Source organism: Salvelinus alpinus, chromosome 27, assembly GCF_045679555.1.
Source record: "Salvelinus alpinus chromosome 27, SLU_Salpinus.1, whole genome shotgun sequence".
NCBI lineage: Eukaryota > Metazoa > Chordata > Actinopteri > Salmoniformes > Salmonidae > Salvelinus > Salvelinus alpinus.
Genome location: NC_092112.1, coordinates 39,002,991 through 39,279,692, shown reverse-complemented (window position 1 = coordinate 39,279,692; position 276,702 = coordinate 39,002,991). Strand labels below are relative to the sequence as shown.

Here is a 276,702-nt window from a genome sequence, read left to right as displayed (position 1 = left end):
CCTCTCTGCTTCCAATTACTACCACACCATACTTTTATTTTCCGGCATAAGTAAAAGCAGGAAATGCATCACCTATGCCTCTACTGCCATTCATTCTAATTAGACTGGTTCTGGAATTCTCCCTGACCAAGATGGCTGACATTTTGGCTCCATTATGGAACTTTGAAAGTTTATGACATAACCCCTTTAGTAGGGTTGGGCAGTATCCAGATTTTCATATCATCATACCGCCCTTCTTTCATCCCGGGAGTTTTATGGTATTACAGTTTTAGTACACAAGGGGGCGCCAAAAAATTAAATAAAAAGCCAATTGCGCATCTATTACCAGAATGCTAATAAGATTTGCACAAGTAATAGCGAATTTCCATGGAGGCTGCTAGCTAAATATGCTAACGAGCGCAAACGAAAATGAACGAATTGCAAAGACAGGCAATCCAGCTCATAAAGTTATACATATAGTAGGAGCTACCGAATGTCATTTTTGGTGAGTTTGGACATTTACAAGCGAATGTGAACGAGAGAATGTATTGAAGAACAGTACTGACTCTGGAGCAGCATGTGTACTTTCGTTCACTTTCCTAGATCACTAAAGTTATGTTTAGGGGTTGCTGCATTAACGAAAAAAACAAACGCATAAGAAATATCTTGCTGCGTTTTGTAAACGCAGATCTAAAATGCTTGTTATTGTAATGTCTGCTCTGCATCAGATTCATTTTGTGCTTCAGTTCACAAGCGGGTATTCTATCAGTGTTCTGACTGATGTGTAGATACTTTTCGCTGGTACTTTTCTCCGTGAAGCCAGCCTAATTTTCTCCAGTAAAATGCAAGATTAACTAAGTAAAACATAAGGAAATGTAGCTGGCTACATTATTTCTATGATTAACATTAGAAATATGATGGCCATGCATCGTTTTTGCAAAAAGATACCTTGCATTTTCATTGTAAGCTCATTTACTTGTGTGGCTGCCAGCCAAATAGCGTTGCACTTCTGTTGTCATCTGATGAAAATGAAGCTATTTTCTGCCGAATGTGTTGCACTAATGTATTTTCTGTGAAGGAAAACTATAGTTGCACGTCCCTGATACTCTATTGAAGCAAAAAAACAAACACTGTTGGTTTATAATTTAAAACGCAACCGCTGTCAATACACATCGGGATTTACCTGCTCCCGCTTTCTCTCTTTGTGCTATTTACAAACGCACACTTGACTGGCTCAACTGTTCTGGGGAACTACCGTAAGCTTCATAATGTAAAATAATGTGACAGGTGAAATGAAGAACGTGATCTGCGTCATCTTCTATGTATTGAACAAGTTGACAGCAGGTATTTACTTAAAGTAGCTACAAATATATAACAATTTATTGAAAGACGTAAAATAAATAGTTTCAAAGGTATTGACGATATTGAAAACCCATCCTGCGGCTATTTCTAAATACGGTAAATGGTATAGGCTAGGGTATACCGCCCGAGCCTATACCCTAACGTAACATATCATACTTATTTGAGTGTCTCGGGTTTACATTTACTAAGTTAAAAATCCACGAGACCAGGCTACAGGCATCCATGGACTGCATTGTCATTCTCAACCTAAATTGCATCACAATTCATGATATCCTCCTCTCTCAACCACCCTAAACTTGGACATATTTATAAACACATTTCCAGTTAAATAAATGAGCCTGAGCTCTGGGATACAACTTTTCGCAGAAGGACAGTAGGCTACCTTGCACGGAGCAGCTTAGTCCAGCCCTTTTCTTTTCTCCGTTTGCCGCATTAGAATCGAGTTCCTAGCAAGACCCAACATTATCTTGGGCCACTCTGTAGTGTGGCTGGCTCTCCCCTGCACTCGCGTTTCAACAACAGCAGCAGCAAACAGCCTCAAGCCTGTCTCTGACTATTGAAGCAACAGAAATAGAGAGACAACTGGAGTATTTTATCGGGCGGTACGTGGGGATATCAAGGTGGGTGGTTGATTGCATTGCAATAGCCTACGGTGTTTTCCTGATTCCAGCAGCCCGCACGGTGATATTGTTTTATGCAGGGATAGACGCTAATAGTATGTGCATGTCTGTGTCTTGTCATTGCATATCCCCCTCTTATAGCCTAGCCTTGTACAGATCCGAGTTCTGTATATCATATCAGGGTTTCGTTCATTCAGAATCTGCTCTCTGTGTCTACACATGTTCAGAGTTTTACTGTAGCCTTATTGCCATGCCTAACAATTAGACACTTGTATTCAGCAGGCTTTTCTTCTGCAAGACCACACACACACACACCAGTGGATAAACCTAAGCAGCTGCCTTTCCATTGATCAGGAAACCTATTAATTCCACATGAAACTAAGGGGGGACTGTCAGGTTCTCTTTCCATCACCTACTTGTATGATTGATCTAATGCTACACTGGACATGATGATGGTGAACATCCTGCAGGGTTATGCACATCCCAGCAGTCATCCCTGTGCTCAATTAGCTTGCACCATTTTAAGTATGGGTCATTGCTCTGGATCACTTGTCAACAAACATGGTTTGCCACTGTAGTCCGAGGGTACCTGCTCTATTAAAGGAGAATTTAGAATTGAGCAGTGTTAGCCATACTTGTGTTAAAAGATTTATGGACTGAGCATTCGCTGTACTTCTAGGTGTATTACTCCCTGTCCACTCTGAGGCGGACCCAAGAGAGAGCACCGGAGGGGAGAGCGAGGGGCGCTGGGACACATAGTCACGTTGCTTCCACTCTGCACCTGCTGCATCATGGGTAACGTCGCTGGCAAGGACGACCATGGCCCTACAGGTTCCCTACATGAACATACACACACACACTCTCTCTCATTGTCACATGTCATTATATTAAACTCTGACAGTAACTCTGATTAGAACCTTCTCTTCCTGTTTCCCATGTTTCTACAATATTTCCTTTCAAGCTGTTTGTACTACACAATTTGTTCATTATCTTTATGCCTCCCGTTCTCGATCTGTCTACCTGTGATTCTCTATTGTAGCATTGGTGACTTATTTTTCTGACACACACACACACACACACACACACACACACACACACACACACACACACTTCCTCCCCTAAACACCTGTTTAAAACCCTGGCCGTTCCTATCCTTTCTATCTGTTTTCAGTAGGCTGGAAACCGACTCAGACTGGGGTGGGAATAGCTCCCTGGATACTGTGTGCCCATCGCCAGGCACATGCAATACATCAGGCCGTGCTAGCTGAATGATGAGTCTGCAGAATTCTGCTGCCCAACACAACGACAGGGAGGGGGAACATGAGACACTAGAGGCTTAGGGACCTGTGTGTGTGTGTGGGGATATGCAGTAGAGTATGAAATAGTGGATGTGTTTCGAATGTAAATCAATTGACTAAAAGCAGCAAGAGATGCGGCGTCTAAATTCAGTGAGGGAGTAAGTCTCTAGATATGGCCACTTGGGAAATGAGTGTATGTTAATGTAAGAACGCGTTAGACACTGCAGAGCCTGTCATGCCATCAGCCTACCAAGGACTGTGTGAGAGAGAGGAAGGGCATTGACTGTTTATATATGCATATTCTGCATCAAAGTGCAGGCATCCTGCTATAGCCACACCCAACTCTGGTCTCCTTCTGTGTAGTTTTTATAGACTAGAAAATAGCTTAGGACAGCAGTTCTGTCTCTCTCGCTCTCTCTTTTCTGCTCTTCCCTACTCTCCTTTCCCCTTTCTCATATCTTTAATCTCCCCCTCTCCACTCTCCACCCTCTCTCTCTTTCCAGGGTCTCATTTAGATCTGTTCCACACTCCTCCCTCCTCCCCCTCTGATTCTGACCTGGCTGCAGCTCTGGCCTTGGGTCCAGCCGCGGCTCAGCTGCTGCAGCAGGGGACACCGTCCTCTGGCGCCACCGGAGGCATCGTCTGCCAGGGCGGAGCTTCCCCCTCCACCAACTCCAATTGGAGCCACACGCTGTCCGTTCCGCCAGAATGGGCTGTGATTAGCCTAGAGAGTGGTGCATCGACACAGGGAACGGGGGTGGAAATGGACGGTGAAAGGCGAACGGTGAGGAGCTCCAGCAGCCACAACAACCACAGCAGCAGCCCTGTGTCCCCAGGCCAGGGGCCTCCGTCGAATCGTAGCCCTTTGGAGCAGAGCTGGCAGGACCGGGACAGTGGGCTGGAGCCCCAGGCAGGGCCGGATCGGGCTAGGGAGGATATGGCCCTGGCTCTGCTAAACCTGCTGGAACATCACAGGTCCACACTGGGGCTCAGTCCCGGCCTGGACGCGCCAGCAGGAGCAGCCGGTAAGGTCTCCACATCTGCATGGCCGTAGTAACCAAATCGTTGTAACCCAATTGTTTGTCTTGACAGAGTGTGCATACATGTTCTTATAGTACATGTGTCTTGATCTGAGTGTTTCGTGTGTCTGTCAGAACTGCTGAGGCGGTTGATGGTGGAGAGAGAGGTGCTGGTCGAGGAGGTGCGCAGCCTGAAGGACACACTGAGGGTGAGTCAGACGCTCCTCCCTTCTCTTCCCCACTGCATTCCCTCCGTCTCTCCCTCAGCACTGCAGACACAAAATCGTTTCAAAGACCACACACACACACACACACACACACACACAGACACAAATATATCCATATTACTTTGAAGTGGATTGTGTTTTCCCTTCTCTACCCAGTGTTGTGCTCTGTTAGCTGTTTTAGGGCTCGACTCAATCAGTACCGCGAAAGATCCGTGGTATAGAGTGATTTAAATTTGAAGGTGGATTTCCGATTGAGCTGACATATGCAGCGTTTACCGTGAATGCTGTCTCCACGAAAGCGGAAACGTTGCCTTTAAGGGTCGATCGACTCACCCGTGCGTCAATCTAAGTAGCACAATAAAGAAATCCCCATCAACATCTGGCAGTTTAAGCTAGCGATATCTTCTTTTTTTTCCTGCATGGACTGCATCTCAATCCACCACATCCGCCAATGTCGGCCTTGCGCATCTGCGGTGGAAGGTGGCCGAGCTACAGTGGTGTTTGTCAGACCACGAGACATCCTGAAAATCTTTCTTCTCACGGCCTACAAACTGCTATAACCTGTCTATGGAAAGGGGAGACTCTCACGAACACGATGTTCTCCGTTTTGCTCTACGACCGCCACAAAGGACTCGTCTGAAGGTAACGCATACAAATGAATGGAAGCATGGAGGTAGTTTTGGGCCAACGGCTTAGACTTTTAGAGGTTAAAGTTCAATCACCCTATACATATCTTCCGCAATACGATTTAATCAAGCGGTAAGTAATTCCAGCGGTAAGTAAGGCAAATGTTCAGGCGAGTCACAGTGTTTGTGGAAGGCAGGGTTTCTCAATGTGTGTGGTAACTTAAGCAACCTTTATCAGTGGTTCAAAAATGTGACCTGGCTTTGACTTTTTCTAGAAGGGTTCTGTTTGAGAATATCAGTCCATGGTGCAGTCCACCATCTGCAAACACGGTGCAACAACTACTGTAAATGAGCCAGTGATAAGCAGTGGGATGGTCCTGACATACAGTATGGGAGGTTGTCCCTCTCTCTACATTGCAAGGATTCCTGGCATACTTTGTTGAAATTTCACCTGAATTAATTATTATTTTGACCAATGCAAAATCCCTGTTTTCGACATGTTTACTGTAGACTGTATCAACAGCACTATTGATTGTCTGCTACATGTGGCAGCATGCATGTCTGTCTGCTGGCCTAGATGTGAAATGATACCACCTCTACTTCTCACCTTCTTGAGTTCCCCTGCCTCTTCTATATGACCCACCCATGATATTCAAGATGATATTAAATATAAACGGAGTGTACAAAACATTAGAAACACCTGCTCTTTCCGTGACAGACAATCCAGGTGAAAGCTATGATCCCTTATTGATGTCACTTGTTAAATCCACGTCAATCAGTGTAGATGAAGGGGAGGAGACGGGTTAAAGATTTTTTTTTTTTTGCCTCGACAATTGAGACATGGATTGTGTATGTGTGCCATTCAGAGGGTGAATGGGCAAGACAAATGATTTAAGTGCCTTTGAACGGGGTGTGGAAGTAGGTGCCAGGCGCACCGGTTTGAGTGTGAACTGCAGGTCTGCTTGGTTTTTCACACTCAACAGTTTCCTGTGTGTATCAAGAATGGTCCACCACCCAAATGACATCCAGCCAGCTTGACACAACTGTGGGAAGCATTGAGGTCAACATGGGCCAGCATCCCTGTGGAACTCTTTGTAGAGTCCATGCCTTGACGAATTTGGGCTGTTCTGAGGGCAAAAGGGGGTGCAACTCAATATATTAGGAAGGTATTTGTAATGTTTTGTACACTGTATTTCCTGATACAATGAGTCAACTCACTCTTATGTTCTCCGCACAAATGTATGGCTCTAGTTTGAGTGTACAGAATATTTAAGTCTCTCTCTCTCAATCTGTCTGGTTGTCTCACTCTCAGATGGAGATGGATGGACATTGAATTGTGTCTTTATGTCAATTATTATTTCTTTCTCTCGCTCTCTGGCAGACTGAGCGAGCTGAGTGGCACCAGTTCCAGTGCGATCTGCAGGTGGCGGTGTCTGTGGCCGACCGGCTGCGCATGGAGGCGGAGGAGACTCTGGGCACGCTCAGAGAGAGCCACGGGGAACTGGAGGGCCAGCTGGCCCAGGCCCACTGCAGACAGCAGGACACAGACAGGGAACTGGAGAGCCTGAGTGCTGAACACAGAGAGGCCTGTCACAGACTGTCTGCTCTCACCCTGGAGCACCAACGTACCATGGCTGAGCTGGACACACTGAGACGCATGCAGACAGAGAGAGGGAAGGACTCACACAGTCACAGAGAGATGGAGGGAAGAGACACGGAAGAGAGGCCGGCTGGTGAAGAAACTGGTGAAGACATAAATGCGGTGGAGGCGCTGGATGGGAAGAAAAGAGAGGATTCAGAAAGGGAAGTGGAAGGAGAGAAAATAATAAATAGTGAGGGAGTGGATGTTAAGATGGGAGGGCAGTCTCCTGAGGAGCTTGTTAGTGGAGGGGAGAACCTGCTCAAAGGGAAGGGGGTGGCGGAGACGTACCTACGGAATTTGGTAGCAGCTGGAGAGAAGGGGTGCGGCTTAAGAGATCCACGGAGGATCGTGATGATGTCAGAGCGTTCCAGGTGAGAGCCTCATCATGCCTGTATGATGCACTAGCACAGTGGTCACCAACCGGTCGATCGCCAAAGCCTTCCCAGTTGATCACCAAACACTTCTGTAAAAAAAAGCCTTGCATTCCTATGTTTATTTTAAAATTCGTTTTGCACTGTTGGTAGTAGATGCACTTGATTGAGGAGCCATAGGCCCGAGAATGCAAAGTGTTCCCATTTTGAACCATTTCATGTGTCTGAAGGTAGAACACCGCCTACCTGGCAGGCCCAGAGAGCAAAAAAAGTGCACCTATAGTCCTACTGCTGGCCAGTCAGCTCAGATCAGTGTCTGCACAGTTTCTTTGCGCCATAGACTGTAAAGAAGCACCGAACGCACACCAAAGTTCATATTGTGAAATTTCTAAACTTTTCTAACCATGACTAGAGAGAGACTCAAAAACAGCAGCTCTTTGCTGTATTCGTTATGAGTAAGTTCATGTTTTAAGTTGTTATTCAGCTCTGTCAACACTTTGTTTAGAGGAAGAGAGGAGGGATGGTGAGTCGGACTGACCATGAGATGCAGGCCATCAGTCCAGTAAATGAAATGAAAAAGCTAATTGGTCACTCAGCTGTGCCTCACAAGTAATACAACAAATGATCTATTACCACTACCAATGTGATCATATACCTAACATTTTTTTAATTCTAATTTCAAAATGGTCTGAGAAGAATGACATTGGCAGGGCATTTCAAGCCTAGCCAGTATGCAGTGATAATGAATTGGGCCATTATCTTACTGCACACATGTCATTGCTACAGAACTGATTTTAATTGGTTAATGTTGCATAGGCTTACATTTTAAGTCATGTTATTTATTTATTTTATCTGAGTGGTAGATCTCAACTTTTTTGACTCAGAAAATGATCTTGACTAAGAAAAGGTTGGTGACCACTGCACCAGCAATTTGGGGGTTGCGAATCTGTTGTTATCTGGAGCCTGTCACTTTGACACAACTTATTTTTGAAAGCAGTCTAATATTTGATGAAAGCTAGCCTGTGTCTGTAGGCGCAAGGGTTGACCTCTGCGCAAGCCATGCTATATAGACACAAGTGTCCTACATTTATCTGTTTCAACTAAGTCCTATCTTATCTGTTCCAGGAGCCTCTCTCGACTTCCCCTGCCCACGGACACTCTCCCTGCACAGAAGGGTAGCTCCCAGACCGCCACTAGTACAACACTGCCTCTATGCAAGGTAATGCTTGTTTTCAACCAACACGTTTGTTTTTGGGAGTATCTAATCTCTTTGCAATGGTTTCAAATCTCATGTTATTTGTCACATGCCCCGAATACAACGGGTGTAGACTTTACCGTGAAATGTTTCCTTTGCGAGCTCTTTCCAATGATGCAGCGTAATATATAATAAATAAATTGGTTTTTAAAATTTCTCACGTTTATTACAAATAAAAAAAACATAGACCTTATTTACAGACCCTTTGCTATGAGACTCAGGTGCGTCCCGTTTCTATTGATAATCCTTGATGTTTCAACAACTTGATTGGAGTCTGTGGTAAATTTAATTGATTGGACATTATTTGGAAAGGCACACACCTGTCTATATAAGGTCCCACAGTTGAGCAAAAACCAAGCTATGAGGTCAAAGGAATTGTCCATAGAGCTCCAAGACAGGATTGTGTCAAGGCACAGATCTGGGGAAGGGTACCAAAACATTTCTGCAGCATTGAAGGCCTGCAAGAACACAGTGGCCTCCATCATTCCTAAATGGAAGAAGTTTGGAACCACCAAAACTCCTCCTAGAGCTGGCCGGCCGGCCAAACTGAGCAATCGGGCGAGAAGTGCCTTGGTCAGGGAGGTGACCAAGAACCCGATGGTCACTCTGACAGAGCTTCAGAGTTCCTCTGTGGAGATGGGAGAACCTTCCAGAAGGATAACCATCTCTGTAGCACTCCACCAATCAGGCCTTTATGGTAGAGTGGCCAGATGGAAACCACTCGTCAGTAAAAGGCACATGACAGCCTGCTTGGAGTTTGCCAAAAGGCACGTAAAGGACTCTCAGACCATGAGAAACAAGATTCTCTGGTCTGATGCAATCAAGATAACTCTTTGGCCTTAATGTCATGTCTGGAGGAAACCTGGCACCATCCCTACGGTGAGGCATAATAGTGGCAGCATCATGCTGTGGCGATGTTTTTCAGCGGCAGGGACTGGGAGACTAGTAAGGATAGAGGGAAAGATGAACGGAGCAAAGTACAGAGAGATCCTTGATGAAAACCTGCGCCAGACCGCTCAGGACCTCAGACTGGGATGAAGGTTCGCCTTCCAACAGGACAACTACCTTAAGCACACAGACAGGACAACGCAGGAGTGGCTTCGGGACAAGTCTCTGAATGTCCTTGAGTGGCCCAGCCAGAGCTCGGACTTGAACCCGATCGAACATCTCTGGAGTAACCTGAAAATAGCTGTGCAGCAATGCTCCCCATCCAACCTGACAGAGCCTGAGAGGATCTGCAGAGAGAATGGGAGAAACTCTGCAAATACAGGTGTACCAAGCTTGTAGTGTCATACCCAAGAAGACTCAAGGCTGTAATCGCTGCCAAAGGTGCTTCAACAAAGTACTGAGTAAAGGGCCTGAATACTCATGTAGATGTCATATTTCAGTTTATTTTTAATACATCTGCAAAAAAAATGTTTAAAAAAAAACTTTTGCATTGTCATTATGGAATATTGTGGTTAGATTGATGAGAAGAAAACAATAAGGTGGGAACGTAACAAAATGTGAAAGTTAAGGGGTCTGAATACTTTCCGAATGCACTGTATACAAATGTATTAAAACTGATGACATTTACGTAAGCACTGTATACAGTGTTCAGACCCCTTGACTTTTTCAACATTTTGTTACGTTATAGCCTTATTCTAAAATGGATTAAATACTTTCTTTTATAAAGTCCATATAAGGAAATCAATCAATTTAAATAAATTAATTGGACCCTAATCTATGGATTTCACATGACTGGGAATACAAATATCTGTTGGTCACAGACACCTTAATTTTTATTTTATTTTTTTAAAGTAGGCATAGATCAGACAACTAGTCAGTGTCTGGTGTGACCACCATTTTGCCTCATGCAGCACAACACATATTCTTCGAATAGAGTTGATTTGGCTTTTGATTGTGGTCTGTGGAATGTTATTCCACTTTTCAATAGCTGTGCGAAGTTTTTGGATATTGACGGGAACTGGAACACGCTGTCGTACATGTCGATCCAGAGCATCCCAAACATGCTCAATGTGTGACATATTCTGGTGCGTATGCAGGCCATGGAAGAATTTGGACATTTTCAGCTTCTAGGAATTGTGTACAGATCCTTGAGACGTGGGGCCGTGCATTATCATGCTGAAACATAAGGTGATGGTAGCGGATGAATGGCACGACAATGGGACTCAGGATCTCGTCACGGTATCTCTGTGCATTCAAATTGCATTAAAATGCAATTGTGTTCGTTGTCTGTAGCTTATGCCTGCCCATACCATAACCACACCGCCACCATGGGTCACTGTTCACAACGTTGACATCAGCAAACAGCTCGCCCACATGCTGCCATACATGCCGTCTGTCATCTGCCCGGTACAGTTGAAATCAGGATTCATTTGTGAAGAGCACACCTCCAGCGTTCCAATAGCCAGCGAAAGTGAACATTTGCCCACTTAAGTCGGTTATGATGCCGAACTGCAGTCAGGTGAGGACGACGAGCACACAGATGAGCTTGCCTGAGATGGTTTATGACAGTTTGTGCAAACCCAGAGTTTCATCAGCTGTCTGGGTGGCTGGTCTCCGATGATCCCACAGGTGAAGAAGTCAGATGTGGAGGTCCTGGGCTGGCATGGTTACACGTGGTTTGCCGTTGTGAGGCCAGTTGGACGTATTGTCAAATTCTCTAAAACGTAGTTAGAGGCTGCTTATGGTAGAGAACATTAAATTCTCTGGCAACAGCTTTGGTGGACATTCCTGCAGTCAGTGTGCCAATTGCACGCTCCCTCAACTTGAGACATCTGTGGCATTTTGTTGTGTGACACAACTGCACATTTTAAAGTGGCCTTTTATTTTCCCCAGCACAAGGTGCACATGTGTAATACTGTTTAATCAGCTTCTTGATATGCCCCACCTGTCAGGTAGATGAATTGTTTTGGCAAAGGAGAAATGCACATTTGTGCACAACATTTGAGAGAAATAAGCTTTTTGTGCGTATGGAAAATTTCTGGGATTTTTTTATTTCAGCTCATGAATCATGGGACCAACACTTGTTGCATTCATATTTTTTGTTCATTGTATATATGAGTGTGTTTTATATAGTGCATATATAGTCTTAGTCTGGACTTAGTCTGGTCATTTTCTGACCAATTTGGAAACAGTCATGCATACTATAGCCACTACTCCTCTCTATCACTTACCAGAAAGAAGAGCCAGCCAAAGGGAGAAGGATGGACCGCATACTGCAAACACAGGACACCTGGTCCAGCTTCTATACAAGTGTGTTCATTTCATCAACACATACATTATACTTTGAGTTCAAACATAACTGTTTGCTTTTGAATGTGTATAGTGCATTTTGCTATATTTGTAAAGTTACTATGCTCTTAACTAATTGCTAACGTCTAGCAGAAAAACAGGAGGAGGACCAGAACGCAGACCCACCGTCCTCGTTCAGGTGAATGGACAGGCCCTCTAAAGATACTTAAGAAATATGCGCAAATAAAGCCTTCTACCCAGCTATAACTTTTGTCTGTTATCCACCTTCCAGACCTCAGGATGGTTTCAGCATGCTGCTGCGACGTCATGGAGGCTCCAGGCGGAACTCACTCCTGCGCTGGTGTCAAAGCCGCACCCAGGGCTACAAGGTAAGAAATAGCAAAGAAAAGTACCATTCACATTTACCAAACCATTGGTCACCTTATCTGACCAATACAAGACAACCCTCTATTTTGGATATTTTTTTTTTTATATAGAATATTGAGATTACCAACTTCAGCAGCAGCTGGGAGGATGGTCTGGCTTTTTGTGCTGTGTACCACACCTATCTACCCACACACATCCCATATAGCAGTCTCAGCCCAGGAGACAAGGTAAGGGAAATGCATTCACATATACGACTCCATAGTTCACACAATATACAAGCTGTTTTAATAACCCTATTCACACCTACATTTTTTTGTTCTGTGCAGAGTGAGAACCTGGGCCTTGCCTTCCAGACAGGGGGAAGTGTAGGAATCACATCCATACTGGTGAGACCCACATTTTAACATGCCATGGAAGTTGTTGGGAAAGAAACTGTATTTTTTTTAAATGTTTTAAAAGAGCTAGAAAGAGTAGAATGGTAGATGTCCTGTCACCGATGTCCCAACTGTTCTTCTGAGTCTGGTCATGGTAATGCTTCTCAGTTGCCACTTTTTTTTATGTGAGTAGTGGTTGTCCTTGTAGCGCCGAGGGTACAGCTGGGTGTAAGCTTGTCTTTAACAGAGTGTTTTATTTGCTTGATAGACTGTGGAAGAGATGCTGAGACCAGGTGGGCCTGACTGGCAGAGGGTCCTGGGGTACGTTGAAAGCATGTTTCGTCACTTTGAGATGTGAGGTCATTTTCCTTCTGTCTTCCCTCCCAAACTCGACATCTAACTGGTCCGCCACCACCAGTCTGGTTCGTTTTCTTGCATCATGAACTGAACTGAGACAGCTGATTGGCTGAATTGACTGACGCACCATTAGGGATTGTAGGACAACTGTTGGAAATGATTTCTACTTCAGCTTCACTCTCCGTGCGGACTCCTGCTGCCGGCCATTGGTTGTAGGTGCACTGTGGATGGAAGTGAGGGTTTTAGGCTGAGCGCTGTTCTTTTGTTAAATTTCATGGTGATTGCACTGAATATGAGAAGACATTTGGAAATGAGAACACAAGGAGCACCATAAATGAGGAAATTGTGGATGTGACTACCTGAGGACTACAGTATATTCTAGACAAATTGCACCAGGAAAATGGATCAGACTTCAAAAGTTTCACTTTGGCTGCCACTTGTTCTGTGTTGCACTTATTCTGATGCCTTTTTATTTAAGCACTTTATCAACAATAGGAAATCAGTTTTTAACTGGAAGATTTTTATTTTATGGACACACTCTCTGCCATGTTTCACATTCTTTATCAGACTTTATTTGCTTAGAAATGTTGGGATATTTATGTAGCCATAAGTAGTATTCTAATGTCTATGAACCTCAACTCAAAGCACAAAGAGGAGCCAGATGACTTGAATGAGTTAATTTAGTGGTGCTGCATCACAACCGGGATCAACCAAGAGTGACTGCCTTTTGAGAAAATGTATATACAGAACTGTCTAATTAAGCAATAAGGCCTGAGGGCTGTGGTATGGCCAATATACCATGGCTAAGGGATGTTCTTAGGCAAGACGCAACGCGGAGTGCTAGGACACAGCCCTTAGCCGTGGTATATTGGCCATATATAACAAACCCCTGAGGGGCCTTATAGCTATTATAAACTGGTTACAAATGTAATTAGAGCAGTAAAAATAAATGTTTTGTCATACCTGTGGTATACTGTCTGATATACCACGGCTTTCAGCCAATCAGCATTCAGGGCTTGAACCACCCAGTTTATAATTAGTTATATTTTGAATCTACTATTGGTTTGAAAATATTTTTAAGTCAATGTTTTAAATGTAGAATGAAAACAAGTGCCATAGGGTGGACTAATGAACAGAGGGGCATGTCTCCTGTTATGGGAATGGATTGTCTGTTGCTTCTATAAATCAGACAAAACCTCAATGTGGCCATATAAGGACTGAAACCTACATTGTTTGTCTTTGTGTGAAGGAGAGATGTACAGTATGTGCAAAGTATAAATTGAGGCATGTGCCACTCCCCGAAGAGTTTTACTGTGAATGATAACAGAAACAGTTGCCAAAGCCTTACTGCAATAATAAAGTTTGTGTTAATCTGCTTGGTGTGTTGCTGTTTTCACTTTAAAAAAAATAACATTTCAACCCAAAAAATCTGAGTAGCATTTTCTTTTTTTTAATTACATGTATTAATAACTCTTATCCAGCAGTGACAACAGATTGAAAAGGTCAAACAGTAAATCATGGTATAAATGACTTAAGGCAAAATGTAAAAAAATAAATACGGAAAACAAATATTCATAAACAAAGGATTTAAGTTAGCTGTCAGGTGTATTGCATTTAAATCCAGGAATGCAATAACTGAACTTTGAAGAATGAAATTTGTCCATCCTGGTTGGAGGTTGCAATTCTGACATTTTGTGTTTTAATTTGAACCAATACAGGTCTGATTTGTGTGCATTATCCCAGGGTGATATACCAAGGTAACCAATTCACTTTTTCCTATGATTGATTGATTGAAAATAAAAAAGATGAGATGAGTTCCAAGCGTGCACGTACTTGATGAAATTGACCATGCACACACATTTTCAAGTCCAGTAACATTTTTAGATGTCCCTTCTCAGAGACCAAGGTGAGTTTCCTAGGAAGCTGTGATGGCACCACCTATGGGTGGAGTGGACAGGGGAGGCAGAAGAAGAGACTTCAGTTTGATGGACATGGCTGCTATCTCTGGGTCCTGAGTTTCATACATCTTCACCAGACGGGCAAATTTAAGGACACCTGAAAAATTGATAAAATAAGCAATGACTACCATGATTTCACAAAGAGCTCGAACTGAACATGAAGCTAAAAGTGTAAAGTCAAAACACAAATCAATGCCACTGAAAAGTGACAATAGATTGTCTCTCTCTATCCTATATCAAAGTGGCTTCTTACCCTCTCCCTCGTTGTTGAAGCCATACGCCTTGATGACCTCCTGTTGGATCTGGGTGGCAACAGGGAGCACCAGCTGCAGCATCTTGCCCATGTCGTTGCAGGCGCTCTCCCGTGCCTCCTCCATCCGTGCTGCATTCTCTGGCACAGAGAAGGCCTGGATGACCTCACTCAGCACTACTGCAACACACAAGAGCATTGTGAATAGATCTGTGCCACAACTGGGCATTAGTAATAGTGTGGGGTGGCAGGTAGCCTAGCAGTTAAGAGCATTGGGCCAGTAACCAAAAGACGTATGTTCAAATCCCTGAGCTGGCAAGGTGGAAAAAATCTTCCGGTCAGCCGTTGAGCAAGGCAGTTAAACCCCAACAACTGCTCACAGGACAGTGGATATTGATTAAGGCAGCCCACCACACCTCTCTGATTCAGAGGAGTTGGGTTAAACGCAGAAGACATATTTCGGTTGAATGCATTAAGTTGTGCAACTGACTAGGTATTCCCTTTCCCTTCCCTAGATAAGGCAAAATTATGTGACTGTTCATACCTCTGGCCTGCTCAACAGTGAGGGTGGGCTGCTGGGCTGGAGCTGAGGCCATTATGTGTCTGGGAAAAAAGGTGTGAAATAAGAGCAGATATTTCAATGAATAATGTGTATTTCAGAAAACGTTACTTAGCTAACTTCTGCATGTGTATGTACAGTGAGTAATACTTTCCTGTGTCCATTACTTACACAAACATAGGAAAACTGCATAAATGGACATATCTATCTAGCTATATATTTAGCTTTATCAAATGAATCCAGAACTATGGATGGAGATATTTGACATGAGTACAGTATCCTTCTAGCAAGCTAGTTAGCTGTTGTGGCTAGGTAGGCTAGCTAGGTGACAGCATCTAGTTGAGCTAGATAGCTATTCCATCTTTAACGTTACTCTGGAATGCGCAATTAAATACCTACATAAAAAATGTAATGCAGTATTGGTTACTTACAATATATCAGTTGATAAATACAAACAGCCGAGCAAAAAATGTTTAGCTTGTCAGCTGGGTGGTGGGGAGTGACGCTTTACGACTCGCCATTACGTCATTACGTACGCCTGGCTGAACAGGAAAGTAAACAAACTAAAGTGAAACAGATTTACAATATTTCATTCTTCCTGTAACAGTGAAACATTGAATTCGAGCATTACCATGAAACCACATTTTAGACAATATTTCCGCGGTTGAGAAGACGGTATTTCACAGGAAAAATCATGTTGGGACTGCTCAAAATCTAGCTAGCCAAGACAGTAGCCAGTAAATTTCTTTCCTATCTGTCGTGTACATGTTGCCACGCAGTCTTTCATTGCCGCATGACTCAAGAGTTGATTACAATATGGAGCAAAAGCTTGCAGAGTTCAGAGCTCGAAGAAGGGCTGATGTGGCTCCTAAAATAAGCGAAAAGCAGCCCATAACATCATCTGACAGTGGCAGCACTCTGATCTCGGCCAGTTGCCAGTCATCAACAGCTGATGCAGACACACAGGAGTTTACAGAATATCCAATCTCTGCTGTCTCTCAGGCTACAAGGACTAAACATTGGGGGGTAGGCTAAAACTCAATACTCAAAATACTATGGTCCGGTTACCCGTACACAGTTTAAACCAAGTCCTGGACTAATAAAAACTTTAATTGGAGATTCAATGAACATACTGTCTGGGAAACCAGCCCTATTTGTCAAGTAGATGTCCGTTAGTAATACACGTCGATTCCATCTTGTCAATGTTCGCTAACTTAATTGAATCTTTCCCCACCGTTTTAGGATGGCTGGTTGCTGGAGAGTAATCTGGGTCAATGGCTTGTTTCGAATCGACTGGCTTTCACAAATCTGATTTTGCTGAAGGTGTTGCTTTGGCTGGTTCTACTTGGGCTGTTTGCCGAACTGGAATTTGGGTTGCCTTTCTTCCTTATCTCTCTCTTCTACTGGCTGTATGAGGGGCTGCGGAGCCCAACTGCACGTCAACCAGGAGAACTGAGCGCTTACTCAGTGTTCAACCCAGACTGTCAGCCTCTCCTGGGGGCACTTACTGCAGAGCAGCTAGAGGGAGAGATGGGCTACAGACCACTCACTGGTCAACAGATGAGACCCTCAAACAACTGACTTTAATCTGACATTTAATAGCTACTGTACTTTAAGCTTTCCACTGTAATAAAAATTAACTGGAAATGTATTTATTTGAATGTGCACATTGCTGATGTTGATTTTTAAGTCAAATGTAGCCTATTCCAAACTACAAGATCATTCAACACTGCCACACATTGATGATGCTGTGATAGCACCAACATCTGCTTGTTAATTCCATTAAAATGTGTGTACTTGAAACTTAGAACATGATATTACTGTACTTTGAACACACAGAGAGAAGGTTGACAGTGTCTGAAATATTTTAGAAAAATATACTTTTGAATATATCTGACAGTGCTCGGTTTCCTTGCGCTTTATGACACGACAGATGTTATTGGCCCTTCGTTTGGGGCTTCCAAACGGTACAAGTTGACATCGACAAGCGGGCAGAGTAGCCCACGTTTTGCGAGCATGGAGAGGCCAGAGATTGCCAGACTAGTAAATTGGGCTAAGGAACAGAAGGTGGGTATTGGAGAAAGGCCAGCAGTGCATGTTCTACAAGCAGTATAGCGGATGAAAGCACGGCATGAGCGTGGTGAACGAATAGACGTGGTTATGGACAGCGATGAAGAAGGAGAAGAGCGGAGTGCAGTGGGAAGATGTGTGTTGAGGAAGCGTATTCTGATGGCTCAGAAATTGAACCTGATGAGAGTGAAGAGGAATTACCTGTGGTGGCAGGCATGGTGAAGACCTCAGAGTCCAAGCCTCGCCCCAATGGTCACGCAACGGGATGATTCGGGCCCAGTGGGAGTCACATTTTTGGAGAAAGTTGATCTCAAGGTAGCTCGGAGTGATAATTTTCTGTTTCTTCTGTCCAGAGGTAGCAGGTGTTTCGTGTCGTGTTTAGGGACAAGACCTGTGACTTGCTTTACTCTCTGGAGCAGGGCACCTTTGAAAGGAGTGATTACTGGGGTGGCATTGTGTTGAGGTGGAGCAACTAAAATGAAGGATCCCCTGTGTCAGTGACACCGCCGTTTGGTGGTGAAACTGAGAAGACAATGTCTGTCAGTTTGAGTTTTGAAACAGAATCTTTAACGAAGTTAAGTTAGGATATGTCAGTTATCCAGTGAGAGCTTTTGTGTCGCACCCACTAAGGTGTTTCAGATGCCATGCTTTTGGTCATGTTGCAGCTCTGTATAGGAGGGAGATTCCGAGATGTGAGAAGTGTGCAAGAGGGCATGGGAAAAAGGAATGTGTAGTATCCGTGGGAAAAAATGATGTCAATTGTAGGGGTGCCCATGTTGCTGGGGATCAGAAGTGCACGGTGTGAGAGAGACAGGTTGAGGTTACCAGGGTCAAAGGTTGCCAGGCTCAGAGTAGAACAGAAGGTGTCATATGCTGAGGCAGTGAAGAGAGTAGAGGATGATGGGTCAAGGGTGAGTAGTAGGCCTAGGCCAATACAGAGTCATACGAATTTGTGCTTCAGTAAGGTGGGCTTCTTAGCAGTCATTGCCATGGTTATCAACTGTACCGCAGAAATGGAACGTAAATCAAAAAAAATAGATGTTGTGCTGGCAGTTGCAGAGAAGTACTTGGGGGTGTACAAGGTTTTACTGCAGAAGAGTTAAGGTGTGTTGAGCGAAAGAGTCCGATCCTCCCAGGCGTCGGCCGGTGTAGGAACAGTTTGGGTCAAAGTAGTGGAATGGGGTAATGATGAATTATTTTTATGAAAGTGGTATATAGCTGTAGGGTTAGTTGGTGGTGCAATTTTTTCCTTTTCCCCCTTCCTTGTAATTTTTGTATCACAAAATGTGACGTGATCTGCCACACACTACTGTACAGTAGGTGGCGGCATGCGCAAACAACATGTGCAAACGCCATGATACCAAAGTAGAAGAAGACTAACGTCATCACGTACGCCCGAACAGGAACAGGAAGTAAACATACCAAAGTAGAACAGATTTTAAGATATATCATCTGCGAATGTGTCATACCACTCTTTGTGGCAGTGAATCGTTGAATCACCTCAGTGCCTTGAAAGCATCTTATATAACATTTCCGCTATTCAGAAGGCGGGATTTCGCACGATCGCGAGGCAATCTGCTAGGTAGACCTATCAACAATCCATCAAGCTAGATGGCTAGCTAGTGTTTTTACCAGGGATTGATACGCGCCGTTCACAGCGCGCACATTGCATAGATTGCCACGCACTCTATAATTTCTGCATGAGCATGAGTAAGAAGTTGTTAACATTCGCAAAAGCTTGTAGAGTTCAGAGCCCCGTACAAGGGCTAGTGAAATGCAGCCCATAACGTCACCTGGCAACGGCAACACTTTGAAGTCAGCCAGTTGGGAGTCAACAGCTGATACAGACGCACTGGAGTTGACAAAACATCCGATGTCTGCTGTCCCTCAGGCTACAGGGACTTTACAATGGGGGGTAGGCTAAAACTAAATTACTCAAATGACTAAAACGTCAGTTACTGGGGTAGCTTCATGGCATAGTCATAGATAGCTAACTTCAATTCCACCCTTCAATGTTCGCTAGCTGACTTGATTCTCTCCTCATTTTTTTTAGGATGACTGTCTGCTGGACTGCATTCTTGGTCGAAGGCTTGGTTCAAGACGACTTGGTTTTGCAAACCGGACTTTGCTGAAGGTGTTGCTTTGGCTGGTTTTGCTTGGGGTGTTTGCTGAGCTTGGCTTTGGGTTGCCTTTCTTCCTAATCTCCCTCTTCTACTGGCTCTACCAGGGCCTGCGGAGCCCAACTAAACTTCAACCTGGAGAACTGAGCGCTTACTCAGTATTCAACCCAGACTGTCAGCCTCTCATTGGCACTCTCACAACAGAGCAGTTGGACTGTGAAATGGGAATACTACAGCTAACCATGTAAAGCAGTGTTTCCCAACTCCATTCCTCCAGTACCCCCAACAGCACACATTTGTTGTAGCCCTGTACAAGCACACGTAATTCAACTTGTCAACTAATCATCAGGCCCTCAATGAGTTGGATCAGGTGAGTTTGTCTGTGGTTACAACAAAAATGTGTGCTGTTGGGGGTACTGGAAACACTGACGTAAATGAACTGTTTTTAAATGTGTGCGAGTTACGCCTTTTGTGTTAAAATGATGTTATGTTTTTTGGTTGCACCTAGACTCAATGAACAATGCACACTGCTGTTGGTTGTAATGTAAAACTGCTTGTTAATTCCATTAAAATTTCTACATCTCACTAGTTTATTTGTCTTACTTGAATGAAACAACACAGAAATACCAAAGAAAGACAGTAGTTGTCCATTACTTGATGTCACAGAACAGGGCAAAACCACTTTAAGATCGGGTGACTGCACTGCGCATCACCACCCCTGTGATGTAGGTGAGGTCTTTGTGCCTGGGCTTGTAGATGGAGAAGATGAAGAACTTGGGGGCGGTGGAGTGGATGGTGAACGTGAATCACAGGCGGGGGTGAACATGAGACGGCAGTTTCTTCGGTCCCAGCCAGCCCCATCCAGGAACAAGACGTAGGCCCCCTCCTGAGAGACAGCGATAAGATTATGAGGGATGGCATTGAGAGTTCCAATGAGGAAGATGTATCTAGCACATGTGTTGTTAATGACACTATTTTGCATGAGGTTACTTAGTCGGAGAGGCAGTAATCTTGCTCTGCTTCAGCACTTCGTTATGCAGGGTGCCTTTGTCCAGAGCCCAGCCCTGGTTACGTCCTGCCTCATGGCTGTCAGGAAACCTGCAAACATAAAGGGATAAAAGTGGAGGCTCCTCAGAGGAGGAAGGGGAGGACCATCAGTGAATTTCATATTTTTTTAAATTGTAAACCATTTAAAAAGTTATCCTTTTTTAGATAAAACTATACTAAATATAATCATGTCACCAAACAATTGATCTCAGTGAACTGTGGTAGTTTGCTGAGTTCCAAGTTGAGCCAGGTCAGATCCAGGATCCAACGAACAGCTTGGAAGGGCACGCCTTCAGGTCTAAAGCAGCACCCTCTATAACATGTTACATATTTACTATTATTATATTACTACAACAAATACTATATTACTACAATAAATACAAATAGTTTATGGGAATATATTACTATTAACCTACACTACTACCTATACAGAGATCTGTTAACTAGGATCAGTGGTGTGGATCTTATACCTTTGATGAGGATCTGGAATTTGTTATGATTAACGTTGTTCTTCACCAGCACATTGTCCAGGGCGGAATCCAGCTCCTCTAATTACAGAAGTTCTGGTTGAAGGGTCTGCAGTACGACAGGAAGCCAGTGAGCTGGTCTGTCTAAAGAGAAGAGGACAACAGATCGTAAATGGTCACATTGAAAAGCCTCTTGGGGAAAGAACTGAGCATTGATATTGTCTGTAGTGCATTGTTTTGTATTGCATTGCATTACATTACATCTATATAGATAATGCCTTTAGTCAGAATACTGAACGTAAAGGAACTTTCTGCTATCCTTCTGTTATCTGTAACCTGCCTGTTGATCTGAGGTCTAAACTGTTTTCTCTGCTCTGTCCAGTGCACTTTCTCTCCACTAAGCCCATCAATGAGTGCTGACGCTGCCACCATTTTATTCCTGCATTTTCTTATTTTTCATCCAGCAAGTCCACAAACTCATCTACTGAGTGAACTATATTCTATTGAACTATTCTATCTATACATTTTTATTTATTTTGCATTATTTCTAATTCAAGAAAATGTTTTTTTTTAAGGATTGGACCTTACCTGTTCCTCTTTCATGGCAGCATCAAACTTGACTTGTACTTTGTCCAACTCGGCTTGTTTCTCATCCAGCTGAGCCTGAGCCTTGGCCAGCTCAGCATTGGCTATAGTCAGTCTGTCTTCTTGCATAACCAAGTTAGCCTGTGCACACTCTAACCAGGCTAACCAGGCTGGAGAGAGGAAATGCTGTTCACAATGGTTATCTAATATCAGTTCACACACACATGCACATGTACACATAGACAAATAGTGTTACGATACTACTTTATGGAGGCTAACATCGTTCAGCGCCTGTTCCCCGTACCTTGAATGGCAGCACTTCCTTGTTGATGCCAAAGAAGGTAGTCATATCGGCGGTCCAGGAGAGCGGGCCGGCCACGATGTTTACGCACTACACGCTTCAGCACTCGGCGGTGAGCTTGTGTGGCCTACCACTTTCCAGCTGAGTCGTTGTTGCTCCTAGCCTTTCCACTTTACAATAACAGCACTTACAGTTGACCGGGCAGCTCTACCAGGGCAGAAATTTGACAAAATGACTTGTTGGAAAGGTTGCATCCTATGACGGTGCCATGTTGAAAGTCACTGAGCTCTTCAGTAAGGCCATTCTACTGCCAATGTTTGTATATGGAGATTGCATGGCTGTGTCAGCAATGAGTGTGGCTGAAATAGCCAAATCCACTAATTTGAAGGGGTGTCTACTTTCGACTTTCCCACGATTTACCTGTGGATTCCAGAGAAACCCCCCAGCACAGAGTTGTTGTTCCAGCGCCCCGCCACCAGATGAGGCAGGCATGTGGGGAGGGGGGAAGAGGGACTCCATGATGCCATTGCCAATGGAGAAGGTCACGACCTAGATTGTGGTGAGAGTGGAGGATGAGCTGAGAGAGGAGAGGAGAGGAAAGAATGAGAGGAAAGCTGAATGAGCAGTGTTGTATTCCTGGGTGATATTATTTTGGGAGTGGGACAGAGCTTGGACAGTGTTTTTACTCATGCTTTTAAAAAATGTATTGTCTGCTTTTTTCATCTGTGGATTTCTGTACATGTTGTTTTTTTAATCGTCAATATCCTTCCCCCTTGACAACATATAGCAGATTGATGCACTGATGTTACCTGCATGGTTAGACGACAGGCAGACTAGATTAGACAGGTAAAATGTGTATGTGGTATATTGTGGAATCATTTCTGTACAGCAGATATTGTAGCTAATACCTCACGAGAGATGGACTTACATGCGGAGCCATTCCTCGAAAAACTAAGAATAGGTCTCAGTTAACCCACAGTTGTATTCCTTGATGTTTAACTTCTCTAGGATAGGGGGCAGCATTTTCACGTTTGGATGAAAAGCATACCCAAATTCAACTGCGAGCTACTCATCCCCAGAAGATAAGATATGCATATTATTAGTATATTTGGATAGAAAACACTCTGAAGTTTCTAAAACTGTTTGAATCATGTCTGTGAGTATAACATAACTTATTTAGCAGGTGAAACCCCGAGGACAAACCATTCAGATTCTTATTTGTTGAGGTCACTCTCTTTTCAATGGATTTTCATTGGGAATACAGATTTCTAATTGACCTTCTTGCAGCTCCTACCGCTTCCACTGGATGTCAAGAGTCTTTAGAAATTGGTTGAGGGTTTTTCCTTTGTGTAATGAAGAAGTACGGCCATCTTGAACGAGGGTCACTCGAAGTGTCCTGTTTGTTAGAAGCGCATGACCAGAAAGCTAGCTACAGTTTGTTTTAATCCTGTATTGAACACAGATCATCCCGTCTTCAATTTTATCGATTATTTACGTAAAAAAATACCTAAATTTGTATTACAAAAGTAGTTTGAAATGTTTTGGCAAAGTTTACAGGTAACTTTTGAGATATTTTGTAGTCACGTTTCACAAGTTGGAACCGGTGTTTTTCTGGATCAAACGCGCCAAATAAATGGAAATTTTGGATATATATTGACGGAATTAATCATATAAAAGGACCATTTGTGATGTTTATGGGACATATTGGAGTGCCAACAACAGAAGCTCGTCAAAGGTAAGGCATGAATTATATTTTTATTTCTGCGTTTTGTGTCGCGCCTGCAGGGATGAAATATGCTTCTCTCTCTTTGTTTACTATGGTGCTAACTCAGATAATAGCATCGTTTGCTTTCGCCGAAAAGCCTATTTGAATTCTGACATGTTGGCTGGATTCACAACCAGTGTAGCTTTAATTTGGTATCTCTCATGTGTGATTTAATGAAAGTTTGATTTTTATAGTAATTTATTTGAATTTGGTGCTCTGCATTTTCTCTGGCTTTTGGCCAAGTGAGACAGTAACGTCCCGCCTAAACTCAGATTTTTGGATATAAATATGAACTTTACCGAACAAAACATACATGTATTGTGTAACATGAAGTCCTATGAGTATCATCTGATGAAGATCATCAAAGGTTAGTGATTAATTTTATCTCTATTTCTGCTTTTTGTTACTCCTCTCTTTGGCTGGAAAAATGGCTGTGTTTTTCTGTGGCTATGTACTGACCTAACATAATCGCAAGGTGTGCTTTCACCGTAAATCCTTTTTGAAATCAGACATGTTGGCTGGATTCACAACAAGTGTAGCTTTAATTTGGTGTCTTTCATGTGTGATTTCATGAAAGTTAGATTTTTATAGTAATTTATTTGAATTTGGCGCTCTGCATTTTTACTGGCTTTTGGCCAAGTGGGAAGTTAGCGTCCCACACATCCCAGAGAAGTTAAACCACATTCCAACCTGAAATGGTTAGAGGAAGGCCCTTAACATTGCCAGACTCCAGCAACCCTAGTCATAGACTGTTCTCTCTGCTACCGCACAGCAAGTGGTACAGGAGCGTCAAGTCTAGGTCCAAAAGGCTTCTTAACAGCTTCTACCCCCAAGCCATAAGACTGCCGAACAGCTAATCAAATGGGTACCCAGACTATTTGTATTGACCCCCCCTTTTTAAAGATGCTGCAACTCGCTGTTTATTATCTATTATTTATGCATAGTCACTTTACCCCTACCTACATGTACATATTACCTCTATTACCTCGACTAACCTGTACCCGCGCACATTGACTCGGTACCCTATATATAGCCTCGTTATTGTTATTTTATTGTTCCTTTTATTTTTTACTTTCGTTTATTTAGTAAATATTTTTCTTAACTCTTATTTTTCTTAAACTGCATTTCACAGTAAGGTCTACACCTGTTGTATTCGGCGCATGTGACAAATAAAATTTGATTTGATTTTATAAAGACCTTTTTGGAGGAGAGTTTCAGACTGGCTTTGAACTGGTCAAAACGTAATTAATTTAAGTTATTTACACCATGGAAGATGTAATTAGCTCAGAGCTCTTCCTTAAGATCGGGGAATGTATGTGTGCGAATACAAAGCCAAATGTGGATATGTTTTTCACCATGTATAAACAAAAAACTAACATTCCCATTTGCATCACCCTTCCATGGATATTTTCTTCACTCATATTGGGGTTGTATTTTCAAGTCATTGTATATGTACAGAGAGAATTTGAATTAAAGAATGTAAATAATAATCCTTTCGTCTCACTTCCTCATTACACCTGTCACTCTCGCTCTCACCATAAGGTCACGTTAAATTGTTGATACTTTTCATAACCTATTGCACATACAAAAGTGGGATTTTATGTTATTCACTCATTTTTTAAATGTTTTTGCACCACCCTATTTTTGCGATTAGTATGTACAAGAAACTGCTTGACCTGGCTCTTCAGTAAGGCCATTCTACTGCCAATGTTTGTCTATGGAGATTCCATGGCTGTGTGCTCGATTTTATACACCTGTCAGCAATGGGTGAGGCTGAAATAGCCAAATCCACTAATTTGAAGGGGTTTTCACATACTTTTGTATATACAGTGCATTCGGAAATTATTCAGACCCCTTGACTTTTTCCCAAAATTTTTACGAAACAGACTTATTCTAAAATAGATTTTTTTAAATTCCCCTCATCGATCTACACACGATACCCCATAATGACAAAGCGAAAACAGGTTTTTAGACATTTTTGCAAATTCAATAAAATTCAAAAACGTAAAAATTACTTTTCCATAAGTATTCAGACCTTTTACTCAGAATTTTGTTGAATCACCTTTGGCAGCGATTACAGCCTTGAGTATTCTTGGGTATGACGCTACAAGCTTGGCACACCTGTATTTGGGGCGTTTCTCCCATTCTTCTCTGCAGATCCTCTCAAACTCTGTCAGGTTGGATGGAGAGCGTCACTTCACAGACATCTTCAGGTCTCTCCAGAGAGGTTTGATTGGGTTCAAGTGCGGGCTCTGGTTGGGCCACTCAAGGACATTCAGAGACTTGTCCCATGCCACTCCTGTGTTGTCTTGGCTGTGTGCTTAAGGTTGTTGTCCTGTTGGATGGTGAACCTTCGTCCCAGTCTGAGGTCCTGAGTGCTCTGAAGCAGGTTTTCATCAAGGATTTCTCTGTACTTTGCTCCATTCATCTTTCCCTCGATCCTGACTAGTGTCCCAGTTCCTGCCACTTAAAAACATCCCCACAGCATGATAATGCCACCACCATGCTTCACCATAGGGATGGTGTCAGGTTTCCTCCAGACATGACGCTTGGCATTCAGTACAAAGAGTTCAATCTTGGTTTCATCAGACCAAAGAATCTTGTTTTTCATGGGGCTGAGAGTCTTTAGGTGCCTTATGGCAAACTCCAAGTGGGCTGTCGTGTACTTTTTACTGAGGAGTGGATTCCATCTAGACGTTCTCCCATCGCCACAGAGGAACTCTGGAGCTCTGTTAGAGTGACCATTGGGTTTTTGGTCACCTCCCTGACTAAGGCCCTTCTCCCCCAGTTAAGTTTGGCCGGGCACCAAACCCACCGCTTTGTCATTATTGGATATGGTGTGTAGATTTATGAGGATAAAAAAAAAAGATTTTAGAATAAGGCTGTAACCTAACAAAATTTGGAAAAAGTAAAGAGGTCTGAATACTTTCCGAATGCACTGTATAGTGTATCTCTGTGCATTCAAATTGCCATCGATAAAATGCATGTGGTCACATCTGGAGGAAACCAGGCACCTCTCATCACCTGGCCAATACCATCTCTACGGCGAAATGTGTATCTAATGATTGTTATTAAAATACCTGCATGCCTCCATGTGGGTTCAATCCCTTTTGTGGGGAAATGAGGCCAAGTGGCATTCACAAGAGGTGAATGGCCATACCTCTCCTCACTCTCCCTACACCATGCAGTTCTCTAGGTAACATACAGTACATGACACCGCTCAGTGAACCACAAGATATCCTGTCCTTTTATCAATGTGGTCTAAATACACTTATAAAGTCACAGATATAGGCTATATTCTATTTGAACATATTCTTACTTAAAGTAAATGATCTGGTAAGCCTTCATTTATTATTTTCTTTACAGATCTATTTTGTCACTATACCTGTCAAATTACAAAATAATATTGTACTTGATATCCTATAGAGAAATTGTAATGTTCATAATGACATTCACCTTTTTTTCAATAGACTGCCAGGGCGACAAATGGAACCTCCGGTAATTCTCGCTCTCATTTCTTGGCCGGAACTAGGGTTTCTTAGAGATAGAGGTAAATATAATTAAGAAACATAATTAAGAATCATCATGAACACAGTCTGAATGGTTCGACAGCCATTACGGCTGTAGAACACGAACAATTATGGAACACTGGAGCTAAGGTTTTGCCACCGATTGGATGCTGGAAGACATCGGCCACAAGCTTGACCCAAGACAGCTTGGATGCAAAAAGGGTCGACGACAGATGTCTTGGTCAGCCTCCGAGACATGATATACAATCCACTGATGCAAGGAAGACCATTATACTGTATATGCACCATAATAACAGCAGATTTTGGCAAATCCGTCAACAAAGTTGACCTTACAATGGTACTAAAGTTCCTGATTCAACTAGGAGTCAGAGTCCCTTATCCCCTGACTCTGTAGCTTTATCTCCAAAAGGAAGCAGAGGATGACGTACTTAGGCACCCTTTCACCATGGCAACATCTGACCTGTGGAGTGACTCAAGGTTAACTTATCTTCCTGGCCCTCTTCGGCAGCGCACTTCAGAAGTTCGATCACAGGTGGAAATGCATTTTTTGCCCATGATCTCCTCCAGTCTAACAGGAACTTCCTACCACAACCAATCATCGCAACCTCTAGAAGAAGAAAAATGCCACTCACACAAACTCAGACCTGTAACAGCAAGAACTGAATGATCTCAAAGATCATCCATCCCCTACATGACTCAATTATTGAACGGCAACTCATAACAACATCCACAACAATAGTAAACGTAAGTTGCATGTATGTTACTTTTGTTGTTTTATTACATTTTTATCATGCAATTCAGAGTTCAATTATATTCTGCCATGTGAATGAATTAAATGAATTTGAACTTGTAATATTGAATGAAAAATAAGTATCTGTTAGTCATGTCTAACAGATATGTCACTGTGTAATTTTTGCCATGAATTTGCCACGAGCCACAGCATCCCGATAAGTTTAGATTGCTTGTCATCCTCACACCGTATGTGGCTGACTGCTATCACAGTATGACAGGGTCAACAACGTTAGGAGAATGGACTTCATCTTCTCTCAATGTATTCACAGCTGTCATACACAGAAGGAAGGGATAGAAGGAAGGAAGGCTCGAGTGGAAACAGTATCAGCCAGTGTGAAGGATACTTTCAGGACATATTGTGCAGTGTGCTTTGAATTTGAAGTGGAGATCTAATTGCATAGTGTGAGATGCTGCCACCATTTCAGATTGGTGGAATTGTGTTTAACCCACATGTTTCTCGCCATGACCCTCCTCTCCATGTGCATCCTATCTCCTTGGCTCCTGAACTAAAGCTAGAGAACATAGAGAGAGAACTAGAGAACACAGAAAGAACAAGAGAACATAGAGAGAACTAGAGAACATAGAGATAACATACATAGAGAGCTAGAGAACAAAGAGAGAGAACTAGAGAATGTTATGTTATTTAACCTTTCTTTAACTAGGCAAGTCAGGAACAAATTCTTATTTACAATGACGGCCTACCAAAAGGCAAAAGGCCTCCAGCGGGGACAGGGGCTGGGATTTAAATTAAAATATAGGACAAAACACACATCACGACAAGAGATACAACACTACATAAAGAGAAAGAGGAGGAAGGGAAATGCTACTAAGTTACACAATAGTACATTTTGGTAGATAGAAGGTGCTCTTTGGTAAAAGGGGTAAATTGGTCATCAAAAAGAAAGGAGGACCAAGGCACTCTTCATATAATTAATTAAAATGCCTTTATTAGTATGGCATGTTCAATAGAAACAAAGTTTTAAAAACAGACGCGTTTCGGCTGCATGGCCTTCGTCAGGGAGTACAAAAAAAAAAGGAATACAATGTCCTCTTTTAAACAGATTTAATACATAAAGAGAGACCTAAGTGTAACGGCTCTTGTTGGTGGTAGGAAGAGTAGACCAAAGCGCAGCGTGGAAAGTGTTCATGATTCTTTTATTCAAAAAACACTCAAACAAAATAACAAAAGCGAAAACGCACAGTTCTGTCAGGCTAAGACACTAAACAGAAAACAAGATCCCACAAACTAATGGTGGGAAAAAGGGCTGCCTAAGTATGATCCCCAATCAGAGACAACAATAGACAGCTGCCTCTGATTGGGAACCACACTCGGCCAAAAAACAAAGAAACAGAAGACATAGAATTTCCCACCCGAGTCACACCCTGACCTAACCAAACAGAGAATAATAAGGATCTCTAAGGTCAGGGCGTGACAGTACCACCCCCCCAAAGGTGCGGACTCCGGCCGCAAACCTGAACCTATAGGGGAGGGTCCGGGTGGGCATCTACTCTCGGTGGAGGCTCCGGTGCGGGACGCAGACCCCGCTCCGCTTGAGGCTCCCCCCACTTCGGTGGCGCCTCTGGTGCAGGGATCGTTGCCGGGGCCTTCGGCTTGTGGACCATCGCTGGCTCCGGCCTGTGGACCGTCGCTGGAGGCTCCGGACTGGGGACCGTCGCTGGAGGCTCCTTCCCCTGGATCATCACTGCAGGCTTCGTGCCATGGATCATCACTGCAGGCTCCGGGCCATGGATCATTACTGCAGGCTTTGTGCCATGGATCGTCACTGGAGGCGTCGGGCCATGGATCGTCACTGGAGGCTCCGGGCCATGGATCATCACTGGAGGCTCCGGGCCATGGATCATCACTGAAGGCTTCGTGCCATGGATCATCACTGGAGGCTTCGTGCCATGGATCATCACTGGAGGCTTCGTGCCATGGATTATCACTGGAGGCGTCGGGCCATGGCTCATCACTGGAGGCTTCGTACGTGGAGCCGGAACAGGTCTCACCGGACTGAGGAGACGTACTAGAAGCCTGGTGCGGGGAGCTGCCACAACGCGTCCTGGCTGGATACCCACTTTAGCTCGGTGAGTGTGGAGAGCTGGCACAGGACGCACTGGGCTATGAAGGCGCACTGGAGGCATAGTGCGTAGAGCCGGCGCAGGATATACTGGGCCGTGGAGGCGCACTGGAGGTCTGGAGCGCAGAGCTGGCACAACGCGTCCTGGCTGAATCCCCCCTGTAGCACGGTAAGTGCGGGGAGCTGGCACAGGCCGCACTGGGTTGTGCTGGCGAACTGGGGATACCGTGCGTAGAGCTGGCGCAGGATATCCTGGACCGAGGAGACGCACTGGAGACCAGGACCGCTGAGCCGGCACAATCCATCCTGGCTGGATGCCCACTCTAGCACGGCAAATGCAAGGAGCTGGCACAGAGCGCACCGGGCTGTGAATGCGCACTGGAGACACAGTGTGCATCTCCGCATAACACGGTGCCTGACCAGTCACACTCTCCCCACGGTAAGCACGGGGAGTTGGCTCAGGTCTAAACCCTGACTCCGCCAATCTCCCGGTGTGCCCGCCCCCCAAAAAAAAACATTTTTGGGGAGCTGTCTCTCGGGCTTCCGTTGTTGACCTAACTCCTCGTATCGTCGCTGTTCCGCTCTCGCTGCCTCCATCTGCTCCCTTGGACGGTGATACTCTCAGACCCGCGTCCAGGGTCCTTCTCCATTCAGGATTTCCTCCCATGTCCACTCCTCCTGGCCACGCTGCTTGGTCCGTTTTTGGTGGGATCTTCTGTAACGGCTCTTGTTGGTGGTAGGAAGAGTAGACCAAAGCGCGGCGTGGAAAGTGTTCATGATTCTTTTATTCAAAAAACACTCAAACAAAATAACAAAAGCGAAAACGAAAGTGCACAGTTCTGTCAGGCTAAGACACTAAACAGAAAACAAGATCCCACTGGCCAAAAAACAAAGAAACAGAAGACATAGAATTTCCCACCCGAGTCACACCCTGATCTAACCAAACATAGAGAATAATCAGGATCTCTAAGGTCAGGGCGTGGCACTAAGACAACAACACAGTGTGGCAGCAACACATGACAAGCCAAGGTAACTTATGATCTGCTCTTGCCAGTGCTAAGTGGTCACCATCCAACCCTGCCTATAATAAGTAGCCCTAGTCTACTTTCCATATCTGCTCTTATACCTGTAGCTATGTTGTAGAGTAATTATATAGCATACCTACCTGCAACAGGACATTAGACACTATTCAACCATGTAGAGCTGTGGGGTAATCAGTGGGATCATAACCAACACTTACAAACCCTCCAGTGTATTAGTCCAAATAGTGTTAGCTGGGACAGAAGCCTGCACACCCTGTAGCTCTCCAGGAAAAGGGTTGATGACCAATGCCCTACATGCAGTGACAGGTCAGGAATGCCTACTAACCCTAATATAGGCAGGTCTACTATACTTAATAGCACAGATAGTGCCAGTGTTGATCTGGGTCTGGAGTCAGAGCCCAGGGTCTTGGTCCATTGGCACTAATCCCTGAAACACAAATAAACCTGTAGCCCTTAGAAACTTGTTGTGTTGATCTGGAAGTATTGTATGCAATATGCTGGTAGCTCCATCTTGACCTCTGAATGACCAGGTTGGATTAAGGAAATGTCCTGTTGTTTGTACTTTAAATTGGTACAGTATTGGTACACACTTTTTAATATATATTTTTTATAGCTAGCTGGGTCTCGAAGTGAGCTTACTGGAGCTCTGATCTTGACTTGCAAGACACTGCTTATCTCTGCAATATAGTTAAAGGCAGGTAGCAAGGTATACGTGCTGGTAAATGTAATATAAAACCACTTCTAACACAATTTGCCCTGTTTACTAACACCCTAAATATTCATCACCCATCTAGCAATCGAGCCATATTGGAATACTTGCGGTGACAGCCGGTTAAATTGTGTCCCTTGTCCCTTGCAAGAACAAAATGTATGTCAGGAGAAATGCAGTATTATCATAAGGAGAGTTATACTTGGAATACTGAGGAGGAATGGAGGGAAAAAGAGAGGCAGAGGAGGTCTAAGAGAGAGAGGGAGGAAACGGGTGAGGTTGAGTCGGTTTTAAATGGCGGGAAAAAAGGAGACGGTTATCTTCAAGAAGAAGTTGAGTTGAAGACGTGAATGAGGGCGAAGTATCGGAGGTGGTAGGTATGGTGAAGTTCTCAGGCTTTACACCGAGGGTCAGGATAAAGATGAGTCTGTGACAGTAGGAGTGAAGTTTTTGGCTGATCCAATTATCACAAGTGGTCTTGTGATAATTATATGTGTTTCTGCTGGTCAGAGGGAGCAAGAGATGTGAATTGTTTCACTCTCAAAAAAAGGCGCCATTGAAAGGAGTGATTACTGGGGTAACGGTAAATGTGAAAGCTGACCAACTGAAGGGAATATTCCCGGTGTTTGTGGTGCTCGTCGTTTGGTGCAACGCAGACAGGGTGGCGTGAGTGGAAAAACAGAAGAGTCATTGTCTGTTCTTTTGAGTTTTGATGTTGAGTCTTTGCCCGACAAAGTGATGTTAGGGTATATAAGTTATCCTGTACAAGTTTTTGTGCCGACTACATTACGTTGTTACAGGTGTCAAGCTTATGGGCATGTGGCAGCAGTGCGTAGGAGGGTTCCTAGGTGTGAGAAGTGTGCAGAAGGGCATAAGACAAAGGAATGTGTAGCATTGGGGAAAGTAGTGGTAAGTGTTAATTGTAGGGTTGCCCATGGAGCTGGGGATCAGAAATGTCCCGTGCGAGAGAGGCAGGTTGAGGTTTCCAGGGTTAGAGTAGTGCAGAAGTTGTCATATGCTGAGGGAGTGAAGAAAGTAGAGGACAATGGGTCAATGGGAGAGATCGTGAGAGGAATGGTGTGAGTAGTAGATATGTACCAGTACAGAGGGATAAACCAACAAGTGATATATGTTTCAGTAAGATTGGATTTTTGGCATTTATAGTAGTGGTTATCAACTGTACTCCAGGGATGGAACTTAAGTCGCAGAACATAGAGGTTGTGGTGGCAGCTGCAGAGAGGTATTTGGGTGTGCGAGACTTAACATCAGAAGAGTTACAGGGTGTGTTAAATGGTGGTGTCCCATCATTTGACTGTTGGCCTGAAGTAGGACTAAATAGATTTAAATAGTGGAGTATGGTATTTAGATGGTAGGGTATTTGTTGAATTTTTTATTTCTTTATTTTAGACATAAAAAATAAGCAAACTACAAGGAAGTTATACTCCAATCTAGTAGGTGGCGGTAATGTCACATTTAATGGATGCCAACCTGCCGTTGAACATCATCAAAGAAGAAGAAGCCATATTGGGTTTTCTATCCGGTGACGTCCCTGCACCCAGAGTCCCGGTATACCTCACATTCATTGCAGTACAAGTCCCGAGCTATTACTTCTGGAGATTAGTAAGAGACATTATATTCTTTCATTAAAAATGTGCTTACTAGCTAGATTAATGGTGTACTATAAATGTGTAGTGAAGATAGTGTCCTCAGTGCTGCTGAGTGAATGTTCATGTTGTCTCAATTTAGATCGCTTTCCTAAATACTGTAGTTAGCTAACCAGCACTAAGTTACTAACGTTCCTGCAGTTGTGGCACTACAGTAGCTAGTAGTCTAATGCCGGGGAACAGTCAGAACTAGCCTAGGCAGCCGATACAGTGCATGGACGCTAGATGTGCACTATCAACTACCTAGGCTAAGTCAGAACAGACTTATTTGCTTAAAAATATCACCAGGTTTCTGGTAGTAGTAAGCATTATAACACGCACACATACACAGCTATTAGTCACCTCGGTTACCTAGAAGTACAATTCTCGCGAATGTTGTCACGAGAGATTATAGTAAACCATAACGTTAGCTAGTAACCTTTGACCGTTGGGTTTAGAAGGGTAGAATCATGCGCATCTAATTCATTCCAATAGTTAAGCCAATTGTCCTCATGGCACATTGTTACTGCAACTACTTCATTTCGTGTGTGTCATTGAGATATGGTGTGTGTAGGACAGGTAGTATATTAGTGCCTAAAAGTGTGTTTTAGGCACAAAGCTATTTATTTTGCCAAAGTAATGGTGACAGCACAAATACTGCACTTTCCTCTACTACATGTCGAGGGTGTGTTGATTACATTGACTTGTTGACTGATGTGAGTGATACAATGAAGTCTTGAGGGTGCATGGTGGAAACTTTCTCCCTCAGCTTTACACTTTTGTGTTTCTCTTTCCATCAGCAATGTCTGGAAATCCAGCTGTGGTGATGCGTCTGGTAGCTTCGGCTTACGCTATGGCAGAGAAGGCTGGAGCCATTGTACGAATGGTTCTTCAGAGCGGAGAGCTGGGCATCGTGGAAAAGGTTTGACTGACTGAACGGAGAGGGGGACGAAATGCTGGAGATTGATGGGCAGTGAAATGGAGCTTGATTGTTGTTTTATAAATGATTTCTCTGTACTCAATGTACACAGACAGGGGCCAACGATCTACAGACACTGGCAGACCGGCTGGTCCAGCAGAGCATCTGTGCCTCTCTGTCTAAAAGCTTCCCCAAAATCACCATAATCGGAGAGGAGGTGGGTATATGAATGTACATTAATAGGATCTGTCCTAATGTTATTGACCAATAAACGTTGATCTGCAGATTAGAATACACAACACGTTTCACAACATCCTAGTCTGAACAGTGAACATCTCTCTCGCACGTCAGGATCTGCCAGAGGAGGCAATCAAAGAGGACCTGATTGAGAGCGGTCAATCTGAAGATATCCTACAGAAGTCCTGTCCAGCAGAGTACAGTGCCCTGAAAGAAGAGGAGGTGAGAGAGACACTAGAGCTGAAACTGAAACCTACTGTCCTGATTTTGATTATTTTCTGGGTACTGACTGCTCATTCCAGCTATGTTTCTGTGTTTGAATGGCAGATATATATATATTTTTTTTTTAGCTGGTTGTGTGGGTCGACCCCCTTGATGGCACCAAAGAATACACTGAAGGTAAATGAACTTACTAGTGTTATTATTTTTGCCAGTCACTGTGATAAGAGTCACTGACTCGAAGCCACAAGAGGGTAGAACATATTTGACAAAAACCTCCCCGTTCTTTCTTTAATTCAGTCTTAACATTACCACATCTCCAACCTAATCATCAGTGCTGATTCCCTGTTTGCTTTCTGTCTCTCTCTCTCTCCTATCTTCATCCCATTTCTCTTCATCCCTGCTTAGCAGCAGCAAAGTGTTTCTACCTGCCAAATCAGATGCGTCACACGGGGTCGGACGCCCAGCTTCTCGGCACGGCTATCCGTATGGTGATAGAGGGAGGGCATTTGGACTGGGAGGGACAAGAGCAGAATAGGTGGAGAGGGAGGGTAAAGGAGAAATGCTTGGGCATCAAATCAAGTTTATTTTCAGCAGATGTCACAAAGTGCTTATACAGAAACCCAGCTTAAAACCCCAAAACAGCAAGGTGGCTAGGAAAAACTAGAAAGGCAGGAGCCCAGGAAGAAACCTAGAGAGGAACCAGGCTCTGAGGGGTGGCCATTCCTCTTCTGGATGCATCGTGTGGAGATTATAAGATTTCATGGCCATTAAGGCTAGATTGTTCTTCAAGATGTTCATATTTGACCGGCAGAGTCAAATAATAATCACAGTGGTTGTAGAGGGTGCAACAGGTCAGTACCTCAGTAGTAAATGTCAGTTGGCTTTTCATAGCCGAGCATGCAGAGGTCGCGACAGCAGGTGCGGTAGAGTCAAAAACACCAGGTCCGGGACAAGGTAGTACGTCCAGTGAACAGGTCAGGGTTCCGTAGCCGCAGGAAGAACAGTTGAAACCACAGCAACAAACTCGCCACAGACACCGTGGATGCCATGGAACCTCATGATGTGATAGCAGGAAATAAGGTGAAATATACAGGGATGGGAAGGTATAGAGTGCATATGTATTAATATACAGTGCCTTCCGAAAGTTCACATCCCTTAACTTTCCACACGTTGTTACAGCCTGAATTTCAAATGGATTAATTTGAGATTTTTCTCACTGGCCTATACACAATACCCCATAATGACAAAGTGAAAACATGTTTTTAGAATTTTTAGCAAATTTGTTGAAAATGAAATGGAGAAAATCTCATATTAGTATTCACACCCGAGTAAATACTTTGTAGAAGCACCTTGTTGATCATTGCTAGACAACCATTTTCAGGTCTTGCTGTAGATTTTCAAGTAAAGTCAAAACTGTAACTCAGCCATTCAGGAACATTCACAGTTTTTTCTTGGTAAGCAACTCCAGTGTAGATTTGGCCATGTGTTTTAGTTTATTGTCCTGCTGAAAGGATAATTCCTGGGATCAGTGTCTGGTGGAAAACAGACAACCAGGCTTTCCTCAGATTTTTTCCCCCTGTGCTTAGCTGAAGTCCGTTTATTTTTTTATCCTGGAAAAACACCCCTGTCCTTAACGATTACACGCATAATAATAAAATAAAAGCAGAGATTGAATATATTTTTGAGCATGGTGAAGTTATTAATTACACTTTAGATGATATCAATCAATACACCCAGTCACTACAAAGATACAGGCGTCCTTACTAACTGTTGCCGTGCGACCAGGCTGTGGACAGCCAGGCGTCATCAGGCCAGGTAGTCCTGAGGAATGGTCCTAGGGCTTCTCTCTATCCCTTTTTTCCTTTGTACCATTATACTACTTTTACCTCACTGATTTGTTTTTCATGCTGGAAAAATACACTGAACCAAAATATAAACGCAACATGTAAAGTGTTGGTCCCATGTTTCATGAGCTGAAATAAAAGCTCCCAGAAATGTTCCATACGCACACTAAAATGTGCAGTTTTGTCACAACACAATGCCACAGATGTCTCAAGTTTTGAGGGAGTGTGCAATTGGCATGCTGACTGCAGGAATGTTCACCAGAGCTGTTGCCAGAAAATGTCATGTTTATCTACCATAAGCCACCTCGAACGTCGTTTTAGAGAATTTGGCAGTACGTTCAACCTGCCTCACAAACACAGACCATGTGTAACCACGCCAGCCCAGGACCTCCACATCTGGCTTCTTCACCTGCGGGATCAGTGCTGAGGAGTAATTTTGTCTGTAATAAAGCCCTTTTGTGGGGAAAAACTCATTCTGATTGGCTGGGCCTGGACCCCAGTGGGTTGACCTGGCTCCCAAGTGGGTGGTCCTATGCCCGCCAAGGCCCACCCATGGCTGCACCCCTGCCCAGTCATGCGAAATTCATAGATTAGGGCCAAATTAATGTATTTTGATTGATTTCCTTATATGAACTGTAACTCAGTAAAATCTTTGAAATTGTTGCATGTTGTTTTTAAAATATTTTTGTTCAGTGTAGTTATACATGACAATACTTGTGTGAAGTCCACTGTTATTTGTTCCCTTCAGCTAAAATGTTGTCATATGATGTCAGGGCTTCTTGATCATGTGACTGTTCTGATCGGCATTGCATATGGCGGGAAGGCCATTGCTGGGGTCATCAACCAGCCCTTCTTCAATTATCAGGTGACAAACAATTTGTTCTACCTTATACCCTCTCACCCTATCAGGGAATGACATATTCAGTAGGGAGGAAATGTTTTGAAATGGGGAGATTTGTCCAAATAAGAACAGATTTTTCATTTTCTATAGTGTTCCCTACTGAACACTACTTTAGTCTGTGTGTATAATGTCCTTTCTTCTGTATCTACAGCTGGGGACGGAGTCAGCAGACATGGGGAGAACTCTGTGGGGAATGCCCGGACTGGGCGCTTTCGGGTTCGAGCTACAAGAGGTCCCGGATGGCCGACGCATTGTCACCACAACCCGTTCCCACAGCAACAAACTCGTCACAGACACTGTGGATGCCATGGAACCTCATGATGTGATAAGAGTCGGCGGAGCAGGAAATAAGGTGAAATATACAGGGATGGGAAGGTTAGGGGTGCATATGTATTCAGAGAATGTATTCACATCCCTTCACCTTCCACATGTTGTTACAGCCTGAATTTCAAATGGATTAAATTGAGATTTTGTGTCACTGGCCTATACACAATACCCCCATAATGACAAAGTGAAAACATGTTTTTAGAATTTTTTTGCAAATTTGTTGAAAATGAAATGCAGAAAATCTTATTAGTATTCACACCCCTGAGTAAATACTTTGTAGAAGCACCTTGTTGATCATTGCTAGACAACAATTTGCAGGTCTTGCCGTAGATTTAAGTAAAGTCAACTAACTCGGCCACTCAGGAACATTGTTTTCTTGGTAAGCAACTTCCAGTGTAGATTTGTCCTGCTGAAAGGAGAATTCTTCTCCCAGTGGCTGGTGGAAAACAGACTGAACCAGGCTTTCCTTTATGATTTTTCCCTGTGCTTAGCTGAATTATGTTTAGTATTTTTATCCTGAAAGACTCCCCAGTCCATAACGACTACACGCATAATGATAAAATAAAAGCAGAGATTGAATATCTTCTTGAGCATGGTGAAGTTATTAATTACACTTTGGATGGTGTATCAATCAATACGCCCAGTCACTTCAAAGATACAGGAGTCCTTCCTAACTCCTTTGCCAGAGGAAAGAAACCGCTCAGGGATTTCACCATGAGGCCAATGGTGACTTTAAAACAGTTGAGTTTAATGGCTGTGATTGGAGAAAACTGAGGATGGATCGACAACATTGTAGTTATTCCACAATACTAACCGAAATGACAGAGTGAAAAGAAGAAAGCCTGTACATATTACAAATATTCATCCTGTTTGCAATTAGGCACTAAAGCAATACTGCAAAAAAAATGTGGCAAAGAAATTAACTTTATCCTGAATACAAAGTGTTATGCTTGGGGCAAATCCAACAACACATCACTGAGTACCACTCTCCATATTTTCAAGCATGGTCGTGGTTGCATCATGTTATGGGTATGCTTGTCTCCCTTGTATGCAAGGGAGTTTAGGGTAAAAATAAACAGAATAGAGCTAAGCACAGGTAAAATCTTAGAGGAAAACCTGGTTCTGTCTGCTTTCCAGCAGATACTTGGAAACATTCACCTTTCAGCAGGACAACCTAAAACACAAACCCAAATGTACACTGGAGTTGCTTACCAAGACATTGAATTTTCCTGAGTGGCCTAGTTAAATTTTCAAGCTGATTTAAGTCAAAACCATGGCAAGACTTGAAAATTGCTATCTAGCAATGATCAACAACCAACTTGACGTTTTAAAAGAATGTGCAAATATTGTACAATCCAGGTGAGCAAAGCTTAGACTTACCCAGAAAGACTCAGATGTAACTGTAGAATCGTGAAAATTCTCTGTCTGAAGATGACAAATAATTATTTTAGGGGTCTATGACCCTACTATGATATTACATCTGACTTCATTATCATGTGAATGCTATAGCCCCATAATCATACCCAGTGGGTATAGCCAAGTTTGCAAGCCTTGAAATAATGTAGTAACCAAAAAAGTGTTAAACAAATCAAAATGAGATTATTCAAAGTAGACAACTTTTGCACACTGCATTCTCTCAACCAGCTTCACCTGGAATGCTTTTCCAACAGTCTTGAAGGAGTTCCCACATGAGCACCTTTTGGCTGCTTTTCCTTCACTCTGCAGTCCAACTCATCCCAAACCATCTCAATTGGGTTGAGGTCAGGTGATTGGAGGCCAGGTCAACTGATGCAGCACTCCATCGCTCTCCTTCTTGGTCAAATAGCCCTTACACAGCCTGGAGGTGTGTTGGGTCATTGTCCTGTTGTAAAACAAATAATAGTCCCACTTAGCACAAACCAGATGGGATGGCGTATTGCTGCAGAATGCTGTGGTAGCCATGCTGGTTAAGTGTGCCTTGAATTCTAAATAAATCAGACTGTCACCAGCAAAGCACCCCCACACCACCTCCTACATGCTTCACGGTGGGAACTACACATGCGGAGATCATCCGTTCACCTACTCTGCGTCTCAAAGACACAGCGGTTGTAGCCAAAAAGCTCAAATTTGGACTAATCAGACCAAAGGACAGATATTTCCACCAGTCTGTCCTTTGCTTGTGTTTCTAGGCCACAGCAAGTCTCTTCTTATTATTGGTGTCCTTTAGTAGTGGTTTCTTTGCAGAAATTCAACCATGAAGGCCTGATTCACAAAGTCTCCTCTGAACAGTTGATGTTGAGAAATGTGTCTGTTACTTGAACTCTGAAGCATTTATTTGGGCTGCAATTTCTGAGGTGCAGTTAACTCTAATGAACTTATCCTCTGCAGCAGAGGTAACCCTGGGTCTTCCTTTCCTGTGGTGGTCCTCATGAGAGACAGTTTCATCATAGCGCTTGATGGTTTTTGCGACTGCACTTGAAGAAACTTTCAAAGTTCTTGAAATGTTCCAGATTGACTGACCTTCATGTCTTTTAAAGTAACGGACTGTCGTTTCTCTTTGCTTATTTGAGCTGTTCTTGTCATAATATGGACTTGAAATGCATTCCACGTGACTACCTCATGAAGCTGGTTGAAAGAATGCCAAGAGCGTGCAAAGCTGTCAAGGCAAAGAAAGAGTGGCTACTTTGAAGAATCTCAAATATAAAATATATTTTGATTTGTTTAACACATGATTCTAGATGTGTTATTTCATAGTTTTGATGTCTTCACTATTATTCTGCAATGTAGAAAAGTCAAATAAAGAAAAACCCTGGAATGAGTAGGTGTGTCAACTTTTGACTGGTACTGTATATTGTGAATAAAATGTACTATTAGACATCATCAAATAATATTTAAAGGAAAATTACTCCAATGTGAGGACTACGGTTCGTATCTATTTAAAAGTGATCAGATTTGGACTTCGAGTGGCGCAGCAGTCTAGGGCACTGCTAGAGGCATCATTTCAAAGCCGGGTTCGATCCCAGGCTGTGTCGGCTTGGCAGGGTCATACCAGAAATCTTCATGATAAAAAGAATGCAAAATATTCTGTTTTAACGGCATAGAAAATTCATCACTATGATATACAAACGTACATCAAGAGATCTACCCTGACCTAAGTTTAAGACAAGCTTTTATTCTTCTAAGAGCGATAAATCCCAGTATCTCCCAGTCTAATTTAACATCAATTTGCAAGGCCCAAAACATAAGTCATAACTTCAGACACGTTCTCTAATCTAATTATCACACCTCAACACTGTATGATAAGAGCACATCGTTGTTGTTCCCCTTTGAACTTTCCGCTGTCCAACGAACAGAATAACAGTTTCTCTAACAAATCTACAGTACAATGAAACATATCAAAATTCATAGCTCTTTATGAACTCTTGAATTCACATAGTAACATTAATTTTGTCAATTCAAATCTTCACCTCTCCTGGCTTCAGTGACCTTAGGACGTCTGTGGGACTGTCTCTTCATCGAGATTACCACAGTAAAGGTGTGTTTGACCACTGTGGCCCACAGATGGTCAGTAATTCAAACAATGCCATACGTCGTGATTGAGTCATCACACTGGGCCTCGGTGCCAACTAGACATCTTCATCACTGGCCTTCATCATTCACTCTCTATTCAACTAGATAATCACTGCCAAAGGTGATTCTAACATGTATTCAGTGGTGTGAATATTTATAAATGACATTTCATTTTCAATACATTTGCAGTGTTGTGTGTAGATGGGTGTTTTTGAATTCTGGCTGTAACACTTTGGAATAAGTCGAGGTATGAATACTTTCTGAATACAGTAATTATACAATGTAGTCTTACTCCTCTGTTGCACCCTATCTTTGTGTAGATTATTCAGCTTGTGGAGGGGAAGGCTTCAGCCTATGTATTTGCCAGTCTAGGAACTAAAAAGTGGGACACATGTGCCCCTGAAGCCATCCTGCATGCAGTAGGAGGTAAGCAACAATCTTCCTCTATCTTACTGAAAGTACCTCCTAATTATGAGTAAGGACAGTAATGTTGCCTGCCATTTTTTCTCTTTTGTCTGTCCCTCTGCAGGTAAGCTGACAGACATGCATGGCAGTGCGTTGTGTTATGATGCTAACGTGAAGCACATGAACTCCGCTGGGGTGCTGGCCACTCTACGCAACCACCAGTATTATGCCAGCAGAGTGCCCCAGTCAGTCCTGCAGGCTCTCAAGCCCTGATTGATAAATTTACTGTACCACGTATTGTCCAAAAACAAATTTGTATAAAATGTTCTTTAAATCATGAGAATCGTATTTGTTTAGTTCTATAATAACTTGTGTAACATATTGCACATCAGTGTTAAAAACAACACTGCACTTTTATACTGTGTATAGATAATTGTTGACTAGGAAAAATCAGGCCATGTTTGACAGTTTTGTTCCCAATTTCTTTTTACTAGACATTTCTACAAAACATTAACAGCCCAGACTGATTCGGCCAGCAGCATACCACCCTGCATTCCACTGCTGGGTTTGTCCCTTGATTGGAGACGTGTGCCGTCTTTTGGGTAGGATGTTAAACAGGTGTCCTGACTCTGTGGTCACTAAAGATCCCATGGCACTTATCGTAAGAGTAGAGGTGTTAAACTTCTTGCGGCTGAGATCCCGTTAACGGGATCGACTTAACAGCCAGTGAAAGTGCAGGGCGCCAAATTCAAACAGAAATCTCATAATTAAAATTACTCAAACATACAAGTATTTGACACCATTTTAAAGCTACACTTGTTGTTAATCCCACCACAGTGTCCGATTTCAAAAAATCTTTACGACGAAAGCACACCATCTGATTATGTTAGGTCAGCACCTAGTCACAGAAAAACACAGCCATTTTTCCAGCCAAAGAGGAGTCACAAAAAGCAGAAAGAGAAAATGAATCACTAACCTTTGATGATCTTCATCAGATGACACTCATATGACTTCATGTTACACAATACATGTATGTTTTGTTTGATAAAGTTCATATTTATATCCAAAAATCTTAGTTTACATTGGCGCGTTATGTTCAGTAATGTTTTGCCTCCAAAACATCCGGTGATTTTGCAGAGAGCCACAGAAATACTCATAATAAACATTGATAAAAGATACAAGTGTTTTACATGGAACTTTAGATAAACTTAATGCAACCGCTGTCAGATTTCCAAAAAACTTTACGGAAAAAGCACACCATGCAATAATCTGAGTACGGCGCTCAGTCACAAAAACAAGCCATACAGGTACCCGCCATGTTGTGGAGTCAGAAGTCAGAAATAGAATTATAAATATTCACTTACCTTTGATCATCAGAATACACTCCCAGGAATCCCAGTTCCACAATAAATGTTTGTTTTGTTCGATAACGTCCATCATTTGTCCAAATACCTCCTTTTTGTTCGCACGTTTAGTTCCGAAGGCCAAAGTCAAAAAAGTCCATTACAGTTCGTAGAAACATGTCAAACGATGTATAGAATCAATCTTTAGGATGTTTTTAACCTAAATCTCCAATAATGATTCAACCCGGAGAATTCCTTTGTCTGTAGAAATGCGATGGAACGTAGCTAACTCTCACGGGGGTGCGTCTGAGTGAGCTCGTGGCACTCTGCCAGAGCCCTGACTCAATCAGCTCTTATTCCCCCCTCCTTCACAGTAGAAGCATCAAACAAGGTTCTAAAGACAATTGACATCTAGTGGAAGCCTAGGAAGTGCAATATGACCCCATGTATATTGGATAGGCAAACCTCAGATTTCCCACTTCCTGGTTGAATTTCAGGTTTTTGCCTGCCATATGAGTTCTGTTATACTCACAGACATTATTCAGAGTCTATTCTATCCAAATCTACTAATAATATGCATATCTTAGCTTCTGGGACTGAGTAGCAGGCAGTTTACTCTGGGCACCTTATTCATCCAAGCTACTCAATACTGCCCCCAGCCATAAGAAGTTTTAACCCCGGTGTCCTGGCTAAATTCCCAATCTGGCCCTCAGACCATCACGGTTACCTAAACATCCCGAGTTTACAATTGGCTCATTCATCTCCCCTGTAACTATTCCCCGTTGCTGTAAATAAGACTGAGTTCTCAGTCAACTTACCTGGTAAAATAAGGGTTAAATTAAATAATTACCAAGGCATAAAAGTAAGCAAGCCTGACACCCATGACAAGTCGGGAGGACTTTGAGAGCTGGTGTCAGACAGGCTTGGCCTTAACCATGTCCAAACGATTTGGTAAAAATCTCTGTTCTAAATTAGTAATTGGCTGACATACATCCGTATTACCTTTCTGGTAGACAGCACAACAACACTAGGCCCTCCGATGCACTGGTTTGAAAGGCACCCTAAAGCATAATGACAGACATGAGGCAGGGTCAACAGCACTGTTCCATTTATTCCATTCAAAGATTCTGAAACAAACTTGTACAAATCTCAAAACTGTTTAAAACAATGACAGTTTCCAAATTGAAGAGAGACCGATAGATGAGAACAAGGCAAAAGGCGAGATGTGCCCTAACTCAAACTAAAATGTTATTTAAAATATTCCTTAGTAAGCTCATTAGTTGGATGAGAATAATAATTCTGAACCAGATATTGGAATCAGCATACAGGAAAGGTCCACCAAGTAGATATACTCACTGGCTCATGCATTCTGATGCCTTGCTTGTTGTTGACGTCTTCAACCTCTTTAGGCGGTCAATCTACCACTAGGGGGCAGCAATGTCTAAGTAACTGACACTGCAGAGTAAAAAGTGCCATCTCTGCGAGCTTGGTAAACATGCGCTGACCTCAGTGTGTAATATTTCATGTTTACAAGAACTGCAGGGGCAATGCTGAAAACAGCTCATAAGTATAAAAAATAAATTAAAAAAAACCTGGTAATAGTCTTGTGGGGCCAACTGGTCGTGTGTGAGAAAAATAATAGGCTACTGAACACCAATTGAAATCAGGTGCCTTTGAATCTTGCCTTTAACTTCCCAAGCCACAACCATCTATGCATTCTCACAGGCATACAGTAAAAGCAATGTCCATAACAAACAGTCTTCAGCAATGGAAGCAGGTTCAGTGGATAAGAAGAGAGGCTGGTGTGGAAGGGCTTGATTCAAAACCAACAGGCATTTGGAACACCCATTTGTGAGCCCTTTGAGTTAGTACACGCAACCTTAACTGTACTAGTACTTCTCTGTATATACCGTCATTTTGTATGGTTCTGATAATATGCATTTGTACGAGTACTTTCAAAGTAATTTTTGTTAATACTTCATTAGTCCGCATAAAGAGAACATTGAGTCCAACAGGGTGAAAATGACATTCTCCAAACTCACTAGGAGGCTAAATCATTCCACTCAGTTACTGTAGCCAAAATGTGGGAGGAAAATGGCATGTTATTAGTAATATTGTGAGAAGGTTACATACGCATTAGCAGGGAAAATGCGAGGGTCTGGAAACGTTATAGGTCTGGAAGAGTCAACGTTGTTGGCTGGGGGGTAAAGAACCCATCTCACTCAAATAAAAAGCTATACTTTTTTTTACTATGTTTGAAGGCAGAAAAGCGTCCGTTCCAAATGTGTTGCCCCTTTCCACAAAAGGTTTGTATCGTATTGCTGCACCTTAACCTGAGCAACACATTTCATAGCATTGAAAAACCACAAGTCACTTACATTATGAATAAAAATACCAACAAACAAGCAAAAAAACGAAATGTTCACAGCGAAGATTTTATGTTTTACACATATATGAAAGAGGTGAGTGGGGGTCAGGGGGGGGCTAGAGCACTTCCTATAGATGGGAGGGGACAGGACGTTGCAGGGGAAAGGGTGCGAGGAGGATGCGTGACGGGGGGGGGGGGGGGGGCCAGACGCTCACCTCTTCTTGGGGGCTTGGGCAGTACGGGGCGGGGTTACGGGGCGTCCCGAGTTCACCCCTCCATACTGGTACTTAGCTTTTTTCTCTGACGGCTTCAAAATCTGAGAGAGAGAAAGTATTAATACTCAGTGTGTTTCCAGCATTGGGAGACTCATCCACAGTAAGTGTGTTTACGTGTGTGTTCTCACCTGAAAGGAACACATGAGGGACTCGTCAACGCTCATCATGCCCCCAGCGTTATCAAACTCCCCGCAGTAGTTGGGAGCCGAGAATAGCGTCACCAGCTGCCGTTTGGCAAAAAATTCATAGCCGTCCTCAACAACCTTCCAGTACAGAACAACACTTGAGTTAATGAACCTTCTTTAGAGATGCATTCTAATGAACATAGCCTTCATACATTAGGCTCTACCTGGTGGGCTCTGCAGATGAGGTCCAGGTCGTGGCGGTTAAGGAACTTGCTGACCACGTCGGCCCCAAAGGTGAAGGAGACGCCCCGGTCGTTTTCCCCCCAGCCCTGCACATCTTTGTCTGGATCCGACCACAGCAGATCACACAGCAGGCCTAGCACAGAGAGAGTGCAGTCAGAGCCACCACAAATACGGCACATGTACCACACACACACGTTTACACACCTGTGTCAGGGACATCGGTTGGCCTCATGATGCGTCGAATTTGCTCCATGGACTGTAGATCAGGAGAGAGACCTGAGGAAGAGGGATGATTGTGAATTAATAATATTCATAGAAAAATAATTGATAGAAAAGAACCCACGCATACCTCCATGGCAGCAGAAGATCTTCTCATCGATTATAGCGGCGATGGGCAGACAGTTGAAGCAATCTGTGAAGGTCTTCCACAGCTTTATGTTGAATCTGCGTTTGCCTGGGGAACACAACATAGAAAGACATGGAATTACACTGAGTAAATAAAACATTAAGAACACCTGCTCTTTCCATGACACCAGGTGAAAGCTATGATCCCTTACTGATGTCACTTGTTAAATCCACTTCAAATCAGTATAGATAAACAGGATGAATGTAGCTTTTTTTTAGCCTAGAGACAATTGAGACGGGATTGTCTGGATTGTGTGCCATTCTGAATTGTGTGCCATTCAAAGGGTGAATGGGCAAGACTGGGGTATGGGGTATGGTAGGTGTCAGGCTCACCGGTTTGAGTGTGTCAAGAACTACAACACTGCTGGGTTTATAACGCTCAACAGTTTCTCGTGTGTATCAAGAATGGTCCACCACCCCAAAGATATCCAGCCAACTTGACAACTGTGGGAAGCATTGGAGTCAACATGCGCCAGCATCCCTGTGGAACACTTTCATCACCTTGTAGAGTCCATGCCCCGATGAATTGAGGCTGTTCTGAGGTGGTGCAACTCAATATTAGGAAGGTGTTCCTAATGTTTGGTATACTCAGTAGAAAACACAAAACCATTGCCATTATGAATTCCATTTGTGTGTTGGCCCTTTCCAGTGCCGCAGACACTGAGAAAGATAACCGATTCAGCGTGTGTGTTTGTGTGTGTGTGTGTGAGAGACACTGCTTCCTGTCTTACACTCATCATAGAAACCGTAGATGCGGTTGATGGAAGCACACTCGTGGTTGCCTCTGAGTAGGAAGAAGTTCTCGGGGTATTTGATCTTGTAGGCCAGCAGTAGACAGATGGTCTCCAGGGACTGCTTGCCTCGGTCCACGTAGTCTCCCAGGAACAGGTAGTTAGCCTCCGGCGGGAAGCCCCCGTACTCAAAGAGCCGCAGCAGGTCTGTGTACTGGCCATGGATATCACCTAGTGGGAGAACGAGAGCAGAGAGGTTATGAGACAACCATTATTTTAAGTTCTCTTTAACCAGGGTAGTCACATTGAGATTGACATAGCCTGGACACTTGGCAGGAGTGGAGAGTGAGCTTGATCCAGATTGTCCTTGCTGGAAGGGAGATGACCCCATCCTGCAGAGCCGCAGACACTTGAGGGAGACACACACCACTTACATCCTACTGCTCTACTTACTGAGCTAGGCCTATGTCTCTCCAATTTGTTATCCTATCCTCTCCAATTTGTTATCCTATCCTCTCCTTTCTCTCTGACATGTTGGTTTAAAGACAACTGTGTGTGGGCGAGGATGCCCTTTTCACGTTCATGTAAATTCACAAACATTAGGCCTGTCTTTATTCAGACAGCTTATATTTTTCTAACCCTGGTATGTCTCATACATTTCTCATATGCTATTTGTCCTCTCAGGGGGAAAGAAAGAGGGCCCAGGAGTAAGGATATATATAGCAGTAGGAAGGAAGAGGAATACTTCATTGTACTGACCGCAGATTTTGAGCGGAGCCTCCAGCTCCAGTAGAATGGGCTGACTGAGGAAGATCTCCCGGGACTTGATGCACAACCCCCGCACCTCCGCCTCCGTCATCTGGACTATCTTCCCTGGACGACATCCTCGCACTTGAGAGAAAGATAGGGCTATCAATCACAACCACGAGTCATGACCCTTCTCTCCATTTTAAATCGTGCTGGCTTTAAAATGTGTAATGTGCTTTTCATCGTCTTCAAACCAGTGCAGAATATGCAACCACTTAAAGTGGCAATCTGCTGTTGAAACAAAGTGTTCGCCCCACCTGTTTCGTTAAACAGCTGAGGGACAGGGCTGGAGAAGTGTAACCAGTCAAATTCATAGACAGTAGGGTTGTCCCGACTAAAAAACCTCTTTGTCGACATGTTTTAAAAAAGAACAGACGACGACACATGTACACCACCGTTCAAAAGTTTGGGGTCACTTAGAAATGTCCTTGTTTTCCATGAAAACATACATGAAATTAGTTGCAAAATGAATAGGAAATATAGTCAAGACGTTGGCAAGGTTATAAATAATGATTTTTAATAGAAATAATTGTGTCCTTCAAACTTTTCTTTTGTCAAAGAATCCTCCATTTGCAGGAATTACAGCCTTGTAGACCTTTGGCATTCTAGTTGTCAATTTGTTGAGGTAATCTGAAGATATTTCACCCTATGCTTCCTCCCACAAATTGGCTTGATGGGCACTTCTTACGTAACATACGGTCAAGCTGCTCCCAAAACAGCTCAATAGGGTTGAGATCCGGTGACTATAATGGAGTGGCCAGCACAGACAGAATACCAGCTGACGGCTTCTTCCCTAAATAGTTCCTGCATAGTTTGGAACTGTGTTATAGGTCATTGTCCTGTTGTAGGAGGAAATTGGCTCCAATTAAGCGCCGCCCACACGGTATGGCATGGCGTTGCAAAATGGAGTGATACCCTTCCTTCAAGATCCCTTTTACCCTGTACAAATCTCCCACTTCACCACCACCAAAGCACCCCCAGACCATGACATTGCCTCCACCATGCTGGACAGATGGTGTCAAGCACTGCTCCAGCAACTTTTCATTTGTTCTGCATCCCACAAATGTACTTCTTTGTGATCCGAACACCTCAAACTTAAATTAGTCTGTCCATAACACTTTTTTCCAATCTTCCTCTGTCCAGAGTCTGTTCTTTTGCCCATCTTAATCTTTTCTTTTTATTGGCCAGTCTGAGATATGGCTTTTTCTTTGCAACCCCCGCGGAGTCGCCTCTTCACTGTTGACGTGGAGACTGGTGTTTTGCGGGTACTATTTAATGAAGCTGCCAGTTGAGGACTTGTGAGGCATCTGTTTCTCAAACTAGACACAAATGTACTTGTCCTCTTGCTCAGTTGAGCACCGGGGCCTCCTGGATTCAAATCAGGGTGTCTGTAGTGACAGCTCTAGCACTGAGATGCAGTGCCTTACACCGCGGCACCACTTGGGAGCCCACAAATAGATTGGCTAATACTTTTCAGGGAGTCACTGGGTGACTTAGGCAAGCGCCCTGCTAGTGGTCTGAATGGAATTGAGTTGGGATTAAGGATGCAAATTTCAGTCAATTTTGCTGCCGAGCAAACAAATTTCCGTGCCGAGTAACTGACCCTCATCGTCAGAATGTTTTTATTTTTTAAAACAGTAAAATGACATGACCAACAGAAAATACTATGCATGCATACAAGGAACTGCCATTTTTCATTAAGAGCTTAATGGAAACATGCACCAACAGCAAGCCTATCGTCAGCTAATAAAATGTTATTTTCAAACATTTGCATGAAAAAAAACATTCTAAACAGCGCACCTAATGCGAAGAGTTCCATATGTGACAGATAGAAATCTCTATTAGAGACTTAGAAAGAGGGTGAATCTAATAGCAACCACTTGGATGGGTTGCTAATATGACTAGGATTGTACATTTGGCTTCTGGAAAAACAAAGAAAGTTGATATAAAAACCAATAGAACAGGAGAGAAATGCTGGTTAATGGCACAATGAAATCCTTATAAAATAATTGCCTCCATGTTTCTATAGTTGGATTTTGGCTAGGCTACTTCGAAGCAAGGTAAGAAATTATGCTAAACTACAGGACTGTTTTGCTAGCACAGACTGGAATATGTTGCGGGATTCCTCCGATGGCATTGAGGAGTATACCACCTCAGTCATCTGCTTCATCAATAAGTGCATCGATGACGTCGTACCCACAGTGACCATACGTACATAGTAGAGGTCGATCGATTATGATTTTTCAACGCCAATACGGATTACTGGAGGACCAAAAACAGGCGATACCGATTAAATCAGCCGATATTCATTTATATATTTGTAAATGACAATTACAACAATACTGAATTAACAATGAACACTTATTTTAACTTAATATAATACATAAAATCAATTTAGTCTCAAATAAATAATGAAACATGTTCAATTTGGTTTAAATAATACAAAAAGTGTTGGAGAAAGTAAAAGTGCAATATGTGCCATGTAAAAAAGCTAATGTTTAAGTTCCTTGCTCAGAACATATTCCCAGTTAAGAAGTTTTAGGTTGTAGTTATTATAGGAATAATGACACGTCGACTATTTCACTCTGTACCATTTGTATTTCATATACCTTTGACGATTGGATGTTCTTATAGGCACTTTAGTATTGCCAGCCTAATCTCGGGAGTTGATATGCTTGAAGTCAGCGCTGTGCTTCAAGCATAGCTAAGAGCTGCTGGCAAACGCAGTAATGTGCTGTTTGAATGAATGCTTACGAGCCTGCTGCTGCCTACCACCGCTCAATCAGACTGCTCTATCAAATCATAAACTTAATTATAATAAACACACCAAAATATGAGCCTTTGGTCATTAATATGGTCAAATCCAGAAAGTATCATTTCGAAAACAAAACACGTATTCTTTCAGTGAAATACAGAACCGTTCCGTATTTTATCGACCAGTTGGCAACCCTAAGTCTAAATATTGCTGTTACACTGCACAACCTTCAATGATATGTCATAATTATGTAAAATTCTGGCAAATTAATTACGGTCTTTGTTAGGAACACATGGCCTTCACACAGTTTGCAACGAGCCGGACGGCCCAAACTGCTGCATATAGCCTGACTCTGCTTGCACTGAACGCAAGAGAAGTGACAATTTCCCTAGTTAATATGGTCTGCTAACATTCATTTATTTTAACTAAATATGCAGGTAAAAAAAATGATCCTTCTGTGTATTGATTTTAAGAAAGGCATTGATGTTTATGGTTAGGTACATTTGTGCAACGATTGTGCTTTTTTTGCGAATGCACTTTTGTTAAATCATCACCCGTTTGGCAAAGTTGAAGTAGGCTGTGAGTCGATGATAAATTAACAGGCACCGCATTGATTATATGCAACACAGGACAAGCTAGTTAACCTAGGAATATCATCAACTATGTGTAGTTAACTAGTGATTATGTGAAGATTAAACTTATCTTATAAAATATAATCAATGCTAGCTAGCAACTTAGCTTGGCTCCTTGCAGCCACAAGGTCCTATTGATGCTGCACTCGCGTAACAGGTGGTCAGCCTGCCACGCAGTCTCCTTGTGGATTGTAATGTAATCGGCGTCCCCCTAATTAAATAGGCCATGCCGATTAATCGGTCGACCTCTAGTACATACCCCAACCAGAAGCCATGGATTACAGGCAACATCCACATTGAGCTAAAGGCTAGAGCTGCCGCTTTCAAGGAGCTGGAGACTTAAAAGAAATCCCGCTATGCCACCTGACGAACCATCAAACAGGCAAAGCATCAATACAGAACTAAGATCGAATCGTACTACACCGGCTCTGACGCTCGTCAGATGTGTCAGGGCTTGCAAACCATTACAGACTACAAAGGGAAGCACAGCCGAGAGCTGCCCAGTGACACGAGCCCACCAGACGAGCTAAACTACTCCTATGCTCGCGTCGAGGCAAATTGCACTGAAACATACACGAGAGCACTAGCTGTTCTGGAAGACTGTGTGATCACACTCTTCGCAGCCGATGTGAGTAAGACCTTTAAACTGGTCAACATTCACAAGGCCGCAGGGCCAGACGGATTACCAGGATGTGTACTGCGAGCATGCGCTGACCAACTGGCAAGTGTCTTCACTGACATTTTAAACCTCTCCACGTCCGAGTCTGTAATACCAACATGTTTTAAGCAGACCACCATAGTGCCTGTGCCCAAGAACACCAAGGTAACCTGCCTAATTGACTACCGACCCATAGCACTCACGTCTGTAGCCATGGAGTGCTTTGAAAGGCTGGTCATGGCTCACATCAACACCATTATCACATAAACCCTAGACCCACTCCAATTTGCATACCACCCCAACAGATCCACAGATGATGCAATCTCTATTGCACTCCACACTGCCCTTTCCCACCTGGACAAAAAGAACACCTATGTGAGAATGCTATTCATTGACTACAGCTCAGCATTCAACACCATACTGCCCTCAAAGCTCATCAATAAGCTAAGGACCCTGGGACTAAACACCTCCCTCTGCAATTGGATCCTGGACTTACTGACGGGCCGCCCCCAGGTGGTAAGGGTAGTTAACAACACATCCGCCACGCTGATCCTCAACACAGGGGCCCCTCAAGGGTGCGTGCTCAGTCCCCTTCTGTACTCCATTTTCACTCATGACTACACGGCCAGGCACAACAGGCTTCTAAACAGCTACTCTGTTATCTATGCATAGTCACTTTAATAACTCTACCTACATGTACATAGTATCTCAACTAACCAGTGCCCCCCTGTATATAGTCTTGCTATTGTTATTTTACTGCTGCTCTTTAATTACTTGTTACTTTTAGTTCTTATTCTTATCTGTATTTTTTAAAACTGCATTGTTGGCTAGGGGCTCGTAAGTAAGCATTTCACTGTAAGGTCTACACCTGTGGTACTCTGCGTCTGTGACTAATAACATTTTATTTTACTTGAAATGCCTCATTATTTGAAGTAAAGTAAAACGATTGGGTTTCAAACAATTATACTGCCTCAAGCTCACATTGCAAAGTGGTGGGTGACTTGTTGATAGCCTGCCTACCGTTGACTATAGCCTATGCACTCGATTGGGGAACGGGAGGTGCGCTTTAATTACTAGTTGAGATTTAGAAATAAAAATAGTAGCTATTTTTAATCGTAGCCATCAAAACAGTTTAAACACATGATTGCTATTTAGAATTTGTTGCGCAATGACTGGTCTTATGAAAGCACTTTCCACTCCAGTACTTGCTTTTTTTAGGAGCTGCTTCCGCACTGTCTGACAGATGATAGGCTATTCCGTTCCTAAAACTAGGCTCTGTATGATTTGCACGTGACAAATAAGATACATGAAGACCAATGTAAAACTACACACACACACCAATTTTATTCCACACAATTATGCAAATTAACCTATAGCAATGTGCTGAACTGAATAGAACAGGTGGTTGTCACTTTTGCTTAGTGTTCCAAGTGGGACAGTGTCACGAAAAGGTGCTTGATGGAAAAATGTACAGTGTGTAATATCAGGTTGACTGTGGTCTTCAACATCTCCTTGAAATTCACCTTGGCTGTTTCGAAATGTATTCAGTATTTATATGAAAAAAAGCAATCCAGACAAAACATGCTTTTCATGTAGGCTAAAGTGTGACATCTTCCATAAGTGAGTTCAGTCCAGAAAATAAAACGCTCGGGTGGGTACATACCAAACCAACATTGAAAGCGGTTTGTAAAATGACTAACCAGCTACAGATGCGAAACTGTGTAGACATCAATAGCAGGTTAAATCAATGTTGTGACTGCTCGAGTTGACGCATAATTGTTAACTCGGGTTTTCTGTGTTATTGCTACCTATAACGTTACATATAGACATATGACTAAGTTAGAGGCATTCTTACTTCACTAACGTAATAGCCCCTATACAGCCCTGCGTTGAAAACCAATGTGAATGTAGTTAGCAAGCTAGCTTTAACTGACTATGTTACCTAGCAACACGGACAGAGAGGGGAGAGGGGTGTGTGTTCCCGTTGGCAAAGCCCCCTCTCATCAAGGTTTAAAAGCTAACACTAGTGCCTAACGAGCAATAAAAATATGTGCATATATATATATATATATATATATATATATATAAATAAATAACATCCCTGTCCTGCGCTAGTGCAGAGTAATTAACTAGCTAATTTCGTAATCTAGAGTAACGTTTGCTTGCTTGATCATATTGCTACTGTAACACGCCGCGTTAGCTAGCATAACACAAATCAAACGTGACAGCATATATTTATATTCAAACAGATGTTGCCTTTTTGGCAAATGAACTAACTAGTTACAGGTAAATGGTAGTTACCTAAACAGGGCATAACACAGTTGTCTAAGGCTAAAGTCACTAGTTTGTTGAACCACTCTCCCAGTCCCACCTTTCTCCTCTGACGCGCTAACGTTAGCTAGCTAGCAAAGTCAACTGGCGTCACCAAATATGATTTTTACATTCGTTCTTCGACACCTGAAAATGACATAAATTTATGTTACATCCTTTTTCTTTGCTGTCCCCACCAAATAACCACAAGGTTAATTGCAATACAAAAATAGCTTACCTTCAAGCAATCGAGAGATGATGCTGTCAACGTTGAGCTCGCTTTCCGCCATTTTCTTTGAAACACTACGCAGAGAGAACTATGTCGTGCTCACCAGCAGAGGGCGTGGTCTACTACTGTACAAACGGTGTAGTTTATTTTGGTTCACTCAGGCTTTCTGTCTTTTGGCAAAGATTTGTAACCAGCAGTACGGTACGAGCTTTTAAAAATTGTATTTGGAGGTACAAAACATTTTGCAGGTAGCTTTCTTTACCTTTCATTGAAGCTGACCTGCCTGCAGACAAAGTACATTCTAAGTTTATTAACATAATTTGGGGATATCCATTACTTTTATTGTGACCCCTCTATCATAGCTCTATCAAATATTAACATGGTGAGACAACTTGTTGTGTACCCTCAATAAAATACCCCCCTTTCTCCCTTTGTTAATCTCCATGGACAATGGCTCCAACTTCTATTGCAATGGGCTTGGGTTACGCTGACCTATTCATCCTGGTAATTCATAGGGGCTCACATGATGCAACTGAATGCCAACATTTCTCTTGAAATACCCAATGACATAGTTACTGACAATTTAACCATTTTGGTTGATACAAAGCTAAGTTATTGTCCATGCCACCTACATGCTTTTGACACTGTATTTCCACATTCAAATTTAGAGAATAAAATCTCTAGAAAAAAGTATTTGTTATCTGTTGCTGAATATCATTAGAAACCAGTTCCTTTCATCTCAACCTCTTTCTCTCCCATTTTCCTCTTATTCCGCCGTTCTCTGCAGGACATGAGCAGCCATGTGATTCCCCAGCCGATCAGTAAGCCAGTGACGCCCAGTAACACGGGCACCCACACAGGTATGGAGGAGTCACACAGGGGCACAGGGCTGGGGGTGGTGGTGTTAGTGACTGGGACAGGGGTGGTGGTGGTGGTAACAGGTGGACTCGGGAGGCTATTGACCTTAGTGAAGATGAAGGGTTGATCCTAAAGGAGAGAGCAAATTTCAGTTCAGAGGAAACTAACCTGAGCATAGATCTTCTTCTGAGACATTGTAAGAAGTAGCTTTCAGTAGGTGATATGACTAAAATGGTCTGCTGCTCAACCAACACACTCGACAACCCACACATACTGTCAAGTAAGCCGAGAACTGACTCACTGATTGCCAATTCAGCCAACACCTGACCAAACAGCATAGACCAGCATGCATTTCAAGATGGTCCTTGCTTGTCTATGCTGATCCATACTGGCCTATGCTGGTCAAGCTGCTCTGACCAGCATGGTCTAGCTCAGGGGTGGGCAACTTTGATTGGGGTGGGGGCCAAAAGAAAATCTGAACTCATCATAAGGGGCTCCACTCTTGACATCAGAGATACGTTTTGGATTTAATTTCCTGCAATTCTACAGTTTGCCATGGGCCATAGGGAAATGTTCCAATTTTAAAGCAAGTTTGCTTCAATTCTGCACATTTTGCCATGGGGTGGAGAGAAGACATTTAAATTTTATAACTAATTTCATGCAATTCTACTCATTTCGTCATGTGGCAGGGAAAAAAATAGCAGTTTAACAGCTAATTTCCTGCAATTCTACACATTTTGCCCTGACACAACCAGATTTTGAAATTGTACTTTGAGTATTTTACTATTCTCACACTTAACACTAAGTTCAAATCAAAGTTTATTTGTCACGTGCACCGAATACAACAGTGAAATGCTTACTTACAGGCTCTAAACAATAGTGCAAAAAAGGTATTAGGTGAACAATAGGTAAGTGAAGAAATGCAAACAACAGTAAAAAGACAGTGAAAATAACAGTAGCGAGGCTATATACAGTAGCGAGGCTATAAAAGTAGCGAGGCTTCAAACAGACACTGGTTAGTCAGGCTGATTGAGGTAGTATGTACATGTAGATATGGTTAAAGTGACTATGCATATATGATGAACAGAGAGTTGTAGTAGCGTAAAAGAGGGGTTGGCGGATGGCGGGACACAATGCAGATAGCCCGGTTAGCCAATGTGCGGGAGCACTGGTTGGTCGGGCCAATTGAGGTAGTATGTACATTAATGTATAGTTAAAGTGACTATGCATATATGATAAAGTTGAGACTGTGAGTAAAATAATTATATATATATATATATATATATATATATATATATATATATATATATACACACATACATACACATACACACACACACAGTACCTGTCAAAAGTTTGGACACCAACTCATTCAAAGGTTTTTCTTTATTTTAATATGTTCTACATTTTAGAATAATAGTGAAGACATCAAACCTATGAAATAACACATATGGAATCATGTAGTAACCAAAAAAGGGTTAAACAAATCAAAATATATTTTAGATTTTAGATTCTTCAAAGTAGCCACCCTGCCTTGATGACAGCTTTGCACACTCTTGGCATTCTCTCAACCAGCTTCACCTGGAATGCTTTTCCAACAGTATTGAAGAAGTTCCCACATATGCTGAGCACTTGTTGGCTGCTTTTCCTTCACTCTGCGGTCCAACTCATCCCAAACCATCTCAATTGGGTTGAGGTCGGGTGATTGGGGAGGCCAGGTCACCTGATCCTTCTTGGTCAAATAGCCCTTACAGAGCCTGGAGGTGTGTTGGGTCATTGTCCTGTTGAAAAACAAATTATTGTCCCACTAAGTGCAAACCAGATGGGATGGCGTATCGCTGCAGAATGCTTGGAACCATAAATCTCAAATTTGCACTCATCAGACCAAATGACAGATTTCCACCGGTCTAATGTCCATTGCTTGTGTTTCTTGGCCCATGCAAGTCTCTTCTTCTTATTGGCGTCCTTAAGGAGAAGTTTATTTGCAGCAATTTTACCATGAAGGCCTGATTCACAAAGTCTCCTCTGAACAGTTGATGTTGAGAAATGTGTCTGTTACTTGAACTCTGTGAAGCATTTATTTGGGCTCCAATCTCTGAGGCTGTTAACTCTAATGAACTTATCCTCTGCAGCAGAGGTAACCCTGGGTCTTCCTTTCCTGTGGTGGTCCTCATGAGAGCCAGTTTCATCATAGTGCTTGAGGGTTTTTGCGACTGCACTTGAAGAAACTTTTAAAATTCTTGTAATTTTCCAGGTTGACTGACCTTCATGTTTTAAAGTAACAATGGACTGTTGTTTCTCTTTGCTTATTTGAGCTGCTCTTGCCATAATATGGACTTGGTCTTTTACCAAATAGGGCTATCTTCTGTATACCACCCCTAACTTGTCACGACACCACTGATTGGCTCAAACGCATTAAGAAGGAAAGACATTCCACAAATAAACTTTTAAGAAGGCACACCTGTTAATTGAAATGCATTCCAGGTGACTACCTCATGAAGCTAGTTGAGAGAATGCCAAGCGTGTGCAAATCTGTCATCAAGGCAAAGCGTGGCTACTTTGAAGAATTCAAATCTCAAATATATTTTGATTTGTTTAACACTTTCTACATGATTCCATATGTGTTATTTCATAGATTTGATGTCCTCACTATTATTCTACAATGTAGAAAATAGTAAAAATGAAGAAACCCCCATGAATAAGTAGGTGTGTCCAAACTTTTGACTGGTACTGTATATATATTTAGATTTTTTTTAATGGAAATTTATCCGTGGCCTACAAAAGTTGCCCATCCCTAGTCTAGCTGGTCAAGCTGGTCTGACCAGCAGGGTCTAGCTGGTTCATAGATTGTATATACAGTGGGGAGAACAAGTATTTGATACACTGACAATTTTGCAGGTTTTCCTACTTACAAAGCATGTAGAGGTCTGTAATTTTTATCATAGGTACACTTCAACTGTGAGAGAAGGAATCTAAAACAAAAATCCAGAAAATCACATTGTATGATTTTTAAGTAATTAATTTGCATTTTATTGCATGACATAAGTATTTGATACATCAGAAAAGCAGAACTGAATATTTGGTACAGAAACCTTAGTTTGCAATTACAGAGATCATACGTTTCCTGTAGTTCTTGACCAGGTTTGCACACACTGCAGCAGGGATTTTGGCCCACTCCTCCATACAGACCTTCTCCAGATCCTTCAGGTTTCGGGGCTGTCGCTGGGCAATACGGACTTTCGGCTCCCTCCAAAGATTTTCTATTGGGTTCAGGTCTGGAGACTGGCTAGGCCACTCCAGGACCTTGAGATGCTTCTTACGGAGCCACTCCTTAGTTGCCCTGGCTGTGTGTTTCGGGTCGTTGTCATGCTGGAAGACCCAGCCACGACCCATCTTCAATGCTCTTACTGAGGGAAGGAGGTTGTTGGTCAAGATCTCGCGATACATGGCCCCATCCATCCTCCCCTCAATACGGTGCAGTCGTCCTGTCCCCTTTGCAGAAAAGCATCCCCAAAGAATGATGTTTCCACCTCCATGCTTCACGGTTGGGATGGTGTTCTTGGGGTTGTACTCATCCTTCTATTCCTCCAAACACGGCGAGTGGAGTTTAGAGCAAAAAGCTCTATTTTTGTCTCATCAGACCACATGACCTTCTCCCATTCCTCCTCTGGATCATCCAGATGGTCATTGGCAAACTTCAGACGGGCCTGGACATGCGCTGGCTTGAGCAGGGGGACCTTGCGTGCGCTGCAGGATTTTAATCCATGACGGCGTAGTGTGTTACTAATGGTTTTCTTTGAGACTGTGGTCCCAGCTCTCTTCAGGTCATTGACCAGGTCCTGCCGTGTAGTTCTGGGCTGATCCCTCACATTCCTCATGATCATTGATGCCCCACGAGGTGAGATCTTGCATGGAGCCCCAGACCGAGGGTGATTGACCGTCATCTTGAACTTCTTCCATTTTCTAATAATTGTGCCAACAGTTGTTGCCTTCTCACCAAGCTGCTTGGCTATTGTCCTGTAGCCCATCCCAGCCTTGTACAGGTCTACAATTTATCCCTGATGTCCTTACACAGCTCTCTGGTCTTGGCCATTGTGGAGAGGTTGGAGTCTGTTTGATTGAGTGTGTGGACAGGTGTCTTTTATACAGGTAACGAGTTCAAACAGGTGCAGTTAATACAGGTAATGAGTGGAGAACAGGAGGGCTTCTTAAAGAAAAACTAACAGGTCTGTGAGAGCCGGAATTCTTACTGGTTGGTAGGTGATCAAATACTTATGTCATGCAATAAAATGCAAATTAATTACTTAAAAATCATACAATGTGATTTTCTGGATTTTTGTTTTAGATTCCGTCTCTCACAGTTGAAGTGTACCTATGATAAAAATGACAGACCTCTACATGCTTTGTAAGTAGGAAAACCTGCAAAATCGGCAGTGTATCAAATACTTGTTCTCCCCACTGTATACTGTAAATGGATAAAGCCATTGATCACGTGACACCATTCATTCCTATGTGAAGACTCAATAGCGCATTTGGAGCCAAGGGGAAGATCTCAATTGCATACTCTTCGCGTCCTCTCTCCCCGTATTGTTCTAAAAACACATTGGAGGAGAAGGTCAGGGGGGAGGGACCTCTGTCTTTCTCATCCAATGTGTTTTGAGTAGGAGACGAGGAGAGAGGAAGCAAGCAGTATGCCCTTGAGATCTTCCCATAGAAGTAGATTTTTAGCTTAATAAAATGGTGTCTCATAGAGACATAAAATGCGCAGATTGAGCTAGTCCAGGAAGTGACGTTGCAGGCTAGGTCAGTGCTGCCCCCTCTCATTGAGGATCTCAAGTTGAAGGCCGACCGGGCCCACCGGGGTAATGCAGGTTGCTGGTAGAATCAAAATTATATTTTTAAAGGTGCAATATGCATAAATCGCTCTGCCATTTCCTGGTTTCTAAAATTCTTATAGTTAATTTTATTTCAGTTATTTGGCAAAACAAGCAGTCATTGTGTAGAGAATTGTACCATCTAAACCGGTGTGAAATATATTTTCCATATCCAAAAATATTTTATTTTCAGCTGTTTGAAGCTGGTGTACAAAACCGAAAGTAAAAGATGCAAAAACGAAACTTAAGAACGGGAAGCATAGAAATAGCGCACATAGAACATATCCACCGCTTCTTAGACTTGCTTTCAATGACAAGGACAGATCTATAACTCACATTTCTATGTGACTTTGGTCGGGTCACCCAAAAAGTTACATATTGTAGCTTTAATGTCTGCAATTTTAAATAATTGGTTCAAGGACATACACTATATATACAAAAGTATCTAGACACTCCTTGAAATTAGTGGATTTGGCTATTTCGGCAAAACCCGTTGCTGAAATGTGTATAAAATCAAGCACACAGCCATGCAATCTCCATAGACAAACATTGGAGGTAGAAGAGCTTACTGAAGAGCTCAGACTTTCAACATGGCACCGTCATAGGATGCCACCTTTCCAACAAGTCAGTTCATGAAATTTCTGCCCTGCTAGAGCTACCCCGGTCAACCGTAAGTGCTGTTATTGTGAAGTAGAAACGTATAGGAGCAACAACGGCTCAGCTACGAAGTGGTAGGCCACACAAGCCCACAGAACAGGACCGGCAAGTGCTGAAGCACATAGCGCTTAAAAATCGTCTGTCCTCGGTTGCAACAGAGTTCCAAACTGCCTCTGGAAGCAACGTCAGCACAATAACTGTTCGTCATGGCAGAGCAGCCACACACAAGCCTAAGATCACCATGTGCAATGCCAAGCATCGGCTGGAGTGGAGTAAAACTTGCCGCCATTGGACTCTGGAGCAGGGGAAACGCGTTCTCTGGAATGAGTAATCACGCTTCACCATCTGGCAGTCCGACGGACAAATATGGGTTTGGCGATGCCAGGAAAACGCTACCTGCCCGAATGCATAGTGCCAACTGTAAAGTTTGGCGGAGGAGGAATAATGGTCTGGGGCTGGTTTTCATGGTTCGGGCTAGGCCCCTTAGTTCCAGTCTAGGAAAATCTTAACGCTTCATCATACAATGACATTCTAGACTATTCTGTGCTCCAACTTTGTGGCAACAGTTTGGGGAAGGCCCTTTCCTGTTTCAGCATGACAATGCCCCCGTGCACAAAGCGAGGTCCATACAGAAATGTTTTGTTGGGATCGGTGTAGAAGAACTTGACTGGCCTGCACAAAGACCTGACCTCAACTACATCGAACACCTTCGGGATGAATTGGAACACCGACCGCGAGCCTAATTGCCCAACCTTACTAATGCGCTTATGGCTGAATGGAAGCAAGTTCCCGCAGCAATGTTCCAACATCTAGTAGAAAGCCTTCCCAGAAGAATGGAGGCTGTTATAGTAGCAAAGGGGGGACCAACTCCATATTAATGCCCGTGATTTTGGAATGAGAAGTTGGACAAGCAGTTATCCACATACTTTTGGTCATGTAGTGCACAGCTGGTCTAATAGAAGCAAGTATTGGCACCATGAATATCTTACAAAGAAAACAACAGCCTGCAGTACCGTGGTCGCCCTTGAACTTCTGGGCTTCTATGAGAGGGGGCAGTCATTCTCCCATGAGCTTGTCACCAAGGCTGGTCACCAGCGAAACCAGTACTAGTCACCAGCATATGGTCTATGGTCTATGCAGTTTTTTTCAGCAGGGAAACTTTTCCCCAATAAATGTTGTGTTCGTGTCATGTGCATTCAGCATACCTCAGAGGGGCAGTTGATCTTGGTGCGGTCGTATGTGAAGTTGTTGTAGACCTGCTTCATGCCTACCGGCTCCAACTGCAAAAACAAAACAATACCGTTGTCAGACCACAAACCTGTATGCCTTAAAATACACTGACCATAGAGCTCATGTGTTTTGAGTTATGCTTCAGAGTGGCAGGTAGCCTAGTGGTTAGAGCGTTGGACTAGTAACTGAAAAGTTGCAAGATCGAATCCCCGAGCTGACAAGGTAAAGATCTGTTGTTCTGCCCCTGAACAAGGCAGTTAACCCACTGTTCCTAGGCCGTCATTGAAAATAAGAATTTGTTCTTAACTGACTTGCCTAGTTAAATAAAGGTAAAATAAAAAAAGAGTGCTCTCTATGTAGCCTGGTCCCAGATCTGTGGGTGCTGTCTTGAAAATGAACATGGGGAGTTGGCAAGACAGCACAAACAGATCTGGGACCACACTACTCTTTATGTGGCTGTCCTTACCATGTTGTTCCAGAGAGCAATGGCCATCTCAGCGTGTGCCCGCTCACTGATGTGGAAACAGTCCACTGAGAAGAAACTCAGGTCAGGCTTCCCAATCTGAGGAGACAAGAGAACGCAGTGTGTGTGTTTGTGCGGGCTTGCGCATACATGCATGCGTGTGTGTGTGTGCAGTTGAACCACACTCACCCCAATGTGAGGGACAAATGCGTGCCGTAAGTAGGGTTGAACGACTACAGTGAAGTCCTCTCGCCCATCATAGCGCCCCCCAGAGACCAGTCTCTCAGTCTCCATCTGGACAGAAGCACGGAGAGGGTAGAGAGATCAAAGAGACACTGTTAAGTATTGTAGAATTGTGTCGGATTGATCTGATCACATCGAATCCCTGTATCTTTATGTGTGGAACTTATGTATCTCTGAGTAACACACTTTACATGACACATTGGAACATTGGCAAAGACTCTCCAAAGCCCAGTTGTTTTAAGACTGGTAGTTCAGACCTTTTTCTGCACTTACCTGGTACTGCTGGTTGATCCGCCTAACCTCTGTAAGCTCAGGAGAATTCTCTTCAGGGTTCAAAAAGCAGGGGCAAGAATTCCTGTGCAAAACAAAGACACGTGAGAGGAAACATTCTGAATATACACATTCTACCGACATACGGTGCAGTGGGTGTAGCTGCCGTCTTCGTGGGGAAATGGGGAGGTCCCATACAAACCTCTGTACGAGGTTGCAGACCAGATCGTTCTTCCTGACACTCCTCAACGGATTCATTTCCAGAACCTCGATAACATTGACCATTACCCTCGGTACCTTAGCGAGAGAGATGGAGGGAGAGAGAAAAGAGGGGTGAAAGATGGCACGATATTTGGCTTTAGATTCTGCAAATGATCCTCGTTGAGTAAGTACAGGCTTTCACCAATAATAGATCTCCATTACCAAGCTGTCCATCACTTACCTCTTTGTACAGCATGTCCAGGCTCAGCATCAGATTCTCACTGTAGTTCTTGGGTGTAAGGTTGTTCTGTGTAAAGAAGAGCATACAGTAAATAACACTATTTTTAACACTACCACAGTTCCCCAATGTGCAACAAAGTTATTAAGATTGTAATACTTTTTTGTGTCTTTTGTTTGACTTTAGGATAAGAATACATACATGGTCCATGCAATAATCACACAGATCCCTGGCACCAACTAATAAGGTCACTAGCTTCCAATCCTGTTCAAAATTCACCTTCTGTGTGGAAGACGAAGGGATACAATGAGAAGAGAGAAAAATAGCTATAGATTATCATACACTTATATAATACAACAATATGTAATTATGATTACTAACTGAGTCCAGTATAACTATTCAACACATTGAAGAGGCTGCGTCCCAAATTGAAACCAATTCTCCATGTGGTGCACTACTTTTGACTAGGGCCCATAGAACTCTGGTCAAAAGTAGAGCACTATGTATGGAATAGGTGCCAATGGGACATAGTCTCACCTTGTCATCTTTCATGGCCTTGATGAGAGCTTGGACTTGGGCTGCGATGTCACTACAAGAGACATTTGTTAAAATGTGGTGTTTATTATTCCTTTGTTCAAATGAGAAGAAAAGACAGGAGACACTGAGGGGTGGGGGGGGGGGGGTGATAGGGGGTGATAGGCTGCTGGAAGTGAAAGGATGACACAAAAAAATAGGATGGGAAATAGATTGACAGGAAAAAGAGGACAGTGAGTGGACGAGGGAACAGAGAGGTCTAAACTTAGCTCTCTACTCACAAGGCCATGGCTCCAGGCACCGCCATGTTAAAGCCCTTATTCTGCAGAAAGCCCTGACCCTTAGAGAATCCCTGGAGGGAAGGGTTGAATTTTTTCAGGATGTCTGAGAGAGAATTGAGAGATGGGAAATACTTATTGGCTTATTCTGGTGAAGCACACAGACATTTCAGTATCAAATGGTCCTTTTTAGCTAAACTACAGAGAGGGTGCTTGATGAAGAATGTTTCCTCTATACAAGGAGGCTGCACTCCAAAGGAATGTCATGATATCATATGCTGAGACCGCCATCTTGTGGATATGTGGAATGCTGCAAAGCCACAAGATCATGGGACGGGTGATGTCATGTCTTGTGCACTGGGTGTTTATTGAAGTCTTTCTCCAAAGATGTGACAGAAATGTGAAATCATCAGTGTGAGGAAGCTACTCTGAAAATATAGCGTACCAAGCTACAAATTACTTCACACCGGAAGAAGTTAAGAAACGTATAGTTTACCTAACTAAATCAAAAGTAGCTCACTACATCCAAACTGCTGAGTAAAAAAATGTCATACCTAAATTTGAAATACCATAGACTACAAATTGCAAGAACAGATCACTCTGGAGTCAGATGTTAACCGAATTTGTAATTTATCCTACTAAACACAAAAAACGATTTTTCCTTTAAAATGATCCAATAGGATCAGTGACAAGAGGAAATAGTGACTCACTTGGTAGTGTGGTGACAGTGTCCAAGGTCTGATCTCCTCCGATACTGCAGAAATGCGCACACATTTAGTCAATTTCACTGTTGACAATTGTTAAAAAACAGTATGGCAGTGTCAATGTGCTCTGCAAGTGGTCCATAATGTGTATGCTGTGTAGTTTGACTATTTTTCTGCATGATTCATTACAGTAGGTACCTCCATGACACTCCTTTATACTGCGTGTTGAGTTGCAACACGTTCTTTGCCTTGGCTCCAACTGCTGCCTGCAAACAGATTACAACAAAGGCACATAAACAACCCATCATGTAACAAATATACTGTATCCTCTCAGCACAAAGGATAATATAAAAGTCAGACACAAGCATGTACTGCTGGTACATTAGTATCCATATGAATACACTTGACTTGCACAAACACTTCGAACATCAATGGGGCATCACTAATGCCAAACGACTCCCTGATAACAAATGATTAGATGGTTCATATCAGGGTTTTTCTGGATCAAAAAGTGGCTTAGGTGGTGGGCATGGCAGGGGGCGTGGCAGAGGGCATGGCGATATTCCAAGATGGCATAGCAGTACGGACGTGTTTGTTGTTGTCCCGTGTACATTTTATGTTTTTTTGTTTTTTGTTGTTGTATATATTTCAATATATTTAAACCTTTTTTTCCATTTCTAAATTAAATATACCTTCCAGCAACACGCCTCACCCAGTGTGATACGGATCTGCTATTTTTAGACCTTATAGCTTGAACCTCCATCAGGGACTAGCCATCAGAAGCTAACCAGCTAATTAGCTATTTAGTCATTGTTAGCCACTGCTAGCGGCTTTTACCTTTAGCTCAGACACCAGCTACTTTTAGCCTGGATAATACCTGCCAGTCTGCACAGCACGATAACAACCCTGAGCATATCGGGCTGCTTTTGTCCACTACATCACTGGATTCCTGCCGTAAGCTCTTGACCATTACACTGGATCATCGCAGCTAGCTAGCTGCTACCGAGTGGCCCAGCCCCGAAGCTAGTCTTGAGCCAGGCCCATCTCCCGGCCTGCTCAGTGGACCCTATGATCACTCGGCTACACAGCTGATGCCTCCCGGACCCTTCACTAACACGACTAGAAGCAACCGACGTAATTCCATCCGATGTGCCCTCAACCGGCCTTTGCCGGACATCGGTGACGCCCTTGTCCCGAAGCTAGCACCAGTTAGCCTCAAGCCACGCACATCTCCTGGCTAGCGTAGTAACGACTACCTAACGGCTTTCCTGTCTCATCTATTGCTGTTCACTGGACCCTATGATCACTTGGCTACATAGCTGATGTCTGCTGGACTGTTCATTAATCATGGTACTCCATTTTGTTTATTTTGTTTATCTGTCGGCCCCAGCCTCGAACTCATGCCCTGTGTGTAATTAACTGACCCTCTCTGCCCATTCATCGCCATTTTACCTGTTGTTGTTGTCTTAGCTGATTACCTATTGTTGTCTTACCCGTTATTGTCTTACCTAGCTCTCCCAATCAACACCTAAGATTGCTTTATGCCTCGCTTTATGTCTCTAATGTCAATATGCCTTGTATACTGTTGGTTAGGGTAGTTATCATTGTTTTATTTTACTGCGGAGCCGCTAGTCCTACTCAGCATGCCTCAGATAGCTCTTTTGTCCCACCTCCCACACATGCGGGGACCTCAACTAGCATAACTAGTGCCTCCAGAGATGCAAGCTCTCTTATCATCACTAAATGCCTAGGTTTACCTCCAATGTACCCGCACCCTTCCATACCCCTGTCTGTACATTATGCCCTGAATCTATCTTACCACGTCCAGAAATCTGTTCCATTCATTCTCTGTTCCCAACGCACTAGACGACCAGTTCTGATAGCCTTTAGCCGTACCCATACCCTACTCCTCCTCTGTTCCTCGGGTGATGTAGAGGTTAACCCAGGCACTGTGTGTCCCCAGGCATTCTCATTTGTTGACTTCTGTAACCGTAAATGCCTTGGTTTCATGCATGTTAGCATCAGAAGCTTCCTTCCTAAGTTTGTTTTACTCACTGCTTTAGCACACTCCGCCAACCCGGATGTCCTTGCCGTGTCGGAATCCTGGCTTAGGAAGGCCACCAAAAACTCTGAAATTTCCATCCCCAACTACAACATTTTCCGTCAAGATAGAACTGCCAAAGGGGGAGAAGTTGCAATCTACTGCAGAGATTGATAGATCTTTTCAGGCTTACTTTCCAGGTCTATGCACAAACAGTTCAAGTTTCTAATTTAAAAAATGAATCTCTCCAGAAGTAAGTTTCTCACTGTTTGCCGCCTGTTATAGACCCCCCTCAGCTCCCAGCTGTACCCTGGACACCATATGTGAATTGATTGCCCCCCATCTATCTTCAGAGTTCGTTCTGTTAGGTGACCTAAACTAGGATATGCTTAACACCCCGGCAGGCCTACAATCTAAGCTAGATGCCCTCAAACTCACACAAATTATCAAGGAACCCACCAGGTACAACCCTAAATCTGTAAACATGGGCACCCTCATAGATATTATCCTGACCAACTTGCCCTCCAAATACACCTCTGCTGTTTTCAATCAGGATCTCAGCGATCACTGCCTCATTGCCTGAATCCGTTATGGGTCCGCGGTCAAACGACCACTCCTCATCACTGTCAAACGCTCCCAAAAACACTTCTGCAAGCAGGCCTTTCTAATCAACCTGGCCTGGGTATCCTGGAAGGATATTGACCTCATCCCGTCAGTAGAGGATGCCTGGTTGCTCTTTAAAAGTAATTTCCTCACCATCTTAAATAAGCATGCCCCTTTCAAAAAATGTAGAACTAAGAACAGATATAGCCCTTGGTTCACTCCAGACCTGACTGCCCTCGACCATCACAAAAACATCCTGTGGCGTACAGCACTAGCATCGAATAGACCCTGCGATATGCAACTTTTCAGGGTAGTCAGGAACCAATACACACAGTCAGTTAGGAAAGCAAAGGCTAGCTTTTTAAAACAGAAATTTGCAACCTGTAGCTCTAACTCCAAAACGTTTTGGGACGAAAGCATGGAGAATAAGAGCACCTCCACCCACTGCACTGAGGCTAGGAAACACTGTCACCACTGATAAATCCACAATAATCGAGAATTTCAATAAGCATTTCTCTTCGGCTGGCCATGCTTTCCTCCTGGCTACTCCAACCCCGGCCAACAGCTCCGCACCCCCTCAGCTACTTGCCCAAGCCTCCCCAGCTTCTACTTCACCCAAATCCAGATAGCTGATGTTCTGAAAGAGCTGCAAAACCTGGACCCGTACAAATCAGCTGGGCTAGACAATCTGGACCCTCTCTTTCTAAAATTATCCGCCGCCATTGTTGCAACCCCTATTACTAGTCTGTTCAACCTCTCCTTCGTATCGTCCAAGATTCCTAAAGATTGGAAAGCTGCCGTGGTCATCCCCCTCTTCAAAGGGGGTGACACTCTAGACCCAAACTGTTACAGACCTATATCCATCCTGCTCTGCCTTTCTAAAGTCTTTGAAAGCCAAGTTAACAAACAGATCACTGACCATTTCGAATCCCACCGTACCTTCTCAGCTGTGCAATCCGGTTTCCGAGCTGGCCACGGGTGCACCTCAGCCACGCTCAAGGTCCTAAACGATATCATAACCGCCATTGATAAAAGACAGTACTGTGCAGCCATCTTCATCGACCTGGCCAAGGCTTTCGACTCTGTCAATCACAGTATTCTTATCGGCAGACTCAACAGCCTTGGTTTCTTTTCTCAAATGACTGCCTCGCCTAGTTCACCAATTTCTTCTCAGAAAGAGTTCAGTGTGTCAAATCGGAGGGCATGTTGTCCGGACCTCTGGTAGTCTCTATGGGGGTACCACAGGGTTAAATTCTCAGGCCGACTCTTTTCTCTGTATATATCAACAATGTCACTCTTGCTGCGGGTGATTCCTTGACCCACCGCACGCGGACGACACCATTCTGTATACATCTGGCCCTTCTTTGGACACTGTGTTAACAAACCTCCAAACGAGCTTCAATGCCATACATCACTCCCTCCGTGGCCTCCAACTGCTCTTTAAATGTTAGTAAAACTAAATGCATGCTCTTCAAACCGATCACTGCCCGCACCCGCCTGCCCGACTAGCATCACTACTCTGGACGGTTCTGACTTAGAATATGTGGACTACAAATACCTAGGTGTCTGGCTAGACTGTTAACTCTCCTTCCAGACTTATATTAGGCATCTCCAATCCAAAATTAAATCTGGAATCAGCTTCCTTTCGCAACAAAGCCTCCTTCACTCACGCTGCCAAACATACCTTTGGAAATCTGACTATCCTACCGATGCTCGACTTCGGGGATGTAATTTACAAAATAGCCTCCAACACTCTACTCAGCAAACTGGATGCAGTCTATCACAGTGCCATCCGTTTTGTCACCAAAGCCCCATATACCACCCACCATTGCGACCTGTATGCTCTCGTCGGCTGGCCCTCGCTACATATTCGGCGCCAAACCCACTGGCTCCAGGTCATCTATAAGTCTTTGCTAGGTAAAGCTCCGCCTTATCTCAGCTCACTGGTCACCATAGCAACACCCACCCGTAGCACACGCCCCAGCAGGTATATCTCACTGGTCATCCCCAAAGCCAACACCTCTTTTGGCCGCCTTTCCTTCCAGTTCTCTGCTGCCAATGACTGGAACGAATTGCAAAAATCGCTGAAGTTGGAGACTTATATCTCCCTCACTAACTTTAAGCATCAGCTATCTGAGCAGCTTACCGATCGCGGCAGCTGTACACAGCCCATCTGTAAATATCCCATCCAACTACTTACCTCATCCCCATATTGTTTTTATTTACTTTTGTGCTCTTTTGCACACCAGTATTTCTACTTGCACATCATCATCTGCACATCTATCACTCCACTGTTAATTTGCTAAATTGTAATTACTTCGCTACTATGGCCTATTTATTGCCTACCTCCTTTCTCCATTAGCACACACTGTATATAGATTTTTCTATTGTGTTATTGACTGTACTTTTGTTTATCCCACGTGTAACTCTTGTGTTGTTGTTTTTTGTTGCACTGCTTTGCTTCATCTTGGCCAGGTCGCAGTTGTAAATGAGAACTTGACCTCAACTGGCCTACCTGGTTAAATAAAGTTGGAAAAAAAGAACAACAAAAAAAGAATGAGCGAGGTCAGACATCAGCGCGGCTACATTTTAGAGAACATTTTAGAGGCCCCCAACTTGGCGCTGTAGAGAAATTTCAGCATTTCTATGTCAATTTCCAGCAATTCTACACATTTTTCTTTTTCTCAAACATAATAACAAAATGAATACTGCTAAATTCATAGTTTTTGGAATCTTTAATTCTCCCTGACTGTCTAGCTTTTATTTAGGTGATTGTTAGTTCCCAAAGAGGATATTATAAAAACATCTACAGTGGGGAGAACAAGTATTTGATACACTGCCGATTTTGCAGGTTTTCCTACTTACAAAGCATGTAGACGTCTGTCATTTTTATCATAGGTACACTTCAACTGTGAGAGACGGAATCTAAAACAAAAATCCAGAAAATCACATTGTATGATTTTTAAGTAATTAATTTGCATTTTGTTGCATGACATAAGTATTTGATCACCTACCAACCAGTAAGAATTCCGTCTCTCACAGACCTGTTAGTTTTTCTTTAAGAAGCCCTCCTGTTCTCCACTCATTACCTGTATTAACTGCACCTGTTTGAACTCGTTACCTGTATAAAAGACACCTGTCCACACACTCAATCAAACAGACTCCAACCTCTCCACAATGCCCAAGACCAGAGAGCTGTGTAAGGACATCAGGGATAAGATTGTAGACCTGCACAAGGCTGGGATGGGCTACAGGACAATAGGCAAGCAGCTTGGTGAGAAGGCAACAACTGTTGGCGCAATTATTAGAAAATGGAAGAAGTTCAAGATGACGGTCAATCACCCTCGGTCTGGGGCTCCATGCAAGATCTCACCTCGTGGGGCATCAATGATCATGAGGAAGGTGAGGGATCAGCCCAGAACTACACGGCAGGACCTGGTCAATGACCTGAAGAGAGCTGGGACCACAGTCTCAAAGAAAACCATTAGTAACACACTACGCCGTCATGGATTAAAATCCTGCAGCGCACGCAAGGTCCCCCTGCTCATGCCAGCGCATGTCCAGGCCCGTCTGAAGTTTGCCAATGACCATCTGGATGATCCAGAGGAGGAATGGGAGAAGGTCATGTGGTCTGATGAGACAAAAATATAGCTTTTTGGTCTAAACTCCACTCACCGTGTTTGGAGGAAGAAGAAGGATGAGTACAACCCCAAGAACACCATCCCAACCGTGAAGCATGGAGGTGGAAACATCATTCTTTGGGGATGCTTTTCTGCAAAGGGGACAGGACGACTGCACCGTATTGAGGGGAGGATGGATGGGGCCATGTATCGCGAGATCTTGGCCAACAACCTCCTTCCCTCAGTAAGAGCATTGAAGATGGGTCGTGGCTGGGTCTTCCAGCATGACAACGACCCGAAACACACAGCCAGGGCAACTAAGGAGTGGCTCCGTAAGAAAAATCTCAATGTCCTGGAGTGACCTAGCCAGTCTCCAGACCTGAACCCAATAGAAAATCTTTGGAGGGAACTGAAAGTCCGTATTGCCCAGCGACAGCCCCGAAACCTGAAGGATCTGGAGAAGGTCTGTATGGAGGAGTGGGCCAAAATCCCTGCTGCAGTGTGTGCAAACCTGGTCAAGAACTACAGGAAACGTATGATCTCTGTAATTGCAAACAAAGGTTTCTGTACCAAATATTAAGTTCTGCTTTTCTGATGTATCAAATACTTATGTCATGCAATAAAATGCAAATTAATTACTTAAAAATCATACAATGTGATTTTATGGATTTTTGTTTTAGATTCCGTCTCCCACAGTTGAAGTGTACCTATGATAAAAATTACAGACCTCTACATGCTTTGTAAGTAGGAAAACCTGCAAAATCAGCAGTGTATCAAATACTTGTTCTCCCCACTGTATATGTCCATTCTCTTTTCTGCATACTTTGTATCTGGTTTTAGTAGTTTAAGTTTACACTTAAAGCATTTTTCATCCCTAAAATGCACCAAGTGTTGTTGTTTTTTTACACTGTTTGGACTTTTAGGGCCAGCCCAAGGATTACAATGGCATAAAAATCCCTGGATATGTCAGCAAATTTGCTATCAGCACATTCAGATTGTTCTATTTTACAAGCACCCATGCATGCACACAGGCGTGCACACACACACACACACACACACACACACACACACACACACACACACACACACACACACACACACACACACACACACACACACACACACACACACACACACACACACACACACACACACACACACACACACACACACACAAACACTCTCTTACAGTGTTTGAGTCTCCCAGTGCTGCCACCACCTTGATATCTCCTGGTCGCAGCTTATGAACTGGGGACAGAGGAACATATTGATACATAAACACAAACACACCAGCATCTCTTTACTTTCCATTGTCCATAATGTTACAACAAATTAATCATACACTGTTGGGTTTCGACACCTATCTCAGACACGTTGTGTGATTGGTGTGGTGAGGGGGTTGGACAAATGTCATGCAACCAGATCATTGGCCTTCCCTCAGTCATGCACTTCCTCTTATGAAACCTTGTCACCTCTTACTACACTTCTCTCACTCTCACCTGATGTAGGCACAGAGGTGGATGGAGCAAAATTCCCACAAGAGAAGTCACTTCCCCAGTTCTGGGAGAGAAGACAGACAACATATTGACAGATGAATGTGAGACAGCATTGTCATATATTGAATACCTAAATTAACGAGTAACACATTGCTGTAATAACAGTTATCATTACTCCTCTATAACTTGAAAGTTTTGACTTGGTCCACCTTATCTACACATGTAACTTTTTTACTGGAGGGCACAGAGATTTAAACCTGGAATGGTGGACTACCGTAATTGGTGGAAGTGTTGGGGTGGGTTCCTCATAGGTGTAGTTGCTGTTGACATAGGTCCACACGAATGGTGAGGTCTTGGGGGAAGACAGAGACACAGTTGTATCAGCTAAACATATAGTACTATCAACACTTTATATTCGTGAATTGACATGTTCTAATTGCACTCTTTTCTGTAAAACTCCAAAAGGGTGACCAAAATATCTCAGTAAATGCAATGAAATAAAGTGAAGACGTCACAGTAGTTCTATAGTTCCGACAATTGTAAACATATTGTCTTAATGTTGTACCTTAGAGGGGCATTTCACAGGGATATCATCATTAAAGTCCTGTTGGGCAGTCTTCTTGCCCAGAGGCTCCAGCTAGTGGAACACAAAAGCAACAAGAATGATTCAGCAACATGTCAGAGAATTGAAAAGAACTGGGAGGATTGTATAATAGCTTGCATTTCAACTCAAGGTGTTATTTGTGTCTCAATTTTGTGAATCTTCCTTTATGTCCCTCAGTGCAACACAGTGTTGTGTTTTGGGTAGTGACAGTCAGAGCCATATGCTGTATATGTTATGACATGTCACATTTATTGGCACATGTATATATGAAATGTCAGGCTCTATATAATATATAGATGGATATATGTGAGGTGGCCTACGAGAACCTGTCAGGTGTCGCAGATTACTTATTGTTAGGAAAAAAGCAAAATGCAACAAAAATTTGTTTTTGTGGAAATTGAGATTTTGGTTGTTTTGAAATCTTTAAACCCTTTACTTTATTGTAATGTAAAAATATTGCATCATTATTTAAGGAAAATTGTTGGTTTCCATTTTTTTTTATGTTAGCTTGCATGCTCGATGTGAAAACGCTAGCTCAAACTTCCCCGACCTGAGTGTCGCAGCTGACTTGCCCATTCAAGGCAACATGCTACAGATCAATTACATCAGGCTGGTCGGATTTTCATTTTGTCTAAAAGTAGCCATACGCCGTAGCTAATGAGTAACGTTCCTAAAAGAGGTTCAGACTTTCTTCCGATGCTTGATCAGTGGTCAGGCCTATTAGCTGGCAAAAATGTCATGAAAAGTTATGAAAATATATTAAAAGTATTGCAGTAATTTCAGCCGTTCAGAATTATTTCGATTTTAGGTAGCAAAGCAATCAATATCCTATCAGTGGCGGTTCTAGCTTGTAAGGCTCTCTGGGCTACCCCCCGCTCCCCCCACCAAAAAAAACACCATTCTGCACTAACTGTCATTTAATTCAGACATTTGGAACAACACAAATAAATAATCATAACATTTAAAACTATATAAATATAAAAATATATACAAAAATAATATCAAAAAGATGTAACAAAGACAAATAGAAACAAATTTGTGTCGATTTGGCACTCGAGCATCAATACATTACCCATCCCCCAACACTGTCAACCAAGAGTCAAGACTAAACCAATTCACCTTGGTGGTGTGCAGACTTGTTTTATATTATTCTTAATGATTTTGCTCAAAACAGAAAAAAATGCAAAAATATGTTTGTGAAACTATATATTCACAGTATTATGGATGATATGTGGTTTATTTGGTAGTATTTCATAGTGTGACTGATTTTACTAATTGCATTAGTAATGTACAAAGTTAGAGGTGCGCTATTTGATAGATTCCCCTGCTCCCCCTACCTTCCCAGGCAGTAGCCTGCCTAGCTCACAAACTAGAATGAGGGTGCCCACTCCGACAAGGTTAATTGATCCACAGTCCCACACGGTGACATGATATCATTGACGTGCAAATGAGCGATAGAAAACCGATCGCCCAAATGTCACCATTCCGAATTCTTTTGTGCACCGCCATCTAACCATATATATATATATATATATATATATATATATATATATATATATATATATATATATATATACACAGTTAAAGTCGGAAGTTTACATACACCTTAGCCAAATACATTTCAAAACTCAGTTTTTCACAATTCCTGACATTTAATCCTAATAAGAATTCCCTGTCTTAGGCCAGTTAAGATCACCACTTTATTTTAAGAATGTGAAATGTCCGAATAATATTTGAGATAATTTTTTATTTCATCTTTTATTTCTTTCATCACATTCCCAGTGGGTCAGAAGTTTACATACACTCAATTAGTATTTGGTAGCATTGCCTTTAAATTGTTTAACTTGGGTCAAACGTTTCGGATAGCCTTCCACAAGCTTCCCACAATAAGTTGGGTGCATTTTGGCCCATTCCTCCTGACAGAGTTGGTGTAACTGAGTCAGGTTTGTAGGCCTCCTTGCTCACACACGCTTTTTCAGTTCTGCCCACAAATTTTCTATAGGATTGAGGTCAGGGCTTTGTGATGGCCACTCCAATACCTTGACTTTGTTGTCCTTAAGCCATTTTGCCACAACTTTGGAAGTATGCTTGGGGTCATTGTCCATTTGGAAGACCCATTTGTGACCAAGCTTTAACTTCCTGACTGATGTTGTTTCAATTTATCCACATCATTTTCCTGCCTCATGGTGCCATCTATTTTGTGAAGTACACCAGTCCCTCCTGCAGCAAAGCACCCCCACAACATGATGCTGCCACCCCCTGCTTCACGGCTGGGATGGTGTTCTTCGGCTTGCAAGCGTCCCCCTTTTTCCTCCAAACATAACGATGGTCATTATGGCCAAACAGTTCTATTTTTGTTTCATCAGACCACAGGACATTTCTCCAAAAAGTATGATCTTTGTCCCTATGTGCAGTTGCAAACCGTAGTCTGGCTTTTTTATGGCGGTTTGGAGCAGTGGCTTCTTCCTTGCTGAGCGACCTTTCAGGTTATGTCGATATAGGACTCGTTTTAATGTGGATATAGATACTTTGTACCTGTTTCCTCCAGCATCTTCACAAGATCCTTTGCTGTTGTTCTGGGATTGATTTTCACTTTTCGCACCAAAGTACGTTCATCTCTAGGAGACAGAACGCGTCTCCTTCCTGAGCGGTATGACGGCTGCGTGGTCCCATGGTGTTTATACTTGCACACTATTGTTGGTACAGATGAACGTGGCACCTTCAGGCATTTGGAAATTGCTCCCAAAGATTAACCAGACTTGTGGAGGTCTACAATTTGATTTCTGAGGTCTTGGCTGATTTCTTTTGATTTTCCCATGATGTCAAGCAAAGAGACACTGAGTTTGAAGGTAGGCCTTGAAATACATCCACAGGTACACCTCCAATTGACTCAAATTATGTCAATTAGCCTATCAGAAGCTTCTAAAGCAATGACATAATTGTCTGGAATTTTCCAAGCTGTTTAAAGGCACAGTCAACTTAATGTATGTAAACGTTTGACCTACTGGAATTGTGATACAGTGAATTATACGTGAAATAATCTTGTGTCATGCACTAAGTAGATGTCCTAACCGACTTACCAAAACTATAGTTTTTTAACAAGAAATTTGTGGAGTGGTTGAAAAACGAGTTTTAATGACTCCAACCTAAGTGTATGTAAACTTCCGACTTCAACTGTATATACCCTAGCATGACTATCTGGAAAACACTCTGCATCAAAACTCAGAATGACAGACAGGGTCTCCAAGTCTTGCGCTCGCCACCGGGTCTGAGTCGCCCCAAATGGCATGCATCACAGACACCGGGGATCCCCAACTTCAGTTGATCCACCCTAACACTCAACCCCACCCCAGTTGTCACTCCTGTCAGCGGTGCACTGCTCCGGAGAGCAAAGCAGGACACCACTTTCACCTCATGTCTCAAAACGCGCAGCACCCTCTTCCTCTGAGCAGCAGACACACACAAAATAAACACAAGTCCACCTCTGGATACTTTGACCGAATGAACAGAACCCAACTCCTTCTTCACCCAGCCTGATACCACAAACGGATCGGCCAAAAGTTATGGGTTCACCTTCTTAATGAATCGTACTCCCACTGGGCCAGAGTCATCTCAGGCATTTTCCTGGTCATTGGGGTGAGGCTCAGAAGCCTTCACCTCACCTCATTTTTTCTCCTCACTTTCTGTCGACTGCTCGGGGTCTCAGGTGAGAGAGGATCTTCAACGTGGAGCAAGCAGGTATGTTAAGATAGCTAGCTAGCTAGTTAAGTACACAATGCATTAAGCTAGACTTTATAAACTATCAGGCCTTCACTACCTGCATCTACTTTGCATTTGTTCAAGGTAGACTATAGTTGTTGGAGTAACAGTACTATTGAAGACAAGTTTGAAGACAAGATGGCATAGCTAATTATTACCATTATTTTTGCCATCTTTCCAGTGGCAGTGTTATATATGGTCAAATCAAACAGATCTTTCTTGAATGTTTTTCATTTTAGGAATTTGTTGTTGATGGTTCATAATCGCAGTGAAATGTACGTTATTTTGTATCATTATATTATACTGTATATGTATCTATTATTGTATAGTAGAATCATTAATTCTAGTAATGATTATTGAATGCAAACAATACCAGCAGTTACTGTTTTAAAAAATAATAAATGTAGTGACAATCTCTTTTGAAACAATCAAGTTGTGTTGGTGTTTTTCCTCTCATGCCTCTCAATGGAATTAGAAAAAAACAAGAGTCTTTGAATGCCGTTTTCTCCGTTTTTACTTTTTGGCTGAAGTCAACTTTAAAACCTCCTAACTCAGGTTTTGATAAAGATACCTCAATGATTTGAAAATATCTGGATTTGGGACCGTTTGTAGTTTTCAGAACTTCAAAACAAGTTCAACATTTGACAATGTGAAGGGTTTGCCTAGGCTGCCATACATATTATGTGTTACACTCATAGCACATTTCTTTCTCTCTAGAAGCAAAAACGGTTGTTGTGCTGTCCCCATAGAAGAACTCTTTTAAGAACCCCTTTTGGTTCCAGGTAGGACCCTTTTGGATTTCATGTAAAACCTTTTCCACAGAGGGTTCTACCTGGAACACAAAAGAGTTCTAGCTGGAACCCAAAAGGGTTCTATCTGGGGACAGCCACAGAACCCTTTTCTAAGAGTGTATTGGGTCTCACCATGTTGTTCCAGAGACCACGAGCCATCCGAGTCTGGGCCTTCTGACTGAGATGGAAGCAGTCGGGACTGAAGTAAGTGCGGTCTGGACGTCCATCCTATGTGTCAGACAGAGAGTGTAGTGTCAATATGTGTGTTTGTGTTTGTGTGAAAGACAAAGTGCAGAAAAAAAGTAAAAAGGTGTGCAGGTGAGTTTAGAAACCCAAGAGGATATACAGACCCCTTGACTTTTTCCACATTTTGTTACGCTACAGCCTTATTCTAAAATTAATTAAATAAACAATTTTCCTCAGCAAACTACACACAATACCCCATAATGACAAAGCAAAAGAAAAAAAAATCACATTTTTGCTAATTTATTAAAAATAAAAAACAGAAATATCTTATTTACATAAGTATTCTAACCCTTTGCTATGAGTCTCAAAATTGAGCTCAGGTGCATCCTGTTTCCATTGATCATCCTTGAGATGTTTCTACAACTTGATTGGACATGATTTTGAAAGGCACACACTTCACTATATAAGGTCACACAGTTGACAGTGCACGTCAGAGCAAAAACCAAGCCATGAAGTCGAAGGGATTGTCCGTAGAGCTCCGAGACAGAATTGTGTTGAGGCGCAGATATGGGGAAGGGTACCAAAACATTTCTGCAGCATGAAGCTTGAAGGTCCCCAAGAACACGGTGGCCTACATCATTCTTAAATGGAAGAAGTTTGGAACCACCAAGACTCTTCCTTGAGCTGGTCGCCTGGCCAAACTGAGAAATCAAGGGAGAAGGGCCTTGGTCAGGGAGGTGACCAAGAACCAGATGGTGACTCTGACAGAGCTCTAGAGTTCCTCTGTGGAGATGGGAGAACCAGCCCGTTTGGCACATGACAGCCCGCTTGGAGTTTGTCAAAAGGCACCTAAAGGACTCTCAGACCATGAGAAACAAGATTCTCTGGTCTGATGAAACCAAGATTGAACTCTTTGGCCTGAATGCCAAGCGTCACGTCTGGATAAAATCTGGCACCATCACTACGGTGAAGCATGGTGGTGGCAGCATCATGCTGTGGGGGTGCTGCGCGTGAGGCTCGGAAGCCTTCACCTCACCTCATTCTTTCTCCTCACTTTCCGTCGACTGCTCAGGGTCTCAGGTGAGAGAGGATCGTCAACGTGGAGCAAGCAGGTATGCCAAGCGTCAGATCTGGAGGAAATCTGGCACCATCCCTACGGTGAAGCATGGTGGTGGCAGCATCATGCTGTGGGGATGTTTTTCACCGACAGGAACTGGGAGATAAGTCAGGATTGAGGCAAAGATGAATGGAGCAAAGTACAGAGAGATCTTTGATGAAAACCTGCTCCAGAGCGCTCAGGACCTCAGACTGTGGCGAAGGTTCACCCTCCAACAGGACAACAACCCTAAGCACACAGACAATGAGTGTCTTTGGGACAAGTCTTGAGATGTCCTTGAGTGGCCCAGCCAGAGCCCGGTCGAACATCTTTGGAGAGACCTGGAAATAGCTATGCAGCAATGCTCCCCATCCAACCTGACAGAGATGGGAGAACTCCCCAAATACAGGTGTGCCAAGATTGTAGCGTCATACCCAAGAAGAGTCAAGGCTGTAATCACTGCCAAAGGTGCTTTAACAAGGTACTAAGTAAAGGGTCTGAATAATTATGTAAATGTGATATCTGTTTAAAAAAATATATAAATCAGCAAAATGTCTAAAAACCTGTTTTGCTTTGTCATTATAGGGTATAGTGTGTAGATTGACGATGGAATTTAAAAAATATATATATTTTAGAATAAGGCTATAACCTACTTTCCGAAGGCACTGTATATGTATAAAAACTATTCTTTGCTCTCTCTCTCTCATATATATACTGTATATATACAAAAGATTGTTCACTCAATGAAACAATGCATAGTAATTACAATTGAACATGATCAACTCAGTGTGTGTGTGTGTGTGTGTGTGTGTCTGTACATGCGTGTGTGCGTCTGCCTGTGTATATATAGGTGTGTGTGTGTGTGTGTGTGTGTGTGTGTGTGTGTGTGTGTGTGTGTGTGTGTGTGTGTGTGTGTGTGTGTGTGTGTGTGTACAAGCGTGTGTCCGTCTGCCGGAGTATATGTGTGTGTGCGTGCATTTGTGCGTTGGAGTGTGTGTGTAGCCATGTAACGGCATTGGAATATTCATACACACGGTTCAGTCGTACAATTGTTGTTTTAGAGAACAAGTGAGTGACAACGCAGTGTGCCTAACCTCCATCACTGGAATGATGATGTCTCGCAGGAAAGGCTGCAGGACCACCGTGAAGTTGTTATGGGTGTCGTATCGTCCTGACTCCACTAGCTCATGCAGTCCACGCTGAAAGAGGTAACAGTTCATTTTTGTTATTGGTAATCAATGAGCAACCACCCTCTTATGGTATTTACCATAGCGTCATGTATAATATTGTGGTCTCAATGCACTGCAGAATGAGTCTTTGCCATACCTGATAATCTCTGTTCAGAACGTGGAGTTTCTGAAGTGTTACAGAGCTCTCCTTAGGCGAGATGACACAGGGACACAGAATACTGAGGGAGAGACACACGATCAGGTGTTACTGATCTAGACTTCAGAGATCCGTTGGTATATTACCCTGCGTAATGGCAAATATATGAAAGTGGTGGCTTGATGAGGAGGATTGCGGATAGGGCGCATCCTGACTCAAAGTGTGCACTTGCACCCTCCCTGTCATGGATTTTACAATGGTGAAAACTCCCTCCAGCAACTGCTCTAGTTAGTTTCTCCACTTGCAGGGAGGGACTCTTACTTGGCAAGCCAGGTAGGGCACTTGAGATAGGCATTTTTTTCTGTGTACATCTGTCTCAGGATGGGGATGTAGAGAGGCTCCACCAGGTTGACCAGGGCCCTCGGCACCTGAGAGACAGAGACAGATAGAGAGAGACAGAGAGACAGAAAAAGTGTTTGTGTTAAACAACAAGTAATTGAAAACACAGGAATGCATGTGCTTGCTGATAAGATTTGTAAATGTAAAAATGTGGAAATAACTGTGGCATGTCTACAGCTCTTACCTGTTTATGAAGGTAATCCAGAGACTCACGAATGTGGCGCACGTAGTTTTCAGTGGAGTAAAACAGCTGTGGGACAATGAAAGGTAGTGACAGTCAGAGCAATGGAACATGCACATCCGGTACCATATCACTGCAGACAGAGTTCTTAGAGGAGGTCACGATACAGAATGGTATTGTATTGTATCTGGATGTAGTGTATCTTATCATCAAGTATTGGTACTCACAGAGTTGTAGCAGTATTCACACATGTCATTGCCTCCAATGAACAAAGTGATAACTTTCCAGTCTTCTTGGAAATTAATGCTCTGTGAAAGAGGACAGAGGGGGAGAACATGTTCACATATAAGCTTGCTTATTATATCAATCTATGTGTGGTAGGCAAACAAAAAGTAGATTGAAATATAATTCAGGATTGTCTTTTACCGAGTCATTCTTCATCCTGGCCACCAGTGCTCGCACTTGGTCTGGTATGTCCCTTAAAAACAAACACAGACAATCTAACATCACTATTCAGCAACAGTATAAAAACGACAAAACATATTCAGTAAAACATAGTCAGTCAGAGAGGCAGGTATGTCTGGATAGAAGAGTATCATATGGACTGATGATGAGACTCACTTGGCTCTTTCTCCGGCCACAGCCTGGTTGAGGAAGGCCTGAGTGGTGTCCTCTTTGCCTTTGCCCACTGAGTAGCCAGTCAGGGAGGGGTTAAACTCACGCAGGATATCTGAGCAGCAACACAAAAGACAAAAGACATATCCGTCAAACCTGACTACATTGATAATGATGCACATAAAACAACAGCATTTTTCTTACTCTTCTGAATGTAAATGTGTGAATGTGTATTCCAGTCTTTGGGCAACATTTTGGCTACACAATTAGCCTGATAGCTAAGACAAGACGACAGCAACAAGAAGGGGACTCACTGGGAAGAGTGGTGACGGTGGTGAGGTTCTCGTCTCCACCGACACTGAGAAACACAAAGGCTGATTATAGACTATTTAGAGATGTAAACCATATAGATTAGTGTTCACCTCTACCTCCAGGTAACCCACAGCAAAGGAAGATGAACTGACATTGACACTGCACTTTGTACTGCTGTGTTATTGTAGGAGCGATAAGGACCCTTTATGATAAGGACCCACCTGTATGATAACCCCCTGTACTGCGTCCGGACATCCAGTAGGTTGATTACGCTGGATCCCGATCCGACACCGTTGCCCGCCTGCCAATCGGTCAAAGAGAGTGTTATAAATATAGCAATAGCATGAGTGTAATAATACGGGTAGCAATAAAATATGATGAGCAACAGTCCTACAACTGGGTAATGTAGATTACTTCACTAATGTACTAGCTACTATAGTACAGATAAAAGGTAAACAAGGAACAGGTGACTTACAGTCAGAGAGTCGCCCACTGCAGCTACTACTTTAATATCGCCAGGCCGGAGGGCGTGAACTGTGAACGCATAGAAGAGCAGGTGATGAGAATGAAGTAAGGCAAACTTTATCCAGGTAGCACAATCAGAAACCTGTTGACATCGCACTGTCTGTTTTCTAAAACTTTTTTTTGCCAATTTTCAATTGGGGCTGTAACAGTCTATTACAATTCAGTCGGACAGTACTTTTGAAAGTATTTCAATCTGAAGGAAGTATGGTTTGAAGAGACTGTAATGCATCGGAAAAGTGTTGTGAAATTCAGAAGATATTTTTTTATGATCTTCTGTGTAGAAAAAAACTTTATCATTAATGATGTTATTTTACCCCCAGTCTGATTTAGTGCCTGGTCTTATCCATTCTGTTCTATTGAGTCTAATGGGCAAAGTAGAGGGAAACGGAAGTCTTATCTTTCAGCGACGGGGTCATAATATGGTGTAGCTTAAACAGTTCAAAGGATAGAGCCACACTTGCAAGAAGAAAACAGAAACCGCTTTGTTAATTACAACGCATCTAGCGATCCCTAGTTTGGGAAACTGCAGTAAGTGCAGGGTTATACAAGACCAGGGCATACTGGCTCTGTTTCAACAAACAAGCTGTATATTGTACACTGTATGTTGTATAATTGTGAGGATTCCTCTCACCTGAGGTGGGTGGGGAGTTGGAAGGGCTACGGTCTTCGCAGGGCATATGAGTGCCCATGATCTGATGACAAGGCACACAGAGCACATCCAGAGTAATTACCATGTATAATGTGTATGCAGAGACCACCATGTGCAGAGGTCTAATAGTCATACAGTATCAGGCCTCATACATGACAACAATAACTCACAGGGTCGAGAAGAGGAGAGGGCTCACTGGTACGATCTGATGGAGAGTTACTCTCTGTTCTCAGGAAAGGCCGGTCCTGCGAGAGAGAGAGCGAGAGAGAGAGAGAGAGAGCGAGAGAAATGTAAAGAGGGTGGGGGATGAAGGTTTGAAAACAACAACAGAAATATTTCTCAGTTGTATGAATCATACTATACTGTGTGAGACTTTTATAGGCAGCTCATAGTACAGTATGTGCACAATGTACAGTACATTCTATTAATCCCACACGATACTGTATTTACCAGACTTCAGGCAGGGGTCCAAATAGTATTTGTGTTCTTTTAACTACCTTAGCTGCACTTTATTGAGCTTGTTTGGTGTAATGGAACCAATGAATGGGCCCTAAAGTACAAACCACACTCTGGCACTCCAGGCAGTCTCAATGAAAGTATTTGAAAGAAAACTACTTGAACCCAGGTGTGGTGTGTGTTGGAGGCCACACTCTCTCACCTCACTGGGGCATATCACAGAGATAATCATGCTATTTTCCTCCATGTTCTGCTGGCCTATGGTGGGCTGCAGCTGAAAAACAGAAAACAAGTCTCATTTGTTTGCCTTGACTAGAACTGAGAGCCGAGACAATGCCACAGTGTGTTAGCAGCATGTGTAGTATTTTGTGTGACTCACCAAGTTGGCCCACATCTGTACTGCCAGTTTGTCTGTGTGTTGTTCACCCGCTCTGGGGGCAGCGCTCTGTACATAGATTAACACGTATGCATCAGAAATGCAAGCGTACGCACACACCATAACAACTCCACTCTGCATCACACAATAGGATAGGCACATTAATGTATAAAAATTGTAGGGAAGGTTTAATGGCTTGTCACTCACAATAAAAGAGGCGGGGTCTGATGTGATGAAGGGGGCATCCTGCAGTAGGACGGTGAAGTCATCTCTGCTGCTGTACCACTGCTTCTCCACCAGGTGTCGATCAAGGGACTCCTATTGACCACCATGAATAATGGTTTGTAAAAATAACTATATATAATACACATTTTTAACTGAAATATTGGTCCACTAAATCCCCAGCAAGGAGAGATGAGTGTTCACTTTTATTTGAACTTGTAAAGTACCCTGTACTACAGCCCCTTCCGTCCATATCTCCTATAGCCATTTTATCCACTATACAAATAAGATAAAAAGAGATTAGATTGCATGTTATTGTCTGTTTTCACCCCCAAAAATATTTTGCATCATAAAAAACCCTTACGGGACATAAAATACGGTAAACAACATACAGTAGGTCTGTATGTTCTGTATGTTGTTTACCGTATTTTATGTCCCGTAATGGTTTTTTATGATGCAAAATATTTTTGGGGGTGAAAACAGACAATAACATGCAATCTAATCTCTTTTTATCTTATTTGTATAGTGGATAAAATGTAAACAGCACATAGATGTTGGGGATATAGTGTAGATTACGTAGATGTAAGACATTGAACCTGGAGGACTTGCGTGAGGATGGCCTTCAGTAGTCTGAGCTCCCCTTCATGTTTTTCCTCCATACATTGACACATCCTGTCAATAGACATACAAGCAATCAAATGCCTACCAGAAACTATAGATTGAAATCACTGAAGAGTTTCAAACTCAGGGAATGAGTGCACCGACTGATTGAGGAGTTGTGCAATTGGTTGAGAAAGTCACCTGTTCTGATAACGAAATCCAGTATCATACTCTCCATACCACAGTGCAACATTGACAATGGTCCGCTTCAACTGCAAACACATTAAGAGCAATCTTAACGGTCATCTAAATGAATGTACTGTAGCATTGCTGAGTGTCACACGAGTCACCAAAACCCACCTGTGACTGCAGCACCTGCAGCGCAAGATCCACCTGATGGACAGCTGCTTTGATTGTCTCGCTGACCTGCATACACACAAACACTCACTCAAAGGAACGCAGCTATGAACACTGTAAAGTCATGAAATGAAGACGTGGACTGAAATCCAGACATGTGAGGTGGCTACTGACCTGGTCCTGACATACACAGAGCTCATCCACCTGAACAAATAGCATGACCAGCTTCCAGTCTGTGTCTAGCTCAACGGCCTATCAGAGAGAAGAACAGACAAAGTCAGAGACGACAACCGGGGAAGCTGTTCTGATTCTATAGGACAATGTGTTGGGTGATGTAGAAGGAGAGTCGCTAGAATACCTGGTTACTCCTGAGGGAGAGGGTTAGTTCCTTTGCCTGCTCGACAAGAGCCCTGCAAATGAACAAAACATGGTCTGAAATACTACTTTTCTCACTCTTTCTTTCACGCTCTGTCTCGGTCTCTACTCTCACAGGGAGCAAATGTAGTTGTGGTTTACCTGTGCTGTGAGGATTCAGAATAGAGGTTTGTCTGACCAAGGAGAGTACTGGTCATTGCAGGGTTAAACATGGTCAGCAACTCTAGCGGGGCAGAGAGACAGGGGGGAGGAAGTTGCTTGATTATAAGTGAAATCAACATTGTCATATGCACACGACTTGGCACTTTATGGCGTGAAAACAACATTATAGGAAATGGCCCTGTAGGCTCTATGTATTAAGTACTGTATGTACTGTCTATATAGATATACTGTAGATACACGTGGGCAAATCGGTTTGACCAGACACGTAGGACTCTCTTGGTACTGACATACAGTCAGTGCCACGTGAGTTGAGAGTACAGTGTGTCTATCACTTCATCTTTATTTATGTTCTTTTGTATTGTCTTTATTGCTTCCTTGTGAAATGCTTTCTTGTGAAATTGTTGGTGGCAAAGACTGGTGGTTCTATCGTTAGTATTGTCAGGGTTGGTACTGATACCGGACCGATGAAGATGTCGCACGGTAGTGTGAGGTTAATGAATTGATACTAAAATGATCTATAATAACCTATTAGATGGGAAACTGTTCATTCTTCTATTTGTGTATCGTCTAAAAAAAACGACAATTCTTTTTATGTAATGACACGTGAAACCACGTGAAAGTTGTAAGTTTATGTAATGACACGTGAAAGTTGTAAGTCGCTCTGGATAAGAGCGTCTGCTAAATGACTTAAATGTAAATGTAAACCTTTCAACAGTTACAGTAATTTATATAAGAGCAGGCCTAACACTCCCACTATCTCAAGTACATAATTTCTTCCAAATGTATTCAGTTTTTCAATGCTTTTATCCTTTCCCGCACAAGCCTATCATTGAAAATTGTTCAGAAGACAAATAAATTGTTTAAAAGGTAAAAGCCTAAATTCTGTCTGGTTCTAGATTATCTTGATGAAGTGAGATGAAAATTCTGCGTAAGTATACACGAGGGTCAGATTGCAATGGGAGGACATTTGTCATGGAAGAGGAAGATCTGTCAGCAGGCCAAAATGTCTTATCAACCAATAAGTGTGTTTTATTGAGATATTATTTGATGCAGACTGTAACTTGGTGCTGAAGGTCACATGAAATTAGAATTTTGTATTTGTGTGTACTTGTGTCTGTCTATGTTAATAGCCTGGGTTTGCATACATATTTTCGCAATAATATTAGACTGTGGAGCAAGACCTTTTCTTCTGTTTCAAAGAACTGGTTTGATACATTGAGTAACCCCCAAACCCTCATGAATAGCAGGGGCTTACCATGAAGTCTCGATAACACTCTGGACAGCTCGCTGCTGCAGAGAGTGAGAGAAACAGAAGGTTGAAAGGCTGCGTTCACATTGACACTAGGGATGATTCAATATTGACACCTGGTGGTGTCCCCTTATCCAGTGGTTGTTCCACTGGATATCATAAGGTGAATGCACCAATTTGTAAGTCGCTCTGGATAAGAGCGTCTGCTAAATGACTTAAATGTAAATGTAAATCTATCAAGGTTAGATAAATTTGATGTGCTGCTTACCTGTGTGTGTGGGGAAGTCCAATGGCAGAGAGCACAGCCACATCTGAGGGTCTGACACTGTGAGCTGGAGAGAAAATAGTGAAATTAGGAGCCGACCTGAGGCTGCACTGGTTGATCGTTCAGAACAGCCAACTCAACTCAAAAAGGACTAAAGAGACTGAAGATATGCACTGAGTATACCAAACATTGGGAACACCATACTAATATTGGAGCTGTGCCCTTGGAACAGCCTCAATACGTCGGGGCATGGACTCCAGATGTTGTCGAAAGCGTTCCACAGGGATGCTGGCCCATGTTGACTCCAATGCTTCCCACAGTTGTGTCAAGTTGGCTGGATGTCCTTTGGGTGGTGGACCATTCTTGATACACACATGAAACTGTTGAGTGTGGAAAAACTCAGCAGCGTTGCAGTTCTTGACACAAACCGGAGCGCCTGGCACCTACTACCATACCCCATTAAAAGGCACTTCCATTTTTTGTCTTGCCCATTCACTCTCTGAATTGCACACACAATCCATGTCTCAATTGTCTCAAGGCTTAAAAATCCTTATTTAACCGGTCCCCTCCTCTTTATCTACACTGATTGAAGTGGATTTAACAAGTGATGTCAATAAGGGATCATAACTTTCACCTGCATTCACCTGGTCAGTCTATGTCATGGAAAGAGCATGTGTTCTTAATGTTTTGTACACTGAGTGTATCTCTATATTCTAGGTGGCCAGACATATCATTGAACGAACTCAAAGACATCAAGCAGAGTACAAGGCCAGATCATACTGTTCTTAACCCAGTTAAGATGTACTTTCCCTCCTCGGCTGTCAAGCCATTGATAACAACTACTGTATATCGCTAATGACTGATTAGTGAACAGACTCACCTGAGGAGGGAAGGGTCTTGGAGAGAGAGATCTGAGTGCAAGGCAGTGCAGAGGCTGGGAATAACAAAAGCGACATTACAGGTCACATACTATGGAGATTAATACAGTATATTTTTATACAATCAATGTTGCTTACTGCTATATGGATGTGGAAAGCATACATGAAGTATGCATACATTAAATAACATCTTAGGTTTTCTCAAATACTTTCTCAGAGCAAATTTGCTCAATGAATTTAGCGTTATCATCTTAGAAGAGAGGCGACAAGAACACATTCAACAAGAATGCTGTCATGTCCCCTACAGTATCAATAAGAGAGTTCATTGTCCCATATGATTTATACTGTTTTTGTCTCACTCCTGAAAGCCTGACAAGGTCCCCAAGGTGTTACTTTAACTATGCAGAAATACATTAAAATGGTACAACCAAAGCGGGCAACAGTAGATCAATTATACTGAAATATAAGAGACCTCAGGCATGCCAATAATCACCACAGGAATACAACTTGACTCTACTTGCGATATTTCCCCAATACCATTCCTGCAAACCGAAGACACAAGGCCACTGGTATTCTTCAATTCACCCAGTTTGTAAACTTTTATGTTTAAAACAATCGGAGAGTTTGAGTATAGAAGTGCATAGAAACCTGGTGCTGTGGAGAACCCCAGCAGAGCTATAACCAGTAATGGAAGCATCCTTTGTCTGTCAAAGTTTGTCCTCATAGGCCACCTGTTGTCTTCTGTCTGACTATCTGTCTGTTTGTCTAACAGCTCAGTTGTCTGGGCTTACTGTCCTTTACCGTCCTGCTTCCTCAACCTCGCGGTTTGATGTGATTCAAAGGTACACCTATCCAGGATATATAATACACATCATGCATATGCATATTATGCATAGTAGGGGGGGTTGGGCTCTCGTTCAAGGGCATGGCTGGGACATTGTGACATCACTATGGTGAAAATCCCCATGGAAGAAAGAATGGAAGAAAGTGAAAGCAAAGACAAGAGCGAGAGAGAGAGGGGGCAGCCCCAGCTGAGCCCAGTTCAAGCTATTGTCACGACTTCCGCCGAAGTCGGTCCATCTCCTTGTTCGGGCGGCGTTCGGCGGTCGACGTCACCGGCTTTCTAGCCACCTCCGATCCACTTTTAATTTTCCATTTGTTCTGTCTTTGTCTTACACACCTGGCTTCACTCAACCAATTACTTGTTTATTATTTAACCCTCTGTTCCCCATGTTGTGTTTGTGAGTGATTGTTTATTGTAATTTGGTCCGTCTTTGTGGGCTCGTGATGTTACTTCGTAAATTTGTCTTTTTGAGTAAAATACGTTGATTACTTATATCTGCTGTCCTGTGCCTGACTCTCTACACCAGTTACACATAGGACCATTACAGCTATTCTCTGTGCTGGCACCCCTGAAGCTAGGACAGCATAGTCCCTGCTCATTTTACGAAAACCTCTGATCCTTGATGAAAACCTGCTCCAGAGCGCTCAGGACCTCAGACTGGGGAGAAGGTTCACCTTCCAACAGGACAACGACCCTAAGCACACAGCCAAGACAACGCAGTAGTGGCTTCGGGACAAGTCTCTGAATGTCCTTGAGTGGCCCAGCCAGAGCCCAGACTTGAACCCGATCTAACATCTCTGGAGAGACCTGAAAATAGCTGTGCAGTGACGCTCCCCATCCAACCTGACAGAATGGGAGAAACTTCCCAAATATAGGTGTGCCAAGCTTGTAGCGTCATACCCAAGAAGACTCGAGGCTGTAATCGCTGCCAAAGGTGCTTCAACAAAGTACTGAGTAAAGGATCTGAATACTTATGTAAATTATATTTCTGTTAAAAAAAATGTTTTTTGCTTTGTCATTATGGGGTATTGCCTGTAGATTGATGAGGGGAAAAAACTATTCAATCCATTTTAGAATAAGGCTGTAAGGTAACAAAATGTGGAAAAAGTCAAGGGGTCTGAAATATATAGAAATAAAATAATAAATTGCTTGTGATAATATTTCTATATTTCTTAAATGCATTATCTTACTTTATAGATTTCAAATAAAGTGTTATCGGTCACATACACATGGTTAGCAGATGTTAATGCGAGTGTTGCGAAATGCTTGTGTTTCTATTCCGACAGTGCAGTAATATTTAAGTAATCTAACAATTCCACAACTACCTAAAACACACATATCTTAAGGTATGGAATAAGAATATGTACGCATAAATATATGGATGAGTGATGGCCGAGCGGTATAGGCAAGATGCAATTGATGGCATAAGATACAGTGTATACATATGAGATGAGTAATGTGAGATATGTAAACATTGTTAAAGTGCCAATATTTAAAGTGACTAGTGATCCATTTATTAAAGTGCCCAATGATTTGAGTCTGTATGTATGCAGCAGCCTCTCTGAGTTAATGATTGCTGTTTAAATTTAACAGTCTGATGGCCTTGAGATAGAAGCTGTTTTTCAGTCTCTCGGTCGCAGCTGATCTTTTTGGCCTTCCTGTGACATCGGGTGCTGTAGGTGTCCTGGAGGGCAGGTAGTTTGCCCCCAGTGATGCGTTGTGCAGACTGCACCACCCTCTGGAGAGCCTTGCGATTGAGGGCGGTGCAGTTGTCGTACCAGGCGGTGAGACAGCCCGACAGGACGCTCTCAATTGTGCATCTGTAAAAGTTTGTCAGGTTTTTAGGTGACAAGCCAAATTTCTTCAGCCTCCTGAGGTTGAAGAGGCATTGTTGCGCCTTCTTCACCACACTGTCTGTGTATTGTTATGCATGTATTGTTATATATTACTTCACTGTTGGAGCTAGCATCATAAGCATTTCACAAGACCAGCAATAACATCTGCTAAATACTGTATGTTTAGGCAACCAATAACATTTTACTTTATTTGAGATTGGTGAGAAAAATAATATATTTAATCCTTTTTGAATTTAGGCTGTAACACAACAAAATGTGGAATAAGTCAATGGGTATGAATACTTTCTGAAGGCACTGTAAATAGGCATTTGGCAATTGGTAGGGTAAATTCATTGTACTTCTCTTTAACTGCCGTTTCCCAAAAGTAGGACTCTTCCCACACACCAACAACATTTTCTCAGCTTCAGAAGCGTCTGCATTCAACACATGTTTTGTGGTTGTCCTTAGATAGATTCTCCAGACTTGCAAAGAGAGAATTGTTGATTTGTAGAAATCTAGATTCTCAATAGCATTTTATTTGGAAATATGCACCAACAATTATTTTACAGATAGAAATATGAAAAAAGTATGTATCCACAACCTGCTCTACTTGTTCAACCTAAATATGTAGGCTTGCATATACAGCAAAAAACATTTGCGGTATATGCAAATATGCACATATTTAATGAGACATTGCCTAATTAGCATGTTTTTATAAAACATTTTTAAAAATTTGTAATACAAAAAAAGTATTATATTGGTGTTTTTATTTAACTGATAAAAGTTCCTTGTGATGTGATTAAGAGGAAAAAAATACCCTATTGGAGTGTGACACATAGCCTTAATAAATTATGAATAAACTATTTTCTAATCCCTTATAAATGCTTTATTACAAGGTGTTATTATAAACTTTTACCTTATTATCTGTTCTGCCTCTGGCAATGGTTGTATACCATAGATGCAAATCACAATCCTTTAGTAGGCTATACGTTGTGTAACACTCTAAAATGCAATCTCGTGGGGAAATGTCCTTAAAATGGCTAAGCCTCCTTGGTGATAGATTGACAGTGACATAACAGAGATATTTAAAAAAAACGTATATCCTTGACCTTAAAGACTTCCTGCTACAAGGACAGGCAGCTAATGACTCCCTGTTACAAAACATACTTTATTTCAAACAGTATGAAAATAAATGAGTAAATAAGAATTTTAATTAGTATGAATAAGTATTAATTATGGGTATAGGCATAGGGCAGTTGGTTGATGAAATAGCTATCATGCAATAGCAATTACAAGAGCAGTTGTCTTTCATGGTTTCATCATAAATGAGTAATATGAATGGGTAACCATTTGATGTTGATATGGATGTACACACATTTGATTTCTTTATAGATTGTCCTCAGGGCCAATCTCTTGGTCAGCAACATAGGCACGTGTTTCATAACAATGTGAAGTTAAATTGATTGATCATCACTTATGATTATCAGTCTCTGTTCCTTATCTATCTGTAACGATTACAGAGGAAAGGGACTGCCAGATGGAAAGGCGAGGGAGAAATATAGTTGATTACACGATGTACACTACATTACCAAAAGTATATGGATACCTGCTCGACGAACATCTTATTCCAAAATCATGGGCATTTTTATGGAGTTGGTCCCCCCTTTCCTGCAATAACAACCTCCCCTCTTCTAGGAAGGCTTTCCACTAGATGTTCGAACATTGCTGCGGGGACTTGGTTCAATTCAGCCACAAGAGCATTAGTGAGGTCGGGCACTGATGTTGGGCGATTAGGCCTGGCTCGCAGTCGGTGTTCCAATTCATCCCAAAGGTGTTTGATGCCAGTCAAGTTCTTCCACACCGATCCCAACAAACCATTTTTGTATGTACCTTTGCTTTGTGCAAGGGGGCTTTATCACACTGAAACAGCAAAGGGCCTTCCTCAAACTGTTGCCACAAAGTTGAAAACACAGAATCGTCTAGAATGTCATTGTATGCTGTAGCGTTAAGATTTCCCTTAACTGGAACTAAGGGGCCTAGCCTGAACAATGAAAAACAGTCCCAGAACTTTATTCCTCCTCCAACAAACTTTACATTTGGCACTATGCACTTACAGTTGACCGGGTCAGCTCTAGCAGGGCATAAATTTGACGAACTGACTTGTTATAAAGGTGGCATCCTATGACAGTGAAACATTGAAAGTCACTGTGCTCTTCAGTAAGGCATTCCACTGCCAATGTTTGTCTATGGAGATTGCATGCCGGTGTGCTCGATTTTATACACCTGTCAGCAATGGGTCTAGCTGAAATAGCCGAATCCACTAATTTGAAGGGGTGTCCACATACTTTTGTACATATAGTGTTTATTTAAATTTTATTTAACCTTGATTTAACTAGGCAAGTCAGTTAAGAACAAATTATTATTTACAATGCTGGCCTACCTGGGCCAAACCCTCCCCTAACGACGATGGGCCAATTGTGCGCTGCCCTATGGGGCTCCCGATCACGGCTCGAACCCGGGTCTGTAGTGACGCCTCTAGCACTGCGATGCAGTGCCTTAGACCGCTGTGCCTCTGTTATGTTTGTTTGATCAAAAAGGATTAACAGATTACTGACCTGAAATTGCTTGACTATACTGTACAATCATCCACTGCAACACCTGAGTTCCAGTCAATTATGTTTCTTGATTTGCCGTACTGTAAATGCAATGTACATCTGAAATCATGTTTATGCTAATAGACTTTATGATAATGGTTCGGAGTTGAAGTTAGAGGACAGTGGATTTAACGTTTAGATCTAAATGAATAAGACGACACGGACGGACGGACGGGGGGGGGGGGGGGGACGACGACTGATACTAGATCAGCACTCCTAATCTGATACAATAATCACATGCTCACTTCAATTGTGATGACTGCAGAGATTGGTCTTTACACAAGACTCTGTTATCTGTCTCCCAAGGACACTCTCAAGCATGACAATGCTCCATCTATCTTCAGGAGTGCTGCTTATCTTAAGTCTACAGCTGAACAGTTTGTGCAGCTCAAGATGCCAGGTAAATCTTTTTGTAACCTCGTGCCCAAAGATTTCCTGTACTTGGGTTAACAAATGCCACGTTTGACTTGTTGCTCCACCAGACTTTCCTTGGGCGGAAGTGTCTGGGAATGAGATTAACATTTTTGTGATATTCTTTGTGATCTTCCTGCTGTGTTCTTTCATGTGACTGCATGTCCAGTTATTGCACTGCATTGTTCCAGCACAGGAAGTATTTTGATGCAAACTTTTCTACCTGACTATCAGAAGGCTATGTTCATTATTAGACAGCCTACCTGGATTTTGATCCAGGAGTTTCTCATATCAGCTGCCTGAAATCCACCACACCACAATGTACAATGAAGCCTGAGCTGAGCTTCATAATTTCAGTCTGCTTCCTAAAAAATAATAATTTCTGGTTTCTGGTTTCATTGCATCAGTGTAATTTCAAACACTTTGGCCTTTACTCAATTTGGTCTCTGCTGCCTCCTTGGGGTCTGTCTAACAACTCCCCTACCCAGTAGGGGCGGGACCACCTGTACCGGATGTTGATACAGTCTGCGGAACAGCTGTGAGAGAACAACAAAGCTGACGCCACATCTAGCTACAGAATCGACGAGAAGGACGAAAAGAAGGTGAAAATACAACAAAAAAACTGGATTCGAGGTTGATAAAGACTATAGAAGTGGTCAAGAAAACAGGTTATTAACATTCGTGTCGACAGAACTCTGAAAATTACAGATTCAAGGTAAGAGAAAGTTGGGCACGCGATGTTTCGTCGACATTGGCTTTGTGTACTGACGTTATATGAGCTATTTTAGCTAGCTATCATCATTATCAAACCCTATTTGATTGTACTAGCTAGCCGTGAAATGCTATGCTGTCCATGTGTTTTATAAGAGACAACGATTGATAAACTTCTAGTTTTGTTGTAAATCTGAATGAGGTCATGGTATTGTTGACACAACTTGAATGAATCGCTTCACACATCGATCAAGACTGATTGATTGGCATTTGGCTCCCAAAAAGCTACTATTTCGAAAAGCTACTGTCTTATGACAGCTGTTTACATTTAATATGTGCGCAGGTCTTGTTTAACTTCTCGATTACATGTTGTTCAATCAAACGTCGATTTAGTATGGAATGTTTTCCAATCCAGTGGAAATGGCAAATGGGATGGAAATGGCAACCGCCGCATCTCTCTGACGCAGTCACAATTCAACTGCCCTTGTTTCTATGCAGAAGGTAGATGTAGCAGCATCGTTACTCACCTCCAATGATTTGTCTACGTCAGCCAATGAAGACAACCGTTCACTATGAAACCGAATAGAAGATACACTTGTTAATTCTAGGCATCTTTGCTATGATGTGTTCACCTAAACTAGTTGGTATCCATATTGATCTCAATAGGCTCGCACTATAACACAAACTCACTAACTGGGCAGTATGTGGTCTCAGACCCAGTATGTGTCTTTGTGAGTAGTCTTATGTGCATCTGCTTCACTCTGAGCCTCCCCGCTCTCCTTTGTTTCAGCTGCTGTCTGTGAATGAGTTAGTGTCTTACATGACTTACTTGCCCTTCCTAAAGGTCGGTCTCTGCACAACAGCACTATGGGCCGGATCTTCCTGGACCACATCGGTGGGACCCGCCTCTTCTCCTGCGCCAACTGTGACACCATCCTGACCAACCGCTCTGAGCTCATCTCCACGCGCTTCACTGGCGCCACGGGCCGGGCCTTCCTCTTCAACAAGGTGAGCCTGGTGAGGGTTGACTACTCTTAAAGGCCCAGTGCAGCCAAAAACGTGATTGTCCTGTGTTTTATATATATTTCTCACACTATGAGGTTGGAATAATACTGTGACATTTTGAAAATTACGATGAACCCTTTTAGTGTAAGAGCTGTTTGAAAAGATCACCTGAAATGTATGCCTGTTTTAATTGGATGGAGTTTTGGCCTGCCTGGTGACATCACCAGGCGGTAAATGAGTTAATAGACCAATAAGTTGGTTCCAAACCTCTCAGCCAATAGCTAGTTTTAAATGTTCCCTTCCCCACTCTGGCATTCCTAGCTAAATTCTTGCTTGAAAAATTGCTCTTTGCTAAGAAGCTATTTTTGTTTCTTATTACCATTTTTTTTTAACAGTCACAGTAAGGTACTTGTTACCCAGAAATTATTTGAGATAAAAATGGCTGCATTGGACCTTTTTTAATAGGCTGTAGTTAAGAGTCCTGCGAATAACACCATGTCCTTACAGAAAACACATGACACCATGTCATTATTCTCTAGCCTCGTCCCATACTGTATGTGCTGTTCTAAACTCATTGTTGGGGCATACTTCTATGGGACACGCTGCTAGTCCCTCTTGCAGGTTCAGATACTTTGTTGAATAAATATATGTTTGTCACCCACAGGTGGTGAACCTGCAGTACAGCGAGGTGCAGGACCGCGTGATGCTGACTGGTAGACACATGGTGCGAGACGTCAGCTGCAAGAACTGCAACAGCAAGCTGGGCTGGATCTACGAGTTTGCCACAGAAGACAGTCAGCGCTACAAGGAAGGCCGCGTCATCCTTGAAAGGGCACTAGTAAGGGAGAGCGAGGGCTTCGAGGAGCATGTGCCCTCTGATAACTCCTGAGTCCCCCGTCCCTCCTTTCTGCCTTGTGCACCCGACGTCTGTCCCAATCTCCAGTGTCCCCTACACTCCTCTCCTTATAGGCAACTACCTGTATCAGCTTCCCACCAGCAAGAATTGTGTAGAGCTAGACAAGCCTGTAATTATGTCCGCCCCTCACACATATTGTACACACAACATTTGAGAATGCACTCGCTCACAGGCTATAGTGCTCGCGTATAATGTACATGCATTAGATTCTGCACGATACACGTGTAGACATTGGACTACAGCTGCCTGAAGAGTAGGGGTTGTGGTGGGGGGAGTAACTTAATGACCCAAAGTGGAGCGCAAGGACAGATGCTAATGCCTTTGTCAGTGTTACAGCTGTGTATGATAAAACAACCGCTGTTGCGTGAGAGCGTGGGGTTGGGGGGGGGGTGTTGGTCAAAAATTGGACTAGGGGATGAGTGATGCTTGTCATCAAGTATGCTTGTGTTTAGGATGAAATATTATTTAAGTTTTAGTGAGAATGGGTGTGAAAATTGATTTGAGGAAATCATCTTTCTGAATATTGTCATTAAACCCAGTTTTCATTTGCTTTTATTAACAAATATTAGTTACATTTGATAGTAAACTATTTTAGTTTGGACTGTTTGAGCATTTTAAAACTGATGTCAACCCTCACTTTGATCCCGATGTCAACTGCATGTGTGTACCAAAGCCTCTTCATGTCTGCCGATGGAACGGCAGCACGCCTAGACTATAGAACCTGTGATCAACCTCAAATGCTGACAATTCTGTAACAATTATCAAAAGACAACTTGACCATTGTGTGACCAAAAAAAACATGAACCGGCATTGTTGACAATATTGTGGTTTTAAGTTCTGTATTAGGATTGGTCAGTGCTGTGTTTTCTTTTTGGGTTGCGTAGTCTTGCGATGCCATCCTTCCAATCCCCGTTCATCACTCAGCTATTGGGAAAAAATGAAATCGTGAGAAAGCCTGGAAAACTAAGTAGGGGTTGAGTTAAAGCTACTGTTTTTTTTCTTTGTCAGGCCTCCGGTTGATGGATTATAATAAAGAAATTGATCATATGAAATCAACTTTACCTCTATTGCATCACTTCTCTGATCAATATGGGGGAAGGGTATTTATTGGGCAGGACTACACAATCCTCATAAACAAGAGCTAGATTAGGTAGCCACCTCAAAGCATACGGGCACACAGATGAAATTCATTGTCAAAAGTAGAACTCATGTTAATACGGAAAAAATAATTTGTGGGGTTTAAGGCAGAAAATCACATCCATTCGGCAACTGTTGGCCCCATCTGGAATTTTTTGAAAATCGGAATGTGGCCACGGCCTTCGAATGTTAGCAAATTTGACCTCTGAAGGCTGACAGAAAACACAAAGGGTCATGTTCGTTGTCTATTTTAGAGAGCTTTTTATTTTCCGTTACAGACATTTGCAAAATTTTCCATAGAATCAGGTTCACACTTTCCATTATCACTTGTTTTGATGAACTGCTTCTAAGTTTCTGTAGAAAATAATGCAAAATGTTTACCCTTATATAATGAAATAATTCAAATGTTTTAAAGATCACACAGGCCACCCATTCCTCTAATCCAGTTTATTCATCCTCAGCAAAAAGGGGAAAATAATCAAATAAAAGGAGAACATAAAACAGAATTGTTCTGGTTTTATACATTTAACTAAATATGCAGCTCTATGCTAATGTGTAAGTAAATCAAAACAATATATGGTTAAATAAAATTTCTTTTAAAGATACAGAAAGATAACATTTCTTAAATTTTCCCATCTGCACTCGAGAGATGACGGGTCGCAGAAATACCAAAATAAAACCACCCACTACGCCACTCTACACGTCGCTCCCGCCATCCTTCAGTCATTCCTCGCACCAGAGGAAGGGGGCCAGTAAGAGAAGGAAGCAGAGAGGGAAGTGAGGAAGAAGAATGAGATGAGCATTGGGACCAGCACACTCAAGTAGTGTGACTGGGGTAGGAGGAGAAAAATATGGAACAGACTAGCAAACTACAACAAAAAAATGAAGCAATGTATTATGCATGCTTTTTAAGTGGTCTGCTTGTATGGCCATACGAATAGAGCCATAGTTTGACAGTCCAGTGAGTCAGGGATTGTGTAGTGTGTATGTAAAAAATAAAGGGAGTAAGAGTGCACGGGGTATTACAAAACAGAAAAGAGCATTAACAGCAACAGCATCACTTATTCAAAGAGCAGCAGGCAGAGAAGGGCTTCTGCTTCAGAGAGGTTCTGTGTGTGTGACTCTAGTCCATTTGTTCACTCTAATCCAGCTGAGAGAAGCGGAGGAGTAGGCTGCAGTACAAGGGTTTGTGGTCCGGTTTGTAGTCAAACCAGTCTAGCAGAGTCTCATAAGAACAAACACGGCCACACAACAACTGACCCATGTCCGGGGACGACGACATCCTTAACACACGCTATTTCAATCCAATGCCATGCAGGAGCCATTGGGTGAGGGAGCAGAAAAGGAAGAGGGGGAGGGGGGGTAAAGGTCAACATTCCACCCTACAACCTGAGGAGTGGTCAAGGGACAGACAGGGCTATGTTCAGTTTATCTGTCACCAATGATGTACTGAAAACCTGCTTACCAAGATGACCAAGGAGCCGAGAAAGGTCAGTTTCATTTAGAAAGTACTGGTGCAGACAGCCTAATCTTTTGTGATCAGTGAAACAAAGACTGAGGGGTAAGATTGTTGTTGAGCGATGGCTCTGCTGTGTGATAAAAAAAAAAAAAGAGTTTGCCAGCTAACTTGTGTAAATATTGTGAAATAACTTCATTCTTTAGAAAGATAAGCTTGTAATGGACATGGTCCAATTTACTCAACCAAAAACACATAGCCAAGTTGAGCTTTCTTAAATTAACCTGAAAATCAATAGTTATTTCTGTTTGTTCATCAAAGATAGCTGGCTAACCCATTGATCCTGCTTTGTAGTATACCCCTCTGACAAGTTAAGGCTGTGTGAAAACGAACGTGCGATAGTGACAGTGTGGCTCCAGAGGTTGCCATGGTGACCGTGTCCAAGGCAGTGTCCAAACTGTTCCCCTCTGGAGGGGTAAAGACTAACAGGAGTGGGTCAACAACCCTCAGCTCCAGAATGGTGGGGTAAGTGTGGATCTATTACAACCATGCTCTCTCCTTCTTCCCCTTCCCTCCCTCTCTTCCTTGCTCTCTCTTACGTCCCCCTCTCTATTTAAGTGCCTCTTCTCTGTTGGGTGGATGGGTGGTGACGGGCGGGCAGCGGGGGCAACTCAAGAGCACTCTTCTCCGATGCGTTGGCACGAGCGGCCCACCTTGCGGTCCAGCTTCACCATCTTGAGGACGGCCTCCTCGCGCCCACGTCCCAGGTGGTCGAACAGGCAGTCGTGCTGCTCAGGTAGACGGTGGAGCATGCAGAACACGTAGCCTAGAAGATAAAACAAAATAGGGAGAGAAACAATGAGAGAAAGAGAGAACGAGACAGAAAAAGAGAGAATGTAAAAATCTGTGTGAAGTCAAGGCGAGGAGACACGGAAACCAAGGGCAGACGTGTTCAGATGTGTTTGCTCTGTTCCCATGTAGTACTGACCGCAGCGACAGGAGCCCAGTTCCTGCTGTACCAGCTCCAGTTTTGTTTGGCAGCGATAGCAGCGCCGGCGGTTTTTCTGCTTGGGTCCTCGGCTAGGCTCCTCGCTCGCCGCCTCCCCCTCCAAGTCCCGCCGTGCCCGTTTCTCTGGTGACGCCTCGCTCTCCGACCCTGAAGCTGAAAGAACAGAAGGTTACACGGTTACAGAGTAACCATGGGACGTTCAATTTGCACAGAAATATACACAGAGAGCAGAAGCATGGCTGTACCTGATTCGCAAGGACGTTTTGTGGGTGTACAGAGGGTGCCTTGGGCTGTTTCTGTGCATGACGATACTCCTGTGGAAGAAAAAGAAGAGCAAAACAAGGGAATCATTCTTCATTGATCAAGAGCCCAAATGTGTGTCACCTAGACCAAGATGTTTTGGAGCCAGAAAGACAATTTCAGAACCTTGAAGGATTTAAGACCTCGTGTCCATGCTATGCAACCAGATAAGCTCAAATCCTGACATGCCAAGTCTATTTACGTCAACATATCACTTGACTTACATTCTTAACATGAAGGTTAAAAATACTAGGGATGTGCATCTTTCCCTTTCAAGATGATTCGACATGGATGTAGATACATTGGCTCCGATACGATCCAGGAACGATACGTTTTAGTTTGAAACGAGTCTGTGCAATTCGGTTAGTTAGAGAACAAATTGATTTGATGCACCAACATTTGTTGCATAATTTTTTTAAATTCTAAATTAAAATCTGCTGCTGATGGTGCTCATGAGATGGATCTGTCTGAGCTGATGTGTGCGTGCGTGTTTAAATCAAATAACATTTTATTGGTCACATGCACCGAATACAAGTGTAGACTTTACAGTGAAATTCTTACTTACGAGCCCATTCAACAGTGCAGTGTTAAAAAGTAAGACACATTTTCTAAAAGGCAATAGTAACACAAAAACGAGGCTTTATACAAGAGGTATGTAGGGGGGGTGGCAATGTAGCCTTTTTTTGTTGTCTCCCACTGTGGTTCTGAAATCACCATCACCCACTGATTAACTTGTCATTTTAGCAGATTAAGTGCTTGAGCTAGTAATGTATCAATATTTATCGTATACAAATTAGCTATGACGTAGACAATGAATATAGCACAATTTGGATTTCACCCCCCCACCTCATCTAAAAATCTAATGGTTTTGACCGCTTGGAAGTTCTCCTCTCGCTTTGGCCACGCAGTGCGCCTCGCAAAAGTGATTGCTGTCCACGTTAGTAAATTATCAACTTTACCCTATATATGTTTTTGATATACATACACTGATTGTTTAAAGCAAAAAACTACCCAAACTATTGCTGATGGTGAACCTGAAATCTAAAAATATATTGGAAACCCCAATTCTGCAGGTATAGCCAGATGAGTTGTGTTTCTGATAGATTATTACTACTACTCCAGTAAAACACAATTTTTAACAGCTCATACAGTGCCTTCGGAAAGTATTCAGACCCCTTGACTTTTTCCACATTTTGTTACGTTATACAGCCTTATTCTAAAATGGATGAAATATAATTTCCCCCAAAACTATCCACACACACACACACACACAATACCCCATAATGACGAAGTGAAAACAGGTTTAGATATTTTTGCAAATTTAAAAATAGAAATACCTTATTTACATAAGTATTCAGACCCTTTGCTATGGGACTCGAAATTGAGCTCAGGTGCATCCTGTTTCCATTGATCATCCTTGAGATGTTTCTACAACTTGGAGTCCATCTGTGGTAAATTCAAGTGATTGGACAGGATTTGGAAAGGCTGTCTATATAAAAAGGTCCCACAGTTGACAGTACAAGTCAGAGCAAAAACCAAGCCATGAGGTCGAAGGAATTGTCCGTAGAGCTCCGAGACAGGATTATGTCGAGGCACAGATCTGGGGAAGGGTAGCAAAAAATATGTTGGCAGCATTGAAGGTCCAAGAACAAAGTGGCCTCCATCATTCTTAAATGGAAGAAGTTTGGAACCGCCAAGACTCTTCCTAGAGCTGGCCGCCCAGCCAAACTGAGCAATCGGGGGGAAAGGGCCTTGGTCAGGGAGGTGACCAAGAACCCGATGGTCACTCTAGAGCTCTGTCAGAGTTCCTCTGTGGTGATGGGAGAACCTCCCAGAACCATCTCTGCAGCACTCCACCAATCAGGCCTTAATGGTAGAGTGACCAGATGGAAGCCACTCCTCGGTAAAAGGCACATGACAGCACGCTTGGAGTTTGCCAAAAGGCACCTAAAGACTCTCAGACCATGAGAAACAAGATTCTCTGGTCTGAAGAAACCAAGATTGAACTCTTTGGCCTGAATGCCAAGTGTCAACATCTGAAAGAAACCTGGCACCATCCCTACGGTGAAGCACGGTGGTGGCCACATCCTGCTGCGGGGATGTTTTTCAGCGGCAGAGACTGGGACACTAGTCAGGATCGAGGCAAAGATGATCGTAGCAAAGTACAGAGACATCCTTGATGAAAACCTGCTCCAGAGCATTTGCATGCCGAAAGTGCTGCACAGATGTGCAAGATCAGGAACAGGCCGGGCAGTGTGTGCAGTTGAACCAGTACCGGTATCGCCTGGGGTTGTTCGGCACGCAAAATGACTTGTAGATCAGCGACTGTCAACACAGTTACATGCACTTTGACACTGAAGGAGAGGACTTCAGTTGTTATAACATATGAGTTATTTTCTGAAGGTAGACAGAATGGAATGAGCAAAACATTTTAGCGAACCAGCAATTTGTAATGATTTAAATCGACTTTCTGACCGATGCATGATACACTTGGATCGGTTTTGGGTCCACTGACCGATGCACTTACATCTTAAACATTTGAATCGGGAACCGATGCGTATTGGTGAATGGTTACACCCCTAAAAAAATAACAAACGCAACAAGAAACTGCAATTGATTGAAAACTGGAGATCTTAAGTGAAATTCTGGGAGAACCAAGCAGGTTTTAAAAGATGGTCAACGTGACCATGCTGCCCCACTATGATTCCTATCTGGGCCAGGCTTAGTACATGTATTGCCAACGGAGTGAGACACACACACACACACACACACCACTCCTCCCGAGGCATAAATAGAAGCAGGCTGTCACCATATCAGTCCAACCTGACAGACCTCTGCCAACAGAGACTTCATGAAATGCATACGTATATACACACTTCCCTCTGTATCTTATTTGACAGCGGAGCAAAAATACTTCAAATTGTGTCTGTACTCCAGCATTTTGGATTTGAGATCAAATGTTTCACAAAGCGACAGTACGGAATGTCACCTTTTATTTGAGGGTATTTCCATTAGTGCTGGTCGGTATACTGTATTTTACAACACACAGATGTACGGTTTGGGTATTTTAATGTTTGGTTTGTTAAAATGTGATATGCTGTGTGTAACGTCAATTTGTATAGTGTAGACAGCTACTTGTCATCCCTCTCCGCTCTCCATGCCACTTTCCACACAGACCTAGCCCCGTCACTCAAGGAGTGCATGTTGATGTTGTTTGAACACGAGATACTTCCGTTCAGTCTGCATGGTTAATGCAGCACATGCAACAATGTTGACGACAACACTTTGCTTCTTAATATAAATCCACAAGCATTCTATAAATTGCACCATTAGTTTCGTACATCTGCAAAAAGCTAGTTTGTCTTTTCTTAGCAAGTTTTACTTAAATTGTGTTATACGCTAATGCTAAATCGCTAGTTAGCTAGCTAATAAAATGTAAGAGTCAGAGCAAAGGTAGCTAGCTTCACAGCCTGATAATAGTGATGGTGTAGGCCTAAATCTGCATGTTTGTGCAACAGTATATTCTAAATCAAAGAGGAATAGGCGAAGCATGAATGTTGGCTACATGAAAGAAAAAAAAATCTCTTGTGAAAGATTATAGGGTCCTCTAGGAAACACTGACCAACACTTTGGTTCCTATCCTGCCACTAACTCCTCCCTGGCATTTTCATTCATTGCCATGTCAAACACTATATTTAAAGTGCCCACTATTATATTCTAACTATAGAATTAGAATAATAATTTATTTCCATGATTCCAACAGTTCACTGTGTTTTGATCTAATTCGGAAGTCAAATCACAATTGCAACATTTGGTTAAAAATAAGGCCTCGATATTTCGCCCATATTGTGCAGCCCTACGTGGGAGTGTGGGAATTATCTCAAATGAATGCAGGAAATGCACAAATTTATGAAAATGATTTTCAGTTAAAGTTGAATTGAACAGTATAAAACAATCAGAATGGACAAAGACCCATTGAAATCACTTGTATAGAATGTATAGTAAGTGTTGCCATACTAGGGTAACGCACTACTCAATGCAAATGTAGAACTTTTATAATACACTGTCAAATAAAAAATACTGTGATATATTTTGGCCATAATCGCCCAGCCCTAATTTCCATACAAATCTTTCTTACCGTTTAGAAGTCAAATAACTATTTCCTTAACACTTAAATGTGGATGCTACCATGTTAGAGGCACAATGATCATAACACCCCCCCCCCCCCCCCCCCCTCCAATTGATTTAATTTTCTTAGAATATCCAGAATGACTTACAGCAGCAATTAGGGTTAAGTGCCTTGCTCAAGGTCACATCGACAGAGCCTTATCGGCTTGGGGATTCAAACCAGTAACCTTTCAGTTACTGGCCCAACGCTCTAATTGCTAGGCTACCTGCCACCCTTAAGGGTGATTCACAATATATATAATTTCTTAGGCTCACTAAATAAGCTTTGCTTAAAAAAGTCAATCTAATTCAGGGATAAATATACCTATTCCACAACCATAAGACCCACTAATCATTTAATTTTATCAAAATAGTTTAACCTGCTTTTTTGCAAATATATATTTTTTTAAATCACTGATCTCTGGCTTTCATGTCTATGAAAATTGCCTTTTCGTTACAAATTTAACCAGAACCATTATCATTCACTAATAATGACACGTCTTGTAGCAGGCATAATAGAAAATGAACACAGGTCTCGAACAATCCCACAAGCACAAGCCCACGTGCAAGTGAGTATTCAGCTAATCTTTATATTTCAAGTTTAGCCAACTTGGAACTACTTGCTAGCTAACAAGGCAGAACAGTTAAATTATGAACACACCCTTATGTTCATCTCCAACTGTTTGAACAGCATGCTAGCCTGTCCACTTCGTTTAGATGTTGAAATCAAGTGGCCCATCTTAATTCTCAGAATGAGAACCAGTTGCCAACTCCTTACATAATTGTGTTTTATGCTTATTGCACATTTATAAAAACAGACTAGACAGCTTGTATAAGTCTATGGACAAAATGCTGCTAGCGGTACAATACTGGGCGCGACAAACTTGAGCATACATTTTCTAGAATGTTAATTGATACTCCTGTTTTAGTAGTGCCTGCTCTGCGCACAATCTGAGGAGTTGAGACATAAAAAGGGTATCGCTAGAAAGGTTAACTACTCTATTACAGTAAAATAATGTCTAAATGTCTTTGTAAAAATATGACTGAGTCGGTTGGACTAAACCTCAAAAGTAAATAGCGAGTTAAAACCGCTTGTGAGAGATGTGATCGCTCATCTTTGATGTTGTGAGTGACAGGGGGAAGGGCTTGGTGTGTGTGTGAGTAAATGGGGAAAGGCTATATGGACACGCTTGACGACACGCTTGATGACGCATGTCGTGCAGCGGAGAGTCGAGTGTAGAGAGGAATGGACTCAGTTCAGCCAGTAATCCTGACGAGTCCTTCCCAGCGAACTAGTTCAAACTGGAATCAGCAGCATGACGAGGTAAAACATGTTAAAGAAAGTTGTTTATTTCGATGGGCGAGGGATAAATAACTTGTAGTATAAGTTTCTAGCTACAAGCACAAACTAGCTAGCTGGGAAGGGCAACTGACTGAACAAAATCCATTAGCCTTCACTCGACTCTCACTGCACGACATACGTCATCAATATGGGCACCGGGCGTGTCCGTATAGCCTCCCAGAGTATATGAGAAGGTGCACAGCACAGAATGGAGCTAGTCAACATGAGAACGAGCGGACAAAAACCTTGATTCTTGTGATAAAGGCATTTGGAATATTGTGCTAAAAAACACATTTAAATTAATTCGATATCACTCAGCCCTAGGTGAGAGGTTAGAATTTGAGGGGGTATGATCATCATTATTCACGATTCATTCATGATTATCCGTAATCATGTTAGCATCCACATTTATGTAGAAGTGTTCAGAAACATATTATTCTTATTTACAATCAATCAAATTGGCTAATAATGCATTACAATCAAATTGGCAATTCATGCATTACTTACTATTCAGTTCCTATTGGCCAAAACATAATCCGAAACACAACAGTCCCACCTTTTTCATTGTCAGTAATTCAATTTTGCCCATATTCTTGATGAAGAATGTTAAGCTCACTGGTGTCACAACAAAATCCACCAAATCCGTTAAATAGGACTGCTGATAACTATACTGAACATACTGTGATCGAAGAAAAATAGCACAGAGCTTACATTTCTTAAAAAGGTTAATACCTGGTTTTAGTCATTTAAGTTCAGACTGGAGCATTTGTCATTTAAATATACACTCACAACCAATTCAAAACCAACTGGTGGGTTGCTGGAGGTTTAGAAAGGGATGCGAGAGTGAGTAAAAATAATAAAATGTCAACCAACCAGCTGAAAATCCCTGCATTGCGTGCTAGTAATATGGGACCAAATACTAAATTTGTACTACTTTAATACACCACCAGTGAATTTGTTCAAATACCTATGCATTCTCCAAATAGGGGGACTAGTTACATAGTTTTTTCAATTTAAAAAACGGTTAAACAGACCCCCCCCCCCCCCAAAACATCCCCCCAGACAATCTATACCGTCGCCTCATATTTAACATTTGATCTCAAATCCAAAATGCTGGAGTACAGAGGCAAATTTTAACATTTTAGCTTCACTGTCCAATGAAATACAGAGGGGAGTGTGTGGACTAAAGCGTGCACTCGTCTTCCTCATTGACATCTAATACTAAGAGATGTCGTGTTTGTCCAGATTGAAGATGTAGATACAGTGCATTTGGAAAGTATTCCGATCCCTTGACTTTTTCCACATTGTTACGTTACAACCTTATTCTAAAATGGATTAAATTGTTTCCTCCCCCCTCAACAATCTACACACAATACCCCATAAAAAAAAAACAACGCAAAAACAGGTTTAGAGATTTTTTAAAATGTATTACAAAAAACTGAAATATCACATTTACATAAGTATTCAGACCCTTTACTCAGAACTTTGTTGAAGCACCTTAGGCAGCAATTACAGCCTTGAGTATGATGCTAAAAGCTTGGCACACCTGTATTTAGGGATTTTCTCCCATTCTTCTCTGCAGATCCTCGCAAGCTCTGTCAGGTTGGATGGGCAGCGTCGCTGCACAGCTATTGTAAGGTCTCTCAGGATGTTTGATCGGGTTCAAGTCCGGGGTCTGGCTGGGCCACTCAGACTTGTCCTGAAACCACTCCTACACGGTCTTGGCTGTGTGCGCTTAGGGTCGTCGTCCTGTTGGAAGGTGAACCTTCGCCCCAGTCTGAGGTCCTGAGCGCTCTGGAGCAAGTTTTCATCAAGGATCTCTTAGTACTTTGCTCCGTTTATCGTTCCCTAGATCCTGACTAGTCTCCCAGTCCCTGCCGCTGAAAAACATCCCCACAGCATGATTCTGCCACCAACATGATTCACCGTAGGGATGCCAGGTTTCTTCCAGATGTGACACTTGGCATTCAGGCCAAAGAGTTCAATCTTGCTTTTGTCAGACCAGAGAATCTTGTTTCTCATGGTCTGATAGTCCTTTAGGTCCCCTTTGGCAAACTCTGGCCACTACCATAAAGACTTGATTGGTGGAGTGCTGCAGAGATGGTTGTCCTTCTGGAAGGTTCTCCCACCTCCATAGAGGGACTCTAGAGCTCTGTCAGTGTGACCATTGGTTTCTTGGTCACCTCCCTGACCAAGGCCCTTCTCCCCCGATTGCTCAGTTTTGCCGAGCGACCAGCTCAAGGAAAAGTCTTGGTGGTTCCAAACTTTTTCCATTTAAGAATGATGGAGGCCACTGTGTTCTTGAGATGTCTCTAGGATGATCTCCAAGGATGATCAATGGAAACAGGATGCACCGGAGCCCAATTTCGAGTCTCATAGCAAAGGGTCTGAATACTGAAGTAAATAAGGTATCTGTTTCTTTTCTTCTAAAAACCTATTATCGCTTTCTCATTTTTATTTAACTAGGCAAGTCAGTTAAGAACAAATTCTGATTTACAATGACGGCCTACCAAAAAGCAAAAGGCCTCCTGCGGGGATACATTTTCTTTTTTAAATGACAAAACACACATCACGACAGGAGACAACACTACATAGAGAGACTTTAGACAACATAGCATGGAAGCAACACATGACAACACAGTATGGTAGCAAGTTAGCAACACAACATGGCAGCAGCACAACATGGTAGAAGCACAAAACATGGTACAAATATTATTGGGCACAGACAACAGCGAAAAAAGGGCAAGAAAAGTAGAGACAACAATACATCACGCAAAGCAGCCACAACTGTCAGTAAGAGCGTCCATGATTGAGTCTTTGAATGAAGAAAAAACTGTCCAGTTTGAGTGTTTGTTGCAGCTCGTTCCAGTCGCTAGCTGCAGCGAACTGAAAATAGGAGCGACCCAGGGATGCGTGTGCTTTGGGGAGCTTTAACAGAATGTCACCGGCAGAACGGGTGTTGTATGTGGAGAATGAGGGCTGCAGTGGAGATCTCAGATAGGGGGGAGTGAGGCCTAAGAGGGTTTTGTAAATAAGCATCAACCAGTGGGTCTTGCGACGGGTATACAGAGATGACCAGTTTACAGAGGAGTATAGAGTGCAGTGACGTGTCCTATAAGGAGCATTGGTGGCAAACCTGATGGCCGAATGGTAAAGAACATCTAGCCGCTTGAGAGCACCCTTACCTGACGATCTATAAAATTACGTTTCCGTAATCAAGCATGGGTAGGATGGTCATCTGAATCAGGGTTAGTTTGGCAGCTGGGGTGAAAGAGGAACGATTACGATAGAGGAAACCAAGTCTAGATTTAACTTTAGCCTGCAGCTTTGATATGTGCCGAGAGAAGGACAGTGTACTCCCAAGTACACTACCTCAAGCTCTAAACACTCAGAGGTAGTAATCACACCTTTGGGGAGAGGGGCATTCTTCTTACCAAACCACATGACCTTTGTTTTGGAGATGTTCAGAAGAAGTTTAAGGGCAGAGAAAGCTTGTTGGACACTAAGAAAGCTTTGTTGTAGAGCATTTAACATAAAATCCAGGGAGGGGCCAGCTGAGTACAAGACTATCATCCGCATATAAATGGATGAGAGCTTCCTACTGCCTGAGCTATGTTGTTGATGTATATTGAGAAGAGTGTGGGGCCTAGGATCGAGCCTTGGTGACAGGCAGTGTCTGAGACAGCAGATGTTCTGACTTTATACACTGCACTCTTTGAGGTAATTAGCAAACCAGGCCAAAGATCCCTCAGAGACACCAATACTACCTAGCCGGCCCACAAGAATGGAATGGTCAACCGTATCAAAAGCTTTGGCCAAGTCAATAAAAATAGCAGCACAACATAGCTTAGAAACAAGGGCAATGGTGACATCATTGAGGACCTTTAAGGTTGCAGTGACAAATCCATAACCTGAGCGGAAACAAGATCACATACCAGAGAGAATACTACTGACATCAAGAAAGCCAGTCAGTTGATTATTGACACATTTTTCCAACACTTGATAAACAGGACAACATAGAAATGGGCCTGTAACAGCTAGGATCAGCTTGATCTCCCCACTTAAATAAAGGGTGCATCGTGGCTGCCTTCCAAGCAATAGGAACCTCCCCAGAGAGGAGACACAGGTTTTAAAAGGTCAGAGATAGGCTTGGCGATGATAATCTCATTGCAACTCCCCTCCAAGTCTCCGACCACTACCTTGTATCCTTTTCCCTCTCGCTCTCATCCAACACTTCCCACACTGCCCCTACTCGGATGGTATCGCGCCGTCCCAACCTTCGCTCTCTCTCCCCCGCTACTCTTTCCTCTTCCATCCTATCATCTCTTCCCTCTGCTCAAACCTTCTCCAACCTATCTCCTGATTCTGCCTCCTCAACCCTCCTCTCCTCCCTCTCTGCATCCTTTGACTCTCTATGTCCCCTATCCTCCAGGCCGGCTCGGTCCTCCCCTCCTGCTCCGTGGCTCGACGACTCACTGCGAGCTCACAGAACAGGGCTCCGGGCAGCCGAGCGGAAATGGAGGAAAACTCGCCTCCCTGCGGACCTGGCATCCTTTCACTCCCTCCTCTCTACATTCTCCTCTTCTGTCTCTGCTGCTAAAGCCACTTTCTACCACTCTAAATTCCAAGCATCTGCCTCTAACCCTAGGAAGCTCTTTGCCACCTTCTCCTCCCTCCTGAATCCTCCTCCCCCTCCTCCCTCTCTGCGGATGACTTCGTCAACCATTTTGAAAAGAAGGTCGACGACATCCGATCCTCGTTTGCTAAGTCAAACGACACCGCTGGTTCTGCTCACACTGCCCTACCCTGTGCTTTGACCTCTTTCTCCCCTCTCTCTCCAGATGAAATCTCGCGTCTTGTGACGGCCGGCCGCCCAACAACCTGCCCGCTTGACCCTATCCCCTCCTCTCTTCTCCAGACCATTTCCGGAGACCTTCTCCCTTACCTCACCTCGCTCATCAACTCATCCTTGACCGCTGGCTACGTCCCTTCCGTCTTCAAGAGAGCGAGAGTTGCACCCCTTCTGAAAACCTACACTCGATCCCTCCGATGTCAACAACTACAGACCAGTATCCCTTCTTTCTTTTCTCTCCAAAACTCTTGAACGTGCCGTCCTTGGCCAGCTCTCCTGCTATCTCTCTCAGAATGACCTTCTTGATCCAAATCAGTCAGGTTTCAAGACTAGTCATTCAACTGAGACTGCTCTTCTCTGTGTCACGGAGGCGCTCCGCACTGCTAAAGCTAACTCTCTCTCCTCTGCTCTCATCCTTCTAGACCTATCGGCTGCCTTTGATACTGTGAACCATCAGATCCTCCTCTCCACCCTCTCCGAGCTGGGCATCTCCGGCGCGGCCCACGCTTGGATTGCGTCCTACCTGACAGGTCGCTCCTACCAGGTGGCGTGGCGAGAATCTGTCTCCGCACCACGTGCTCTCACCACTGGTGTCCCCCAGGGCTCTGTTCTAGGCCCTCTCCTATTCTCGCTATACACCAAGTCACTTGGCTCTGTCATATCCTCACATGGTCTCTCCTATCATTGCTATGCAGACGACACACAATTAATCTTCTCCTTTCCCCCCTCTGATAACCAGGTGGCGAATCGCATCTCTGCATGTCTGGCAGACATATCAGTGTGGATGACGGATCACCACCTCAAGCTGAACCTCGGCAAGACGGAGCTGCTCTTCCTCCCGGGGAAGGACTGCCCGTTCCATGATCTCGCCATCACGGTTGACAACTCCATTGTGTCCTCCTCCCAGAGTGCTAAGAACCTTGGCGTGATCCTGGACAACACCCTGTCGTTCTCAACTCACATCAAGGCGGTGACCCGTTCCTGTAGGTTCATGCTCTACAACATTCGCAGAGTACGACCCTGCCTCACACAGGAAGCAGCGCAGGTCCTAATCCAGGCACTTGTCATCTCCCGTCTGGACTACTGCAACTCGCTGTTGGCTGGGCTCCCTGCCTGTGCTATTAAACCCCTACAACTCATCCAGAACGCCGCAGCCCGTCTGGTGTTCAACCTTCCCAAGTTCTCTCACGTCACCCCGCTCTCTCCACTGGCTTCCAGTTGAAGCTCGCATCCGCTACAAGACCATGGTGCTTGCCTACGGAGCTGTGAGGGGAACGGCACCTCCGTACCTTCAGGCTCTGATCAGGCCCTACACCCAAACAAGGGCACTGCGTTCATCCACCTCTGGCCTGCTCGCCTCCCTACCTCTGAGGAAGTACAGTTCCCGCTCAGCCCAGTCAAAACTGTTCGCTGCTCTGGCACCCCAATGGTGGAACAAACTCCCTCACGACGCCAGGTCAGCGGAGTCAATCACCACCTTCCGGAGACACCTGAAACCCCACCTCTTTAAGGAATACCTAGGATAGGATAAAGTAATCCTTCTAACCCCCCCCCTCCCCCTTAAAAGAGTTAGATGCACTATTGTAAAGTGGCTGTTCCACTGGATATCATAAGGTGAAGGCACCAATTTGTAAGTCGCTCTGGATAAGAGCGTCTGCTAAATGACTTAAATGTAAATGTAAATAAGGGCAGCAACCTTAAAGAAGAAAAGGTCTAAACCATCTGACCCAGATGTTTTTTTTTGGGTCAAGTTTAAGGAGCTCCTTTAGCACCTCGGACTCAGTAACAACCATATCATCACCATTAAGGGACATGGGCAGCTGTGAGGAGGAGGGTTAATTCTCCAGGTCTTTAACCGTTTTCCAGAACTTCTGTGGGTTAGACCCACAGAGAGAGAACTGCTCCTTAACTTCTTGCAACTATAGGGGGTGCTGTTCCGCATTAGCATATTTTGGTCTCCAAATTAAACGGCCTATTGCTCAATTCTTGATCGTACAATATGCATATCCTTACTAATATTGGATAGAAAACACTGTCTAGTTTCTAAAACCGTTTGAATTATGTCTGTGGGTGACCCAGAACTCCCTCTACAGCAAAAATCCTGACATGACTTGCGAAGGTCTGAGAATTATCCTCTGATCTGGGTTCAGTTTTAAAGCCTGTGTATATCCTATGGCTGGAATTGAACTGCACCCGCCTTCCCCTGGATGTCAGTAACCAATGAGAAGTGGAATGGTCTGTCTGCGTAGCTGTCCGAGGTTATAAAGCCGGATGGAACGAGAGTACCTTTCTTTGTCTCGTTCGTCATGGCGCCTGGCAAGAAGTCAGGATGAAATTTTGGAACGCTCAGTTATCGACCAGAGATGTATCCGTCTGTAATTTAATTAAATATAGGTGTTAGAAACATCATAACGATGTTATTTGAAACCGATTTATTTCAGTTTATGCGAGTATAGTGCTATTTTTCTGAATTTCCTTTGTATCTAGTTTGAGGATTTGGACATGTGTGTGCGACATAGCTAATGGTAGCAGCTAGTTCCAAAGGTGAAGAGGACGTTTTACAACAAAGCAACTATTCTTTTGAAGAAAAGACACATTGCCCAAGATACTGATGGAAGCTCGTCCAAAAGTAGGAACTATTTATGATGTTATTATGTATTTATGTGGAAAAATGTCATAGTGTTTGCGCGCCACTTTTGCAGGCACTGGTCTGGCTGCAACGCACACTATATGTCTAGTAACGTTAATTTTAAAAATCTAACATAGCGATTGCATTAAGAACTAATTTATCTTTCGATTGTTGTCCAACTTATATTTTTTAGTCAAGTTTATGAATAGTATTTTTATAAGAATAGGCGCTAATCCAAAATGGCGCCGGCCAGAATACATGCAATGTTTGTAGTGATTACATAGTATAACCACGATTTGTGCTGCTAAATATGCACATTTTCGAACAAAAGCTATATGCATTGTGTAATATGATGTTACAGGTCTGTCATCTGATGAAGTATATCAAGGTTAGTCAAATTATATATCTTTTGTTGGGTTGTTACGATCGCTAACATTTACAGCTGGTAAATGCGGTTGTGATTCTGGCTATTGTGGTACGCTCATATAATGCTATATTGTGTTTTCGCTGTAAAACACTTAGAAAATCTGAAATATTCTCTGGATTCACAAGATCTGTGTCTTTCGATTGCTGTAGGCTGTCTATTTTTCTGAAGTGTTTTAGGATGATTCTTTTGGTAATTGACGTCGGTCTCAGTAATTATTCCGGCTGCTTCCAACGCTATTTCAGATTGCAGCTGCAATGTAGAACTGTGATTTCTACCTGAAATATGCACTTTTTTCTAACAAAAACTATCCTATACCATGAATATGTTATCAGACTGTCATCTGAAGAGGTTTTTTCTTGGTTAGTGGCTATCAATATCTTAGTTTAGCCGAATTGGTGATAGCACCTGAAGTAGTAAGAAACTGATGGAGTTAGAAAAGTGGTGTATTTTGCTAACGTGTTTAGCTAATAGATTTACATATTTTGTCTTCCCTGTAAAACATTTTAAAAATCTGAAATGGTGGCTTTATTCACAAGATCTGTATCTTTCATCTGGTGTCTTGTGATTTAATGATATTTAGATGCTACTATCTACTTGTGAAGCTATGCTAATCAGTGTGTGGGGGGGTGGGGGGTGATCCCGGACCCGGGGTAGAGGCTCGTTAGAGGTTAAAGTAACTAACTTTGGTCTTCCGGATAGCCTGAGCGCACTTATTTCTCATTTGCCTGACCGAGGGCTAGTCAGCGTGAGTATGCGTGTGCCGAGGGTTTCTCCAAATACAATTCTTGAGGTGGAGTAACTCTGCAAGATCACGGTCGAACCAGGGGCTGAACCTGTTATTAATTCAAATTTTCTTTATGGGGGCGGGTTTGTTAACAATACCACTGAAAATCTCAAAAAAAGGTCCAAGCATCTTCAACAGAGAGGATCAAGCTGATTCTATACCATTTTACAGAGGCCAGGTCATGAAGGAAGGCTTGCTCATTAAAGTTTAGCAACATAATGAGTTCCTCACTATGAGGTCCCGTGTGGCTCAGTTGGTAGAGCATGGCGCTTGCAACGCCAGGGTTGTGGGTTCATTCCCCACGGGGGGACCAGGATGAATATGTATGAACTTTCCAATTTGTAAGTCGCTCTGGATAAGAGCGTCTGCTAAATGACTTAAATGTAAATGAGGTATTGTGTGTAGATTGATGAGGATTTTTTTTTTTATAGATGTAATACATTTTAGAATAATGCTGTAACGTCAAACTGTGAAAAAAGGGAAGGGGTCGGAATACTTTCCGACTGCACTGTATAAACCATATAGATTGAAAATGCTGAAGAGTGAGGGTCCAGTCTGATATGAGATTTAGTTAGAACTTGGTGTGATTGGATGACTGACAATGATCTCAGCTATGGTAATTCATTCAAAGCTTTCAGAATGTGCGCCATCTCAAAATTCAAAAGTTGTGGACCCTCCATCTTACCCTCCTGTGTAGTTGTTAATGTGGGGACAGGGTCTTCGGTTGACACCGATGGCTGCTCGGAGCTAGTGGGTGGTGACGACGATAGGGATTGGCTACTGTTGCTGCTCGTCTCGCCACTGAAGACTGACAATTGGCTACTGCCAGTGCTTGGGCTGGGCTTTGAGGTACAGTCCTCGTCTGTCTGCTTCTGCTCGATATCTGAAAAGACAGACAAAATAATGCCATTTAGTGACCCCAGCACCACATAATGTACATGGGCTTTTAATGGACCAGCAGCTTCAGAGCATTAGTACACACACACGTGGGGGCATGCGTCACCATTCCCTCTCCCCAAAACATCATTCAGAATCGCAGATGGTCTGGCCTGAGAGGATGTCAACACTTCAGAATGACCCTTTAGCATGATTAGGGCTGTGGCGGTCACAAAATTGTCTCAGCCGGTGATTGTCAAGCAAATAACTGTCGGTCTCACAGTAATTGCAAGTTAATTAATCTAAAACACATTTAGCATCTCCTGGCTTCCACAAGCCATCTACATTTTAAAAAGTATAATAAATCCATGTAATATAGCCTACACCTTCACAATAAATCCATTATTTATTTTAGACAGGTCTAAAGAAGCATGATATGAAGAAAATGTAGTCCAATTCAGAATAGCATACTCTGGGTTGTCCTTATGTTAGGTCCTGATGTGGCTATGCCAAATGGCTGTGAGCTACACTTGTTCATTTAGCAGACAAGATTTGCTTAGAATTCAATGGCATTATTTTATATTATGAAGAAAACTGAACAAAGCTGAATAAACTATAAAAAAAGTATCCAAACGATTTGCGGGAGTGTGCACACTAAGCAAATCTAATCTGTGTTGAGCAGTTAACTTCTTGCAACTATAGGGGGTGCTGTTCCGCATTAGCATATTTGTGTCTCCAAATTAAACTGCCTCGTGCTAAATTCTTGATCGTACAATATGCATATTATTGTTATTATTGGATAGAAAACAGTCTATAGTTTCTATAGGAGTTGAAATTTTGTCTCTGAGTGGTACAGAACAATTTTTACAGCACTTTTCATGACAGGGTTCAGATTTCAGAAATTTTTACCTCTGATCTGGGGTCTGTTTATAAGGCCACAGTGAATGCTATGAAGAAACCGACACTGCCTACGTCTTCCTCTGGGTGTCTGTACGTCATCACGTTTTCAATGAAATCGATGGGACGTTCACAGCCATTATAAATGACCAAAATGTACAGAGACCGCCCTTTCTCAACGTGCGCCTCAAGCGTGAAGGCCATCGGACCTGCCTCGTTCCAAATCGTTTTCTAACCAGCTATATTTCTCCGGTCATGTTTTCAGTCGTTATAGTTGTTAAAAACATCAGAATGTAGTTAATTTTAACCGTTTTATAGCAATTTATATCCGTTTAGTGCGATTCTGAGGAATTTATTTGTCGTGCACTTTCTAGCTTTGGGAACGTTTCGCGGTCTCGGTCGTTGTTAGTGGACATTTCGAAGGACAGAGGACATCTATCGACCAAAAGACGTTTATAACATAGAAAGGATACATTGCCCAAGAATATGATGGAAGATCAGCTCAAAGTAAGCAATATTTAATATGATAAACCGTGTTTCTGTCGAAATATTTTAAACGCATACATCGCCATTTTGTTTGGTATAGCTTCACTTGGCCAACCCTGTATTGAAAAGTAAGGATAATTTTAAAAATGTAAATCAGCGGTTGCATTAAGAACTAATTTGTCTTTCGATTCCTGTCAACCCTGTATTTTTTAGTCAAGTATATGATTAGCTTTTAATTAAACTAGATCACTCTGATAGATGACGTCAGACATATTGAGGCTTGATTTCCTAGTATTTTTATTGTGTAACCACGGTTTTGTATGGCTAAATATGCACCTTTTCGAACAAACTGTATATGTATGTTGTAAAATGATGTTACAGGAGTGTCATCGGAAGAATTCTGAGAAGGTTAGTGAAAAAATTAATATCTTTTGGCGGTGATTACGTTATAGCGCTCTTTGGCTGGAATCGATGCTCTGGTAACGTTTTCACATGTAGTATGCTAACTTATCGATTTATTGTGTTTTCGCTGTAAAACGCTTAGAAAATCTGAAATATTGTCTGGAATCACAAGATCTGGGTCTTTCCATTGCTATGCTTTGTCTATTCTTATGAAATGTTTTATGATGAGTAAATTGGTCATACACGTTGCTCTATCTAGTAATTCTAGTCGATTTGCGATGGTCGGTGCAATTGTAAACTGTGATTTCTACCTGAAATATGCACTTTTTTCTAACAAAAACTATCCTATACCATGAATATGTTATCAGACTGTCATCTGAAGAGGTTTTTTCTTGGTTAGTGGATATCAATATCTTAGTTGAGCCGAATTGGTGATAGCACCTGAAGGAGTAAGAAACTGATGGAGTTAGAATAGTGGTGTATTTTGCTAACGTGTTTAGCTAATAGATTTACATATTTTGTCTTCCCTGTAAAACATTTTAAAAATCTGAAATGGTGGCTTTATTCACAAGATCTGTATCTTTCATCTGGTGTCTTGGACTTGTGATTTAATGATATTTAGATGCTACTATCTACTTCTGAAGCTATGCTATCTATGCTAATCAGTGTGTGGGGGGTGGGGGGTGATCCCGGATCCGGGGTTGAGGTTCTAGAAAGGTTAAAAAAGCAATAGGTACTCCTATATGCTTCACTTTAATAACTAACTCCAGTTGTACTACAAACTTTGGGCTGTGTTTTGATTTTTAATACATTTTAAGGCTGCATGATGCGACTAATGATGATTTTAAAAAGTTGCTTGAAAAGGCATGAGCCCTGCTTTGTTTTTTTGCACAGGCTGTACACACTTCATTAGTCTCTCATTCACCATTTGACAAGCATGGCAGCATCCCCTTTGTGGCTTTAATACACCCTAAAAGAAATACATGCCTTTGTTGTGCCCTTCTCCCCGAGTGCCTGTTCCGAAGCACTCACTGAGTGCTGTGCGCTCTCCATCACGTGATCGGGTCTTTCTCACAGGCTACAAGTGAAGACAGACACATCGGGACGCAACTGCGCGCATCCTTATCCAATTCCGAGGTGCATATTGAAGATATTGGAAGAACTGTCCACATTTACTTTCCGTCAGCCAACAAGATGAGTAGGCCTAACAGATAGTAGATTGACATAGTACAAAAGTCGACCTATTCTATTCTGTGCGAGAAATAACTATTCCAAACAGTCTGGGACGCAACAGACCCTAAATTAATACAACCAAAAGCATTAAAAAAAAAACATTTAAGCAATGTAGCTGACAACAGATCAGAACGTTTATCTTTAAATATTGATAAACTATTAAGCTATTTCTTCACATTATAAGCGCAGCAACGCGCACACGGCAGTGGGCTATTAGCGGGAATGTTTCATTAGCGGGAAAAAAACATTATCAAAAGTGACCGCAAATGTGATTATTCATGTAATGCTTTTATTGTAAAATATGCATTTTTTATGGTGAAAATTATCTTCCCCAAACTTGAAACTCACGCGCTGCTTATGTATGCTCTAAACCCCTTGTAAAGTGGATTAATGTGCTTCATTTTAAATAAGTTATTTGGCCACTTTAGTTGTGATACAAACCTTATCAAAACATATAGGCCTATGGGCTAGCCTACCATGAGGTGTTCGACTATGATTCGAAAAAGTTAAAAAGGAAAAAAAAGAAGGCTTTGTTTCTTGCCTTAAGCTGGGCATCATTCACAAGTGATAATATATAATTCACAAGCGATAGGCTAATATATTCACCCATCAGACTATTCTTGATTTAATCTTGTCTTTACATATACTAAATAATCTGTGTGACATTTGTTTTGAGTTAGAACGGACCATTATCATGCACCCGTCTTGAAACAGGAGCAGCAGAAAAAATACATGTCATCTATGCATTTAAATAGCGGACGGGGGACGCTTTTCCCGTGATTCATTTTCATGCCATCCAGGAAGGCTATACTCCTAACGTAAAGAACAGCGATGTGCTTAATATTAGGAAAGTTGACAAATAAATATAGAAAGCTGATGGGATCCTCTATTTAGTAAAAGCCATCCCTCTGTTTTATCACGCCATTGCATAGCCTATAGAAAAGTTGTGCAACATGAGCTCATGGGCCCTCATGAAGCGTTTGATTCGATTTTCGATTACATTTGTATTGATGCCAGACTGATTAGAGGGACAATAGAGTGCCGAGTACCAGGCAGTTATCAAGTTTGGTAGGCCACTAATGACCATGAGCCGCATCAGAGCTTGGAGAAGCCTAATTACCGTGACTAAACGGTCACGTGATATTTGACTGCCTTCATGACTCGTGGCCGCCGGTGTGGCGGTAATACGGTCACCGCAACAGCCCTAAGCATGACCCCATTTTAGGCTACCAAGGAGTCTATCCATCAACTCCCAAAACCCAGAGGGCTGCACAAGGTCAAAAAGCAGCTGGGCCTTATCTTAATCCTCTATAGAACCCATTTCTTGCTGTCGTGGTGCTCGTGTTTATTGAATCTATTCTAGGCAATGTTGCTGCTGAAAAGGCCCACAGAAGCCCATCTCAAAACTTCAGTCACAAGCTCCATTTTAGAGCTGCAATCTTTAAACACAGGAGTACTGAGAGCCAACACCCCAACATACAGCAAAGCATGATATCAGACCCGAGAACATATTCTTCCTGACACCAGTTATATTCTTGAGATAGCTATTATGTCAATGAGAAGTCCATCTGGAAATTGACTTTTTGGATTCTGAAAATACCCTTGTATTGTTACTGCATGCCTTTGGAATATTTCACAGGGATTTTTTTATACCAAAAGGTACATACATTACTTCTACAAAACATCTAACAAACCTAACCGAGGTGTAAAAAAAAAAAACTGCCATTTCCATACAGCAGACACATAACATGACAGGCAGTAATCTGCACCAGGCTGCACACCCCCTTCTGATGTCTCAGGTACACACAGGGCTCTACCACATAACAGAAACCTATTGTCTTCCACACATATGGGAATTTAATTGGCTTGCGCAAGGAACAGCAAGACTTACCAGCAAAACATTTTGAGCAGAGGTTCATGGTTTTACTGGACCTGGGGAGAGAAAATAAAAATAAAAGTCAGTCCCAGAAAGGAATGGTACAAAGGTGGATGGCCAAATAGGATAAAGACCGACACACGTTGGTCAATGCAACATGCCCCTCTTATTTGCAACAAAAATCACACTTAAAAAAAAAGAATGCATTTCAATGGCTCTTGAGACACTCAAACCTGACCCATTTTTTTTGTACCCAGACAGTCAGACGGCTCTGAGGTTGCCATAGCTACGGAGAGTGAGTGAAAACAAACGGATGGCAGGGGTGACAGATGACAGAAAGTCATGGCAGGGAAGAGAAGGGGGAAACAAACAAAGGCGGGGGTGGGGTAGAGGTTGTTGCAAACAGTTGAAAAGGGAAGGCAGCAATAAAGTCAATATTTTTACAGCAACAAATGACAGGTAGGCCTACACCATTGCATTCATTTGATACCATCTCTCACCGGTTAACAAGCTAATCAGTCCAGGCTAATCAATTGTGCCAAGAAGCCTAACCTGACAGGGGCTTTTGACCGCCATTGACATTGGCCTGAGGGTTCAAGGGTTCATTACTGACTGAAGTAGGGTAGTCAACTCAACATGGATAACAACTAGTACATAAGCTCTATGTGTATCAATCACATTTGTTGCATTACCCTATGTATACATTACACTAAATGTTGTGGTCAGAAATAGCCTAGAAAAAATATAGGCGTAAATATTATTTTTTCTAAAATCAGGTTTACTTCCCTCACAATCCTAATGTGTAATAGGCTAACTCATGACAGCAGACTCAACTCCATGAACACAACCCAAACCCTTCCACATAGCCTCAAAAATCTGTTCAACTGAAATCTCCCACCAAACATGCACCATTTTCTCAGGCTGACCTTTGAATCCTTTCCTCGATGACATTACATTTCCAGTGGTAGGCTAATGGTTGTTCTCACTCTGGACCTCTGACACTCACTTTAATAGGAGGGCACAACGCTGGGATGTTTCTGTTCAGGGCTGTGTCAGCTCTGTCAATACAGGAAAAGGTTGGAACTACATACAGTATTCAGCCCATTGTGCCCTCAGGAGGGAATGTGACCAATGGAGTGTTCCAATTGACCTGGGATACATTTAGGACTCATCCTACCATGACCTTAACTGCAATTGGACTTTTCCTCCCAACGTCACGTGTGTCATTCAGCGGTAGAGTAACTAGACCTCAACCGAGAAGAGGATTTGCAGTATACCTAGAAAGACCTCAATCATAGATGAGAGTTCTGACAAGCCCCATGCTAGCCTAATCCTTGCACTACATTGAAGATGTGTTTGCCTACCAACTTTCAGCTAACGCACTATAACCTAATGCCCTCCTTCACTCCCCATCTCGATAAGGGCTTCAACTGAGCTAACATGTTCATCAAAACAGAGTATCAGTCTAGAATGGTTTGTCACTATCAAAAGAATGTCCTTTGAATAGTCAAATTGATATGCACAGGCTCCATTTTACCAGAGAAGAACCAAATGACCTAAAAACAGGAAAGCTGGAAATTCAGCCCAGATTTTTTAACTTAGCCCACTTCTAAAGGCGAAGCCTATATCCTGCAGTCTCGCGATACAGACTCCCCTCCCAATGTTTAATGAGATATCTCGAACTGAAGAGGATGTTTGTTCCTGGCTCTAGCTGTAATCAGGCATACTCAGAAAGAGAGATAGTTTGAACACAGCAGGGAAGGGCTACAAAGAAAGCCGGAGGGCTTCAGAGGGGAAAACGGTGACAAGCGTCAGACGCCTCGAACCAGGTGTTGACCGCAAGAGGCGTAAACATGCTTCCGATTGTGTCACCTGACATTGAGAGGTGTGAGTAATTCTCAGTTTGCTCACATATAACACACCCTAAAGATCAGCGTGACTATTTAGAGAGCATGGCACAAGAAAGGGCAGGGTTTTAGTACATAAAATCATCCAGGGAGTAATATCCCAGAGTCCTCCTTTCGTTGCTACATATGGTGCTTTCAAGACAACTGGGGAAAAAACGATGTCAATTCATGACGTCAGTGATCTTGAGGTCTGAGCTCTAGAAAGATGCCAGTTTCCGACTTGGAATTTCAAGTCGTAAACGATTTCCTCCCAGTCAGAGCTCGTTTTTTTCCCCGAGTTCCCAGTTGACTTGAACGCACTAAAGTCGGATATTTCCGAGTTCCCCGTTGTTTTGAACGTGGCAATAGTTGACCATACAGGAAGAACTGTCCTGCTCAAACAAAGGCCCCAATTTTATTATTAGTATGCTATACCCTTTGGTTGGTCGCTCTATTTCACTAAAGATGGTTTGATGTACTGCCTAAATGGGCTCGATTAAATGACATAAATAAAAATTTCCGGTATGTAATCACAACTTGACTGGAATGTGAGGGATGAACGTGCTGTAACTTGATAACTAATGTGGTTACACGGCAATGACAGTCTGGAGAATATTGGATACAAAGTGTCAACGTTTCATCTTTAGTTAGGGTATCATTTCTTTAGACTGGATACATTTCCATTTAAGGACACAGAGCCTAACTAGAGCGAATGATCAGATTATAACCAAAAATTGTAACATAACTCGTTCAGAACCACAGAACATGATTCGACGCTTTGATAGATCTACACTCATGGATAGAGAATGAAAACAAGCCCAAACGTTCAGCAAACCTAAAAACATTCAGATAGGAATCAGTTTTGTAACTCAAACATTTGCCCCAACCCCCACCCGGTATGCCCAACATAACAATGGCTTTAATCTAGGCTACATTAATATCCATTGTCATTATCACTACAATAAACCATCTCCACAATACATAATGTGCGACATCTTACCCCCAAAATCCACATGGACACCGAGGTGGTAAGGGTTTGCTGCGCTCACTACCAGTATCCCCCATGACTTCAACAAAATGATCAAGGGTACGCAAGGCTGGGGATGAGACAGGGGCCTTGTCGTTGTAAAGGATCTTCAGCCAACTCAAGTAGCAAATATCCGCTTCTATAAATAGTCCTCGGTGGTCAAATTGGACAACGAAGGTGGATGGCTTTGCCGACACGAGCGGCCACAGGGATCCGAATAGTCCTAAACAGCTCAGTTTGGATTAATTGATCATCCAAGTGTCCTCACTGGACTCAAAGCAATCAGCTGGAGCTCGGCTACTACTAACAGCCACAGAGGGGGTGTTAACGCTTTGTCCAACCTGTAACATGAAAGATACAACACAAAACATAAACACCACAACAACAAATATTTCCAACAATCTCAATATTAATCACGAGTATTCGACACAGAGTAAGCAGCAGTCACATCGAATATCATTCCACTTACACCATGTGCAGCGTCCCCCAATCTTCAGTGGGCCGAACTGTACGAAGTAAGCTGTTCAGGAAACTACCGGTACCTAGACCTTCATTTAGAATAAAACGTACTGTGCCGTATCAACAGAATCAAAATGGCGTTCATTGAACGCAATTCCCACTAGCGTTCCTGACTAAGAAATGTAAACTCACACACACAAACAACTATTTGGATTCATATATTTTAAACAGAAGCAATATAAAACCGTTTATTTCCTTATTTCACGGTTTGAATCGTTGAAAATTACTATTACCAAAACGCGATAATGAATACGTCCCAACCCATTGGTCTTTTTGGGACAAACCAAAACATGAATCAGCTGTGAAGCAGGAGGATCACAAAATATATTTCACGTCAGAGTAGCCATTTGCACAACACATATTATTCGAAGTCACTTAGCTATCTAAATATATGGATCAAACATATTGCTCAGCGAAAATGTGCAATTGGAGTGCTTGAAGCATGAACGACAAGCATTCTTGAGATAAAATTGGTTTGCAATCTATCGTCTCGTCCTTCCATATAGAGTTTAAAATCGTTCACAGTATTAATTGGTAAAGTTACAGTGGTGTAAAACATGTCAAATACATACTGACTTACATGGGTCTTCATGACACACAAGTTGAACATGTTTTGTTCCACATCTTTAATACAGTATTGTTTAAAAGCTTGATTGCCAGCTGGTAGGGTATCATGAGGATGGATGAACAAGGGTGCATTTAAAACCTGTATTAATCAGCAATGTAAAAAAAACAAACATTTGGTCTTTCAAGTTTGATGAGGGTGCTAACAATAAGTACTGCAAAATGAGTCAGACAACATTTAATGCCGTTTCCTGCAGCCACTGCCTGCAATAAAATGTACATTTATTGGCCCACTAACATTTGCCATAAGCAGAGATCACCAGTCTGAAGAAGCCTTTGGCACTCACTAATGCAAAACCTACTTGACTTTACAAATCAATCAATATTTTTTGAACACTAAGAGGTTGAGAGACTTTTCTGCTGAATCTCTATAAACATCTACAAAAGAGACCTCTCTGAAAATAAATCCCAACGTATGTTAAATGGCAGTGATATAGAAAAACGGATAAAAGTATAGTACAGTAATGATATTGTACTAAGATGGTACAAGAAACAAATTGCAATCAAAACTATTCAGGAAAGAGAATGGAAAATATATAGATATGAGAAGGGTAATCTGCTTTCTACTTAATTTACTTTAAGTCAATGTTCAGCCCTCATGCAATAGCAGCAATGTGAAAGTATCTAAAGGATTGCTCAAATCTACTTGAAAGCTTGTAAAATAACAAAGGAGATCAAAGGAAATATGAAAAAGAAGAGAGCAATATTAAGAGCCAAAAAACAAAGAGGGAAGAGGTGAGGGATAATAGGATGCACAGCACTGAGAAATAAACAGTAGAGCCAACACAAAACTTAACAAATCAAACCACACAAACAAAATCATTGACAATATATGTTGTATATTCCCGTGTGGCTCAGTTGGTAGAGCATGGCGCTTGCAACGCCAGGGTTGTGGGTTCATTCCCCACGGGGGGACCAGGATGAATATGTATGAACTTTCCAATTTGTAAGTCGCTCTGGATAAGAGCGTCTGCTAAATGACTTAAATGTAAATGTAAATGTATATACATATCATATCTACATTTAGCAGTAAGCACAAGCAGCAATTAAAGTTGTCCTCAAAAAGGTGAGGACAACAATAAAATGACAAAACAAATCCATAGACAGAAATAGCTATTACCAGCACTGCACATTTCCCCAGTGCTTAGTAGACCTAGGTAACATCTTTCTTACAGTAAATATGGGGAACAATAAAGTGCCAAATATCAGCTGTTCATAGATTCTCCCAGCCTCCGATTTCCACAAAGTGCTGATGAATTTAACAAACATTGAAGTGCTGCTCAGCCAAGACCGCAATATTAGTCTTTAAGTCCAAATGTTCACTGGGGGGGGGGGGGGGTGGGGTGAATCAAATTCATTTTCCAGATATAAACCTTCAGCATAGGTGAATATGACCATGTTCACCTATGATTTTTCATTTTCAACATGAGTAGAAAATCCTTGATAGCGGTATTGCATTGGTTAATCTTTGGATGAGCAGTACTGATTGCACCTCCACTGGCTGGATAGCACCTGGCCCGACTAGGCTTTGAAGCGTGCCAACTGAGTACCCTGAAACCGGCAGCAAATGTGGGCTAATACCTCTACAGGAAATGTATGGACCAATTTACTCCATAGCCTTTTTTCCACCATTGTCTATCATTTCAGACAGGGAGGACTGTATGAGCACCCTAAAAACCTGAAATTGATGTAAGATTCTGTTAACGTTAGAGGCTTATTTTTGTTATCAAAATGGATTGTATGGTGAGCAGCATTTTAGCAGTGCATCTTGTGTGATAGATAAAGGTTGTGCAAAATTGTTTTCTTGGGGGTTTTCCTTTTCTCTCAGAGGTGGGGTTGTGAGGAAGTGGAGGATGAGGATGAGGAGGGCTGGGAGGGGAGAAGGCTGTGGGTGCGGGATGGCTGCATGGGTCTAGGGTTCTGGGATGTGGAACTGGACTCAAACGGTGATGCCTGCCCAAGACTGCCGTCTTTCACCTCCGTGTCCAACTGGGTCGGACACTCAAAGTGGACACAATGGAACACCTGAAAGAGAGAAACAGGGAATGAGGAACGAATATACAACATTTCCCCCATGATTTGGTTGCATCATGTGTTCCCCTGCACCGTCACGCAATAGAAAAACATATGTAATTAACAAAGAATTAAAGTGCTTTATTAAGAAGTGAGATGGTATTCAGAAATATTTTATTTCCTCTAACTGTTTGTGATTAAAAATATGCACAACCAAATCCAGTGATAGTCATGAATATTGGGTTGACAATTAGACTATTGTCATTATATTTTACTGTTAAAATAGGGCTCCAGAGATCTTCAGATGTTTAGAGATCTTTATGTGCACTAATATAATAGGCACATTTATTTAGGGCTAATTTCCCACCCGAGTAAGTGGTGATCTAGTTTGCTAGATCACTAACTCTAATTATAAACTGGGTGGTTTGAGCCATGAATGCTGATTGGCTGAAAGCCGTCGTATATCAGACCGTATACCACGGGTATGACAAAATATTTATTTTTACTGCTCTAATTACATTGGTAACCAGTTTATAATATTAGCAAATAGCCGTGGTATATTGGCCATACACCAAACGCCCTCAGGCCTTATTGCTTAAATATAATACCCACTGCTAGTAGCCATGTATTAATCTAACAGTAAATGAAATGTCCTTCAAAACTTTACAGGCGTAGCCTACCAATGAGGCCTATGCAATCGCAATGGCCAATGCGCATTTCACGCACACTATCTCAAAGCCATATCAAATATCTTGGTTGTAAAATAGTTGCTATTAAGCTCAATATGGAGAGTTGAGAATGTTTTTATTATACCAACAGAAAGCTGAGAACCACCTGTCCCTTTAAAATCGGTGATATTAGTATTACACAGGACAGCTGTGTTTTCCCCACAATTGGATTTTGAAATGCTTCAAGATGTCCACCCTTGCTCCTGTACTCAAGAAAGTGAAGGTAACTGAAATAAATGACTATCGCCCCGTAGCACTCACTTCTGTCATCATGAAGTGCTTTGAGAGTGCTTTGAGAGTTAACCATCATATCACCTCCACCTTACCAGACATCCTAGACCCACTACAATTTGCACACACCCCAACAGATCCATGGGTGAACCAATCACCATCACACTGCCCTATCCCATCTGGACAAGAAGAATACCTATGTAAGAATGCAGTTCATCGACGATAGCGCAGTCTTCAACACCACAGTACCCTCCAAGCTCATCACTAAGCTCAGGGCACTAGGTCTGAACCCCACCCTGTGCAACTGGGTCCTGGACTTCCTGACTGGCTCACCCCTGTTGGTGAAGGTAGGCAACAACACCTCCACTACGCTGATCCTCAACAAGGGGGCCCCACAAAGGTGCGTGCTCATCCCCCTCTTGTACTCCCTGTTCAGCCATGAGAACGTGACCAAGCATGTCTCCAACTCAATTTTCAAGTTTGCAGACGACAACAGTGGTAGGCCTGATTACCAACAACGACGAGACAGCTTACAGGGAAGAGGTGAGGGCCCTGGCAGATTGGTGCCAGGCAAATAACCTCTCCCTCAACATCAACAAAATGAAAGAGCTGATCGTTCACTTCCGGAGACAGCAGAGAGAGCACACCCCCATCCACATCAAAGTGGCAGCAGTAGAGGGTGAAAAGCTTTGTTCCTCCGAGTGCACATCACTGACAACCTAAAATGTTCCAACATACAGTGTGGTGAAGAAGGCGTAACAGCACCTCTTCAACCTCAGGAGGTTGAATAAATTTGGTTTGGGAGCATTCTGTTGGGTTGTATCACCGACTGGCATGGCAATTGCACCGTCCGCAACTGCAGGGCTCTCCAGAGGGTGGTGAGGTCAACCTAACACAACACATTGTTAATCCAAAATGCGTAGCAGTCAAACTTGTGTTTGTCTTGTCCCGTCCCGTGTTAACTAGTCTGTAAATAGTCTGGTTTTCCTTTTTTTCATATATATTTTAATCTCAATTTCCATCTACTAAACATACTTTCCTGCAACCAGCCTCACCCAATGTGGTACGGATCTGCTATTTTTTATACCTTATAACTGGAACCTCAATCAGAAACTAACCAGCAAACTAGCTACTAGTCATTGTTTGCCACTGCTAGCGACTAGCCAGCTTTAGCTCGGACAATTACCTGCCAATCTGCACAGCACGATATCAACCGAGAGCATAACGGACTGGTTTTCTCCACTACATCACCGGATTCCTGCTGCAAGCTCTGGACCATTACACCGGATCATCGCAGCTAACTAGCTGCAACCGAGTGGCTACTGTTGGCTAACGCCTCTGTCCCAAAGCAAGCACCAGTTAGCCCTAAGCTAGCCTCGAGCAAGGCCCATCTCCCGGCAAGTCGACAGAGTTTACAAGCTAATTCTTGGTCTACAAATACCTCTTTTGCCAATTGGCCTGGACCCTTTATTGTTGACACGGAGCCCCGCCGATCCATCATGACTGGTCTGCCGACGTAATCGTCCGAGATGGTTTCAACAGGCTTCTCTGTTGCGATGTCGCCGAAGACCCATCTGCTAGCCCCAGCCCGCTAGCTTTCTGAACGCCGTGTCTCCCGCTCGCCTAGCGTAGTAGCGAATACCGAACGGCTCCCTGACTCACCTATTGCTGCTCATTGGACCCTATGATCACTCGGCTACACAGCTGATGCCTGCTGGTCTGTTCATTAACACTGTACCTCATTTTGTTTATCCGTCAGCCCCAGCCTCGAACTCAGGTCCGGTGTGTACCCATCCGACCCTCTCTGCCCATTCATCGCCATTTACCCGTTGATGTCTTAGCGCTCCCGACTAACACCTGTGATTGCTTTATGCCCATCTCCAATGTCAATATACCTTGTCTACTGCTGTTTCAGTTAGTTTCAGTTTTAGTTCATTGTAGAGCCCCCAGTCCATGCCTGAAAAGCTCTTTTGTCCAACCCCCCCATGCATGCGGAGACCTTACCTGGTTTAACTGGTGCCTCCAGACATACAACCTCTCTCATCGCCACTCAACGCCTAGGTTTACCTCCACTGTACTTGCATCCTACCATACCCTTGTCTGTACATTATGCCCTGAATCTATTCTACCACGCCCAGAAATCTGCTCCTTTTATTCTCTGTTCCCAACGCACTAGACGACCAGTTCTTATAGCCTTTAGCTGTACCCTCATCCTACTCCTCCTCTGTTACTTTGATGTAGAGGTTAACCCAGGCCCTGTAGCCCTCAGTTCTACACCTATTACCCAGGCGCTCTCACTTGTTGACTTCTGTAACTGTAAAAATGTCTTGGTTTCATGCATGTTAACATCAGAAGCCTCCTCCCTAAGTTTGTTTTGTTCACTGCTTTAGCACACTCTACCAACCCTGATGTCCTAGCCTTGTCTGAATCCTGGCTTAGGAAGACCACCAAAAATTCTGAAATCTCCATCCCCATTAAGATAGAACTGCCAAAGGGGGCGGAGTTGCAATATACTGCAGAGATAGCCTGCAGAGTCCTGGCTTACTATCCAGGTCTGTGCCTAAACAGTTCGAGCTTATACTTTTAAAAATCCACCTTTCCAGAAATAAGTCTCTCAACATTGCCACTTGTTATAGACCCCCCCCAGCTGTGCCCTGGACACCATATGTGAATTGATTTCCCCCCATCTATCTTCAGAGCCACTGCAGTCTATCACAGTGCCATCCGTTTTGTCACCAAAGCCCCATATACCAACCACCACCGCGACCTGTATGCTCTCGTCAGCTGGCCCTCGCTACATATTCGTCGCCAGACCCACTGGCTCCAGGTCATCTATATATCTCACTGGTCATCCCCAAAGCCAACACCTCCTTTGGCCGCCTTACCGATCTCTGCAGCTGTACACAGCCCATCTGTAAATAGCCCATCCAATCTACCTACCTCACCCCCATATTGTATTTATTTGCACACCAGTATTTCTACTTGCACATCATTTTCACATCTATCATTCCAGGGTTAACTTGCTAAATTGTAATTACTTTGCTACTATGGCCTATTTATTGCCTTACCTCCTCACGCCATTTAGATACACTTTACATAGACTTTTTCTATTGTTATTGACTGTACGTTTGTTTATTCCATGTGTAACTCTGTTGTTGTTTGTGTCGCACTGCTTTGCTTTATCTTGGCCAGGTCGCATATGTAAATGAGAACTTGTTCTCAACTGGCCTACCTAGTTTAATAAAGGTTAATTTTATTTTTAAATAGAAATGGTGAAAATGTGTGGGCAGAACTGGAAAAAAAACATGTGCGAGCACAGAGGCCTACAAACCTGACTCAGTTACACCAGCTCTGTCAGGAGGAATGGGCCAAAATTCACCCAACTTATTGTGGGAAGCTTGTGGAAGGCTACCCGAAACGTTTGACCCAAGTTAAACAATTTAAAAGCATTGCTACAAAATATTAATTGAGTGTATGTAAACTTCTGACCCACTGGGAATGTGATGAAAGAAATAAAAGCTGAAATAAATCATTCTCTCTACTGTTATTCTGACATTTCACATTCTTAAAATAAAGTGGTGATCCTAACTGACCTAAGACAGGGAATTTTTACTAGGATTAAATGTCAGGAATTGTGAAAAACTGAGCTTAAATGTATTTGGCTATGGTGTATGTAAACTTCCGACTTCAACTATACATATGAATTGAGTAAAACCATATGTAAATATAATTTCAATGACCAGTGTTCAATGACTATGTACATAGGGCAGCAGTCTCTTTGGTACAGGGTAGAGTAACAGGTGGTAGTTGGCAAGTAACAGTGACTAAGTTCAGGGCAGGGTACTGGGCGGAGGCTGGCTGGTGGTGGCTTTTTAACAGACTGATGGCGATAGAAGCTGTTTTTCAGTCTCTCGGTCCCAGCTTTGATGCACCTGTACGGTCTCTACCTTCTAAATATTAGTAGGGTGAACAGGCCGTGGCTGAGGTCCTTGATGATCTTCTTGGCCTTCCTGTGACACCGGGTGCTGTAGATGTCCTGGATGGCAGGCAGTTTTTATTTTGTTTCACCTTTATTTAACCAGGTAGGCCAGTTGAGAACAAGTTCTCATTTACAACTGCGACCTGGCCAAGTTAAAGCAAAGCAGTGCGACAAAACAACACAGAGTTACACATGGGAAAGACAAACGTAGTCAATAACACAATAGAAAAATCAATATACAGTGTGTGTAAATGTAGAAAGATTAGGGCGGTAAGGCAATAAATAGGCCATAGGGGCGAAATAATTACAATTTAGCATTAAAACTGGAGTGAGATGTGCAGATGATAATTACAATTTAGCATTAAAACTGGAGTGAGATGTGCAAGTAGAGATACTGTGGTGCAAAAGAGCAAAAAAAATAAATAAAAAATAATAATAATAATATGGGGATGAGGTAGTTGGGTGGGCTATTTACAAATGGGCTGTGTACAGCTGCAGCGATCGGTAAGCTGCTCAGATAGCGGTTGCTTAAAGTTAGTGAGGGAGATATAAGTCTCCAACTTCAGCGATTTTTGCAATTTATTCCAGTCATTGGCAGCAGATAACTGGAAGGAAAGGCAGCCAAAGCAGGTGTTGGCTTTGGGGATGATCAGTGAAAAATATCTGCTGGTACGGGTGGGTGTTGCATCTCAACCCCCCCCCTCTCACGCTCTTTCCTTGTGTTCATTTTATCTCCTCTGGGTGGATGAATGATAATTTTATCATTTATTTTTCTAAAAGACACAAAGGACATAGTCTTTTTTATTTCTTATCTCAGTGAGCTGAGATAAGGCGGGCCTTTACCTAGCAAAGACTTATAGATGACCTTGAGCCAGTGGGTTTGGCAACGAATATGAAGCGAGGGCCAGCCAACGAAAGCATACAGGTCGCAGTGGTGAGAAGTACATGGGGCTTTAGTGACAAAACGAATGGCACTGTGATAGACTACATCCAATTTGCTGAGTAGAGTGTTGGAGGCTATTTTGTAAATGACATCGCCAAAGTCAAGAATCGGTAGGATAGTCAGTTTTATGAGGGTATGTTTAGCAGCATGAGTGAAGGAGGCTTTGTTGCGAAATAGGACGCCGATTCTAGATTGGAGATGCTTAATGTGAATCTGGAATGAGAGTTTACAGTCTAACCAGACACCTAGGACTTTGTAGTTGTCCACATATTATAAGTCAGAACCGTCCAGAGTAGTGATGCTAGTCAGAGGGGCGGGTGTGGGCAGCGATCGGTTGAAGACATGCATTTAGTTTTACTAGCATTTAAAAGAGCAGTTGGAGGCCACGGAAGGAGTGTTGTATGGCATTGAAGCTTGTTTGGAGGTTTGTTAACACCGTGTCCAAAAGAGGGCCAGATGTATACAGAATGGTGTTATCTGCGTAGAGGTGGATCAGAGAATCACCAGCAGCAAGAGCGACATCATTGATATATACAGAGAAAATAGTCGGCCCGAGAATTGAACCCTGTGGCATAGACTGCCAGAGATCTGGACAACATGCCCTCCGATTTGACACACTGAACTCTTTCTGAGAAGTAGTTGGTGAACCAGGCGAGGCAGTCATTTGAGAAACCAAGGCCAATGAGTCTGCCGATAAGAATGCGGTGATTGACAGAGTCAAAAGCCTTGGCCAGGTCGATGAAGACGGCTGCACAGTATTGTCTTTTATCTATGGCGGTTATGATATCGTTTAGGACCTTGAGCATGGCTGAGGTGCACCCTTGACCAGCTCTGAAACCAGATTGCATAGCGGAGAAGGTACTGTGGGATTCGAAATGGTCGGTGATCTGTTTGTTAACTTGGCTTTCGAAGACTTTAGAAAGGCAGGGCAGAATGTATATAGGTCTGTAACAGTTTGGGTCTAGAGTGTCATCCTCCTTTGAAGAGGGGGATGACCGCAGCAGCTTTCCAATCTTTAGGGATCTCAGACGATACGAAAGACCAGGCTAGTAATGGCAGTTGCAACAATGGCAGCGGATAATTTTTGAGAGAAAGGGTCCATATTGTCTATCCCAGCAGATTTGTAGGGGTCCAGATTTTGCAGCTCTTTCAGAACATCAGCTATCTTGTTTTGGGTGAAGGAGAAGCGGAAGGGGGCTTGGGCAGGTTGCTGCGGGGGGTGCAGAGCTGTTGGCCGGGGTAGGGGTAGCCAGGTGGAAAGCATGGCCGGCCGTAGAAAAATGCTTATTGAAATTCTCAATTATCGTATATTTATCGGTGTTGACAGTGTTTCCTAGTCTCAGTGCACTGGGCAGCTGGGAGGAGGTGCTCTTATTCTCCATGGACTTTACAATGTCCCAAAACTTTTTGGAGTTAGAACTACAGGATGCAAATTTCTGTTTCAAAAAGCTAGCCTTTGCTTTCCTAACTGACTGTGTGTATTGGTTCCTGACTTCCCTGAAAAGTTGCATATCGCTGGGACAATTCGATGCTAGTGCAGTCTGCCACAGGATGTTTTTGTGCTGGTCGAGGGCAGTCAGGAATGGAGTGAACCAAGGGCTATATCTGTTCATATTTCTACATTTTTGAAAGGGGCATGCTTATTTAAGATGGTGAGGAAATTACTTTTAAAGAGCAACCAGGCATCCTCTACTGACGGGATGAGGTCAAAATCCTTCCAGGATACCCGGGCCAGGTTGATTAGAAATTTCGGCTTGCAGAAGTGTTTTTGGGAGCGTTTGACAGTGATGAGGAGTGGTCGTTTGACCGCAGACCCATAACGGATTCAGGCAATGAGGCAGTGATCGCTGAAATCCTGATTGAAAACAGCATAGGTGTATTTGGAGGGCAAGTTGGTTAGGATAATATCTATGAGGGTGCCCATGTTTACAGATTTAGGGTTGTACCTGGTGGGTTCCTTGATAATTTGTGTGAGTTTGAGGGCATCTAGCTTAGATTGTAGACCTGCCGGGGTGTTAAGCATATCCTAGTTTAGGTCACCTAACAGAACGAACTCTGAAGATAGATGGGGGGCAATCAATTCACATATGGTGTCCAGGGCACAGCTGGGAGCTGAGGCGGGTCTATAACAGGCGGCAAGAGTGAGAGACTTATTTCTGGAGAGAATAATTTTAAAATTAGAAGCTCCAACTGTTTGGGCATAGACCTGGAAAGTATGACAGAACTTTGCAGGCTAACTCCTCCCCCTTTGGCAGTTCTATCTTGATGAAAAATGTTGTAGTTGGGGACGGAAATCTCAGAATTTTTGGTGGCCTTCTTAACTTATGAGCAGGTGGGACGGTAGCGTCCAAATCAACCATTAATCTACCATTAATAATATGTATATCCTAGCTTCTGGGCCTGAGTAACAGGCAGTTTACTTTGAGCACGCTTTTCATCCGGAGGTGAAAATACTGCCTCCTACCCAAGAGAGGTTAATTTAGGATTCAGACACAGCAACATCAGGGTTGGCGAAGTGTGCTAAAGCAGTGAGTAAAACAAACTTCTGGAGGAGGCTTCTGATGTTAACATGCATGAAACCAAGGCTTTTGCGGTTACAGAAGTCAAATGAGAGCGCCTGGGGACACGCAGGGCCTGGGTTAACCTCCACATCACCCGAGGAATAGAGGAGGAGTAGGATGAGGGTACGGCTAAAGGCTACCAATTTGTAAGTCGCTCTGGATAAGAGCGTCTGCTAAATGACTTAAATGTAAATGTAAATGTATCAAAACTGGTCGTCTAGTGTGTTGGGGACAGAGAATAAAAGGAGAAGAATTCTGGGCGTGATAGGATAAATTCAGGGCATAACGTACAGACAGGGGCATGGTAGGGTGCGGGTACAGTAGAGGTAAACCTAGGCATCTCTGGACGCACTAGTTATGCTGGGTGAGGTCACCGCTTGTGTGGGAGGTGGGACAAAAGAGGTATCTGAGGCATGCTGAGTAGGACTAGGGGCTCCGCAGTGAACTAAAACAATGATAACTATCCTAAACAACAGTATACAAGGCATATTGACATTAGAGAGAGACATAAAGCAAAGTATAAAACAATCACAGGTGCTGATTGGGAGAGCTAACTAAGACAACGGGTAAGACAACAGGTAAAATAGTGATGAATGGGCAGAGAGGGTCAGTTAACTGTACACAGGGCCTGAGTTTGAGGCTGGGGCCGACAGATAAACAAACAAAATGGAGTACCGTTATTAATGAACTGTCCAGCAGGCATCAGCTATGTAGCCAAGTGATCATAGTGTCCAGTGAACAGCAATAGATGAAACAGGGAAGCCGCTAGGTAGTCGTTACTACGCTAGCAAGCGGGAGACACGGCATTCAAAAAAAGTTAGCTGGCCGGGGAAAGTAGACGCGTCTGCTCCGACGTCCGGCAATGGCCGGTTGAGGGCACAGCGGATGGAATTACGTCGGCAGATCAGTCGTGATGGAACAGCAGGGTTCCGTGTTGACAAAGGGTCCAGACCAGTTGGCAAAATAGGTATTGTATCTGGAGTAATTTCGTTTGCTAGCCGGGAGATGCACCTGGCTCGCGGCTAACTGGTGCTAGCTTTGGAACAATGGCATTAGCCACTATAGCCACTCGGTAGCAGCGATGATCCGATGCAAAGGTCCAGAGCTTACTGAAAGAATCCGGTGGTGTAGAGGATTCTAGTCGTGTTAGTGAAGAGCCCGGGAGGCATCAGCTGTGTAGCCGAGTGATCATAGGGTCCACTGAGCAGGCCGGGAGATGGGCCTTGCTCAAGGCTGGCGTCTTGGGCTGGGCCACTCGGTGGCAGCTAGCTAGCTGCGATGATCTGGAATAAATGGTCCAGGGCTTACGGCGGAATCCGGTGTTGTCGTGGAGAAAAACAGTCCGATATGCTCAGAGTTGATAACGAGCTGTGCAGACTGGCAAGTATTATCCAGGCTAAAAACGGCTGGTGTCTGTGCTAAAAGGTAAAGGCCGCTAGCAGTGGTTGACAATGACTAAATAGCTAGTAGCCACTTAGCTGGTTAGCTGCTGATGGCTAGCTTCTGATGGAGGTTCAGGCTATAAGATCTAAAAATAGCAGATGCGTATCACATTGGGTGAGGCGGGTTGCCGGAAGGTATATTTAATGTAAAATAAATGGAAAAAGAGATTGAAAATATATTGAAATATATACAAAATAGACAAAAAAGAAGACATGTACACGGGAAAATGACAAACAACGTCTGCACTGCTACGCCATCTTGGAACAAATGGATTGGGGTCAGGGATATAGGATTTAGTTCAGGGCTTTGTGACTCCAATACCTTGACTTTGTCGTCCTTAAGCCATTTTGGTCGGAACTTTGGATGTATGCTTGGGGTCATTGTCCATTTGGAAGACCCATTTGCGACAAAGCATTAACTTCCTGACTGATGTCTTGAGATGTTGCTTCAATATATCCACATAATTTTCCTTCCTCACGATGCCATCTATTTTGTGAAGTGCACCAGTCCCTCCTGCAACAAAGCACCCCCACAACATGATGCTGCCACCCCCATGCTTCACAGTCGGGATGGTGTTCTTCGGTTGGCAAGCCTCCCCTTTTTTCCTCCAAATAATGGTCATTATGGCCAAACAGTTCTATTTTTGTTTCATCAGACCAAAGGACATTTCTCCAAAAAGTATGATCCTTGTCCCCATGTGCAGTTGCAAACCGTAGTCTGGCTTTTTTTTAATGGCGGTTTTGGAGCAGTGGCTTCTTCCTTGCTGAGCGGCCTTTCAGGTTATGTCGATATAGGACTTGTTTTACTGTGGATATAGATACTTTTGTACCCGTTTCCTCCAGCATGTTCACAAGGTCCTTTGCTGTTGTTCTGGGATTCCTTTGCACTTTTCGCACCAAAGTACGTTCATCTCTAGGAGACAGAACGCATCTCTGAGTGGTATGACGGCTGTGTGGTCCCATGGTGTTTATACTTGCGTACTATTGTTTGTACAGATGAACGTGGTACCTTCAGGCGTTTGGAAATTGCTCCCAAGGATGAACCAGACTTGTGGTCTACAATTTTATTTTGAGGTCTTGGCTGATTTATTTAGATTTTCCCATGATGTCAAGCAAAGAGGCACTTAGTTTGACGGCAGGCCTTGAAATACATCCACAGGTACACCTCCAATTGACTCAAATGTTGTCAATTAGCCTATCAGAAGCTTCTAAAGCCATGACATGATTTTCTAGAATTTTCCCAGTCAACTTAGTGTATGTAAACTTCTGAGCCACTGGAATTGTGACACAGTGAATTATAAGTGAAATAATCTGTCTGTAAACAATTGTTGGAAAAATTACTTGGGTCATGCAAGTAGATGTCCAAACTGACTTGCCAAAACTATAGTTTGTTAACAAGAAATTTGTGGAGTGGTTGAAAAACGAGTTTTAATGACTCCAACCTAATGTATGTAAACTTCTGACTTCAACTGTATTCTAGTCAAGGCTCATCCTATATAACTACTGCTGTACACACATTTTCTATTCATATACTGTCCATACACACCATCATATACAGTGGCTTCAGAAAGTATTCAGACTCCTTGACTTTTTCAACATTTTGTTACGTTACCGACTTATTCTAAAATGGATTTAAATAAAAATAACTCAATCTACATACAATACCCCATAATGATGAAGCAAAAACAGGTTTTTAGAAATGTTTCCAAATTGAAATATTAAAACCAGAAATACCTTATTTACATAAGAATTCAGACCCTTTGCTATGAGACTTGAAATTGAGCTCAGGTGCATCCTGTTTTCATTGATCATCTATGAGATGTTTCTAGAACTTGATTGGACGTGATTTGGAAAGGCACACACCTGTCTATATAAGGTCCAACAGTTGACAGTGCATGTCAGAGCAAAAACAAAGCCATGAGGTTGAAGGAATTGTCCGAAACAGGATTGTGTCGAGGCATAGATCTGGGGAAGGGTAGCAAAAAATGTTGGCAGCATTGAAGGTCCCCAAGAACAAAGTGGCCTCCATCATTCTTAAATGGAAAAAAGTTTGGAACCTCCGAAACTCTTCCTAAAGTGGCTGCTCGGCCAAACTGAGCAATCGGAGGAAAAGGGCCTTGGTCAGGGAGGTGACCAAGAATCCGATGGTCACTCTGACAGAGCTCTAGAGTTCCTCTGTGGAGATGGGAGAACCTTCCAGAAGGAGAACCATCTCCACGGCACTCCACCAATCAGGCCTTTATGGTAGAGTGACCAGACAGAAGTCACTCCTCAGTAAAAGGCACATGACAGCCCGCTTGGAGTTTGCCAAGAGGAACCTAAAGACTCTCAGACTATGAGAAACAAGATTCTCTGGTCTGATGAAACCAAGACAGAACTCTTTGGCCTGAATGCCAAGCATTCTCTTTGGCCTGAATGCCAAGTCTGAAGGAAACCTGGCATCATCCCTATGGTGAAGCATGGTGGTGGCAGCATCATGCTGTGGGGATGTTTTTCAGCGGCAGGGACTGGGAGACTAGTCACGATCGAGGCAAAGGTGAACGGAGCAAAGTACAGAGAGATCCTTGATGAAAACCTGCTCCAGAGCACTCAAGACCTCAGACTGGGGCAAAGGTTCACCTTCCAACAAGACAATGACCCTAAGCACACAGCCAAAACAATGTAGGAGTGCCTTCGGGACAAGTCTCTGAATGTCCTTGATTGTCCCAGCCAGAGCCCGGACCAGATCGAACATTTCTGGAGAGACCTGAAAATAGCTGTGCAGCAACGCTCCCCATTCAACCTGACAGAGCTTGAGAGTATCTGCAGAGAAAATTGTGAGAAACTCCCCATATACGGGTGTGCCAAGCTTGTAGCGTCATACCCAAGAAGATTCCAAGCTGTAATCGCTGCCAAAGGTGCTTCAACAAAGTACTGAGAAAAGGGTCTGAATTCTTATGTAAAAAATACATTTTAGAATAAGGCTGTAACCTAACAAAATGTGAAAAAATCAAGGGGTCTGAATACTTTCCGAAGGCACTGTACATATCTATATTCCAGATATATTCTGGATGCGACCAATACAACATTTTACTTACACAGCCAAGTCAAAGGGTTGCAAAATGTGACTAAATGGTTGCAGTATGGAGCCCTGTAAATGCAAAAATCCAGACAAATATTTTTTTAATTACGGTGTATGCGCAATCCTCTCACCTCATTTGCAGTGTTGTTAGTTCCCACGATGCGAATAAAAGAGGCAGGCTGCTTGTCGAATTTGAGTGTCTGCCATGATCTGTTGAAGAAAAACAAAACTTAAAAGATCTCAGATGGACAGTATTATACAAAGATAATCTGAAAAGAGTATGGGAAAGGGAGCCTTGAAGACAGACTGGGAGTCTTACCGACATGGCACCTTGGTGCGGTCCACCACCTTTGTCCACTGCTGCTGATTGGTGGAGACCTCAATGTAGTAACTGTAGGATCGCTCATCACAGTCCCACAGTAGCAGTCTGTCCAGATAGAAATAGAAAATAAATAGAAAATAACTAAATCATTTGCATAAAAAAATGTATCAAATGTGCAGACAGATACAAAACCTACAAGACTCAACATGAGTGAACACACACACCCACCCCTACCTTAAGGAGCCAATAGTGTAGGGTTGAGCCAGTTGAATGACAATGGCCCCAGAGCCCAGCTGGTGACAGGTGTAGCCCGAGTCCCAGTCATAGTTGCGCGTGTCCCCGTTGAGCAGAGCGTTTCTGCTCCGACTAACCCCCTCGATGACACTGGAACAGGCCGCGATGGTAGCCACATTCTCATTAGGGACTGCATATATGAAGGATGAAAAAAAGCAGAGGCAAAAAAGCAGTAGAAGAGAGAGGATTGGGAATAAAGAAGAGGATTGGAGAGAGTAGTAAGATGTTTATGTTGATCCGACCTGGCATCTTAAGAATCAAATGTAACACTAGTATAACGATTGATATTCCTGCCTTACCGAGAATACCTTTTTCCAGAGTGAAGGAGCGGTGTGTGAACATGCACTCGAAAGCCACCAGGTGGAAGACCTTGTTGACCGTGTTGTGCGTCCCCACAATGCGCACATACCTGGGACACAAGGGAACAAATAAAAATCACACCCACTGTTGTAGAACCAAAAGTCAAAATTGGTGCCAACCATAGGAAACCACAGGCAGAGATGCAATGGGTGAGGTTTTACCTGGCCACACGTGGTGTAAAGAAGAGGTTCTGCCAAGAGCGACACAGGTACTTGGAATGGTCCACAACACGCACCCAATCCAGCTCATCCATGGATACTTCAATATAGTAGGAGTAAGACCTACACAAAAGCAGATATGGATCATACAAAACCCAGTTACCAAAGCATAGCTGATGAGTATCTCTATTATCAGCATGATAGTAACATTACTGCAATGTATACAGTACCAGTCAAAAGTTCAGACACACCTACTCATTCAAGGTTTTTCTTTATTTTTACTATTTTCTACATTGTACGATAATAGTGAAGAGATCAAAACTATGAAATAACACATATGGAATCATGTAGTAACCAAAAAAGGGTTAAACAAATCACATTTTTTTAACCGGAATTCTCCGGTTGGAACATTATTGATGATTTATGTTAAAAACATCCTAAAGATTGATTCTATACATCGTTTGACATGTTTCTGCGGACTGTAACGGAACTTTTTGACTTTTCGTCCGCACCTAGTGATCGCGCGTCATGAATTTTGATTACTGGGCTAAACGCGCTAACAAAAAGGAGGTATTTGGACATAAATTATGGACTTCATCGAACAAAACAAACATTTATTGTGGAACTGGGACTCCTGGGAGTGGTAAGTGAATATTTATAATGCTATTTCTGGCTTCTGTTGACTACACACCATGGCGGATATCTGTTTGGGTTGTGTTGGTCTCTGAGCGCTGTACTCAGATTATTGCATGGTGTGCTTTTTCCGTAAAGCCTTTTCACGTTTGGATGAAAAGCGTGCCCAGAGTAAACTGCCTGCTACTCAGGCCCAGATGCTAGGATATGCATATTATTAGTAGATTTGGATAGAAAACACCCTGAATAATGTCTGTGAGTATAACAGAACTCATATGGCAGGCAAAAACCTGAGAAAAAATCCAACCAGGAAGTGGGAAATCTGAGGTTGGTCGTTTTTCAACTCATTCCCTATTGAAGATACAGTGGGATATTGGTCATGTTGCAATTCCTAAGGCTTCCACTAGATGTCAGTCTTTACGTGACGCTCGTTCACGTTGCTTTTCTGAAGACAAAGGAATTCTCAGGTTGGAACATTATTGATGATTTATGTTAAAAACATCCTAAAGATTGATTCTATACTTCGTTTGACATGTTTCTACGGACTGTAATATGACTTTGTCTGAACTTTTGCCTGGACCTGCCCGCGCGGCGTGAGTGTAGATTGTGTACTGAACGCGCGAACAAGGAGGAATTTGGACATAAATGATGGACTTTATGGAACAAATCAAACATTTATTGTGGAACTGGGATTCCTGGGAGTGCATTCTGATGAAGATCATCAAAGGTAAGTGAATATTTATAATGCTATTTCTGACTTATGTTGACTCCAACATGGCGGATATCTCTTTGGGTTGATTTGTCATCTGAGCGCCGTACTCAGATTATTGCATGGTTTGCTTTTTCCGTAAAGTTTAGAAATCTGACACAGCAGTTGCATTAAGGAGAAGTATATCTTTAAATCTGTGAATAACACTTGTATCTTTTATCAATGTTTATTATGAGTATTTCTGTGATTTGATGTGGCTCATGGGATGTTTTGGGGGCAAAGCCAAATGTAAACTGAGGTTGATGGAACAAAACATACATGTATTGTGTAACATGTTGTCCCGGGAGTGTCATCTGATGAAGAATATCAAAGGTTAGTGATTAATTTTATCAATATTTCTGCTTTTTGTGACTCCTCTCTTTGGTTGGAAAATCGCTGTATGCTTTCTGTGACTAGTTGCTGACCTAACATAATGATATGTTCTGCTTTCGCCGAAAAGCTTTTTTTGAAATCGTACACTGTTGTTGGATTAACGAGAATTGTATATTTAAATTGGTGTCTAATACTTGTATGTTTAAGAAAATTGAATTATGAGATTTCTGTTGATTGAATTTGGTGCCCTGCAATTTCATTGGCTGTTGGCGAGCAGTCCTAGACAGGTTAAAGTAATGATGGACTCATTTCTCTTTGATTATTTGAGCTGTTCTTGCCATAATATGGACTTGGTCTTTCACCAAATGGTGCACAATTGAAAACACATTGAGGAAAGAAATTCCACAAATTAACTTAACAAGGCACACATGTTAATTGAAATGCATTCCAGGTGACTACCTCATGAAGCTGGTTGAGAGAATGCCAAGAGTGTGCAAAGCTGTCAAGGCAAAGGGTGGCTACTTCGAAGAAACTCAAATATAAAATATATTTTGATTTGTTTAACACTTTTTTGGCTACTACATGATTCCATATGCGTTATTTCATAGGTTTGATGATTATTCTACAATGTAGAAAATAGCAAAAATAAAGAAAAACCGTTGAATGAGTAGGTGTGTCCAAACTTCACTGGTACTGTATATAAAAACATTGCTCATCAGTTGAGCAAAACCTTCAGAGAGGAATGAATGTGTGTTTGATAGCCTACAATGCAGTTAGACTTAGCAGAATCACTGATTGGCATATCACCTTGCATCCCAAAAAATTACTCATTATGTGATCAAGATTAGCGATCGTGCCTTGCTTAAACTGATACCTTAAAACATGCTGGATGTCACACTCACCGGCTGTCCCGGTCCCAGAGCAGGATGCGGATGTGGTTGATGATAGAGGCCTGGCCCAGTTTGATCTGAAGGCCAGCGCGGCCGTCCTCCTCTATGGGGTGTCTGGAGAAGCCGTGGTCCAGGTCGTAGTTCTGGGTGTCTCCGTCCAGCAGCGCTGACTTCAGCTCTCCCTTCACCACCTGGGCCCCGTACTTCATGGTGGCAATGTTCTCCTCTGGGACTGTAAGACACAAAGGCATCACATTGAATACATAATATTAAATACATATCTCACACACACACGGAATACAAAGAGACACATACAGAATTCAAACGCAAACAGAATACACAGACTCCCATTGACAATTTAAGCTATTAGTTGCCGACTACTAGAACAGCACCGGAAGCCATAGACTCACTGAGCATGCCGCGGTAGTTGAGGTCCATGTCGCGACTCTCTGAGCGGGTCTTGATGGCGTCCAGCAGGTCGTCTGGGTTGAGCAGTCCCGAGGGACGCACCACGTTTAGCATCTCCGTCAGGCTCATGAGCGGCAGCCGCACAGCTGCCATTACTTCCTGCGTGGCGCTTCCCTCGCCGTTCTGCCGGCTCCAATGACACAGCGCCTGGAAGATCTCCTTCTCGCTCGCTGCAAATGAGTCCCTCCGTAATACGGTCAGCAGAGCAGTCTGCACAGAGAGAGACAGGATAAAAAGATATTCAGTTAATACTACTTCTATCAAAATGGATTCAGTCATATTTACTGGATCTGGGTCTTGTTCATTAGGGCACACAATGAAAATCTTTTGAAAACATTTAGCAAAAAAAATAAAAAATGAATTTCTTATTAGTCCAGGTAGTTCCCTTCCTGTTTTGGTCCATCTTCTTCCATGTTTGTTGCCTAATGAACAAGACCCCGCCTACTCTCACTCACCTTGGACAATGTGAGGAAGCCGTCTGAGGCCAGGACCTCTGGGGCGCGACGGTCCATGTAGGCGCAGCACGCTGCACTGAGTGCACTCAGACAGTACATGCTGGCCACGTCAAACACCAAACACACATTGTGCGTATGCAGGATGGTGCGCAGGAACTCTGAGGTGGAGTCCTCTAGTGGCTGGAGGCCATAGCGGTGGGCCAGACCCAGGAAGTCCAGCAGCACCTCCTCGCGGGCTGAGCTGAGGCTAGCCCGGCCCGTGTAAAGGTAGTTGAGGAGCATGGAGAAGGCCTCGGCTCGCGTCTCCTCCAGGGTCACCTCCGACTGCGGCTGGGACTCCTTCATCCCGCCATATAGCAGAGCTCTGGGGAAAAGGATTACACATCTCATAGACTGTTACCTAGTCCTAGCTACTCCTTTTAGTGTGCTCATATGAAGTATGTTAAGATTCTGAAATACAAATGTTCACAATTTATTCAAGATTAAAAATATGAATATCTAAAATGTCTAAAAATAAGCTAACTCAAAAATGGTAGTTGAGATATTTATAATGTTGAATAAATTAGTGTCAACATTTGTATTTTAGAATCTAGACTAGAGGTTGACAGATTATGATTTTTCAACGCCGATACCGATTATTGGAGGACCAAAAAAAGCAGATACTGATTAATCGGACGATTTTTATTTATTTGTAATAATTACAACAATATTGCATGAACACTTATTTTTACTTAATATAATACATAAATAAAAATCTATTTAGTCTCAAATAAATAATGAAACATGTTCAATTTGGTTTAAATAATGCAAAAACAGTGTTGGAGAAGAAAGTAAAAGTGCAATATGTGCCATGTAAAAAAGCTAACGATTAAGTTCTTTGCTCAGAACATGAGAACATATGAAAGCTGGTGGTTCCTTTTAACATGAGTCTTCAATATTCCCAGTTAAGAAGTTTTAGGTTGTAGTTATTATAGGACTATTTCTCTCTATACCACACGTATTTCATATACCTTTGACTATTGGATGTTCTTATAGGCACTACAGTATTGCCAGCCTAATCTCTGGAGTTGATAGGCTTGAAGTCATAAACAGCGCTGTGCTTCAAGCATTGCGAAGAAATGCTGGCAAACACAGGAAAGTGCTATTTGAATGAATACTTACGAGCCTGCTGCTGCCTACCACCACTCAGTCAGACTGCTCTATTAAATATCAAATCATAGACTTAATTATAATACACACAGAAATACGAGCCTTAGGTCATTAATATGTTCAAATCGGGAAACAAAACGTTTATTCTTATAGTGAAATACGGAACCGTTCCGTATTTTATTGAACGGGTGGCATCCATAAGTCTAAATATTGCTGTTACATTGCACAACCTTCAAAGTTATGTCATAATTATGTAAAATTCTGGCAAATTAATTACGGTCTTTGTTAGGAAGAAATGGTCTTCACACAGTTCGCAACGAGCCAGGCGGCCCAAACTGCTGCATATTGTTTGCATATGCCGTATCAGGGAGAGACAGTTCCCTTTTGGAGTGAGGGGGCCAGCCACTGGTCTTTACAATGAAAACTGTTGACACAGCAGTAACTGTCTGCTATATTTTATAGATATCTTTCATACAAATCTTAACCTTTGTGAACTGTTCCCTAAGATCTGTGATTTGTCATGCAAGTTGAGAGGGGTGTATCTTGGCTATAAAATATCTTTCTACTTTTCTGTAGTCACTTTTTAATGGTTCATTAGAGATAGCGCATCATTGAAAGTCAAAAAAGGCTATTGCAAAGCTTATTATTATTAAAGATGTAGTTTAAGTATAACTCTGACTGGTGTGTAGTTTGTAACTCTCCTCATTTGGTAAAGCAGAAATATGACACCACAATATACCCTGACTGCTTGCACAGAACGCAAGAGAAGTACCACAATTTCCCTAGATAATATTGCCTGCTAACATGAATTTCTTTTAATTAACTAAATATGCAGGTTTAAAAATATATACTTGTGTATTGATTTTAAGAAAGGCATTGATGTTTATGGGTAGGTATATTTGTGCAACGACAGTGCTTTTTCGCGAATGTGCTTGTGAAATCGTCACCCATTTGGCGAAGTAGGCTGTGATTCGATGATAAATTAACAGGCACCACATTGATTACTTGCAACGCAGGACAAGCTAGTTAAACTAGTAATATCATCAATCATGTGTAGTTAACTAGTGGTTATGTTAAGATAGTTTTTTATAAGATAAGTTTAATGCTAGCTAGCAACTTACCTTGGTTCCTTGCTGCACTCGCGTAACAGGTGGTCAGCCTGCCACGCAGTCTCCTCGTGGAGTGCAATGTAATCAGCGTCCAAAAATGCTGATTACCGATTGTTATGAAAACTTGAAATCGGCCCTAATAAATCGGCCGACCTCTAATCTAGACATACTCTATATGTTAGAGCACCCGATAAAGAGTAGATTGACATCAAGATGTTGTCTGTATCATATATGGTTCACCGATCATAAGGTCTTACAGGAGGCATGTATAGGTCTAAAATGGGTGTAAAATGGCCACTTGCATCATGATTTTCTAAAAAATGGTTTGTGATACAAATGTAAAAAGCATGTCAAACAATCCTTCCTCCCAGTCCCTATGTGAAAATTGCCAGAACAATCTGAGATCTGAGATACCCAAAATATTTTACAACCACCCAAAACAGGTGTACCTGAAGTAGTGACAGCGTGCTGCCAAGATGACCCTATGGGCCGGAAAGCGTTTCTCCTCCACAATGAAGGTGACATCACTGTACTCTTCACCTGGAACCAAAGCACCCAGCTGCTCGGAGAGTAGATGGATGTGGTCAATCTCTGACACTGAGGCCAGTGGACGCAAAGGATGGCTGTTGTTACTCATTGTGGTTAGACTTGGGGCGTCTCAATAACATCTGACAGAAGAGAAGACAAGCTGGTTAATTGGTGTCATTGAAACTGGCAACGCACACACTGTCTCAAGTATCTAGCTACAGTAGCTAACTTTTGATAACTGTAGACCTTGAACAGCCCTGTTCAATGAAGGTCCTGGAGGGCGGAAACACTTCTGGTTTTCATACTCTACTTCTAATAATGTACTAGTTCAGACCTGGGACACCAGGTGAGTGCAATAAACTAAAAGGAAGGTAGAAACAAAAACCAGAAGTGTTTCGGCCCTGGCTCCAGGACTGGAATTGAACAGCCCCGCTGTAGACGGAGCTAGCGGATAACAGTTAGATAGCGTGGGTAACAATGACATTATGTATTTGTTATAATAGGTAGACAACTTGAAATACAGGAATCATCTAACTAGCTAATAAATCAAAAATGTGAAACTATTCAGCGTAGCTAGCAATATCAGCCACTGAGGCAAAGATTTGTATAACTAAACCAAGCCATACCACAGCCTGTCGTTTCAAATGGGAACAAATTAGTAATAGTGGACAGAACAAGTAAGGTGGGCAGAGCCATGCACGAGCTAGCGAGATCTTATTGGCGCGTTCGAGATACTATTTGCATATTTCCGTTAGGGAGCGCCTACTCTGCGAAGGGCGTGTGTGCAATAACTTAATTCGCCTTTGCAATCTTGTTTAACGACGCAATTATTTTTTACTTTGGCAAATGGTCAAGTCTACAAAACGTAGTCCACTCTGTTCGTAACAAATTCTAGTTTTGGGAACAGAAAAATGTATTGAGATCAAATGTTTCATCGATTAGTAATTAGCAGAATGTCGGGCAAAATCCATCTTGTTCCATCTTCTTCCACTGTGCTTCCCCTCACTACCATAACGCTAAGCGGTTGCTTCACATGTATACATCCGGTGAAATATCTGTCTCATTGTTATATCTGTCCTACTGATCTGTGATGCGGTCAACTGATACAGCAGCTTGGGTTTCACCCGTGTGACATACCTGCACAATAAGCATATCCACTTGGTTCTCCCTTCCACGAAGCCTCTTCCTTGACGTTATTTTCCCCTTTATTCAATCAAATGACAGTATTGAAAATTTCGTCATGAATAATTGCTATCAGTACTAAAAAAACGCTACCATCGCAAACACAACTAAGTAGAGTAACAACCCGGATGTTGTTAGGGTGGGGAAAACGACACTGTTCCATGAAACAATAGCGCCCCTTGTGTATGGACAAATAGTGTAAATGCAGGTGGTAGATGTGATTCACGAGAAAATGATCACTTAATTAACAACAATGTAAATTCCTGTAAATCTGAACAGTTTGTGATTGCGGCCCGCAATTCGGGTTGTTTCTGCATATGGACGTTCTTGAATCTACAAGAACTCCCCCCTCGAGCATTCCATTGGTTCCTGCATGAACGCCTCCTCTTCGAGCATACCATTGGTTCCTGCATGAATGCCCCCCTCAAGTATGCCATCTCAATTTTTTACAGTATATTATGCGCCATCTTCATGCATGTGTGAAACCAGTTACCAAAGGTTTTTTATAACTAACCCAGCTCATCTCTGAAGTTACTGTCTTGGTGATACTTTTGATATTCTCGATTTCCTCTCATTGTCTAAGGGGTGGCACTAGTTATCAAAGCCAAACAGTCAAAATTGGCAATATGGTAAAAATTCATTAACACAAGCATTTGCTTTTTGGACTTAATTTAAGGTTAGGCGTAATGTTAGCAGTGCAGTTATGGTTCAATTTAAAATCAGACTCTAAGAAGATACGTTGTAGAAATAGGCAGGGTTTAGCCATTGTTATGACTGGCTGTGGTAAAGTCTACTTTGTTATGTGATTACCGTGTGGACAAAATGTAAATAAAAGTATTATTTTCATAGCTAGCTACCGGTGCCCCACCTCCCATCTGCTGTGTACTGGAATCCTAGCTAGCTAGCTACCTATCCCGCCTGCTGTGTACCGGAGTCCTAACAATGGCCGTGTTCGAGAGGATCAAAACTGTGATGTATCATGGGTAAATTGTGACTGACTGATCTACAAATAATCATTAGAAGTTATTTATGATTTAAGTCACCTGCACTGTCGGCTGTAATGTCGAACAAGCCCAGTGTCTTTCATTCCCACCTGCCGAACATCTGCCCTCGCCATCTTTAACAGAACTGTGGGAAAGCAGTGCCCAACAGGCAGGGGCGAAGGACACTGTCTACACTGTCTACCGGTGTCCTAGCTAGCTAGCTAGATACCGTTGTCGCAGTTGTGACTAGATGGAGTTCAGCTATGACTGGAAGTTACTTTTCGTAACAGGTTAGGGGAACATTTTAGTTAACCCTACCTAACCTTAACCTAATTCTCCTAAACTGCTCTGTTAATTATCCTAACCTGCTGCATAAGTTGTCCTAACCTGCTACGAAAAAGTCACTTCCAGTCATTGTATACCACCTAGTCAAAACCGTTGTTGCCCCGTCTCTTCTTCTTCTGTGGGGTTTATCAGCGGTTGGCATTCAACGTTATGGTGCATTACCGCCACGGACTAAACTGGAGTACCCCCGCCGCCCGCCTGTGTACCAAGCTTTAAAATGGACCAATAGAAGTATACAGAGATGTTCCTGCAGATGCAGTAATGCCCATTTGCAGGAATGTCCGGAATTGCAGGCCGCAATTACACACTCCTTGTAAATCTACCTAAGGAAACTACTGATGCTATGGTTACCAAATAAATAGGTTGAGTGGTCCAGTTGGCTAAATCTTTACAATTTGAATAAAAACACAGATGTCGAAAATACGTGAAGATGATCCACATCTATGTTTATTGCAGACACAGGCTGGGATCAGATCAACCTCAGTCAAATAACATTAGGAGCAGCTAATCACCCTGGCATTAGTAAGTCATCTTCATTGTCAGTTTGTCTCATCCAAACATATCCAATAATTTCTCTGTATGTTACGGGTATCCCATCCCATCCTTTTCTTTTAGTCAGTTTTTTTAGGTGTCCATAGTATACCCAAGCAGATTAAAGAATATATATACAGTACCAGTCAAAAGTTTGGACACTCCTACTCATTCAAGGGTTTTTCTGAATCTTTACTATTTTATACATTGTAGAATAATAGTGAAGACATCAAAACTATGAAATAACACATATAGAATCATGGAGTAACCAAAAACGTGTTCAAAATATATTTTAAATTTTAAATTCTTCAAAGTAGCCATCCTTTGCCTTGATGACAGCTTTCCACAATCTTTGCATTCTCTCAACCAGCTTCACCTGTAATGCTTTTCCAACAGTCTTGGAGGAGTTCTCACATATGCTGAGCACTTGTTGGATGCTTTTCCTTCACTCTGTGGTCCAACTCATCCCAAACCATCTCAGTTGGGTTGAGGTCGGGTGATTGTGGAGGCCAGGTCATCTGATGCAGCACTCCATCACTGTCCTTCTTGGTCAAATAGCCCTTACACAGCCTGGAGGTGTCATTGTCCTGTTGAAAACAAAGGATAGTCCTTCTAAACGCCCCGTAGCACTCACTTCTGTCATCATGCTGTTCATTAACTATAGCTCAGCATTCAACACCATAGTAGGTCTGAATCTCTCATATAAAATTCAACTGCACATACATTTGGAAAATATACTGTACTTAAATATATTTTGTGAAAATGTAGGTTAAAAATACTTTAATTGAAAGCTAAACCTTGTTAAAAATATCTCTGTTTTTATAACAAGCATTGCAGAGCTGGTTAAAATTTACATTTCATCCCCCAGAAAAAATAACAAATATTATAACAAATATTATGGTTTTGCTGGTTGATAAAATACTTTTATTTATGAAAAATATGTTTGAAAAGGGTATTTTGTTTTTAAATTATATAGTTATTTGGAATGGTAAAGTTATGTTAAGGAGTTGCTAGAGTGCGATGGGACAAGGACATCCCGGCCGGCCAAACCTTCCACTAACCTGGACGATGCTGGGCCAATTGTGCGCCGCCTCATGGGACTCCCGGTTGCGGCCGGCTGTGACACAGTCGGGGATTGAATCTGAGTCTGTGGTGACGCCTCAAGCACTGCGATGCAGTGCCTTAGACCGCTTTGCCACTCCGGAGGCCCCGGGAATAGATTTTTGATGTACCGATTTCATGGCACAGTGTGTATTAGTGGATATATAAAACAACGCAAGATTCAATACGTTGTGCTTTTCAGCAGAAATTATTGCACAGAATTCTTGCCACCAACAGAATGTTGAATATTTGGGGATTACAATCATCGCAGTTCTGCAGTTTTTGTTTTGAGGATACAGAATCAATAGAACATTTGTTCTGGTATTTCCCTCAGGTAGCCTGTTTCTGTTCTCAGGTTCAGGTTTAGGAATGGCTGAAAAAGTGTGGGGTGGGGGGTCTCAGATGTTTGAGGGGCAGCTCTCGGGGGATCTTGGATGGTTGGTGGCCTGTCGGTTGGGATCTCGGGCTGGTGGCCGACAGGTCTGTATGTGATCCCAATCTTGACGTGCCTTTGGGCAGGGCGCTTGACCCTGGTTGCTCCTGTGGATTGCTCTGGATGGGTCTGCTAGATGACTGAACGTAATGTAAATTGTATGATTTAATATTCCAAAAAATAAATGATATAATAATATTGACTGCCCTTCTTTATAAGCATGCTGAAAGTCTGTCATTAATTTGTTTACTGAGAAACAGCATAGCGCCAGAGAAGAAGGCAGACGTTTTACGTGTCCCCAACCGATTGTGTTTTTTTTGTTAATTTATTTGCGTTGTTTGTAACTTCTTTTTTGTCTTATTTTGTACATAATGTTGCCGCTACCATCTCTGCTTTCTCGAAGAAACAAGCCCAGATCCCCGTGATTTGTGTGAAGAGGATGCGGAAAAAAGGGGTCCAGAGGGCGGTCTGCTTACTGAGAATTCGTAGGTGATCGAATAAACCCCCACTTCCTTCCATTCTGCTAGCAAACGTGCAATCATTGGAGAATAAAATCGATGACCTATGCGCAAGATTAAACTACCAACAGGACATTCAAAACTGTAATATCTTATGCTTCACGGAGTCGTGGCTGAACAACGACACTATCAACATACAGCTGGCTGGTTATACGCTGTACCGGCAGGATAGAACAGCAGTGTCTGGTAAGACAAGGGGCGGCGGACTATGTATTTTGTAAATAACAGCTGGTGCACGATATCTCAGGAAGTTTCGAGCTATTGCTAACCTGAGGTAGAGTATCTCATGATAAGCTGTAGACCACACTATCTACCTAGAGAGTTTTCATCTGTATTTTTCGTAGCTGTTTGCATACCACCACAGTCAGAGGCTGGCACTAAGACAGCATTGAATGAGCTGTATTCCGCCGTAAGCAAACAAGAAAACGCTCACCCAGAAGAGGCGCGCCTAGTAGCTGAGGACTCTAATGCAGGCAAACTTAAATCCGTTTTACCAAATTTCTATCAGCATGTTAAATGTGCAACCAGAGAAAAAAATCTCTGGACCACCTTTACGCCACACACAGAGACGCATACAAAGCTCTCCCTCGCCCTCCATTTGGCAAATCTGACCATAATTCTATCTTCCTGATTCCTGCTTACAAGCCAAAATTAAAGCAGGAAGCACCAGTGACTAGATCGATAAAAAAGTGGTCAGATGAAGCAGATGCTAAGCTACAGCACTGTTTTTCTAGCACAGACTGGAGTATGTTCCGCGATTCCTCCGATGGCTTTGAGGAGTACACCACATCAGTCACTGGCTTCATCAATAAGTGCATCGATGACGTCGTCCCCACAGTGACTGTATGTACATACTTCAACCAGAATCCATGGATTACAGGCAACATCCGCACTGAGCTAAAGGCTAGAGCTGCCACTTTCAAGGAGCGGGACTCTAACTCTATCCCGCTATGCCCTCTGACGAATCATCAAACCGGCAAGGTGTCAATACAGGACTAAGATCGACTCGTACTACACTGGCTCTGACGCTCGTCGGATGTGGCAGGGCTTGCAAACCATTACAGACTACAAAGGGAAGCACAGCCGAGAGCTGCCCAGTGACAAAAGCCTACCAGACGAGCTAAACTACATCTATGCTCACTTCGAGGCAAATAACACTGAAACATGGATGAGAGCACCAGCTGTCCCGGAAGACTGTGTGATCATGCTCTCCTCAGCCGATGTGAGTAAGACCTTTTAAACAAGCCAACATTCACAAAGCCGCAGGGCCAGACGGATTACCAGGACGTGTACTGCGATCATGCACTGACCAAATGGCAAGTGTCTTCACAGACATTTTCAACCTCTCCCTGTCCGAGTCTATAATATCAACATGTTTTAAGCAGACCACCATAGTGCCTGTGCCCAAAGAACACTAAGGTAACCTGCCTAAATGACTACCGAACCGTAACACTTACGTCTGTTGCCATGAAGTGCTTTGAAAGGCTGGTCATGGCTCACATCAACACCATTATCCCATTATCCCAGAAACCCTAGACCCACTCCAATTTGCATACCGCCCCAACGGTGTCAGAGGAAGGCACTAAAAATTGTCAAAGACTCCAGCCACCCTAGTCATAGACTGTTCTCTCTGCTACCACATGGCAAGCAGTACCGGAGTGCCAAGTTTTGGTCCAAGAGGTTTCTAAACAGCTTCTACCCCCAAGCCATAAGACTCCTGAACACCTAATCAAATGGCTACCCAGACTATTTGCATTGCCCCCCCCCCTGCTACTCTCTGCTGTTATAATCTATGCATAGTCACTTTACCTACATGTACATATTACATCAACTAACCGGTCCCCCCACACATTGACTCTGTGCCGGTACCCCCCTGTATATAGTTTCGCTATTGTTATTTTACTGCTGCTCTTTAACTACTTGTTACTTTTATTTCTTATTCTTATCTGTATTTTTTTTAACTGCATTGTTGGGGCTCGTAAGTAAGCGTTTCACTGTAAGGTATTGTATTCGGCGCATGTGACTAATACAATTTGATTTGATTTATTTGGTCAAACACAATTTTTTGCAACATGACAGTTTGCTAAGAGCTGGCAGCAAGCTGATAGGTCGGCTGTTAGAACCAGTAAATGGAGCTTACCATTCTTGGGTAGCGTAATTACTTTGGCTTCCCTCCAGGCCTGAGGACAAACACTTTCCTCTAGGCTCAGATTAAAGATATTACATTTAGGAGTGGCTCTAGAGTCAGCCACCATTCTTAGTAGCTTTCCATCTAAGTTGTCAATGCCAGGAGGTTTGTCATTATTAATCCATAACAATAATGTTTCCACCTCTCCCACACTCTCCCACACTAAAAAATTCTAACTTACAATGGTTTTCTTTCATTATTCGTTTTTTTTATGCATGAATACGATGACTCACTGTTCGTTGTTGGCATTTGCTGCCTAAGTTTTCCCACTTTGCCAATTAAGTAATTATTGGCATCATCAAATGGTTCAAGATAAATAAGCCATCTGATTTGATGAAAGATGGAGTTGGATTTGTCTTTCTGCCCATAATTTCATTTAAAGTACTCCAAAGTTTTTTTTCCATCATTCTTTATTTAATTGATTCTTGGCTTCATAATACAGTTTCTTTATTTTTGTTGTTGTAGTTTATTCACATAATTTCTCAATTTGCAGTAAGTCTGCCACTCCTTTTGCCCCATCTATCTCAACTATACAAAATGCATCATACCGGTTCTATTTCTGTATTTTGAAAGTTATATATCTTGAAAACGTGATTGCTGACATGCAAATTATTGTGGGACAATATCAACAATGGACTAATAAAACAAATACCAACAGATCGTTTTTGGGTGGAGTTTTCTTAAAGTATATTTTCTTGAGATATGAAAAAGTATACTCTCAGGAAGCATGCTCCTCAGCTGTGCATGTTTCCTTATGTGGAATAAACAATTATTATCATTGTCAACTTTCTCTTTCTCTGCGCTCTTCTGAACAGGAATTCAGAAAGTGCCTCAAAACTCATTATTGGCACTGAAATTATACTTATAGTGTACTTGATCACTCACAGCAGAGTTTCATTAAACAAATCAATGGTTCAACTTAAAAACAACTCCAAGTGTATTTTGAATGAATATACTAAAGTACAATTAAAGTGTATGAAGTATTTGTAAGTGTGTTTAAGTGTAATGATAATGAACATATAGTATACTAAAACACTGAACACAATTAATTAAAAATAAAATTTTAATAACTGTGTTAAGTGTAATGATAGGTAACATATAGTTTACAGACTGAAAAACAATGCATTTTAAGTACACTTGTAATAAGTGTATTGAAGTGTAATGATGTAATATGTATAGTAAACCTAAGATATACTAGAAAAGTACATCTCGTATTTGCAGTATATTATATGAACTTGTAGTATATTTAAGTATACGTCAGTATATTTGTAATATACTTCCACCCCCCGCTTAAGTAGGCCTTCAGCGGGTATCTGTATGTGATCCCAATCGTAAGCAAATGCTCAATCTTCACTTCTTAATTTCCTCACATTACACCCTTTGGTTCCTCCAATTTCTCTTACTTTTTCATCACATCCCTTTTCTGACCAAGTCAGTTTGTACTATCTCAGTTTGACGCTTATATGACGTTATGGTGAACATGTTGTTTGGACTCAAAATCTCAATCCAGTATCCATCAGGATCCTGTATAAAGGCCAGTCCCTTCATTTTACCTGTGGGGAGAAAGAACTTTGAATGTTGCATCTACAAATTGAGAGAATACAGATGAAGCAGACTGATGCAGATGAAAGTAAATTCTTATGTATCCTACACACAAATGCGTTTTTCAGAGAGACCCTGAACATAACACAAAATAATTGTGTGAGAGGGTTATGTCAGGGAAGAGAAAAAATAAATACCATCATCTGGCTTCTTAACAAATGTTACTCCTTTTTCTTCAAATACTTTACAGGCTGCATAAACATCAGGTACAGCAATTCCGATGTGACCTGTATGATAGAGTGGAGAGGGAACATTTAAATAACGTGTAATTGCCTCATGGTGGAAAAGGAAAATGGCTGATCAGTACCACATTCAAAATGTTGAATTAAAAAGATCATATCGTTTTCTCACCAAAACCTTTTGGTTCAGAATTTCCGTTGTGATGAGATAGATTTTCATCTGATTCAGAGCCCCAGTTGCTTAAAGAGAAGCGAGTAAAGAGAAAAATATGTCATCACATCATGGTATTGTGACAGGGTAGGAACCATAGTTTCTAATGAACATAGTAAAAAAAAATGTTACAGCGATTGTTTTCAGAAGACAGACGGAAGACAGAGGGACAACTAATGAAACAAATACCGAAAGATTGTTTTTGGGTGAAATTTTTTTTTAACGTCTATGAATGGGATACTTAAAGAGTTACTCATTGACAGCCCACGAGCTACTGATAGCTTGCCGATCTGCCTGTTGGACACCCCTGGTTTGATGTTACTGGATCATCTTCTATTATATTCAATTTTTACAGTAAAATAGTTCTACTTACTAGCAGATCTGAAATCTATGTGCTTGTGTGCTGACCCACTGGGCACAGACGTCAATTTATTCCTTCTATTCCACGTTGGTTCAACATCATTTCATTGAAATGACATGGAAACAACGTTGATTGAACCAATGTGTGCCCAGTGAGGTTTTAAGTGGGGTGCCTACTGTGTGAGTTCAATGGTGGCTCGTCGGGAGAAAGTCCATGCTGTCCTGTCCTTTATGTCTGCAGGGATTTCCTTCTTTTCCTCATAACCCAGGAAGTAGAGTGTGAAGCACATTGATGGGAAGTCTATTTTCTGCAGCAACCTAAAGCAAATAGCAATCACAACTGGTTCAACTGGTGGGACAATTGGAGGTGAAGATGGAGAATACAACCCTCAAGGATCAATGAAAAGGTCACTACATCACATGCAAAAGCAGTGGTTCATTTCTCATAACTCTGAAGCATCCAGGAGTTCAATCCGATCACTCTACATAAAACCTGAAGTTAAAATGGATAGGGCCACATTAAACACATGGGAGACGTTTTAGTCATAAACATTTATAAATCACTATTTCTTGTTCAAGAGAATGAGAACTCATCTAGAGGGGTAGGGTACTAAGCCCGAAGCCCCTTCATCTTTGTGTGAGAGAGACGTCTGGGACTCACGTCATGCCCATGATGCGGGTGTAGAAGTCTAAAGACTTGAGCGGGTCTTTCACCCTCAGCATAGTTTGCTGCAACATGTAATCCTGGGGAGGGACAGAGGGAGACAGAGAGAAGAAGGGGGAGTGTCGGACGAGTTGTTGCTTGCAAAATATGTCTTGACCCCCTTACTTCTCAGCTATGTTCTCAGCTTGCAACTCTAGAAGAAAAAGAAGAACTTAAACTAGAGCCAATACATTACTCAGTATAAGTAATTACATTCTAAGGCCTGGGACTAGTTCCCTAAATGTTTTTTTTTCCATTGGTATTTGCTATAGGAGCATAGGGGCTTGGCTATATAGCCTACAACTCACATAGCTGAGGCCGGAGACTCTTCCGCAACAACAGGTTTGCTGAGACAGACTGTGTCAAGCGAGTAAAATAGACCTACTGTGAATAATTGATAAAGAAATGCTAGACATTCTACTGCGTGACACTCACCTGGGTGATAGGGTCCCCTTCTTTGCACGCTGTGGACACAGCCTCATCCGTAAGTCCTTTATCTGTCATTTTGCGGTGAAAGACCAAATTGACAGCAGGCAAATTCACAGGCCGAGTAGCTTGGGATAGGCGCTCCCAAAGCTGACTGTGGCAAGTCGAGACAATTGACAGCGAAGTATGACACTCCCTAAAGTTGGCAGGTAGGAGGGGTTCACCAAAAAATGTAACCGAAACCACTAGGAGAGTATGTTAGTTATAAGTGTATAACCAATGCTGAGGAGGTGTGCATTGCAATGGAGGCTACAACTGTCAGAAAGCCTACTCGGTTTTAAGTGACACAGGGCCCTGGCAGAGTAGAGGAGTAGGTGCAGAAGGATCTATGACAACTTTCCCTGGTAAATAATACTGTTGGAGCTATAAATATGTGAAAAAGCAGGCCCTTACAATCCCCATTGTTTGTACGTTTCAAGAATGGGGAATTGAGTGATAGGTTAGACATGTAAATAACACTGAGGGCCTACACTGTATATATGGTTGAACTGAATGGAATTAATGATTGAGTAGGCATGATGTAATGTAACGTCCTAAAAATATATGTTTTGATAAAAAGCACATTCCTTTACCGCTAGAGGTCAGCGTTGCTTAAGAATCGATAGTTCAATATTAGAATATTATTTTTGATGTTGTATCGTATCGTTTTGACAAAATAGCAATTTTTGCACTAGTTGGCTTTACCCGCACCAAACTCCCGTGTTTTAACTTCATAGCTTGTTCTCCATCTTCTTTTTAAATAGGGAGCCAATTTGTTGTCAACAAATTCCAGTCTTAGCATCTGCTTCATCTGACCACTTTTTTACAGACCAAGTCAGTGGTGCTTCCTGCTTTCATTTTAGCTTGTAAGCTGGAATCAGGAGGATATAATTATGGTCAGATTTGCCAAATGGAGGGCGAGGGAGAGCTTTGTACGGGTCTCTGTGTGTGGAGTAAAGGTGGTCTAGAATTTTTCCCCCTCTGGTTGCACATTTAACATGCTGATAGAAATTAGGTCAAACTGATTTAAGTTTCCCTGCATTAAATTCCCCGGCCACTAGGAGCGCCGCCTCTGGATGAGTGTTTTCCTGTTTGCTTGTGGCGGTGTACAGCTCATTGAGTGCGGTTTTAATGCCAGCATCATTCTGTGGTGGTATGTAGACAGCTACGAAAAATACAAATGAAAATTCTCTAGGTAGATAGTGTGGTCTACAGCTTATCATGAGATACTCTACCTCAGGCGAGCAAAACCTCGAGACTTCCTTAGATATCATGCACCAGCTGTTGTTTACATTAATGCATAGGCCCCCGCCCCGTGTCTTACCAGAGGCTGCTGTTCTGTCCTGCCGATAGAGTGTATAACCCTCCAGCTGTGTGTTCTTAATGTTGTCGTTCAGCCACGACTCAGTGAAACAAGATGTTACAGTTTTTAATGTCCCGTTGGTAGGATAAACGTGCTTTCAGTTCGTCCCATTTATTTTCCAGCGATTGAACGTTAGCTAGCAGGACGGAAGGCAAGGGCAGATTAGCCACTCGTCGCCTGATCCTCACAAGGCACCCTGATCTCTTTCCGCAAAATCTCTGTTTCCTTCTCCAGCGAATAACGGGGATCTGGGCTTGGTCGGGTGTCTGTATTATATATCTCCCGTCCGACTCATTGAAGAAGAACTCTTCGTCCAGTTTGAGGTGACCATCGTGACCAGTTCTGATGTCCAGAAGTTCTTTTCGGTCATAAGAGACGGTAGCAGCAACATTATGCACAAAACAAGTTACGACCAACGCGAAAAAACAGACAAGGCTCCGCTGATAGCCAGGTGTAGCAGTGGTAAGGATTCACTCCATGGTGCTGAAAAGAAAGTTCTGCTGTTGGAACAGCTTTATGTAGGTCCTAACAGTTTGTTTGCACCGTTTGTCACAGTTCTATTGCAATTAAAGGCATTTTTCAGTGTTGTGTTGTGTAGTGGCTTTGCTGGCATGCATCAAAAAAACATTTGGGGAGTTTGCCCCACCGAGATTTACATGCTAAAATCGCCGCTGCTAATAATGAAAGAAAATCATTGTAATTTTTAATTCTGTAAAGTTAGTGTGGTTGAGGTGGAAAAAGATTGTTGTCCATTTAAGTGATAATGCCCGAGAAGCCGGTGTTTGGAGGATTTATTGGCACGGGTGTTGTTTGTCGAGGGCCAATATATCCTCCAAACACAGGCTTCTCGGGCATTATCACTTTTATACAACAGGTTACCTGTCACGCACTGACCTTAGAGATCCTTTATTCTCTATTTTGGTTAAGTCGGGGTGTGACTAGGGTGGGCATTCTAGTTTCTTTACTTCTAGGTTGGCTTGGTATGGTTCCCAATCAGAGGCAGCTGTCTATCTTTGTCTCTGATTGGGGATCATATTTAGGCAGCCTTATCCCACCTGTTTGTTGTGGGATCTTGTTTGTGTATAGTTGCCTTGAGCACTGCATAGCTTCACGTTCGTTTTGTTATAGTTTTTTGCCGGTTTACGTATTAAAGATGATGAACCCAAACCATGCTGCATTTTGGTCCGATTCTTGCAACAACGATCGTGACATTACCAACATAATCAAATAATGATTGGCATATTATAATTAAAAACGGTATTTAGATGAATTTATTCATACTATTTCATCCTTCCACAAGACATAGCCCCGAAACAAATCTAGATTGCTACCCAAGCCGGCTGGTCGTTCGTTCTATTGGTTCGGTTGCCAGAGATGCGACCCAGTCGTTCAGTCTTTTGTTCTGTATTTACGGACGCGACCCAGTCGTTCATTCTAAATGTTCTATTGCCATACCGGCTGGCAACATTCCTATCCCTTGCCTTGCTAGCTAGCCAACTACGGCTAACTTAGAGTCACGTCAAACAGCGCAGACAGAATAACAGCAGCAGCTGCATTTGTTTAAGCTGTTTTTTTAGTGACATTTATTTGGATACATCCATAACAATGAGCTGATGAGGCACTATTTCACCTGCCATAGAAAATGTGCTCTCTTGTTAGGAAACTTTTCAGAGGAATTAGCCAACAACACAGAGCTCTAACACAATAACTTCAAACTGAAACTGGAAAGACTATTTCGTTTAACCTTTTGTCAATTTCCATTTCTTTGTATATATGTAACGGATGTGAAATGGCTAGCTAGTTAGCGGGTACGCGCTAGTAGCGTTTCAATCAGTTACGTCACTTGCTCTGAAACCAATATGTAGGGTTTCCCCTTGCTCTGCAAGGGCCGTGGCCTTTGTGGAGCGATGGGTAACAATGCTTCGTGGGTGACTGTTGTCGATGTGTGCAGAGGGTCCCTGGTTCGCGCCCGTGTCGGGGCGAGGGGACGGTTTAAAGTTATACTGTTACATTGATGCTGTTGACCCGGATCACTGGTTGCTGCGGAAAAGGAGGAGGTTGAAAGGGGGGTGAGTGTAACGGATGTGAAATGGCTAGCTAGTTAGCGGGTACGCGCTAGTAGCGTTTCAATCAGTTACGTCACTTGCTCTGAAACCAATATGTAGGGTTTCCCCTTGCTCTGCAAGGGCCGTGGCTTTTGTGGAGCGATGGGTAACGACGCTTCGTGGGTGTCAGTTGTTGATGTGTGCAGAGGGTCCCTGGTTCGCGCCCGTGTCGGGGCGAGGGGACGGTCTAAAGTTATACTGTTACATATATCCATAAAAAGGATGCCAGCTGATTCATGATTTCGACTGGCTGAGAAACACTGCCTGCCTCTCTTGTCATGACTCCCGACCACTACACGTTTATTACTATGGGACAGTTTGAAATGTAATATTTAAACAATGTTGCAAATGTCGGAGAGACAGACAATTATTGTTATACAACGCGTGGGTCTAATCCTGAATGCTGATTGGTTAAAAGCGCATTCCAGGAGAGGTCTATTCCACAAATTAGCACCGGCTAAATCTATGACGTTAAAATGCCTATTTACTCTGTTCCATCTGACTGCACAATCCACTGTATCATCAGCTCTCCACTATAAAAAGCATCTAGACATTATCTCACATTTCTTTTACACTAACATTTCTTTTTCAACAACAGAGATTTGTATAAACCTTGCTGTCAGATGGAAAGCTACTGAGGATGGTAGCGGACTATATTGCCACTCCTATTTGTCATATTTTTAATCTGACCTGGAGGGAAGCCAAAGTCATTCCGTTACCCAAGAATGGTAAAGCACCCTTTACTGGTTATAACAGCTGACAATTAGCTTGCTGCCGACTCTTTGCAAACGTTGGGGGAAAATGGTGTTTGAAAAAATACAATGCTATTTTTCTGTAAACAAATTAACAACAGACTTTCAGCATGCTTATAGAGAAGGGCACTCAACATCTACTGCACTGACACAAATTACTGATGATTGGTTGAAAGAAATTGATAATAAGAAGATTGTGGGAGCTGTACTGTTAGATTTCAGTGCAGCCTTTGATATTATTTACCGTAACCTGTTGTTGAAAAAACATATGCTGTATGGCTTTTTAATCTCTGCAATATAGTAAAGAGATGATTCAAATTTCGTATCAATGCAAAACGTTTTTGAAAATGAGCAGTTTACTCTATCCTGAGGAAAACATACTCCATTGTCAGGTCAATTAAAAAACAAGTGTGTAAGCCTAACATATTAACACAGAACATAACCTATAATGATTGTCATGCCAGAGGTGTCATGCCCATAGGGGGCACAAGGGCACATGCATCCTCAGATTTGTCCTTTTACATTTTATTTATTTATTAATAACTAACCTTGATTTTTTAGCCCACGTTTTGTCACAATTTTTTATAACGAGATCTGTCAGCTGTATTTTGTGGAGGGAGCACACTGACTGGACCAGACAAAGAATACCCCCCCCATTCTCCCTAGTAAGTGGTTCCTTCCAAGGTGCACCACGGAGCAAAGACATGCTGGGTAGGATGCTAGATACTCTAGTGCGTGCAGATATTATCATCAGTGGAGGAGGAGAGGGAGTGTCGAGTGACACACACATGGGGGTTTGATTTGATTTTAGCTGCAGGTGATGGGCAGGACTCGCAGGAGGTATATTTGTAAATTAATTTGATCAAGCTACTGTATGTACCCTATTGACTCCTTCTTGAATAAATAAAACTAATACATTTAGTTGTTTATCTGTAACACTAGCCACCTAGCTAGCTAGCCAGCTGGATAGGTTCCCAATCTCCCAACATCCTAACTAGCTACCAAGCCAATCAAGTTAATCAAGTTGTCTAAGCATCTTAGCTGGCATGTTTTAACTATTGGATCTTGATACTGTATACCAGTGTGGCAGTAGTACTAAACTCGTAAGGCATAAAAGTACCTAAATAATCCATGTGCATCATTAATTCAATTGAACAGGTAAACATTAAGCATAATGATTATGGCTCTAGATCACAGGAAAAGGCTGTTTCAGGTGTTTGACTACCCCCCTCAATCCTCACATACTTTGTGCCCCCTCTAAAATGATGGGTACATAATGCCACTGGGACTCATGCTCACAGAGAACTGTATGTGAGAGGAATCTGGAAGCTATTTATGGCTGGTTGAGATAATGTGGTGTTTAAGTCACACTGCTCTTCTCATGAAGCACAGACTATTTTTTTTACAACATTTCTTAGGAACAAAGTTAGAAAGAAGTAGAATTAAACAAAATACAAAAAAGGTGACGATGAATAATAATAACAATAATAAAACAACATTTATAAGCCAACACTGTAGTTACTGTATAACAAAAATGGCAACAGTTCAAACACAAAATGCAAATTCAAAAACAGTATGACATGAACAGGAAACAAATAATTTTACCAATATATAATTAGTCATAGTCAATCATACATTTTTATTTTCACAAATGTATTGACAGATTGCAAATATTACTATTATCATATATTATATCATTATTAATCTTCAACAAATCAACAAATCCTAATTAGAATATCATTTTTTAATTTAGTACATTTTATTGTTGTTGGAATAACGTTTTCAGTATTTACTGTAAAACTTAAGATATCAGAGGAAGTTTTAGAACCAACACATGTATTTAATATTTTTCTCCGTTGCAACCTAACACACTTTCTTAGAATAAACCTATTCTCCTCTCATTAGAAGAGACAGAAAAATGGAAAGACTCTAGCTTTCAGAGTCCTAATCCATAATCCCTTTCTATGCTCAATCCTCACCCTCTAATTCGCTCGGTAGATTCTGCCCTGGCAGGCTGCCATGAACTACTGCTCAGGATTCAAGTCAGTAGGAGCAACATCACTTGGATCTGATTGGTTCTCCCCTTCCGTCACAAGACCCTTGACCATCCTATAAAACAACAGGAAAATAATGGGCTTCAGTGCATGGGTGGATTATGAGGGGTAGCGGGCCAGGTAGCTGAGAGATGCAGTGGGGAAGGAGTTCTAATCTGCTCAGGATTATGCCAAAAGGTGGTTTTCAAGTTAAATCTGGAGCAAGTAGGTAGGGTGAGTGGGTGATGGTGATGGAAACGCTGCTAACAGGGTATTGGGTTAAAAAACAGATGCCTCACAAGTCCTCAACTGGCAGATTAATTAAATAGTACCCGCAAAACACCAGTCTCCACGTCAACAGTGAAGAGGCAACTCCGGGATGCTGACCTTCTAGGCAGAGTTCCTCTGTTCAATGTCGGTGTTCTTTTGCCCATCTTAATCTTTTCTTTTTATTGGCCAGTCTGAGATATGGCTTTTTCTTTGCAACTCTGCCTAGAAGGCCAGCATCCCGGGGTCGCCTCTTCGCTGTTGACGTTGAGACTGGTGTTTTGCGGGTACTATTTAATGAAGCTGCCAGTTAAGGACATGTGAGGCGTCTGTTTCTCAAACTAGACACTCTAATGTACTCGTCCTCTTGCTCAGTTGTGCACCGGGGCCTCCCACTCCTCTTTCTATTCTGGTTAGATCTTCAGTTTCTTGGCAATTTCTCACATGGAATAGCCTTCAATTCTCAGAACAAGAATAGACTGGCGAGTTTCAGAAGAAATTTCTTTGTTTCTGGTCATTTTGAGCCTGTAATCGAACCCACAAATGCTGATACTCCAGATATCAACTAGTCTAAAGAAGGCCAGTTTTATTGCTTCTTTAATCAGAACAACAGTTTTCAGCTGTGCTAACATAATTGCAAATCAGTTTTCAAATGATCAATTAGTGTTTTAAAATGACAACCTCAACATGCGCACGATGGTGCACGCGGACGCCTCCCGGAGCCGGTTTGATCATCACGTAAGGTGCACTGAACTTTTAGCTAGACCCAGGGAGTAAAGGGAGACACTCACCTCTCACTGTTATTGGTGATATTTGACTCACTTCCTCCAGTCCTGGCCTGTGATGTGCCTGGGACAAGGGACTCGTCTCGTTGTGTCATCAGGCTGGGTCTCTGGTCAGACTGGCTGCGCCTACTGACAGTCTGGGACCCTCGTGTTGACAGCCTGCCCCGAGAGGGCTCACCATAGGGCCTGGGTAGCGTAGAGCTACAGGAGGGGGTCCAGATCTGGGAGTTCCATTGGCTATTTTGACAGAACACCGATCGGGCATCATTGAAGGACACTGAGGGCGACATGTCTTCTTCACCACTCTTCTCTGTGCTCAATCTCAGGACCCGAGGTGAGGATGGACGTGAAGGTGGATTAGGCTGTGCAAAAGCAGGGGGGATTGGTAGTTCTTGGTGCGTAGAGGGACAAGAGGGTGGTAGGCGAACTCTGGAGACTGTTGGGATGGTTGGTGGCATGCTGGTGGGGTAATACTCCCCCTCATAGTGGTTGCTGCTTCCTTGCCTGAGGCTCACCCCAGCACTAAGGGGTCCTCGGACCCCGTGATCAGGTCTCGTAGGTGGAGATTCAGCTGCATTGCGCAGGTGGATGATCTTGCAGGCCTGACTGTATAGCGATGTGGCCTGATGATCTCCCCTCACCACGGTATCCTGCCTGATTGGTCCGACACTGCCACGGTTGGGCAGAACCGTCATGGTCTGCAACGAGGCCCTCAGGCGCTGACAGGTGGTGCTTGTTTGGCGTGGCACAGGGTGGCCACTCCTGGTGATGTCCTCCTCTTCCCCTTCCTGATCACCCGGGTTCTCCTCGTTGCTCTCATAGGAGTTGTCCATCAGGACCTCAGGGGGAGGTGGGGGCAGGTAGTCCACGTCTAGGTCCTCCCTGCCTTCCACTGGCCAGGGAGGACCTGGAGTTCCACTCCTCCTAGACCCCCTAAGGTGTGCACTAGTGAGCCTTTGGACTTGTCTAACATCCGTCCCACCACTGAATGTGTTTATGAGTCTTTTGACGGAGTTGCGGCCAGGGGGTTGTGGTGCTATCGCTGGTAGAGAAGTTGGTGTTTGGTTTGCCTTCATGGACCCTTTGAGTTCATATCTAGAAACCTTCTTCCTTCCTGAAGAGTGTCTCCTCAGAGTGTCGTCTCCCATCCGCTGGTCCAGATCTTTCTGTTGCAGCTCCTGAATATCGAAAGTTTCTATGGACTGTGAGTGTGGCGGTCTCACTGGCCTGCCCAAGGTGGCAGCGGTCTGGGGTTGTTTGGGTGGCTGCCTCTCACTGCGCTTGGGGGTCTCAATGGGGTCTGACGAGGAAGAGTTGGACCGCATTCTCCCTGACCTCTCTTCCTCTTCATCCTCCTCTTCATCATCATCATCCACTTCCTCATTTTCTTCCTCCTCCTCACCTTTATTAAGGCATACCTTGACAGGTGAATGGCTTAGGGGTGTGGGGCGAGCACTGCTACTGGACCCAGAACTCCCCCGTTGGCGACGGTGACGCTCTGATCCCGTCAGCGACTCGTTCTCTCCCCCAATGCCGCTGTCCTCGCTGTGAAGAGACAAGTCATCAAGGTTGCACTTGGCGGCTGCCTCCACGCGTGCCAGCACCTGGCGCAGACGCTCCTCTACCGCTCGCTTGGCCTGCAGCCTCTTGCCCAGTAGTTTAGATAGAGAGGCAAAGTAGTCTGCCGCATCTTCCAGTGCGGTGTCTCCCAGGGCTTGGACCGAGCTCCCCACCAGCTTAAACTTTTCAGTGGAATGCTGGAGCAGCTGCTGCAGCAGGTCTGGCGGGGGTTCTGATGGGTCAGCACTGGGCTTGGCAGGGATGGGAGCTGGGGCCCTTGTCTTGGAGGGCCAGGCCATGTGGTTGCCATGTTCCTTCAGCATCAGCTCGCCATCATCAGCCATCTCCTCTAGGGCCTGGTTGACCTCCTCGAAGCGCATTACAATGACTGTTATCATGGGCTGCAGGGAGAGGTGGGTCTGGGCGACCTGGTCCAGCATCTCCAGCAGGGTCTCACACTTGGAGATGTTGGGGTTCAGGTATTTGTAGGCGGCCTGGTGAGCTCTCACCATGTGCATGGGGAGGTCCACCTTTCCCTGCATGATGGAGGTATTTATCTCCTTTTCTTTTCGGCGACCCTGTTTGACGCCCTTATTTTTCCTTCGCTTCTCTACCTTTTTCGCCTGCTTTTCCAGTAATTTCTCACTCTGTATGTCTCTCACCTGAGACGTCATTTTGACCACGATTTCAGAGACAGCCCCTGGGTTTGACACAACGGCTGTGTTGGGGGCCATGTCAGCCACTTTGCCCAGAGGGGCCATAGGATTCACCGCTGATAATGAGAATTCCTCTAATTCTTTGTCAATATCCATATCGTCAATATCTTGGTTTTCTCCCTCAACAGGCTTGATGTCACCCAACGTTGGTGGTCCTGGCAGCGGAGCCTTGTGGATCCCATCTGCGACCCCTGGGAAATGCTGACCCTTGGATGGGGAACAGCCCATTTTTACGTCCCGATGTCGAAAAATAATTTGTATTTAAGTTCTCCGTTTACGATGTAATTTCAATAAAGAGATACAGAACCAAATCTTTAGCCTCGTACGTGTGGATTGTCTTGCTCATCCATTGGTGCGTATGTTTGATTGCCTTTGAAAACTTGTGTGTTCAGCAGGGTGCATATCTTACAAAAACTTAATAACAATTCAGCTTCTCAATCAATCTTCTTTACTGGGTTCTTCAGTAGATGGATCATACCGAATATCTGTCATTTTAACTTTCTTCTGGGTTTTGTGGATGTGCAGTCCGGTTGAGGCTTCTGGAAGCTATGCAGTCCTCCCCAACGAAACAGAGCTAGAGAGACTGAGGAGCTAAAAGGATCAAGTAGGATTGGAGGACTCATGCACACAGATGGTCACATTAAGTGAATGATGCACGCACGCACGCACACAAATGCACATAATACTAAGCCCATCAAGGTCATCGGGGCCAAGTTTGTCAGGTGTCTTTTTTAGCCTCTTCCACCACATGTCTAATGAATGTTTACAGGCAACAGTGGAGTTAAGATAAGAGACAGGAAGCTGCCCATGTTCCCTAGTTGAGTTACTTTGTTTTGTTTCCCAACTGTTCTTGTTCACAGACACATACCACACTCTCCTCCTTGTGTCCTGTAAAGTTTCCCTTGTCTTATGTTTCTTAATGTACAGGCACATATTATTTACTGAATTGAAAAACTGATATAAAGTCATCTAAAAGTTCTAAGTTCATTTTGATAATAAATCAAACCAACTGATCAAACCAAGGGTCCATACTGAATTGCAATACATACACGTTTAAATATAGTTGTAATTGATCAGCAGACACCAGAAGTCATAAAATACAGGGTACATTGAGATGTTATGTTTATAGTTTCACTAACACCTCTGTTAATCTTCTTTCTGAGTAAAGTGTGGGAGTGTGCTTTGCGAGAATTGAACCCCCCCCCCCCGCTCCAAAGCTGAACATTTCCCAGTGAGGTATATTTTATAACCTTGAATTCCTCTTCTGGTGCGTGCCTGTCAAGTTTCCCAGAAGAGACACATGATTGAGATTATGAAATTCTACACAGACGGAAATGAATGAACCACAACAGGGATCTTTCTGCTAAATTAGACATATTGTATTTCCTCAGTGCCTAATCTACTCATACCAAAGCATACATATAACCTGTTTGCTCTGCTTGGATCATATACATTTAGACATATTGTATGTCACAGCTTCTGTCATACATTGGACAGGTCATACTTGTGGGTATACATCAGGGCTAAGATAGGAATCCAGGGTAATCATGCCCAGTCTGAGCCCATAGTCAACTGTCTCAACGCAGTAAGTATCCCACTGTAATCCCTGCCACACCTGGTTAGTCAGGTGCACACACCAATGTAGGCTACAAGGACATCACCTCCCACTGGGCACAAACTGCTTTAATCAACATTGTTTCAGCGTCATTTTTTGATGTATTTTGTGATGTGGAATCTAGGTGGAAAACACATTGGATTTGTTGTTTTGAGGCTGGCATTTCAACCACAGGATTACGCCATCATGGTAACCAAATTTCAACATAGACAAACCTTGTATAAAATATGTTGAATTTCTACCTTTAAAACAATGTCAGATCTTCGACATTATATCCACTATCAGAAAACAAACTATAGGCTGAGCAGCTCCTCCTACTGAAGAATGTATCTATCTACAGCTACCCTTTGACCTCCCATCCAGGTTTTTAACTCACTACAACCCTGCTTCGCTATGATATTTGTCACTGACTATTACCAATGTGCTATTGTGAAAATGATTGTTGAGAGGTCTCCACTTAAACGAAATAGATTCACTGTTGCTATCGAAGTCATTCCAAAGGATAGGTTTAACAGAGCAAATTAAATGTAACCATACTTTATCACTCATACTGTTTATATCATCAATGATGCTATTTAGGCCTATAAAGCATTTGTAAAGTCATCAACAGCTATTGTTTCAATTATCCCAGAATTAAACTAAAATGCAATACAACAGGCTTAAGGTTTCAAGATCTGGTTGATTTCAAAATGTATATTTAGTGATACTGAATTGTGTTTGGTTGTCAACGCAACCAAAAATCATCTTCATGATCTTCATCTTCATCTCAACCAAAAATCTAAATTAAAGAATAGGACTAAATCAAATCAAACTTCATTTAAAGTGCATTTAAAGTTTGATTTGATTTAATCCTATTATTTAATTTAGATTTTTGGTTGAGATGAAGATGTGAATCCAATATATCAATTAATACTTAGACAAACTGGAATTAAAGCCAGACTAAGTCAGTGGCAAAGACGGAACTATCCAAGCAAAAGATAAATCTCCTTCAAATGTTGATATTTGGTTGCATTGTAAACCAAATACAATTCAATATCACCTTTGAAATACAATAAATAGCCTACTAGCTTGTTTAGTTAAGAAATGTTATTTTGGATGCATGTCTCCAACTCAACCTATAATACAATCCAAAGAATGGGATTAAGGCAGTGACTGAGATGGAACTATCCAAGCAGTAGATACATCTCCTATAAATGTTGATATTTGGGTTTGTTTTCAACCAAACACAATTCAATATTACTTTTGTAATACAGTAAATAGCCTAAAGTTAAGGTTATTTTACAAACTAATGTGTGTATGTGACCAATACGATTTGATATGATGTAACATTCAACCTTAAAATGAGTAACACATCCATGGCCACATTGAGGTTACTGGAACTATATTTATTCTTATATAAGATAGCATGCATAGGTTGTTGCAGGCCTGTGGAGATCTTCCCAATTGCTGTAATAATCTGCACAGTATCTCGAATGCCATTGATCACTTGCACAATGTAGGCCTACTTTTAATGTCATCTCAACTGCAATCCAGGTTATTTAGTTCTGCTATTAGATGGCTCACAGTGACAACACATGAATCTGTTGTATAAGTAAACAAAATATCTAACATTGTATTCCCATTTTAACTTTGCTGTGCTTTTAAATGGTTGAAACGCAATGATAGACATTTGGGTGACAACTAAACCAAAAATCTGACCTTGTCTTTTCTATTGGAATTTGGTTGTGCTTTTAGATTGTTGAAAACATAGTGACAACACATTGGAAATTCAACAAACCTTTTGCTGTTTTTTTGAGTGGGAAAATATAGGTTGTAATCTCATTTATCAACGTCTCAAACAAATATTACCTAATATCCGTAAACAGCGTGGTGTGCCCAGAGGGCTGTGTCATGACTGTCCTGTGAGGGTCAGAATGGGTCAGATTGGTGGGGGAGAATAGTCAGTAGGGAGATTTTGAAAACGAATGTCATATTGTTTTTCATTTTGTGATGTCAGTAAAAATTGTACGGACAAAATACTGTAATTTGGGAAGGATACCCCCTTTATCTGTGAAGTTTCCATCCAATACGTTGTCTATGTGATATGACTATTTATGGAAGTATTTATGTTAAGATAGGAATGTGATTTTAGGAGTCATAAGGGGATAACTTTTAATCATATCCTTTGCACATTAAGTAACCACTCCCCGAGTGAGGTCAGAAGAGCGTGTCAATGTGATGGAACTGTCCTTTTCAACCAGAGTGCTTAAAAGGACTGGCTAAGAATTAACATATAAGACCAGAACATTGCCAGGTTGCTGCTGTGTGTGTAAAGTGTTCTGGATCCTGAACCTTGAATAATCAACACGAGGTGTAGGCTAGAAACTCAGTCAGATGTTGAGAAAAGCGAATTGAAGTGGGACCAACATACTACGCTGCAAACCATCCCATCCTACTACGAGTCTCAAATCACTGTATGCTCCTAATCTCATCACCGAGGGGAACCGTTGACGCGGCTGGCTAACCATCACCCTAGGAGCATCGTCCAGAGTGAAAAGACGTAAGTATCACGTTTTAGGACAGACCCAGATGCAGACAGTGTCAAAGTAACAAAAGTTTATTACTAGAACAGGGGGCAGGCAAATGACAGGTCAAGGGCAGGCAGAGGTCAGTAATCCAGATCATAGTCTAAAAGGTACAGAACTACAGGCAGTCTCAGGGTCAGGGCAGGCAGAGGTCAATAATCCAGTGTGGTGTGACAAGGTACAGGATGGCAGGCAGGCTCAGGAGCAGGCAGAATGGTCAATACCAGGAAAACTAGAAAACAGGAACTATAGAAAAGACAGGAGCAATGGGGAAAACGCTGGTAGGCTTGACAAACAAAACGAACTGGCAACAGACAAACAGAGAACACAGGTATAAATACACAGGGGATAATGAGGGGAGATGGGAGACACTTGGAGGTAGGTGGAGACAAGCACAAAGATAAGTGAAACAGATCAGGGTGTGACAGTAAGAAGATGGAAAAGGTGGGAACCCCCCTTTTTGACACCCGAGCCTTACTAGCGTGCCGCTGAAAGGCCAAACCAACATTCTTCCGAAGGAGGGCTCATTCCGACAGAGAAACGGCGAACGACATTAACGGCATTAACACGTAAATACATTCATGATTTCTTATTCCAAACGGGCGGCGTTCGTGTTCTAGAATGCATCAATGATAAATGTCCTTTTTCTCTCTCTCTCTCCTCCCCACCCCTCTTAATTTGTTGTGTATAAGCTGCCATATTTTGTCAGTCCACTAGCGACTTTTCTTCTCATGTCTTATGTGTGTATGTTTTCCTGTTTTCTACATTTTAATTAGCTAGTAAATAAATAATCAAACAAATTGGTGTGGTACTGAATCATGAGTAAGGTTGTTTTTTTGCAGATGCATGAGGTTACGAATTAGGATATGATTAGAGGTAATGATTATAGATGAAATAGGTAAAGACCTTATAGAGTTTACTTCGGGAGATGGTAACTCTCTAAACAACTTCTTCTGTGGTGCCCCAAATCCTAATGAGTTAATTGTTACATGATTAATTTAATCGGGTAACAATTAAACATAGTTAGTGGATTAAATAAATAACAGTCATCAGATTAATGAATGTAAAGTCACGACAGCTGTTTGTACTTCTCTGTTAGGGAATCAGATGTAGCTTAGTCTGTGAAAGGTCTGTTGTTGCCACTTGCCTTATATATTTTTATAAACCTCCATCACTTCCTGCTTATGGCAGAATTTATGATTTATGTTGATTAGCCTATTTGTGTTATTCCCTTAGCCTCTTAGCATGGCTCCATCAAAACATAAAAAGTAACTGAAATAGCATTGTTCTTCTACATAGAATGACTTGTATGCTGATATTGTAACTCCACCACTGCTTATGTATTGCCTTTATTTAACTTAGAGGCAGATAGGAGCTGTTGTCTTCTGGGAACTATAGTAGCTATTACTGTATGTGCTCCCGTCAGGACATGCAGTCAATTTGAAGTTGGGGCGACATAAAGAACACCTCCGACCCAGTTGGGGTGACTGGGCCCAATGGCCCTGTCTAGAGTTGAAGTGGAGCTACGAGGGGTGTCAGACCCTTGAGGGAGGTATGGCCTTCTGATCTCAGTGCCGACTCCAGAGTCTGTGGAAGTAGTATCTAACTTCCCTCCCCTCAAACCCAGTGCAGAGTAGGCCTACCACATAGCCTCTGGGGAGGAAGTGGCAGAAGATGATGCCATAGCTGGAGACTAGAATAGAAGTGGCCTGGAGGGTGGCGCTCTGTTCATGCCTGAAGATATAGATGGGGATGAAACACACCCACACAAAGAGGTACATTAGTATGCTAAAGCTAATGTAGCCTGTTTCGCTGAACTCTGTGGGACTTTCCTGCATTCGAAGGCCGAGAGGAAGGGGACCAAGGCAAGCAGAGCTTTACCCCGACCTATGAATTTGGGGCCCACATCACACTGGTGTTGGATCTGCATACTCTGTGGGGATGTTGTGTTGCCTACCTTGGGAGAGTCAACGATCATCAAGAGGGTGCAAATTACCCCCTGGACAGCAGTGACGAGTGATGATTACTGGAGGCTTGTAATGAAGGCGCTCCTGTTTCTCTCGATCGAAGGCGGGAAAGGCCAGAAACGTGCGGAAGGCCTTGACTAGAATGCAGGAGACACACAGTGTGAAGCCCAAGCCGTACATGGTCTGGCGAGCTCCACCGAGTTGGAGGCTCGGTTTGCCTATGAAACAAGTAACGCTCGCAAAACTTACTGATAGCCTAGCCGACAACTTCAGCTCTTTTCATGGGCAGATATTCTTTGTGCACTAAGAAAATAATAAAGATGATAAACAGTAGCACCACCTCAAACATTTGCCGAAGACACCAGGGCAATGGGATGACCGTCGTTCCACCTGGCTTGCAATGGGTCCACTCCTTAAGGGACCAAGTGCCATTTGAACACTTGCAACAGTCGTGCTGATCTACGAGAAGCAGGGAAACATGGCAAGATATTATACTTGCCACTGTTGGGATACATTTTCATATTCAAGCGTGAAGTGCATAAAAGAGATATGAGATTAGACAACATACAGTCAAATAATATGACAGGTTTAATAGAAGCATTGGAGCAATAAAGTACATAGGACAAAATGAACTAAAGAAGAAATGTCTTGACGCCCTGCTGTCAGTGAAGGTCCCTTCTACACATGGGGTGCAGTTGTAGCAGCAGGACACATTGAAAACTTTCTTCACAAAACTGGCAAAAATGTGGAATAATATTTTCTGTTTCAACTTACATTTTTTCACCTGATATGTGGTATCTCCCCCTTACTTTGAATGTTCTCCATCTTTTCCCCACAATGTCAATTTATAACCACCCTGCATCCCATTGCTGGTTTGCTTCTGAAGCTAAGCAGGGTTGGTCCTGGTCAGTCCCTGGATGGGAGACCACATGCTGCTGGAAGTGGTGTTGGAGGGCCAGTTGGAGGTACTCTTTCCTCTGGTCTAAAAAATATTCCAGTGCCCCAGTGACACTGCCCTGTGTAGGGTGCTGTCTTTCGGATGGGATGTTAAACAGGTGTCCTGACTCTCTGTGGTCATTAAAGATCCCATGGCACTTATCGTAAGAGTAGGGGTGTTAACCTCTGTGTCCTGGCTAAATTCCCAAGCTGGTAAAAAAAATTAAAGTAACCATCCACAGTAGCCTAGTGGTTAGAGCATTGGGCCAGTAACTGAAAGGTTGCTGGATTGAATCCCTCAGCTGGCAAGGTAAAAATCTGTTGTTCTGCTTCTGAGCAGTTAACCCACTGTTCCCTGGGCGCTGAAGATGTTGATTAAGACAGTTGCCTGCACCTATCTGATTCAGAGGGGTTGGGTTAAATGTGCAAGGTGCATTCAGTTGTACAACTGACTAGGTATCATGTTTGTTGAAGGTGTACCCTGTGAGAAAGACCTGATCGTGATGGAGAGCCATGTGAGTGAGAGAGCAGCAGTCTAAAATAAAAAATAAAAAATATTTTGAAGGTATAGGCTATGTTACATTGATTTATAATAATTTTTTTAAAGGTCTGCATCAGTGGCTTGTGGAAGCCAGGAGATGCTAAATGTGTTTAGGTTAATTACCTTGAGACCGACAGTTATTTTCTTCACAATCACCGGCTGACTACATTTTGTGACCGCCACAGCCCTAGTGGCTGCATCATGTTATGTACATGTTTGTGATAGTTTTTCAGCATAAAAAAATACACGGAATGGAGCTAAGCACAGGCAAAATCCTAGAGGAAAACCTGGTTCAGTCTGATTTCCACCAGATCTATGATCAACAACCAATTTGACAGAGTTTGAAGAATTTTATAAAGAATAATACAATAATTGGCAAATGTTGCACATTCCAGGTGTGGAAAGCTCTTAGAGACTTACCCAGAAAGACTCACAGCAGTAATCGCTGCCAAAGGTGCTTCTACAAAGTATTGACTCAGTGGTGTGAATACTTATGTAAATTAGATACTTCTGTATTTCATTTTCAATAAATTAGCAAACATTTCTAAATCCTTTTTTTTCTCACACTTTGTCATTATGGGGTATTGTGTGTGGGTGAGAGGCGGGAAAAACGATTTCATCCATTTTGTATTCAGTCTGTAACACAAGAAAATGTGTAATAAGTGAAGGGGTGTAAATACTTCCTTGTTACAGTATGTCCTGAACAAAGTTGTGTGAAGTATACCTAATCCAGAGGTGAAAGAAACGCACACCAATTTAGGCGAGGTGCTGGCTAGCGGAGTAGATCACTTAAAATTTTTAAGGAGATACACTGATCTTTACAGGAAACCTACTGATCGTAACAGTTTGTTGAGGGCTGATAATTGTCACCCGCTTCCCTTGAAAAATAGTTTGCCCTACAGCCAATTCTGTCGAATCAAAATAATTTGCAAAAAACAATCAGATTTCGACAGATATGGCTGAGACAAAGAAAATTCAAGGAGAGGGGGTTCAAAAATTGTCAGATTAATACTGCCATTGAGAAAATTCAAAACAAACCGAGACATGATCTTTTTCAAGTCTTGCAAAAAGAAGCATTCTTGCGTTCTAACTACCCGCTATTCAAAGTGCTCTGAACAAATTATGGGAATCGTTCACAAACATTGGCACATTCTAAGCTCCGATGACAGTATCAGTTATATGTTTTCGGACCCTCCCTTGGTCGTATTCTCGCGGGAAAGAAATCTCAGAGATCAATTGGTAAACTCTGATTTACCAGCCCAAGATATCTATGCACAACGTCTATTTGCGTCCCTACTGGATGGAAACTACAAGCAATGGCACTTTAAATGTAGATCCTTTAAACACCCTCAAACAGAGAAACAGACCCCAATCAAAGGTGTAATCACGTGCTCCACTAAGGCAGTTATTTATCTTATAACTTGTTCTTGTGGTAAAAAAATGTGGGTTAAACAAAGTGTGAATTAAAAGTATGAATCTCGGGGGCATCGTAGCACCATTTTAACGATGTATGCTGAGAGTCGGGAAGCAAGTTCAGGGAGTGAATACATTTAATCAATAAATGGTCACAAGAAACAAACAGCGCACCGACATTTAACAGGAACAGAAATAATAACGCCTGGGGAAGAAACCAAAGGGTGTGACATACAGTATATAGGGAAGGTAATCAAGGAGGTGATGGAGTCCAGGTGAGTGCCATGAGGTGCTGGTGCGCGTGACGATGGTGACAGGTGTGCGGGATAATGAGCAGCCTGATGACCTACACGTGCCAGTACCCCCTCCCCGATGCGCGGCTCCAGCCGCAGGACGCCGACCAAAGGGACGATCCCGGGGATCAGGAGCGGACTGGTCACCTCTGCTGAGGTGTCAATCTGGCTCATACCGCTCAGGAAGGAGACGCGTTCTGTCTACTAGAGATTAACGTATTTTGGTGTGAAAAGTGCAAATCAATCCCAGAACAACAGCAAAGGACCTTGTGAAGATGCTGGAGGAAACAGGTACAAAAGTATCTATATCCACAGTAAAAATGAGTCCTATATCGACATAACCTGAAAGGCAGCTCAGTAAGGAAGAAGCCACTGCTCCAAAACCGACATAAAAAAGCCAGACTTCGGTTTGCAACTGCACATGGGGACAAAGATCGTACTTTTTAGAGAAATGTCCTCTGGTCTGACTCAGTTACACCAGCTCTGTCAGGAGGAATGGGCCAAAATTCACTCAACTTATTGTGGGAAGCTTGTGGAAGGCTATCCGAAACGTTTGACCCAAGTTAAACAATTTAAAGTCAATGCTACCAAATACTAATTGAGTGTATGTAAACTTCTGACCCACTGGGAATGTGATGAAAGAACTAAAAGCTGAAATAAATCCTTCTCTCTACTATTATTCTGGCATTTCACATTCTTAAAATAAAGTGGTGATCCTAACTGACCTAAGACGGAATCTTTACTAGGTTTAAATGTCGGGAATAGTGGAAAACTGAGTTTAAATGTATTTGGCTAAGGTGTATGTAAACTTCCGACTTCAACTGTAAATACCAACCCTACATTTCAAAATGCAAAATAACTCTACATACGCTAACTCTATCAAAACACGGCAAACCCGACTCAATATCTAATCACTCTGTCAAAACACTAGCACGTTTTCTATCCAAGAGGAACAAATAGTATTTTGAAAGTCGCTGTGCTATGATTGACTAACAGTTAATGGCATTACAAAAACTGCATTACTTTTCATGTCTCAGTTCTACCTGCTTACAATAGGCAATACCTGCTTACAATAGGGAATATGTTTTTTATAATTCAGTTTCCTTTACTGTAAACCACTCTACATTTTTTGGTTGAGTGTCGAATGTGTTTATTTTTGGCAACATACTATCTAAAAGTGAATGAGTCAACTTTACTTTATAGAATGTACAGCAGAAAAAAATTGTGACAGAATTGCTGCAGTAAAAGCTTTATTAGCAACAAGAAATTGCTGCCAGTGATCAACAACACATCCAACATACATGGCCTGTGGTTCCAAATGTGTACAAATAAAACAATTACAGTAAAAAAGGCACAGAAGGGAAAAAAAAAAAAAAATGAAGTCCTGTTCTAATCTATACGATCTTCAGCATTTGGCCACATGTTCTTGTCCACATCACATCTTATGACGTCTCTCGCCATGCACCTTGGATAAAAACACTTGGCATGCCTTATCCACCCCTGGCAGTCTTCAGCTGAGATGTCTCTGCAGCTGGCATCCGTTGCATCCAGGAGGGACATTTGGTCATGTTGCCGATGATCATACACTTTCCACCTCCAGGCAGAAAACAATTCCTCAATGGGGTTGAGGAAAGGCGAGTAGGGGGGAAGGAAAAGACAAACCATTCTTCGATGGGCTGCAAACCAGTTTGTGATTGCATGTGAATGGTGGAATGCTACATTGTCCCATGCAATCACAAATGTCCTCCTGTTTCCTCCCACCTGTTCCCTTTCTACTTCTGCCACCAGTTGTTGGTGGAGGTCATCTGAAAACAAAAGAAGGTGCTCAGTGTTGTGTGGATCAATCTGGCATTTCTGCAGGACCAAACCAGCACTTGAGATTGCAGCACACATTGTGATATTTGCTCCTCTCTGACCCGACACATCAACGGTGGCCCTTTTCCTGATGACGTTTCTTCCCCGCCGACGTTTTTTTTGCCAGGTTAAGCCCTGCCTCGTCTACATAAATGATTTAATGTGGGGTCTGATTAGCCTCCAACTCCATGACTCTCTGAAAGAAGTCAAACACAGTATGTGTAAATGCTTTTCAGTATATCCTACTGAATGTACTGTAACCCATGTTTACATGTAGAGTAGCATAGTGTAAAACTCACTATAGAACAAGACATATTGGATAGACACCATACCTGGACGTATTGGTGCCGGAGTTCCTTGACCCGCTCACTGTTCCTTTCAAAAGGAACTGTGTATAACTGTTTCATTCAAACTGTGTTTGATAAGCAATGGTAGCAATGGTAGTCAGGCTGATGCTTTCCACATTGGGAAATACCAGGTTGTCCTCTACAATTCTGGTCTGAATTTTTCTCAGTTTTATTGCATTGTCAGCAATGACCAATCCTACAATGGCATGCTCTTGGTCTTCACTGAGGAGCTTTCCTCTTCCCTGAGAGGGAGGAAGACGTTGCGTCCTTTAGAGGAACAAAAATACAACATATGTATATGCATTGGGACTGGTGGCCTACAGTTACTGTGGGACATAGCAACAGTAATGATAGAAGAAGCCCTTGTGAAATGCATTACTTACCTGTTGGTTTGTTGAAAATTCCAGATAATGGAAGCCATGGTTGACCGTCTGAGATTAGGCTGGACTCTTTCACTAGCCTCTCTCAGTGATAGACCATGGTATTAGGCTGGACTCTTTCACTAGCCTCTCTCAGTGATAGACCATGGTCTATGACGGTGGCTCTTATTTCATCAGTGACAACAGCTCTTACTCGCCTTTGAACACCACCACACATTCTTACTCCTCTCCCCCTACCTCTCCTTCTTCGTTGTCCTGGTCCAACTACTCATCTGATTGGTCCAACTACTCCTCTGCCTGGTCCAGCTACTCCTCTGCCTGGTCCAACTACTCCTCTGCCTGGTCCAACTACTCCTCTGCCTGGTCCAACTACTCCTCTGCCTGGTCCAGCTATTCCTCTCCCTGGTCCAGCTACTCCTCTGCCTGGTCCAGCTACTCCTCTGCCTGGTCCAGCTACTCCTCTGCCTGACCAACTACTCCTCTGCCTGGTCCAGCTACTCCTCTGCCTGGTCCAACTACTCCTCTGCCTGGTCCAACTACTCCTCTGCCTGGTCCAACTACTTCTCTGCCTGGTCCAGCTACTCCTCTGCCTGGTCCAGCTACTCCTCTTCCTGGTCCAACTACTCCTCTGCCTGGTCCAACTACTCCTCTGCCTGGTCCAACTACTCCTCTGCCTGGTCCAACTACTCCTCTGCCTGGTCCAGCTACTCCTCTGCCTGGTCCAACTACTCCTTTTCCTGGTCCAGCTACTCCTCTGCCTGGTCCAACTACTCCTCTGCCTGGTCCAGCTACTCCTCTGCCTGGTCCAGCTACTCCTCTCCTTTGACCAGACATAATTTTTTCTCTCTCTGCTCCTCTGTGTTGTTCTGTATCCACATTAAACAAAATCAGTCCAAAGAGTCCCCTTTTTACTGTGTATGTCCATGCAATTGAAAGAACTTCAACACCTGGCTATGTCTCCGATTGAGATTGGAATCAGCTGTGGTTGGTCTATTTTACACAATTTACAGTAAATCAGCTATTTCTCAATCTGTTCATTCCAAAAAATGCTTATCAGCTATTTCAATATAGCTTTCGAGCTGCTGTTGTTGCAGAAGTAGAGGCTTTATACTATATTTAAGGATTTGAACATTAGGTCTTCATTTCTGGCATGCTGTGTGCAAGCATTTGTAAATAAGACAAGAAAGATCCATCATTTTGGAATTAGGTGAGCTTGTATGTAAAGAAAATGTAAGCATTTTAGAAACATGTTAACTGACTGGATATTCTGTGAAAACAACATGACTTGTGTTAATCGTATGGTCCACAACAGACGGATGTTGTGCTAATCGGGTTGAGCGTTTTGAAAATGTGACTACAGATTGGGCAAAAGCATGTTATCGATTGGAAAGGCACTCAATTTAAAATGGCTGTTTTCAGTAAATGTTGATCAATGTTGCCATCAAAAGGTTGTATGGACCTCTACATGTGTATTCTTCAACAAAGATTCTTCACATCCTTAAAGTGGACACATGGCTCCACCTGGTGGTCTAATTGACAGTTTGTCTGTTTGTAATAATATGTTGTCACTGTCAGCAGTTTCCTTAGTAGACAAGGCTACATGAAGTAAGTATGGGAGAGTGAGGTAAGTGAAATCACAGCATAACTTGAGCCACCCCTTGTCTTTAGGAAACCATACACAAAATGAATAATTTGACCAAATAATTAGGAAGAGGTCATCATTTCATGGAGTCTGTAATAGAAGAAACCAAATGAAAAAAGTGGTAAGCAAGTTAAGTATAAAAAAACTGGTTTTCACCAAGTCAAATTCATTTCTTGTGTTAGAGGTTTCAGTATCTAAACCAAAATAGATAATTTTAAGATTGTGCTATACATCAATTGGTGTCTCTAACTTCAACATGAGGTTGTAAACCTAGCATGAAGTGCATCCTTGTACCTGTGTGGGCTAATATAGTAATAATGTTTTCCTTGGGGCCTGTGTTAAAAGATGCAATGATTAAAATACTAAAAAGTGATTGTGATTGTGTTGAATGGTGTTTGGGAAATAAAGATAGAGGTAATATTTAATTCAGTACAGAAATTGGTAGGCGGCTCAACTTACCCTGTCCCACGGCTCAACTTGTGCCAAGAGACCACTTCTTTTTAGACAAGCTATGTTTTCAAAACTGCAATGTTTACATGAATTCGGATTATTTCCAGGGATACACAACATCCTGAAATTTATGTAGATATATTTCTTAGAAAGAATACAATATTTCCCTTGATGGAGTGATGTTACATGTAAAAAAAAATGTCTCAACTTACCCCACTCTCCCTTAAGTAGCCTTGCCCAGAAAGGCCCATAGAAGCAGGAGCCCATCTCCTGTTTCTGTAGCGTGGCAGCTTGATGTACAAGTACACGCCCTGGACAAGACAGTAGGCTATCGCATGGCCTTACCTCCAATCCATCTCCTTGATGCTGAGTGCCGAGCAGAGACGCATCAGGTCCCATTTTTTAGTCTTTGGTATGACTCGGCTGGGGAACAAACTCCCCAACCTTTCAATCTCAAGGTGAACCCTCAAACCACTGAGTTGGCGAGGCTACATGGTACCACCAATTGCTATTGTCCACCTTGCAAAAGAGGTTTCTAACCTCAAATGTCTTTTCTTGGTTATATAAAGGTTATTTTATAAAAGAGGATAAATTCAAACCACAGGTTTTCAATAAGGTTTAAGTCTGGAGACAGAGATGGCCATTGAAAAATGTTGATTTTGTGGTCATAGGACCGGTTCCAATCCAAGTGCCAATGCCGTCTATTAAACTCTAGGCGGTGCTATTGTCAGATGACATGGCAATAGAGCTCCTTGGCCACGCGCACCAGTGGTGGGTTTGGCATCGAAAAACAGAAGCATATGGCAGAAAAGTAACTCATACCTACGGTAACATATGGTGGTTGCATATTTGATGTTATGGGGCTATTTTGCTTACCAACAGCATCATGAGCTTTACCAAGTACCAGGACATTTTAGCCCGAAACCTGGTTGCCTCTGCCAGGGTGCCAATACATTTGACATATCTTTTTTCGATTTATTCTATTACTTGTTAAACAAAATCTCTTTCTCGAGCAATTGTATTAATAAAATATAACCTCCTCAGCAGCTGGAGCAGGTGAATGCAAGGCTGAGAGATTCACCAGCTAAAGGAAACCCTCAAGCATTTTCCTATCAGAGTTGTGTTTCCATCAAATTGACTTGTTGCAGATACAAGTCTGTTCTTAAATACATAGAGTACTGATGTTTTTTGTCACTTCAAATGTTGTGTAGGCTTAGCGAATGTGCCCACTCTGATATTGGCATGTGCGCTCTAGCCAACAGCTTGCAGATACAGGTGCAGCTATAGCATAATACATGATGAGATTATTACGGACAAAAGTGCTAGATTATTTTTATCGATCGTCATGTCACCAGAATAAGACCCTCGAAATGTATTGAAAGAAGCGTCAACCTCATCACTGTGCACTTTTACCACTCTGTGAAGTTCATAACTTATTTACGCCGTAGCCTAATAAACTGCATGCTTTCCCATGATGTGGTGACTTTTTTTCCCCAGACATGTAGGCTACTTGGTTGATGATCGGCAACAGACAGCTCATTCAGCATCAGAAGCACAATGATGCACCTGTCCTTTCTGCTGCCTATCAGCTATTCTTATTTGTCCTTGTCGATTCATGTAAAAAAAGGTATGCAGCTTTGAACGTTTTTATGTGTGGTATGATTGGTAGTTAGCCTATTGCAGATCTGGATCTGGCGTTAAGGCTGGAAAATGCCAGTGTACCAGTTTTTGCATGATGAAATTGCAAACTAGTGTGTGTTTGACATACCAACTACTGACTACTGTCTTTGTTTGACTTACCTGTAAAGGCTCAGCTAGGTTGTTAAATGTTCTTCTTCAATAAGATAATTCTGACATGTAAAAAATGTATCAAATAGACCTACTAGGCCGACATATAGGCTTAGCCAGCTAGTTGGCTAGCTGCTAGCTAGTAGCCTACGCCAAATCAATTCAGACCTGCTACCTATTTAAACTGAACTATATCAGACACATCTGAAACACAATGTAAAATATACCACAATAAATCGCTAGCTATCTGCAGTAGCCAAGGTTTGTTTGCATACACTTCTTATGACTGGCAGCCTGGTGCAAGCAGCTGTGTTGTCCAACATTTGTGACACCCTTATTAAAGATTTGTAAAAAATGATGTATGAAATAAATGAAATAAATAACACAAATACAGGGCTACAGTACATTCGGAAAGTATTCAGACCCCTTCACTTTTTCCACATTTTGTTACATTACAGCCTTATTCCAAAATTGATTCAATTGTTTTTTTTCCCCTCATCAGTATACATAATTTGCTGGTGTGGTCCAAGTATGGGTTTAAGGATTTTTTTAAAATCTATCTGAAAGTGTCTCTTTTCCAAGCTTTAAAGGATAAACATTCACATGCAACACCATGGGCCAGAAAAGGTTGAATACATGGGCCATGCTGTCAATGCAGCATGACTTCATCCAGAGAATACCACACTTGGATGACAAAGTTTGATGACAAAGTTTGCCCACAAGAAGGACCGCCGTGCCACTTTCCTGTTCAAGTGAGCACAGCACAACAATGGTGCAGACCAAAAATATGTATTGTATGCGGCTGCATAAATGATGTAATATGCCAGGATATGTATACTGTAGCTAAGAAAGTAATACTAAGGGTATGTTGAGTAGTAAGCTGTTAGTAGCCCATGAGTCTCACCTTAAGAGTTTGGTCCCTCTCTCCCCCACAGAACTTAGCCTACTGTGCAGACTTGGTGGTGCACATGTAGCCTATAACCTGTTTTAGAGAAATGTAATCATTGAATATTGTAAGAGCATTCCTTGTCTGCTTATATGCCCCCTTTACGTATCCTACGGTTCTGACTTGGTATACAGGGAGAACACTGTAAGAACGGCCCATGTTCTGAATTCTGTCGCTGTACATTTCAAAAGTGCTGAACAAAGAGTTATATTGACCATGTCTGTCCTAGCTCGCTCATTAATGTCTTAATCGAAATTACGGATTGCCTCTTATCCGCTTGTCATCCCCTTATGTCATAGTTTGTACATCTCAATTGTCAGTAGAAACCACATTTGTTTAAGCAAGTCAGCCATATCAGCTATATATTTTTTAGAGGCAGTAAATGAGGCTAAATGAACTGTTTCTCTGCCCGACAAGGCTCCACTGATAGCCAGGTGTAGCAGTGGTAAGGTGTTGGGACTGCTGTTGGGACTCTGCTGTTGGGACAGCTTTATATAGGCCCTAACAGTTTGTGGGTGCCATTTGTCACCCTTATAGTGCAATTCAAGTTTTGTTTAGTGCTGTGTTGTGTAGTTGCTTTACTGGCATGCAATCCCCATTTTTTTTTGAGTGGGCCCCACCAAGATTTACATGCTAAAATCTCCACTATAGCTAACTAACTAACATTACTTGGCCCTTTATAACTAACCTGGTGAAAGCTAGCAAGTTTGAGCGATGGTCAGGCAATGTTAGATAGTCACACAGCTTTCACTTTGAAAACTACTAGCACATGTATCCTGTTGCAGCCCCTCCTCTCCATGCCCACACCCTGCAGCTGTTCAAAATGTGATTTTATTTGATTTTACTAGTTTCGGAAGTCTTTGCATGCTTGGCATACGACACAGACTACCAAGTGTGGAATCTTAGCATAAAACAGGTCTGGATGTCAGGCTTTACACAGGTATTCAAATTAATTTCACAAAGGTTTAGTGCTTACCAGCTATTAGGTGATATCAGATATGTTTGTTTAGTAGATCTTCTTGGCAGTCATTCTCCATATGCTTAGAGATCGAAGGTTCTTCAAGGTCAGGTAAGGGCAAAATGAATGCTCATTGGCTGTGGCTAAGACCTTGCCCCTCCCCTAATTTCCTCTGAAGCGTAATGAGAATGCTTCCTGTTTCTGTTGCTGTAAGAGGGTCTGTCGGGTGTTTCTTCCTTTTCAAACTTAAACAATAGCTATATACAGCTTCCACTGTTTCAAATGTATTTACTTGAACAGATTACTACCAAAGTGACAGATACAAAACTCATACAGGTGCACAGTTCTCACTGGGAGTGTGTTTGAATTAACCCGCAAAGCAAGAATAATCACCAAGCAACTCTGAATACGGTGACAAGGACAACCTGTTGACTGGTGAGTCGTTATCTTTCTGTCTTTAATTATATAAATCATTCAACTACAGACTTAAACTAAGACTAAGGTTTGCTATGCAAACTTGGTTTCTTAGTTTCATATGTCTGTTGTAAATAGGAAGGGAGAGGATCCTCTTTGAGGTTCATAATGTCAGAGTGAGTGCAGTTTTGAAAGTAAAATAATCAAAAACACGTATTGTCGTTTACTGTACTGGCTAACCCTCAGGTCGAGTCTGGTTTAATGTTTTTACACAAAAGAGCACAGCATAAAGCAACACAAAGTAGAACTGCAGGTTAGTACTATTAGTAAAGCAAAAGTGTAAACATTAAAGCACACCTCACCCACCATTTAAAAATCCCATTAACTTGTGTTGTACTGAGAACAAAAGTTAACTATTAACTTAGACACAAAACTGAGGTGGTGGGTATATAGTGAAAGAGTGAGCCATGAGCACATTTCCTTATTGGAAGGAGGAGGTTTACACCCCAGTTATTGGGTTCATAGGTGGTTGTCTTTCAGATACAGGATGAAAGTATGGAAAAAAGTAGAATAGGTACTTTTGAAGCTAGTCTGACTAGTTGGTTCAACTTCGCTGATGTGTAACAGGATGTGGTTTACAGTTCCGGGCTTTCTGCCTTTGTTGCATTTGCTATGTGTTCATACTTCCTGTACACAAAACAGGTTGTTAATAAATATAACAAGATTGATCTGACTTAAAATAATAAGTTCTCTGTTTTTTGCAGGACCAAAATGTCTTCTGGATTGGAACGTGTCATCCTGTTCTCGATTCTTGCTCTAGGAGTATTTCTGATGCTGTTTTTAATGTACAATAAATCAGCTCCATCTCGGATCTACCCTCCCGAGCCTGCTTTGCCAGGTCCTTACTCAAAAAGACCTGAGAACAGGTCCTTGTCTAAGCAGCCAGAGCCAGAAAAGCCCATCATGCTGTTGTGGTTCTGGCCTGAAAACCGCAAGTTTGATTTTAGCGATTGTGCCACTTTCTTCAACATTGATGGCTGCCACCTGACAGATGACAGGTCTCTGTACAACAAGGCAGACGGGGTGCTCATCTTTCACAAATCCATCAACCACGATTTATCCAACTTGCCTCCATCACCTCGACCACCATTCCAGAAGTGGATTTGGTATCACGTGGAATCACCTACAAACACAATTAGGATACCTGGTCTAGATAACCTTTTCAACTTGACCTTGAGTTATAGGGAAGACGCAGACATCCCTGTTCGTTGGCGTTTGACCGCAAGGAAAAGCCAGGGTGAAGAATTTGTGCTGCCAAAGAAGGATAAATTAGTTTGCTGGATTGTGAGTAACAAAGATCCTGCAACTGGAACAGGGGTACGGATTAACTATTACAGAGAACTTGCCAAACATATTAAAGTGGAACTCTTTGGCAAGGCCTATGCAAGGTTCTTGAAATATGAGGACTACTACTCAACACTCTCCAGCTGTAAGTTTTACCTCTCCTTTGAGAACTCAGTCCACAAAGACTACATCACAGAGAAGCTAAACGGACCACTTGCAGCAGGAACAGTGCCAGTAGTATTGGGCCCACCGAGACAGAACTATGAAGACTTTGTCCCAGGAGATTCCTTCATCCATATTAATGACTTTCCCGATGCAAAAGCCCTGGCTGAATTCCTCCTCAAGTTGGACAAGGATGATGAGGCATATCTGCGCTACTTTCAATGGCGTAGAAACTTCTATGCTCAGGAACATCTGCTTCAACTGAGTCAAGAGTTCATCCAATCTATTTGTTATGGATGTGACCATGTGGGAAAACATAAAGAATACAGGGTTGTTCACGACCTTTACAAGTGGTATTTTGTCTAATTAGTCACTTATGATTAGCTTTTATCATAATTTGCATGTCTATTATCTTCAATATACCAAAAAGGTATCTTGATTTATCCCACAGCACATAGGGAGTGCATACACCGCATCGAATGTTGATCTGCTGTTCTGCTGGTTCGTTCAGCACTGTGTGTTTTAGTGACCAGCCGCAGATGGGTGTCACTGCCAACATTTTCGCGAGATTGTACATGTAGAATCACTTTACACTCTGTTTGCACATTACGGCTGGCTCTCTTTTCAGAGGTGTTATGTACTCTCGGCCGACAGACACTACCGGTGTCTCCGTGCCTTATTATCAACGACTGCTCTGCTTTTGTTTCACCTGGAAAATCCCTTTACAACTGTGTTATTGTACAGTGCATTCGGAAAGATTTCAGAACCCTTCACTTTTTCCACATTTTGTTACATAACAGCCTTATTCTAAAATGGATTTAAAAAAATCCCTATCAATCTACACACAATACTCCATAATGACAAAGCAAAAACGGATTTATGACATGTACAGAAGTATTCAGACCCTTTTCTCAGTACTTTGTTGAAGCACCTTTGGCAGCGATTACAGCCTCGAGTCTTTTTGGGTATGACGCTACAAGCTTGTATTTGTATTTGCGGAGTTTCTCCCATTCTTCTCTGCAGATCCTCTCAAGATCTGTCAGGTTAGATGGGGAGCGTCGCTGCACAGGTATTTTCAGGTCTCTTCAGAGATGTTCGATCAGGTTCAAGTCCAAGCTCTGGTTGGGCCACTTAAAGACATTCAGAGACTTGTCGTTGTTCTGTTGAAAGGTGAACCTTCGCCCCAGTCTGAGGTCCTGAGAGCTCTGGAGCAGGTTTTCATCAAGGATCTCTCTGTACTTTGCTCTGTTCATCTTTCTCTCAATCCTGACTAGTCTCCCAGTCCCTGCTGCTGAAAAACATCCCCATAGCATGCTGCCACCACCATTCTTCACCATAGGGATGGTATTGGCATTGCCTGGTTTTCTCCAGATGTGACGCTTGTCATTCAGGCCACAAAGTTCAATCTTGGTTTCGTCAGACCAAAGAATCTTGTTTCTCATGGTCTGAGAGTCCTTTGTGTGCAAACTCCAAGCGGGCTGTCGTACTGAGGAATGGCTTCCGTCTGGCCAGTCTACTATAAAGGCCTGATTGGTGGAGTGCTGCAGAGATGTTTGTCCTTGTGGAAGGTTCTCCATCTCCACAGAGGAATTCTGGAGCTCTGTCAGACTGACCATCGGGTGCTTGGTCACCTCCCTGACCAAGGTCCTTCTCCCCTGATTGCTCAGTTTGGCCGAGCGGACAGCTCTAGGAAGAGTCTTGGTGGTTCCAAACTTCTTCCATTTAGGAATGATGGAGGCCACTGTGATATTGGGGACCTTCAATGCTGCAGACATGTTTTGGTACCCTTCCCCAGATCTGTGCTTCGACACAATCCTGTCTCGGAGCTCTACGGACAATTCCTCATGGCTTGGTTTTTGCTCTGACATGCACTGTCAACTGTGGGACCTTATATAGACAGGTGTGTGCTTTTCCAAATCATGTCCAATCAATACGGTTTACCACAGGTGGACTCCAGTCAAGTTGTAGAAACATTTCAAGGATGATCAAAGGAAACAGGATACACCTGAGCTCCATTTTGATTCTCATCGCAAAGGGTCTGAATACTTATGTAAATACAGTATTTCTGTTAAATATTTCATATAGATTTGTAAAAATGTCTAAAAACCTGTTTTAGAATAAGGCTGTAAAGTGACAAAATGTGGAAAAAGTGAAAGGGTATGAATACATTCCGAAAGCACTGTATATGGTTGTCTCTCCTAGCTACCTTAAGATGAATGCACCAACTGTAAGTTGCTCTGGATAAGAATGTCTGCAAAATGACAACAATTTTAATTTCAAGTGCTAACTGTCTTTATTCCACTACTGGAGAAGCATGACTCAAATCACCTACTCATATTTCAAACATCCAGCGTGACAAAATATACATTTTATTTTATTCCATGCCTTACCATTAAGTGAATTATTGCCAATACATATCAACAAAGGGGTTTGCATTAGGTTTTGATATTTCATATTTACCAACTGAGAATTTATTTGTACAATTATATTGTTGGAGTTAAACAAGCTTATATTTTGGGTTGGACATTGAATCCTATTCCTGCTCTTTTAATCAATGGCATCAACATATTAGAAGACCAATGAACCGACTAATCAACCAACTCTTGCAAAACCGATGATAAATATGTGAAAAACCAACACATATCTTGGTCCATCTTAGAATGAAAAACAGTTTAAATTCAGTATGTATCTTCCACTTTGTCAAAATTGTGCATGGTATGTACAATGAGTGTACAAAACGTTATGGACGCCTGCTCTTTCCATGACAGACTGACCAGGTGAACAGGTGAAAGCTAATTATCACTTATTGATGTCACTTGTTAAATCCACTTCAATCCGTGTAGATGAAGGAGAGGATACAGGTTAAAGAAAGATTTTTAAGCATTGCGACAATTGTGACATGGATTGTGTATGTGTGCCATTCAGAGGGTGAATGAGCAAGACAAAATATTTAAGTACCTTTGAACTGTGTATGGTAGTAGGTGCCAGGCGCACCGGTTTGTGTCAAGAACTCCAACGCTGCTGGGTTTTTCACAACCGTTTCCCATGTGTATCAAAAGTAGTCCACCACCCAAAGGACATCCATCCAACTTGACACAACTGTGGGAAGCATTGCAGTCAGCATGGGCTAGCAGCCCTATGGAACGCTTTCAACACCTTGTAGAGTCCATGCCCCGACAAAATGAGGCTGTTCAGAGCGTAAAAAAGGGTCTGCAACTCAATATTAGAAAGGTGTTCTTAATGTTTTGTCCACTCAGTGTAAGTTTATCACTTTTTAACCAATCCAGTACATTTTAGTTGAAAATGAAAAATGTCAAAAGATTTAACTTCTGAAAACTGAAACAAATTTTTTTATCAAACAAAGACAAACAGATCAATCCCACTTTTCAAGCCTGCTGAAGGCATCTGGTGACGGCATGGCAAACACCACCCCCGGCTCTACCAGGGGCATGCTTGAGGTGGCCTCCCACAGCTCCGGGAATGTCATGTTCTGTGGCCTTGCCGTTCCATTTCTTGATTGCCCCTGCAACACAGAAAGAAACACATTTAGGTATATAATATACTCAAAGTAATGGATATGTAGCATCTATGGCCTCGGTTACACCCGGCACTTAAATGCGGCTTCTGTCATCCGGTTACTTCAAGCTGCATTAGATCTGAATGCACGAAAGTCACATTGTGCTTGCATTAGGTTCAGATCTGCCAGGATGGGCATTTGTTCGGAATCTGACAGTCTGGACACAATCAGACCACCGAATATGCATAAGCAATGTAAAGAGATGTTGGGGAAAATATAACTGTAACATGCAACAATTTCAAAGATTTTACTGAGTTACTGTTCATATAAGGAAATCAGTCAATTTAAATAAATTCATTTGGCCCGAATCTATGGATTTCACATGACTTGTGTTGTGTCTTTACTATGGATTAAATGATATATGACATGGTATTTTATCAAATCAATTCTCTGTAATTAACATTACCTGATTAAACTAATCATGTAAACGCAATTAACTAGGAAGTCGGGACACCACGGAAGAATGTTTATAGAGCTGTTGTCTTCCGAATAAACTCTTAAAGACCTGGTAATCTTTTATATCAATAGCAGTCAATTATTAATCGTCACCTTGTTCAGTCTCATCTGAACATCTTAACATTTCTGGTTATCTTCACAAACCATGGCTAACAAGTTGAATCAACAATACAAAATTTGGTTTAATTATTTATTTAGTAAATACCTAAATAATCAAACAGAATTACGTATACACAGGATGGATCATGCGTTGATTACTAATTGTGTCATAAAAGAAAACGTCCCTAGTGGACAAAACCGATATGACGGCTGGCTACACAAAGAAAGGGGGTTGGGTTTGAATGAAAGAGCAGGAGGACTGAGGAACAAAAGGATTGGGTCTCTATCGGACCTTATGAAGCTATGCTATCGTAACTACAGAATCTTATGCATTCTAAATAACCCCCCATTCGGAAAAGGAAAATGCAAGAAATATATTTACTCTGAGCTGCGCTTCGATAGATTGGTCGAAGATGGAAGGCTTGGTTGCACAGCAGAGATATCCCTTGTCCTTTGAATAATATTTCTGGGCGGATACGTTGTAGTACCCTGTCGTTGTGTGGTAAAACGAATACGTTGTAGTACCCTGTCGTTGTGTGGTAAAACGAATATGTTGTAGTACCCTGTCGTTCTGAAGAGGGTCCATCCTTTCCTAGGCCATGCACGTTTACAGCTGCTGCTGATAACTCGACATCTAGGATGTATCACTTCTTTAGTGAATAAGAGTTTAAAGTTCATACCACGTTGCCATACTAAACTCATGCTATATTCTGGCTCGTATAGTCAAAATTCATCCTTCCAGCGTGGCGATCGTCACCTCCACGTTGAAATTAGCCCTTTTAAACGTATGAACATCAGTCCTCACGTCATCGGGAACACAATGTTACGTTCGTTAGGCTGTAGTCGTTCAACCATTAGCAACCACAGCTCACGCTGGGGTTGGCTTAGTCGGCCGTGAATTGGTTCATGTAGAAAAGGGGTTGTAGAAAAGGGGTTGGTTCCAACCAATGCCTATTCACGTGGGCGTGGCCACTGAGTGAGCATATTTTACTTATGAATATAATTCTCTAATTTTAAAAACTAAAATTACATTTAATCTTTTCACAAATAGTTTAATATTTAAACATTTAAATTGCACAACAATTCCATGTGAATATGATAACTAGAATGTGTACACTTTCCAAGATACAATTTATGTCGTCCTATCATCAGCAATAATATCTCATACGACAACTGATCTGACATCATATTCTTTAAGTACCAACGGATACTTTCAACTGGTTGGATTACCTAAATATTGTTCCGTTCCCAACCTTTTGATGTTACCATACTCTCTCTATGTTAACAAAGGGCTTTCCATGAGTCCATTCTATAGAGTAGAGAGAGAAAAGGGGGAAAGGTATTTATGGGGGTCATAAACCTCACCAACAGGGAAACGTCATGACACTGGGAATACAGATGGTCACAGATACCAATACAGTTGGTCACAGATACCTTTAAAAAAGGTAGGGGCGTTGATCAGAAAACCAGTCAATATCTGGTGTGACCACCATTTGAAACATGTTGGTATTACAGACTCGGTCAGGGAGAGGTTGGAAATGTCAGTGAAAACACTTGCCAGTTGGTCCACGCGTGCTTTGAGTACACGTCCTGTAATGTTGCTCACATTGGCTACGGAGAGCATTATCACACAGTCATCTGGAACAGCTGGTGCTCTCATGCGTGCTTCAGTGTTGCTTGCCTCGAAGCGAGCATAAAAGGCGTTTAGCTTGTCTGGTAGGCGAGGTTTCCCTTTGTAGTCCGTAATAGTTTTCAAGCCCTGCCACATCCTACGAGCGTCAGAGCCGGTGTAGTAGGATTTCAATCTTAGTCCTGTATTGACGCTTTGCCTGTTTGATTGTTTGTCTGACGGCATAGCATGATTTCTTATAAGCGGACGGATTAGTGTCCTGCTCATTGAAAGCGGCAGCTCTTGCCTTTAGCTCGGTGCCTATGTTACCTGTAATCCATGGCTTCTGATTGGGATATGTACATACGGTCACTGTAGAGACGACGTCGTCGATGCACTTATTGATGAAGCTGAGGTGGTATACTCCTCAATGCCATTGGATGAATCCTGAAACATATTCCAGTCTGTGCTAGCAAAACAGTCCTGTAGTGTAGCATTCATGTCATCTGACCACTTCTGTATTGAGCCAGTCACTGGTACCTCCTGCTTTCGTTTTTGCTTGTAAGCAGGAATCAAGAGGATATAATTATGGTCAGATTTGCCCTATGGACGGCGAGGGAGAGCTTTGTATGCGTCTCTGTGTATGGAGTAAAGGTGGTCTAGAGTTTTTTCCCTCTGGTTGCACATGTTACATGCTGGTAGAAATGAGGTAAACCGGATTTAAGTTTGCCTGCATTAAAGTCCCCAGCCACTAGGAGCGTCGCTTCTGGATGAGCATTTTCTTGTTAGCTTATGGCTTTATACAGCTCGTTGAGTGTGGTCTTAGTGCCAGCATCGGTTTGTTGTGGTAAATAGACGGCTACGAATAATAAAGATGACAACTCTCTTGGTATGTAGTGTGGTCTACAACTTATCATGAGGTATGCTACCTCATGCAAGCAATACTTTGAGACTTCTTTAACTTCTTATGGGCAGGTGGGACGGTAGCGTCCAGCCGCTGTTTCAGATTTCAAAAAGGCTTTACGGCGAAAGCAAACCATGCGATTATCTGAGGACAGCTCCTCGCATACAAACACCTGAAAATCATATTTCAACCAGGCAGGTGCGCCACAAAAGTCAGAAATATAGATATATTTAATGCCTTACCTTTGAAGATCTTCTTCTGTTGGCACTCCAAAATGTCACAGAAACATCACAAATGCTCCTTTTGTTCGATAATGTCCTTCTTTATTTTCCAAAAATGTCAATTTTTTTGTCGCGTTTGATTCAGAAATACACCGGTTTCAACTCGCCCAACATGCCTACAAAGTATCTAATAAATTACCTGTAAACTTCAAACAATGTTCCTAATCCAACCTCATGTACCCTAAAACGTAAATAATCGATACAATTTAAGACGGAATAAACTGTTTCTAATACCGGATAAAAACAATGTAAGCCGCGTTCCAGTTCACGAGCACCAAAACAGCAGAGTCCACCTGGAGTGACACTTACATTGAATAGGACTACTTCTTCATTTCTCAAAATAAAAACATCAAACAACTTCTAAAGACTGTTGACATCTAGTGGAAGCCATAGGAACTGCAACCAGGTTCCTAATAATAAGGGTATCCCATAGAAAATACATTGGAAAATCCTATGACCTCAATTTCTTTTACCTGGATTGTTTGTCCTCGGGGTGTCGCCTGCCATATCAGTTCTGTTATACTCACAGACACTATTTTAACAGTTTTAGAAACTTTAGAGTGTTTTCTATCCAAATCTTATATGCATATCCTAGCTTCTGGGCCTGAGTAACAGGCAGTTTACTTTGGGCACGCTTTTCATCCGGAGGTGAAAATACTGCCCCCTACCCAAGAGAGGTTAAGTTACCCAACCCCTCTTCCCAATCTGCTTATCAGTGGGCTAAACACCAGGCTTTTATTATTTGAAAGGAAGGAATAAGCCAGAAGAGAAGAAACAATGATGCGAGTTTCAATTTATTAGTTTATCAAGTTTTCTTTTCTCTTGAGCATTATGTTGATAATGAGGAAAGCCATCACTGGAGATGCACAATGGAATTGTTATACCATTTGAAATATGTTTAAAAGTTCCTAGATCAAAATTCCTATTAAGATATCAAACATATTAGAGGTAATCTTTTTAAACAGATAACAAATCATACATTTTCTGTAGACTACAAAAGCGTAAAATTCAGCACTGCGATGAAAATATGTTGTTATCCTGTATTTAGTCTCCAATCTGAGACAGTTGCATACAACTTATATAAAAAGGTTTTAAGAAAAATGAAATGATTTACCAAATTTAAATCTTACATTTTATTTGAAACTTGAATCACAGATATTATCATAATTAGCACCCGATTCATATAGCCTACTCATTTCATACAGGGGTTTGCATTTATAAAATCATACATTTTACATTTACATTTACATTTAAGTCATTTAGCAGACGCTCTTATCCAGAGCGACTTACAAATTGGTGCATTCACCTTATGATATCCAGTGGAACAACCACTTTACAATAGTGCATCTAACTCTTTTAAGGGTGGGGGGGTTAGAAGGATTACTTTATCCTATCCTAGGTATTCCTTAAAGAGGTGGGGTTTCAGGTGTCTCCGGAAGGTGGTGATTGACTCCGCTGACCTGGCGTCGTGAGGGAGTTTGTTCCACCATTGGGGTGCCAGAGCAGCGAACAGTTTTGACTGGGCTGAGCGGGAACTGTACTTCCTCAGAGGTAGGGAGGCGAGCAGGCCAGAGGTGGATGAACGCAGTGCCCTTGTTTGGGTGTAGGGCCTGATCAGAGCCTGAAGGTACGGAGGTGCCGTTCCCCTCACAGCTCCGTAGGCAAGCACCATGGTCTTGTAGCGGATGCGAGCTTCAACTGGAAGCCAGTGGAGAGAGCGGAGGAGCGGGGTGACGTGAGAGAACTTGGGAAAGTTGAACACCAGACGGGCTGCGGCGTTCTGGATGAGTTGTAGGGGTTTAATGGCACAGGCAGGGAGCCCAGCCAACAGCGAGTTGCAGTAATCCAGACGGGAGATGACAAGTGCCTGGATTAGGACCTGCGCCGCTTCCTGCGTGAGGCAGGGTCGTACTCTGCGAATGTTGTAGAGCATGAACCTACAGGAACGGGTCACCGCCTTGATGTTAGTTGAGAACGACAGGGTGTTGTCCAGGATCACGCCAAGGTTCTTAGCACTCTGGGAGGAGGACACAATGGAGTTGTCAACCGTGATGGCGAGATCATGGAACGGGCAGTCCTTCCCCGGGAGGAAGAGCAGCTCCGTCTTGCCGAGGTTCAGCTTGAGGTGGTGATCCGTCATCCACACTGATATGTCTGCCAGACATGCAGAGATGCGATTCACCACCTGGTTATCAGAGGGGGGAAAGGAGAAGATTAATTGTGTGTCGTCTGCATAGCAATGATAGGAGAGACCATGTGAGGATATGACAGAGCCAAGTGACTTGGTGTATAGCGAGAATAGGAGAGGGCCTAGAACAGAGCCCTGGGGGACACCAGTGGTGAGAGCACGTGGTGCGGAGACAGATTCTCGCCACGCCACCTGGTAGGAGCGACCTGTCAGGTAGGACGCAATCCAAGCGTGGGCCGCGCCGGAGATGCCCAGCTCGGAGAGGGTGGAGAGGAGGATCTGATGGTTCACAGTATCAAAGGCAGCCGATAGGTCTAGAAGGATGAGAGCAGAGGAGAGAGAGTTAGCTTTAGCAGTGCGGAGCGCCTCCGTGACACAGAGAAGAGCAGTCTCAGTTGAATGACTAGTCTTGAAACCTGACTGATTTGGATCAAGAAGGTCATTCTGAGAGAGATAGCAGGAGAGCTGGCCAAGGACGGCACGTTCAAGAGTTTTGGAGAGAAAAGAAAGAAGGGATACTGGTCTGTAGTTGTTGACATCGGAGGGATCGAGTGTAGGTTTTTTCAGAAGGGGTGCAACTCTCGCTCTCTTGAAGACGGAAGGGACGTAGCCAGCGGTCAATACATACGACCTACAGGCTCATCACACAGATATCTTGATCAATCATGCTAAAACATTCATATAGGTCAATAAATAAATCATGTAGACAGATTTAAAACACTTTTAAAGCACGTTCAGCTGTCCAAGCAGTTGGCAGGGTAGTGGTTTCAAGGAGGAACTCAGATTATTTTGCAAAGGGAAATGACAAACAATGGAGCTGGCTTCTGTCCAACAAGATATTTGAATTTGCGCTCACCAAGGACTTTGGACCAACAGTGTCTCCTTCGAGTGCACTCTTCATTTTGAAACAAATCTTGGGCATAAACATTAACAAGTTGTCAAGACACAGATTTTTGGCCCCAATGTTCACTTTGGAGTCCCACAGCTGTCCCAAAATTACATCCAGTGGTGTCATACAGTGGCGAGGCGCCATTGCCCAATAACAGAATGACTGCTTCGGAGCGCAGGAGCTCACAGGCCAGATGTAGTGGGGTCTTACCGTCCTTCATGTGAAAACATCCGCCTCGGTTCATATATGACTGCAGACTAGGTAGTCGATGTGCTTCTTGCAGTATGAGACCCAGTATGTCCCGTCTGTCATACCTGACAGCCATCACGAAATGCGGGGCCGATGATGGACAACAACAAAAGCGCTTCATCAGTGTAGTGACTGAGCAAGTATTGAGCGTAGGCTTGGTGGTCATGTACGATAGTGTACAGCAATGCCTCTCTTATACACAGAAGTCAGATAGCTAGATCGCTTGCCAGAGTTTGAGTTATGAGAGCCGCTGCAGAGATTTCTTTCAGAAAAAAAAGTCACCACTTGCAGCACATTTCAATGACAAGGAATGGGTTGCAAAACCTTTGCGACATATTCAACCTGCTCAATGAACTCAATCTGTCACTTCAGGGGAGAATGACAACTGTCTTTAAGTTTCTCACCCAGTGTGATATTGTGTTCTCTCTCCAGCCCAACACATACTCAAGAGAGAGAGCTCGGATCGCTTACATCATATCACTCCTTACTGGTCGGGCTCGGGAGTGGGGCACAGCTATCTGGGAGGCAAGGGCTGAGTGTTCTAACGATTATCAGAACTTTAAAGAGGAGATGATACGGGTTTTTGATCGTTCAGTTTTTGGGAAGGAGGCTTCCAGGGCCCTGGCTTCCTTATGTCAAGGTGATCGATCCATAACGGATTACTCTATAGAGTTTCGCACTCTTGCTGCCTCCAGTGACTGGAACGAGCCGGCGTTGCTCGCTCGTTTTCTGGAGGGACTCCACGCTGAGGTTAAGGATGAGATTCTCTCCCGGGAGGTTCCTTCCAGCGTGGACTCTTTGATTGCACTCGCCATCCGCATAGAACGACGGGTAGATCTTCGTCACCAAGCTCGTGGAAGAGAGCTCGCGTTAACGGTGTTCCCCCTCTCCGCATCTCAACCATCTCCTCACACCGGCTCAGAGACTGAGCCCATGCAGCTGGGAGGTATTCGCATCTCGACTAAGGAGAGGGAACGGAGAATCACCAACCGCCTTTGCCTCTATTGCGGTTCTGCTGGACATTTTGTCATGTCATGTCCAGTAAAAGCCAGAGCTCATCAGTAAGCGGAGGGCTACTGGTGAGCGCTACTACTCAGGTCTCTCCATCAAGATCCTGTACTACCTTGTTGGTCCATCTACGCTGGACCGGTTCGGCTGCTTCCTGCAGTGCCTTGATAGACTCTGGGGCTGAGGGTTGTTTTATGGACGAAGCATGGGCTCGGAAACATGACATTCCTCTCAGACAGTTAGGGAAGCCCACGCCCATGTTCGCCTTAGATGGTAGTCTTCTCCCCAGTATCAGATGTGAGACACTACCTTTAACCCTCACAGTATCTGGTAACCACAGTGAGACCATTTCCTTTTTGATTTTTCGTTCACCTTTTACACCTGTTGTTTTGGGTCATCCCTGGCTAGTATGTCATAATCCTTCTATTAATTGGTCTAGTAATTCTATCCTATCCTGGAACGTTTCTTGTCATGTGAAGTGTTTAATGTCTGCTATCCCTCCTGTTTCTTCTGTCCCCTCTTCTCAGGAGGAACCTGGTGATTTGACAGGAGTGCCGGAGGAATATCATGATCTGCGCACGGTCTTCAGTCGGTCCAGAGCCAACTCTCTTCCTCCTCACCGGTCGTATGATTGTTGTATTGATCTCCTTCCGGGGACCACTCCCCCTCGGGGTAGACTATACTCTCTGTCGGCTCCCGAACGTAAGGCTCTCGAGGATTATCTGTCTGTTTCTCTCGACGCCGGTACCGTGGTGCCTTCTTCCTCTCCCGCCGGAGCGGGGTTTTTTTTTGTTAAGAAGAAGGACGGTACTCTGCGCCCCTGCGTGGATTATCGAGGGCTGAATGACATAACGGTTAAGAATCGTTATCCGCTTCCCCTTATGTCGTCAGCCTTCGAGATTCTGCAGGGAGCCAGGTTCTTTACTAAGTTGGACCTTCTTAACGCTTACCATCTCGTGCGCATCAGAGAGGGGGACGAGTGGAAAACGGCGTTTAACACTCCGTTAGGGCATTTTGAATACCGGGTTCTGCCGTTCGGTCTCGCTAATGCTCCAGCTGTCTTTCAGGCATTAGTTAATGATGTACTGAGAGACATGCTGAACATCTTTGTTTTCGTTTACCTTGACGATATCCTGATTTTTTCACCGTCACTCGAGATTCATGTTCAGCACGTTCGACGTGTACTCCAGCGCCTTTTAGAGAATTGTCTCTACGTGAAGGCTGAGAAGTGCGCCTTTCATGTCTCCTCTGTCACATTTCTCGGTTCTGTTATTTCCGCTGAGGGCATTCAGATGGATCCCGCTAAGGTCCAGGCTGTCAGCGATTGGCCCGTTCCTAAGTCACGTGTCGAGTTGCAGCGCTTTCTCGGTTTCGCTAATTTCTATCGGCGTTTCATTCGTAATTTCGGTCAAGTGGCTGCCCCTCTCACAGCTCTGACTTCTGTCAAGACGTGCTTTAAGTGGTCCGGTTCCGCCCAGGGAGCTTTTGATCTCCTCAAGAAGCGTTTTACATCCGCTCCTATCCTTGTTACTCCTGACGTCACTAAACAATTCATTGTCGAGGTTGACGCTTCAGAGGTGGGCGTGGGAGCCATTCTGTCCCAGCGCTTCCATTCTGACGATAAGGTCCATCCTTGCGCTTATTTTTCTCATCGCCTGTCGCCATCGGAACGCAACTATGATGTGGGTAACCGCGAACTGCTCGCCATCCGCTTAGCCATAGGCGAATGGCGACAGTGGTCGGAGGGGGCGACCGTTCCTTTTGTCGTTTGGACTGACCATAAGAACCTTGAGTACATCCGTTCTGCCAAACGACTTAATGCACGTCAAGCTCGTTGGGCGTTGTTTTTCGCTCGTTTCGAGTTCGTGATTTCTTATCGCCCGGGAAATAAGAACACCAAGCCTGATGCCTTATCCCGTCTCTTTAGTTCTTCTGTGGCTTCTACCGACCCCGAGGGGATTCTCCCTGAAGGGCGTGTTGTCGGGTTGACTGTCTGGGGAATTGAGAGACAGGTAAAGCAAGCACTCACTCACACTGCGTCGCCGCGCGCTTGTCCTAGTAACCTTCTGTTCGTTCCTGTCTCTACTCGTCTGGCTGTTCTTCAGTGGGCTCACTCTGCCAAGTTAGCTGGCCACCCCGGCGTTCGGGGTACGCTTGCTTCTATTCGCCAGCGGTTTTGGTGGCCTACTCAGGAGCGTGACACGCGCCGTTTCGTGGCTGCTTGTTCGGACTGCGCGCAGACTAAGTCAGGTAACTCTCCTCCTGCCGGTCGTCTCAGACCGCTTCCCATTCCTTCTCGACCATGGTCTCACATCGCCTTAGACTTTATTACCGGTCTGCCTTCGTCTGCGGGGAAGACTGTGATTCTTACGGTTGTCGATAGGTTCTCTAAGGCGGCACATTTCATTCCCCTCGCTAAGCTTCCTTCCGCTAAGGAGACGGCACAAATCATCATTGAGAATGTGTTCAGAATTCATGGCCTCCCGTTAGACGCCGTTTCAGACAGAGGCCCGCAATTCACGTCACAGTTTTGGAGGGAGTTCTGTCGTTTGATTGGTGCTTCCGTCAGTCTCTCTTCCGGGTTTCATCCCCAGTCTAACGGTCAAGCAGAAAGGGCCAATCAGTCGATTGGTCGCATATTACGCAGCCTTTCTTTTCGAAACCCTGCGTCTTGGGCAGAACAGCTCCCCTGGGCAGAATACGCTCACAACTCGCTTCCTTCGTCTGCTACCGGGCTATCTCCGTTTCAGAGTAGTCTTGGGTACCAGCCTCCTCTGTTCTCGTCCCAGCTCGCCGAGTCCAGCGTTCCCTCCGCTCAGGCTTTTGTCCAACGTTGTGAGCGCACCTGGAGGAGGGTCAGGTCTGCACTTTGCCGTTACAGGGCGCAGACTGTGAGAGCCGCCAATAAACGTAGGATTAAGAGTCCTAGGTATTGTCGCGGTCAGAGAGTGTGGCTTTCCACTCGTAACCTTCCCCTTACGACAGCTTCTCGCAAGTTGACTCCGCGGTTCATTGGTCCGTTCCGTGTCTCTCAGGTCGTCAATCCTGTCGCTGTGCGACTGCTTCTTCCGCGACATCTTCGTCGCGTCCACCCTGTCTTCCATGTCTCCTGTGTCAAACCTTTTCTTCGCGCCCCCGTTCGTCTTCCCTCCCCCCCCCCCCGTCCTTGTCGAGGGCGCACCTATTTACAAGGTACGGAAGATCATGGACATGCGTTCTCGGGGACGTGGTCACCAGTACTTAGTGGATTGGGAGGGTTACGGTCCTGAGGAGAGGAGTTGGGTTCCATCTCGGGACGTGCTGGACCGTTCGTTGATTGATGATTTCCTCCGTTGCCGCCAGGGTTCCTCCTCGAGTGCGCCAGGAGGCGCTCGGTGAGTGGGGGGGTACTGTCATGTTTTGTCATTGATTATCATGTCTTGTCCCTGTGCTTCCCTTCTATTCGTTTCCCTCTGCTGGTCTTATTAGGTTCTTTCCCTCTTTCTATCCCTCTCTCTCCCTCCCTCTCTCCCTCTCTCGCTCTCTCTCTCTATCGTTCCGTTCCTGCTCCCAGCTGTTCCTCATTCTCCTAACTACCTCATTTACTCTTTCACACCTGTCCCCTATTTTGCCCTCTGATTAGAGTCCCTATTTCTCCCTCTGTTTTCCGCTTCTGTCCTTGTCGGATCCTTGTTTGATGTTTGCTGTTCTGTGTCCTTGTTCCGCCCTGTCGTGTTTTTGCCTTCTTCAGATGCTGCGTGTGAGCAGGTGTCTATGTCAGCTACGGCCTGTGCCTTCCCGAAGCGACCTGCAGTCTGTGGCCGCGTCTCCAGTCGTTCCTCTCTACTGACGAGAGGATTTCAGTTTTCCTGTTTTGGATTTACCTAAGATAATATCCAGGAGTATCGGTTTTTGTTTAAGACTGGAATAAAGACTCTGTTTCTATTAAGTCGCTTTTGGGTCCTCATTCACCAGCATAACAGAAAAAGCAGCTATACTAAATTTATAGGCCTAATCGATATTGTAGTGTTGTGACCCCCCAATTGTGCTCTGAATTAAATCGCTACAGTGTAGCCGCTGATATAGTAGACCCATTTTACACTGGAGGGAATCTCAAGACATTCTAGAGACATTCTCGAGTGAGCCTTCCTGCAGAGTCACCCCCCTCCAAGCATTGCAGTGTGAACAGAACCAATTGAACCAAATGCTCTACAGTAAAATTCTTAATAGCAGATATTTTCCTTGTATTCTTTATGTTTTATTGAGATTTTACCAGAATATGTTTTAACAGCCTGTCAACAATTTTGAAATTGTAGCAGTACCTTTAAGAAAAGTAATCTCAACTGTGTTTTTTTTCTTGGCTGCTCAGACGGAGCAATCATCTAGAGCAGGGGATCTTAAACTTTTCAGCCTGGGACCCAAATGAGACATTCAGTGCTTTCCTGGGCCCCAAGCTTAGGAAAATATGCAACTATATGTAAATATCAGTACATTTCATTAACCTAATTCCTTAAACAAATGCAATATAGACAAAACCCACATTTAAATTTTTTTTAATATCCATATAAATATCTATTAATGTTTATTTTCCCCCCATTAAAAACACTCTTACATATCTGTCTAGGTTTGAACTGTTGCTGTTAAAATACAAATCATTTTCATCCCAAACTGGAATAAACTGATTGATCACATCACACAGATGAATAGCAGAACACACACACACAGGCTTTTTCATAGTGCAACTGTCACGTTCCTGACCTATTTTCTGTTGTTTTGTATGTGTTAGTTGGTCAGGGCGTGAGTGTGGGTGGGCATTTCTATGTTTTGTGTTTCTATGTTTAGGTCTGGTAATCAGCCTTATATGGTTCTCTATCAGAGACAGGTGTTTTACGTTTTCCTCTGATTGAGAACCATATATAGGTTGGCTGTTCACACTGTTTGTTTGTGGGTGATTGTCTTCCGTGTCTGTGTCTGTGCACCACACGGGGCTGTTTTCGGTTTGTTCGTTTTATGTAGTCTATTCCTGTTCGTGAGTTCTTTCGTGTCTTTATGTAAGTTCTCGTTCAGGTCTGTCTACGTCGTTTTGTTGTTTTGTAATCATTTCAAGTGTTCTTCGTGTTTCGTCTTGTTTAAATAAATTTCATTATGTCTAATTACCACGCTGCGCTTTGGTCAAATCCCTACTCCTCCTCTTCGGATGAAGAGGAGGAGGACAGCCGTTACAGCAACCCTAAGTAACAGTACAGATGAAAAATGATCAGGCCTTCTGTACATCTTACTGTATAAATTATTGTTGAAAGAAAGTCTAGGTTGGAACTGTTGCTGTTAAAATACAATACATATTTTTTATTCTGAACTGGAATAAACTGATTGATCACATTTGTAGACCAGAAAACACACACACAGTCCTTATGAGAGGTGTGAGGCTGGTTGAAGTTTTCATCAAGCATGTCTATTCTGGGCTCAGTTTCTGACAGTACAACACTGCGGTCATGCTCAGCATTGAGACTGTTTCTGTACTTGTTTTTTAAGTATGTCAGAGTTGAGAACCCTGACTCGCATAGGTATGTGGTGCCAAACTGGATCAGAACATCTACTGCTTCCTCAGTCAGTCAGGAGACCGCTTCCTGCTGTAGATGAGCAACACAGAACTGTGTGAGTGTTTGCCTCAAAAAGCATCTTGCTTCAATCATTTTATTCCACTTCAGAATAAAAATGATTACTTGTATTTTAACAGCAACAGTTCCAAACTAGACTAGTTTTCAACAGTAATTTCTACAGTAAGATGTACAGTAAGCCTGATAATTTTTCATCTTCATCTGTGCTGTTTCTAAGGGTTGCACTAAGCTAGCTAGTTTGCTTTGGCTAATGTTAGCTATTAACGTAAACTCGTACATCGCCTTGGTCCGTACAATTGCCCGTATTTTAGCGCCCCAAAAACGTAATACTTCCAGATCAACTGTAATGTCAATACCATTGTAAAGCACAATTTCTCCCCTTTCCAACATGATCAATTACATGACCTAAACGCTGCCCGTTTCTGCATAATTCAAGCAGGCAATGAGCCCTGTCGGGTCTTTTTAAAAATGGCGGGTGGGGAAGCGAAACTAATGCGTGATAGTGAGGAGAGAGGTTGTGTGGGAAAATAGCTTTTTTTCACTCGATCTGTCCAACTTATCACCTTATAGCCTCTAAAATGTAAATAAAACACTATAAAGAGTTTATATAATGTGTCATTACATTACATGGCGGTGCTAAAGTGATCTTAGAAGTAAACAGCGGCTTTGAGAATGATGATCGCATGCAATGATGACGCAAAAAATGACTAGGTATCCCCCATTACTCCCGTCACTGTCCATTTCTTGTTTTTAAACGATGAGAGAAGTGCTACACCTAGTGGAGAGAGATTGTAAGACATAAATAGTTGCTTTATGCGCGCTGTACGTTAAGACATGACACTTCACGATGTAACGGAGGGTCCGTTTTTTCAACTTTTCTCCAATACTATAGAGCCATTACCATGTCGATCAACGCTTGAATAGAAACCTAGTTCACACCCCCAATTTTGAAGTCAACATAGTCGCTACAGTCCCATTAGTTTTCTTTGTAGCCTCGTTTGAATGTTGCGGTTGCACACATTTGTAAGGAATGGGGTGAGTTTACGTTAGCTGTGTATAAGGCCAAGGGATTGTTTGAAAGAGAAATTCACATCTACTACTATGAGAGTTAGTACTCCCTTATTTCTGCTCATCATCACCAATTATAAAATGACAACAATGCCTTGCTAGCTGACTTACTTTCCCACCGTCTAAGCACTGTTTCCTGACCCATTCTGCCCTGTTCTGAAATAACTCCCTGGGTTTACCATCATGCTGTGGATGTTAGGTCAGGACTTGTCGTTTTATTAATTTGTTCGTTTTGAAAGACTCATTACTAAGCACTTTCCCGCACAAAACACATTGTGGACGCTCCTCGTTATTTCTCAACGTTTGTATGAAAGAGAGAGAAACTCATCGCTGTATTTGCGTTTCATGACAATTGAGTTCAGTCAGAACTTGTGTCTAGCATCAATCCATTTGATGACAGCAGTGAGTGATGGCAAGTGGGAATGACAAGTCAATGTGTGTCGCAGAGTGATCTTCAAGAAAACTGCAGAAAAATATCCGGTAAACCACCTCTTCCTCTCCCACTTGAGCAGCTGCCAAACTAAGCAGAGACCGCTGCTAAGCAGAGAGCGCACCGAACAGAGAGCGCAGTTGCACTTGGCCAAATCAATTCCAGTAATTAATGAAATAATTATCAATTTACTCTGACAGGTCGCGACCCACGTTGATACCCATACTGTAACAAAGAAAAAGCTAAGGTTATGCAAGCAAGTGTAACGGATGTGAAATGGCTAGCTAGTTAGCGGTGGTGCGCGCTAATAGCCTTTCAATCGGTGACGTTACTTGCTCTGAGACCTTGAAGTAGTGGTTCCCATTGCTCTGCAAGGGCCGTGGCCTTTTTGGAGCGATAGGTAACGATGCTTCGTGGGTGACTGTTGTTGATGTATGCAGAGGGTCCCTGGTTCGCGCCCGGCTCTGGGCGAGGGAGCGGACTAAAGTTAAACTGTTACACAAGCAGCAGGGAATTATCAATGTTTTCAGTCGCAATTTAGCTTTTACTAAATATAATCCTTCCATGGTACTGATAAAATGAAACGTGGTTTGTTCTAATGTAACTTCAAGATGCTAGCGTAAGAGCTCTCTAGCTATGGTTCAGCAAAATGTCTGCATTCAGCTAACAGCTAGCACGTCGCGTTGTTATTGTGAGGACACAGAAATTATTTTGATTAGTTGGTTAGCTAACGTTATCTACCTGTGTATAATAGCTATATTATGCAATTAACGACACTGTATAATAAGGCTACTGAACTTCTATAATCATATATTGATCATGAAGCATGTTGTTAGTTAGCTAGCTGTGTATTGTCTGCTAATGTAATGTGTACTGACACGAAAATAAACCCAGTCTGCACATGCTTATGAATTGTTTGGTTGCATTATTCAGGAGTGTAATATGTCTTAAAAGTTGGTTGCATTGTTGAATAGTTTGAAGCTATGCTTTAATGTGTAATACAAGTGGCTATTGTGATATTTACGTTACATTTGGCTTCGGAATAGAGGTTGACACACTGGAGTGAAAATTAATTTGTGTCCCATCTTGTCAATTTTTTCCAGCACTGTCTTGATCCCGCAACAGTTCTATAAATAACCCGATACCTTTCCTGTCCCGTTACGAAAAGTCATTACTGTCCCGTGCTCATTTTAACACCCTGAAATCAGAAATAACTTTATTCCGTTAGCTGCTCGTCTGTCTGCCCCACCTCCCTGCACTCTGCTGCGTGTGAGTTTCCATAGCAACATACCCATTTTGGCTGGGTGAGAGGAGAGGAGAGCGAGAGAACTGTCAGCTGTTAGCTAGCACTGTCACAGCCGTCATAGGGAGGAGACCAAGGCGCAGCGTGGTATGCGTACATTCTTATTTATTCTAAGAATGAACACTGAACAAAAATAACAAAACGAACCGTGATGCTATACAAATGCGTGCTTACAGGCAACTACACATAGACAAGAACCCACAAATGGCAACCTAAATATGATCCCCAATCAGAGACAACGATAAACAGCTGCCTCTGATTGGGAACCAATTCAGGCCACTATAGACCTACATATGCCTAGACTTAAAACACCCCTAGACGTACAGAAACCCTAGACAATACAAAACAAGCATTCCCACCCTCGTCACACCCTGACCTAACCAAAATAATAAAGAAAACATAGGATCAGGGCGTGACAGCTACTTTTCGTTGCCTGCTCATCTGATAAATGCCTATTATCATTTTTAAAATAGTGATTAAAGACTGATGAATGTGTGTTACACAATTAGAAATTAGTGTTCTTCAAGGGTTCTTTGGTAAGGTTGATGGTTCTTTGTGGAACCATAATGACTCAAAGAACTTGGAGCCCCTCAAGGGGCGGTGATACATTAGAATATTTTGGGGCGTGGTTTGCACACCTCTTTTTGTGCAACTATGAGTGTCATTCCAGTTTATCTAATCGGTTGTGTTTCGCTCTTAGTTAAATATGAATATGGCCAGTTACAGTGTATTGTGTTATTTGAGAACAGTTGACTAAATTAGTGGTTCTCAATTCTCACCTCAGGGACCCCCTGCTATTATAGAGCTAGTACACCTGATTCAATTTAACTATGAACACAATAATAACACATATGGAATTTAAAAAATGTAATATGGCTAACCAGAATAAAAAATACCTGTTTGGTTGTTATAAAGTATATACAACCTTTGAAATTGAGGAAGGTTCTTTATAGAGCCATTCTCCATAAAGGTTCTATAACCTTCTATTAATGGTTCTAGAACCTTATGAGCATGGTTCTTTATAGAACCTTAAAAAAGGTTCCAGACCACCAACACGTGACATCACCTTAGAAACCCTGTCAACATTTTTGTAGTTATTGTTGAATAAAAAAAATAGGCTAATTGAAAACCTTGCGGAACTGACCTTCTTAGCTCAAACAACAAAATTATAAAGTATTTATTTATTTAGGCTAGTATTTCTTAAATGATTTGATAAATCATCATTGATCATTTAAATCAACGATTTTACCATGCAGCCATTGTATTTTTTTTGTTTACCTTTCAGTTGTTCACTCGGTATAACATACTATGAGGAGTCAATGACCAATCTTATTCACCTGAAGCAAACTGAAATCGTACCCAACGGGCCAATGGAAGCTGAGCCCGCCCTCGGAAGCCCTGCATTCCTGGCTATAATATCTGGGCTCGCATCCAATTCCTAAATTCTTTGCTCTTCAGTTCGTCTGAAGGCAGAACGTGTCACGCAATTTACAAACTTTTCAAGCACATGAAGGTACTTGTCCACCTAGATGCTGCGAGTTTTGGGTCTTTTCTGTGTTTGCTAAACGCAAACTACTTTCTGCTCTGCTTGTGTAGCTAATGATTCCTGGCTGGGGAAGGGTTTGTTTTTGCTAAAACCCCACTACAGTGCAAAGGGCACTGCAAATCAATTACCTAGAGCTACTGACTGTTTTGCTAGCGCCGAGGCGTTTCCTTCCAAAGGGCCAGCATGTGTTGGTGAGGTCCAACAACAGGACGGTTGTGGCTACATCAACAGGCGGGGGGAGGACGCGGTCTCTCTCTCCTAAACCTGGCCCATTATCTGCTTGTATGGAGCAGTGCGCATTTCTTGTCGCTTAGGGTGACATATATTCCCAGATCTCTCAACATGGGTGCAGATCTAATTTCCAGGGGGTCCTATCGCTACAGAGTGGAGACTAGCTGAAGATCGGTACTGAATTGAGGAAATGGATGCAAGCCCCGATATTATAGCCAGGAAGGTGGGGCTTCAGAGGGTGGACTCGGCATCCATTGTCTCATTGTGCGTGAATAGGATTGGTCGTTGACTCCCATACTATGTTATACCTCATTCCCTCCTTCAGGGAACAGTATATAGCTCTTGTAATAGCCTATGAGTAGGCTACTCAAAAGGCAGAGATCTCAAATTCTGCTAATTATATCAAAAGGCCACATTGATCATTTACAAAGTCTTGAAATATATAAAGAAATACAAGGAAAAATGTTAACATAATAAATATGAATGTTAAAATATTAGTGGTGGGCTTCAATTGCCTATCGATATTTTGATTGATATGATATCAATATCGTTTAATATCTATATAAGCAAAGCATTGTGATACCGGTTTACCCTTCCTGTCACTGTTATTGTAAAAAGACATCACATGTTCTCAACTTTAGGACTTAATCTACAAAGCAAGCTAAACTCAGCAAAATAGAAATGTCCTCTCACTGTCAACTGCGTTTATTTTCGTCGAACTTAACATGTGTAAATATTTGTATGAACATAAGATTCAACAACTGAGACATAAACTAAACAAGTTCCACAGACATGTGACTAACATAAATGGAATAATGTGTCCCTGAAAAAAGGGGGGGTCAAAATCAAAAGTAACAGTCAGTATCTGGTGTGGCCACCAGCTGCATTAAGTATTGCAGTGCATCTCCTCCTCATGGACTGCACCAGATTTGTCAGTTCTTGATGTGAAATGTTACCCCACTCTCCAAGGCACCTGCAAGTTTCCGGACATTTCTGGGGGGAATGGCCCTAGCCCTCACCCTCCGATCCAACAGAACCCAGACGTGCTCAATGGGATTGAGATCCGGGCTCTTTGCTGGCCATGGCAGAACACTGACATTCCTGTCTTGCAGGAAATCATGCACAGAACGAGCGGTATGGCTGGTGGCATTGTCATGCTGGAGGGTCATGTCAGGATGAGCCTGCAGGAAGGGTACGACATGAGGGAGGAGGATGTCTTCCCTGCAACGCACAGCGTTGAGATTGCCTGCAATGACAACAAGCTCAGTCCGATGATGCTGTGATACACCGCCCCAGACCATGACGGACCCTCCACCTCCAAATCGATCCTGCTCCAGAGTACAGGCCTCGGTGTAACGCTCATTCCTTTGACGATAAACGCGAATCCGACATCACACCTGGTGAGACAAAACCGCGACTTGTCAGTGAAGAGCACTTTTTGCCAGTCCTGTCTGGTCCAGCGACGGTGGGTTTGTGCCCATAGGCTACGTTGTTGCTGGTGATGTCTGGTGAGGACCTGCCTTACAACAGGCCTACAAGCCCTCAGTCCAGCCTCTCTCAGCCTATTGCGGACAGTCTGAGCACTGATGGATGGATTGTGCGTTCCTGGTGTAACTCGGGCAGTTATTGTTGCCATCCTGTACCTGTCCCGCAGGTGTGATGTTCGGATGTACCGATCCTGTGCAGGTGTTGTTACACGTGGTCTGCCACTGCAAGGACAATCAGCTGTCTTTCCTGTCTCCCTGTAGCGCTGTCTTAGGCATCTCACAGTATGGACATTGCAATTTATTGCCCTGGCCACATCTGCAGTCCTCATGCCTCCTTGCAGCATGCCTAAGGAACGTTCACGCAGATGAGCAGGGACCCTGGGCATCTTTCTTTTGGTGTTTTTCACAGTCAGTAGAAAGGCCTCTTTAAGGCCTCTTTAGTGCCCACGTTTTGTGACCTTAATTACCTACCGTATGTAAGCTGTTAGTGTCTTAATGACCGTTCCACAGGTGCATGTTCATTAATTGTTTATGCTTCATTGAACAAGCATGGCAAACAGTGTTTAAACCCTTTACAATGAAGATCTGTGAAGTTATTTGGATTTTACTAATTATCTTTGAAAGAGAGGGCCCTGAAAAAATTAATATGCTTGCTGAGTTCATATGCTTGTTTCTTGCATACAGTACCTCCTTTGGCAAAAGCAATACAACATATAATTCAACATAAGACCACTGGATGATGTCCTTAGCAAAGCTATAATGAAAGAATTAGCTGAATCAGTCAATATGTTTTGTAGGCTATATGGCTCTGAATAAAACCAGCATAATAACATGGTAATAGGTGGTGGGCACCAATATTGATCGTTCAATTTGATATCAATATGAGCAAGGCATGTCCTTCTTGTTGCCTCCCAGAACATTCACACCTGTCCCAATCAGCAAGCAGTTGTATAGACTTTACGGACCTGTGGAAGTGAACATTCACACAGTTACAATGCTTCTTTAAAATAAAACTGATATGTGTGTTACGCCCGTCGTTAGATGAATGAGACCAAAGCGCAGCGTGGAAAGTGTTCATAATTTCTAATACTGAACTCCGACAAAACAACAAAATACAAAACCGAACGTAACGTTCTGCAGGGCTAGACAGCAACTATGCAAAAACAAGATCACACAATCCAAGGTGGGAAAAAGGGCTGCCTAAATAAGATCCCCAATCAGAGACAACGATAGACAGCTGCCTCTGATTGGGAACCATACCCGGCCAACAAAGAAATAGAAAATATAGAATGCTCACCCAAATCACACCCCGACCTAACCAAATAGAGAAATAAAAAGGCTCTCTAAGGTCAGGGCGTGACAATGTGTCAATATTGTATCAAAAAATGTAGCTGATATTGATATATAGATGAATTGTCAAGACACAGCAGAAATACATGTAACATGAAAAAAAGTCTCTACAGTATAAAAATATAGCAAGGACATTTTCAGTGAGACCGTGTCACGTTCCTGACCTGTTTTCTGTTAGTTTTGTATGTGTTAGTTGGTCAGGACGTGAGTTTGGGTGGGCAGTCTATGTTTTCTGTTTCTATGTTGGTTTAAAGGGTGACCTGATATGGCTCTCAATTAGAGGCAGGTGGTTGTCATTTCCTCTGATTGAGAGTCATATTAAGGTAGGTGTTTTCACACTGTTTGTTGTGGGTGGTTGTCTCCTGTGTCAGTGTCTGTATGTTACGCCACACGGGACTGTTTTCGGTTTTGTTTGTGCGTTCGTTTTATGTAGTCAGTTTTCCTGTTATTGCGTTCTTCGTGTTTCATGTAAGTTCGTCGTCCAGGTCTGTCTACATCGTTTATTGTTTTGTTAGTTAGTCAAGTATAGTTTGTTTTCGTCTTGTTTAAATAAATATCATGTCATATCACAACGCTGCGCCTTGGTCGAATCACTACTCCTCCTCTTCGTATGAAGAGGAGGAGGAACACCATTACAGAACCACCCACCAATCCAGGACCAAGCAGCAACAACAGGAGAGGCTGAATTATTTGGAGAAATGGACATGGGAGGAAGACCTAGAAGGCAAAGGACCCTGGGCGCAGCCAGGAGAATATCGCCGCCCCAAAGAGGAGCTGGAGGCAGCTAAAGCTGAGAGGCGGCGATATGAGGAGGCAGCAAGGAAGCAAGGCTGGAGGCCGGAGAAGCCCAAAACCGGCGTTATGAGGGGACGCGTCTAGCACGGAAGCCCGAAAAGCCCGTGAGTACTACCCAAACCAAAAATTTATTGGGGGGGGGCTAAGAGGTAATGGGTCAAGGGCAGGTAGGAGACCTGCGCCCACTTCACAGGCTAAGCGTGGAGAGCGGGAGTACGGGCGAACACCGTGTTACGCAGTAGAGCGCACGGTGTCTCCTGTACGTGTGCATAGCCCGGTGCGGGTTATTCCACCTCCCCGCACTGGTAGGGCTAGATTGGGCATTGAACCAGGTGTCATGAGGCCGGCTCAACATGTCTGGTCTCCAGTGCGTCTCCTCGGGCCGGCTTACATGGCACCAGCCTTACGCATGGTGTCCCCGGTTCGCCTACATAGCCCGGTGCGGGTTATTCCACCTCCCCGCACTGGTCGGGCGACTGGGAGTATTCAACCAGGTAAGGTTGGGCAGGCTCGGTGCTCAAGGGAGCCAGTACGCCTGCACGGTCCGGTATTTCCGGCGCTACCTCCCCGCCCCAGCCCAGTACCACCAGTGCCTACACCACGCACCAGGCTTCCAGTGCGTTTTCAGAGCCCTGTTCCTCCTCCAAGCACTCTCCCTATGGTGCGTGTCTCCAGCCCAGTGTCTCCAGTTCCGGCACCACGCACTAAGCCTCCTGTGCGTCTCCAGAGCCCTGTACGCACTGTTCCTTCTCCCCGTACTCGTCCTGATGTGCGTGCACTCAGCCCGGTGCCACCAGTGCCGGTACCACGCACCAGGCCTATAGTGCGCTTCGAGAGGTCAGTGTGCCCTGTCCCTGCTCCCCGCACTAGGCTTGAAGTGCGTGTCTCCAGTCCGGTGCCTCCAGTTCCGGCACCACGTACCAGGCCTACAGTGCGTCTCAGCCGGCCAGAGTCTGCCGTCTGCCCAACGGCGCCTGAACTGTCCGTCTGCCAAGCGCCGCATGAACTGCCCGTCTGTATTGAGCCTTCAAAGCCGCCCGTCTGCCATGAGCCTGCAAAGCCGCCCGTCTGCCATGAGCCTACAGAGCCTTCCGCCAGACAGGAGCCGCTAGAGCCTTCCGCCAGACAGGAGCAGCCAAAGCCTTCCGCCAGACAGGAGCAGCCAAAGCCTTCCGCCAGACAGGATCAGCCAGAGCTATCCGTCTCCGCAGCGCCATCTGAGCCATCCGTCTCCTCAGCGCCGTCTGAGCCATCCGTCTGTCCCGAGCCATTAGAGCCGCCCGTCTGTCCCGAGCCGTCAGAGCCGTTAGTCAGTCAGGAGCCGCTAGAGCCATTCGTCAGTCAGGATCTGCCAGAGCCGCCAACCAGACAGGATCTGCCAGAGCCGCCAACCAGACAGGATCTGCCAGAGCCGCCAACCAGACAGGATCTGCCAGAGCCGCCAACCAGACAGGATCTGCCAGAGCCGCCAACCAGACAGGATCTGCCAGAGCCGCCAACCAGACAGGATCTGCCAGAGCAGCCAGAGCCGTCAGCCAGCCATGAGCGTCCAGAGCCGTCAGCCAGCCATGAGCGTCCAGAGCCGTCAGCCAGCCATGAGCGTCCAGAGCCGTCAGCCAGCCATGAGCGTCCAGAGCCGTCAGCCAGCCATGAGCGTCCAGAGCCGTCAGCCAACCATGAGCGTCCAGAGCCGTCAGCCAGTCATGAGCGTCCAGAGCCGTCAGCCAGTCATGAGCTGCCCCTCAGCCCAGAGCGGCCATTTATCCAGAACTGCCCCTCAGTCCAGAGCTGTCTCTCTGTCCGGAGCTGCCCTTCAGTCCGGAGTTGCCCCTCTATCCTGAGCTACCTCTCTATCCTGACCTACCTCTCTGTCCTGTGCTATATCTCTGTCCTGAGCTACCTTATCCCGGTGCTGCCCCTTGTCCCGGTGCTGCCCCTTATATTAAGGTTACCATTAAAATTAAGTGGGTGTAAGATGAGGGTGGTCATTCTAAGGGGGAGACGTAAGCTGGGATTGACTATGGTGGGGTGGGGACCTCGCCCAGAGCCTGAGCCACCACCGTGGTCAGATGCCCACCCAGACCCTCCCCAAGACTTTGTGCTGGTGCGCCCGGAGTTCGCACCTTGAGGGGGGGATTATGTCACGTTCCTGACCTGTTTTCTGTTAGTTTTGTATGTGTTAGTTGGTCAGGACGTGAGTTTGGGTGGGCAGTCTATGTTTTCTGTTTCTATGTTGGTTTAAAGGGTGACCTGATATGGCTCTCAATTAGAGGCAGGTGGTTGTCATTTCCTCTGATTGAGAGTCATATTAAGGTAGGTGTTTTCACACTGTTTGTTGTGGGTGGTTGTCTCCTGTGTCAGTGTCTGTATGTTACGCCACACGGGACTGTTTTCGGTTTTGTTTGTGCGTTCGTTTTATGTAGTCAGTTTTCCTGTTATTGCGTTCTTCGTGTTTCATGTAAGTTCGTCGTCCAGGTCTGTCTACATCGTTTATTGTTTTGTTAGTTAGTCAAGTATAGTTTGTTTTCGTCTTGTTTAAATAAATATCATGTCATATCACAACGCTGCGCCTTGGTCGAATCACTACTCCTCCTCTTCGTATGAAGAGGAGGAGGAACACCGTTACAGACCGGAAAGCATTACCTAATGTTCTTCCCGTTGGAATGCTATTAGTGAACTGACATATGCAGAAATTGTTCACCCTCCCCTCAGACAGTTCAAAGGGAACAAAAAAGACTATCCTAGTCATAACAACAAAATTACAAGCAACAACATAACTAAACAAAAAGGAATTTATTGGAGTGGAGACATGAGAAGCTAGGTTGACCCCAACATATCCTTTCTGTATGTCAATATTGTTTACAGAGTCCTGTGCAGAAAAAAAAAAACACCGTAGTACTTATTTATGGCTACAAACTCACAACCCTAATCCAGACAAAATTACAAATGCTCAAACCGAGAACATATGCTATTTGTTGAGTTCAATTGACCCAAAATATCAAGGCAAGGTGTATCACCAGTTGCCTTGACAGGAGAAGAATTAGCCGTCAGTTATAGTTATATTGCCATCTAGTGGGACAGCAAAGATGTGCCCTGTGGCATATTAAAGAATTCCTGAACCAGCATCTCTTAAAAATTTGAGGCCACTGAGATAGCACATGAATTCACTCCTTTACTGGCTTGTTCTATGGTTTGAAATACAGTAGTGTTCAACAGCTGTCTCCAGCCATCTGTTTGTGCTAGTCACTGGGATGAGTGACCTTTACCTACTCCTTTCACATTTGACACCGGACCCCCCTCCCGCCACCTTGTTTCTTGGAGGTTCCCTCATCATACAGGAACACAGCTATTAGCTATCACTCACTCCACAAATATCTGGTGCAGAGAGAGGTGTTATGTTCTTCCCAGTGTTCTAGCTAGCTACTGTAGGTCATAAGAGTGACCAAACATTTTTCATCATATGCCCTGAAATGTCCCTGGCTTTTTATAAATGTGTTACATTTCTGATACATTCTTGATGCCCTATGCGAAGTGGGTAGGCTACAGCAGTCATGTACACAGAAGGCATATCCTGATTGTATCTAGTGGAACATAAACCTGGGACATGGATTTTTTTTACCCAGAAGCAACCACTTTGTTGACCAGTCAAAAATATGATTGAATGACACAAAGCATCCTCAAATTATATATCATGTTTGTATGTTATATGTCCTGTTTGTATGGACCTATTGAAAAGATATTCAACTTGGATGGGACAAGCAAGGTGCTTGCTGTAGGTAAGTTCAATGAGCTAATATTAGCGTTAGAGTCACTTCCATCTTTCGTTCATAGACATCAGTCATTATGTTGACTTTTGGTTTTATTTGATTGCCTCTGAGTTTACTATATTACAACCACCTGTAAAGCTACCTTAGAACCACAGGGAGGCACTAGCGTACTATGAATGTAGGTTGTTTTTTTAACCCAATATGCCCAACACATTGGGGTCAATCTTTGCATAAATGTACTTTAAAGCTAATTAATTTAAATGAAGCCACCTATCCACTTTTACCTCATCTGTATTCTCCTTGAGTTCACTATAACTTTAGTTGCAAATGATACAAAATACAGACACAATCAAATATGGAAAACATATAGACTGTGTATTGTGCTCTCTAGAGTTATTTTAAAATAGATCAACCTTTTCATATGCTAAATAAGCCCATAATGGCTGAGTGGAAGGTTTCAGCCCATGGGTTCCATTGCCCCAGGCGCTCCCCATGGCTCCAGTCCCCATACGCTCCAGCTCGGAATTCATGTTCTAGTCATGGACCCTATCACCATCCAAGGCCATTCCCTAATAGCCTTGGAAGAACAGCCACACATGGGCCCAGTAAATAATGCAAACCAGTCATGATGACCCTGATTCTGTGGTGCAGTAAGGACACACTTCTTGAAGGTTCCATGGAGAACAATCTCAAGCACTTCTACAGTATGTTGGAACAACTGACCTTCAGCCGTTCCAGCACTCCCAATTGAAATAAACCTATTTGTTGACTATGTCATATTTCAGAATGATTGAGAAAATGGGTGTTTGTCTAGAACACTGGTTATATACAGTGCTTTCGGAAAGTATTCAGACCACTTGACTATTCCACATTCTGTTACGTTACAGCCTTATTGTAAAATGGATTGATTGTTCATCATTCTACACACAATACCACATGATGACAAATCAAAATCAGATGTTAAGAAATGTTTGCAAATGTATAAAAAAAAACCCTGAAATATCACATTTACGTAATGATTCAGACCCTTTACTCAGTACTTTGTTGAAGCACCTTTGGCAGCAATTACAGCCTCAAGTCTTCTTGGGTATGACGCTACAAGCTTTTTACACCTGTATTTTGGGAGTTTGTCCTATTCTTCTCTGCAGATCCTCTCAAGCTCTGTCAGGTTGGATGGGGAGCGTCGCTGTACTGCTATAGTTTGAGTTCAAGTCCGTGTTCTGGCTGGGCCACTCAAGGACATTCCGAGACTTGTCCCTAAGCCACTCCTGCATTGTCTTGGCTGTGTGCTTAGGGTCATTGTCCTGTTGGAAGGTGAACCTTCGTCCCATTCTGAGGTCCTGAGTGCTCTTAAGGAGGTTTTCATCAAGGATCTCTCTGTGCTTTGCTCCGTTCATCTTTCCCTCAATCCTGACTAGTCTTCCAGTCCCTGCAGCTGAAAAACATCCCCACAGCATGATGCTGCCACCACCATTCATCACCATAGGGATGGTCCCAGGTTTCCTCTAGACGTGTTGCTTGGCATTCAGACCAAAGAGTTCAATCTTGGTTTCATCAGACCACATAATCTTGTTTTCTCATGGTCTGAGAGTCTTTAGGTGCCTTTTGGCAAATTCCAAGCGGGCTGTCATGTGGCTTTTACTGAGAAGTGGCTACCGTCTTACCACAAAGGCCTGATTGGTGGAGTGGTGCAGAGATGGTTGTTCTTCTGGAATGTTCTCCCATATCCTCAGAGGAACTCTGGAGCTCTGTCAAAGTGACCATCGGGTTCTTGGTCACCTCCCTGCACAAGGCCCTTCTCCCCTGATTGTTCAGTTTTGCTGGGCAGACTGCTCTAGGAAAAGTCTTAGTGGTTCCAAATTTCTTCCATTTAAGAATGATGGAGGCCACTGTGTTTTTGGCAACCTTCAATGCTGCAGACATCTTTTGGTACGTTTTCCCAGATCTGTGCCTCAACACAATTCTGTTTCGGAGCTCTACCGACAATTCCTTCGACCTCATGGCTTGGTTTTTGCTCTGGAGGCGAAAGAAACGCACACCTGTTTGGGCGAGATGCTGGCTAGCGGAGTAGAACATTTGAAAAAGAAAAGGAGAGCCGCACACTCTAGGAGCTCAGATGCAATAATTGAATAACCTAATAACCAATGTTTCGACATACAAGCTGTCTTCATCAGGGTTTTTGCTGTCAACAGTGGGACCTTATATAGACAGGTGTGTGTGCCTTTCCAAATCATGTCCAAACAATTGAATTTACTACAGGTGGACTCCAATGAAGTTGTAGAAACATCTCAAGGATGATCAATGGAAACAGGATGCACCTGAGCTCAATTTCGAGTATCATAGCAAAGAAAACATGATTATTTTTTATAAACGTGCAAAAATGTTAAACAGCCTATTTTCCTTTTTTTCCTTATGAGGTATTGTGTGTAGATTGATGAGGAAAAAACATATTTAATCCATTTTAAAATAAGGCTGTATTGTAACAAAATTTGGAAAACATCAAGGGGTCTGAATACTTTCCGAAAGCACTATAGTATATTCCTTGCAACTCCATCAGAGGTGATTTGTGCACTTGGTACAGTATCAGCTAAAAACAGGTTCCCACTTCATCCTTAATGGCCAGTAACTGAAGACAGGACAGAATAGCATGAAACTCAAATGTTAATTGATGATGAGTAAATAATGAAATGTATATATTGCATAAATGCATTTTCAATCAATGAGATTCCTTTAATTACAGTCTAACCTTTGCCATCCTTTCTGCATCCTTTAAATCATTCAGAGCTGATTGGTTAAGCCTTTGATTGAATAGACAGATTGCCTAATGGTCAGCTAGCTGGTGGTCAGAAATGACCATGTACAATTCCTTCAGAAAGTGTTCATACTTATTATTACACATTTTGTTGTCTTACAGCCTGAATTAAAAATGTGTATATGTTTTGTTAACCATCTACACACAATACCCCATAATGACAAAGTGAAAAAAAGATTTTTTGAATTTTTTGCAAATTTATTGAAAATGAAATACAGAAGTATCTAATTTACATAAGTATTCACACCACTGAGTCAATACATATTAGAATCACCTTTGCCAGGGATTACAGCTGTCTTTCTGGATAAGTCTCTTAGAGCTTTGCACACATGGATTGTACAATTTTTGCACATTATTCTTTCTAAAATTCTTCAAGCTCTTGTCAAGTTGGTTGCTGATCATTGCTAGACAGCCAAGTCTTGCAATACATCTTTAAGCCGATTTAAGTCAAAACTGTAACTAGGCCAAGAACATTCAATGTCGTCTTGATAAGCAACTCCAGTGTATATTTAGCCTTGTGTTTTAGGTTATTGTCCTGCTGAAAGGTGAATTTGTCTCCCAGTGTCTGTTGGAAAGCAGACTGAACCAGGTTTTCCTCTACGATTTTGCCTGTGTTTAGCTCTATTCCGTTTCATTTTATCCTAAAAAACTTCCTAGTCATGGCCGATGTCAAGCATACCCATAACATGATGCAGCCACCACCATGCTTGAAAATATGAAGAAGGTACTCAGTGATGTGTTGTGTTGGATTTGTTCCCAAATGTAGAAAAAGGCCAGACCTTCAGATTTAGTATTTCTCTATGCAGCTCTAGTTTGTCCCTTTAGTTAGAATGTCCGACAGCTCATCAATCAATCCCCCCTAACTTTCTATCCAATCAGAGACATTCTCTTTAGCCTGTCGTTGTAAGTCCCGCATCCAGCCTGTGAGTTTTGGTGTAGGCAGGGAATGGATAGCATGTTTAACTGTATTTGTGCGTTCATCTAAAACTAAGTAAGAATATGTCATGTTTATCATACTGTATGTATGCTGTCAGGGGGGTGGAGATAAAGTAAACGGTTTATTATAAAGTTGTAATTTGTAATTGATTATGCATCGTCAATGCTAGCAATTGACGTTACGTTAGCTACTTAGCCAGGCTAACTATTTTCTATGCGTCATGCACACAGTGCATTGCAGTTATGTTTATGCTTGAGATATAAGATTTAGGTCCCTTTATTATCGTGGTCATAAGATGCAGAGTTTGTTTACATTGTACAGCCTGCTGGTAACTGCAGCAGCTTATTAAAGATAGCAGGTTTAAGTTACGTTAGTGAGCGCTTTCGCTCTGTCCCACCAGTTTCATGGTCAGTACGCAGTTATTGCGCCTTCCTGGTGTCATGTGTCCTTTCGGACCACTTTAGAGTTTACGGTCTACGTTAGCATACTAGGGCTGTATTGTGTAGCGTTGTATAGACTGCAGCTGTATTCTGCGGATGGTATTCATGTTCTCCTATACTGCGTTATCTTTTAGATGCAATAGGAACCTATTACATACCACATATCATTTTAAGTCACTATTGTATTCACATCTGTGTCTTGTTTCATTAGGTTACATTGCCTACATAGTAAGCTCATCTGATTGAGCCTTTATACTGTATGCATCTTATAGTAATAATCACATATTATTGTGTCCTATAATATGTTCATTTTCTATTCCTTGTAGAACCACATCATACAGTTGTTACTTAAAGAACCATAAAGAGTACCAGTGTGTGGTTCATGGTGGTGAGGTGACAAGCCAATTAAGAGTGGCATCCATACTGCTCTAGCCGGCAGCCTTGTAGTGATTCAATATCCAACCCAGCAACCGAGTTTAGCTATCAGAACATCGGTGTAACCCTGCCCTATTTTACTACAAACATAAAACTTTGCATTCTGGACATAAAGTTATTTTCTTTTACACATTTTTTGCAGTTTCACTTTAGTGCCTTATTGCTAACATGATGCATGTTTTTGGAATATTTCTACTCTGTACAGGCTTCCTTCTTTTCACTCTGTCATTTAAGTTAGTATTGTGGAGTAACTACAATGTTGTTATCCATCCTCAGTTTTCTCCTATGACAGCCATTATACTCTGTAACTGTTTTAAAGTCACCATTGGACTCGTGTGGAAATCCCTGAGCGGCTTCCTTCCTCTCCAGCAACTGAGTTAGGAAGGACGCCTGTATCTTTGTAGTGACTGGGTGTATTGATACACCATCCAATGTGTAATTAATAACCACCATGCTCAAATGTCTGCTTTTGTTTCTTATTTTTTTATCCACCAATAGGTGGCCTTTGGGAGACATTGGGAAACCTCCCTGGTCTTTGTGGTTGAATCTGTGTTTGAAATTCACTGCTCAACTGAGGGACCTTACAGATAATTGTATGCGTCGGGTACAGAGATGAGGTAGTCATTAAAAAATCATGTTAAACACTATTTTTGCACACAGTGAGTCCATGCAACTTATTATGTGAATTGTTATGCAAATGTTTAGTCCTAACATATTTTGTACTTACAGTATTGACTCAAGACATTTCAGATTTTCATTTTTATTACTTCATTTAAAAATAAAAAAAACAACATTATTCCATTTTGACATAATGGGGTATTGTGTGTAGACCAGTGACACAAAATCTCAATTGAATAAATGTTTTATTTAGGTAACACAACAAAATGTAGAAAAAGTCCAGAGGTGTGAATACTTTCTGAAGGCACCCATAGCGGTCGTTTTGGCGGTGTCAGAGGTGGAACTGTGCTAGAGCTGTCCACATGTGGCTCCTGGCGGACAATGCCATTGGCTACACAGAGTCCCATTAAGAGAAATCCCATGCAGCATTGTTTACACGTTTGAACACTGGAATGTGAGATATAGCCTATTCTACACCTCGATTAGGCTGAGAGAAGCGTCATTATTTTTATATAGCCTACACGTTCTTATTCTGAACGTCTAACAGGAGTGGGACGGATGTGGCTTCATGACAATGATCAAGAGCAGCTGTTGACCGATTTGAGAGCTCCAATGCAGTTACACCTCCGACACCACCAAAACTTCAGCTATGCGGGTGTCGGCTATCACCGGTTAACACTGATTGAATTTAGGCCTGAGTGTCAAACAGGAGCCATTGTATGTGTACTGACAGTACTGCACGCACCGTTACCTTGAAACACGTGACTGGCTGCTGCATCTGCAAAGGGTCCTCATTTTTATGCAAAGCCATTGTTTGATTCTTCCACTAATTGATGCTGTGTTGTCTCCTGCTGGTTGGGGAGGCTGCTGTGAGTTTGTGGTAGAGCTGATGTGGCTGCTACTCGGGGGGGAAGATAGCTGAAGCCGAGGGCCCCATATCCTATCCTCTGGATGGATGTGGCGTGAAGGATCCGAGTGGTGGGCAGCCTGCCAATCAAGCTGTGCGTCCTCCACATTGAGCCAGCACTATCACTCTTCCCTCTCTCACCCGGCACAGAGCGTCTCACACCCTCTGAATATCCTTCCACACACACATTCCTCCACATATTTTTCACATACGCACAAATGAACGCTTAAATGCATGCACGTACACACTCACAACACAGCCCCTCAGTTGGGACTAGGCCTATTGGAGAAAGGCTGCCCACTACACACAGACTGTTGTGGTCAACAGGTAGGGATGATTCTGACTAGAGGAACCACACTGTGACCAACAGAAAGAGAAGAAAGAGTGGCATTTCTGGTCGAGTATCTCATGGGGAGTTGGATTGAATGCTGACTGTTGTGTTGTGTGTCGGTGGTGCCACGCAGAGTGAGTGGACTTTGTAATGAAGAGATGCTGCGTTGTTTGATGTGCATTGTGCAAAAGCCCCGCTCTTTCTCCTTTGTGTCTGTCTTAAGGCTGGAATGTGGTGCAGGGCTGATAAAATGGGAGAATATAAATAAGTCTCCATACTGATGACCTTGACAATGTGAAGATGCTGGAATACAGTTTCTATTTCTGTCAACATAATCCCCTGATAATCTGGGTCCATCTCTTGTTAAATCAGCTGATTATAAAGTACAGGGCACAGTAAGACTTTTTGGTTTACAGTTGGACAGATCTCTGATTTGCCAAACCTTGGACTAGATTCAATTAGATTGGCGCTAGCCAACACCTGCATCAGGCTGGCCCTTGAGCCAGGGCTGGCATTATGGGTGGGCCTTAGGGGCCCTTGCCGCCCTACCGTACCTACTTGCCCGTCCAATTAAAATATTGAAATGTTGAAATAATTTATTTGACCGTGACGCGCGCCGACAGAAAGACGCATCAAGCTCAGTTAAAGCGTCCGAGCGAGCGAAACAGCTCCCCTTTGTCTCAGTATGTGTAGACCATGTATCTGATGCTGTCTGGACAAAAATAGTATGACATGTCATACTATTTCTGTCCAGACAGTCATACTATTTCTGTCCAGACAGTATCAGATACATGGGATACATATAGATGGGTGCTGTTTCGCTCCCTCAGATGCTTTCTACAGTGATATAGTTTCAGCAGAGAAGAAGAGGCGAAGCGAGAGGGTTTGCTATCACCAGAATTTGTCCAGAATAAGCACAACGCATTTCTATGTGAATGATTTGCAGACCTAATCTTGTCGCCTGCCTTACCGCCTTTGGGACAAAGACTCCCATTGTTAGGGCGGAGACATGAGCCTCTCGTCATTATATACAGATCTATGGTTTAAGCCTCTTGCAAATTGGTAAGAAAAGTTGGTGGGTGCACAATTAGGCTAAATTGATGTTTCACCAAAATTATACTGTTGGTATTATTATACTATCAAAATATTTCACAAGGGAGCATGACTTTGCCACAGAGGCTCATTAGCTTATTTTTGAAATAATTGCTGTGGACTGTTTCAAATCACAAGTGTGTGCCTCTATGCCTCTTTTTGGGTAGTGCGTGTGGCAATAGGTCTAGATGATTGAGTTGCGGCTGTCAGTGTGAAGATAATGCGTCTTGAGTATAGTTTAAAATGTTGCGTCAAGAAGAAAGGATGGGTGTGTGGCGAAGATATGGTGCGTCTCTCTCCATAATGCATGTAGGAAAGTGACAATTTGGCAATGTCCGAATTCTGATTGTCTTAACTCACCACATACACCACTAATAAGCTGAGCTTCTCAGTCATTTTGTCTTTGCCTCACAAGTCAATGAAGTCTGTTATTTTAACATCCATTGTGAATGATAGTTCCTCAATATTTGACAAATCTTTCCAACACTACAGGCCTCGATAATCACCAAGCCTTGGTGTGAAAGAGCAAAATAGAATGATCTGATGATCCCATATATCCAGTGGAAACGTCATAAAATACTGTCTGTCCCGAGCTCACTGTCGCAGGAAACTCTGAGGGCACAGAATAGGCTAGTTCACACGTGTCAAACTCATTCCACGGAGGGCCGAGTGTCTGCAGGTTGTTGCTCCACCCTTGATTGATTAATTAAGGTGACTAATTAGTAAGGAACTCTACTCACCTGGTTCTCTAAGTCTTAATTGAAAGGAAAAAGATCAAACCTGCAGACTGTAGGCCCAACGTGGAATGAGTTTGACACCCCTGCGCTAGTTGATGCACTTCACTAGCAATAGCTCAAGTCAAGACAGATAGAAAGGGACGCAGACAGGTGGAGTAGAGAGATTCATGTGATTGAAAGAAACATCATTTTCATTAGTATATTTTCTACTGTTTTTATCTGTCGGCTTTAGGCCTATGTATTTTACTTAGTTAATGGAAGTTATAGGCTTACTGCTGCATGGGCCTATAGGTTATCGCTGAGTTCTATGCTCTCATTTCTTTAGCCGCCGTGGATCACAGTGTATTAATGTGTCCATATGGCAGACGCTGGTGCTCTCGCCATAATTATAATGTAATTGGAACTTTTAGATTTGTATCATTTTCCTACAGATTTTGACAATTAACCACATGACAATGATGTTGAGAAACGAAAATGCACATATAAATGATAAGCTTCCCCAAACTTGAAACTCACAAGCTGCTATGGTCTTTATTATTACACCCATAAATAAAATTGTGAACGCGCAAGCATGTGCAGCACACATAGGAGTTCCTGTGAAAAAACGTGGCCCCTTATGGAAATCAAAGGCCCATCCAACTGATTCATTCTGGCGCCAGCCTTGCTCTGAGGAATACAAAACATACTTTATGTATTTCTGGGCACCTCCAAGACGTATGATACCTACTAATGTTCTAGTTACTTTAGACAGAAATGTATGTAGCTCAGTACTTTCTTTTCTGTCTAAAGTAACTAGACCATTAGTTACTGCATTGGTTGGGGAGGATGGGTGGGCATAATCCGTGAACATCTAGCAATCCAAAGGTTGCGCGTTCGAGTGGCGTTGTTGACAACTTTAGCATTTTAGCTAACTCTTCCCCTAACCCTTCTTATAAACTTAACCCAAACAACCTAACCTTTGTCATTTTAGTTCTCCTAACTATTTACATAAGTTACCCTAACCTTTGTCGTTAGTTCCCCTAACCTCCAATGTAATTTATCCCTGTAATTCTTCTTCGTTGTTACAGTGCAACAAGCAAACTGGTCTCGGAGAAAGACGTATAATACAATACGTCATCCAAGAAGGATGTTACATTATATAATCCAATTCATTCACTATTTTATAACCAGGTAAATTGACTGAGAACACATTCTCATTTACAACAACAACCTGGGGAATAGTTACAGGGCAGATTAATAAACCAATTGGATGTTGGGGATGAAGGCCAGATTGGGAATTTAGCTAAAACACTGGGGTTAACACCCGTACTCTAACAATAAGTGCCATAGCATCTTTAATGACCATAGAGAGTGAGGACACCTTAACTTCCCATCCAAATGGCAGCACCCTACACAGTGCAATGTCCCCAATCACTGCCCTGGAGCATTGGGATGTATTTTAAAGGAAAGAGTGCCACCTACTGGCCCTCCAACACCACTTCCTGCAGCATCTGGTCTCCCATCCAGGGACCAACCAGACACAACCCTGCTGAGCTTCACAGGCAAACCAGCAGTGGGATGCAGCATGGAACACTGCTGACTGTTGTACAACTGGGTAAGACGTATGATACTATACGTCCTATAATTCATATGCTATTGTACGACCGCTATTCCATTCATAATATAACTTAACATAGCGTAATATATCATACGTATAGCATGTCACAGATCTACTTACAGAATGATACAAATTGCACTGAGACCACTTTGCCAGCCCTGCATAGCGAGAAGGGTACAATTGAGGGCATTCCTACATGTGGGCATTCTTGCATTTTATTGCTACATTTTTAAGCTAGGACTCCTAATCACAGGTGTGAGGCGGGGATACACCAGTACAGTAAGTGGCGGTAATGCACCATAACGTTGGGTGCCAACTGCCAATAAACCCCACAGAACAAGAACGGGGTGACAACACCAGTAGCTAGCTAGGATAACAATAAACAGTGTCGTTCACCCCCGCCTGTGGAGCACAGTTTTCCCGCAGTTCTGTTAACGACGGCGAGAGCACCTCAGGAGGCGTTAGCGAAGGACACTAGGTGCTAGCTAGCTAGTTAGCTTGCTAGTGGTACTTAGCAGGCGGGATAGGTTGCTAGGTAGCCAACGATAGACAGATAGACAGTGTCCATCACCACCCACCTGTCGGGCACTGCTTTCCCGCAGTTCTGTTAACGATGGCAGGTGTTCGGCAGGTGGGAGCGAAGGGCACTGTGCGCTAGCTAGCTAGGACTCCGCTGTACAGGAGGCGGAGGTGACACCGGTAGCTAGCTAGGACACAGGTAGACAGTGTCCTTCGTCACCCAAAAAACTCTGATAATACTTTTATTTCCATTTTGACCCACATTTTAGGGGAAATCCAGAATATCAAAAGTGTCACACAAGCATGAAGATGGCGTGCTCAAGGGGGGCCTTCATGCACGAACTAATGGGATGCTCGAGGGGGAGTATTACCCACATGCAGGAACGACCCGAATTGAGGCCCGCAATCACACACTATTGTGCATAGCAGGTGTTTTGACAGTGTCGGAGGTGGAGCTACGTTAGAGCTGTCAAATCCACAAGAGGATCCTGGCATTATACCTATTATGGACATTACCATTGGCTGCATGGAGTCGCGTTAGTATCAATCCCATGCAGCTGTGTTTACACATTCAAACACTGGAATGTGTGATCTACACCTTCATAGAAATCCTCATTATTTGGTTTAATAATTTGAGTGTAATTTTTATTTCTATATTGCCTACACTTTCTTGTTCTAAACTTTTAACATGTGTGGGGCCCGTGTGGCTTCGTGATAATGACCATACAACCAGTTTGAAAGCTGTAATGAAGTTACACCAAAGATACTTATAACTAACTCACGATAGTTCATCTGCATCGAGCTGCATGAGCTAGCAAGATCCTATTGGCACGTTTTAGCATGTATTTGCACTTCCGTTAGGGAACGCCTACTCTGTGTAAGTGCACTAACTCATTTTGCCATATTTGGTAATGAGTTGATGTTCCATCCAGATGCTTCAAATTTTCACCCCCTGTGATCCATCTGGGTTTCCCTTATCCATCTGTGGTTACACTTCCAACACGACCAAAACACCAGCTATGCGGGTGTCGGCTATTGAGGGTTAATACTTAATCTGATTGAATCTAGGCCCTAGTCAGAACAACTTCAAGTACAGTGTAGTCTGATATGAAATATAAACAATTACACTTCATCTAAAATAGCCAGTGCATTTCACATTGGATAGCTACACATTCTTCAAAGATCAAGATTCCAAATAAAGTTTTGTTAATTAAATAATTGCAATGCTGAACAATTCAATACATTTTTATGACAAATGTTGCACATTAGCATGTCTTATAATAAGGGTCTGACACAACATGAATGTTTCAGAATATCTTTTTTTTATTTTTCTTTCATTTTGTAGCAAAAAACAATAGGTTTGACCACCGAAACATTGTCTACAATTCCAGGTGAGAAATGTACATGGTTACGCTGTAATGATACAGTGAAGCACCTCTGTATTTCTTTATGCTTACAAAGACACTGGTATACATTATTGTTTTCGCCATTGAACATTCTCACTCAATTATTGTACAAAAAAGCCAGTATACAGAGTCAATGTACAGAAGCAGTGGAAGTCATTCAGACAACACAATGTGAGAAAGGACAGATAGAGAAAGAGAGATAGTGTATAAGGTCCTTCATGGTCTTATGAGTTAGTCCTCGATAAACATGCAAGTTGTACACGTTACAGAAAAGCCAACAACTTCACCATTGTTGAGAGCATAACCATTGTGCACTGTACGTTTATGGTACCTTACAATGGATTTTTTTGTAAACTCAAGTTAAATCAGTTGTAGTTCATGTTCATGAAGGGCTGTCTTGACACGATCACAAAGAGATGGAGGGTTTTGTAACACTGTGAGTTTATGCTACCAAACCAAAAATCCGGTTTGACAATTCCTAGACATAGATAGTTCAGTACGAATTCCCTGTACATTTCTCATGCCAATAACTGGTAAGGGTGGCAAGCTGTATGCTTACTCTCAAATGTCGATCATTTAAGGTGATGAGTTCCAGATAGAGAATAAAGGTCAGTGCATCAAAGTTCATAAACATGTACAAATGTTCCTTGGAATTGGAGAAGAATGCTTGTCTCTCAACAATTGTGCATGTTGAGCTGCAGTTTTTCTGGGGGCTTAATCTTTCTTGCTGGAGAGTGTTAACTTGTGTTGGTTGTGAGCTCTATATTGGGTTAATTCACGATAACGGTTAAATTTTTACGTAAGACCTTACCATTTTCACATTGTTAACTTTAAGAAAGAGAAATTGTTTGCTTGCTATATACATTAATCCATCTTGATAGGGTACCAGATATGGAATTATTTAATGAACCCTCAAATATATACTCTGTATATAAAGTTAATATATTCACAGACATTGTTTTCATGAAATCTTTTTTAGATATTTTTTTAAGGATTAATTATATTACCGATATATAAATACCATTCAGTTCGAATGGATTAAGAAACAAAATGGTTCTGTGGATATAAAAAAATGTGGCTGGATATACTTGTATATTGTGGTTTTTCATAATGCAAATATTCAGGTCGGAGCCCCATCTTGTACAGAGGCGAAGAACAGTACTGGACAATGTGTATTTGATTGGCAAAATTAAATATATAAAAATCCATGACATATTTCAGATGAACTTGCAGCAGTAGTATAGTCCAGAGGCATGGCCCAACATCTCAGCAACAGTAACAAGAGTGGCTTTTATGGTATGCCATTTTACAAGTCAACAAATACAGTGATTTGTTTTACGTTCCTTGTGTCTGAGAAACTAAGGCCCTCGTTATGAACAACAGGCCTGCTTCCAATTTCTGAGTTTCCATGTGACTCCATACCGCACACAGATTGCACAATCCACTAGGTTTCATTACATGACTTACTTGTAGTTTGTGGTTGACCATTACTGTGCGTGCCCCCTCCCCATGTAGAGAACACACACATACAAACACAAAACAACCTCACTCCACCAATCAGCTCTGTCCACCGAGCGTCTTTACCCTATTTATCCATTTGGGGTTCAAGAGGCGTGGTTTGAGCTTTACTTATCTGTCACAACAATGGTGGATCCACAATAGATTAACATGAATGAATTCCATGCAAACAAGGAAGGAGGGAGGAAGCAGGGACTTCTCCACTCACCGGTGGGTCTATCAGAACTGAGGCGTATTGCCACCTTCCTGGGGCAGTGTTTTAGAAGATGCAAAGTGTGTCACCATCTCTCCTAGACAGTACTCTCCATGACCCACTCTTGGCTCTCGAAGGTCCCCTTGCTCCCTCCCATATCCCCCTCCTCGTCACACTGCAGCAGCATGCCATTTACAGACAAGCTCCTCTTAGTCCAGATGCTGCTGATGCGCCGGGGGTAGCTGCACACCGGCGTTGTGGCCGTGGAGGCGCTGGAGGCCATCGCTTTCTCTGTTTGCCGGTTTGTATCCATACAGTCCCCCATGTCAAACGACTGGCTTCTTTTTGGCTTGGAGTCCAGAGGCAGCATGAGCACCCGGCTGAGCCGTGAGTCCATTGTGTGGCCCAGCAGGGGCTCCCTGTCTGTGGGGGGCCTATCGCCGCCCGCCACTAGAGTGCTACTGCTGGAGGATGGCTCCCCCAGGTCTCCCCTACCCCTGGCCTGGGCCGCCCGGAGCTCTAGGGAGTTGAAGGCCCCCAGCAGGTGGTCCAGGTTGGCCCGGGGCTTGGAGGGGGCCGCCTGCCTCCACATGTTGGCCAGGGTGCTGTTGGGGCTGTGAGAGCCACCCCCGGCCATCGAGCCACCCGACGAGGAAGAGGAGGAGGTGAGGCTGCTCTGGAGGGATCCGCAATTAAACTCCACCACCTCGTCTTGGATGGTCACTTTGGCCTTGGGTTTGGGCAAGGGCAGGGGCATGCCATTCTGTCCCAGCCGGCCCCCATTGGTCTGTGAGTGGGTGGCACTAACGCTGGTCAGCTTGCCGATCCCCCCCGTGCCACCACCCTCATTGTCGGTGGCCTTGTAGCGCAGCATCAGGATAATGATGAAGACGAGTAGCGTCGCCACGATGATGCCACCCACCACCAGGATCATGGTGCCCCCTAGGAACTGGCTGTGGAGAGACTGGCACTGGGTGTAGTCATCGCGGGTGAAGAACTGGGCACAGCCCACCACGTTGGTGGCAGTCAGGGTGGTGGCGGTGTCGTCCCAGGCGGCCAAGACACACAGGTCGTACTTTGTCCCCGACACCAGGTTGGTCACCAGGAAGGCATTGCTGGAGGCCGGGATCATCCTATAGAAACACAGAGCAAGTGTTAAACACGCATGGTGAAAACCTAGTAGATTTGGTACAATTGAATTGATCAACACCATACATGTAATATCAATGCAACAAAAATAAAACAGTGTTTGATTGTTCTTTATGATGTAATTTCCACTAAAAGAAAAAGAGGGCTTCCGTGTTTCTATGTTCATTCCCGGGGAGATGTCAAGTGTTGTCTATTTGTGGTTGCTGTTCTAGTCTAACAGACAGCCAGCTGTAATTGGCTTTATCTCTTTAAGCAGTCTGTCCTGCTGCAGCAAACAGACGCTCCATCCCATATCTGAGCCATGGAGATGAGAGAGAAATAAATAAGCAGAACACAGAGGAAGAGTGAAAGATAGTGAAAGAGAGAAGATTGAAAGCCTTGTGTAACAGCGAGAGCCTCAGATACCTATGTCGCTCAGGCAGCTGCAAGCGCTTTCTTACATCAGAAGATAGAGTCTTTGAGGCGAGAGACAGGTAGCCTTATAAAACAGTAATGGATGAGACCATCTCACCTGTCCAGAGGGTCTTATACAGAACAGTCCCTCCAGGATTTAGATACATTTTTTTGCAAATCAACAATTCCCCACATATTTGAGGACTTGCAAATTTGACCAATCACCTCACTATTACCGCATAAAACATCAAAATCATCACAATATTCCTTCATATAACTGTCCGATCACCACACTACAAAAAGAGGGCTCCCCCACTCATTTTGAGACAAATTTGACAAAATCATAGCAAAATGTCCGAATTTTGGCAGACAACTATCAAAAAAAAAGAAAGGAATCCTGGAGGAGCTGGCTGAAGTAACATGCCTGAGAACATGATGAGTAATGTCCAGGGAACTGGCTCAGAGCTCGACAACGTCAGTCATTCAGTCAAGGTATCTGGCCATGCACACCTGTGTTATATGCTGGCCATGCACACCTGTGTTATATGCTGGCCATGCACACCTGTGTTATATGCTGGCCATGCACACCCATGTAAAATGCTGGCCATGCACACCCATGCTGGAGTAACCCTTTATTTTAACAGGCTGTAATAAATTATTTATAAAAAAAGCATTTACTAACAGTTTGCTCACCATTTCTTAATCATTACTCCCACAATTGTAAATGTCAGTAAGCTAGATTTTTACACATTTATTTAAAATGTTCAGTATGTTTCCTAAAATCCTTAAACATCCTGTGTTATGTTCTTATTCTTTTACAGATGATATGTTTGTTCTAGGTCATTTTCAGCATCAGGTACTGCTGGAATGTCTACCACTGGTCACTCAAAACATTTATAGAGTATTTATAAAGTTTAAAAAGTGAGGATGGTTTATTAATGTGGGAGTAATGATTAATAACAGTGAACACATAATTTATAAAGGCATTATAAATGGTTTATTATGGACCATTTAAATAAAGTGTTACCAGCGGGCCATGAACACCTATGTAATATGCTGGCCATGCAGGTTCATGTAATATGCTGGCCATGCAGGTACATGTAATATGCTGGCCATGCAAGTCCATGTAATATGCTGGCCATGCAGGTCCATATAATATGCTGGCCATGCAGGTCCATGTAATATGCTGGCCATGCAGGTCCATGTAATATGCTGGCCATGCAGGTCTATGTAATATGCTGGCCATGCAGGTCCATGTAATATGCTGGCCATGCAGGTTCATGTAATATGCTGGCCATGCAAGTCCATGTAATATGCTGGCCATGCAAGTCCATGTAATATGCTGGCCATGCAGGTCCATGTAATATGCTGGCCATGCAGGTCTATGTAATATGCTGGCCATGCAGGTCCATGTAATATGCTGGCCATGCAGGTCCATGTAATATGCTGGCTATGCAGGTCCATGTAATATTCTGGCCATGAACACCCATGTAATATGCTGGCCATGCAGGTCCATGTAATATGCTGGCCATGCAGGTCCATGTAATATGCAGGCCATGCAGGTCCATGTAATATGCAGGCCATGCAGGTCCATGTAATATGCTGGCCATGCAGGTCCATGTAATATGCAGGTCCATGTAATATGCTGGCCATGCAGGTCCATGTAATATGCAGGTCCATGTAATATGCTGGCCATGCAGGTCCATGTAATATGCTGGCCATGCAGGTCCATGTAATATGCTGGCCATGCAGGTCCATGTAATATGCTGGCCATGCAGGTCCATGTAATATGCATGTCCATGTAATATGCAGGTCCATGTAATATGCTGGCCATGCAGGTCCATGTAATATGCATGTCCATGTAATATGCAGGTCCATGTAATATGCTGGCCATGCAGGTCCATGTAATATGCATGTCCATGTAATATGCAGGGCTATGTGATATGCTAGCCATGCAGGGCTATGTGATATGTTGGCCATGCAGGTCCATTTGCAGAAAATAATCCCATACCTACTGTAACATATGGTGGTGGATCATTGATGTTATGGGGCTGTTTTACTTCCACTGGTTCTAGGGCCCTTGTTAAGGTCAAAGGCATCATGAACTCTACCATGTACCAGGACATTTTAGCCCAAAACTTGGTTGCTTCTGCCAGGAGGCTAAAACTTGGCTGTAAGTGGATCTTCCAGCAAGACAATGACCCCAAGCATACATCAAGATCCACAAAGAAACGGTTAATTGAACATTTTGCGATGGCCATCTCAGTCTCCGGACTTGGACCCCATTGAAAACCTGTGGCTTGAATTAAAGAGGGCATAAGCACAGACCGAAAGACATCAAGGATCTGGATATATTCTAATATGGAGGGCTAGTCTTTCCCTCCCAATGTGTTTTTGAAATCTCATAAAACATTATAGAGAAAGCCTAAGTGCTGTTATACTTGGGTGCACAAAGGGGGTGCACAAAGGGGGTGCACAAAGGGGGTGCACAAAGTATTGAAAACAGGGGTGCCAATAATTCTGGCACATCTTTTTTAGATTTTTTAAATGACAAATAAAACATTTAAAATTATCTCTGAGAAATTGTATTAGTATAAAAGAATGTGATTTTTTTTAAATATTTGGAGCATACATATAGCTCAGTATTTGTTATATTTATTTTATACAGTCTTTTTTGCAAATCTTTATCGAGGTTGGCAATGATTTTAAATGTGCCCATATAATCATCAACAGGGATCATCAACATTTCTCCGGAGAAATTGGCTGAAATTGGCAAACCACATGGACACTGTAGTCAAGAAGGCACGACAGCAACTCTGTAACCCTTTCCTGCAGTCAAATGAACAATATTTATCAACAGGGTCGCCGTTGAGAAATTGGCTGAAATGGTCCACCCCCACAGACAGTGTGGTGAAGAAGGAGCAACGGTGCCTCTTCAACATCAGGAGGCTGAAGAAATTTGACTTGGCCCCTAAGACCCTCACAAACTTTTACAGATGCACCATTGAGAGCATCCCGTCGGGCTGTATCACCACCTGGTATGGTAACTGCAACACCCGCAACCACAGAACTCTCCAGAGGGGGCACATTGCCTCCACTCCAGGACACATTCAGCACCCAATGTCACAGGAAGGCCAAAAAGATCATGAAGAACATCAACCACCCGAGCCACGGCCTATTCACCCCGCTATCATCCAGAAGGCGAGGTCAGTACAGGTGCATCAAAGCTGGGACCGAGAGACTGAAAAACAGATTATATCTCAAGCCATTAAATAGCCGGCCCCCACCCAGTACCCTGCCCTGAACTTAGTCACTGTCACTAGCCAGCTACCACCGGGTTACTCAACCCTGCACCTTAGAGGCTGCTGCCCTATGTAAATAGACATGGAATCACTGGTCACTTTAATAATGGAACACTGGCCACATTAATAATGTTTACTCATTTCATATGTAAACTCAGCAAAAAAAGAAACGTCCGTTTTTCAGGACCCTGTCTTTCATAGATAATTCGTAAAAATCCAAATAAATTCACAGATCTTCATTGTAAAGGGTTTAAACACTGTTTCCCATGCTTGTTCAATGAACCATAAACAATTAATGAACATGTACCCGTGGAACGGTTGTTAAGACACTAACAGCTTACAGACGGTAGGAAATTAAGGTCACAGTAATGAAAACGTAGGACACTAAAGAGGCCTTTCTCCTGACTCTGAAAAACACCCAGGATCCCTGCTCATCTGCGTGAACGTGCCTTAGGCATGCTTCAAGGAGGCATGAGGTCTGCAGATGTGGCCAGGGCAATAAATTGCAATGTCCGTTCTGTGAGACGCCTAAGACAGCACTACAGGGAGACAGGACGGACAGCTGATCGTCCTCGCAGTGGCAGACCATGTGTAACAACACCTGCACAGGATCAGTAAATCCGAACATCACACCTGCGGGACAGGTACAGGATGGCAACAACAACTGCCCGAGTTACACCAGGAACGCACAATTCCTCCATCAGTGCTCAGACTGTCCGCAATAGGCTGAGACAGGCTGGACTGAGGGCTTGTAGGCCTGTGGTACGACAGGTCCTCACCAGACATCACCGGCAACAATGTCGCCTATGGGCACAAACCCACCATCGCTGGACCAGACAGGACTGGCAAAAAGTGCTCTTCACTGACGAGTCGCGGTTTTGTCTCTCCAGGGATGATGCTCGGATTCGCGTTTATCGTCGAAGGAATGAGCGTTACACCGAGGCCTGTACTCTGGAGCGGGATCGATTTGGAGGTGGAGGGCCCGTCTTGGTCAGGGGCGGTGTGTCACAGCATCATTGGACTGAGCTTGTTGTCATTTCAGGCAATCTCAACGCTGTGCGTTACAGGGAAGACATCCTCCTCCCTCATGTGGTACCCTTCCTGCAGGCTCATCCTGACATGACCCTCCAGCATGACAATGCCACCAGCCATACTGCTCGTTCTGTGCGTGATTTCCTGGGTGAGGGCTAGGGCCATTCCCCCCAGAAATGTCCGGGAACTTGCAGGTGCCTTGGTGGAAGAGTGGGGTAACATCTCACACCAAGAACTGGCAAATCTGGTGCAGTCCATGAGGAGGAAGTAGTGCACTGCACTACTTAATGCAGCTGGTGGCCACACCAGATACTGATCTTTACTTTTGATTTGAACCCCCCCTTTGTTCAGGGACACATTATTCCATTTCTGTTAGTCACATGTCTGTGGAACGCGTTCAGTTTATGTCTCAGTTGTTGAATCTTATGTTTTTACAAATATTTACACGTTAAGTTTGCTGAAAATGAACGCAGTTGACAGTGAGGCAATTTCTTTTTTTGCTGAGTTTATATACAGTATTATATATTATGTATTCTAGTCAATGCTTCTCTTCCTAGCTCCAACAGTGCTGTAGTATCTAACATTTCACAAAAATACACACAAATCTCAAGGTAAAATAACGGAATTAAGAAATATGTAAATATTGCTCATCCTAATATTTACATATTTCTTAATTCCGTTATTTTACCTTGAGATTTGTGTGTATTTTTGTGAAATGTTAGATACTACAGCACTGTTGGAGCTAGGAAGAGAAGCATTTTGCTACACCCGCAATAACATTTGCTAAATATGTGTATGTGACCAATACAATTTATTTGATTTGTTTCACAGTAGGTTTGTTTAAGACTACCAAGAAACACTCTGCGTGACCCTGATTTATCCCACTGCAGTAAAAGGTAAACCTCAGGAGGCTGAAGAAACTAATCCTGTCCCCAGGGGCCCTCACAGTATTCTACAGGAGCACCATCAACACATACTGTCGGGCTGCATCACAGCCTGGTATGGCAACTCCTCTGTCGCTGACTGCAAGGCACTACAGAGGGAGGTACGCTCAGTCGAACGCACCATTGGGCGCACACTGACTGCTCTCCAGGACACCTACAACACCAGGTGTCGCAGGAAGGCCAAGAAGATCATCAGGGACCTCAGCCACCAGAGCCACGGCATGTTCTCCCCACTTCCATCACTTGGACGCGGGCAGTACAGGCAGGAGCATCATGGCAAAAACTAAGACTGGCCAATAGCTTCTACCCCCCCACTCAACAGACATCTACCCTGCCCCCACCCAAATAGACATTTATCATGATGAATAGCCCCGTTTTGCTGTGCGCTGCTCTCTCCTCTGTCCGTGACTGATTGATTTTAAACATATTTGTTGACTGGTTCATTCAGATGAATTGAAATACAGAACAAAGTGGAACTCAAGGAAAACATCTGTTGGTGCTTATCATGGGGAGATAAACAAAAAATGTGGGCTGCAAAGGCAATTTGGACAGAGCATGAGGCCATAACATTAATCACAGAAAGAGAGGGAGAGGGATAGTCCTTAAACATTGCTTCTGGGAAGGAAAAGGAGAGGGGAGCCACAGTATTGTCAGTTACATTTTCAACACACTTCCTCATTGGCAAGAAATAGACCCAGCGAAAAACAAACAAACAAATCATTATTTCAGGCTAAAGCAATTCTTTTTTGGCCATCTAATCTCATTCGTAGAAACACATAATCGAGTCTAACGGTCGCCTCGCGCCGAACTGTGCATGTGCACGCCATCAAATCAAAGGCACTCCTTCGATATAAAGTTGTTTTTGATGAAAATGTAAACGTGTCAGTTTGTCACTTTCACGAGGTTGGAGTAATAACAAGTTCAACTACTTAACACCATGGCTCGAATCTAGTTTGTGCCTTTAGTTTTTTATAAAATGAACAACTAAGGAAGAATTTTTCACTTCTCTCATTGACTTCCCAAACCCCGGCCGGGTCTGTTTGGTCGGTTTCGCAAGCATTCACGGAAGCCTTGCGATGTTGCACCTCTGGGTTTAGAAACTCTGTGAGTCATGTTTGCAAAGCATAGCTCAATCTTCTCATTGATTTCTTAAGGCGGCCTCTCTCTGGACAAATACAGACAAGGTCATGCCAAATGGGTCTCTTGCTCCATTGATTTAGCCTAAACATCAGGGTGCTGGGAAATTTTATTATGCATTTCTAAGCAGAAATCCCTAATGGACTCTGCAGTCCCTGCTAGGGCATTTCTTGGGAGATGCTGCTGTACTGTATTGTACTGTAGCGGCAGCGGGGAGATTAAATGAGCCGTGACTCTCGCCAGTGTCCATACCCTTGAGTGTATATCTTGCAATAAAACTTCCAGCTATACTAACTATAATGGATGAATGCAACAAAAAAAAAATAGGGTGATAGGATATCATTTTTTGTTGCTTTGGGGAGGTTTGTGTGGATTTTTATTGGGGATAGGGTAGGGTAGTGCGTTTTTTGCCTGGTTTGCATTCACAATTTTGCAGGTTTTCATATATAATTTATTCTATCCTAGCCAACTTTGACCATCTGCTTGCATGCACCTCCCCTATCAGGGGTTTCCGGTACTTTCCACATCACCAGCCTGTGCCACAGTCTCCACATGGGTTGCCACCGTCAGCTCAGGGCTCATATTCATCACACTGGCACAAGAATCAGGTGGTGGACAGCACATGGTGCTGAAATTATCCTAATTCTAGTAATTCATTTCAGCAGTCTTCATTTTAATTCAAATTAACTAACAACTAGAGGACTTTGTATTGGAGCCTATTTCTTCCTATTTAAGAAATACAATGTAGGCCTACCTGTTTGACAAACTAAATTATAGGCTATCCATACATTTTTTGTCCAATTCCTCTCATAGTGTCACCATTCATTAATTACACTACATGACCAACAGTGGACACCTGCTCGTTGAACATCTCATTCCAAAATAATGGGCATTAAAATGGAGTTGCTCCCCCTTTGGTGCTATAACAGCCTTCACTCTTCTGGGAAGGCTTTCCCCTAGATGTTGGAACATTTCTGCGGGGACTTGCTAACATTCAGCCACAAGAGCATTAGGGAGGTTAGGCACTTATGTTGGGCCATTAGGCCTGGCTCACAGCCGGTGTTCCAATTCATTCCAAAGGTGTTCGATGGGGTTGAGGTCAGGGCCCTGTGCAAAGTTGGAAGCACAGAATCGTCTAGAATGTCATTGTATGCTGTAGCGTTAAAACGTCCCTTCCCTGGAACTAAGGGGCCTAGCCCGAACCATGAAAAACAGCCCCCGACCATTATTCCTCCTCCACCAAATTTTACAGTTCGCACTATGCATTGGGGCAGGAAGCATCCGCCAAACCCAGATTCGTCCGTCAGACTGCCAGATGGTGAAGCGTGATTCATCACTCCAGAGAACGTGTTTCTACTGTTCCAGGGTCCAATGGCTACAAGCTTTACACCACTCCAGCCCATGCTTGGCATTGCGCATGGTGATCTTAGTGCTGTGTGTGGCTGCTCGGCCATGTAAACCAATTTCATGAAGCTCCCGACGAACAGTACTTAGGCTGACGTTGCTTCCAGAGGCAGTTTGGAACTCGGTAGTGAGTGTTGCAACCGAGGACAGACGATTTTTACGCACTCTAGCAGGGCAGAAATTTGATGAACTGACTTGTTAGAAAGGTGGAATCCTATGGCAGTGCCACATTGAAAGTCACTGAGCTACTCAGTATGGTCATGCAATTGCTAATGTTTGTCTATGGAGATTGCATGGCTGTGTGTTCTATTTTATACACCTGTCATCAACAGGTGTGGCTGAAATAGCCGAATCCACTCATTTGAAGGGGTTTCCACATACTATTGTATATATAGTGTACCTGTGTCCGTGAAGGGTTTGGTCTGTTAAGTTAAAGCCAGTGCTCAAATTGAGAGGTTAGGCCTATGTGAGGGTATGCCATAGTCTACTTTTTGATAAAGACAATGGCAAAAAGCATACCTCTTTTAAGCTTAAGAATTTGAATTCTGATTATATAAAGCTGTCTATAACAACGCTTTCCTCCGCAATGGTTATGCTAGAAATTAGCTGAAAAATGCACAAGACAGACGCGACTCTGATGCATATGGGGATGTCTGATGCATATGGGGATGTCTTTAGTTTGTGTCTATGAAATTAAATTCAGCTACGATGCTGAGCTACGAAGTTCTTTAGCCGAGTAATCATTTTTAGTTTTTTTTGGCAAGTAATTTAATAGGCCTACAATTCTGACTCTATCAATTGAGCTAGGCCTATTCACATTCTTTAAAAGAGAAGATATTTAAACCCAGGCAGCTCTGAGGGACGCACTTGTGACCTTCTCTTGTAGGGTTACGCCTAGGAAGAGTAGCCAGCAGTTAAGGATATTTTGTTTTTGCTTAAGTCCTCTGTCTGGGGTGGAAAGGTAACTTTTGAAATTAGGCTACAATGCTTATAATCAATCATATGATGTCTCAGATTTAATTCTTTGCAAACAGCGACTGTTCTGTTACAAGTCAGTTAGGATCACCACTTTTTGAAATGTCACAATAATAGTAGAGAGAATGATTTATTTCAGCTTTAATTTCTTTCATCACATTCCCAGTGGGTCAGAAGTTTACATACACTCAATTAGTATTTGGTAGCATTGCCTTTAAATTGTTTAACTTGGGTCAAACGTTTTGGGTAGCATTCCACAAGCTTCCCACAATAAGGTGGGTGAAGCCAGCAGTCATTCGTTAGGAAGGTATTCGTCATAACTGTTAAAAAGACGAATGTATCCATCTCTACCTCTGATTTCTGTCTGAAATGCACCATTAAAATGCAAATGCAGATCCCATCTCCCTCCCTTGAAAAAACTCTAAACCTCATGATCTGCCTGAAAATTTCATTACGTTATGACTATTCATTGGCCCATTCCTCATGACAGAGCTGGTGTAACTGAGTCAGGTTTGTAGGCCTCCTTGCTCGCACACACTTTTTCAGTTCTGCCCACACATTTTCTATAGGATTGAGGTCAGGGCTTTGTGATGGCCACTCCAATACCTTGACTTTGTTGTCCTCAAGCCATTTTGCCACAACTTTGGAAGTATGCTTGGGATCATTGGCCATTTGCGAGCAAGCTTTAACTTCCTGACTGATGTCTTGACATGTTGCTTCAATATATCCACATAATTTTCCTACCTCATGATGCCATCTATTTTGTGAAGTGCACCAGTCCTTCCTGCAGTAAAGCACCCCCACAACATGATGCTGCCACCCCCGTGCTTCACGGTTGGGATGGTGTTCTTCGGCTTGCAAGCATCCCCCTTTTTCCTCCAAACATAACGATGGTCATTATGGCCAAACAGTACTATTTTTGTTTCATCAGACCAGAGGACATTTCTCCACAAAGTACGATCTTTGTCCCCATGTGCAGTTGCAAACCGTAGTCTGGCTTTTTTATGTCCGTTTTGGAGTGGTGGCTTCTTCCTTGCTGAGCGGCCTTTCAGGTTATGTCAATATAGGACTAATTTTACTGTGGATATAGATACTTTTGTATCTATATACTTTTGTACCTGTTTCCTCCAGCATCTTCATAAGGTCCTTTGCTGTTGTTCAGGGATGGATTTGCACTTTTCGCACCAAAGTACGTTCATCTCTAGGAGACAGAATGCGTATCCTTCCCGAGCGGTATGACGGCTGTGTGGTCCCATGGTGTTTATACTTGCGTACTCTTGTTTGTATAGATGAATGTGGTACCTTCAGGCGTTTGGAAATTGCTCCCAAAGATGAACCAGACTTGTGGAGGTCTACAAATTTTTTCTGAGGTCTTGGCTGACTTCTTTTGATGTCAAGAAAAGAGGCACTGAGTTTGAAGGTAGGCCTTGAAATACATCCACAGGTACACTTCCAATTGACTCAAATGACTAGAATTGCATTATATGCATTTATAAAAAAGAAAATTTGGGACCCGCAAATAAAACGTGCATGCAATGCTCTACTATAAAGCAGATTTATTTTCACCGCCTGATTGTAATAATGAGGTAGGCCTAATTTGATGGTAATCATTGTTTTGGGTTAATTCAATGAAGGGGGAAGGTGCTGCCATTTGTTTCAAGTACAAGGGGAGAGTCATGTGAACGTTACAGACCCTGGTCCCTTAGGCTATTCATATCTTAAATTTTTTCACCCCTTCTTCGTGGTGTCCAATTGGTAGATCCGGGAGAGGCGAAGGTCGAGAGCCATGTGTCCTCCGAAACACAACCCTGCCAAGCCACACTGCTTCTCGACACACTGCTCATTTAACCCAGAAGCCAGCCGCACCAATGTGTTGGAGGAAACACCATCCAACTGACGACCGAAGTCAGCTTGGAGTCGCCCGGCCCGCCACAAAGAGTCGCTAGAGCACGATGAGACAAGGACATCCCGGCCGGCCGAACCCTCCCCTCATGGGTCTCCCGGTCACGGCCGGCTGTGACACAGCCTGGGATCAAAGCTGAGTCTGTAGTGACGACTCAGCACTGCGATGCTGTGCCTTAGACCGCTGTGCCACTCGGGAATCCCAGGCTATTCAAATGTAAGAGAATCCTGCTATGAGCCCAGCAATACACAAAGTGTTCACAAATGGAGTTCCTAAATCCAAAGTTAATTTGATTTATTTGAATTGTTGAACCTTTATTTAATTAGAACAATTAAGAACAAATTATTATTTACAATGACTGTCTACCAAGAGGGAAACGCTCTCCTGCCAGGCTGGGGAAAAATAAAATAAATACATGTAGGATAAAACACACATCACGACCCCACTACACTACATAAAGAGAGACCTAATACAACAACACAACATGGCAGCAACACATGACAACACAGCATGGGAGCAACAGAACATGACAACACACCGTAGCAACACAACATGGCAGCAGCACAACATGGCAGCAGCACAAACATGGTACAAACATTGTTAGGCACAGACAACAGCATGAAGGGCAAAAAGGTAGAGATAACAATACATCATTCGAAGCAGCCACAAGTGTCAGTTATAGTGTCCATGATTGAGTCTTTGAATATAGAGAGAGAGATAAAACTGGCCAGTTTAAGTGTTTTTTGCAGCTCGTTCCAGTCGCTAGCTGCAGCGAACTGAAAAGAGGAGCGACCCAGGGACGTATGTGCTTTGGGAACCTTTAACAGAATGTGACTGGCAGAACGGGTATTGTATGTGGAGGATGAAGGGTTGCAGTAGGCATCTCAAATAGGGGGAGTGAGGCCTAATAGGGTTGTATAAATAAGCATCAACCAGTTGGTCTTGTGCCGAGTATACAAAGATGGCAAGTTTACAGAGGAGTATAAAGTGCTTCTACATCTGCATTGCTTGCTGTTTGGGGTTTTAGGCTGAGTTTCTGTATAAGCACTGTGTGACATCAGCTGATGTAAAAAGGGCTTTCTAAATAGATTTGATTTGATATAGAGTGCAGTGATGTGTCCTATAAGGAGCATTGGTGGCAAATCTGATGGCCGAATGGTAAAGAACATCTAGCCGCTCGAGAGCATCCTTACCTGCCAATCTATAAATTACGTCTCTGTAATCTAGCATCGGTAGGATGGCCATCTGAATCAGGGTTAGTTTGGCAGCTGGGGTGAAAGAGGAGCGATTACGATAGAGGAAACCAAGCCTAGATGTAACCTTAGCCTGCAGTTGAGCCTTGTTTTGGAGGTGTTTAGAGCAAGGTTAAGGGCAGAGAAAAAGTATTGGACTTTGTTGCTGAGTAAAGCTCAAATAATAAGATTCACAAGTTAATTAGCCAACATAAAATTCAGATCAGTCAAAATTCTGTGGTGTGTGTGTGTATGTACGTGTGTGCGTGTGTGCTCGATGCGAGCGAGCGAAAGCTCGAGAGAGAGGGGGAGTGTGGCTAGGGTACCTGTGCCAGACAGTGGGACACAGGCCAGGGCAGACAGGGCCCAGATCGTAAGGAGGTTTTGTAAGGAGGTTGAGTAGGGGAGGACGCGTTAAACCTTACCAGACTCGTGGTGGAGCAGATAAAAACATCCAAAGGGAAAAGCTGAATGAAAAACGTTGGGCGAAGACAAAACCAAGACGCCGGTAAAAATGCTAAATTCCAAAGCAAGATCAAACAGAAATTAAAGTAAAGAACGAAAAAGTAAACGCTGCAATGTATCAGCGGCGTACTTAGCCAGCAGTCATTCGTTAGGAAGGTATTCATCAGAACTGTTAAAAAGACGAATGTATCCATCTCTACCTCTGATTTCTGTCTGAAATGCACCATTAAAATGCAAATGCAGATCCCATCTCCCTCCCTTGAAAAAACTCTAAACCTCATGATCTGCCTGAATATTTCATTACGTTATGACTAACACAGGAAGTCATCCGTTCACTCGTACCCAAATCGGACACATTTTAAAAGACCACATTCTCAAGTATTAATGTCTTGGCCTAAGGATAGGTTCAACTTCAACAAACAGAACTATAAAATGGGTTCAGGGAAAGGCTCTAGATGGGCAAGAACCCCTTTTCTGTGTGTACTATGGGCTAATGCTTACATAACATACAGTAAAAAGAGTGGAGACAATTATCTTGACATTACATGATGTTGAGTACTATATGGCATGAGGCACATTAACCGTTTCTCACAGAGAGTGCTAATCAAAGTACCATGTTTCTTTGTGATACGTGAGCAGTGGAGCGTGGATACACACCACTCTCTTCAACTCCAGCTAATAGCCAATAATAGTGGCCCCAGGAGCTTGCTATCCTTTCTGAAGCACATCTCGAAGCCGAGGAGAAGCATAGGCATTAAATCACATGGCATGCGACAATCCAACCATTATATTGGGGGGCCTCATTGCAATTCAACTGAAATATCACTGAATGTCCCCGTCTGACACATAACTTCCATTACTATGTCCATATACACTCTTAGAAAAAAGGGCTCCAAAAGGGTTCTTTGGCTGTCCCCATAGGAGAACCCTTTTTGGTTCCAGGGAGAACTATTTTTGGTTCTATCTGGAACCAACAAGGTTCTTCAAAGGGTTCTCCTATGGAACCCTTTTAGGTTCTAGATAGCACCTTTTTGCCTAAGAGTGTATAGCACCTTCCTTGGCTGCTATCTCTGCCTCTAAAATCCTGATGGATAAACATAATGCCCTTAACATATTCATGACGATACATCCTCTGGGTATACAGCATATTATTTCTATCTTTCCCTAACCATATGGTAAATCAGTATACTGTTTGATTCTCTTCCAAGCCCTTTGTCAATTCTACATATTTTACCCTTGACGATTTAGGTTTGGCAGAGAAACGTGAAAACATGTATTATTTTGAGTGTCAGAGATTTGTGTTGAAGAGTAAGAAGGACTGTTTTTCTCACTTGCTGTTATCAAAATCAAATCAAATATTATTGGTCAAATGCGCCGAATATAACAGGTGTAGACTTTACAGGGAAACGCTTACTTATGAGCCCATTCCCAAAAAATGCAGAGTTCAAAAGTAGACAATGAATACCAGTACCGAGTCAATGTGCCGGAGTATGAGGTAGTTGAGGTATTTGTATTTGGTATTTATAGACACATGGTATTTATGGTATCTAGGTATCTATGGTATTTGACCCGTTCCTGTAGGTTCATGCTCTACAACATTCGCAGAGTACGACCCTGCCTCACGCAGGAAGCGGCGCAGGTCCTAATCCAGGCACTTGTCATCTCCCGTCTGGATTACTGCAACTCGCTGTTGGCTGGGCTCCCTGCCTGTGCCATTAAACCCCTACAACTCATCCAGAACGCCGCAGCCCGTCTGGTGTTCAACTTTCCCAAGTTCTCTCACGTCACCCCGCTCCTCCGCTCTCTCCACTGGCTTCCAGTTGAAGCTCGCATCCGCTACAAGACCATGGTGCTTGCCTACGGAGCTGTGAGGGGAACGGCACCTCCGTACCTTCAGGCTCTGATCAGGCCCTACACCCAAACAAGGGCACTGCGTTCATCCACCTCTGGCCTGCTCGCCTCCCTACCTCTGAGGAAGTACAGTTCCCGCTCAGCCCAGTCAAAACTGTTCGCTGCTCTGGCACCCCAATGGTGGAACAAACTCCCTCACGACGCCAGGTCAGCGGAGTCAATCACCACCTTCCGGAGACACCTGAAACCCCACCTCTTTAAGGAATACCTAGGATAGGATAAAGTAATCCTTCTAACCCCCCCCCCCTTAAAAGAGTTAGATGCACTATTGTAAAGTGGTTGTTCCACTGGATATCATAAGGTGAATGCACCAATTTGTAAGTCGCTCTGGATAAGAGCGTCTGCTAAATGACTTAAATGTAAATGTAAATATATTTTGATTAACTGTTCAGCAGTCTTATGGCTTGGGGGTAGAAGCTGTTCAGGTGCTTTTGGTCCCAGACTTTGGCGCTCCGGTATTGCTTGCCGAGTGGTAGCAGAAAGAACAGTCTATGACTTGGGTGGCTAGAGTCTTTGACAGTTTTTAAGGTCATCATCTGAAACGACTTAATATATAGGTCCTGGATGGCAGGGAGTTCGGCCCCATTGATGTACTGGGCCATACACATTACCCTCTGTAGCGCCTTGCAGTTGGATGCCGAGCAGTTGCCATGCCAAGTGATGATGCAGCCAGTCAAAATGCTCTCAATGTTGCAGCTGTAGAACTTTTTGTGGATCTGAGGGCCCATGCCAAATCAGTTCAGCCTCCTGAGGGGGATGAGGCGTTGTCATGCCCTCTTCACAACTGTGCTGGTGTGTTTAGACCATGATAGGTCCTTAGTGATGTGGACAGTGAGGAACTTGAAGCTCTTGACCCACTCCACTACAGCCCCGTCAATGTGAATTGTGGTGTGTTCAGCCCTCCGTTTCCTGTCGTCCACAATAAGCTCCTTTGTCTTGCCCGCGTTGAGGGAGAGGTTGTTGTCCTGGTACCACACTGACAGGTCTCTGACCTACTCCCTATAGGCTGTCTCATCATCATCGGTGATCAGGCCTACCACCATCGTGTCGTTTGCAAACGTAATGATGGTGTTTGAGTCGTGCACGGCCACACAGTCGTGGGTGAACAGGAAGTACAGGAGGGGACTGAGCACACACCCCTGTGGGGCCCCCATGTTGAGAGTCAGCGTGACAGATGTGTTGTTGCCTACCCTCACCACCTGGGGACGGCCCGTCAGGAAGTCCAGGATCCAGTTGCAGAGGGAGGTGTTCAGTCCCAGGTTTCTTAGCTTATTGATGAACTTGAAGGGCACTATGGTGTTGAATGATGAGTTGTAGTCAATAAACAGCATTCTCACATGGGTGTTCCTTTTGTCCAAGTGGGAAAGGGCAGTGCAATAGAGATTGCATCATCTGGGAATCTGTTGGGGCGGTATGCGAATTTCAGTGGGTCCAGGGTTTCTGGGATGATTGTGTTGATGTGAGTCATGACCAGACTTTCAAAGCATTTCATGGCTACAGATGTGAGTGCTACGGGGCAGTAGTCCTTTAGACATGTTACCTCGGCTTTCTTAGGCACAGGGACTATTGTTTTTGCTTGAAACATGTAGGTATTACAGACTGGGTCATAGAGAGGTTAAAAATGTCAATGAAGACACATCCTGGTAATCCATCTGGCCCTGCGTCCTTGTGAATGTAAACCTGTTTAAAGGTCTTACTCACATCGGCTATGTATCATACAGTCATCTGGAACAGCTGGTGCTCTCATACATGGTTCAATGTTGCTTGCCTCGAAGCGAGCATAGAAGGCATTTAGCTCGTCTTGTAGGCTCGCTGGGCAGCTCATGGCTGGGATTCACTTTGTAATCTGTGATAGTTTGCAAGCCTTGCCACATCCGACAAGTGTCAGAGCCGGTGTAGGATTCGATCTTAGTCCTGTATTGATGCTTTGCCTGTTTGATGGTTCGTCGGAGGGCGTAGCGGGATATCTTATAAGCATCCGGATTAGTGTCCTGGTTCTTGAAAGCGGTAGCTCTAGCCTTTAGCTCACTGCGGATGTTGCCCGTAATCCATGGATTTCTTTTTTGGGATATGTATGTATGGTCACTGTGGAGATAACGTTGTCGATGCACTTATTAATGAAGCTGGTGACTTATGTGGTAAACTCCTCAATGACATCGGATAAGTCCTGTATCTTAGCGTCCGCTTCATTAGACCACTTCCTTATTGAGTGTGTCACTGGTACTTCCTGTTTGAGTTTTTGCTTGTAAGCAGGAATCAGGAATATAGAGTTATGGTTCAATTTGCTGAATGGAGGGTGGGGGAGAGCTTTGGATGCATCTCTGTGAGTGGGTTAAAGGTGATCTAGAGTTTTTGTCCGTCTAGTTGCACAGGTGACATGCTGGTAGAAATGGGGTAAAACTGTCACACCCTGATTTGTTTCACCTGTCTTTGTGATTGTCTCCACCCCCCTCCATGTGTTGCCCATCTTCCCCATTATCCCCTGTATATTTATACCTGTGTTCTCTGTTTGTCTGTTGCCAGTTCATCTTGTTTGTTCAAGTCAACCAGCGTTTTGTGTCTCAGCTCCTGCTTTCTCCAGTCTCTCTTTTTCTCGCCCTCCTGGTTTTGACCCTTGCCTGTCCTGACTCCGAGCCCGCCTGCCTGACCACTCTGCCTGCCCCTGAGTCTGCCTGCCGACCTGTACCTTTGCCCCCCTCTGGATTACCAATCTCTGCCTTACCCTGACACTGAGCCTGCCTGCCACCCGGTACCGTTGCCCCACCTCTGGTTTACTGACCCCTGCCTGCCGTGATCTGTCTATTGCCTGCCCCTGTTGGAATATTAAACTACTGTTTATTCGACGTGTTCTGCATCTGGGTCTTACCTTCATACTTGATAAAAACTGATTTCAGATTTCTTGCATTAAAATCACCGGCCACTAGGAGCTCCGCCTCTGGATGAGCGTATTCTTGTTTGCATATGGCGGTATACAGCTTGTTGAGTGTGGTCTTAATGCCAGCATTAGTTTGTGAAAGATGAAAGCTCTCTTGGTAAATAGTATCGTCTACAGCTTATCAGGACGCATCGTATCTCAGCGAGCAGAACCTCGAGACATCCTTAATATTAGAGATTGCGCACCAGCAGTTGTTTACAAAGAGACACGCACATCACCTCCTGATCTTACCGGACTCTGCCATTCTGTCCTGCCGATACATAGAAAAGCCAGCTAGATGTATAGTATCCATGTCCATGTTTAGCCAAGACTCCGAGAAGCATAGGATATTACATTTCTTAATGTCCGAACGGTCCCTGTCCAGTTTATTCTCCAGCGATTGCACATTTGCCAATAGAACAGAGAATGTAGAGGCATTTTTTAAATTCTCCGCCGTATTCTCACCAGGGTGCCCGTGCGCCGGCATCTATAGAGCCGTCTTCACGTCCTTCGAGTGTCAGGGATTAGGGCCTCGTCCAGGATAATCACTATGTCTTTCGCCTCCTACTCATTGAAGTAGAAGTCCTCGTCCAAATCAAGGTTAGTGATCGCTGTTCTGATGTCCAGAAGCATAGGAAACGATGGCGGAAACATGATGTACGAAAAAAGTTAAGATCACCGCAAAAAAAGACCCAAAATAGCACAATTGGTCAGGAGCTCGGAAAACGGCTGCCATTCCCTCCTATTCGAAAAATGTTTTATTACACTGACAATAGGTTGCAAGATTTACACTATAATTTTAATCATCAATTCCACTGAAACAATTAATGTTCTAAACTAAAACGCTATAATAACGAACTGTAGTGGCAATGACTGAAAAAACGGATAACAGAGAAATAAAATAGAATATATAACGAAAGGGATACGTCTCTCGAGGCTCCAGCTGAAATGATCTGACTTTCTCAAGGTTTTAACAGAGTAACTGATTTAAATGGCATTAAGTAATTGGATTTCCTTTCTGGCTGGTTTCACAGTCGTTTGGAGATGTGCTACTTTACAATGTATCAGCTTCCAGTAATACATTTTCAGCCTCATCAAATAGCTCTGGATTGACAGAATATCCCCCCCATTGATTTTAGGGATGGAATTCTCTTGCTTATGGCCTACTAAGCATAAGCGAGCCGAACGCCACGCAGCGCTTAGCGAAAAAAGGCCGTGTAAAATTGGAGAGTGAGTTGTTTCGCTGTCGAACAATTCAACGGACAGACAAAAGCAATGGGTGATGGATGGATCACTTAGGATCGAGCTATATTAGCTCGATTATTAGGACAACTCGGTTTGAAAGGCTGAAAGTTCTGTACATGTAGCAGTGTTGTTGATGCTGTGCATTTTGTCTAGTGTAAAAGGCATTGTTTACTGTTTGGCACAATCCATCTATCTTTCCTGAAAGCTGAGAGACAAAACAAGTCACCTGGAGGGTTAAAACAACACTTGTATTGAGTGTCTCCTCCATACAATATATCACAACTTGTTATTTTGTTACCTCATAGATCAAAGCTATCGGTGTACCTTCTCATCTGAAAATGAATGAAACGTTTAAAAAAGTCTGCATTTGTTACCTGTAGATGAGGACTTCGTCGTCCGAACAGTTGTACTGGAGCTGAAACATTTTCACCTTGGGCGCTGCCTTGCTGACTGTCCACTTAACCAGAGCTGAAATGGCCGTCACCTCTGACACAGTGACCACTTTCTCAGGCGGGCTCTTAGGAACCCCCTTGCTGATCCTGGTGGTGCCTGTGATGTCTGAGAGGCGGGACTTGGGCTGCGAGGCTTGACTGGTGCCGTTGCTAAGGTGGGGCAGCTGGATGATTGACAGCTCCACAGAGGCGGTGGACTCTCCAGCCACGTTGGCAGCGATGCAGGTGAAGGTACCGTAGTCCTTGGAGGTGGTAATGAGGATTTCCAGGGTGCCGTTGCGGTAGACGGCGGTACGGGATGAGTTGCCAAGGAGACGGTCATCGGGGGCCATCCAGTGGATGGTAGGGGTGGGGTCTCCAACAGCCTCGCACCTCAGGCTGGCCGTCTGGCCCTCCAGCACCAGCATCCTGTGGGTGTGCTGAGTGATGAGTGGCGCCTCACACACAAACTCCTCCTCACTCACATACCAGAAGTAGCGCCCCTTCAGGCTGGGAGGGGAAGCGCAGGTCTCCAGGTCGTCGTCCCTCTCCAGCCGCCGCAACCACAGCACCTCGCAGTTACAGTGCAGGGGGTTTCCCCCGATGCTAAGGGACAGCTGAGGGGTGTAGGGCGTGGTCAACAGCACCAAATCCTGTGCCCTGGCGAAGATGGGGTCCGGGGGCAGCTTCTGCAGCCGGTTGGAGGTGAGATCCAGGCGAGCCAACCTTTCTAGATCAGTAAAGGTCCCCTCAGGGATAAAGTCCAGGAGGTTATGATCAAGACTCAACTGGTGGAGGGAGACCATCTGCTTGACTGAGTCCCAGGGCAGGCTCCTCAGGTTGTTGTAGGACAGATCCAGATCCTCCAGGGAGGGGGCCAGGTCTTCGAAGGTCCTGTCTGAGATGCGTCCCAGCTGGTTGTTGTTGACGATGAGGTGCTGCAGGTTAACCAGGCCCCTGAGATCCTCTGGACCCAGCTCCATGAGGCGGTTGTTGTCCAGGTGTAAGGAACGCAGGGTCTCCAGGTCGCCGAAGGAGAAGGGCTGGATGTAGCTGATGGTGTTGCGGCTGAGTGTCAGGTCCACCAGGTCGGTCATGTTGGCAAAGTCCTGCTGGGTGATACGGAGGATGTAGTTGCCACCCAGCCGGAGCTCCACAGTGCGCCGGTCGAGGTCCAACGGGACGAAGAGAAGGCCTTTGGAGGGGCACAGGGTCCCCAGGGACTCGGATAGGTTCTGGCAGACACAGTACTTAGGGCATGCATGGGCCATCATCACTGCGGTTCCCAGGACCAGCAGGCAACAGCGGATGTGGTCCATGGTAGAGTCACACAAAGGAACCTACACACAGAGAGAGAGAGAGTGAAGAGAAAAAACGAAGACACGATTAGTTATTTCATAGCTGGCACTTCTCATTTCACTATTGCTGTGGCAGACAATCATGAGCTCATGCTGCTGTAAACTATCTATGCGGGTCTCTGCCTAGAGCAGTGGGGTTTTGGGGCCTGTTGTTGACAGGCTCCCTGGGTAATCTTGATGTGTATTGATTGGACTGCATTTTGATCAAACTCAACAGCTGCCATCAAATCCACATGGATTAGAACTAGATTTGATCTGTTGTTTATGGCCGGATAGGAATGTATGTGGGTGGATGTGTGTGTGTACGTTTGTGTGGATGTGTGTGTGTGTGTGTGTGTGTGTGTGTGGGGGGGGGGGGGGATCTTTACAATAAATCTGTGAATCCTAATTAATCATTTAAAAAACAATATTAAGTCACTTATCTACTAACAGCTAGTCGTAGACAGTCATGCATAGAGGCAGATATAACCAAGTGTTGCTCCAGTGAGACATCAAAAGATTTATATTTACCATGTTCTATTTGCATTTTTGTCAAAATTAAGTTATAACTTTGTTCTGTTCAATGTTCTCCACCTACACCATATAAAACAAGTATGTGGACACCCCTTTAAATGAGTAGATTCGGCTATTTCAGCCACACCTGTTGCTGACAGGTGTATAAAACCGAGCACACAGCCATCTCCATAGACACACATTGGCAGTAGAATAGCCTTACTGAAGAGCTCAGCGACATTCAACGTTCCACTGTCATATGATGCCACCTTTCCAACAAGTCAAATTTCTGCTCTGCTAGAGCTGCCCCGGTTAACTGTAAATGCTGTTATTGTGAAGTGTACATGTTTAGGAGCAACAACGGCTCAGCTGGGAAGTGGTAGGCCACACAAGCTCACAGAATGAGGCCGCCAAGTGCTGAGGTGTGTAGAGCGTAAATATTCTGTCCTCAGTTGTAACACTCACTACCGAGTTCCAAAGCACCTCTGGAAGCAACGTCAGCACAATAACCACACACAATAACCACACGCAATGCCAAGCGTCGTGGTGAAAAGCTCTGCCGCCATTGGATTCTGGAGCAGCGGAAACAAGTTCTCTGGAGTGATGAATCACACTTCACCATTTGGCAGTCCGACAGACGAATCTGGGTTTGGCGGATGCCCCAATGCATAGCGGCAACTGTAAAGTTTGGTAGAGGAGGAATAATGGTCTGGGGCTATTTGTCATGGTTCGGGCTAGGCCCCTTAGTTCCAGTGAAGGGAAATCTTAACGTTACAGCACACAATGACATTCTAGAGGATTCTGTGCTTCCAACTTTGTGGCAACAGTTTGGGGAAAGCCTTGTCCTTTTTTAGCATGACAATGCCCCAGTGCACAAAGCGAGGTCCATACAGAAATCGAGATCGGTGTGGAAGAACTTGACTGGCTTGCACAGATCCCTTAGCTCAACCCCATCGAACACCTTTCTGATTAATTGGATTGTCGACTGCGAGCCAGGCCTAATCACCCAACATCAGTGACCGACCTCACTAATGCTCTTGTGGCTGAATGGAAGAAAATCCCTGCAATATTCCAACATCTAGTGGAAAGCCTTCCCAGAAGAGTGGAGAAGAGAGGGGTTGGGGGGGTTGGGGGGGTGTATATCGTACTCTAAATACCCCAAATCATGTTAAGTTCAAAAGAATGCAATATAAAAATAGCTGACACCAGTTAAACCGATGAGGGTTCTGAAATGTAATACCAATTATCTCAGAATCATCATTGAAAATAGAAAGTTATAGTCCCAAGCTCCCGATGTGTTATGTTGGTACAGTAAGTGTGGTAGCACACTACCATAATACACATCACTAATAACCTTTAGACATTTTTATTTATTTATTTAACTAGGCAAGTCAGTTAAGAAGAAATTCTTATTTTCAATGACGGCCTAGGAACTGCCTTGTTAACTGCCTTGTTCAGGGGCAGAACGACAGATCTGTACCTTGTCGGCTCGGGTCCAACGCTCTAACGCTCTAACCACTAGGCTACCCTGCTGCCTGAAGTACGAGTTACCATACCCAATCTCATGGATGAGTAACTCTGGAAAATCGGCTTTACATTTCTTAGCAACCCATATGGAACAATCTTCAGAGTTGATGGTGTCTTTTGAACAGTCCACAAGGTTAATTGAAGACCTCTTTGAGTGACGATCATTGTTTTTCTTGAGTGTGTTTGTAATTATATTTGTATTCTATTATATTTAGTAAATTGTGTGCATGCAGGGCTCCCTTGCGAAAGAGACCTTGTTCTCAATGGGACTGACTCCCTGTTGAAATAAAGGTAAAATGCATCCCACCTATAGGGGGCAGTGGCAGCTGGGACCAGGTAAGGAGCCGTCGGTATGCATAACAAGTCTGTGGTGTGCACAGGTGGAGGGAATTACCGAGCTAATCAGCTGAATGAGTGTGATCTCCCGACCCGCGGGGCTTTTGATTTGGTATCTTTCGTTTGACATGCCCTTTTGGAGTTTCATTTTCGTAGTATAATTTGTTTGTCACCAACTTAAACATCAACGACCCGCCTGTGCTACTTTCACGCTAATGCACACACCTAATCAGGATACAGAACAATTGTGCAAGCTTAGGTTGTCTAAACAGTTCCGCAACACATGTACAATTTGTCTAAAACACACTGCATTTATGACAGAGCCATTAATCATGGAAAAGGTTGCCCTTTAATGGCTCCTGTCGTTTATGGTCCTCTGAGGACACCGTAATGGTCCCTTTTGGGGAAGTCATGTGACACAGGTCAATTCCAATAATGGATATTTCACTCAGGTGGAGATAATACTGTAAACATAATGTATTCTTTGTGATCAGGGAATTCTGGGTAATAACTCAAGCCCAAAGCATTGGCGATGTCTATGACTTGCTTCATTAATCTTCCTCTTGTTAATCTTGATAATGTCAGCCACACACACATGCGGTCTACAAACATACACACACACACACATGATGCACGCAAGCGGGCACAAGCGCAAGTCTTCACACACACACATACAAGGCTGCTGATGGGACGATGACTCATAATAATGGCTTGAATGGAGTAAATGGAATGGTATCAAACACATGGAAACCACGTGTTGTATGTGTTTGATACCGTTCCATTTATTCTGTTCCAGCCGTTACTATGAGCCTGTCCTCCCCAATTAAGGTACCACCAGCTGCCTGTGACACACACATACACCTCTATGTCTACTCATCTATCAACATCCACACCCTCTTTCATCACACCGTGATGGACGTACCCTGTTTATCTAACAACATACAAGCCTAGTCTCTCTCTCTTTCTCTCTCTCTCTCTCTCTCTCTCTCTCTCTCTCTCTCTCTCTCTCTCTCTCTCTCTCTCGCCCTCTCTCACTCACTTACATACAGGTAACTGCCAAAATAAAGGAAACACCAACATGAAGTGTCTTAATAATGTGTTGGGCCACCACGAGACGCCAGAACAGATTCAATGAGCCTTGGCTTAGATTAAATGTTTGGAACTCTATTGGAGGGATATGACACCATGCTTCCAGGAGAAATGACATCATTTGGTATTTTGTTGATGGTGGTGGAAAACGCACTGTCAGGCGTTGCTCCAGAAATCTCTCATAAGTGTTCAATTGGGTTGAGATCTGGTGACTGAGACGGCCATGGCATATTGTTTACATCGTTGTCACGCTCACCAAACCGTTCAGTGACCACTCGTGCCCTGTGGCTGGGGGCATTGTCATCCTAGAAGAGACCACTCCCATCAGAATAGAGTTGTTTCACCATAGGTTAAAGTTGATCTCTCAGAATGACTGTGTGTTTATTGGTGTTTACCTCGCCCTCGAAGGGGTTGAGTGGACCTTAACCACGCACCCCTTTCAATATACTTTGTATCCCTCATTTACTCAAGTGTTTCATTTATTTTGGCAATTACCTGTATATTATCTTGCAAGGATTTCCATATAAAGTAGCGTATGCTATAAAGCAGTACATTCTTTTTGCATCAATCGATTTGAACCGCATGTGTATTTATATCGACTTACGGCATAATTCAAAAGACCTTTGGCAACACAAAGCATCTCTGGGGCTTTTGATCTCCAGAAAATGGAGGTGGCTAATCATTGGCCCGGTGAATAGAGAAACGGCAAAGCTGTAAGGATGGATAAGAGAGCACGCTTCACTTTAAAGCGGAAATCAGCAGTTGAAACAATAACAAATCCCCGCCCCTGTTTCAGTAAAAAGCTGAAGGATGGGTCTGGAGAAATGTAACCACTCTCAAATTCATAGACAGAGCTATGGATGCAAAGATTGACCATCCATGATATCACAATTATAGTTTGAACCATTTTTAAGGCTATATAGTGTTTGCTTACATTTACCTTGTTTACAAACATTGGAGTAAAATAAGTTTATAGTTTGGTTCTGATTGAGTCAGACAGTTGAACAAAACTCATGAGGCATTTATAAGTTATATTCTTCATGAATCAATAGGTATATTATCATTCATTCACAAGTCCAAAAATGGATGCAGCAACTGCAGATTGCACCTTATAATAAATAACTCCACATAATATAGAATTTATAATGGATTACTAAAATGTTTATTCATATTGATCATTACGCCATTCATAAATGTTTAATATAGGTCCATATGAACCATTTACTAATATTTATTTAAGTATTTTTGCGTGGCCTCATCTAGTGTGGGCTGTTTATGCCGCCCCTAAACAGGGGTGGCAGGTAGCATAATGGTTAGAGCGTTGGGCCAGTAACTGAAAGGTTGCTAGATCGAATCCCTGAGCTGACAAGGTAGAAATCTGTCGTTCTGTCCCTGAACAAGGCAGTAACCCACTGCTCCTAGGCTGTCATTGTAAACAAGAATTTGTTCTTAACTGACTTGCCTAGTTAAATGAAGGTAAAAAATATAAATAAATACTATTACAAAAAATGGAGTGACCAGTGTAATTTCTCACAAAAAGATGGACATGCCATTCGTAGCAGTACCTGATGCTCCTTAAGATCTAAAAATAGACTTTAACATATCAATGGTAAAAGAATAAGCACACAAAACAGGATGTTTAAGGAAACTTTTGATTCACAAAAACTGTTGTGAGACACCTGAAACCCCACCTCTTTAAGGAATACCTAGGATAGGATAAAGTAATCCTTCTAACCCTCCCCCCCCCCTTAGAGTTAGATGCACTATTGTAAAGTGGTTGTTCCACTGGACATCATAAGGTGAATGCACCAACTTGTAAGTCGCTCTGGATAAGAGCGTCTGCTAAATGACTTAAATGTAATGTAAATGTTGTGAAAGAACTGCTGAAAAGACTTGTTGCAATTTGAAGTTTTTTTGCTAATGAATGTGATTGTAAACTAATCATAAAACAGGGATATGTAGCCTAAACACAGCTGACCGGATAAAACAGATTTTCTCTAATAGATTTGTATTCCTTCATTACTACTGATATGTGATTGAGGTAGAGGGGGGGGGGGGGGGCTGAGAGTTTCCCTTTGCGAGGGTCGAGATTTCGCATCCCGGAACTCCCGATTTCTAACAAGGGTTTATAATTTGACCGGCAACACGGTAGTAGTAATCAGGATAGGGCCGTGATGTGCACACTCATCACAGTACACTGACAGACATGGGGAACTGTGAAGCTGTGAAGAAATCGTCACAGGTCTAGCTTCTAACATGCTCACCCACTGGCAGGTGCATCAGAACATTATCACAGAGGTTAAAATGTCTGCTTACAATATGGGCTAATCAGTTGCCTGAGGAAAGGAGAGGAACACATGGCGCCTGGATAGAATGTTGGTCGCAATGTTGGTAGCACAGAGGCCACAACAGCGTGATGACTCATTTGCTATAATTCTGGTGTATTGTATAACAAATCAAATCAAACCCTTATTGGTCAAAGGATTTCAACTGTACAGTGGACTCTTCAAAATGAATGTTGGTTGTATCGAGGTAGCTAACTCGTTTCTTATCATTCTTGTATTATTCATTGTTATTGTCAAATCATAATTGACTCAGGGGAAAATAGATTGTCGACGTTCAGATGTTCTTGACGGGGTCTTAGACTGTCCTGGTCTTAGACTATAGCACAGCAAATATAGTCGAAGACCTCAAGGTACACTTCTCGGAAAATAAACGCTGATTCATATTTCCATGGATATGATACTCCTACCGGTTTCTTGCATTGTTTTAGCAGGTATCTCTCTCATTAAGATGCTCAGCTGGAGGTAACATGTTTCCGACCCAGATAATTATCAAGCCTCCACATCACATTCAGACGTGGGTACTCGCAGTTCTATAATTGGTATTGCAGGCAGGTACAACACATCTTCCCTTATACAGTGGGGAGAACAAGTATTTGATACACTGCCGATTTTGCAGGTTTTCCTACTTACAAAGCATGTAGAGGTCTGTCATTTTTATCATAGGTACACTTCAACTGTGAGAGACGGAATCTAAAACAAAAATCCAGAAAATCACATTGTATGATTTTTAAGTAATTAATTTGCATTTTATTGCATAACATAAGTATTTGATCACCTACCAACCAGTAAGAATTCCGGCTCTCACAGACCTGTTAGTTTTTCTTTAAGAAGCCCTCCTGTTCTCCACTCATTACCTGTATTAACTGCACCTGTTTGAACTCGTTACCTGTATAAAAGACACCTGTCCACACACTCAATCAAACAGACTCCAACCTCTCCACAATGGCCAAGACCAGAGAGCTGTGTAAGGACATCAGGGATAAATTGTAGACCTGTACAAGGCTGGGATGGGCTACAGGACAATAGCCAAGCAGCTTGGTGAGAAGGCAACAACTGTTGGCACAATTATTAGAAAATGGAAGAAGTTCAAGATGACGGTCAATCACCCTCGGTCTGGGGCTCCATGCAAGATCTCACCTCGTGGGGCATCAATGATCATGAGGAATGTGAGGGATCAGCCCAGAACTACACGGCAGGACCTGGTCAATGACCTGAAGAGAGCTGGGACCACAGTCTCAAAGAAAACCATTAGTAACACACTACGCCGTCATGGATTAAAATCCTGCAGCGCACGCAAGGTCCCCCTGCTCAAGCCAGCGCATGTCCAGGCCCGTCTGAAGTTTGCCAATGACCATCTGGATGATCCAGAGGAGGAATGGGAGAAGGTCATGTGGTCTGATGAGACAAAAATAGAGCTTTTTGCTCTAAACTCCACTCGCCGTGTTTGGAGGAATAGAAGGATGAGTACAACCCCAAGAACACCATCCCAACCGTGAAGCATGGAGGTGGAAACATCATTCTTTGGGGATGCTTTTCTGCAAAGGGGACAGGACGACTGCACCGTATTGAAGGGAGGATGGATGGGGCCATGTATCGCGAGATCTTGACCAACAACCTCCTTCCCTCAGTAAGAGCATTGAAGATGGGTCGTGGCTGGGTCTTCCAGCATGACAACGACACGAAGCACACAGCCATGGCAACTAAGGAGTGGCTCCGTAAGAAGCATCTCAAGGTCCTGGAGTGGCCTAGCCAGTCTCCAGACCTGAACCCAATAGAAAATCTTTGGAGGGAGCTGAAACTCCGTATTGCCCAGCGACAGCCCCGAAACCTGAAGGATCTGGAGAAGATCTGTAGGGAGGAGTGGGCCAAAATCCCTGCTGCAGTGTGTGCAAACCTAGTCAAGAACTACAGGAAACGTATGATCTCTGTAATTGCAAACAAAGGTTTCTGTACCAAATATTAAGTTCTGCTTTTCTGATGTATCAAATACTTATGTCATGCAATAAAATGCAAATTAATTACTTAAAAATCATACAATGTGATTTTCTGGATTTTTGTTTTAGATTCCGTCTCTCATAGTTGAAGTGTACCTATGATAAAAATTACAGACCTCTACATGCTTTGTAAGTAGGAAAACCTGCAAAATCGGCAGTGTATCAAATACTTGTTCTCCCCACTGTATATATGATAATAACATAGCCTACAGAGAAAAAAAGTGTGGCTGAGATTTATATATTCACCCACACATTTACTTTGACAGTGCCTGCCTGTACTTATGCTGTATGTCACGTTCCTGACCTGTTTTCTCTTGTTTTGTATGTCTTTATTGGTCAGGGCGTGAGTGTTGGGTGGGCAGTCTATGTTTTCTATTTCTATGTTGGGTTTTGTGTTCGGCCTGGTATGATTCTCAATTAGAGACAGGTGTGTATCGTTTGTCTCTGATTGAGAGTCATACTAAGGCAGCCAGGGTTTCACTGGTGTTTTGTGGGTGTTTGTTTCCTAGCGTTTGGGCCACACAGGACTGTTGCAGGTTAGTCACGTTTGTTGTTTTGTTTATTTGTAGTGTTTGTTGGTTTGCCATTAAAATCATGAATACCTCCTACTCCGCATCTTGGTCCGATCCATGCTCCTCCTCGTCTGAGGAGGAGAACGACATTGACAGCCGTTACACTGTATGTTCAGATTGTATACCGTATGTTTTCTAGTGAGATTGAGATATTGGATTGTCTGTGCACGTTAGTATTGTGTGCTGCATAGTTCTAGTCAGATGAAGGTATCGGATTGGGAGGGTTCTGCCTGTCTGCATATGACAATCCCATCTCTGTCACCTTGCAGACAGAGTGATCCAGTGTAAACGTCTCGATCTGAGTCTTTGTCTGCAGAAGCTGGATCAGGACTGATACTTTATTTAATCTTCAAGACCGGGTGCCTATTAGCATTCTTCTGCTAGCGGTTTAGTGAACAGGCTCTAAGTAGCTTTCCGACAGAAATCTCCTATCCCCTATCCCCTTCCTGAATGGAGGGCTGCATGAGTCTGCAAAGACGTCTGTTCTGAGTGTGCACTTTAGAGGGTGAACTATCAAGTTGATGGAGACAGTTGTGTTTAGGGGAAATGTCAGTGATTTGGGCCGGGAAGGAGGGCCTGAAGGACTAAATGGCAGGGGTACATGGTAGGGTGGGAATTGTGGAGGGAGTGGAGAGCTGTGGTTCACTCGGCTTGTTAAATGGAGCATCCTTCTACAGACACACAGGAAGGCAGACAGATGGAGATATAGCGAGATCAGACAGACAGATGCCCGCGCGCGCGCACGCACGCACATACACACACACAACATCACGCCCTGTAAGGCTCCGTTCTTGTGATGTGTCGCCTTTTTTCTGCTGCAGTGCCATTTTAATTCTTCCCGCATGGTTTCTCGGGCAACACTGATCTCATTTATCAAAAGTGACAGCCTGGGTTAAAGATCAGCATATTCTAACTAAGAGGAAAGAAAACACTCTCTCTCCCTCACCTTTGCATAGCCCTGTCTCTTTCTCTCATTTTAATAACCCCAGAACTTTTTATTTGGTTTTGTGTTTTTTCTTTTCAGACAGGGGGTTACAGGTACAAAAACAATCAAAGAAATGCATACAAAGATAACCCCAAACCATTCTCCCTTCAGTCCCCATCCACCCGCCCACATCCTCCCCACCTGTTTTTCGTAGCAGTGATGCCTGCCAGGAGTAATCTTCTCTGATTGATTGAGAGATTCGAGGGGCTATCATCGTCAAGTAACATAATAGATGCAAAGCATTGCATTTTTAAATTACCCCAGAGCTTCTTCATTCACAAACCAGGTCTTCTGTCTTCCGCCGCCAAGTTTCCTATGACTTTGAGGAGCAAGCTCCCATTAAAAAGATGAAAAAGAATAATGTCTGTTGGTGACACAATGAGATTGAGCCTCTATTGTCTGCTTAATTAACCTCATCAGCTAATTCTCCGTCCACCTACTCAAAGGTTTCTTTGGTGTGACATGGCAAAGGATTCCTTCCTTCTAACGCAGCGGTGAGATTGCATTTCAGGGGAAATTATTTGCCCTTTTGGGAAGACATATGAGGGGATTACTTTTACCTTCTCCACAATTAGGAATCCAAATTAAATATATAAACCATTGACAACTCAATTGTTCAGGCCATCATTTGGATCCTTCCTTGGTCCAAAAGAGAAAAGTCCCTGGCATGCCTGCAATGTGGTAATAGCCTTTATCTCCCGAGCACCATAGATCACATTGCCACAGATCAGCAGGCTTCATGACCAAATCTCTCAGGGGAGAATACTCAGGGCAATAACAGGCTGCAGGGAGAGAGAGAGGCCCTCTCAAATGCCAGCGCAGTCATGCAAGGGGCAATATACGTTAGAGTATATTGGCAGAGCAGTTAAATAGGCATGAAAACACACGGGTGCACTAGCATGCACAAACATGCACACACACAGACTATGAGTGCGCACACACAAACTACACATGCATGCAAACACACACGCACACACCCATTTTGCAATGGGAACAAGACATAAATCAAGACGGACACATCTTCATTCCAATCTAGCCTCCCCATTGGGCCATAGTCACAGGTAATGGAATGAGACAGAGAGCTCTGTGTTTCAGGGAGCATCTGCCCAGGCTGACCCCCACACTGTACCTGCCAGTCCCCCTCCGCCCCCCTCAGTCCCCCTGGTCTCCCCGGCTGAGCGGTCAGCTGTAGTTGGCCCATCTGGCAGCTCAGATAGTCAGTAGACTTCCCCTGATGCTGCACCTGCTCTAATGAATGACTTAGAAAATTAGGAGCATTAAACACAGGCTAAGAAATGCTGTCCGACAAAAACAGGTTCTTAATCTCTCTGGGAGAGGCGTTTGTTGTGTTCCCAGTGGTAAGAGTGTGAGAAGAAGCTACCCGCCCGAGGCGATCAATATAACCACGTCTGTTTGTAAAAAGAGATGCGAGAGATAGAGAGGGGGCAGCATGGGAGAGGGAGGGAGAAATATGAAGGGGAGAGAGAGATAGGAGGGAGAGAGACAGAGTGAGATATCACTGATAACAGGGCAGTCTTAGTCACCAACTAACCAGGGCTATTCCTGCTGCTGTGGTGTCAATGGCACCTGTGAATGAGTGAGACAACACCCACGAACCCCAGCCCCTCATCCTCCTCTTCATCATCAACATCTCTGAATATAGCACTCCACAACATTGCAAATAGTCACCATTTCAACGCTGTAGTCAATGTTGTTTTGACTTAGCTCATTGTCCAATCCCCCTCATATCTCTCTCTCTCCCCCCCCCCCCAACTTGTGCCACCCGTAAGTGGAAAAACTGACATGCTAAGTGTAGAGCATAAAGTATATTGTGTTACTCTACAGGTTATAGAAAAGAGCAGGTCTGAACACTCTGTTCAGAACCCAGTCCTACCCATCTACAGGTTATAGAAAAGGTGATTTTTAGTAGGTTTACTCAATGAGAAAGCCCCCAACTTCTGTCAAAGATAGTAAAACAGTAATGTCCCCAAATATACTACAGTATACTACACTGCTCTAAAAAATAAAGGGAACACTTAAACAACACAATGTAACTCCAAGTCAATCACACTTCTGTGAAATCAAACTGTCCACTTAGGAAGCAACACTGATTGACAATACATTTCACATGCTGTTGTGCAAATGGAATAGACAAAAGGTGGAGATTATAGGCAATTAGCAAGACACCCCCAAAAAAGGAGTGATTCTGCAGGTGGTGACCACAGACCACTTCTCAGTTCCTATGCTTCCTGGCTGATGTTTTGGTCACTTTTGAATGCTGGCGGTGCTCTCACTCTAGTGGTAGCATGAGACGGAGTCTACAACCCACACAAGTGGCTCAGGTAGTGCAGTTCATCCAGGATGGCACATCAATGCGAGCTGTGGCAAAAAGGTTTGCTGTGTCTGTCAGCGTAGTGTCCAGAGCATGGAGGCGCTACCAGGAGACAGGCCAGTACATCAGGAGACGTGGAGGAGGCCGTAGGAGGGCAACAACCCAGCAGCAGGACCGCTACCTCCGCCTTTGTGCAAGGAGGTGCACTGCCAGAGCCCTGCAAAATGACCTCCAGCAGGCCACAAATGTGCATGTGTCAGCATATGGTCTCACAAGGGGTCTGAGGATCTCATCTCGGTACCTAATGGCAGTCAGGCTACCTCTGGCGAGCACATGGAGGGCTGTGCGGCCCCACAAAGAAATGCCACCCCACACCATGACTGAGCCATCGCCAAACCGGTCATGCTGGAGGATGTTGCAGGCAGCAGAACGTTCTCCACGGCGTCTCCAGACTCTGTCACGTCTGTCACGTGCTCATGTGCTCAGTGTGAACCTGCTTTCATCTGTGAAGAGCACAGGGCGCCAGTGGCGAATTTGCCAATCTTGGTGTTCTCTGGCAAATGCCAAACGTCCTGCACGGTGTTGGGCTGTAAGCACAACCCCCACCTGTGGACGTCGGGCCCTCATACCACCCTCATGGAGTCTGTTTCTGACCGTTTGAGCAGACACATGCACATTTGTGGCCTGCTGGAGGTCATTTTGCAGGGCTCTGGCAGTGCACCTCCTTGCACAAAGGCGGAGGTAGCGGTCCTGCTGCTGGGTTGTTGCCCTCCTACGGCCTCCTCCACGTCTCCTGATGTACTGGCCTGTCTCCTGGTAGCGCCTCCATGCTCTGGACACTACGCTGACAGACACAGCAAACCTTTTTGCCACAGCTCGCATTGATGTGCCATCCTGGATGAACTGCACTACCTGAGCCACTTGTGTGGGTTGTAGACTCCGTCTCATGCTACCACTAGAGTGAGAGCACCGCCAGCATTCAAAAGTGACCAAAACATCAGCCAGGAAGCATAGGAACTGAGAAGTGGTCTGTGGTCACCACCTGCAGAATCACTCCTTTTTTGGGGGTGTCTTGCTAATTGCCTATAATTTCCACCTTTTGTCTATTCCATTTGCACAACAGCATGTGAAATTTATTGTCAATCAGTGTTGCTTCCTAAGTGGACAGTTTGATTTCACAGAAGTGGGATTGACTTGGAGTTACATTGTGTTGTTTAAGTGTTCCCTCTATTTTTTAGAGCAGTGTACATTCCGCAAAAGTATTTTTATACTACAGTATTTATACTATAGTCAACTGTAAATACTACAGTATACTACAGTGAATACTACAGTAGTGTCACACTCTCCCTCTCTACCTTTCTCTTGCTCTCTCGCTTTCTCTGCCTCTCTCCCTCCTGCTCCCCTCTCTCTCATTCTCTCTTTCTCTCTTGCTTTCTCTGCCTCTCTCCCGCTCCCTCTCTCTCTTTCACTTTCTCTGCCTCTTTTGCTTTATATCTCTCTCTCGCTTTCTCTCTCTCTCACTCTCTCTCCCACTCTCTCGTGCACTTTCTCTGCCTCTCCCGCTCTCTCTGCCTCGCTCTCTCTCCCACTCTCTCCCGCTCTCTCTGTCTCTCTCGCTTTCTCTGCCTCGCGCTCTCTCCCACTCTTTCCCGCTCTCTCTCTCTCTCGCTCGCTTTCTCTGCCTCTCTCGTTGCCTTTCTCTCTCCTGCTCTCTCTTTCTCTCCCCATTTTCTCTGTTTGAGTAGGACCAGGAGAGGCGACTGCTCTTATCAGTGTGTGTCAGACAGCATCCCACGTCCTCCTACAGTACACAGAGCCCGCAGGCTCACACACGCAGGAATCACATTTATGCCTAAAAAGAGTCAGTGAAGATCATACACAAAGAGAAAGAGGACCAGAGGGACACACAGACCCAGAGAGGCAGAGATGGACAGCGGAATGGAGAAAGGGATCGACGGAGATATTTCCTTCTCTTACATACTGCACATTTCAGAACATTACAGTATTTTGGGTGGTGGCCCTGGTCGTGGTGGTGGCGGTGGCAATGATGATGATTGCGGTCTTGCTCCTGCTATGAAATGAGCTACATTACTTCTACTCCTTCTGTTGTGAATGTACATGTAATGGTGCAACACTCTACTCAGCCCACAACATATCAAACTCGTCGAATATTCCGTAAAATAGTTTCAATCCCACTTCTGCTTTGGATTTTGTATTGCCAAAGCTGTTTAATAAAAGATTATACGATCATTAGTTCAGAGAGTATCGAATTCACTGGGCTTTTTAGTGAAGCACGATAAAAGGCAGATCTTATCCAGTGTGCTCTAGCCTTTAAACTAATCAAAAGGGGGGGAAGCAACATTTATTTTAATCTTTTTAATAAGTCTTACATAACCTTTTTTCATGTAGATTAGAGATTGAGCCAAAAGCACAGAGAGATTTCACGACAGAGACACTGTTGTTATGTCGCATTATCTATTGACTTCTATTGGCACAGCATGTCTTCCAAGGTCATCTAACCATCATGGTTCTGTAAATGGCTTTCAGTGGAGTGGAAGTTATTTGCCTTGAGAAGATCAATGGAGTTCTCTATTGGGATTCTTCTGGGGCTTTTGTGAACCACAAATTGAGCATGAGTGTTGTTGGCCCACTTTCAAATGTTTGTTTTCTGTTTGTTAAGCCATGTCTTTGTTGAGGTGCTTCACATAGGGCATTCAAGGGGACTTTGAATACTATACTGCGGATTGTTGCACGCGTACAGTCGAAAAAAGGGATTCATTATCGCATGAAATAATTATAGACAGAGCTCAGAGCAATCTCGAGGTAATGAGAGCAATTAAACGGGGATGAAATATTAATAGGGGAGGATATTACTTTCCTGTACATTTCTAAGTCAATACAAGTGGCATAAAAAGTAAAGTCCTGTTGCTTTTCGGGGGGCTCCGCTTTCCGCTTTGGTAGCATCCTTCCTACTCAGGAAAACAGGCTAAAGACGGAAACTAAAAGAAGCAGAAATCGTCTAGAGAAATGGCTTACAGTAAACAATCCCCACCCATAAACAGCCTTCATGTTTATGTGAGCCTCTCTTATCTCCTGTCATATAACTCATTGGAATAATGAAATGCCGTGGAGTCAGTGCCTATGCAGTGTGCTGCCCAGAGGGGGTTATAGCTAGCCTGCAAATAAGTCCCATCTGGCCAATAACTAAATGTCATTCCATTGTCTCTTTTAAACTTCCCAAACAATAATAACGTTGTGCACTGAGTTTACCAAACATTCATATTGAGTTGTCCCCCCCACAACCCCCCTTTGACCTAAGAACTGCCTCAATTCGTCGGGTCATGGACTCAACAAGGTGTCGGAACCATTCCACAGGGATGCTGGCCCATGTTGACTCCAATGCTTCCCACAGTTGTGTCAAGTTGGCTGGATGTGTTTTGGGTGGTGGACCATTCTTGATCAACACAGGAGAAGGTTGAGCATAAAAAACCCTGCAGCATTGCAGTTCTTGACACAAACAAGTACACCTGGCACCTACTAACATAACCCAGTCAAAGGCACTTAAATCTTTAGTATTGCCCATTCAACCTCTGAATGGCACACATACACAATCCATGTCTCAATTTTCTCAAGGCTTAAAATCCCTCTTTTACCTGTCTACTCTCCTTCATCTACTATACACTGATTGCAGTGATTTTAACATCATAGTTTTCACCTGGTCAGTCTATGCCAAGGAAAGGGTTTTTCATGTTTTCAGTGTATAGGGTCAAATCCGAGAATGCAATCCGGAGAGATCAAAAATGGAATATATACTGTCAAGAGTGTTGGATCAGATGAAATGATGATGGGATTAGTTCCGGCCTTGCCGTCTGAATTGGAGCCACACAGCACTGCTGTGAAAGAGATGAGAAGACAAATAAACAATAAGTCACTCAAGAAATGATGACGGAGCATTTTAAATTGGGGTAATGGAAAGCTCAGGAAGATGCAATTATGTCGACTCAGTGGGAAGGAAGGAAGTTATTATATCGCGGTAGATTTTCAATACAAACCTAACCTATCTGGGGTGGCAGGTAGCCTAGTGGTTAGAGCGTTGGGCCAGTAACCGAAACGTTGCTGGATTGAATTCTTGAGCTGACAAGGTAAAAATCCGTCGTTCTGCCCCTGATCAAGGCAGTTAACCCACTGTTCCCTGGTAGGCAGTCATTGTAAATAAGAATATGTTCTTAACTGACTTACCTAGTTAAATAAAGGTAACCTAAGAGTCTCAGGACACTTGAGTAGCAGAGTAGCAGCAACAGTTATTCATACGGACAGAGGATACCATTTCAAAGTGCCACACATATACAGTGCATCAGTGCATCAGTACATTTCAGATATTTGAAAACATGTATTGATGTTGATCTGAAAAGGAAATTCATAAAAAATAAGTGCACAAAAAATAAGAAGCAGCAAAAATGACCAAAATTACTATATATATATATAACTGCTATATAAATTATTATTTGGACTACTATAACTGCAAATTATCGGTACTCTTTACTGTCTTAAGCTACTATGTAAAAGTTTTAGGTTCAACTGTTCAGTTGGGTTCTTGATATATTCCAGGTGTGTCATGTGTGTTTCCTTCTGTGTCTTGGAGATAGTGTTTAGTTAGCCACATGTTTGTGCTGATGTAACTCGTGGTTAATTCATACAGTACAGTGCCTTTGGAAACTATTCAGACCCCTTAACTTTTTCCACATTTTGTTTACGTTACAGCCTTAATCTAAAATGGATTAAATAAAACGATTTCCTCAGCAATCTACACACAATGCCCCATAATGACAAAGCGAAATGTAAAAAGTATATTATAAATACAAAACAGAATGTGTTTATTTACATACTCATACATACTTATTTACGTATTTAGATGAGAATCGAAATTGAGCTTAGGTGCATCCTGTTTCCATTGATCACCCTTGGGATGTTTCAGCAACTTGATTGGAGTCCACCTGTGGTAAATTCCATTGATTGGACATGATTTGGAAAGGCACACACCTGTCTATATAAGGTCCCACAGTTGACAGTGCATGTCAGAGCAAAAACCAAGCCATGAGGTCAAAGGAATTGTCCGTAGAGCTCTGAGACAGGGTTGTGTCGAGGCACAGATCTGGGGAAGGGTACCAACACATTTCTGCAGCATAGAAGGTCTCCAGGAACACATTGGCCCCCATCATTCTTAAATGGAAGAAGTTTGGAACCACCAAGACTCTTCCTTGAGCTGGCCGCCTGGCCAAACTTAGCAATCGGGGGAGAAGGGCCTTGGTCAGGGAGCTGACCAAGAACCTGATGGTCACTCTGACAAAGCTCTAGAGTTCCTCTGTGGAGATGGGAAAACCTTCCAGAAGGACAACCATCTATGCAGCACTCTACCAATCAGGCTTTTATGGTAGAGTGGCCAGACGGAAACCACTCCTCAGGAAAAAGGCACATGACTGTCCTCCAGACGTGAGCTGTCATGTGTAACGTGTACGCTGGGAGTCGGGAAGGTCAGTCTAGGTCAAGGTCACCAGCCTGCTCATTATTACGCACAGCTGTCACCATCGTTACGCGCACCAACGCCTCATCAGACTCACCTGGACTTCATCACCTTCCTGATTACCTTCCCTATATCTGTCACTCCCTATGGTTTATTCCCCAGGCTCGTGTTTCTTGTTTTGTCCATTTTCGTTCATTTATTACATTTATTCACTCCCTGTACTTGCTTCCCGACTCCCAGCGTACACGTTACACATGACAGCCCGCTTGGAGTTTGCCAAAAGGCACCTAAAGACTCTCAGACCATAATGAACAAGATTCTCTGGTCTGATGAAACCAAGATTAAACTTTTTGGCCTGAATGCCAAGCGTCACGTCTGGAGGAAACCTGGCTCCATCCCTACGGTGAAGCATGGTGATGGCAGCATCATCTGGTGGAGATGCTTTTCCGAGGCAAGGACTGGGAGACTAGTCAGGATCGAGCCAAAGTTGATCGGAACAAAGTACAGAGAGATCAAGTCAAGGGGTCTGAATAGTTTCCGAAGACACTGTGTATACAGTACCAGTCAAAAGTTTGGACACACCTACTCATTCAAGGGTTTTTCTTAATTTTTACTATTTTCTACATTGCAGAATAATAGTGAAGGCATCAAAACTATGTAATTACAACTATGGAATCATGTAGTAAGCAAAAAAACTATAAACAAAGCAAAAGCATACTGACGGGTTGCATCACTGCCTGGTATGGCAACTGTTCGGCCTCCGATCGCAAGGCACTACAAGAGGGTAATGCGTACGCCCCAGTACATCACCGGGGCCAAGCTTCCTGCCATCCAGGACCTCTATTCAAGGCCACCCTAGTCATAGACTGTTCTCTCTGCTCCCGCACGGCAAGCGGTACCGGCGCGCCAAGTCTAGGTCCAAGACGCTTCTAAACAGCGTCTACCCCCAAGCCATAAGACTCCCAAACAGTTAATCAATTGGCTCCCCAGACTATTTTCATTGCCCCCCGCCGCTTCTACACTGCTGCTACTGCTATCTATGTATAGTAACTATAAAAACCCGACCTACATGTACATATTACCTCGACACCGGTGCCCCCGCACATTGACTCTGTACCGGTACCCCTTGTATATAGCCACGCTATTGTTATTTACTGTTGCTCTTTAAATACTTGTTATTCTTATCTCTTACTTTTTTTTGTTGGTATTTTCTTAAAACTGCATTGTTGGTTAAGGGCTTGTGAGTAAGCATTTCACTAAGGTTTCACCTGTTGTTTTCGGCACATGTGACAAATACAAATTTGATTTGAAAATATATTTTGATTCTTCAAAGTAGCCACCCTTTGCCTTGATGACAGCTTTACACACTTGGCATTCTCAGTCAGTTTCATGAGGTTGTCACCTGGAACACATTTCAATTAACAGGTGTGCCTTGTTAATTTGTGTAATTTCTTTCCTTCTTAATGCGTTTTAGCCAATCAGTTGTGCCATGGTGCTTGCCTACGGAGCTGTAAGGGGAACAGCACCTCCGTACCTTCAGGCTCTGATCAGGCCCTACACCCAAACAAGGGCACTGCGTTCATCCACCTCTGGCCTGCTCGCCTCCCTACCTCTGAGGAAGTACAGCTCCCGCTCAGCCCAGTCAAAACTGTTCGCTGCTCTGGCACCCCAATGGTGGAACAAACTCCCCCACGACGCCAGGTCAGCGGAATCAATCACCACCTTCCGGAGACACCTGAAACCCCACCTCTTTAAGGAATACCTAGGATAGGATAAAGTAATCCTTCTAACCCCCCCCCTCCTTAGAGTTAGATGCACTATTGTAAAGTGGTTGTTCCACTGGACATCATAAGGTGAATGCACCAACTTGTAAGTCGCTCTGGATAAGAGCGTCTGCTAAATGACTTAAATGTAAATGTAAATGTAGGGGTGGTATACAGAAGATAGCCCTATTTGGTAAAAGACCAAGTCCATATTATGGCAAGAACAGCTCAAATAAGCAAAGAGAAACGACAGTCCATCATTACATTAAGACATGAAGGTCAGTCAATGCGAAAAATGTTAACTTGTTATGGCTGTAGGGGGCGTATTGAAAAACTGGAAAATATGTGCAAATTTTCAAACGGCCTCTTAATCAATTTTTGCTCTTACAATATGCATATTGTTATTACTATTGGATAGAAAACAGTCTCTAGTTTCTAAAACCGTTTTAATTATTTCTCTAAGTGGAACAGAACTATTTTTACAGTCCATTTCCTATCCGGAAGTGAGATTTCCAAAAATCGATGTCGCTCTTCGAGCCCTTGTCTATAAAAGGGCATGTCACTTAGGACTGTAGAAACACGTCATACGCCTTCCTCTGGGTGTCATGCGGAAGTGAGAGAAGAAATCAGTTGATTATCTCGTCCTGTATTTGAACACAGCCTCTTTGAGTGAGTATTGCGCAGTTTATTTTTCTTTCTGGGCGCGAAGTAGCACCTGGACTCGGCTCCTGGAAAACACTCTGTAAAGGTGAATATGATCTCTGGCTTAGATTTTATTTGATACATGTCACAATATCATCCTAAAGTATGTTATTTCAATATAGTTTAATTATATTATTGAAATGTTTTCTGGACTTTAGACGTGATGCGACGCAAGAATTTTTTCAAGATGGAGAGGTTAGCGTCGCACTGCCAGTGTGCTTGCTAATTCAAGAGGGAAATTGTTCGTTCTGGATCAAAATAAAGACGTTTCTGAACAAAGGACCCCTTGGAGAACATTCTGATGGAAGATCCACAAAGATAAGGACCCAATTTGGGATGCTTTTTCATATATCTGTCGAACTGTGCTAACGCTACCGTTTGACTAGAATCAATGTTGCTGTGTGCTAGCTATTGTAGTAAGCTAATATAACGATATATTGTGTTTTCGCTGTAAAACACTTCAACAATCGGAAATATTGTCTGTATTCACAAGATATTTGTCTTTCATTAGCTATCCACCATATATTTGTCTGAAATGTTTTATGATGAGTAATTAGGTAGTTGACGTTGGTGTCTATTTTCTCTGGCTACTCCCGTGCGATTTCTGACTGTAGCTATGATGGTAGCAGTAATGTAAAACTGATTTATAGCTAAAATATGCAATTTTTTTGAACAAAACATAGATTTATTGTGTAACATGTTATAGGACTGTCATCTGAGGTAGTTTTTTCTAGGTTATTTAGGTTGGTTCTAGGTTAGTTAGGTTGGCTTGTGCATGCTACTTGCATCCTACTTGTGCTGTGAAAAATGTCTGTCCTCTTTTTTATTTGGTGGTGAGCTAACATAAATATATGTGGTGTTTTCTCTGTAAAACATTTAAAAAATCGGACATGTTGGCTGGATTGACAAGATGTTTATCTTTCAAATGCTGTATTGGACTTGTTAATGTGTGAAAGTTAAATATTTAAAAAAAATTGATTTTGAATTTCGCGCCCTGCATTTGAGCTGGAAGTTGTCATAGGTGTACCGGTGTCGGGCTTGCAGCCCTAACAGGTTTTAAGAACTTTGAAAGTTTCTTCAAGTGCAGTTGCTAAAACCATCAAGCGCTATGATGAAACTGGCTCTCATGATGACCACCACAGGAAAGGAAGACCCAGAGTTACCTCTGCTGCAGAGGATAAGTTAACTGCAGAGGATTAACTGTTAATTTCTGCACCTCAGAAATTTCAGCCCAATAAATCCTTCACAGAGTTCAAGTAACAGACACATATCAACATCAACTGTTCAGAGGAGACTGTGTGAATCAGTCCTTCATGACTAATTGCTGCAAAGAAACCACTACTAAAGGATACCAATAAGAAGAAGTGACTTGCTTGCGCCAAGAAACACGAGCAATGGACATTAGACCGGTGGAAATCTGTCCCTTGGTCTGATGAGTCCAAATTTGAGATTTTTGGTTCCAACCACCGTGTCTTTGTCAGACGCAAAGTAGGTGAACGGATGATCTCAGCATGTGTGGTTCCCACCGTGAAGCATGGAGGAGGAGGTGTGATGGTGCTTTGCTGGTGACACGGTTAGTGATTTATTTAGAATTTAAGGCACACTTAAGCAGCATGGCTACCACAGCATTCTGCAGTGATACGTCATCCCATCTGGTTTGCACTTAGGGACTATCATTTGTTTTATCAACAGGACAATGACCCAAAAACACACCTCCAGGCTGTGTAAGGGCCAAGCAGGAGAGTGATGGAGTGCTGCATCAAATGACCTGGCCTCCACAATCACCCGACATCAACCAGATTGAGATGGTTGTGGATAAATTGGACCGCAGAGTGAAGGAAAAGCAGCCAACAAGTGGTCAGCATGTGGGAACTCCTTCAAGACTGTTGGAAAAGCATTCCTCATGAAGCTGGTTGAGAGAATGCCAAGCGTGTGCAAAGCTGTCATCAAGGTAAAGGGTGGATACTTTGAAGAATCTCAAATATAAATATATTTTGATTTGTTTAACGTTTTCATATTTGAAATGAGTACTAGTTCATTATGTACATGTCCTGATGTGTATACATATGTGTACGATACCTGTAAGACATTGGGGGCATCCTGGGATGTGCTTTAGATTGCTATTGCTGTAAGAGTTAGCCAGCATGCTCTAATTGTAATGGGCACGTTAGCCCCTGCTAAGTCACAGTTGTTTCCATGCTAACAGACGAAATCTACCGCCAACATACTGTTGTCCTGCACGTCTAATATGCTTTCTTGTGTTTATCGTCAGAGTAAACACCAATCAACTGGGCTTGCTGGCCGGACAGTCCTTTCTATAGAGATCAATCTTTTTGTATTTGCTGGACCACTGTTATATTAGCAGCCTGGTCACAGACTAGACGTAACATAGTGAATGTAAATCCGGGGACACTCAAATGAGTTTGAGACATTACATGACCAAAAGTATTTTGACACCTGCTCGTCAAACATCTAATTCCAAAATCATGGGCATTAATGTGGAGTTGGTTGACCCTTTGCTGCTAAAACTTCCTCCCCTCTTCTGGGAAGGCTTTCCACTAGATGTTGGAACATTGCTGCATGGACTAGCTTCCACTCAGCCACAAGGGCATCAGAGATGTCGGGCACTGATGTTGGGCGATTAGGCCTGGCTCACAGTCAGTGTTCCGATTCATCCCAAAGGTGTTCGATGGCGTTGAGGTCAGGGCTCTGTGCAGGCCAGTCAAGTTCTTCCACACCGATCCCAACAAACCATTTCTGTATGGACCTCGTTTTGTGCACGGGTCATTGTCATGCTGAAACAGGAAAGGGCCTTCCTCAAATTGTTGCCACAAAGTTGGAAGCATAGAATCATCTAGAATGTCATTGTATGCCGTAGCGTTAGATTTCCCTTCACTGGAACTAAGAAGCCTGAACCATAAAAAACCTGAACCATGAAAAACAGCCTATTCCTCCTCCACCGAACTTTACAGTTGGCACTATGTATTGGGGCAGGTAGCGTTCTCCTGGCATCTGCAAACCCAGATTTGTCCGTCGGACTGACAGATGGTGAAGCAGGATTCATCACTCCCAAGAACGCGTTTCCACTGCACCAGAAACCAATGGCAGCGAGCTTTACGTCACTCCAGCCAATGCTTGGCATTGGGCATGGTGATCTTTGGCTTGTGTGTGGCTGCTCGACCATGGAAACCCATTTCATGAAGATCCCGATGAACAGTTATTGTTCTGATGTTGCTTCCAGAGGCAGTTTGGAACTTGTTAGTGAGTGTTGCAACCGAGGACAGACAATTTTTACGTGCTACACGCTTCAGCACTTGGCATTCGAGTTCTGTGAGCTTGCCGTTGTTGTTCCTAGATGTTTCAACTTCACAATAACAGCACTTACAGTTGACCGGGGCAGCTCTAGCAGGGCATAAATTTGATGAACTGAGCTGTTGAAAAGGTGGCATCCTATTAGTGTCACATTGAAAGTCACTGAGCTCTTCAGTAAGGTCATTCTACTGCCAATGTGTGTCTATGGAGAATGCATGGCTGTGTGCTCAATTTTATACACCTGTCAGCAACGGGTGTGGCTGAAATAGCCAAATCTATTAATTTGAAAGGGTGTCCACACACTTTTGTATGTATAGTGTATATTACGTTCATATGGTTCTATAAGACAGAAGGTTACAAAAAAATTTAAGGAGGGGGGTTGGTTTGTTGCTTGGACTGGATGGGTAGGTGTATAATGTGAAGATCTAGCAATGCAAAGGTTGTGTGTACGAATCTCATTATGTAAACTTTTGCATTTTAGCTACCTAGCAACTTTTCAACTATTTTTAGCTACTTTGCAACTACTTAGCATGTTAGCTAACCCTTCCCCTAACCCTAACCATTTTAGCTAACCCTTCCCCTAACCCTAACCATTTTAGCTAACCCTTCCCCTAACCCTAACCATTTTAGCTAACCCTTCCCCTAACCCTAACCATTTTAGCTAACCCTTCCCCTAACCCTAACTCCAATCTTCACCTTAACCCTAACCCTAGTATTAGCCACCTAGCCACCTAGCTAATGTTAGCCACAACATACTTTGAGTAATTTGTAACATATTATACATTTGAGCAAATTTGTAACATATTGGACATTTAGCAAATTCGTAACATATCATACGAATTGTGATTAATTACATACAGTATCATACGAAATGGATGATGGAGATACACAATTAATACATACCGTACAAAATGTAACATATCATACTAAATGGAGTGTCTCGGATTTATGTACAGGTTGGTCTTAGTCACTCTCAGTCCACTCTGCACACACACGCACACATGCACATACCCACGCCCACACACATACACACACAAAAGCCTCTGCACATTGCCTGTGCTCAGGGTGGACACACTCACACACTCGCACACAACTTCAATGCATTATCAATGCACCTTGTATTAGAAAAGAAGTTCAGAAGAAGAAATAGGCCTACTTAAAAACTTGTTAGGGACAGTCGTAATCAATGCAGAGCCTTATGTCAACATCGCAGATTTTAGAGAAACAACAAATGTCGGTTCATATGAGTGTCTTATATCGGCTAAAAGCTTAAATTCTTGTTAATACTGTCCAATTTACAGTAGCTATTACTGCAAAGAAATGCCATGCTATTGTTTGAGGAGAGCTCCCAACAACAAAACACGTTTTTCACCGCGATAGGTTTTATAAATTCACCTGTGAAGGTGAAATGTGTACTTACATTCTGAAATCTTGCTCTGATTTATCATCCAAAGGGTCCCAGAGATAACATGAAGTGTCGTTTTGTTAGATAAAATCCTTTTTCATATCCTAAAAAGGTCCATATAGCATGCACAATCGATTTTGTATTTCCACTCGTTCAATTTGCAAAGAAAGGAATTTGTTAAAATCTAACCCAAAACATTGTTTCAACCGGTCAATTCATGTTTGTATGCATTCCTCTGAGATCTTAGAATGTAACCAGACTTCACTATATCATTAGCTGTGTCGTATATCCTATAGGACACGAAATTTGGTCAGAGAGCGACGCTTTCATGGCACGCCGATGACGCAGCCGGACTTCATTTGATCAACTCTATCTTTGTCAAATAAGCACCAATTGGGATCAAACAAAGCTAGCTAGATAGCCAATGAGCTGGGCTTTATGGGAGTATCCGAAAACCCTGTCTCGGTCGCAAAATGTAGGCTCTAACCTTTTGCGGTAGCATGGCTTTTCCTTCTGGACAAAAAGTATAAGAATATTCAGAGTTATGAAGTTATGAAAACTGTTTGTTTTGCAAATGCTGAACTTATATGGCTACTAATACTGGAAAATCAAAGTCTAAGTATGAGGATTTGATGATATTCTTGCAGAAAAATGTAATATGAATGCAAATGGCTCCTTCACGATTTTCCCAAATGTACCTGGTAACTTCACACTAAAAGTCATGTTGCTCGCTTCAAGTTATCCGTCTGAAACTTTGCACATACACTGCTGCCATCTTGTGAACACCATCGGAATTAC

The 276,702-nt window shown here is 43.1% G+C and overlaps 13 protein-coding genes, 4 long non-coding RNA genes and 1 pseudogene across 30 annotated transcripts in view; 6 read left to right on the top strand and 12 right to left on the bottom strand.

Annotated features, from left to right (window-relative positions):
* The first annotated feature begins 343 nt into the window (after nucleotides 1–343).
* Nucleotides 344–14,130, top strand: LOC139556542 (cytospin-A-like). Of its 5 annotated transcripts, none has more exons than XM_071370606.1 (12): nucleotides 344–484; nucleotides 2,641–2,756; nucleotides 3,763–4,284; nucleotides 4,414–4,487; nucleotides 6,513–7,144; nucleotides 8,270–8,363; nucleotides 11,582–11,657; nucleotides 11,787–11,835; nucleotides 11,929–12,025; nucleotides 12,134–12,250; nucleotides 12,350–12,409; nucleotides 12,666–14,130. In XM_071370606.1, exons 2-12 carry the CDS (start codon nucleotides 2,753–2,755, stop codon nucleotides 12,753–12,755), a joined length of 1,815 nt encoding a protein of 604 aa, XP_071226707.1. In that variant the 5' UTR covers nucleotides 344–484; nucleotides 2,641–2,752; the 3' UTR covers nucleotides 12,756–14,130. The 5 variants fall into 5 exon arrangements, with proteins under 5 accessions (XP_071226707.1, XP_071226704.1, XP_071226706.1 ...); XM_071370603.1 differs by having other exon boundaries at nucleotides 2,641–2,792; XM_071370605.1 differs by lacking the exon at nucleotides 344–484 and adding an exon at nucleotides 1,489–1,961.
* Nucleotides 14,131–14,182: 52 nt separating this feature from the next.
* Nucleotides 14,183–16,063, bottom strand: grcc10 (gene rich cluster, C10 gene). 2 transcript variants are annotated; one of them, XM_071370608.1, is made up of 4 exons: nucleotides 15,953–16,063; nucleotides 15,507–15,565; nucleotides 14,966–15,142; nucleotides 14,183–14,809 (listed from the first exon to the last, which is right to left on the bottom strand). In XM_071370608.1, exons 2-4 carry the CDS (start codon nucleotides 15,556–15,558, stop codon nucleotides 14,670–14,672), a joined length of 369 nt encoding a protein of 122 aa, XP_071226709.1. In that variant the 5' UTR covers nucleotides 15,559–15,565; nucleotides 15,953–16,063; the 3' UTR covers nucleotides 14,183–14,669. The 2 variants fall into 2 exon arrangements, with proteins under 2 accessions (XP_071226709.1, XP_071226710.1); XM_071370609.1 differs by having other exon boundaries at nucleotides 14,966–15,139.
* LOC139556544 (SAYSvFN domain-containing protein 1-like) lies at nucleotides 16,051–17,172 on the top strand. Its single transcript, XM_071370607.1, has 2 exons — nucleotides 16,051–16,547; nucleotides 16,764–17,172. Exons 1-2 carry the CDS (start codon nucleotides 16,287–16,289, stop codon nucleotides 17,100–17,102), a joined length of 600 nt encoding a protein of 199 aa, XP_071226708.1. The 5' UTR covers nucleotides 16,051–16,286; the 3' UTR covers nucleotides 17,103–17,172.
* A 2,564-nt stretch (nucleotides 17,173–19,736) lies between these two features.
* Nucleotides 19,737–22,677, bottom strand: LOC139556541 (uncharacterized). Of its 3 annotated transcripts, XR_011671141.1 has the most exons (7): nucleotides 22,532–22,677; nucleotides 22,115–22,318; nucleotides 21,814–21,980; nucleotides 21,229–21,369; nucleotides 20,954–21,071; nucleotides 20,702–20,809; nucleotides 19,737–20,597 (listed from the first exon to the last, which is right to left on the bottom strand). It is a non-coding gene; the product is annotated as an uncharacterized lncRNA (long non-coding RNA). The 3 variants fall into 3 exon arrangements; XR_011671140.1 differs by having other exon boundaries at nucleotides 20,702–21,071; XR_011671142.1 differs by lacking the exon at nucleotides 20,954–21,071 and having other exon boundaries at nucleotides 20,702–20,841.
* A 10,846-nt stretch (nucleotides 22,678–33,523) lies between these two features.
* bpnt1 (bisphosphate nucleotidase 1) lies at nucleotides 33,524–42,415 on the top strand. Its single transcript, XM_071370597.1, has 9 exons — nucleotides 33,524–33,651; nucleotides 34,475–34,596; nucleotides 34,706–34,810; nucleotides 34,945–35,052; nucleotides 35,181–35,229; nucleotides 37,670–37,761; nucleotides 37,949–38,149; nucleotides 41,994–42,099; nucleotides 42,203–42,415. The coding sequence occupies exons 2-9, from the start codon at nucleotides 34,477–34,479 to the stop codon at nucleotides 42,349–42,351; spliced, it is 930 nt and encodes a 309-aa protein (XP_071226698.1). The 5' UTR covers nucleotides 33,524–33,651; nucleotides 34,475–34,476; the 3' UTR covers nucleotides 42,352–42,415.
* Nucleotides 42,416–44,512: 2,097 nt separating this feature from the next.
* LOC139556537 (serine/threonine-protein phosphatase PP1-beta catalytic subunit-like) lies at nucleotides 44,513–55,113 on the bottom strand. Its single transcript, XM_071370596.1, has 8 exons — nucleotides 54,969–55,113; nucleotides 48,328–48,459; nucleotides 47,569–47,799; nucleotides 46,782–46,886; nucleotides 46,637–46,708; nucleotides 46,414–46,565; nucleotides 46,193–46,327; nucleotides 44,513–46,105 (listed from the first exon to the last, which is right to left on the bottom strand). The coding sequence occupies exons 1-8, from the start codon at nucleotides 55,018–55,020 to the stop codon at nucleotides 46,001–46,003; spliced, it is 984 nt and encodes a 327-aa protein (XP_071226697.1). The 5' UTR covers nucleotides 55,021–55,113; the 3' UTR covers nucleotides 44,513–46,000.
* A 125-nt stretch (nucleotides 55,114–55,238) lies between these two features.
* LOC139556534 (phospholipase B1, membrane-associated-like) lies at nucleotides 55,239–95,950 on the bottom strand. Its single transcript, XM_071370591.1, has 42 exons — nucleotides 95,635–95,950; nucleotides 88,655–88,708; nucleotides 87,778–87,841; nucleotides 87,516–87,550; nucleotides 86,240–86,321; nucleotides 86,082–86,133; nucleotides 85,898–85,975; nucleotides 85,727–85,792; nucleotides 85,568–85,638; nucleotides 85,363–85,438; nucleotides 84,752–84,862; nucleotides 84,548–84,613; nucleotides 84,371–84,442; nucleotides 83,883–83,957; nucleotides 83,695–83,755; nucleotides 83,014–83,072; nucleotides 82,760–82,839; nucleotides 82,541–82,584; nucleotides 82,233–82,341; nucleotides 82,038–82,089; nucleotides 81,839–81,919; nucleotides 81,615–81,680; nucleotides 81,353–81,459; nucleotides 81,032–81,113; nucleotides 80,800–80,904; nucleotides 78,556–78,651; nucleotides 73,835–73,906; nucleotides 73,544–73,621; nucleotides 73,273–73,333; nucleotides 72,963–73,021; nucleotides 65,708–65,775; nucleotides 65,516–65,559; nucleotides 64,809–64,911; nucleotides 64,531–64,582; nucleotides 64,195–64,275; nucleotides 63,997–64,062; nucleotides 63,757–63,851; nucleotides 63,558–63,639; nucleotides 63,231–63,335; nucleotides 63,045–63,140; nucleotides 62,554–62,628; nucleotides 55,239–55,946 (listed from the first exon to the last, which is right to left on the bottom strand). Exons 5-42 carry the CDS (start codon nucleotides 86,308–86,310, stop codon nucleotides 55,677–55,679), a joined length of 3,087 nt encoding a protein of 1,028 aa, XP_071226692.1. The 5' UTR covers nucleotides 86,311–86,321; nucleotides 87,516–87,550; nucleotides 87,778–87,841; nucleotides 88,655–88,708; nucleotides 95,635–95,950; the 3' UTR covers nucleotides 55,239–55,676.
* LOC139556540 (protein yippee-like 5) lies at nucleotides 94,910–98,084 on the top strand. Its single transcript, XM_071370601.1, has 3 exons — nucleotides 94,910–95,111; nucleotides 95,952–96,115; nucleotides 96,777–98,084. Exons 2-3 carry the CDS (start codon nucleotides 95,975–95,977, stop codon nucleotides 96,999–97,001), a joined length of 366 nt encoding a protein of 121 aa, XP_071226702.1. The 5' UTR covers nucleotides 94,910–95,111; nucleotides 95,952–95,974; the 3' UTR covers nucleotides 97,002–98,084.
* A 513-nt stretch (nucleotides 98,085–98,597) lies between these two features.
* On the bottom strand, nucleotides 98,598–124,562 carry LOC139556539 (AN1-type zinc finger protein 3-like). 2 transcript variants are annotated; one of them, XM_071370599.1, is made up of 7 exons: nucleotides 124,284–124,562; nucleotides 123,788–124,155; nucleotides 120,917–120,957; nucleotides 115,817–116,014; nucleotides 100,876–100,944; nucleotides 100,610–100,783; nucleotides 98,598–100,447 (listed from the first exon to the last, which is right to left on the bottom strand). In XM_071370599.1, exons 2-7 carry the CDS (start codon nucleotides 123,850–123,852, stop codon nucleotides 100,293–100,295), a joined length of 702 nt encoding a protein of 233 aa, XP_071226700.1. In that variant the 5' UTR covers nucleotides 123,853–124,155; nucleotides 124,284–124,562; the 3' UTR covers nucleotides 98,598–100,292. The 2 variants fall into 2 exon arrangements, with proteins under 2 accessions (XP_071226700.1, XP_071226701.1); XM_071370600.1 differs by lacking the exon at nucleotides 123,788–124,155 and having other exon boundaries at nucleotides 124,284–124,418.
* A 378-nt stretch (nucleotides 124,563–124,940) lies between these two features.
* Nucleotides 124,941–148,860, bottom strand: LOC139556535 (BTB/POZ domain-containing protein 9-like). 4 transcript variants are annotated; one of them, XM_071370592.1, is made up of 11 exons: nucleotides 148,500–148,860; nucleotides 147,284–147,502; nucleotides 144,577–144,940; nucleotides 144,064–144,331; nucleotides 143,666–143,885; nucleotides 141,053–141,172; nucleotides 140,831–140,940; nucleotides 140,472–140,661; nucleotides 140,235–140,342; nucleotides 140,047–140,125; nucleotides 124,941–126,982 (listed from the first exon to the last, which is right to left on the bottom strand). In XM_071370592.1, the coding sequence occupies exons 2-11, from the start codon at nucleotides 147,469–147,471 to the stop codon at nucleotides 126,782–126,784; spliced, it is 1,848 nt and encodes a 615-aa protein (XP_071226693.1). In that variant the 5' UTR covers nucleotides 147,472–147,502; nucleotides 148,500–148,860; the 3' UTR covers nucleotides 124,941–126,781. The 4 variants fall into 4 exon arrangements, with proteins under 4 accessions (XP_071226693.1, XP_071226695.1, XP_071226694.1 ...); XM_071370594.1 differs by lacking the exon at nucleotides 148,500–148,860 and adding an exon at nucleotides 148,201–148,400; XM_071370593.1 differs by lacking the exon at nucleotides 148,500–148,860 and adding an exon at nucleotides 147,989–148,191.
* A 6,828-nt stretch (nucleotides 148,861–155,688) lies between these two features.
* Nucleotides 155,689–158,356, bottom strand: LOC139556533 (lactoylglutathione lyase-like). Of its 2 annotated transcripts, none has more exons than XM_071370589.1 (6): nucleotides 158,134–158,356; nucleotides 157,657–157,739; nucleotides 157,173–157,313; nucleotides 156,597–156,664; nucleotides 156,383–156,472; nucleotides 155,689–156,196 (listed from the first exon to the last, which is right to left on the bottom strand). In XM_071370589.1, exons 1-6 carry the CDS (start codon nucleotides 158,200–158,202, stop codon nucleotides 156,054–156,056), a joined length of 594 nt encoding a protein of 197 aa, XP_071226690.1. In that variant the 5' UTR covers nucleotides 158,203–158,356; the 3' UTR covers nucleotides 155,689–156,053. The 2 variants fall into 2 exon arrangements, with proteins under 2 accessions (XP_071226690.1, XP_071226691.1); XM_071370590.1 differs by having other exon boundaries at nucleotides 157,657–157,852; nucleotides 158,134–158,276.
* A 7,114-nt stretch (nucleotides 158,357–165,470) lies between these two features.
* LOC139555880 (photoreceptor cilium actin regulator-like) lies at nucleotides 165,471–168,043 on the bottom strand. The gene has a single exon (XM_071369245.1). The coding sequence runs from the start codon at nucleotides 167,970–167,972 to the stop codon at nucleotides 165,471–165,473; it is 2,502 nt and encodes an 833-aa protein (XP_071225346.1). The 5' UTR covers nucleotides 167,973–168,043.
* Nucleotides 168,044–178,310: 10,267 nt separating this feature from the next.
* LOC139556532 (uncharacterized) lies at nucleotides 178,311–185,557 on the bottom strand. Its single transcript, XR_011671139.1, has 3 exons — nucleotides 185,457–185,557; nucleotides 184,439–184,516; nucleotides 178,311–178,878 (listed from the first exon to the last, which is right to left on the bottom strand). It is a non-coding gene; the product is annotated as an uncharacterized lncRNA (long non-coding RNA).
* Nucleotides 185,558–185,622: 65 nt separating this feature from the next.
* LOC139556530 (4-galactosyl-N-acetylglucosaminide 3-alpha-L-fucosyltransferase 9-like) lies at nucleotides 185,623–191,256 on the top strand. The gene is made up of 2 exons (XM_071370588.1): nucleotides 185,623–185,873; nucleotides 186,617–191,256. Exon 2 carries the CDS (start codon nucleotides 186,624–186,626, stop codon nucleotides 187,722–187,724), a length of 1,101 nt encoding a protein of 366 aa, XP_071226689.1. The 5' UTR covers nucleotides 185,623–185,873; nucleotides 186,617–186,623; the 3' UTR covers nucleotides 187,725–191,256.
* Nucleotides 189,705–192,405, bottom strand: LOC139556531 (uncharacterized). The gene is made up of 2 exons (XR_011671138.1): nucleotides 191,873–192,405; nucleotides 189,705–190,881 (listed from the first exon to the last, which is right to left on the bottom strand). It is a non-coding gene; the product is annotated as an uncharacterized lncRNA (long non-coding RNA).
* A 3,836-nt stretch (nucleotides 192,406–196,241) lies between these two features.
* On the bottom strand, nucleotides 196,242–197,945 carry LOC139555879 (ankyrin repeat domain-containing protein 9-like; annotated as a pseudogene).
* Nucleotides 197,946–219,913: 21,968 nt separating this feature from the next.
* Nucleotides 219,914–221,463, top strand: LOC139556529 (uncharacterized). The gene is made up of 2 exons (XR_011671137.1): nucleotides 219,914–219,995; nucleotides 221,315–221,463. It is a non-coding gene; the product is annotated as an uncharacterized lncRNA (long non-coding RNA).
* A 6,455-nt stretch (nucleotides 221,464–227,918) lies between these two features.
* Nucleotides 227,919–276,702, bottom strand: part of LOC139556528 (leucine-rich repeat and fibronectin type-III domain-containing protein 2-like) — a 246,877-nt gene continuing 198,093 nt past the window's right edge. For both annotated transcript variants that reach the window (XM_071370585.1, XM_071370586.1), the window contains 2 exons: nucleotides 250,115–251,511; nucleotides 227,919–230,867 (listed from right to left, as the gene is read on the bottom strand). In XM_071370585.1, the coding sequence (XP_071226686.1) occupies nucleotides 229,832–230,867; nucleotides 250,115–251,490 (2,412 nt within the window). In that variant the 5' untranslated portion in view covers nucleotides 251,491–251,511 and the 3' untranslated portion in view covers nucleotides 227,919–229,831. The remainder of the gene's footprint in view (nucleotides 230,868–250,114; nucleotides 251,512–276,702) is intronic.

Bases quoted from the DNA above. Each gene is read 5' to 3' on its own strand.
- grcc10 (XM_071370608.1), bottom strand. From the start codon at position 15,558: ATGGCCTCAGCTCCAGCCCAGCAGCCCACCCTCACTGTTGAGCAGGCC. The intron at 15,143-15,506 runs GTATGAACAGTC...TGTGTGTTGCAG, and splicing joins CACTGTTGAGCAGGCCAGAG to TAGTGCTGAGTGAGGTCATC. The intron at 14,810-14,965 runs GTAAGAAGCCAC...TCAATTTTTCAG, and splicing joins CTTCAACAACGAGGGAGAGG to GTGTCCTTAAATTTGCCCGT.
- bpnt1 (XM_071370597.1), top strand. From the start codon at position 34,477: ATGTCTGGAAATCCAGCTGTGGTGATGCGTCTGGTAGCTTCGGCTTAC. The intron at 34,597-34,705 runs GTTTGACTGACT...CAATGTACACAG, and splicing joins AGCTGGGCATCGTGGAAAAG to ACAGGGGCCAACGATCTACA. The intron at 37,762-37,948 runs GTGACAAACAAT...CTGTATCTACAG, and splicing joins AGCCCTTCTTCAATTATCAG to CTGGGGACGGAGTCAGCAGA.
- LOC139556539 (XM_071370599.1), bottom strand. From the start codon at position 123,852: ATGGGGGATACTGGTAGTGAGCGCAGCAAACCCTTACCACCTCGGTGT. The intron at 120,958-123,787 runs GTAAGATGTCGC...TTCTCTCCCCAG, and splicing joins TGTCCATGTGGATTTTGGGG to GTCCAGTAAAACCATGAACC. The intron at 100,448-100,609 runs GTCAGTACTACA...TTTATCTTCTAG, and splicing joins ACTGGGCTCCTGTCGCTGCG to GCTACGTGTTCTGCATGCTC.
- LOC139556542 (XM_071370603.1), top strand. From the start codon at position 2,753: ATGGGTAACGTCGCTGGCAAGGACGACCATGGCCCTACAG. The intron at 8,364-11,581 runs GTAATGCTTGTT...ATCACTTACCAG, and splicing joins CAACACTGCCTCTATGCAAG to AAAGAAGAGCCAGCCAAAGG. The intron at 12,251-12,349 runs GTAAGGGAAATG...TGTTCTGTGCAG, and splicing joins GTCTCAGCCCAGGAGACAAG to AGTGAGAACCTGGGCCTTGC.
- LOC139556540 (XM_071370601.1), top strand. From the start codon at position 95,975: ATGGGCCGGATCTTCCTGGACCACATCGGTGGGACCCGCCTCTTCTCC. The intron at 96,116-96,776 runs GTGAGCCTGGTG...TGTCACCCACAG, and splicing joins GGGCCTTCCTCTTCAACAAG to GTGGTGAACCTGCAGTACAG.
- LOC139556533 (XM_071370589.1), bottom strand. From the start codon at position 158,202: ATGACAGATAAAGGACTTACGGATGAGGCTGTGTCCACAGCGTGCAAA. The intron at 156,665-157,172 runs GTAGGCACCCCA...CTTCTCTTTAAG, and splicing joins GCCACCATTGAACTCACACA to CAACTGGGGCTCTGAATCAG. The intron at 156,473-156,596 runs GTGAGAAAACGA...TCTATCATACAG, and splicing joins TTCTGAACCAAAAGGTTTTG to GTCACATCGGAATTGCTGTA.
- LOC139555880 (XM_071369245.1), bottom strand. From the start codon at position 167,972: ATGGGCTGTTCCCCATCCAAGGGTCAGCATTTCCCAGGGGTCGCAGAT.
- LOC139556544 (XM_071370607.1), top strand. From the start codon at position 16,287: ATGTTGCCACGCAGTCTTTCATTGCCGCATGACTCAAGAGTTGATTAC. The intron at 16,548-16,763 runs GTAGGCTAAAAC...CCACCGTTTTAG, and splicing joins CAAGGACTAAACATTGGGGG to GATGGCTGGTTGCTGGAGAG.
- LOC139556534 (XM_071370591.1), bottom strand. From the start codon at position 86,310: ATGTTTAACCCTGCAATGACCAGTACTCTCCTTGGTCAGACAAACCTC. The intron at 84,614-84,751 runs GTGAGTGACAAG...ATCTATGTACAG, and splicing joins CAGACCCCGCCTCTTTTATT to AGCGCTGCCCCCAGAGCGGG. The intron at 63,336-63,557 runs GTAAGTGCAGAA...GCTTCTGTCCAG, and splicing joins GGATCAACCAGCAGTACCAG to ATGGAGACTGAGAGACTGGT.
- LOC139556535 (XM_071370592.1), bottom strand. From the start codon at position 147,471: ATGAGTAACAACAGCCATCCTTTGCGTCCACTGGCCTCAGTGTCAGAG. The intron at 140,343-140,471 runs GTAGGGGTGGGT...CTATCTGGACAG, and splicing joins TACACTATTGGCTCCTTAAG to ACTGCTACTGTGGGACTGTG. The intron at 126,983-140,046 runs GTGAGAGGATTG...TCTCTCTTTCAG, and splicing joins CTAACAACACTGCAAATGAG to GTGTTCCATTGTGTCCACTT.
- LOC139556537 (XM_071370596.1), bottom strand. From the start codon at position 55,020: ATGGCGGAAAGCGAGCTCAACGTTGACAGCATCATCTCTCGATTGCTT. The intron at 46,709-46,781 runs GTATGCGTGGGT...CCTCTTCCTCAG, and splicing joins GATCTTCTGCTGCCATGGAG to GTCTCTCTCCTGATCTACAG. The intron at 46,328-46,413 runs GTAGAGCCTAAT...CTGTACTGGAAG, and splicing joins TCATCTGCAGAGCCCACCAG to GTTGTTGAGGACGGCTATGA.
- LOC139556530 (XM_071370588.1), top strand. From the start codon at position 186,624: ATGTCTTCTGGATTGGAACGTGTCATCCTGTTCTCGATTCTTGCTCTA.